The sequence below is a fragment of the Argopecten irradians genome, chromosome 14, assembly GCF_041381155.1.
Source record: "Argopecten irradians isolate NY chromosome 14, Ai_NY, whole genome shotgun sequence".
NCBI lineage: Eukaryota > Metazoa > Mollusca > Bivalvia > Pectinida > Pectinidae > Argopecten > Argopecten irradians.
In genome coordinates, this window is record NC_091147.1 from 13,911,997 (window position 1) to 14,200,354 (window position 288,358).

Sequence of the window (288,358 nt, forward strand, 5' to 3'; positions counted from 1 at the left end):
GGTTTTGGTTATATTAGTTTTACGTTCTATTAATAGCCAGGGTCATGTAATAACTAAAATACGTCCTAAATAGAAAAAAAAAACATAGAAAAAATATTCCTTGTTTTTATAAGACCACTTTTTGAATATGCCTGCGAAGTATGGAATAATTGTAATATAACACTCTCGAATAAATTAGAAAACATGCAGTACTAAGCTGGTCGAATCATAACCGGTTTACCAATATTTTCGAAAAAAGAATTTATTTACAGAGAGCTTGGATGGAAAACATTATCAGATAGGCGTAAGGACAGAAAATTATCAATGTTTTACAATATTTATTATAATAACGCTCCTTCATATCTTAAATCTCTTCTCCCACCACTTGTGTCAAACTTCTCCAACTATAATCTTAGAAACTTCCAAAACCCACACTACAGACTGCAAATCACAAAATCATTCTTCATACCAAACACTTCAAACTCCTGGAACAACCTACCAACAGAAACAAAGTCATCTGACTCTATCAAACAATTCAAAACTCTTCTTCGACCTCAGAACACCATACTTCCTCACATTAAATGCTTTCTCGAATATGGCCCTAGAAAAACTAACATTTTACATTGTCAACTACGAAATCGCTGCAGCCCTCTACATTACGACCTCTATAAAGCTAATCTTCGAGACGACTCCTATTGCGACTGCGGACATTACCCAGAAGATGCTTCCCACTTCTTACTATACTATAAAAATCACGATCAGTCCTGCATCTTAATGCTCCTGTCTCTTAACTGGTACAAGGAAATCACTGTGGAACACCTTCTTTTGTGAGATACAAATCTAGACGCTAATCTAAATATTCAAATATGTAGATCTGTCCAATTTTTTTATTTCTAACTCTAAACGGTTTAACATGTAACTCCCACCAACCATACCGAACGGCCAGGATACTCTCAGCTTTATCTGCCCAAATCTAGGCCCTACTCTCCCTCCCCTCTCCTCTTTAGCACCAACGTCTCCCACTTTTACTTCAAGCTCGTAGATTACTTATTAAATGTAAATATAACAAATTTATTTATTTTCATAAATTTATCCAACAATAAAGAGCGTGTGCCTGGTTGATCTTATCTAGTCGGCTAAGTACGAAAGACAGGAATTCGTAAGGACCCGGAGTATCATGGTGAAAGGCAAACGCGGCACGGGATGTGACTGAACATTAGAAAAGCAGAAGGCTTGTGTGTGTAGACAAGGATTATACTTACGCCGCCTAGTTAAGAATAACCACTCACACGTTCTAAGTAAAACCCTCTATAACAAACATAAATATGCGTTGGTGTCTCTAATCCCTCCTTTATCTCTTTAGCTATATCCTAATTTGTAACCTTTTGTTTTGATTTGATATATAAAATAAACATATATAGACATATTTAAGCTATCACGTGACAAACTATCATTGTAATTATATATTTATTTGTTCGGAAAGGACGTCAGTAAGTTGTAATAACTTTTGTCCAATCCATTTGTCTTTTGTTACAATAAAATTGATTTAAACTAAACTAAGGACGTGTCAGGTTTGTTGGTGGAGGAGAACCGGAGTATCGGAGAAAAACCATCAACCAGCAGTCAGTACCTAGCAAATGTCCATATGGGATTTGTACTTTGCCACCCTGAGATGGAGGCCTTGTGGTGATATGTTAGGACAACGTCTGGAGTACATGACTCATATGCCTCCATTTCTATTTTCTGTTTCGGTGACATTACTCAGCTCTATCCTTCTCTGTCCTGAAGTTATTCAGTTGAAAACTTAATTAAAATAATAATAAAAAGCTATAAAGATGTACACTATGCCATAATATGAAAAGGCTAGATTGTGAGGCACAAACGATTAACGTTGTGTCGCGTACAGGGATGAAAAGCGAACGTTTCTAAAACAAACTTGATAAGTCGGTTAGCTTTTATATGATATTATTTTGTTTTAGAAAAACGATCTTGAATTATATGCTACTTCCACGACCGTGATTAATTGTCAAGTTTATTGATTGGAAGCGTAGACCTGATTTAAATACCCATGATAGGTTTTTTATTGACTTTTTTAATGCTTTTTTTATTTTTTTATTTTTAGAATCAAATTATGCGACTATGTTTTAACGGTTTAACATCCTATTAACAACTAGGCTCATTTAGGACGTGACATGTTTAGTGAAGAAGGAAAGTAGCCAGAATAACAGCAGAAAAAAACTATCAACCTGCGGTTAGTACCTGCAAACTTCCCCACATGGTTTTCGAACTCGTGACCCAGATGTGAAGGTCTTAATTGTGATAATATTTTGAGACATATCTTAACCAGCTCGGTTATCGTTTTCCCCGATTCTGTGATTGAAAGGGGCAAGTGCAATGAGGCTAATTCTGTTGAAAAATTACAGCACAGTTAAAATACAGGATAGACTTGTCAGAAAAGTCCCACCACCTCGATATTTGTAATATCATGGTAAAACTAGTACTACTTTTGACCAGAACAAAGGAACATTTGATTAACATAGAGTCACTGCAATAGCGGTATGTTAGCGAATTGTACAAAGTAAGTTAAATAAGAGTATGTGTAGTTAAAGGCCAAAAGGGAATATTTACGTATATGTATCTAAGAATGAATTAATTACTGATTGGCTAATATTGATGTCACTAAGAAACGACTACGACGTGCATGGTGACATATCGAATGACAACGGTGACAACATCATTTTTACGTTATCACAATCATAAAATTACAATATCAATTTTAAACTGACAAGCAAAATAGAATTTATTTTGAAATGAAATTTTGTCAAGGAGGAATTCTTAGTGTTTTTCTCAGTCAGAACGCACAAACTCCAATCGTTGTAATGATTAACAAAACTAAGAGTTATCTCCCTTCGTTCAACACCCGGCATCGAGTAATTTACCAAGCGCCAAGATATTCAGGATTATTTTTGAAGATGAAAGAATCTGCCAGAGGTGAGAAATCATATGAATATTGTTCACATTTCTTATCACTTGTTGGAATGGTCCGTCAAGTGTTCGAATATGTTCGCCCTGTCGTATATAATATGACAAAACATGACAATAAGGTTACATATCCTATTGATATTGATAGTGCAAATATAAATTCAAAATCAGATAAGAAGAAATGAGTATACAGAGCAATACTATGTCGTTTGTAGGTCAATGGCGAAAAAATACAGTATAATTACATTGTAGCCTTGAGTAACAATTATATACTTATATATATGTCGTTTGTAGGTCAATGGCGAAAAAATACAGTATAATTACATTGTAGCCTTGAGTAACAATTATATACTTTGTAGCCGAAACGTATCTTTTAATACACGCGAGAATATTGTTTTTAAACCTTCATTTTTCAAAGCACATATTTTAAATCACAAAGTTGAGATTTATCTATGATTACACCATATTGAGATATCGACAGGCAGAAAAGCGAGTTCCAATTAAGATAAGAAAATAACATGAATTGTGACTTTTGATTTTGTACTGAAGTTTAAAATAACACTTTGAGCTCACCGTTGTTTGCTGACGTCATGTCACTGGTATGAGCCTAGTATAGTCCGCTATACCTGCCTAATATTATTTGGATTCATTTTCATTTATTTATTTTTTTGCCTAATATTTATTAAAATATAAAAAGCCTAATAAAACAGGCAGGTTTAGCGGACTATATTGCACCATAATATTTTTTTTTAAATATAAAGTAGTAGGTGTCACCACGTGACGACTCTCCGCTAATGATTTGGGCACATTTCTGTCCGAGGTGCGATAATTGTCTGTGTTGTGTATTTGTTAATTAGGTTACCGATTACAGGGAGTGTCTCCTGTTTACCCGTGTGTCTATTTATAGTTCGCCCATGTGTGTCCAGGGCTGTTTTCGAATATACGGTTTGACTGGTTGGACCAAGTAGTTCGTTTATGAATTAAAGACGGACCTGACGATTTTATATTGTTTTTAGACGAGTCTTGACAAAGCCCTCCCATACCTGTATCAAAAATTGCAGGTCCATGCGGATTTATGCATGAAATAATGACTTTAATAAAGGTCGAATCGGTTGTTCCGAATAAAAGAAAACGGCCCAGGTAGCCTGAAAGTCATAACTTGTAACCTGTTTGTCCGGTTTGTGTACGGGTATGTTTGTGCGTGCATGCAGTTGTAGGGGTGTGTCTTTGAGTGGGTACGGATCGAGAGCCGTGTGCAAGGGGAGCGCGGGACTATAGAGATACTGCTATATACTCCAGGTCTGATATTGACTCATTCCATGGCATCTCTGACGTGTTGTTAGCAGCAAAATTAAAGTCACAGGTAATTATATACAGCTTATATATAAGCCATATATTTGTGGAATGAGAATCGAGATTACATGTATCAGAAACTTATGTATTTTCATTTTGTTACAGGGGTTTCGTTCCCTCTCCAAATGTATATAGACGGTGTGCTCCCGTGCATAATAAACACAACACTGCATTGGGGTTTTCTTATCACATACGATATTACGATATATTTACATTACCACTGTACAGTACCTAAATGTTGCTACTAAGCCCAATGTATGTTACTTTCCAGTATTACATCGACATTTAGACTCTGGCGTACTAATACCACATTCAGATTTCAAAAGGTCAAGAAATGACTGGGTTTTACGTCGGTATGATCATTCATTGAAGATGATCAATATGGAAATATGTATTCTTGTGAAAATGTTTGAAATGGATTGAAATGTTGTACTTATCAAGTTATCGTTGTATATCCCGTTTTTTAATCCGCTGTTATAATTTAGTCGGTTGCCGTGGCAACGACACAAGAAGTTGCAAGAACTTAACTCTTTCCCGCCAAATCATTGAGTGTTCCATCAAATTATATTTTATATTTTTCCTCGGACAGACGGAGAAAAATGTGTGTAACACTTAAACTGTTTTCACAATGACAAAAAGTACGAAAGTGATAGACCATACAACTTTAAGCATTGAAGTCACTATTTTTTTAATTTCATCGGGGTATGAACTATATTTACACTTGCTATGCTTGGTCACTATACGCTAATACTAGCCGATTTTGTTTACCATAACTGCATGGTAACATTGAACTTTGAACTTGCGTAAGAAAATGTTCTATGCAACGTAAAAGGACTACTTTTTTAAACAAACACATGGCTTTGTTTACATTTTGATGCAACATTACGTGTATATTGTTGTTTTTCATAGAATTTTGGAAAAATGTAAACAATAAATACATGTTTTATATTTATATATGATACAAACAATTTTTAAATTAACAATTGTATAAAGAAACGGAAAAATATCCCGACCGGGGCGACGTGCTTTCATTTTTGTTAAAAATGATGGGTGTCAAATGTAAACATTACCTCTGTGTCTGTGTTCGTCCTACGATCGAGTCTTTGGGGTGGACGGGCGTGAGACCTTCTGATAGAGGTCAGTTATAAACATATCCTCTTGTCTTTGTTCTTTGAGAATTTAATCATGTGTATTATAAAACATGCACCGCTAGTAATCCACGTGTTGACAGTTACGCGTCACCACAAATACATTGTATCCATCGAACACAATTGAAGTTGTTCCATCTATAGCCTAGATGGCGATGGATATAAGCGTAGATTATATAATCACATGGCTCCGAAGGATGTAATATCGTCAAGTCAGACGACAATCTCAAACAAATTTAGCTACTTGAACACTGGTGTTTTGACAACTTCGGAAAACTCCACTGTGTAAGCGTGCGTTAGCCTCGCCTCGCTGCACAATAACGGTCACCGAGTTCACACATGTGGCCGAGAACAAATACTTTATGTTATTACGCTATATATGAACTTTTTGCAAAATTTAATACCTACTTAAAGTTCTGATTTGATTAAATAAAATTATCTCTGAAATTTACTTTGTTTGTCATGTTTATTTTACACTAAAATATTGAACTTTTTTGTCGTCGCGGATGAATAATTCTACCTTATGTGCAGCGTCATCATTCGCTGTTCAATTGAGTAAGCTCCTCCCACTTTTGACCGACTTTTATTGAATAATTACGTCACTTTCAAATGACGATTTTATTGCATAAAATATAAATAAAAAATCGTGTGAGTGTAAATATAGGGATTGGATTTCGTTTTTATGTTAACCATATGCATGCTTGTATGGAGCAATTCCTCTAAGAATATATTCAATATGGGGCGCTAACGCGCCCCATAGAATATATTCTTAGAGGAATTGCTCCATACAAGCATGCATATGGTTAACATAAAAAAGAAATCCAATCCCTATATGAAAGAAATTTTGTTTGCAAGCAAAATTTATTTCATAACCCGATGAAGTTTAAAAGTAGTGACCTCTATGCTTATAATTAATTTTTCAGGCTACTTTATGAAATGAAATACGTTTACACGTACGATTCCATTTTTTTTCAAAGGGGTTATTTTTTCCAAATAAATACGCAACGTCAATGTTTCTATCGTCACCATAACGTCGGGTTGCCGCCACATTCTCGGATTTTTTTCATCATCGTGGAATGAAAATAATTAATGGGCCAATCAGAAAGAAAGAAACAAAGAAAAATTATTTATAAACTTATAACTTTTATTTCCATACTTTACTTTTCTCAATTTTTCCGTTGTCATATTTTTGACATACATTAGTGTGTAACAAACATTGGGTATGCATGCATTGGGTACGCGCACCATTGGCTATGCTAGAACACCCAATGTATGTTACAGAGGCAAATACTCGACTCAAGGCTAAATTAGTAGGAAGAAGTTTAAAGCAAAGTTTTATATTGAACGCCTAAGGGTCACTTTTTGCCTATATATATCGTTACTTTACTAAGTATTAACGACTTGGCACAATATATTAACATCACATCTGGTAAACTTCGTCATGCCGAAATAACGCTACATCTCGTTTTATGAAAAAGCGAAATGAATACTTGTATCATAGAAATTCGACTTCAACAAGATGACTTATCAATTCCAAAACCTTTGTCGACTTACACATCTGTCGACAGAAGTTTCGACAATATATGTCGATTTTGCTTCAAAACGATTTCTCTAAAAGAACAAATAATTCTTCTAGGTAAAAAAAAATATGTAAAGATACGGTTTAAAGTAACATTCCACCATCCGTAAAACATCTTGTCTAGATATATTAAACTATGGCGACATACTTAGGTTGTGATCACAGGGATCTGAGAATTAGTTACAGATTATATAATCATGGACCCACCAGAGTGTTCTCAGACCATTCTTAGAAGTTTTAGAGCTCTAGATAAAAAACGATAAAAATCAGAGTCTACATGGTATTTTATACCATGATACCATGTAGAGTGTGATTTTTATTGTTTTTTTTATCTAGAGATCTGAGAGAGATTTATCTGAGAACACTCTGGTGAGTCCATGATTATATAATCTGTAACTAATTCTGAGATTCCTGGGGTTGTGATGACGTATTCTAATTTGTCATTCCGTTAATAAGACGGTGTAATTTTACGGATGATGGAAGGTCACGTGAGAATACGTCATGACAACCTATGTATGTCGTTATACATAGCTATATCTAGACAAGACGATTTAAGATATAGATAGCAGTATAAAACCATCACAGTCTATTAAACGTGTCACAGCCTCCGAAACAGACATAAGTTGCATGTCCCTTCAATAACGGCTTACGCCAGTAACAGTAGTTAATATACTACCCCAAACTGCACACTGTCTTTTGCGCTTTTCTTAAACGCCACAATTACTTGTTTCAGCAGAAATTAAGAAAGATAGATTAAGGAAACATACGTATGCAGCGCTTTCGCTCAACGCTTTCGAGAGAATTCGTCTTTTATTAATTGCATTAGGTTTCTAACCACGTCTTGTCATTAATCATTATTTAGTTTGAATTGTTGCACCATGTTCAAGGGCGATTCTGTAAATATTTAACAGATCTACAACGCATACTGCAATTATAGCCAATTACCAGTTAAATCTACTAATGGAAATGAAGCGATTGCGGAAATCACGTTCTTCCAGCGTACGGTTAAAATGTTCATTTCTTCGTAAAAAGGGAGCTTCAAGGCTATCTGTGCTGGCAAGGACTATATTGGGATTCATTCATCAGTCTTAGTTTGGCTGTGATGATATTTTATTGATATTAACAACAAGTGGTTTCTAGGTTTGAGCTAGATACCAGTTGTCAAGCAGAGACAGATATTTAGATAAATTGGTATCTCAATATGTCGAGATACAGGCTACCACAAAACTACTATTGTTTCAAACAAAAGACTTTGGTCTTAAATCATATTATTTATTAGAACATGTTCCGCGTCTAAGCTACGGTCATAGCCAATCGTAATTCAAGCTTTTGATACGATATACTGCAAATCAAAGTTCTGTCGCGGCAACCAATTTCGCGATTTCTATTTCAAAGCATTTGTATGATGTCAAATTTAAAATTGAATACAAAGACATTTAAATGTTATTGAGCATAAAAAAATGTGAAAGATAGTGATTGTGTGGAGATAAACGTTGGGGAATTTACTGTACCCCGATCGCAATATCCGCGGATATAAATCGCACGCGAAAGTGAAGTTGGTATACAATTTCCAGATATTCAATGTAGCATGAAAAATCATTTATGTAAAGAATGACATTATCATCCAATCTCTCAGGTCCCAATATTAATATAGGAGAACAATATACTACTTCGTCTGCTCCTGTTTTAATATATACTAATTATCATTCGTCGGCGGGCGGTGTAGCACCTTCAATAATTGGCCAGCCATGAAGACAAGACATGTACATGACCACTCTTACGTGATAAATCAGAACGTGACTTAAGCACAGACAGACACCAGTGTGGGTGTAAGATTGGACTAGGAATGTCATATCTCACCTCCTCTACGTCTCATTTATTGCCCTAAAAGGACACTGACTTTCCTGACGGTACCACAGTGTAATATAAGCTCGTCTCCATAGATAAATATCACACACATCGATTTCGTTGCATATGTGCATAAGTACGCGTATTTGTAATTGCATGTTTTTAGAGTTATATCTGCCTTTGTCGATAGGTATGTATTTGACGTTATGCTTGACTTTCGGAGAAAACGACGTGAATTTCGCTAACAAAATGATAACATTATAACAGATACATACCCGGAATGAAACAGCTATGTAATATGCAAATATACGTCCTAAAATGACACAATCCAACCATAAGCTACACAAACGTACATACAACAGCTCAACACACTCTAAATACAGACAGAATAACGGCAATCTTATGATCCCATCACCATGGAAATGTGGAATGAATTTTAAAAAGTATATCCTTTCCTGTTTTATCACGTCATTTACTGAGTTGAAAATTTAAGTATCTAATTTGGTTACGAGGACCTCTGTTGACACTCCGGTACGCATCCGCACCTGCGCTTGAAATAAAACGATTTTATAAGCAATAAAAGCCTACATGTGTACTGTATAGTGCATGAAACTGTCGTTGACTTCCATGTTGAATAAATGACACACGGGCAGATAAAGCTAAAATTTGCATATTACAAACGCAAAAAGCAGAGGTAATTACGGTAAATCATCGCAGCGACGTAATTCAGCGTTAATATGTCCCAACAGCATTATCACGGCGATTGCAGGTTCACAGTTTTTAAAGGCTTAAATTGACTTAGTCTTCTGCACCATTTTGTGGCACTCAATTTTCGCGAATAATACTAGCCTGTGTCATAGTTTAATCACACGTAAAATATATTTATTTACAGTATATAAATCTGAATGTGGTTATTACGTCTTTGCATATTACAGAGTTTGCTCCCTTGCGGATAGGTATCGATTGTTACGTCATTATTTTGTGAGAGTACTTCACGTCGTTTCCCCCGAAAAGTATGTTATTACGCTCGCAAACACATGACGTCACAATCATACAAGGGTTGGTAACTCTTTAATATGCAAATACAGAATTCAAAATCCCAAATCAAAAGTAAAAGAAATAAATATACATTTACATTGTAAGTGACTTGTGTTTGTTTATTCACCTGAACATAGGGATTCCCGTCGTCCAGTTTAAATATTTTAGGTATTTGGTCACTGAAGAATAACCTTCCATTCATTCGTTTTATTGTACGATTGGCTTTTTAATGAGATGTTTCGACAAAAATGCAAAGCCAGGATGAAAGTCAGATTACATGTGTATGTGATAGCTTTATTACATTTGCATTGTATTTAATAATTCACATAGTCTGTACCAAAACAGATGGAAATAATTGTTATGTTAAATTATATGGCAGGTATAAAGAAATTGTTTTTCTTTTCATCGGTGGAAATGGAAAAATAAAAAAAATTATAAGTTCAGTCTTTGAATTTCTTGTTTGTCGCATGCTTCAAAGTCGCTAAACTGTACATATTCTGAGACGTCGTTAGTCCTTTGAAGAAATGTTTTCCTCCCGTCCATCATCTTGCATTTTTGTTCTTGAAGGGTAATCCAGAAAGGCAACAAGTTAACAGACGAATGTCACCTGAGCGTTTGTAATTTAACGAGATTGATTCCGAAAAGGGAGGTAAGTCCACAGTCACATGATCCGTAGTTATGTCTACAATAACAATATATTTGCTATTTCCCTATAAGAAAATATTATATCTTATATCTTATATCTATTCATATACAGGCGACAGCTTACTGTTGCTCCAGTCCTTCTCAATCAACAATAAACATTAATTTCCCGGACCTTTTGTATTAACCAAATGAAAAGTTTTGCGAGGCCGGAGTTATAATATTTACTAACATAGACAGTCGGCTACCAATTGTGTCCTATATTTGGGGCCTATGATCGCGTGTTGTACGACCGTAAATGCCACCTCATTTAATGGTTGTGCTTCCACGTCATTTTTATTTAGCTGCTTTTTACCTTCTACCTTATGTCTCCCCGGACACGTCTTCCCACCTGGCCCTTAATACGATGTTAATTACAGTGAATAAGGTTTTGTCTAATGTGTTCAAGTATAATGGATTTGGAAATTTGATCCCGCGTGAGATTATTGCTAGATATTTTTTTTTAGATTTTTAAAGATATGATTGTGATTGACCATTATCGATATCATAAAAGTATTATTTTAACATTCCAACGTTATCTCACTGAAACAGATCGTCAAGATGGACTTTGATATCCTGCCCTGTTTCTTTTGCAGCTACTAAATTGCAACATTCCATTTCCGCATTTAAATTAACGAGAAATTCCTACCAATAAAAATAAGGTTGAGAGTAATTCGTGGAGATTTTTACCTGTATCGCGAAATTCGCGAAATTAAATCGTTTTATACAACCGAAACATCATGTACACTCACTCCTACTATATGTTTTACACTATATATATAGACACACATTATTTATCCAAAACAAAAACATCAGAGCATCGATAGCGATAACTTAATGTTACATCATCAAACAAATATAAGATTATCTACGTTTTTTGTATAACAATGTCATTGTTTACATATAAAGAACATACATAGATAATCTTAACGTTTGGCACAGTGACAGTGAAATGTTATGCTGTAATCGGTGGACATCTGTAAATGTGAAACGACCCGCGTTCTGGAAATTAATTGAGTTTACTTTGATTGTGTCGAAAGTGATGATAAGCATGGCATTATAGGTAAGGTTATAAGTTTTCCAACTCAATTATCAAGCTTGTTTTGAATTTACATTTTAAAAATCAAAAGCCGTTTCGGTTAAGTTATACACATTTCATAACGCTATTGATATTGATACATGTATGACTCCAAACCATATATAATAAGATTTTAGTGAATTTAAAGCGTATTGAAACAAAATACAATTCTATAAACACAATTTCATATTGAAAGTATAACTTCCATTTCCCTTTGAGACTTGACCGGGCTTTGGTTTGACATTAAAAACAAGTTCAATCAGTTTATCAAATTATGATATATACTCTAGAATCGGATGACATGAAAAATTCGATTCCTATTGCAATAATTTAAACTTATTATGCTTATCTTACCCTCATAAATGTATAAAAAATACTGCGAACCTAGAAAGGTATCTAGGATGAAAATTAAAAAAGAACATTAATGCTATATCTGTCGCCAGTAAAATGTCATCGTAGAGATAAGATGAACGTTTATTCCCGATTGTACCTTAGCCTACTCTTCACAATTGACATTTGTATCAGTAGCTATGACTCGCTGAGGTATCTAGCGAAACTCATCACCATCTCTCAAACCAAGCGGCATTTCGTCATAAAACGTAAAAAGGTCAGAACTTGAATTCTCGATTGACTTGCAAAAACGTACAACAATTGATATAGGTGTCTTCATTCTACTAATTGTTCTATCTATTCGACTGAAGTAAACGTCTTCCAGTGATGCATTAGATCTGTTTACAGTAGTAGTGTGACTTTCTTTAAACGTAATTTTTATATTGTGTTTCGAGGAACATAACCATGCGTCACTCACACATACCAGCTTGTGTTCAAACGTGTAGGTCATAGGGCGTAAGACCTATTATAACGTGTAGGTAGGGGGGGGCTATTCAAACGTGAAGATTTGGCGCATTAAAAGAACAATAAAACGTGTAGGTAGCACGTAAAATCTATTGAAACATATGGGTAGGGCGTAAGAACTATGAAAAATTCGTATACGCAGGGCGTAAGAACAATTAAAACGTGTAGGTAGGACGTAGGAACTATTCAAACGTGTAGGTAGGGCGTAAATACTATGTAAACGTGTAGGTAGGGCGTAAAGACTATGTAAACGTGTAGGTAGGGCGTAAAGACTATGTAAACGTGTGGGTAGGGCGTAAATACTATTTAAACGTGTAGGTACTGCGAAAAGATTATGTAAACGTGTAGGTAGGGCGTAAAGACTATGTAAACGTGTAGGTAGTGCGTAAAGACTATGTAAACGTGTAGGTAGGGCGTAAAGACTATGTAAACGTGTAGGTAGGGCGTAAAGACTATGTAAACGTGTAGGTAAGGCGTAAAGACTATGTAAACGTGTAGGTAGGGCGTAAAGACTATGTAAACGTGTAGGTAGGGCGTAAAGACTATGTAAACGTGTAGGTAGGGCGTAAAGACTATGTAAACGTGTAGGTAGGGCGTAAAGACTATGTAAACGTGTAGGTAGGGCGTAAAGACTATGTAAACGTGTAGGTAGGGCGTAAAGACTATGTAAACGTGTAGGTAGGGCGTAAAGACTATGTAAACGTGTAGGTAGGGCGTAAAGACTATGTAAACGTGTAGGTAGGGCGTAAAGACTATGTAAACGTGTAGATAGGGCGTAAAGACTATGTAAACGTGTAGATAGGGCGTAAAGACTATGTAAACGTGTAGATAGGGCGTCAAGACTATGTAAACGTGTAGATAGGGCATAAAGACTATGTAAACGGTTACATGTAGGTAGGGCGTAAAGACTATGTAAACGTGTAGGTAGGGCGTAAAGACTATGTAAACGTGTAGGTAGGGCGTAAAGACTATGTAAACGTGTAGGTAGGGCGTAAAGACTATGTAAACGTGTAGGTAGGGCGTAAAGACTATGTAAACGTGTGTGTAGATAGGGCGTAAAGACTATGTAAACGTGTAGATAGGGCGTAAAGACTATGTAAACGTGTAGATAGGGCGTAAAGACTATGTAAACGTGTAGATAGGGCGTAAAGATAAGTAAGACTATGTAAACGTGTAGATAGGGCGTAAAGACTATGTAAACGTAAAGGTAAGGCGTAAAGACTATGTAAACGTAAAAGTAAGGCGTAAAGACTATGTAAAAGTGTAGGTAGGGAGAACGAACTATTGAAACATGTGGGTAGGGCGTAAGAACTATGAAAAACCGTATAGGTAGAGCGTAAGAATTATTCAAACGTGTGGGTAGTGCGTAAGAATTATTCAAACGTGTAGGTAGGGCGTTAAGACTATGCAAACGTGTAGGTGTGGCGTAAGAACTATTCAATCGTGTACGTAGAGCGTAAGAAACTATTCAAACGTATAGATAGGGCGTTCAGACTATGCAAACGTATTGGTAGGGCGTAAGAACTATTCAAACGTGTATGTAGGGAGTAAGGACTATTCAAACGTGTAGGTAGGGCGTAATAACTTTTCAAACGTCTAGATATTGCGTTATAAGAATAAAAAACGTGTAGGTAGGGCGTAAGAACAATAAAAACGTGAAGATAGGGCGTAAGAACTATTCAACCGTGTAGGTAGGACGTAAGAATTATTCAAACGTGTAGGTAGGGCATAAGACCTTTTCAATCATGTAGGAAGAGGGTAAGAAGTATTCAAACGTTTAGGTAGGCTAAGGCGTAAGAACTATTCAAACGTGTAGGTAGGACGTACGAATCATTCAAACGTGTAGGTAGGGCGTTAAGACTATGCAAACGTGTAGGTATGGCCTAAAGACTATGTAAAAGTGTAGGTATGGTGTAAAGACTATGTAAACGTGTAGGTAGTGCGTAAAGACTATGTAAAAGTGTAGGTAGGGCGTAAAGACTATGTAAAAGTGTAGGTAGGGCGTAAAGACTACGTAAACGTGTAGATAGGGCGTAAAGACTATGTAAACGTAAAGGTAAGGCGTAAAGACTATGTAAACGTGTAGATAAAGCGTAAAGACTATGTAAAAGTGTAGGTAGGGCGTAAAGACTATGTAAAAGTGTAGGTAGGGCGTAAAGACTATGTAAACGTGTAGATAGGGCGTAAAGACTATGTAAAAGTGTAGGTAGAGTAACGAACTATTGAAACATGTGGGTAGGGCGTAAGAACTAACTATAAAAAACCGTATAGGTAAAGCGTAAGAATTATTCAAACGTGTGGGTAGTGCGTAAGAATTATTCAAACGTGTAGGTAGGGCGTTAAGACTATGCAAACGTGTAGGTGTGGCGTAATAACTATTCAATCGTGTACGTAGAGCGTAAGAACTATTCAATCGTGTACGTAGAGCGTAAGAAAGGGAGTTCAGACTATGCAAACGTATTGGTAGGGCGTTAGAACTATTCAAACGTGTAGATAGGGAGTAAGGACTATTCAAACGTGTAGGTAGGGCGTAATAACTTTTCAAACGTCTAGATATTGCGTTATAAGAATAAAAACGTGAAGATAGGGCGTAAGAAATATTCAACCGTGTAGGTAGGACGTACGAATTATTCAAACGTGTAGGTAGGGTATAAGACCTTTTCAACCATGTAGGAAGAGGGTAAGAAGTATTCAAACGTTTAGGTAGGAAGTAAGAACTATTCAAACGTGTAGGTAGGACGTACGAATCATTCAAACGTGTAGGTAGGGCGTAAGAACTATTCAAACGTGTAGGTAGGGCGTAAGAACTTTTCAATCGTGTACGTAGAGCGTAAGAATTATTAAAACATGTAGATAGGGCTTTCAGACTATGCAAACGTATTGGTAGGGCGTAAGAAGTATTCAAACGTGTAGGTAGGGAGTAAGGACTATTCAAACGTGTAGGTAGGGTATAAGACCTTTTCAACCATGTAGGAAGAGGGTAAGAAGTATTCAAACGTTTAGGTAGGGCGTAAGAACGATTCAATCGCGTACGTAGAGCGTAAGAATTATTCAAACGTGTAGATAGGGCTTTCAGACTATGCAAACGTATTGGTAGGGCGTAAGAACTATTCAAACGTGTAGGTAGGGAGTAAGGACTTTTCAAATGTGTAGGTAGGGCGTAATAACTTTTCAAACTTCTAGATATTGCGTTATAAGAATAAAAACGTGTAGGTAGGGCGTAAGAACAATAAAAACGTGAAGATAGGGCGTAAGAACTATTCAACCGTGTAGGTAGGACGTAAGAATTATTCAAACGTGTAGGTAGGGCGTAAGAATCATTCAAACGTGTAGGTAGGGCGTACGAATCATTCAAACGTGTAGGTAGGGCGTACAAATCATTCAAACGTGTAGGTAGGGCGTAAGAATTATTCAAACGTATAGGTAGGGCGTACGAATCATTCAAACGTGTAGGTAGGGCGTTAAGACTATTCAAACATGTGGGTAGGGCGTAAGAATTATTCAAACGTGTAGGTAGGGCGTTAAGACTATGCAAACGCGTAGGTAGGGCGTAAGAACCATTCAAATGTGTAGGAAGGGAGTAAGGACTATCCAAACGTATAGGTAGGGCGTAAGAACTTTTCAAACGTATAGGTAGGGCGTAAGAACTATTCAAACGTGTAGGTAGAACGTTACGAATATGCAAACGCGTAGGTAGGGCGTAAGAACCATTCAAATGTGTAGGTAGGGAGTAAGGACTATCCAAACGTATAGGTAGGGCGTAAGAACTTTTCAAACGTATAGGTAGTGCGTAAGAACTATTCAACCGTGTAGGTAGTGAGTAAGGCCTATTCAAACGCATTTTTATGACGTAAAAACGATTCAAACGTGTAGGTAGGGCGTAAGAACTATTCAAAAGTGTAGGTAAGGCGTAAGAATTATTCAAACATGTAGGTAGGACGTTTTATCTATAATTAGTATGTGTTAATGTATATTACAAGAACTTTATATAATGACACGTGTAGTAAATAGTAATATATGTATTGCCTCCGGGTAATATCTTAATCTTTCAATCATTTTCCACAGAATCATTTGTGTGACCAAAGGAAACTTTTGCTTCACAGAATTAATTATTAACAATAATCAAATTAAACGTTTCCACAGAATCATGTATATAAACAAATCAGACTTTTTCTTCAAGGTTAGTTATCATTGATCAACTTTGTTCACATAATCGACCATTCGTCTGATTAAATCCTTCTTTTACATTTAATTTTCACAGAGGATGATTATATCAAACTTTTTTCACATAAATTTTCAATTGTTGACGAATTAGTTGTCATTTCAAATAGCACATTTTAATACAAATGAAGAAGGTTTGGTTGTTTCAAATTCGAAATCTATCATGCGGAATCTGAATAATCATGAATGAAACATGTCCTTATCGGAGTATCTTATGATACTCTTCTGGATTCCTGGTCCTTTTCTCAGTCTAATATATAAAAACGACGAATCTATTTATTAATCAAGGCATCGCACTTTACCCCATATATCTTCTTAGTTGTTTAATGTGTAGACAAAAATGATTTTTTGAAAATTAAAAAAGTGCTGTCGTTCATGTAATTATCCATTGAATGAAATAACTACAGGGAGTGTGATGCATTGTTGTAATAACGTCAGAGCTGCAGGACTAATCACAGGCGTTTGGCTCGATAGACATTTTTACTCTCTATGTATATTGTTTATATGTAATACTGTTTTACACATATATAGAGAGAGAAAAAATGTCTTTAGAGCCAAACGCCTGTGGACTAACCAACTGTATTCCGCCATCACCTACTTCCGATTTTGTTCAAATTTTGATACCATGTTATATTGCCTGTCCGACAATTTAATTCAGTCGCAAATTTAACACAAGTTCCAGTAATTCATATTAAAATTATAAACTGACAAGTCGCACAATGGCGTATGGAATGTAAATAAAGATAAAGAAATACGGATTTTTACAATTTCCTTTAAATCATAATATCATTATTCATTTTTACAAATTTTGAAATTGTAGAATACGTTTACATCCGTCCAAATGATTCTGTACGTATATTGTTAGATTCTGACACGCATTTCTAAATTTCTTCCACTATAAAGCAACTTAAACTTTTGTTATCATAATTGTAACTAGAGATTAGTTAAATGTGACGCCACCAATTAAATATATTCACTAACTGTATAACAGAATCTCATTAAATATCAACCATATTTTCCAGCCTGATGAACACGTTCAGAAATACTGTTTTAAAGTTGACAGTCTGGGTTTTAATGAAACGTCATCCACATGATCCAGTCCTGTCAATCTTAAGAAACTCGTTTACCAAACAAAACAATGATCGATTTTGAATTTGACAGTATTTTCTATGATGGGAAGTTAAGATCACTGGAACACCATTATGGGTGCTATCTGAATCAAATCTATCCACTTTAAAAGTTTTCAAACAAAATCTTACATAAAAAGATGACTGAATCTTGCACGACTAAATACCCCCAATTGCGATGTGTTGTTCCTGAAGGTATTAGAGTTGAAGCCCCGTTGCTCTATCAAGTACTGAACTGTCGATACCCATGGCGCCATATGAAACATGGAAATCTACTTTATTTTGTTTTTCATGATCATATCAGAAGCGCCTTATAACTACTGACTTAATAGAGAGTTTTAATGTTTTTTGGTTTTTGTAACTTCTACGTGAAATATATAATACACGCTGTTTGAAGAGATGATGCTAAAGTTAAAGGACTGTTGGAAACTTAGTATATAGGGTCTTTTGTGAGTTTTTATTTTATGTAAACGTGTGGTTTGGCGATGTTTGCGATCCAATCCATGTGGTAGATATTTTATCACATAAGTAAACAGATAAGATTTTGACATAAATGAAAGTAAAAACATTAAAAATAAGTTTTGTTATACCAATACACCAATCGCCTTTAATGATCTAACGCAATAGTCTTTATTTTGACGCCACAAAGGATGTTTGACTAGCTCTGCCAATAAAATATGTAAAATACTTGATAGGAAATTCAATGACCAACAAACTGACGTCGCGATAGACAGAAGGCAATATACTACCAGTGGCTCAGAATTATAGGTTCCATTATAAAGTTACATTTTAGAACCATATCACAATTTTCCACCGAAAGGCCGCTCTATAGACAGAACGACAAATAATAATAATAATAACAACAAAAAGACAAAAACAAAAAAACAAAAAAACAAAAAAACAAACATAGATTGTAAGATTTCAAATTGTATCACGAAACATATCATCTAGGATTTTCTCCCTTTGTCCTTTAAGTCTAGGCTACAATGACTGGCTAAACCTAGTAACATTATATCAATGACTAGGTGAACGTAAAAGCATTTTATCAATGATTAATGTTTCGACATTTTCTGAAATCATGCATTCACTTAATTTTAAGAAAATCTGTTATACATGCTATTGAATGGTGTTGTTCTCCTTATACTGTTTAGATGTTTGATTTATGTTTCATTTTTAATTTCGCTGAGAGAAAATTTCGCGATTTTTCTCTTTGAGATACTAATTCAGGAGGAGAATGCAATGTTCGGGTATTTTGGAAACTAGCACAAATAATCTATACAGGCCATCTTCTTTATTCTGTTTAGTTTGTTCGCGTTTATTTTATTTCGCGGATATTAACTTGATCGACGTTAAAAATAAAAATAATTCCTCGCGAATAAATACAAATACAAATGAAAACGGTTTTGATCGTGTAATTGCAACATGATCATTATTTAACCATAACCACAATACTGTAATTTTGTGAGGTGTTATATGTGACATAGACAGTACTTACTTAAGACACACTAGATAATTCACTTCTAATGTATAAGGTCCTGTTAAGCCAGTAATATTTTGCATGCCAATACATCACCTCCTAAGGACGAATTCTTCTGAGGTTTCAGTCCCGTTGAAGTCTCGCGTCGACATAGATCAAAGAAGTTACGAGATTTTCAAATAAAATCTATCAATATCTGTAGCAAGTTGTCAGTTGCAAATTTTGTCAAAAAATACATTTCTATTCCCACTACATATTTTTATACAGGACTTTTAAGACATTACCCATTTGTCGGCCATTCTGAAAAAGGTGTCTTTTTCGCTTTGAGTAGAACCAAAGTTTTACCACTTTTTGCTTAAATTGTTTTTACTTAAATCATCTTTAATCATCACTGCACCACCATTTTAAGCTGTATCGTACAGACCCCCATATTTCTGCCTGATTTAGAAATAGCAGCAGTTTCCCTATTTGTATGCAACATATTGACAAAACGTTATCTATAGAGGATTAAATCTGACAGGGGTCCGCGGTGGCCGAGTGGTTAAGATGTCCCGACATATAACCACAAGCCATCCACTTCTGGATGCGGGCTCGAACTCCAAGTGGGGCAGTTGCCAGGTACTGACCGCTGGTCGGTGGTTTGTTTCCGGGTCCTCCAGCTTTCCTCCACCAGCAAAACTGGCATGTCCTTATATGACCCTGGCTGTTAATAGGACGTTAAACTAATAAACCCAACCCAACCCCTAAATCTGACAAAAATGGCTGAAAATGGTCATTTTGTAGCTCAAAATTAAAGAGTAGGGGTAGCATATGTCGTTATTCTGAGAAATAAATATAAGTTAAGTTTATCATAACTGCTATATGTTAAAAGCAGACACCTGAAAAATAAATTCTGCAAACATCCATGCATATGAAACACCTCATTAAGAAATTATGGCTTTAGTCTCTGATGTTTATGGTCAAAACGGCAAAATTAACATAAAATCCAATATTTTGTCAATTAGATATCTTTGAGTGACAATAGCTCAAAAACGAGTACACAGATATTTATATTGTTCTACCATTTTCTTCTATGGTACAGTTTATGAACTCATATTTCTAAAATTCTACGACAAAAAAATGAAATACAAGAAAAGTTTGACTTCTCAGAGGTGTTCATCCTTTAGTGTGTTTATGGTATGGTTTGATTGTTTTAACATGACATATTAACAGGTCGTGTCAGGTTTATGTGATTGAGTTAAGGTGTAGTACCCGGATAAAAGTCACCGATCTGCTGTCGGTGCCTGTCAACTGCCCCACATGGAATTAGAACTTTCTACCCAGAGGTGGAATGCTTGCGTTGATTTTTCTGTACACTTTAACAACTTGGCCATCGCAGCCCCTAAACAGCCGTGTTGGTTAAAGGTATGTATGTATTATAGCCAATACCGGTTTACTAGTTTGTAAATTTCGACAAACCACAAATAACGAGTCATCATTATGTATCTAACTCTAGTCATAATACATAAATACCTTTTATCAACTTAGTTCGACTGCACTTACTTTTAAAAACAGCGTGCGAAATATGATGCAAATTGTAAAAAGTTTAAAGTGAAAATCCGGGCAAAGAAAACCAGTGTAAATGCAGTCATTGGACTTTCAAAGGTCCTTACATATCAAAACGACGGTCCAGATTTACTTACATGTTCGTTGTCCGGTTTTGACAATTTAAATTATGGAAAAGCCCTGTGTAAATTTATCTAATTTCTGGAGATGTAGATGTTAAGGTTCCTATACATATAAATTCTTTGCATGCACAGCGATTTTGACAGGAAATTACATTTTTCCTATTTCATCAGAAATTATACTGGATATATTAATACCTTTTTACCGGTTTTAGCCTTCCTTTGTCTGACACTTTAAACAAGGTATATTAGTTTGTACATCCCTCGATTCTTTAGAAGAATCAAGAATGGTCGTGGAGACTTTTTTGCTTTGTAGGAAATACATGTATGTGGAAATGTTTTTATTGAAATTATCGGTATATGAATACGTCCTTCGTGATTTCATGAAATAAAATCTAACATTTTACGTTTGAATATATTCTCCGCTATTGTATTTATTCACTAAATCTAAATAAAGCCTTTCCCACTTGGCAGTTACTTGGCTTAGACGTATTTATAATCTGGAATGTAATTACGTACCGCCGATGTCATTATTTCGTTTCGCGTGGTAATGTTCCTAGCGGAGGGATCTCCTGGGACATCTTTTGTGCCAGTAACGCATTTACGAGGTTTGGGAACACAACCCTAGGGTAGCGGTCGACGCAATGTCGCATGTAAACGCTGTCGGGGCACCATGTAAAATTTCACAGATACAAAATACTTATATACCATTAATATAGTACATGTAGCATTGTCAAAGGCATTTCGAATTCTCTTTCCAGATATATACTGCGAACAAGCTGATTCTCAGCCGGACATTGATCTTGCCAATCTAGTAGTTTGTTTGTTTAATGTCGTGTTCATCCGAAAATAATAATAAAACGTCTAGACATGATTTAGTCTTGCAATTGTTTTAAGCCCAAAGGGTTATTAGATGACCGATTATGTGAGGTGAATCTAAGAGAATGAATTATGCATTGTATTTTACCAATTAGCTTGCTTTATCTGTTAGCGTCGTATATCAATATATTATTTTTTTTTAATTTATATTATTAAATTTTTGCATAAAATATATATATTCAATTTATTTTCGTTTTATTTTTGTTAACATCAAAACTGCACGGCGAATGAGTTTCATAAGATATAAAATGTAACTTGCAGAAATAATATATTTTTTGAACAATGATGCAAATGTATTCAAACAGAAACGAAATAAATGGAGGAGCGACTATTTTGTACCTCTATCGTTCGTTAACTATCTTGCCGAAATCTACACCAATAAACATATTAATGTACAATAGGATATGTAGAATCTGCTTTATCGCTTTTCACGAAGGCGACTAAATGTGGGGTTATATTATCTTAAAATCATCCTAAATGTCGCATTGGCATCGTCTCCATGAGCAAGTGGTCTTGTTCTGTAAAGATATAGCTTCAGGTTATAACTGCTGTAGTTTCTGAGATATCACAATTCGTAAAACGACAAAGCTGATATGCCCGTTGTGAGTACAGGAAAGTGAATTATTTGCTTAACTCTTTCTTCCGGTTTGAAAATATGGTTCTTGCAATGCAGCACAACCAATGAATATTTATATTTTCGATGACTGGTACGATGTGCACCCTGTCACATTCATCAGAAGAATGACCAGACTGCCTAAGTACACAAAGGTAGAAACACTGTACGAGTTGTTTACGAAAGTCCAAGTTTGATATTCTATGTCGACTGCGGTACTATTGAAGTTACATCACAATTCTATAACATTAAAATTAACCGAAATGACAATATCTCGCTATTTATCATTAGCCATATATGTCCGAGAGCCTATATGAGCGCCCTCATCTCGATTGACTAAATACTTCCCCATTGCGGAGATTTCTCCTTAACCGACCTCAGCTGCTGTTGATATGAAAGAGTTAAAGATTGAGACAAAACACTTGATGACGTTCAGGAGCCGCACAATAGTGTTGAAGATTGCTAGTGCCATCATCAGAACTCTCTATCTTTTCGCTATTTTTTCTTCTCTTATTTTTCATAAAAACCCTGTTTTATATTGAAAATTCAATAACAGCGGTTATTATAAATGAGCATCACTGTTTTCGATTTGTTCTTTTGATATGATGAAATGTTCGGGAGCCACACGCACAATTAGAGGTGAATTTTGGAAATTCTTTTTTTTGGGGAAAATAGATACCTCTACACAAGCTTAAAACCTTTAAGGTCTTGGTGGTGTGTAGGTGGATAGGTAAATTGAATCCCATCGATAGTTTGAATACCAAAATCTGGCACGTTCATAAAACTGTAACCATAGCATCTTGAACTATTAATAAGCCATAAAAGGAGATCAGCTTTCGAAACTCGCCAAGCACATCACTTACCAAAAACAACAAGACAGAGGATTGTAACATGTACCCATTTTATTACCAAACAACATTTGTTCAAAGTAGTCTATATCGCGCTCATCATCCTATATACAAGCTACACAATGAAAGACTACCCCTACGCAAAATTTGTGCCGAGTCAGCTGTTCTTCTAAAACGACAAACACCCCACGTCATTTCATTAGGTATTCATCGTTAATTAATGAAATAATTATCGATAAAACATACATTTCTTCTTATGATATTGTATGATAAATAAAGATACATCGATATATATTTCTCGATATCGGGTATTTCAGGTAGTGCTAATTATAAATCATAACAAAGCGTGTCTTTGTAATAATATTTCCAGGAAAGTGAGGGATAAAATTATGTATATTTTAACACGATACAGTTGAAGTATAACCGTGAAATCAATTCTAAATTATCATCAAGATGTGTGTTTAAATGATTTTCATTTCAATAACATTCAATTTATGGAACAAAGATTTTTTATTAAAAACTTTTAACAAGATACTGGAAACTAAAATCTTGTTCGATTATCGAGTTGAGTTTACTCTATTGATTCTAAAATGAAATTTATTTACAAAAGAACTTGGTATACTATCGCTATTTATTATTTTCAGTAAGAACATGCTACACTCTTTCAGATTAGAATTAATTATGAAATACGAGTAATTAGGAAGGAGAAATGATATTTCCAACTGAGATAATTTATGAAATAACTCGCAATAAAGAATGATACATTCTTTTTTTAGACTGATTTAATTTTTTTCTGCGATCAATTGTAGCTGACATGGTTTTTATATTTACAAATGGATTTTCCTATATACATAAATGGTATAGCAATGGTGACAACCGAACGTAAATGATGGAGCCTGCTCCCGATACACTAACTGGAATGGAACATAACGAACAGTGGAAATTAGTGAAAACAAACCCATGCAATGTGTTTCTACTGTTCTAAACACACACAAAATTATATTCTTAGCAATCAAAAATAAAACACATGTGATTAACCCATCCACCCCTGAAGATACATGTGGACTATTCTAATTCCAAGGCTGGGACAGTTCATTATGGATTTCAGGGGTGAATAGGTTAAATCTTTGGTGATAAATACAATGCGTATGTCGATCTCATTGAAATAAGGTAAGTTATGACTGTTGTGTTAACTTATTCCGTTACATATTCGCTTATTGTCGGCTACAGAGTTATCTGCCCTTGTGGGTAGGTATTGATTGTGACGTCATGTGTTTTGGAAGCGTAACGTCATACGTTTACAGACTTTCGCGCATAAAATTGTGACGTCACAATCGGTACTTTCCTGTAAGGGAGATAACTCCTCTGTAATATGCAAAGACGGAATAGTATAACGTAGATACATCACAGGCAGTAGCAATAATTAGTCAAACTAATTTAGACCGTATATCTTCAATATTTAATTAATTAAAATGATCATCTTGTTGCAACTACTGTATGGTTTATAGGAACAAAACGGAAACCAATTTCAAATGGACATTTTGATCATCATTGCGCTGATAGATGAAATCAGCACAATGCTTTGACGAGAGATTCTGTTTCACCATTGATGATGTCCTATACTCTTTGATTTGTATGGTGAAAATATCGTAAAACAGAGGGAAACAAAGATAGAGTAGAAATATTTTCTACTCATGAGCGTTATTTCTATGAAGGATGATTAAAGTTACAATGCGAATGACAGTTTTTGAGATATGTATAATCGGTTATTTTCACCGCTGCTTGGGGCTCAAGTCATCACATCACCCAAATGTATTTGCATTGATGTCACCATGGTGACATATTTGATTTAGAAAAAACGACAGAAGAATAATAACGATTACAACAACAACAACAACGCCCACGTGGTCACTTATTTACATATTCATCTATATATAGGTAAAAAAATCAGGGAAAAGGGAAGTCTCTCAGATTCCATTTATGTGCATAAGATCTCTATATCAAATGGGCCTTAATCATTACAACATGATCATTCATTCATTTTAGTATAAATATATGTGTATGTTTCATTATGCAATCACACATTTTCATAGGTATCGCACACATGCACGCATTCGGGAGAGACAAAATATTATACGTAATATACTGTAACAATACAATCACGCGGCAAAACTCGGCAATGTCCGACAGTCTTCGGAAACCTCTTCATTTATTCAATAGTTTACGATTCGCCACCCGTTGGAGGTTTTCCGGATATAATAAAAAGTGAATTGCCAAGTCCTTATTGATTCAATACATAAATACAATTATACAAAGTGTTTTTACAAGTTGGAGTTCAGATCATTCTTACTGATATTATAACAAACAGTCGCTACAAATGTGTGTCAGCACGCATGCGTAAGATTTATTTACAAATGTACATGAAAATGCGCAAAGCAATGAACGTCATATTGGTTTCGGACAAGGCACATTGTATCACTAGTCTAAACACACGTGTTTGAACAATCACTGCAAAGGTTAGATTTCAAACTTTTCAATTTTTGTTTGTTTTTTAAGAATGAAAAAGGAAATACTTTACATTTCAAAATTACTGAAAACTTTAATTATATATATTTTTTACACTTGAAATCATAGCCCTACGTTTTACACATTAAATAACGTCAAGTTGACACTTTTTGAAGTGGTTTCTTAATCAAATAGTATTGTTGTATGAATTTATTTTTACTTATTGAAAATTTCTTACATGATAGCACTTGAATGCGATGAATTTAAGGATGTTTATGCTTTCAAATCATATATAGACACACTAAAGATGTCAACCCAGAAATAAATATGTAAGAATGGACTTTTTTGGAGAATTACCATAAATACTTTTTTGAGTTGCGGAAGGTTACCAACACGTGTATTTAAACACTCTTATATGTATGAATAGCGGATGATTTCACAAGTATGCTATACAATGATGGGAAGCAAGCACCCCACACAGCATCGGCGACCGCGCTCAAATAAACCAAAGGTCAAGAGACCGCGCTCAAATACACCAAAGGTCAAGAGATCGCGCTCAAATACACCAAAGTTCAAGAGACCGCGCTCAAATACACCAAAGGTCAAGAGATCGCGCTCAAATACACTAAAGGTCAAAGCTGTTTAATAAAATGTTACCCCTCAATGATTTAACGCCTTCTAATACTGGCGAAGATAGATAAATAATTAGGTCTATTACAATTGTCAGTCTCATTCATCGTTGGATACCCATGGTTGATTGCATTACATTACGTCACGCTCAAGTGGAGCGTAGTTTAATCAACCATGGTTCTCCAACGATGCGTCTCGTTAAATGTACACTTTCCTCTATTCAGTATTAGGGTCAAAATTATATGTTGTTTCTGTGGAGGCTTAGTCACAAAATATGAGCATGGGAAAGTCTATGATATCCAACATTCAAGACTTATTTTTTTCATATTTGTTCTACAAATTAGGCGAAAAAAATTAAATATCAACCATGTTTATAATAATATCAAAGGAAGGATAGTATGTCAAGCAATTTTGTCATCGGTATGCTCAGACTAAGAACAGTTTTGATTTTTATCAGATTCGGACGGATAGAAAAGAAGGGGAAAGGCTTGAAACAATTATAAATGAAATATTGTTTTTTCTTTTTCTTGTAGAGCATAGTATATAGTGGCTGTCTGGTAAAACAATCGTTTAGTCTGAAATTCAGGTTATTTATGCATTTTGAAGATCTTTTCGTTACTCAAAACTTAAATAAACATGCATGTACTAGTAATTGAAGAAGTGGTTATCGCTATCTAGGCACAGACATCTCTGATTAATATCATGTGTTTTGAATAACGCATGAGTTATATGTCTGTTGCTTCTAAACTTAAGTTTCTGCATTCATTATGGCTATCAATGCCGGCGATAAATCCCTGTGGGGCCAGATATCTAGACCACCGCATTGACTTTTATCATTTACATCCACAATTCACTAAATTTCTTTGTCTAGTTAGGTAATTCATGGAAATTGATATTGAATGTTTCTCATTATACACATATCATTGTTGTTAAGGAATTATTTTAAACGGCTTTTAGGGTTGTAACAATACTATAATAAACAACATCTGATTTAGCCTTTACAATAGTAGGTATATAAACAAAACCTTTCGTACATATGTTTAGGGGTATTGATGACAGAAGCCACATAAGCCCGTGAATAGAGATTTCGGTTACGTTTCGTGTGATACATAAAGCTTGATAACAGGACACGGAATACTGTAAATTACCTAAAGTTCGCGAGTAAATTATTTCTGTTGTCGTGCAAGATTATTTCAGAATCTGTGAATGGAAATTGTAGATGGTATCTATGCTCATTCCTTAGTCATTGGGATAATAATGAGTTTAAAATGTTTCACTTGCAAATATATATCAAAATGGAAAACCCGCGAAATCGAAATGATTTACAGTATATATGATAACGAGAGAGCAAGTTATTATTTCATAAAGCCATATAAATCCCAGAGATGTTTTATCACAAAATAAAGATAACAAAAATGCACGTGAGTTTGACGGCAATTTGAGAACATGAACAGTTGGATATAGTACGGTTATAAACAAATGTCTATACCAGAGGAGAAATACATGTTTCTATATCATCAAGATTGACATTTTGTAAAATGATGTTTAATGTTATTGATAAGAGCGATTTGTTAATTACTATATTTTATGAAAAAAACCACATTTGGTGATTTAAACCAACATTTTCCTCGATGAATCAACCGTCAATTGACCATCGATAAATACAATGCAATTGACCTGTGATGCAGAACAGTAGAAATGTAGTCATGCAACAAAAACGTCTAGGAACGACATCTATTACCGGTAAAAAAATTCCATTACTTTACATCAAATATTATGCTGAATTGTCTCCCCCTGACTATTTTATCATTTAATGTTTCGCTATACTATTGTTATAGCGTTATTAGAATTAGGTTGTTCCTTGGCTGTGATCTGGTTGTATTTGTCATGTTGATAAGCGTTTTTCATACTGTCCACTCGCGGCGATACATCCGGAGGTCGGCCGCTTGTAGCATTGCTGATTGAATTTCCGGTTTTATTGGATGATGGGATGGAATTGGTATGAGAGTGATGGGACTTTGTTGTACGATGCATAGGAGATGCAGTGTTAGTAGGTACCGCTGTATAGGAATATCCTCCTGGGGCCGGATTAGCGTCCGAGGATTTAGTTATTGCGGTGTATATTGGGTTATTTTTCACTTCCTGATGAGTATTTACATTTTTAACAGGTGATAACTGGTTATGTTGTGCTGACGTCATTAATGACGTCGTTTCTGGTCCTTTTTGATCTCGGCCATCCTTGTCCATTTTACGTCCGACGCGCATTTCCTCACTGTTAGAGCTATCACTACGTCTTAGTTTCTTGATTCTCTCCCTTTGGTAGTAAACGCCCGCTAGGATGAGTATATTGAGAAACAGTAGTGAACAACCAATAGCGACCGTGATGCTTAGAGGGACGGAAGTGTGCACTAATGAGATATCTTGCCTTGGCCCGACGACAGGTGGCGCCTGTGTCGATGCCTCATCCTTCCCATCCTCCGTGACGTCATTTTCACGGTTGGGTTGCTGCGTTGATTGCTGTCCATTGTTCTTAGAGTCTCCGTCTGTCCCTGTATCAAACGTATGGTCTCCCTGGACATTGCCATTAAACGGAGGCGGGATAGGAGGAGAGGGTGGGAACAGCTTGTGGAACTGAGTTATGAGACGGTTATAATCATCGAACGTCGATTTATTATTAGCATTTAAAAGATTATGGATAGGAGAATTGGCCTTTTCGCCCGGATCTTTCGTGTCTATCTTTGGGATAAGGTCCAGCCAGACTGCAAGCTCTTTTCCACGGTAGTGGTGCTTCCTCTGGGGTCTCTTTCCTGGAAATAAATAAAAAATCATGGATTGATTAAAAGACACGCAAGCTATGAACATCTTTATAAATAACCCTATCATACAGAAGTTGTATAGGAATGTGTACAAAGCGAGAGTTAGAGGTTTAAATGAAATTTAAAAGTCAGCAAAAATCCTAAAATTTAGTTTTAATACTTTCCGGCGGCTTTATATGCTCACATTGAATAAAAACCATATGTATACTTTCGCAGACCGGAATTCTTGTTATTTGGACCTGAACTTAAAAACAATAATTTCATCCAATCAAAAGTTCGCGATTTAGCCTGAAATGTAATTTAACCCTTTCTTAAAAGTTAATATACCAAAATTTTGCGCCCGAGGCCATGACCTGTGATATCGCGAAAACACCATCACCGTTAGTTATAAGTTATAAAGCACCAACGGTGTCGAACACCTGTTATCTCGAGGATTCCAAAATGACAGTTAAGGATAGAAAATATAGATGATATATAATGTAAAGATAATGTATATACTTTATGTCTGAATATCACCTTTCTCCCTGCTGAATTATTTGACAAATAATATAATAAATTCGATGTACCAACAAACCTCATATGTGCATTGTAATTACATAGTAAGGATGTGCACGCGTTGAGAACATCCTATACTGTTACGTGATCTCTGTAATTAACCAGCGAAAGTGTGCGAAGAATAATCGAGTGTCTAGGGTAAAGTTGTAAATTATTTATCTTCACGCACGCAATGATATTGTGTTATGAGGTATATTCTAAACTCTGGCACTTTTTAAATTAGTTCTGTAAATTGCATTATCTCTCACGATGTAGTTTCATGCCTACTCTATAAATTTTTCATTTTGTCTTTGTACAAATCGACTTACGGGGTGCATTTCGACTATGACCTTCTGTGTCATGGAATCGTTGGTATATTTATTCAGTAAGATTTATGCTACAAGGACATGATTTTGCTTTACAATGTACTTAAATAACTGCTTTCTGTGGAAAGATGGGACAATTATTTTACGAATGACAAAAAGAATATTTTGCATCTTAACAAAGACATTTTACAAGAAAAAATATTTGTCTCTTTATGACTCTTTAATCAGTGATGATAGGAAGTGAAAGACTAATTTATAAAACAATATCAAATTCCAATTCTTTATGAATATGTCTCAAACAAAATACCAAAGCTTCAACAAGTCTCAATGGCGATATGACTTATGACTTTTAAAATATTGCAAGTCTTAATGAATGCACCATGATTTGAAACAATTTCATGATTCTTAATTTGTGTATACGCAGAAAGTGTATACGCATGTGTTGAATTATGAGACGTAGATAATTTATTATATATGATATATAACGAAGACTATTCATTGCATGTTTTCTTTAATAAAACCGAACCACGAAAAAATAAATGAAATTTGAGTTATAGAAATTAAAAATTAATATGAACGGTATTTATAATTGAAAAGAAAGACAATAATACTAACCTATTAATAAGTAATCCTGCGTATTGACGTCATACTTTGGCCACGCGATATCAGAGAATTTATCTGCGGCACTTCGTGGTTGATTCGGGTTTCTGAAAATAACATGAACAACTATGTTACTTACAATGTAAAACACAAACAATGGTTGACATAAAAACACAGAACCACTATTTTCTGTCTTTACATATTACAAAGTAGTATCCATTATGACGCCATTATTTTGTGAGCGAAACTCCGAAAAGTGTGATGCTGCCCTCTGAAACACATGCCCTCACAATCAATACCTATCCACAAGGGTAGATAACTCTGTAGTATGCAAATGTGGAATAGTAAGTTTTCTATAGTGGTCTTCTTCATCAAGAAGTAATGTTCTCTCACTGGTAAGTCCTGCAGGAGCGCTAATCTAGAACAGTCTGTTGCTATCAGGCTGGCATCTTCTTGCAATGCTATAAGGCTTTTCACCTTTCGAGCATTTGGTAGCGTAATCTATGAAAACTTTGAATAAATCTCAGTACGATTCCATGTCTGGATAGTATATGTGTTTATTTATTTCGTAGTCAATATCAATACTGTATATGGATTAAGAATATGTTAACCAGGTGACTATTTTACAAGGAACTCCACTATTTCTCGTTTATGGTATAACTGCATATTGATAAAATGTCAATCAAACCGTTTTGATTAATTGAACATGATTGTTCATTACCAAAAAAGCAGTGTCCTTTTTTCATAGCCAGCTTTGCAAATCCAAGACCTTTGTGAAAATTGCACTTTTAAAAAGTATCCATGAATTCAGCTAAATCATATTGCCCCTATTTATTGAGCCATGCCTCCTACATGACAATCAATATAATATGTACTAAGCATCGCCTTGGTTGCCTGGCTGTTGAAGTAATAAAGATGTAAGGAGATAAGTGTAAGGGGTGTGAATACAATTAGTGGAATAGCATGCTAGCTTTTTGTGGTAATAAAAGTGCTTATCAATTTTTCAGACGCATTAAATTGGACGAATGTATGTATGCTTTTACTGATTACCAGTTTCTGACATCTCTGTTTATATAAACAAGGTTAAATGGTGAAACACATACTCTATTCAATAACAAACTTGTGTGGCCACGGGATAAGTATTCAGCAGAATACGACGACATGTGAGCCAGCTGATTTTAACGTAGGTTGAGTTTTCGAACTATAAGAAATCGCAAAAAATAAATTTAGAAAAACAAGTAAAACCGAAGAGATCTTAATCGATAACATATTAGTTAAGGACTGATATTCAATAAAAATGGTAATACAGCCGCTGTAGTCAAAAGGCTAAATAGACTGCGTATGTACGCTAATGTTTACGAATTCATACTTTACAAATTCGAAGTAGAGAAAAATTGTAGTGTTCATTTTGGAGAGGACCTAATTTAGATATTTACTATAAATACCATTGACTTTGTACCTCATTGTAAAAGGCAGTATAACGTCTTCTTAACGTGATAAGAAATGAATTGTAAACGTACGCATTTAAGTGCATTTTGTGCTAAAACTTTGTGATTAAACATAATTACGCTAATTATGTTTTCTTTTAGTATCTAATATAGCAATTAAAGTAAATACGCAAATTCTTTCAACTTATTCAAAAACCAATTTTGTGCTAAAATTTAATTACGCAAAAATAAGCAAGTTTTCAGTATTTTGTTCCAATTGCCAAGATCAAAATCAACAATGGACCAATTTGATTAATTATGGAAACAGTATCCAAAATTCCAAACCTACAAAAATAAGGATTTTTTAAAGATTCATCATTTATTGTTACTATCGACCATGACACTATTCTGTCCTTTTAGAAAGAGTACTGCGATGGTGTTATGTTAAATGTATTCGAATTAAAACAAATCCAAAACGATAGGATATCACCTCAATAAAAAGAAGGAACAAATACTTTATCCTTCTGAACGCTAAAACAAACCTATTTGAATGCGAGAAGGGTGAAATGTTTTTCTATTTACAAAAATGAAGGCGTAGTGTAAAGTCTTTGACATGGCAAGATTGAAAACCCAACAATATATGTTGATAATAGAAAACGGCCAAAAACGGAGCAAAATAACCGAATAATAACTTATTATTAATTGATCACTACGTTATAATCTAATCCTTTCTGACCCAAACTTATTTTTCATGGGTTACATTTGGAAATTCTCGTGATTAAAAAATAACCAAATTACTCCAGGGTCATGTTGAATTGGCAATACCAAGAGACATCATCAGACCTTTGCAAGTCAATTGTATCATCTTAACTCCGACGGGACATGCATTTTAACTTGACGTTGCTGCCCTCCAAGCCATGGAGAAGCCAGTCCATGAAAACCAATTAGGAATGAATGTAATTTTCCCGTCCATTTTTTATAAGCACACGGCATGCCAACAGACTTTTGGATTTGGCCTGTTGTCCCTGTAGTCGATAGTATCTATGTGATGTAAGTTATACCAAACAGTTCAGAAATGTCTACAGGCAAATGTCTTAATTACAGTAATTTAATGTCTGTATCTTAATTTTTAACCAGTTTTCCACGTCTCGACTCCACAAGCCAGCTACATAATGGATCACATGTGTGTTTGAATGGGCTTCTCGATTCCACCAAAGATGGTTGCTCCGAAACAAAGTTGTTATACTACTTAATATCGCGTGCAAATACATTTCTCGTATCTTCCGGGTAATAAGAGTTTGCCAAAATAACTCGCCGCGAAATCATTTCAACTACAAGAAACATGAAATTACATCGCTAATAAAAGTATGGTATGAACACGTGAGCCGAATATCGACGCGAAAACTACATGCGCAATAGTCGTTAGGTATGAACAAGTTAAATAGTATCACCACGCAAATAAGTTGGTGAATAGTTCATTTTTTTACAGAATTAAATGTAAGTAGTTACTAGTACATTATTTGCAAAATGTGGTTTTAACGGCGGTTTATTTTTGCGATTTCGATGTGTCACAATATTGATGCAGCATGGAATTATCTTCGCACTCGATGAATATTAACCGATATATCGCATTGCTTCTCACTTAAGATAAGTTTTTTTTGTCAGTATACAAGGATTTGGGGTTGCTAAAGGGAGTGGGACGCCTGGTTTGGCCTTTGTCAGTGTAATGTGACCTGATGGAATATGCTGTCTCCAGCCGTATGCTTTAGTGAGCTATCTATCTATAGAACTGAACTGGAAAAAAAAACAATTAATAAATGGGCAGGAGCTTTCACTATATCCAAGGAGACGCAACAAGAATATATAGAATATACAGACAGCCATACACGCAATGTACGGCATACACTGGATGCATTCATAACTGACCCTGACTGTTAAAAGGAAGCAGCGTCCAGTCAGCAACCCATCCTTGTCAGTATACATCGGTACAATGCAGCTTGGATACAAGTGCAGTTGCGAAGAACAATGAATCTACACCCTGCATTTTACAAAATATTATACAATTCTTCTTCTATTATTTTATTTTTCACTGGATATATGAGTATTCGATTGGTGTGAATTTCAAGCTATCGTACTAAAAACCCCTTCACGACTTTAAAGTTTGGGTATTTTTAGCCTATAATTTGTCTCTCGGTTAATGTTCCACCTATGCAGTATTTAGTATTTAAGAATAATTGTTTCACTTTGAGTGCACAAGACTTTGTACTTGATTCGATTAGATAAATAATAAGATGTTACCTCATTACTGTACGTATTTGAGGGAAATTGGAAGCAGAATTTTCTGAAAATGTCAATCTAATTTAGATAGTGTTCAGAAGCCAATGCCGATGCATAGTTTTAACTTGAAAATGACAAAATTCAACGAAGAAACGAAGAAGTCCACAACAAATTATGCATATTCAATCATTCCTTCTACATACCGATCGTTGTATATCTTTTTTACTGAAAACAATCTGCAACTGCGGTGTAGATTTGAACTAGGATGGAATTTGAAATAGGAACAAACCTGTTCAGGGAATATATTTGCACGAGTAAAATAGGTTGAGCGTACGAGGTCTATTTATTCTGCATTGCTTTTACATCTATTGTACGTACATATCACTTAAAGCTCCTCTCTCGACTGACTGGGAAATATGGCATGGGTAAACCCGAAAGTTAAAAAAATCAATGTTTGGTTTTAAACTTACACTTACGATAAAAACACCGCAAATTTGTTAAAGGCAAACTCGGGAAATTAATTCAAGCATTACCATTTTAGACAAATAATGAGTCTGGAAGAAAATTGATGTTTGCTTGTTCCCATTACGTTGTCTACTGTTAGTTGTGTTCAGTAGAAGATTGTAAAATAAATACACTACCGAGTTGTGAAATTCGGACACTCTTCAATGGCAATTTGGCTGGCTATGATGTCAAGCATGTGATTCGTGAGTTAAAGTAACGGTAATGAATATGAATGTGTTTGAAGATGCGAACACTTCATTGAGGTTGTAGTCGTATGGTATCCCGGCCAACCGGCCACATATACTCTTACAAAAGTAATCTACAAAAAGTCCAAACATTACTACTTTTTGCACTCTGAAAGAACATTGTCCAGATTACCTTTTGAATCTTTGTCTGCATTAAAGGCCTTTCTTTTCTTTTTAGAAGACTTAAATAGAAACTTGATACGGGCAAAATATCTCTTCAAGATAAATATCATACGTTAATGTTACCATATAAATCTTAATTTATAAACGCTTCAAAATTGTCTTCATTTGTTTCTCTTTGGAATAAATTGAAAAAACCCCAACATTTTATATAAATAAAAAAAGATTGCATCTGATGTTCAATGTATGTTAAACTGAAACCAATCGAAGTCTTCACTTTAATATTTTTAATAACAGGGTTAACATATGGAAAGAACTATCAAATCACTGCTTGGTTTCTCGGTTTTCCCATGAGCACCCGCTTTCCGACACAATAAACGTCATATCACAATTTTGGTAATACAATTCTCATTCATTCATACAGTTCTAAAGTTTCTCAAATTAAAACCGGTTCTCGTTGGCAAATTTTACTAACATTTCAAAAGTGATTCTGATTCAACAGTATTGAAATTAACAGCAGATTTAACTTTAACAATCCATTACAGCTGTGACGAATAGAAAAAATATCATGTTCTTTTATTGAAAAAGGATTGACACTTTTGTGGGAGGTTGCGAGTCCGGCCTGTTACCGGAAGCGTTTCCGTGGCAGACGCTTGACCGAAACGGAAGTCGTCTCTGGAGCCGTATGATCGGTCTATTTGAAACATGATAGCAGGTTGTGGGATCATTTTCGAAGCACGAACTATATGTGTACTTTCCGGTTAGAAGATATTACATTTTTATTCTATAAAAGGTATAATAAGTGCAATCATCGATAGCCGTTCAATATTGATTTTTCTTTTTATGAATATTCCTTTATAAGTGTTATCATCGAATTTCAACTCAATCAACAACTTCTTCGCGTACTCTTTTTACCTACTCCTTCCTAACAAAAAAATAAGCATACAAAAAAAATGAAATAAAATAAGAGAAGTCAGTAAGAAAACTACATATAAATTTATTTAAAGAAGAAATTTAACGTTTTATTGACAATAGGCACGGGATTATATACTCTTTCCCATCCCATAGCATTTTTCCGGAGAAAAGTATTCGCTATAAAACTGTTCTGTTCAATTCTATTTTTACCGATCCATTGTCAGGTGGAACACGAAACAGTTCTTGGTATAAAGATCAAAAGGCCACTCTGTACAAGCTACGACTTCTTGTTTTCAAGAGTTATTGCCCTGCTAACCTTGGGCTGCCTAAATAAATAAACCAACATCACGTCGTAATGATGCTTTAAAAACTTAAGAATATCACTAAAGTTGAAAGGTCAATCTATTCGACACAAGGTCAAAAACGTAAAAACCGCTCAGTGAAAATTGTTCCATATTTAACGAAACTGTTAGCAAACAGTCATGTTTTAGCTAAAACGTCAATATTACTCAGGGAATTCATACATCTAAACGTTTTATGACGGGAAAATCCAATTGAAAAATATAAAAAAATCATTCTTAGCCATGTATGGGATTTGATTGGTCTAGGGTGTACTGCAAGCCTAAAAGATGTCATGGCAATGGATTCGTATGAAGACAGCTGACACATATCCAAATAGATTTAGCGGGACGTTTTAGGGCCGAACTAAGAAAATATGACACACGTTGTCTGGCTTCAAAAAGCGTGAAAAACTAATACTGAACGAAAAACATTGATAAAAACGATATGTCTGGTTTTCGGTCTGTTTTGTGGAATCTGATACTTGGGGAAACTCTGACTGGATGAATTCGGCATCATAAGTAATTGAATGGACATTGATGAAATACTTCCAGAAGTACAGACGACTTGGTCAACGTTGTGTTTCATTATTTACAAAGACTAGAATGGTAACCTAAAAACTGACTTGTTTATAACCCAAACTAACACAAATCTATGTAGGTATGGTTTAACATTGATCCACGTATCATTCAGATGTCAGATCCATCGAGGCTGTAAATATTAAATTCTCTTATATTCACAAACTAATTGCACATAGAAAGTTGGTGCTTCTTCATATTAATCTAACGTATCGTCCTAAACGTTAGATCAATTGGATCAAATAACCACACGCAGATCCACATGTTGGTTATAGAAGTTCTAAGTGTTCAGAATTCTGTATTTTATTCTAGTAAACACGCAGATCCACATGTTGCTTATAGAATCTCTAAGGAAGCATTATGTGTTTTATTCTAGCCAATCTAACTATTTAGATGATTAAGTTAAAAATGAAATTCTTTACACAACTTAAGACTGAAAAAATATGGATAATTTGTTATTTTGGTTATTTTGTCCTATCTCAGTAAAGTTATAAATAAGAACGGCTCATTACTTTGTGGTATACTTCCTGCGGTTATGTATATTTTTTGTGTTTAAGTTGTATAACTGTGTTTATCTGAAAGAAGAATTCCTATATAGGCCATACCAGTTGTCTAACCCATTTGTAGACAACATTGTTTTGCCAATTATTTTATTCAAAATCGTATACTTGCAGTCAAAGCGATTTCAGGACAAAACCAGGGCCCCAAGGAGAGCCCCATTTTCATGTTTTAACAGTTCAACCAATGATAAGATATTGGCATATTCCATTAGTAAAACGTTAGCTATTTATCTACAATTTATATTGTTTGGAGTCTTCTGAGGAAGAGAACTTTTTGTTAAGCTAACGTATTTTGGACGAAAACAGCAACAGTTGAATCTTTCGGGACATACAAAGCCAATCCGACACACAATCAAACTGCCATACAATACGTTATAATCCTAATCAGTTGGACTTCGAATTCAAAGAATGGAAATCCAAAACTGATTTTTTCTACATTTAACACTCCTCGAGGGGGGAAAAGACAGACAGAAAAATCATGTATATACCAGCAGATAATTTCTAAGGTTCCACAGAGACTGTAAAGACTATCTCCAAGACAGGAGAGTTCCACACAAGCATGCAAAGACTCCAATTCACTAGATATGATGATAACCGTACACGTAAATGTTTCTAGACAAATGGAAGTCAAACATCTACTCACTAGAATTAAACAAGTGACACTGATGAAATGGTCTTCAATGAATGTATGAATGTAAACCCTGTCGATAATGAATTGAAACCCTTGGGGTGGACCATCTCTTCCACTTTAGGCAGGGATCAATAGCGATAACACTGATGGAACATAGCCTTATATATGCCACCACACAAATCATTCACATGCACTATCACGTGGGTAACACGCTTGTACCTAGACAAACACGTACTGTAATGGAAGAATATTGGTAAAGAAAATGGGGCCGGGTCCCAAAGGTGTTAGCTCACGGTATCATGATATATAGAGAACTGCAGGTGGCGTTTTTGCCAACGACCAATACTGATAGACTGTGTCTATACAGTTAACTAGTGTGGTTAGGTTTCTATATCTTTCAAAGCAATGTAAAGTGCCTGAACGAAACCGTTCTTGATCTTCTTGAAGTCTGAATATGCATATTGATATACTAATGACACAGGCAAGCGATTTCGTGATAAATAATGTGGTTTTCGCAAACACGTTTACATATCTTGTTCATTACAAGGAGTGTTTGCCGTATGAACAATTTCAGCATTGTCTTATTTTAACATTTTTATTAGAAGAAAATTATATAGTTTCTCCCTTCTCGGAACCTCCGTTTGCAAACAGCGGTGTTACAAACAGAACTGATATGCTGAATAGTTACTGTTAATATGCTATAGTTATAAAATTTATATGTCGGTTTTTCTCATTTAATTTGTTATCTTATTTGTTTTTGCATACTTTATGCGTTTGTAAATACAAACACGCGTATATCAATACATTTGAAGTAGTTCTAGTCTTTGAAGATATAGGGAACAAAGTTATTCTAGGATTTTTACCACTGGAGATAAGGATGTAGTCCCTATTAAGTTACCCCAATTTATACAAATTATTACTATTTAGAATATCAAGCAAATAATTTTTTATTACAATTTGAAATATTCTTGATATGCAAACATATATTGTCAAGTTCCGGTTAAGTTAGGAGTAAATAAATAAGTCTGATGTGACGTTTAAATCGCAATATTTCTCTGTTACCTTCAGCATTTAAGACGATATCACGAACACTAAAATAGTCCCTTGAATACTTACCCAGTTTTGGCAAAATTTGTCCAAAACGTCATAACCGCTTCACTTAGTCGCTTTTCGGCTCGGCTGTATTCTGATGGGAACGGAGAGATCCCGTTTACGAGAGGAGCTCCGAACACATAGGGCAGTTCGTCACCATGCACGCCACTTGACCATTCTGGGAACTTCTCCGACTTGGTAGAATAGGCAAAGACGTAGAAATACGTATCAGCCCGTTTCGCGTGCTCTTGGGCCATTCTGACCAGAGGCGCAACATACTGACCATCACTTAGCATCTGCATTATATTATCTAGTCTGGTGCTATCGTTTTGGCTGCGGTCCCATTCCGAGTACTGGTGATCGAGGATTTCATAGATCTTCTGTCGGTGGAACTTAAAGAGATTTTGGACATATGTTCTGATGATTTGCTTTTTCCGCTCTTTGCTGATCCCGTGGTCGAGCTCGTGTTGCTTCATGAAGGAATATGCTTCGTTTTTTGTTACACCAAACATGACTTGTGCTTGTGAGAATGTTGACCGTCTTTTCAGAAGGTCTTCGACTTTACTTGGGAAAATGAACTCGCCTGGAGCAGGTGTTGGCGCGAAACAGGAGTAGTATTTTGGTGGTAGTGGAACATTGTTTACCAAGTCTTCTGCAGATTTGTTTGCCCTCAAACACGTCACTAAACTCTTTGTGTCGTTTGAAAAATTTGAGCAATTGAGGTTGGTGGCGAAATACTTGGCACAAGACAGAGGATCGACAGAAGTTGCCCAGGAGCTGAAGGCTGATCCACTCTGGAGGATGGCTCTTTGGAAAAACTGACCTGGAATGACAAAATATTTTACATTAATACATTTCATGTGATCATTTTTTATTAAAGTCAATGCATACATAATAAGCTGAATCCACCAATCGCAAGAGCATAAAAGAGTAAAACGATCATTCACTCTAATGCCTTTTACATTGTGAGCGGAAGTTCAGATTATAACAAGAATATATTTTTCCCGTCCGAAGTTGTTTTACCAACCTACTCACATTTATGTAAGTAATTAGAACTAGCATTTTCCAACATGTTAAAAAAATACAAACTAATCTTCCATACGTCCATATATTTAATTCGGTTATTCATAAAGTACATCCCCAATAGTTTTTTTTATTTTGATTCCGTATATCAGGTTATATTTGCGGGAATGATGTTTACACGATTTCGCTGAACGTTACTATAATTGCGTGAAATTAATCCATAAAATAATGAAAAATAATTTAATCATATAAACATTGACGGCCTGATCGCGAAAATGTAAAAGCGCTAAAATGTAGTTTTCTCAATTTTTATATAGATCCACGAAAATTTTAAACGGCGTAAATAATCGACTATGCGGTAAATGATTTGTAACTTCAGTAGCTGGCCTTACTGATTGATATTTGGATTGTGTTGTATAATTATGAAAATAATTACAATGAAAATGCTTTGACACAAACTGTCTTTTAATATGCCCTGTACATCTCAGAAGTAATATATTTGTAATAAAAGTTTCCATTCAATGCCAAATTGTTTAATTTTTCTTTCTATCTATGCAATATAATCTTTAATGACTTTAAGGAAAGCAGTATTGTATAAATTAGAAAATCAGATTGTTTGACATTATTTCCGAAATTTGAATTTGCTTTTCAGGATATTTTTACATTTAGCTACTTAGTTTTTTATCGTTTTAATGCAATTTGGTATTTGAGAAGTGGCAGCACGATAATTCAAGACACGTGAAGATTTCCCGACGCAGCAGAACTCCTTACATCTGTCACATTGAAGTCAGAGGATTTATCACAGTAGAATGTGTCAAATATTAATGCTGCTGTGAGCCCATAATGATTTTTTCATTCCTTTTTTTTCGAAATTTAATTAATGTATTCAACAGCTTGTCATTTAAATGAAATCTTACAACATGAAGAAGCATTAGGACCCTAAATTCGATCATCCTTTCCATTTCTGCTTTTCCTCATTTTACCCAATTCTTTTGTTACTTGTATTTCCATCCGCTCTTTTCTATTCGCTTTATACCCTGATAATGCCGTATTGAATGAGTAATGAACACGCGGTGCGTCTAACAGAGAGAAGAAACCGGTAATGCGATTCATTGGTAAATCAATCTATCACGTTGTGGTTACGTCATGAGATGGCCACAATAAAAGTATGGTTAGGTGTACACTTAAGCAAAGATATTAAACATCATGGTATCATTCTATAGACATTTTGATAATAAAAAATTATAAAACGTCAGCGCATGGAAATCAGTAGGAAAGCTATGAAACATTACCTTATCATTCTATAGACAATATGATAATATGGAGAATAGTCGATAAGTCATTAAACGTGGTAATATTGAATCATTACAAAAGTTATCTCCAAACATCATTATTCCGAATTTGCATATTACAGAGTTATCCACAATTGCGGGTAGGTATTAATTGTGACGTCATGTGTTTGCGAGCGTAACGTCATGCGTTTCGGAGAAAACGACGTGAATTGCGCTCACAAAATAATGACGTACAATAAATACCTATCCGCAAGGGAGCTAACTCTGTAATATGCAAAGACGGAATACTATAAAACAAACTATTTTCGCATCAACGGAATTCCGCGTTTTACATATGGAATTTTGCATGATGATTTAATTTCGCGATCGATACTACTTTAGTTATACTTCACTCGTTTTTGAAGTATTTTCGTTGAGATTTTTTTCCAATTACTTATATCTCGAAATATGCGAGATTTAAACGCAAACAAAAATGCGTTGGTTTGTACTATCGCGCCATATTTACATCACCATATCATAGTACAGTGGTATAAATTTTACCGCGTCATGTTCGAGTTTCCTTTTCATTTAACAGCAGAATAAACTGGGAAAAGGAGATGATTCTCGACAATGCCTTAAATGTCTCTTCCCTATTAATGGAAAGCAAAAGCAGCAAGAACGGTGGCTATTGAGCTTTTAACCAATTATTAAAGAAACATAAGCGATATAATTTAAGGAGTACTAAAGTATTTAGGCAGGACAGAACAAACCCAATAGCAACATATCAGCCTTTTGTCAGAAATCACATTTAATGGTATTGCTGTCTTTAATCAGTTATGGCGCATAATAGGTATTGTTCGTCAATAAAATCTGCACAAGCATCGAATTTTATGGGGATTAAGACCTAAAATCTGGGAGTAGATCTTTTGAATAGATGCACATGTAAAACGCCACGATTTTCGTCATTGGCAATACATCATGTGACAATGTGGCAATCGTCAAATGGGATAGTGCTTCTTGTCGCGAACATTTGCAATAAAAGTTCTCGCCTATGTCATTGTTTCCTCGTACGTCTTTAAACAGGAAGTTGAAACATTTCTTTTGTTTTATTTGTTTGTTTACTTAGACGTACGTCTGCTGTGCGGCTATCAAATTACACGAAATCAGACTTTACAAATTACTCAGGGATTCTAGTAACAGTTTAGTATTTTGCCCTGTCTACTGTAATTCACGTCAGTATTCTTCCTAAAGACATTGCGACATTGTGTAGGAGACAATTCCAAGGTCACAATACAGAAAATAACCATCCTCTTCGTGACTAAAACAATATAGTCCTGACGAGTAGCCATAAACTCAAAGTATTTTGTTTTGTTCTGTCATTTTGAAATGGAATTCAATTTCTAAAAGGTGCGTGCTTGTAACATTGATAGCTACAATCGTCTGAGTTTCATAATCCATTTATTTTAACCAAAATTCCAATTTTGAAGAATATTATTTTCTATTTCCATTTTAAATACGGAGTCGATAGCATTGTCCAAATGTATCGGATCTTGATATCCCCTGATTGGTGGGCAAAGAAATGGAAACAAAATGAGATATTAAGCACAGCGACGATCGCAATGGAGAAGGAAGCCAACGCACGAAAGATATGACAATGGTTGTTACCATCCATATTGGAGTCTAGCTACCGGTTGCTTTCAGGGAGTCTATTCCACTCCGTTCAATTACAGAATACATCAAAATCGATGTTTCCTTTGAAAATAGTAATGAGTTGGTAATGCAGATATTTTCCTTCTCTGAGCAACATCGTCTAGGGAAATTATTCCACATTACATGCAGTTGCAACGAAGGAAATAACTTTACCAACAAAGTAGGATTTTAAACAATTATCAAGACTTGGTCGTCGCGAGCACAATAGCTTTGTCTGGGCCTGAGGATTTATAACTGCTACCCGTCTAGAACACGTGTTTCGATGTCACTCTCGACGTATATATAAACTTGTTAACACAGACATCTCATCAGCAAATCCCGATTTCAAAAAGCAATGAAATTGGAGGTTATGTTCTGAACACGACAGCTAAAACTCTGTTTCACATTATATGGCTTCGGTAACGATGTCATTCGCATATACCCCAGCTGAACATGCCCGAAATCCCTCCCAGGAGGGGTGTTCTAACAGCATTCGATCACAAGAGATATGCAGATAAAATTCCCTATACCTTAGGCCGATGTTTTGTCAGAAGCGTATACTTCCCAATAGCAACATAAACATATCACGTGGTGTAGAAGAATAAATAGATACGCCGATGGGTTTCTAGGATTGATCTTGGCTGCATTCTGTTGTGGCGACACTTTTGTATATGGTTCTGCAGAATAACATTATAACTGATCTGAGGTAATTCAAAATAATGATACTTTGATATTTTTTAACCGTCATTCGGAAATATAAACATTGAATTTGGCGGGCTCATTTACATTTGATCTGACCAATAATCCGAGGTTCGCATCATGTAACGTAATTCGTTGACATCAAAATGCCACATGTAATAGTATGTTGAAATGTATTGTTTGCGCAAAATAATAAAAAAAAATAATAAAAAATGAAGGAACACTGTAATATGTTCAACATGTAATGATGAATAAATTTTGTTTTGAAAAAAAAAACCCAAAAAAACAACAACAAAAAACCCACATAAATTGATTGATTTTCTCATAATACCTTTATCAAAACCTGGAACAATCTTACATACACGCACTACCAGAACCACAGAACCATGGTTGCACTTAACATACGTCATCAATGGACAACGTAATCAAATAGACGTAAACTTGTGTGATACGTCACACTGTGTGACGTATCACACACATCTCAATTCTTTACTGTACTACAACAGCGAAAAATCGCAGAAACTTGACATATACCTTCTAATATGAACCAGTCAACATGTTATCCATTATCTACTTCACTAGTGTGAGCGGGAACAGGATTTTGACTTTAAAATCATTATTTTTCAAACTAATTATAAGATGAATAATATCGTAATCAAGTTCATATCTATGTCTGATTGTGCGGAATTCGTCTCAGAGTTTAAATTTGCGCTTTTTAAAGTTCACAGCAATAAATTCATTTATGACTCGTTTTATAAAATGTCAATATATCATAATAATCACTCCCTTTTCACATCATTTTTATTATGTATTCTGTAAGCACATGTATGTAAGTTTTTATATCGACACACACATATTCTGTGTTCCTGTAAAGATAATTTGCCTTGACCCTTCCTGTTTGAAGGTCGTAAAACTTGAATGTGAAAACAAATCGCTCAAGGTTCTATGGACTGGTTGACACTAATGTTATTTTCAATGTGACTTCAAAAGGACGAAAATTAAATCAAAAGTTTATTTTCAGATCGAATGCTGTTTCAAGATTAAATGTGAACCGCGCTAAATGCTTTCCGATGAAGTAAATGAAAAGCGCTCAAGGGAATCACCTATAAACAGCCGTTATATCGTTGAGTTTTATTTACGGCGATGAAGAAAATAATATGCATTTTCTTTAAGTAATCGAAAACAACAAAATAGCAATGATGATACTTTTGCAGCCGATGTATGTAAATTTCTATTTATATGATATTTTCGAGAAGGGAGTCCTGTCAGCTTGTTATATCTACATAAGAGAACAAACTGATATTTTTTTCGGTAGGGAATCAAATGTTAGCTGTTATAAAAACATATACGCAAGTGTATATTAATATATTGTCACAAATTTCTACTATATATATATATATTTATACGTGTGTATCATGGTAGAATGTATTAAATGCTTCTTATAGACAGGGCTTATAGACAATACCGGCAATTTTACTTATGATCGATTGCAAAATATATCATGCAATACACTATAAAGAGACCCAAAGAAAAATTTAAAACCTCATTTTTGTGTATGTATTGAACATGCATGGAACTTGAAATGAATAAATCAAAGTTTACACGAGAACATAAAGTAGACCTTGCAAAATATTATGATTACACACAAAAATAGGTCAATGGTATTTATATTTAAAAAAACGTCAATCATGTGAATACGGTAATGATCTACAGGATATGCCATGAAATACCCTATAAGTCTCTTATAGACACTCTTTCTGTGCTATTTTTCCTTTTCATTAGAATATACTGCGAAAAATCGCGCCACACTATTGATAAAAAGCAAAAGCGAGAAAGAAAGACCAAACCATACACCAAAGATTGAACAGCAACATCAAGGAAGACAGTTGTTGTCCTTCTAAAGCTGCCCCTGCGGCACTTAGTTATGCGTCACCGAAGACAATCGTTATGTTGCATGCCGTACTCCTAAGCAACTCTCTCGCCGTCGACAAATACACTTGTTCCCTATGCATGTTTCAGTCTCTAATAATCTAATTTAAACTTGAGAAGGACAATTTCTACATTAATTCTGTGAGGCAATTTACGAAAATGAAGTCAGAAACGGATATTAATTTTCAAATTTATCCTCTTTGACAACTTTCTAATTTAACTTTCCTTGCAAGGAGGGATAAATTGCACCAAGTCGTCTAAGTGCTATTTCAAACGTTTTAAACTAATTTTCCTTATAAATGCGTTATATAGAATAAATCGTCCATGAGGTGTTTTTTTCTGGAAAATTTTGGAATTTGATTTTGGGTCAAGAAAATTACTCAATATAATGTTGTAATGAACGAGTTCTAAAGCGCCATGACAGTCGAAGGCCAGTATTGTATGATTGCAGTCGCATTTATCGTATGACTATATTCAATGACAGAAAATTAAAAAAAAAATGACGCACAAAGGAAAAGGTTATGTAACATTTTTTTCAGTCAACTAAATATATTTTGATTTTAGTCATATGAAAATGAGGTGTTTTACTCTCAAATATGATCGTTTATTTACACAATCATATGTTGCTGACGTGGAGGCCAAGTTTCTCAATGTTGGTGTTATCATAAAATTATTTTTACCACATAATGTATTGGTATTTTGGTTAAGACTATAATGTACTATAACTTTATCTTACATTAGTCATTTTTGTGCTAAACCCAACATGCAATATCAAAGTGTGTTTAATAATAAAGTTACTTGCTATAACTCATTGTTGGGTGGTATCAGTGGTAAGGCTATATGTTGCTACGCAGTACTTTGGTCTATCTATATTATAGTTGTTCGTTGCCATCCTCAAAATGTTATTATTTGTCAGTGTTGTTATGTTTATGTTATATGCGGTCTATAGGCTGTTTTGCATTATTATTACACGCATTGTTAGGAAGTGAATTTTATTTTGATATAGTTAAAATTGATCTCTTAAAAATATACCTTATATTTTTGTCATCAAGGTTGTAAGCTTCAATATAGACGTGGTTTGTGTCCAGGTTGTGCATATTACACATATACATGTAGTTAAGAGGAAGTAATAGAACTCACTAAGAAGGGTAAGGTAACTATTCAGGTGTCGACTTTGGGAATTAGCCCTGAATCACACATTGACTACCGTTTCATAAAATCAACAAAGCAACCCAACCACCTTTATTATGTCTTCACGAAATAACTTTGGAGACAAAAATATGATTTTTCAAGCTGGTTTTTTTTCAGAAATCTTGGTAAGTTTCCATTTTTTAATTTCTTAGAGAATATGAATATATGTATATGTTTACTATTCAATAAAACCTATTTTGATACAACAAAGTAATGTTTTTTGTATGATAAAATCCCACTCTTTGTCCTCATCGTTCAGGAAAAGATATGGTACAGGTGTTTTGGCTTAATTTGTTGATAAATGAATCTGGAAGTCACTGCAAATACGTGCCATGGGGTTCACTGCTCATGAAATCGTCACCTGACCGAATAGCTTACAGTAACCGTGATTTTGGTTAATACTGTATGGCCACCCTATGGTATTCCTATGTATTTACGTTCATTCTATATGCTGTCTTGTAAATTATAATCTACTGGCCTATTGCGGTTCAGTTAAGGCTGCATCAGAATAATATACTCTAATTTTTGGTTTTCGTTGCCACCACAGCTTGACATGACACTAAACCATGTTAGCAATAAAAGCAGTATCATCATATAGATGTCTAGTCTATGATTATAATTGTGTTCCGCTGCGCCGTGATCATATCTACATCTATGGGAGATAAGAATCCTATCATAAAGTCCATTGATTGCTATCAGTATCCTTACACTGTAATATAAAATACATTTTGATAAAAAAAATCCAAGATAGCATCAGTTATGTCATAAGATAACGTATATAAAAGCTCAAAACCGGAAGTTGGGTTTAGTGGCATGCGCCATGCCTAATTAGGTTTCGTAAATTGGGTACCAGTTTACCCATAAAATAGGAAATGGTACCTGTGCTATGACGTGAAACGCAGCACGTGTAATTAATTAAATAAGAGCGGTCAATTAGCGTGGGATGATGGTTATAACTGTAGACTTTGACGGCACATTGAGGGATCACGGTGTCACGACATGGCGGACTGTGTAAGTGATTAGATCACTTCGACAGCGATTTTTATCGTAATTAGTCATAAACGCTGAGCTATGATTTAAATTCAAAAGTCAAAAGTCACACATTCTAATTACATCAATTGGAATACATTGAAAGGATAATGCGATCTATCTAATTTGCGTCTACATTTATTTTCGGTTTATTTATTTTCAGTAATTTCTTTCACCACCCTCAATAATATTAATTGTTAAAGCTGTATGCTTATTCTCAACTTTCTTTCGTGTGCAGTTTAACTTAGGAATTTATTCGGTATTGTGTTTGATTACATTGATTAAAGTTGGTAAGTTTTGATGAACAGCCTTATAATTTGTCTATTGATGTATTAATATTTATTATCTGATCTATTTTTGTAAGGCACAGTAACCCTAACTGGTTCACGCATATTTCATACAAAATATAAAATACTTCGAAATATATATGTGCAATATGGGGCACATTGCTGATTTATGGTACTTGCAGCCGGCAAAGAACACACCACGAAGCATATCTGTAGTTTAACATTAGTGGCTTCTGCGTATACTTGTTCCATTAAGGAATGATCTAGATCTAGATGAACGAACATTCATTAACTCCAGTAATTTCATTGGTTGCCAAACCGATAAACTATGTAAAACATAACGATATAATATTTTCGTTTAAAGTAAATGGATTTATCCAATCGATAATTACTTTACGTAGGTTATCTGTGGACGTCAAAACAACATTCATTCGTCTACACTAGTGCAATACGTTATATGACATTTTGATCTATCAGAGTTACATCCCTTTGTTTAATGAAGGGGGATAACTCTGTTAGTTATCGTTCAATAAAGGGAAGTAACTCTGACAGTTCAGAATGGTTTATCATTGATACTTACGATTTGTGTTGGCTACAACGATAATGGGTGTGGAGGTTTATTCTATACAAATCCATTAGGTATGTAGTAACTAAAGTTCTACAACCGACAAATTGGGAACTTCAAAGTGATTCGGGATTGTTTATACAGAAACAAAGCAATCACCAATCGCATATAAATGAGCGCAGGGACGACAGAGTTTGGATTTGTTTTACCGACAAAGCCCCCGAGATCTTTGATTATCGAGTATTCCTCGCAATGGTATCATAAAGACTGAAAGACTTGACTACATTTCTGTTAATCTCCCATCTCCCACGACCATCTACTATGATTGTGTAGTCGATTTTGGTGACATTAAACCGCCATTAAACTGCACCGAGCAACATTAGGAGTAATGGTACATCTCAAAGGATGTATGCGTTCGCTATATCAAGCCCATTTAATTGATTTAGAGAGAAAAAAAACCCAGAAAAAATGCAAAACACAAGCACAGATGGATATAATATTTCTACCTTAAGATCTGGTTAACAATTTTCCTCCATATAAGCTTAAAACACACCAATTGAAGTATATCTGACAAATCCTAGATTGAAATTCCAGTAGAATTTTGTATTGGTTCTTTTGTTTCTGAACTTAAAAAGTAAAGAGTAAAGAAACGCTTTCTGCTTGCTTTGGATCCCATGCTAGTATTGTTCAGCAATTAAATTGCACTCATGCATTGTACATGGACATGTAAGTATTCAGAATATTAATATCATCTCTTAATGAATTCAAAAAAAAAAAAAGAAGACTATAAATGATAGGCAAATTTTGCAATTTGGGGTGTAGTTTTACAGATAGGCGCAATTATTTCTTTTATAATGTTTGAGATGCACAGATGATCAGATAATTGATCATTCAGTGAGATAGATGACGTACATTCGTGCGTTTTCTCTACACGTGATATACATGACACGGAACAGAAGATGCTTGCAAAAATCAGCATACGAAAAAGGTCGTAGATCGGCTATTTGTCTCTTTGGTATCCGGCTTTGTTCTCCGAACTGAATAATGTACTGCCTTCCTCATTGACCATAGCTTTTAAAGGACGTAAAGCACAATCAAATAAACAAATAATAGTTTCTTAATGAAACTGAATGGAGACAAACATGTCTGACGATAAATATGTTCTCATCTAGCCGAGGTACATGTATTATGCAAACTATATAGGGAATTTACACACGTGCATAGTTAGGCAATCTTCATGACGTCATAGTCATCCACACACGTACGTTTTACATGTAAATATATATGTACACACGGATTCAGTGAGAGTGACTGAACAATCAAACTCGAGTTCACACGTGCTTTGCATGTTAGATGCGCCGTGAATGATGGCCCGGATGTTAATAAAGCACATTGTGACTGGCACATTCAATTTGACACGCTTGAATTAGGTATTTTTTTTTACTTTACCTGTAGGGGACATTGTTTTAGCAACTGAAATTCAATATTTACATAATGATGAATCAAATTATGTCCAAATCCGAAGGCCAAGCAATACTTTACACTGGTATTTAATAATGCCAATACTTGCTCAGATTTACCATTTACATATAAGTAACGATATCAGAAATAATTCGGTGTGTTATAGCTTTATGTGTTTATTAGAGAAATTATTTATCATTTTGTCTGGTCTAGTAATCTAAACTATGTGTTTAAATCGGATAAAACTAATAACCATAGCAAAAAATTGATTTAAAACACGTTTAATAGAAGACAGAGAATCTAAAGTTTGAGGTAATACAACCGTTTATATAAAAAAGTATTTCTTTTCCTTTGTTGAACAAACTCATGATTTCAAGCTATACTTACTGTCATCAGCCATTGGTGACAGCAGTAGAAGGTTCACCAACGCCGCACCATAGCCATGCCCAAATAAGGTAATGCGTTTGACGTCACCGCCAAATTCACCGATGTTGGAATTGAGCCAAGTAAGTACGGCCAAAAGGTCAAGTAAAGCGTAGTTACCATTAGCGTTGTTGTCTTCAGTGCTCAGAAATCCTGGAAACAAAAATACAAAAAGGTTAAGAAAAAGGTTTAGATCAGCCTACCTTTTATTGCGCCTAAAAATCTAACGTCTATTGATTTGTGACACACATGAGTAGCACATGCGTGAGTGTTGATTACATATGTGTGTTGGTATGATTCAGTTGTGCCGTTTTAGGATAGCACTGCCGTTATTCTGCTTCCTCATTGACTACCAAGGATATTCAACAAAACTCCCAGCTCGAAATAATCATTTGATGTATGGCAAGCAAGTCAAAGTCTGTCGAATCCCTTAATCCGCTTAATATATCCATTGTGTTGACAGTATCACGGGGCAAGTTTCCAATATGTACGATGGGTTGATTTTTAGTTTATTTTGTTTAACGTACTATTGATAACTAGAATTCAACTTTGCCACCCCCTATTGTCCGATGTGGTACGAGTGTAAATTTCACGTATGGTTTAGGAGACTGTAGCATATAGTTTTGTGTCTCCTTGCGATAATAGTTTTCTCTCCTGTGATAGCTCATTGAAACATGGTGTTTAAACATCGGAATGGCGAGCGTAAAGCAGGAACATCGTTAGAAACAACGGCACTCTGCACTTAACTCATCTTTCCTTAAAGATGCGAGCGCTCAACTCAAAAACCAAAATTGAAACAATGTCAAGGGAGACATGATTAGGAATTCTCCAATTTTGAAGAAGCCAACGTATAAATCGTAAGTTAAATGTCTCCTACGATCATGCAATTCGGGGAAGAAGTATAGTTTTTTCTCCTTACCTGAAGGGCAAAGATTGAAAAAAATGACGAATTGGTTAATCAGAGGAGACCAAATGTCACGTTGTCAAGTGATTACATAAGAGATTCGTATTTAAATAGACCAACGTTACCATAGAATGGCCACTGTTAGCGGTCTTTCATAGTTGCTGTGTTGTCATGTTTTAGAACGGACCTAAGTCGGGGAGTGTGGAATCGGACAAGAAGAAATGAAATTCCTATGGAAAATATAACGTTATCTTTTTTACTGAAACAAAGACTAGACCAGTCATTCAGTCGCGCTAAAACACTCACACAAATAAAAGAAAAAAAAACAGTTCTGTCTTCAAAAATATCTTTATAAAACAAAAGCCATTTAATTTCAGAATCTGTATTGTATAAAACAAAAATCGATAAGTATCTTGAGGCGCAGCCACATGTTTATAGATGTTAGATAAAAACAGCATTTACAATATAGCATGTTATACAAGTGTGTTGTATCGCCAAAGGTTGTATTAACCCCTACTTAAGGTACAATGAGCTAACACTATCAGCCCCCTGCCTGATTATATATAGGGAATCCGGTTAGTTTATTGTGTCAGAGTTGTAGATTGTAAACTGCATGAATAGGTATGGCGATGATGTAACATTTATCTAAAGCCTCTCAGGGAAGCGTTCACGTGGTGCGACCCTCTTATACTCTCGCAATCCTTCATCCGCTTCTGATATATGGACACTAATACAATTCGCTATATACGCTGCCAAACTCAAGTCTTTCCAAATTGAGCACAGATACAACTAAATAGAACTAAAGACACTTGGCTAGAAAACAACATTTCCTGTGGCAAGGTAACATGAGAAATCACTTCCGGCTTCTGCAATGTTTTTGATATATGCGTATGCATATTCTTTTGCTATATAGCAACTTGACACACAGTCAGCAAATTGACACGCTAAATATAATATACAGGAAGGAAGCTCATCAGAAATGAACAATCTATAACAGCAATACGTGTATAATATTTTAATACTAAACATAATCTCCCGCAACTCATGCAAACTGTTTTTGCGTATCATAACCGCCCTCAAAATCAACAACAACAATGATTGAAAACAATACCAGAAATTTATTATCTAAGACGTTTCTTGGTTTCGTCTTGCCATAGTAAACCCTGCACAATGCTTTGCTAAGATTTAAACATATGGGATACCTCCCACTAAAAAACCCGATTAATCATCATTCGTCTTCATCGATACAATGACATCGTCTGAGGGACGATTACATAACTATATTATCCTCCAACATGACAGAGTGGCTTCCCCGCCACGCGATGTGACAAATGTCTGTTCACGACGGGAGGCACGTTTCGTATACGTCACGTGACACAGTGGCATTCTAACGACACGTGATCGTCACGTGATACCGTGTCGACATACACAGGAGAAATCATTTGGCGAGAGAACAAAAATTGGAAATATTATCTGAGGTGATCATTTTGTATTATCTACGAATGACTTCTGTGGGGTGTCCTTGGTGTTTCGTGATATTCCGACAAAGTTGCGACAAAATAAAATATCAGGTGACAAGTCGTGCAACGTAAGTGAACAACAACCTTGTGGCAGGTGTTATAAAACAAATACAATAAATGAGTTCCGACCTTGAGCGTTATGCAGTTTATTTTTTTTTTCTCAGTTTAGCAGGAAAGTCAGCATAATACACGTCTTTTAAAATTTCCGTCATAAAAGCTGACAAATACAATTTAAAAACATTCAATTGAGATTGACAAATACTTTATATTGTTGTTTTCTCATTATCAAACATTCCAACGCGTCAACTGACCGAATTCCCAACAAACTTATTTCACATTTTAAGTTTGCATGTTATGCTATTTTATGTAGTAAAGTAAGCAATAACAACCATTAACTAAATAGGTAAATATTTTTCAAACAACTCAGAACATTATGGTAAGACACAATTTCAGTAGACTTATTTTGCTTAACACAACCTTTTTAGTCTTGGAAAGCAAGCAATGAAAACTATGAACTAAATAGATAAATATTTGAAAAAGCTGAACACCATTTTTATCAATATAGAGAGAGAGTAGACATATTTTACTTGACACGACTTTTCTGCTCAATGTTGTATAAAATCCATCATATCTTTGAACAGTAATTGTAAAACAAACACACACTTCGTACTGTCATCTAATGTTGCCAATAGCATATTATACGTATAATGTATGATGGAAAAGATGGAAAGATAATATTATGCAATCTCATTGCTTCCATTAAATGTTCGTGTCTTATCATAGGGAAGTCACTGATTTCATAAACAAAGTTTCTTATTTTCTGTTTTTATTTATTTGAAGTTTTACTTTACATTTACTTTACGTGTTCTGGGGACCTCAAATCATTACGTTCTAAACAAAGCGATTTTAACCCAAGTGCAAATGCAAGCGACATTTATAAAACAAACCTCGCTGTTTTGATTTGACAGAACAACGTTCAGTCTAAATTTGTTTTTCAAATCAATGAACCAAAATCACACTTACACAATTGAAATGAATAGTCAATTATGAACTCCCTTTGATACAAATCATTATCACAGTATTTTTAGGTGAAGTTTGCCAGGTTGAAAAATATAATGCTAATATTGTTTATTTTTTCTCGTATCATTGACATCTGAAATTTATTTAAGTTGGTTGTAGTCTTTGAGATAGCAATGCAGTTTTTTCCGGTAAATCTATAAATTTGATGAAAATACTCTTCATAGTGAGTCTAGTGTGAATATTTTGTTTTTCTAGATACAATTGTATCTGCGAGCGATTGCAATTTAAAAAATACATGTACCTCTTAATCCAGAGAATGTGTTTCATAGTCAGGTTTGCACAGTGGATTTTGTCTATTGACTATCATACGAGCATTTGGGAAGATTCATTAAATTATATATTGAAGTGAAAGTTAAATAAAGTGAAAAGCGAAACAATCTTAACATTTGTTCCTCATATCAAATAGGAAAACTTTGATCACTAAAAAATAGCATTTTTATAGCTATTTTCACTTTACATCCCCAAAATAATACAAATTGATTGTCTCACGTACAATTGTAAATAAAATCAAATGAAGACACTATCAAAATGCCATAATTGTTTGTTTTATTGTAGATCAAAATGATAAATTATCTTACAATACGCTTCAGACAATCGAAATCTGTTCCTATTATTAAAAAGATAATTGATGAGTCGCATTGAAGTCAAGTTAAATTTCCTACCTACAGCAAAAAATGCCGTCATATATATTTACATCAAACCCAATCAATTCTTGACTTCATAGGTTGATGTATATTAACAAACTTTGACAGGAGAGTCGGTTTAGTCACCGATATCGCCGTAACCTTGACCCCTCGGCCATTGATTTTTATTTCGAGATGAAAAATATTCTAGCTTCTTTAAGCCATGTTACAAACATTCCTGTGACAGAGATCGTTATTCACTTTACAAGCGTGGGGCTGAAATAGATGTTGACACCCCATTTATCAAACTTCCTATATTTGACTGTACGAACAGAAAATTGATTGATGTACATGTTATTTATTTATGTGGTATAAATTTAATCAGCACTCACAATAACACATCTTAATCAATTATTGCTGAACGTTTTGCATGCTCAATCTTTAGGATTTTTATTTTCTTAAAGATAATTTTATTGCAATTTTAAAGATTTTTTAAGACAATTTCGAAACATCAAATAATAAGAATATATATATATATATATATATATAACATCTTAAGACATGAAATGTGCACTGCTTCACATACATATTCCAAGCGGTAACTTCCACTTCGATGAAAAATGAATTGGTAGCTTCTGTTTAATTTACAGATGAGAGAACGTTGAGTAACTAGTTTGTTCGTTGTTATCATACAGTGACTAATTAAATATAAGTGCAGTCTACTGTTGTAACTTCAACAGTATGGGTACGATAGATGGCGCTTTAAAATGGACAAGAGCCCCGTTCTCCATTTTTTCACAAATATACACAGCACAGCTCTAGTGAATTAGATAAAAATGAATTTAGCGGGGATAAGGTTGTAGTATACACTCATTAAAACAGAAACAACAATAAAAATATCTACCATCTTTACATAGCAACTGCACTAATTTGGTCTTGAACTGTCATGACATAGCAGGTTAATGCTGACACATCAGTACATAACATTATTGTTTCGTTCAATAAACTTAGCTTGAGTAAAATATACGCTACCGGTGATTTGCATTAATATGGATAAAGGTTAAGTATTCGAAAGCAACTCTTATTGAAGAGATATATGAATTAAGTAATTGAAAAAAATACTGGCATACCAGGCACATCAACCACTAGCCCAGTAGGATCTGTAATTTCCCATAATACTTTTCTATAAAGGAATGATTCTGCTGACCTTGATGGCTTAGTGATATACAGTAGATAGTATTTCAAGGAAAGAGATATTTGTATTAACTTGTGTAAAGTTCTTAACTTACAACTGCTTATACGATATAAATCTACCATGCCAAATTAAGCACATTGCATTTATCAGCTGACGAATTCTCGCCCTCTCAAACCAATTATCTGCAATAGTTCGGTAGAACATGCTACTTTCATGTTATTGGTGCTCTCTATGTAAAGACATACGTATATGTTGTAAAACATCTCAGATTGCTATTTTGAGAAATACAAAACATGTTAAACATAAGGCAGCTATACCACGAGACAACGAAGTCTTAAAAGGAATCCAACACGTTATATGATCACGTGATATCGGCCATTGTGCTTCCATTACCATCAAGGCATATCTTAGGCGTACGTTTCGGCAGAATATATAAATTGCCTGTCACCTAGTTTTCTCTTTTTACTTCTATATAGATCAGAACATATGTATGCTCGCTGAAGCATGCTGGGTAATTTCAACGGTAGTCAGGTCACAAATAGAAAGAAACGTTACATTAATGCTCAAACTGCACGGCGTCTTCCGATTTAGAGATCCGGAAAATCTATTTGCAAAACTCCAGAACGGTGAAAGGTTTTCCAAGTAATTCTAAAGTTACGAATACGTTTTACTCGTTAGAGAAATCGCATATTTCTTCCGGTTGCCTCTGATCTCCAGTAAATGAAGCAGTCGGTCTAACGAATAGCCATCCCTACACTCGGTTTTTGCCCATTAAGACATATGATCCTTATTCTCCTTCTATGTGCCACGTGACCTTTATAGATAACGAAGTTAACGTAGGGTTTCCCCCGCGGAGGAAGGTCACCCAAGTGGTTCGTTTATCCCACAGGTGGTAACATGACCTGGCAACAGTACTTTTGTCATCAACAGAGTGCGGTTGTAATTAGCACGAGAAAACGAATGGTTTACCGACGCGGAAACAGCAAGACTAATTGGTAATACTATCGCATTATGGAGGATGTGTTTTTTTCAGCGTGAAAAAGTACTTTATAATTGACAGAATCGTCGGAAAAGATTTGAGTAACGGATTTGAGATGAGTTTCTGTATGTCACTAGTCTAATTGTACAGAAGTTTATGGCGAATTAATGAAGGGTTTCTGAATTATGGCATAAAATTTGAGTATATTAATACATTAATATATCATATAATTACATCACTAAAACACCCATATTAATTTGATTTGTATTTGCTCTTTACACAGTAATAATGTCTTCAGGTAAATTCAGGTCAATTTCAGGTGATTTTTTTAGGCCAAATTGATCTGAAAAAAGCAAAACCTTGACCTGAATTCATATGAAAATGACCAGAAATTGACCTGAAAAAATCTTCATGTAAATTTGACCTCAATTTCAGGTGAATTTCACGACAATTCCAGGTCAATTTCAGGTCAAATTGACTTGAAGACATATTGCCTTTGTACGTTTGTTTCATTTTGCTTTCTAACACTAAATAATATGAATTACACTGTAGATTGTTATTAATCATTTTTCAACGTTGATTTAAATACTATATAATCGCGTCGGCCTTTTAATCTAATTATACTTTGTTCAAATTAAATCAACTGCATTTTTAGACTTATTGCCTTATACATTATGTAGATATCTACGAGTCTGTATAAGGCACAAGGAAGTAACTTCCACTGTATATACAAAATACTGGCAGCATTTCGAGTCTATCAGTCCATTTATCATGTCACAAAAAAAACCGAAATTAGATCAAGTCTTATCTGGAATATAACCGTTGATATGACGTCCATATAAGTATGTGTATTATTTCGATGAAATCTTAAAAAAAAAACAAAAAAAAAACAGCTGGTGCACAATTATCTGCAGCAATTTTTCATATTCCTCTCCTACCTGACTTCTATATGATACCCTACCATTACTATGTTATTAATCTAAAAGTACGTAAAACCTCATTTCGATTTAATTTTACGACATGATTTAAGTATCTCTTTATACCCATTTACAGTGTGAGGTATCTGTGGACACTCTCTGCTAGAACTAGTTTCCATATATAAATATAATGTCAGTTGTGTAAATGTCAATTCTAAAATATTAAGGCGTTATTGTTATCAATTTAATGGATGTGTACCTTCAAAAATATATCGCTTTAAATTTCCACCAGATAAAATAGATATCAGATAGAGTAAGGGTACCTGAATTGGTGTGCAAAATGTGTCAGAATTCGATATCTTTCGAATTCAAATCGATTTAAGCCTTGAGCAAAATAATTAAACTGATTTTATTTAGAATGCCGTTAATAATCAAGAATAACGAATTATTGTTGTGAAGACATCGCGCTCTAGTGAACTGATATAATTGTAAAAAAAAGGTTTTAGTGTTATATTAGGATGGATTGAGACATTTTTGTAACAATTTGGTGTTTATGGAATATCAAATAACATTTGTTTCATAACCGGAAGACGTTAAAAATAGTGACATTAATTCTTACAAACACGTTCTGAACCAGCTTAACAGAAGAAATGCTTAATAATATTTTCTTATGATTAACCAATGTGTTGTTTTTTCCCAAATCAATCAACAACACCAGTACCTCTATGTCGACGTCACAGCCGATGATGCATTCAACATACAAATAGAAACCAAATGTGTACCTTAAAATTAATCAAGTGATACATACTGAATAAAAAAGAATAATGTTGATTACAAACTTACCCAGGACTCCAAGTCTGTAGTTGACTGTGACCACGATTACCTCCCCGTAACTGGCGAGGACACTTCCGTCGTAGGCGTTTCCGGTTCCGATGTCGTATGACTCGCCATGAACAAAGACCATGACCGGAAGTGGAGTGGTGTCGTTCCATTCTGTAAAACACAAAACAACAGTTCATTTTACACTATAGCCATCATAACAATCGAAATAATCAATGACTATGTAAGTAAATGTACTAATTTGATCCTCCCATCTTTGCCAAGCACACATAAAATTTCACATTTTTTCACATCCAAACTTTTCGTTGAACACACACATAAAACGGTACACAACATGCGTTTGTATTTCAATGTACGGATATTGTGTATATGATATAGATAAAGACTTGATATGTATACAAAAACATAAGTGAAAACGACCGAGTCATAGAGTAATGTTATCTTCCGAAACACTACGGATATAATCTTGCCAAAAAAACTATATTGTTGTTCTGTCGCGAGAAAATTGTTATTGGCATGGCAACGGTAATATTCAGTGGGGCTAGCAATGAGCAAAAAAAGAAAGGATTCAGATCCATTCTCCGTAAAACTGAAATGATCGCATGCTAATCGAAAAGCATTAATCTTGCCGGGGACACATTTTAAGGGGCATATCAATCTATGACCGGAGAGCTGTCAATTTTTAATTTGTAACAGACTCTTGAAACAAGATTCTCCTCCCAGCAAGCGCATACTCCGGAAAGGATATTACTGTTAAATGTAATTTAATCAAGGATAAACAGATGTCCATTTTCCCCGAATGTATTTGGGAGGCTACCTCTGGCTTGACCGCACGATCGAAACAATCTATAGCTAGTGACGACGTACATGCGTTCTACAGACGTTGCGGTCAATGCTTCGGACAATTGTATCAATAACTGACCTCAATGGGCACCGAGTGGTCAGAATTAGCAATTGTGTGACATCTGGTCACTAGTGTAGCCATTCAGATTCAATAATTGAATAAACGCAAGGCCTGTGGATTCTGATGTGGTTTACTGTAAAATTCACAGGCTTGGAGAAAAATGTCCACACTATTAGTGTTCACGGTTAATCTTCCTCTAAATTGAAGTATCGAACTTCCTTATTTTTTTCCGCACTGTACCCCCTAAATATTATGTCTAAACAAAATCCGTGTCTAACATATGAATGTTTGTAAATGTATTTCAATGTTAGTGTATATAATAAACCATTAACGATCTTCTAACGTATAAAACAATCCTGTATTGAAAGATTTTTTTTTATAAAATATTGTTCTCAAAAAGAATTGATATGTGTTTATGTATATGAATAGGAAAGGTTAATGCCATAAGAATATATAAAACTATTTATTTCCCATAGGTATATTGTATTTTTTATTTACTTAATCATGATGCGATATTCCCACATACAGCTATGAGAATACGCGTGTACATGGTGTATTTTCGTCTTGCGTCAGTCAGACATTTAAACCTATGCCCTTTTATATGTTATCATTTTTACCTCAAGGCTTCCCCATCTTATATCATCACATACAAATATCTCACGAAGTTTAAGTGCATTTTTGTAAATAACCAAAATAACGCCTCAGGTATGTCTGTACATTTCTCGACATAACAGACATTGTAACAAAAACATGGCATATTCGTTTTTTGGGCCGTCATCTTTTTACTTCTACCGCACACAATGTAGACAATGATGGAGTTTTCCGAAGTAAATGTTTAGAAGGGAATAAAAACAAATTATTTATGCGATAACTTGCTGTCATATATGGGTAATTTAAGGGTCTGGATGAGATATAACCTATGTTTATAAAACCATTTTAAAGATAGTTACATTTCGCTTGCTAACATCATATAGCTTATGATAGTCGGTGATGCATAAAGTGTTTCATGGATCTCCGTAAAAAATCAATATTTTATTTTTATTTCTCTAGGATTTATTGAAGTTATGAAGAAAAAAACATTATGATGTCTATGTTCACTATTCTGTACACCTTGCACCATCTATACTCATGAGATCGAATAAGACAAATATAATTCTTAAAAAAACCCAACAATGCAAATATTTCAAATGATTTAAAAATGAACCCTTTATACCTGTAAATTTATTCCTATTATCAATTTCGCTTCAGTTTATCTTCCTCATCCGCATTATTGCAACAAATACCATTGGTGCGCCCTATAATCACTGAACAGCTGTGTCCAACAGCCTAATATTTCAGGTGCTAACACTTGGTGCGTCTTATTGTTCACTCAATAGAAACACGTTCTCTTTTCATATGGCAGTTCATACCCATATGTTGCCTGTTGTACTTTACCGAGTGTAGATAGACGTGGATGTGAGGTTCTCAAAGGTGGCAGATGCTGTTTGGTCTTACATCATCTACTGATCCATATGTAATTGTATGCGTATTTGTAATTCAGGAAATAAATAGATATAGCTAAGTAAATATTTACAAAGATAATGAGATTGTTATGTAGGACTGTTTGTTTTTGAGCCGCCAGGTCGAAAGAAGTGGCTTTGTTTTATAAATGAGGTCGTGGCAAAGACAAACTTGCATTAGCATTCATCAGGAAGCGTTACGAAAGCAGAACTCTGTTTGAAATATTTCCCTGAATAAAAATCCTTTGCTCATGAATTGCTCTTATTGAAAAGGGCATTTAGGTATTAGGAATCTCGGAACTGCATATATAAGGTCAGTTGACCGGGAATGTCACTTAAACCAACTGGACAGCCACTTAATTCCTTTCTGAAATTAAGTTATTCATTTCCTAAGGCAGACATAATGTTTACAGAATCTCCCCGATTCTCTGAGCTTATTTACTAGCTATGCGATTGTCCGATGAGAAAACTTATGTGTCGTTGAGAGACAGAACCGTCTGGAATATTAACAATACTGTTTGTACAAAACATGCATACAAAATAGTATTTATTCAATTAACGTTGTCCTTAACGAAGGCATTACGATAACATACGACATCAAAGTTCAATAGAAACATCATTTAGACTAAAAGATGTTTTAATGAAGATTATCAAATTTTCAAACCTTTATATGGAAATTTTCTGATTGCAAAACACATATCGATATTTGTATCTTAATTATTTGCAAATTATTTTCGATTACATCTGCGCGTCGTGAAGCAAGTCATAGATTGTGTGATTTTAATGTAGTCCCCTGAGAAAATTTGTGGGCGATTAAAATCACTCAATTACATTTAAGACTACATATATGACTGTAGCTCTGATAGAAATAGATTCTCAATAAGTTATTTATGAGAGAGATGTCATAGATTTAGATGCCTGATACAAATTACAAATTACTAAATTCATTTCTTGATGCCACTAACGTAATTCATTTGGTTTTGATTCGTCTTAATTATTTGATTTGTGAGAAAAGGTTAATGTTTTTCCTTGACCTGTACAGATTACAGTTCCCCTTTAAAGGTGTATTTAGTGCATTTCAGTACGACTTAAAATCAAACTATATTAATGACTTAAATAGAGGAATATTACTAGTTTTTTTTGTAATTGTATAAGTGATTATTGTAAGATTGTTAAAAAAATCAATAAAATACTAAAAAACTAGAAAATTATCTTGTCATCAAAACGCAATTAAATGGAAATCATATCGCATTTTTTGTGATTTTCTAACTCTAACCCGGGCAAGATTTCCAGATAGAAATGGCGTTTATAATTTCTTTTAATTTTTGTGTTAGTAGCGGAGAATAAACAGTTCAGTGTTTCAGATAGGTGATAAGGTATTCGAACAAATGTTTTGTCTAGTTGTGTGTTAAATTGTAATAGTAAAAATTGAATTTAAAAGTAAACCTATTGCATATGTTTAAATGGCTTGAATATCATTTACCATCCTGGCGATCCACCGCTAATCGAACACAAAGATCAAATAAATTTTCATGTAGTTTTCTGTCAAGCAAGAAGTGTTTCATCGGCCCCAGCAACAAGATAAAACACGTAGGACAAATTTAAATGTTTTTATCTTAAAAGTAGTCCGGGGGAAAGTACAGAGCACTTGAGACGTCCTCCGATAATGAACGATAGGTGCAGAAAGGGCCATTTCATAGTTAAAGGATCAATGATATCAAGGGTGCTGGATACTTCATCGGGAACGCATGAGCATGCAGCGAAATGTCTCACGGGCATGCAAAATGTATGTTTAGAATGAAATCTGACATAGCTAATGACGTGATATTGAATGTTTTCGTTAACACGATTTATGAATTATGCTAGATATGAAGCGAGAAATGAATTGATGACATCCATGCAATATTATATTTGCGTTAAATGATAGCGTTGCTTTCACTTCCAGGCCACTATCTCTATGAAAATCAGTTTTATACTTTGCTTTCTTATCATTTTGCATGATTACACATTTTATGATGCATTTCAAATATCATAAAGGGACAAATAGATATATAAATTAAAAATGCAAGCATTAAAGATGCTCCACCGCCGACAGAGCATAAATGAGCATAAAGGATATTCATCACTTGAACAATAATTGGTGTTTAATCGTGTTTATGTATGTCTTATTAACACAAAAAAATTGCATCAAATAATTTATTTTGGCTTTAGTGCATGCGCAATCAGTACTTCATTCCATATAGGATATAGTGCCACGGACTTTTTTCGGGATGCAATTAATTATTTTTCGTAATTTTAACTTGAAGTAAAATTAGAAGCTCAAACTTTCCAATGGTGGTAATGGTGTTGATTAAGTAACTTTTTGTAACTAATAAAAATACTAAATCGTCTGCTCCTGTTTTTGATGGTGAAAAATACCATTTGTCAGCATGGAGCATCTTTAAGTAAAGTACAGTGCACAAACAATGCGTTTTTACCAATTATAGATAGAAAGTTGGAATTTTATATTACAGTTATGTCTGATATCAGTGGTGGGTATACAGTTAGCATGATATGTGGTTTGTTGACTCGTGGTTTACCTTAATTAGGGTCATGAAAGTAATGAGAACGAACGTTTTCTAATTAGGAACACCTGGTTAATGTGTAAGCTTCAGTAATTTATCCAGACGTTAAACTTTATATTTTTATTTTACCTCTGTTTGCGTGAATGTTATCTCATTTAGATTTTGGTATACTTTCGGTAAGTGAGATTAAAATGTAAGCATGACGATGGTGTTGTGAAAGGACACATACACACATTAGAAACAGGCCTGGGCGAGGAAATAAGACTGCATGTATATTAAACCTAACATGCTAGCATCAACGGTTTAATGATGTGTTCCTATTTCCAGTTACATCGAACACAAAATCAACATCCGTGTGTTTTGTATGTGTAACATGGTTGGGCTACAATAATACAATTTCGAAAATCATGTTAAATCCAAAAACAAATTTCCTTGTAAATACAGATTGGTCGCACGAAACGTAGTTTTAGCAAATGATAATAGGAAATTTCTCGAATGAAGAACGATTTTCAGATTGTTTAATTGGAAATCGCTTTAACGAGGTGATCCATCCATTTGAACAATTAGGACTACCGCCAACGTAAACTAAGATGATGGTAGATGTTTGACTGTCTCGTACGGCGTCAGCAAACCCCTACTTTTACTGAACAAGATTTGCTGTGTGTATTTAACACAGAATTCAATCACTAGGCGATAAGTCAGACTTAATGTTATTTTGTTGAAACACGCGGGAAGTCTTCTTGTTTTATCACCTTAATTATTAGTTCAATGTTTATAAAACATTGTATTTCCAAATGTGTAACATTTAACCGTAGAATGCACTTCTTCATTACGTAATGGTTTCTATTTGAATTACAATGCAAGCTTCGCACCAAATGTATCTCCATAATTAATTTGATGTTATATGTTGGAACCTCATTAAAAATGGCAATAATTAACTACACGGTATTTTAAGATGAATTCACTTTTCGATTAAAGTTTTAAATTGACATGTAGTCGTTTTCTAATGTGCCAATCACAAACACAACATGAAACATAATGGCGCCAGCTTTGACATGCGCAGTATATTTTACAGATTACGTATTTTCTGTTGATAACTTAATGTTTAAACATTAGGCATAAAATAAGAACACACAACAACTTCCTGATTTGAAATTGATTCTAGAGTTCATTTTGTTAAACTAACTATTATACTTATCGCTGAAAAGATGAATTCACGCGACGGGTCACAGAGTAGAAGGGAACCGAAGAGCTACAGGAAATGCACATGATCTTTTGGATGACCCCTGACCTAATTTACCTCCGTGCATGACGTGATAAATTAAAAGTGAAAAACAATTGGATAAACGCTGAGATATAGCGGGCTTTCTGTAAAGAATGAATGTTATTTCATAAAACTGATTAACTAATTCTTATTTTTTGTTTTTATTTTTTGATCCTCCATTGATGTATTGTTTGTGTGATTGGTTTAATAATGAAGAGTATGGACGGAACAGCAGGCTGTTTCCATTAAATCAACGTTGTCTATGTACTTTCACTTAACAATTTTTCGACACGACTATTAGTAAAGGCCTTTCAGTAATAAGTACAGAACATAAATACCCAGCTGGTCACAGATTCACATAAACCAAGGTCAAATGTGCCTAACGCCAGACGCTTACTTAGCGAAACGTCATAGCATGCTCCCGATGTAGGTTGTTTATCTAATGGAATTGCAACCCTCTTTGTCATAATTTACGCAAATAGGTGGAAATAATAAAATTGGACTGGTACGTTATTTGTGGTGCCTAAACTCTGGAAATATCTTTTAACGGTTCATAGCGTCACAGACACATACTTGTTAAGAGGACACATTTGCTGCCAAGAAAAATATGTCAAATAGATTAAATTGCCATTGATGGTAAGGGATGAATTAGCATTAATTTGTCATGAAGGCATTGTAGTTGGTATCAATATCAGTTTAAACCTAGCCCCAAAATCATGAAACATCCCTAAGTCAAAAGCAGTTTTAAGTTTAGTCTTAGCCAATCACAGATGACGTTACAAAATGTTACTTCATTTTTGATTGGCTAATTAAGCAAACATTTAAGTCTAAAACTATTTCATGATCCTGGAGCCTGATAGACATATTGCAATAATGGTAACTTTCATAGGTTTTAACGAGTATTCCCATCAGTGTCGAAACAATGAATTAATGTTGAATCAACTAAATATTTAATGCATATGTCATCTGTCTATTATAATGTTAAGGAAAATAGGCAAGTTTCATAAATCGCTTTCTCATGTCACTCTCACCTTATGATAATTGTGACTATCGCGCATGCCGACGTTGCAATTTATAACCTGAATATTTGTGCCCCATAACATGATTCGGTTCACATTCAACTCGCCCAGGGTTATATATGTTTTGCAGTTGTATGAATGTTTAAGAGATGGCGTTGTAATATAGCTACATGTATACACTATATATGTTACACGGCGTATCATATGAAAGTTATTTAATAAAAATTGGCTTTGGCAGTATATGTATTTCAAAGTAAAATTATCACCTTTACGTTTTCAAACGTGTCAGGTGTTTTTTCATACATGTACAATGTAATTGTAGACATGTTCGCTGTCATGCAAGGACGATGTTTTCTTCGTGCCTACAGACGCTGTGTGCTGGAATGCCAGATCCACTTAACTATTGATAACAGACAAACTGAACTTATTGTGCGGTTCCCGGTATTGATTCCACTTAATCATCGGAATTTTAACTTCAGTAGAAAGTGGTTGTCCCGCTGTGACCTATCGTGTGCCGACACGGAAGTTCTAGGACCAGACATGGTTTGGACTTTGCTATTTCACACATGTCATGGTATAGATTCAACATAGATTCATGTCTACACTCAAAACTAAATACTGTGTAGCCGGTTATTTTCGGGGGAACAAAGTAGCGAATTTGCTTTGAATTGAGACAAAGTAGCGAATTTGCTTTGAATTGAGATAAAAAATATAATTTAACGAATTTAAATTTCAAATGCGCGATCTAGTACATGTGATTTATAATATTACTGAAGTTTTATCGAACTAAAATTTTCGCGACATTTCATTGTCCCGCGAAATCACGTTACATATACTATATATAGATATCATCGCTTCGAAATTTTGTGACTATATGATAATTCAGAAACATATATTCGAAAGAAAAAAATTGTACATGTTATGTGATTCATATTGGAAAAGAAAGATAACTATGCGTCTATTTCATGTTTGCATACCAGAGAGCTTTGTTAATTACTTTCCAAATTACCTTTTTGAATGGTATCGTATTAATACAAAATACTTGTGTGTTGTCATACATTGCACCTGCGAGAGAAATATACTTCTTTCTAAATATAAGTCACATATCAGTACATTGATGCTGATTATCTTCCCGTATTGCCAATCTGGGTGATTTTTTAAAATAGAAATTATCGATGAAAATGCATACAATTAAAGCATTGCATATTTTGTATTCGTTGGGGAAAATATGATTACAATTTAGTAATAGCTTTTTCATTAAATGCGTTATACAGAAGCGCTTACTTCTAGCAAGATTAAAAAATCAGCATGAAATCTTCCCATTAATGATTCAATCCTAGTTCTTAATACTGAAGAATTGCTTGTCTCTGAACGAGCGCTTAGCCTTGTATCAACACAAAATACCCATTCCGATTTAAAGTGTGAAACTTAAATTAAGAAAAGAGGGATTTATTTTATCGTGAAAGTGCAGAAACATGACATAATGTTTTAGGGATAATTACTGAAGCAGATTTCACGGAATTGCCTCCTCAATTAAAACCATGGAAACTATCAGCTGTCTTCTCCTCCCTCTTTCGTATTATGCTTGTTTACACAACCGGATGTGAAGGAAAACTAATGTACAGAATTACTGCGACGAGAGGATACACCTTTTTCAAATTAACTACATTTTTAAAGATTTGTCAAAATACTGGTATGCTGACAACAGGCTCTTGAAATTTCGGGACACTGATAAGTGATCACGTAAAACATTATACATTTATTGAACAATATATCAAAGGTATTTGTACAGGATTGGAGAAAACGTTTTGAATAGGTCGACATTAATCAGTTTGATATTGTTAGATATTAACGATGCAGCTGTTTAACTCTTTTAACATTAAGTCCTTGACAGTTCCGGGCGCGAGGAAGGCAAATTAAACGAAATACATAAAACATGGAATCTACCATAAAGCAAGCTCGAAACATTTGATACAGGACACCAGAAACGACCTGTAGCACTTCACATTATGATTGTTTAATGGTAAAATATATTGTAGTAAGAAAATACCTTCTATTACTTGGAATACTTGGAATTGTTGTACCAGTATATATGGTTAAGCGATCAGTAACTGTAGCTCTTAATTCGTGGTTTGTTTTTGTTTTGGGGCACGAGTCATAAAGCTGTCTTCTTTCATTCATTGCGGTGCTATTCTTCATATCGCATACATGAACATAGCTGAGATGGCCAAAGCCGCTCTGAAATATCTATGTATGTTTTGAACGTAAGAAAATATACGGTGAGTGTAGTATATTGTGATAAATAGAGGCCATAATTTCGGTTAAGGGAAATATGTGTAATCCTCCAGGACGTTTTAGAACTATACTTTCATCATGTAGGTGAGAATACTTGAGTGTATGTTATGCGTTTGTTATTATTTACGATCGTTTAAAGCACGTTATACATAAAAGTATGGCGTAAAGTGTCAAAATACCCATAAGAAAAGTATGCTACTTCACATAGTATTACCTTCAGTCTAAAAAATGTCTGGTTTTTCTTTGAAACACAAAAACACCTTTGTCTTACTGAAGACAGCGGGGATGTTTCTGCCAATAACACCAAGGTTATCACACTACGTTTATTTTTGTAATGTTTTTATCAGGACTGGGAGACGCATTTCGTCCTGGCCGAAGTTTGTACCGGCAACAGGTGGGCAAGGCATTCTTTACGATGTAAAGAAACATACCGCGAACATCATTTGAACACGTTTTCTTCTCTTGTCACGCCCTAACTGTATTGCTACACTCTTAATCTATGCTTTCCAACACTCGTACCCATGGTAACGTTTCATACTCACTCGGGCATATCTATTCGCGATACATGCGTTGAAAATGAGAAACTGCAAAACGCATATAGACCAGACAAATCTTCAACCCAATCACGGGAGAGCATTCCTAGTGTGATAAACGGCAGAGATAAGCTTTTCACCATACGTTTCTGCAAGTCAAACACTGAGATAGTGGATTTCATTCTTTGTCGCCGAAATCTATATTAAAAAAAGCTTCAACATGACGGGTATTTATAAACATCCATACCTCCCACACACACACAGATATCTCAATACATCAAGTAGGCTTTATCAAATGTCAAAACAAACTGAAAGTCAGAGCTATATGTGATAATCTCGGCGTTTGAAAACATCGGTATGTGCAATTAGAGTTGAAAGCTTTCGTAGAAGTCTATGGTAGACAAAAAGCGAAGAACAGTGTTGTCAGAAATGTTCTTGTTGTTCAAGGTTGAAATCTGAAGAGGACGTTACAAGTACCTGACAGTCTCTATTGTAAATATTTATATTTAGTATATCATGCTTGGACTAAGGGATACCGTTTTAATTTCAAAACAGCACCAACCTCTATTTATCCATGGTCTCTCGAAACAAAAACTCCGACTTAAAAAAACATGTAAAGTCAATTCAAATGTAAATATGTGTGATTTAAGTATGAACTTCTTTTCGTTACGCGAAATCAGGGCCAGATAAAGCAAAAGTTAATAATTTAAAGAATTCTAAATTGTATTTTACATAGACAGAAATATCATATTTTGAAACAGGGTAGGGCGCTAGGTAGATTCATGTAAGTACTAAATATTTACACAAACAACCCGATCACCCGACAGTACAAGAGTATCAATTATCAATACGACTTATGACAACTTATAAATTTAGATCAAAGAAGACTTGATCCTTATTCCCTGGTGAAAATTCATTGACATTGATGCAAACTCCAAGCTGACCGTTGACGGGGAATTGTTGCTAAGAGTCGCGGGGTGGACGTTGTCAATTATGAAAATAATATCCATCCGTGACGCATCGGAATAACTAGATAACGGTTTCTGACATGTTGATTTGAATGGACACGTCAGTAACAGACCTTTCAGTTTGTGATATTAATCCCTGTACTTTATATTGTTTGTAGGACATTCACCGCACAGGAAACGATAGTGTCTTCGTGACAACAGAAGTCAATTCTTCCGTCGTGATGGTGTCTTGTAAAATCATCTTTCCTGTTCGCAACAACATCTAATTTCCTTCAAAAGATTTTCCAGGAAACCATGTCCTTCTTAGGAAATCCTGAAAGTATTACATATCCTCAACTGCCATTGTTAGAATACATTACATGGGTGGTTCTCAGTCAGGACTAAATCACATCGGAAATAGGTTATTTTTTTCAAATGTTATTCAAATCTTTCCAGTGTAGAGAGAATTACATCATGGTAGATCAATATGGAAGATAAAGTCCTTTTCATTCAGCTATCATTCCGTGTCCAGATTCCATCAAATTTGTTTGTAGCTTTATGATATAGTCTCGTCTCATACCATCTGTTATGATTACGGTGTATCTGCCGTCAGTAGTAAAATGTAGTTGAATTGTCTGCAGCAAGATATTAAAAGTCCAATGGATCCCCGTGTCTAATTAAACAGACTTGGTGATGTGCACTTCGTCTGAAGAGCCAGTTCTTTGATTTCCGCCCAATATCTCTTGTCGTCCCACTTTAACGACTACATGCTCGCAATAAGGTCTGATTCCGAGCCCATTACGCTTCAATTCATTTGATATTATTCTGTTTTAGTGGATGGATTTACAACATTGTTCCGTGGCATTGCCGTGTGTCTCTGCCCATTCGCTTGCAGACTTGTGTATACATCAAAACATTGTTGATATCAAGGCAATTATTTTTGTATTAATAAAAAACAGATATAAGGTGTAAATATATTAGTTTTGTGTTGGTAAGGCGTGTTAATTTACAGTTAACGGCCAACAAGTTTATGTTCATAAATGACACTTCTTTGATGTATATCTACCTAATGTCAGTTATCTCTTTGGTTACTGAGAATTGCATCACCTGCAATGATTGGCAAAAAAGTCGAAATCTATTTCCCCTATATTTAAAGTTAGTTTTCAAACTAACGATATATCCATAGTACTGAGTTACACCAGTGAACATACCCTACTATTTACCTAATTGGTGATATTGTATAATTCTGAAAGAATTGATACTTTTAATATACTTTCTGTTAGTTATGCAAAACATTAATATGGTCGTGGAATTATGACTGAGAACTAACGAATATGTTGATTTCAAATTATCTTATAAACCTATCGCAAAATTGTTTTTCGTTGTAATTTTTTTTTTAATTTTCAAATCGCTATTTTATCCCCAAACAATAACGGGACATAAACATAAAGTATATCATTGAAACTGCATAACATGATACACTGAAAAAGTCCGTTCGACAAAATCCATGTATTCCTTTATGTATAAAGAGGCCTATACAGTCACCTTGTTGTATTAAGATGGGTACAAATATAGGACTTCGTAGACTGAAAATCAGATTTGTCTGGACAAACCCTATTCCTGAACGCCTGTAACAGTTTAGCTAAGGAAATAATGAAATTTACCGTAAGACATGAGATTGAGTTAAAAAATGCCAAATGGCAGTTTTACTACGCACTAAAGGCCTTTGGGGGGTTAAGTATCAAGGGATGGACGGAAGCCGGTTATTTTGTATGGTAGATTTGGTAGTGTACTTTCACCTTTCAACAGAGAAGAAAAGTAAAGTCAACTCGTGTAGGTGTATGGGAAATGGTGGGCTGAATTGTTTGTTCAGTTCTTCCTTGACCACAAAATCAAGCCAGCATTGAATAGAGCTAATAAAATGTTAATAATTCCAGTGTAGGCATGTTCTATATGTAGAGTTAAGAGTGCGTAAAATACAATACAAATATTTCCCAAAAGAATGAAAATGATTTCTCAGCCATTTCACAAGCTGATACATCCGACAAAACATTGAAGAATAGTTCATTAACCTAGATATACCTAATATTGGTGATTGTGATTAAACATATAACTATTAACTACATTTATAAACAAGCATTATATCAAAATAGTGAACATACAGTTGTTAACTTTGAATAAATCCTTTCTATTACTTGTATTAGAACGACACAATTGCGATCCCTGGCCCCCGCGCAGACCCTCACCGATATTACGTTAACTCTTTGTCCACTGACTGCTCAAGGAGGTTGTTTAATTTGGTGTTTTGTCAATTTCTATACGTGATTGAAGGGGAGTAAACTCGAGTAGTAATTCAATTTCCACCAAGGTCGGCATTACTTATAGTCTAGCGGTTCGCGTCCTCGTTAGATGAACCAGTGGCTGTGTCCTAATGATAGATAGACTAGCGACATCCCGCGAGCTCTTCAGACAAGTCCATAGCGCTGTGATAATATGGCGGCTAAACGTGCGACTGGAAAAGTCTCTCCTAGACAATCACTAAGATCAATCAAGCCACGGTCCACTAGCGGTCTTCTGTCAAATGGACAGGACTCCGGCCATGAGGGAGACAAGGCAGCTCTTAGCTTGACACATGTTATTGTTGTATAAGCGTATATTAACTCTGTGTAGAAATCACCATAATTGTACTAATTGTGATAAGTATTATTCAATTCCAGATACATGTTAATGTGTAGAGCACAATATGCCTCTCGTGTAGTACAGTATTCTATATGTATATATATAGAGATCTAGGATTGTCGTGTGTTTATCACACAGACAATGTTCACGACATCTTAGTTCCCGAAGACAACCGGTCGGATGTTTTCCTCAAGTGAGTCGTAAAGACAGACCATTTATAGGCAGTGTGTCATGCTGGTTGTTTATAAAAATGACCAATTGCTACTCCAAAAGCTCTGATAAGTTAAAAGTATTTTTTTATATATATTTTTCATGCATTCTGTTTGAATTATGTTGATATGCTCTAAGTCTTCTCTCTCATTTTTGATAATTTAGTTTGATCCCTCGTATCTACCTTTATTCCAAACTAAAATTCAGGAGTATCAAGGAAAAAGTTTACTTCCTTCTTCATATATTTGCTATTTTTAATCGATTTATGAGAACTTAGTCGTTACCAAATGTTTGCAGACGTCCTTTGTGATAGAATTATTTCAACACAGGAGCAGTTTCGCTCAGGCAATCAGACAAAAGCCAATAAGATTATTGAAATATAATTAACTTCAGCTATATTGAACCCAAACTTTAAATATTGTAAAAAGTTTATATGGAGCAAGAGGGAAATATAATGCCTATACTTATTTCTGAAAATTTAATTCTCTTATTGCTAGCGTCATTATGCGAAGTCGGAATTATTCACTCACATGCGCAAGGTGCACGCGAGAGCACGTGACACGATGGTTATTTTGCCTCGGGGACATAGACAATATAAATGTGTGGGTCGATACACAAGACAATAATACTGTTTATATCAACGTCTGTACTCTGAAAAAGGTCGTTGACTCAGTGATATCTGATGTGACATTGAACAATAAAATAGGATTGAGAATATATGGAATGCTTTTAACGTAAAATTGAAATGGAATCTATTTTTTTCGCTTTAAGATGTACTTGAGAAGCAACCAGGAACTTCAATTTAGATCTGATAGCAAACCAGGTACATTTTGTAGTTGCAATATTGTTTCAATTTTCCTTATTAATATGCAGTTACTCGTAATATAATATGGCCATAACGACGTGAAAATATAATAAAGGACTCAATTAACAGGTTTATCAAAACACGAATATCAAGTGTGTAATTATCAAAATTAATTCGGTCTGCATTATCATTGACTTCTAACGTCAAATCGGAATTTAAATCAAAATGAGCATGGAAGATAGGGGCCAAAAAGATGTCAGAACAAAAATTAATAGTTGTTGCAAAAGCAAAAGGAAAACTGAGTAATTTCAAAATAGATACTGACATATCGACCACAAAACTTCCCCAGTGTCTTCGTCAATATGCATATGTCAAAGGCTTTTCTTATTGCATGCGTCGTCAGACGTTACGATGGTGTATACAATTAAATATCATTTTGAACGAAAGGTATATGAATAGAATATTAACCACAAACAAATTATACAGGTATGATTTTATACAGGAATGTTACACGTATGCCTACTTCATTATTTAACACCGCGGCGCGGTAAGGCTGCATTACAACATCTCGGTGCATTTTATAGACAAAAAGGGTCTTCTGCACACAATACAAAGGCCCGCAATCCATCTATTTTTAAAGTAAATGCTTTTCGAGTCAAAATCAATTTTGAAAGAGGAACCCTTCCATGCAGTATGTATATATTTGGTACAACATTGGTATCTGGGGAGACATACTTTACACACCCATGTTTGATGTTTATATCTGTCTTACCAGGAACGAAGGAAGGTAAAACACATTAGACTAAAGATTCAGTAAAAAGCCCCAAAAGATAAAGACCTTTGTTTTATTCCATGAGGCTGAGGCTTCTTTTAATGAATCTCTTTTTTTATTCAACCAAAAGGAATCAGTGCGTTATATAAACCATATTAAAAAAAATAATGCAGATAGAAGTTTCACATTCCCTCGATTATCTGATACTGAGACCATTTTGCAACGAAATACCCATTTCGTCTTTTGCTTTAATGTTTTGACTTTTTTCATCTAATAACACATTTTCAGAAATCTGGAGCGGAAAAACAAGCATTGAACCAATCGTGAAGGTTGTCATTTTGAAATACTTATAAATCAGTATCAGTGAAAATGACAAAAATCATTTCTCGACTGTAAAGAAAAAAATAATCAAAATTGCAAAAAGGGTCATTTTACAATTAACAACAAACAGTTGTACAAAAAACATTAAATATATAAACAATTCTCTGAGCATTTGGGTATCCTATTCAATTGGCATTGAAATATAGCCTTATTATAATTCACTTAGTGGTGATATACCATTATCCATTAATAACCGTTAATCATAAGATTTGACGTTTTGACTTAGAATCAATATCTAAATTGTGTTTGTGCGGGCACAATTTTGTGAATTGAAAAAGAAAAACTACATATAACATTCACAATCAAGTATACTCTGAAACGACTCAACTAGTCGTTTGATTTCATCATCAAAAAATGAAAGGCGCTTTTGGTTGTTACGTATATATTATGTCATAAAAATCAAAGTGAATATCATTTTGTTTTTCAAAACTCAAGCTGAAACTTATGCTGCATGTTTAATATCAAAGTCGTACACGCTAAGATGGCGCTTGCTTAGTTCATCATCATAAAACTAAAACTGTTACAACGAGTATCTGTTGTAAGGATCAACCACTGGGACGGGTATAAAAACAGCTGTGAAGAAAAGCCGAGATTTCATCAAAGATTTTCACAGTAACATAACAAAGTTATAAAATCCGGAAACTATCTTCCCTGTAAAACCAGATTAGAAGTAACAGAATGACTTCTTTTTATTCGATAGCTGTCTTGGGCGTGCTACGAACAGATGTAACACTATTGAGGAAGAGAACATTCTTTGTTTCTGCATTTGTAACAACATTTAAAAAAATGAAATCTCTTAATGTTTTCTGCTCGTGTGTTTATCATTCTATTAACATCTAGATCTAATAACAAATGACATTCACTCGTAAGGGTTAATATATTTGTAATACGTGTGTGTGATCTTGACGACTGATTTTTGTCTCCATTACAGTGGTGTAATACTGAAATGTCCTGTAAGCCAACTTTCTTTCAGGTGCGATTAACTTTCACGAGTTTCGCTATTCAAGTAAATGGAAACATTTCACGTACCACGTGACACCCGATAACGTTTGTGCGGGACTAGTATATCCAGTGGTAATGGAATGTAACTCCTTGTAATCTTCCCGCTGAAATAACGTTAGCGCGGGGTATACTTTTTGACGTCATTTCATGAACAATAGAAGCAATATTCCCGCAAAAACGTTATCATTTATCACACGGTATGTGAATTATTCACATTTACAAATGTTAACCATTTTCGGTACTAAATTTGTGCCTTACTCGATAGAAATTTACATATATTCTGAATAGACATAAATTAATTTCCTTTTTTTGTAAGAAAGGTTGTTTACAGTATAACTCGAGAATTCCGACAACCTGTAATTTGTTGACCTGGCATTTCAGTGTACAACATTAATCTTTAAACATAGTTTGCGGTTATCTACGAATACAACAGTTGTGTAAAGTTTGTTAATGTAGCGTCCTTTACCTCTATCTGATACAAGCGTAAGGAGAAAAGACAAAGTATTCTTTGTTCACAGATTTTCTAAAACCAAACATACAATCATCACATTCATAAATCTGACATACTTCCTTCTAAATAACATTTATAGTTGACCGTGCATCGATCAAAATAAAACTCAACATCTACATTTGAGTCGATTTATCAAGAATTAAAAAAAAAATTGTTTAAATGATTTGCTTTGCGAGTATATCTTGGCTTGATATAGAAAATCAGTTAGAGGTCAAAGGGACAAAGACATTTAGCAGGTAAGGGAAATTCTCAGTGGTATTTCGCTTCTCAACTGCAAAAAGAAACTGCATATCGGTGCATTAGCTTTTAGCGTTAGGTATATTTAGGTCAGGTATTAATTACTCGGAAACTCATGTTTTTTATAAAAAAAATTAAAGTCAAGGTTGCTGATGTTTATTTTTGTTTCCTTAGCAAGGCCATGAGTGACATAAAACAATTACCAAGTTTTCTCAAGTCATTACCATTTCTAAATGTTTAATCGATAAACAACGCTAAAATTTATATGATTATATACGCAGTAACCGTCGAAAGAATAACATTTTTAAATATATTGATGAGTGTCTAGAGGCGTTCTGTTAGTTTTGTACCAGGCTCTGTTAATGGAAACGTTCGTATTGCCTGAGTACGTCAGCTTTATTCCACGTTTGAACTCGTAAACGCTTTAAAAGGGTATCTCATCTCCAATATTTGGCTGATATAATGCGAATTAGTTTGAAGAGTCATATATCACTTCTATCATACGTATCAGTGTGTATTCGACGTTCTTTACAGGATTCACAATATACCGTAATGAAGACATATATTTCGATCCTAAACAAACCCTTTTGTTCCAGGAACTAGAAACCCCCTCCCCCCGCTCCCGCAAAAAAAAAAAAAAAAAACATCTAAAAAAATCTAAAAACATTATATACCACATTGAGTATATGTAAAGGTAACCATTACCGTCAATATCATCGCCATGCTTGATACATGTACATATCATTGCACACAAACTAAACATTTATAGGAACTACCAACTACGAACATAAACACATCCGTTTTATCCTATATAAACTACACAATCTACGATGCCTTGGAGTATTTTTATGTATGTATGCTGCTAGATTCAAATATGATTTAAAGTATTTATGTAAAAAGTACATTTTCTTAAAAATGGCACCACGAACATATTTATAGATATAATCAAAACTGCCTGAGTGCAACACAGTACAGCTAGATTTAACGATAGTTACATTTTGGCATTAGCTGACAGGGTGATCGCATCGCGCGTACTGTATCCCCTACTTGTTAAAGCGGCGGGGGTTCCCAGAGTCATGCAGGATGGCTCATCATAGTTTGTTTTTAATGTTATTAATTACGTAAAACTTTAACATATGTTGTCTATGTTTCTTTGTGTATCAACATGTTTAATTAAGATCGGTTTCACCACACTTTAGAAGGGTTTGTAGTCATGGTACAGGATCATGCTCAGACTATACTTGAGTTCAGCAGCTGTTAGATTCCTCTGTAACCATGTATAATTACATGTCGTCCGTGCGTATGCACGTACATAACCCGAGCGATGAATTCCATCCCTTGCATCTAACTACATCTCCCCATTTCATTATGGCATTATCAAACCAGATATCCATAACATTCCTATTTAAACACGTAGAGCACATCATCAACCAACTTATTTTGTGGTGATTTTCACAAATTTTCACAATTTCTAATCGTCCTGAATAAAAATGACAAAAAATACGTTGGTGTAAAATTATTCTGTTATGTCGTGATAGAGTATAAAATAGCAAGGTTCATAGGTATGACGTCATCCTTTTTCATCTGACTCTATCTCTTCATTTTATGGGGATATCGTTATATCAGACACCGAAGGCAGTCCTGTTTCAATATATGGATCATAGTTGTATCACGATCTGTTAATACAAAAATAACATCTTCCGATTCCTCGTATAGTACATCGATTCAAATTGCTGTTGGTTTATCAATATTTTGCTCTAAAAAAACTTACTGCGCTCCTATCATATATATTTCAATTTAAATTCCCTTTATGACGGATCACTTTACATTGCCAGTTGGAGTGCCTTGTATATCCTGTTCCAGCTGAAAGTCTCTGGGTGACTCTAAACGTGTTTAGGAATCTATCAATAGCTAACAATTCGTGCTTTAACCTTAAATCATAGAGAACAAGAGCTATTTATTTGTGTACAATATAAGCACAGACAATGCTGATTCCATATGACGGTCGTCCCTGCTGACTACAGACTTGGCGATTTTTCAAACAAACGTTTATTTACATGAGAAATTTGTCTGGGCAGAAATCGTGATCTTGAATATATCTCACACTTTCCATGAAAGCATATTTCCATAATGCATTAAGAGACTATTTTTTATAACTTAATACATTATATGGTGTGTTCAGAAGGACATGTTGTAAATCTAGAACGAAGAACCCAGAGGAAAAAGATTATTTATTTTGTAATCTTTTATCTTGTCGGGTTCGTGCCGTCGTCCATTCGGTCGAAATAGACAAAAATACATATCATTTATCATAACTGTCTTTGTTTGAAACATACAGACAGCATGCGTATGGCATTTATAACAAATATTGACAGTTCAACGTTTAAGATATACATATTACAAATCTAAATAATAGCTATCCCAAAAAACAATATTAAAAATTGCATGTTTAATAGTTGAAAAGTAAGTATTCGAGGCGAGATTTATATTTATTTACGAATCATACCGCGGATGTATCAATATATAAACACTCACCAGACGCACTGACACGCTGTTACAGAAATGGACATTTTAGACTGCAGCATCACAAAGGCAGTGTACAGGATCTATCACTAAATGTCAGAGTCATATACAGTAGCATGACAGGCGGTTTTGTCAATAATAATGCAAATGAACAATAAGTCGCTCCGCTGAGATAGAACAGGGCAAAACAACCAAGCATTCTACATGACCTTGAACAAATATCATAATACAATTGTAGTCATTAAGCTAGCATGACGATTTCTGCATTATAACCGGGACATGTTTTTTACTCAACTGAATATAGTTTCATTCCATAATAGGAAATAACATATGGATTTTTTTCTTTGCTCGGAGAGAGAAATAGGAGAGGTAGTGCGGTCACCGCGGACCGATACATCAAATCTTCGGGGAAAGGAAATGATGTTTGGCGTAGATTAAGGCTACTCGGGACGCTGCGGTGGGATGATTTGTTGTGTTACAGATTAACTTTTTAGCCGAATACGCTCCATGTATGTAACCCGGGATGCGTATTGTTATTTAAATTTACATTCCTAGTCGCGGATTCCTAAATATCCGTCTGGAATATTGAGTTACATTACCATCACATTTACTATATTCATATAGATTTGTTTTCCCAAAGAGACCCGAGTTGAGAAAATAGAGTAATGCTGTAATGACATCTAAATAGTTCAATGCAATATCACAGATGCCGGTTTCAGCAATATTTCAACAAACGCTAATTAAATTTTGTCTTCGAATTCATATTCTTTCAAATTGTATAAATATCTTTGTTTTTATCAAAGTTCTTTTCTATGCAAAAGTCTTGGTTATTGAGGTGTACTGTTTTTTGATGACACATTTTCCCTGTATTTGGGACGATATTCCAACTTTTGTACAGAGGAACAGAGAAAATAGACTTTCTTATCACGTGCCTCGACTAGGAATCGAACCTGGGTCTTCGGCGTGAAAATCAACGGATCTACCAACTGAGAAACACACATGTGTTCCTTTTACATTTGAATTGCAATGCTATCAAGGCATACAACCTATATAACAACAATTACATTACTACAACCAAATAGCGCTAAGAGTAGGTAAACAACATCATGATTGTTTTAACAGCATACTGTTATACTAAATTGAAAAACCGACTTCGTTTTATTCTACAAACATCAGTTTTACGGCTTACATCTCGGGAACAAAGCATGGTTCAAACCAAGATGCATTTCTAAACTACATCCTCAATGGTAATGCAATTTTACGCTGCGTGACGAAAGAATCGAAACCGTAGTGCATTTTAATCCCGCAAGATCTAATGAGAGTAGATAATTAATCTATGCCAAAGACATTTAATCCAGTGACTTAATGTGAGCATATTACAACCAGCGGAAATATCGACCGGAGGCTATGAAAAAGCAAGTGAGGAAGCTCGAATTCTGCGATCCTGTCTTGTGCATTAGATCAAAACAGCTAAACGCTGACGGTCCTTTTTAACGAAGCAAGTATGCTAAGCATTGTCTCACACGGTATCTGAAAGCGCAATACTAAACCATTCTGTAGAAAATTATAATTCTGTTCTTGTGCGACTCTTTTATTAGCTGAACCGAAGCAAAGCAAAGAAGAAATAAGCATGACGTGATTTAGCATAACAAAACTTGAAAGAAATTGATTACATCAACATCGACATTTCAATACAAAAATGACAAATTATAGAGCGCAGCAGTCTCTCAAGAAACGAAATTAGAACGAGTATTGGAGCTGTGCTTGATATGATGTGATATAATTGAAACATTGTGGGAATATTTGTTTGGAGGCATTGTGAAGAATGAGACACCAGAACTGAAATAACATGGAAGTTATACCTGGGCTGTTAATCCATTCAACTAGGCAAATTTTTAAAAGAAAATTTAATGGTAAGCCTTTTAAAAGTACAAGGCGTGCAGGATCGTGTACCAGAAGAAAGAGAGAAGAGAGTCCATGCCCTATGCTTTAAAGATGGTACCTATCTTGTTAACATGGTTTAAAAAGGATAAGCCATATTCATATGATATATATAAATGCACAATTGAGACATTATGAAAATATGGTTATTCCGCATAAATACAATACTATTTTGTCAACTTGGGGTCGCAATAGACCTTTTCAACTCTTTACTTCTAACGAAATTTGTTATTTTCTCAATGGAGAAGCGAACTTAAGTGGAAACTTAAACAGCTTTGTATTACCTAAACATGTGCTTTATACAAAATGTATCTTATTACTAGCACTTCTCCTCTTAATTAAGAGGTTCTACATGTTTCTTGTACAACGACTAAAGCGATTGATGACGTATCTTTATAATACGTAAGATCTAAGTGCATACAGGGGCGGGAAACAGTCCTCCTCGACTTCCCATGCATTGGTAGTGCCGCTTTATATGCAGTTCCCAACTTCCGTTGCTTTATTACGGGAGAATATCTGTCCCATTAGAACTGAAACTTTAAGTTGAGATTCCTTAGTGCCATTAACACTGAAACTCTAAAGTTTGCTTCTTTAACACAATCTTCCCATTTTAGTACATAGAATGTACCTCGGTGTAAATGTTTGCGTTCGTGTTTCGTCATCCCGTTTCCGTTTCTCTGAGTTTGTGTTGTCTGACGATGTTATTTTAATTCAAAGTGTTTAAAGGATTAACGGAATGATTCAAACACACGACACAAGACGCAAGACAGCTAGTAGAGACTAACTAATGTTAAGCTGCAAATCGGTGGGATTAAGTGGGTGTATTGTACACAACAAGCTAGATAGCAAGTGCTGGGTGATGGCACCATATGGCTGGGGAAATATCAGTTATCACTTAAACTGACAATCTTATATGGGAAAGAGATAGAGGCGCAGTGATGTGATTTGTCCATCAATACATTTGGTGTTACTTATCGTTTCTAAGCTCAACACAGCGTTTAATTAGGAATGACTTCATTAATGTTTTTAATGGAAGCGAACTTGTCTTATTGGATTGCTGAGTGTGACTATTTTTGGGGTACAATGAATATGACTTATATTTTTTTTCGCGTAAAGAATATTTCGCGTCTTCGTTACATTGATTTTTCACTTAGTTATTTTCGGTAAAAATATCATAAATCCCCAATCACGGATTCTTAATGACAATAGCGTTATTCATATCTAGGTTTAAACAAATATTGTGTAACAGTTTGATTCGCGCAATTAATGTATATCTCGTGAAAATAAATATGTTTACATTGCTACATTTTTCGCAGTAAAACATAAGGTTTTGCGGGAAAATTAAAGCGATATACTTCGCACTAGTGAATAATACTATTGTATCAAAGTTTCCACTTCACCCGACGAAATATAACTGGTATTCGTTATGAATATTTATTCTCAATGTATTGATATTAACCGTGGAAAATAACGCAACAATTGTAAATCAAGTTGTTTATGTTGTCATAATCATTTACTTGATATATTGATATGCAAATTCTATTGACTGTGTAATTAAGGCGTGAACAGTATACAGCTTCACAGGGGAAACAAAATAGCGAGTTTTCAACGAAATTGGTTACGATTTCGCGTGGGTTTGGAAACACTTTCTAAAAGTTATGGTTCCCATGGAACCACATTCCATCTGTGACGGGGCAGCAGGTCCTCATGTGCAGTAAAATAAGGTAGGCTCGAGTTTTATTGGAGTAGAAAAACGGAACATAGGTTTATATGAGCAGTTCTGCGCATGTCAGCTTCCGGAGACTATAATTGCGAATGTACTTGTCACATTGGGCGCTAATTTGGTTAGGTCTACATATCCACAGGAGAACAGACAGATGTGACACCTGGTGTCAGTCTTTAGGTACATTTTCTGACTTCCAAACTTATACATTTCAGACATGTAAAGTATGAGAATTTGTACCTAATCGCACAGTGTAAAAATATCCACTATATGAAATTTTTATTTAATCGTTAGTTATACCACTTATCGTTTTCTGAATTGTTATTTCTGTGAATTTATATCCCGTCTTTGTACATTAGTTTTAGCTGTGACGTCATTAATTGTGGATTTCTCTAAAAAAATACGTCTCACTCGAAAGCACAAAGGCAAATATCACTGTAATGCAATATGTACAATATTTATCAATGTCAAAGAAATATGGGCCTAAAACATGCCACGACAACAAGAAATCAAGAATAATCCCATTCAAAATATTAATGTATAAACACCATGGTCTATCTTCCTTCGTATAATATAATACCTATCCTAGCATATTAATGAATACAAGATCACATGGCTTAGCAACACTTATGTATCCATTCCAATCTTACAGAACACGACACACAAGTCAAGAATACAATGTAACCATGATATCTCTTCAACAAGTTCCCTCCCGATCGATTTTTAGATACGAGGACGAATGGAGCCCGAGAATCCAACTGATTCACGTCGGTTTGATGTCGTAACTGCAGGAGTACTATCATTCCGCGCACTTGTATGTAATCTAAAAGGCTTTTCAACGTCAATTATGCAGTTTGAATGCAATACCCTTATCATCAAATTTACAAACCTCCCTACCAGCAGGCTATGTAAAATTAAAACATTCTTTTGTAGCGAGCCGCAAATAACAACAGCGCCGTCGCATGGAGATGCGCCGAATTATGTATAACAACAATATATCACACAATGAGTCCAGGTGGGCTGGGCGTTCTCCGCAAACCTTTGATTTTAATTAGCGGTGCTCATAAACAGGCACCGCTCTAATTTGTTGTATGGTTATATCAAACAAATGATTAGCAGACAGACAATATATAATATGTATATCAAGTACTAGTGGTATAGATATGGTGAGGTTTATGACTTTTTTTGTTTTAAGTAGATTTAATCTCTTCATGGCAGACGCTAGTCTACAACAGTATCTGAGAATGGTATGCATATCACTATTGATATCTCCAACATTAAATAAGTTATAAAACTTAACATAACCTAGATCTAAATTGCCGTAGCAAAAAGGAATAACGTCTTCAAGACTGGAAGCCCAATTACCACAAACAAAAAGAAATTCTAATTTCAACGAAAATCTAAATTACCAATAACAAAAAGGGTACATCTATCAAAATATTTCATGAGATAGACGGAATATTGTTATACATACTTAAATTGTACTGATAAAGTGTATCAGTTATGAAGTTCATTCTTTTTGCAAAGTAATTACTTATTCAAGTGTTCCCTACTTGAAATTTATTGTTTGTAAACAGTTTAATATCAGAACCTATTGAAGGAAAAATCCCGATTATGCTGTAGTAGAAAACTAATCCGCCGGTAAATAATTTCAATCCCGCAGTAAATGAGACATGGCTCGCAGCAAATGAAGCAGTCCTAATCCCATGATTCCATCGTGATGGCTACTTGCTGATTGAGGCAATTTTATCAGTTATCTCGTAACTCACAGAGGTTATCACCCGGGCAAAACCAAATGTAAATAACCACCAAACTTATCACATCATTAGGAAATGGTGGAAACCTCGTCTTCCAAAAGGTTATAGAGGAATTGAATACAGCGTGAAGATTAAATCGGTAAAAATGAACGTGGATATTGGGGCATTTCCATGATGTTCATTCGTACCGTTCAATATTTGGTTTACGTTATTAGGAAAAAAAGGCAAATGAAACGGTTTACAGGCAGCGTCTTCAAGTAGAATGTGTGGGGCATTGATCATTTCTTTAATATGAAACAAACAATTATTGGTTTCAGATACGAACGAGAAGGACGACGAGGATTGGAGGGTGGGGTTGGTCAAAGGTTTAGTACAAGATTCATATTATTACATTTTCATCTTTCTCAGGTGACATGGTTCATTCCACCATTTTTCGTAATTGAAAAGAACAAACTGTATTGCATGTAATAAAACGCGTTATTTATTTTGCCTATTCCATGTGGATGTAATATCAATGGAAAAAAACATTGGTGATTTGTCAGTGTTATCCGTTAATGCATAAGTGCATGTGAACCGTTGTTTTTCGCTACCTTATCGGGGAGGGAGGGCCTGATTTATAGAAATGTTAAAAGCTTTGATATAAACAATGTTAAGTAGCGGCAATAAAAGCGCAATGCTAGCTATTAGTATACAGGCAATATCCGCATTGGCGAATAAAAGAAGAACACTGTGTATAATTATTACATTAGTGGGCACGCCAAATAGATCTCCTCAGTGGCTATATGTAAAACACAATCTAATGAATTAGCATTGCTTCCAAGAATATATGGATAGAGACTTTTATATAAAAACTCTTATTGTACTTTTATATATAAAAGATGGACAGATAACCAATCAAAATGTAGCTTTCTTCTGACCTCATATTTAGTGTATTAGTATCAATTCATTCATTTTGATATAATAGTATATAGACTGTAAGAGAAGGGTGAATTTACAATATATAAATACAATTCAATCATTTAATTTGTATTGTTATCAGTATAGTTCACTGACTTAATTTTAACAATTTTTATCAATATTTCTCCCCATTAATACTATATAAATAAGCCTTGATAATAAGGGACAGTATTTTGTTCTTGCGATTTTTGCAATGAACATATTTGCAAAAAACACTAAAATAGAATGAGGTCTATACAAATTATACTTTGTTAGAATTCTTTGATCGGATATATATATGCTATTGTCCCATTATCTCAGCTCGACGGAAACAATGAGCATACACTTTGTATGATCTATCGATTCCTTTGTGTCCACATTGTTCTAGGTAATAGCTGTGCTATAAACAAGCCTCTATTGTTTCCCATAACTCCCAAATGTACATCAGCGTCAGAGAAAAGCTTTGTTCTAGCATATTGGTACAAAAAAGGTACAGACTAATAGCTAAGTCTGCAGAGTAGAGTCCGGAATCAGCTCTTATCTTTCCCTTTTTTTTACCTAGAGTTGGAAATGTCATGCATTTTAGGAGGGTCGATTTGTACCAACACATTTGTGCCGGGAAACAAACCCGCAATGTACTCTTCTTTATCAGCCTCGCTGTCAACTCAAATTAATAAAGATCTCCATCACAAGAATGATTGCAGCTCACTAAGAGTGAGGAACGCTAGAATTGATCTGTCAAGCTCCAGAGAGATGCAGGCAACCCGACTAGAAACAAACATAAGCTCATCAAAACATCGTGATGTGCAAGCTGTGTCTTTTAAGCTGTACAAGAAAATCGTTCGCGGTTTAGTTTATGGTGTCAGGAAATCGCTTATAGAAATGCACACCTCGTAATACCAAACAATATATTTACGCGCTCTGGCTGTCAGATACAACGCTGAGCGGAATTCATTCCTAAAATCATCACCTTTTAAAAACCGAAATCTGTACTTCTAAGATTTAGTTTGCTTGAAATCTTATCTGTACACAATTTATTTATAATACGAAAAAATATAGATGCGATTTTTTGTTATTTTACAGAAAGATTAAATTGTTCGTTGTCAGTGAGTGCCCTCGATGTAATCAGTAAAATAAACAGGGATAATGCAACCCTAGCATTTGAATTTAGCTTGTGTTATTCTTTTACAATGTCTTTAGGTAGTGATAATGCGATATCCGACTAGAACCTACTGTAATGAAACTAGATGTAAACCATGGTGCTTCTATCTGAGGTACATATGAGTTCGATATCTACTGCATTTGATATGGAATTACACTGGAAATGTTTAATTGAATAAGCAATCAAATTAACGCTTAAAATAACATTTTATCACACAGTTTTGAAAATTATTAATTTTAAATCTATAAATGTAAACTAAAGTGCAGTTAGATTTCACTACTTATTGTATAATCGTTTTAATAGATACTCATATAATATGTACGTATACGTATGTTTTCTTTATAAACGGAAACAAAAATGTGATGCATTTGCAAGAAGAAGAAGTAAGTTGTGTAGGTAACATTTTATATAGGAAAAATTATTATCTAAGTATATGCAGCCTATAATTGCACCATAGCAAATGTAAGGTGCCACATTTTATCTACAGGAAGTGCCAGAGGCACTGTTTCGTATTAGCGCCTGTATCTGCATGATGTTATACAGTCATATTTTCGTATCTTTGTGAACGGAAGTAATCCATCCAATCGAATGTCTGCGATCGGTATGATGTGACGATTGAGAATACTACAAAGGCACGTGTATAATGGTTAATTTGTAAAAAGTAGGAAAATACAAGTTTACGTAAAGAATTTTTGAACAAAACGTGTTCCTTTGGTTTTGTATCAAAAACATTTATCTAAATTGAAACAAGAAAACTAGGAGAACAAAACCTTTTAAAATGTAAGTGGAAGCACAAAATACATAGTTTACGTATGAAAAGAACAAGTTATCGTCTTTGTTAATTTGTACTTTAGGTTTTACTGCACTGGTCATGTAATGTTATATATTATGGTTTTGTATTCGTGTTGTTGAAATTGCTACATGATTTCATTGTCATGCGATACAAAGCTAGGGAAATGTGTCTCCATAGGTATGATGTCTTAAGTTGATGTCTGTGGCGCACACAACTGTAGAAGTATTTAAAATCAACTGATTTTCGCGGACGATTACATCTAATGTATTCCATGGGCTATGCGATCGCGAACAATGATTCCCGCGAAAATGTTTCAAATTAAGGCAAAGTAGAACATTGGAAGTTTAAATAGGAAAAATCAATCAAATCGACGTGAAAAAATTCTTAGGTTTGATATGGTGAAAATAATAATGGTTTGCAAGTTTGACGTAGTTTGATTAAACGTGTGATGTGGTACGCGGGTTATGATGCAGCGCGCAGATACCAGTCGTGTATCGCAATCTACCATGGCGCCCGTGAATTTCTGCCGGATTTAAAAAAATGGTGTCGTGTTCAACATATACAAAACAAACTCCATTTGATGACATGCATGAGTGTTCAAGAGTGTATATCCACACGACCTGGCTTACTCATTGTAAATAAGGCATCATAAAGTTTGGGAAGCGTCCAGTTGGTAGACTATTTAGTCCTTTGTCATCCATTCTGCCTTCTCAATAAGAAAGAGCTTCCTATTGTCATATTTGAAGTCGTTCTGCATGAATTTCTTTTTAAAATGTGATAAATAGGTATGAAATGTTTATTATCATTACTAGCTAATACAGAAGAAACAGTATCTAATGCGAATTTCATTGCATGCTATTAGATGGGTTTTTGGAGTTACATGTCCTATGTTAAGTTCCCAACATGATAAAACGGATGAAAATATATTTTTTTAATAGATCAAGAATGAATTATGCTATTAGAAAGGTAAGTATGTTTCTAGCTAATTTAGCATGTTTTGAGATCTGGTGATGCATCAAGATAGTATGTTTCGTTTTCAGCGTACACCAAGGATTTCCGCAAATAAAATTGACGACAAGATAATGCCGTTTTCTACAGACATTAATTCAGATCTTGTAATGTAAGGAAATAAAAAGTTTTGTTTTCAGGGCACACGAAGGATTTCACATCTCTGTTAATAACCTTGACGACAAGATGTTTTCACACCACAAAAGCAGCAATTTTATCCCAGACTTAGGTTTGAGAAAATGTTTTGTACATTACTGAGTTATCTGTCCTTACAGTTATATGTTAATTGTGACGTCATGTGTTTGCGAGCGTAACGGCAAACATTTCAGAGAAAACGGCGAAACGGCGTGAGTTGCGCTCAAAAAGCAATGACATCACACCATTACCTATCCAAAAGGGCAGTAACTCTGTAGTACAATATAACAAGTATAGACAGAATATGAAGATGTTTTCCCATCTCGTACATATCTACAGTGTATATGTCATCTTTTCACAGAGTTTCGGCTTGTACGAATTGGAGCGTTGGAAACTATTAACCGATTGATAATATTTGAATTCATCAAAAACGGTCCCGCACTAACAAATATCTCGGGAAGAAAAAATATTAATACGTTACGGATGTGACTATACATATTGTTTCCAATGAAATATGTTTTTTTTTCTCGACTACGGACCGTTTCTTTAGCCTTTCAGCATAAATCACTGTCTTTAAACACCTAGTCGAGAACACGCGCATATATAAGTTTTATTTATTTATCGTTTTTTTAAACTGACTGTATTAACAATTAAGATATACGAGACCGTTGGATACAAATTTAAATACCGTAAAACTCCCCATTCCCCTATTCATCCCCGAGGAATTCTACATCCGGGGCTCAAAATTAGGGTCTATATGTCCATAGATAACAATGACACTGGTACAAAAATATAACGCTCGATGGCGTCTGTTAGTCTAGCGGTTCTTGCCGACGCCAGATTGTCCGACTTAAGCGACCGCGAAGCACTGGTGCTGACCAGGTATTGTGACTACATGTAAGATGTGTAGGATATGTTGTGAGGGATCTTTGGATAGATTGATGGGAGATAGGGCGATAACACAGGACGTAGACAGGTACCCAACAGCATGGCTATCTACGTCATGTGTTCGTCAAAATACCGTATAGTATGACTTTACATGAAGTGTTAGCTGATAGATTTCTGAACAAATTTGTTTTTGAGCCAGGTAGAATGAACTCTCATCTACTAGAAAGATATAAAACCATAATTACATATCTGACAATGTTTGCATAAATTTTTTGCGGTATTGTACAAATATATCTAAATGTTGTTTTTTAAATTCCCGTCGGCACATATTTCTTTTCATAACTTAATTGCTTATTTACTGTCAAATACAGTTGAAGAAAACTGAAAAGATTCAACTTATTTTGAGTTGTTTTGATAGCTTGGCTGAGGTCATCAAATTTTTAATAAAAAAGAGAGAAATATATATTTAAAAAACGCAATAAGGAAATCACAATCTCCTGTCATCATGTACAAAACTCAAGCAAAAGTATCTAAAATTTGCTCCGCTGCAGCCGCTTGTTTATCTGGCACGGCTGGTGCGGCAGGGAATAGTTGATAAAGCGATACAATTTCAATCTAGTGTAAAGAATGGCAACTTTCACTAAATAATTAGAAATCAGAACGTGTGACGTCCCTATTGACATCATAACTCGTGGATGGTGAGTATACTTTTACCAATGGACGGAATGCAATAAGGAACATTGTCGCAGATTTTCCGTTGACGAACCCGACAGTTTATTGCCTTGAACATTCCGCACCGTCCCCATCTCCTCCGGGTTTCGTACAATGTAGAGAAACTGAGATATCTGACAGCTGACGATTCGACATGGCATGTTTTTCATTTGTTCTTCTTCTAAACAATGATTTATTTAATCGATATGGCCGTAAAACAAGACGATTCTCTAGCACGTGGTAGAGCGTTGTCTCAATCCGTATGAACCCAGCATTAGATCAAACACTCAATTGTAAAATGGCATTGACATTAAGTTGCCAGATTTGAGACTGTGACATCCAAGGATCAGACGTCTAATTAAAACTTGAAAAATGTAGTGTTCAAACCCCTTATTGAAACTTAACAACGTCATTGTCATGTATCTTATTCTTTTATCTATCACCGATATCGCCCTTCTATTACAACCTGTGAACTTAACTTCTATATCGAAATTGCCCAATTTGGTGTTGTAAAATCTAGAATGTCACATTCAGTCCCAGAACAGCCTCTAGGAATGATTTAATACGGCTGTTGGTAGCCTACTAGTGACTTTATAACCAGCAATAGAGAGTAAATACGCGATTAAGTCGGGCTTCCTAAGAAAGAAATTAAAATAATGGAAAATATAAAACCTTGCCAATAATGCTACATTTAATATACCAGTACTATGGGAAATATTATTCACTCTAGCGCTTCATATCTAAATTTAAAATGCAATGGGTTTTTTCGTAGGTGATAGCATTCTTTTCTTTAAAGGATAATTTCGTTTTTATATTTATTTGAATGATGATTATTGGTGTCAACGATGGACTGGTATCTGAAGTATGTCAAGCAATTTAAATACATAGTCTATCATTGAGAGAAATAGGAATCTGCACCTCAGAGATAACATCAAAGCTCAACAGCCTTCTTCGTCAGCAACTCACTGCTTTACTCTAGTTTAACTAACCATTTTATGAGTCGTAATGTACAGTTTTTATACACTTTGGAATTCCCAAGGTGCAAAGCACTTATTACTCGTATTCTAGTTTATATCATGCCAAAACAACGCGATAAGTTTCTAAAATACCGATATGTACGTCCTTTGATTGAAATGGTAACCGCTGCCATTTCCAGCAAAAAGAGAAAAATATTTACGGAAAACAACGAAGGTTTCCGATTGATACCGACTTATATAGCCATTAGTTGTTTTCATTATTTGGTTGGGATTCTTTAAAAAATTAAAACGTAAGCTGATATTAATTTATTGACACTTTATCTTGCAAGAAGAGTTCATTTGTCAGGGGAGTATTATGTAGTGTTTATCAAGAATGTCTGTCTACTGTTACAGAAATTGACATCAAACAGCATATACAAAGTACACTTTACACGTTTGTTGTAAAATGAAATTATAATTTATCCTGCTTTAATAATATCATTTTTTATTATTCATGATCAGTATAAAACAAATGTCTTTCAGAATGTCAATCGGACTCATATGGTGCTTCACAAACTTACGTAGAAATCTTAATTAGGACAGGACAACATTTAGTACCAGTAAAATTACATTATATGAACTTATTTAATATTATGTCTAGAGGGAACTGACACTTTCAGGTGTGATATAATTTCAATAATAGTGTTATTAACTCAAAAGTTGACGTGTACGTTAGGGGATATGCTGAGCGCTTCAGACACGCGAACCTAAAAACGCAAAGGTACACCAAACCTACACGTGTGGAATAGTAGAGTTGAATTATAGGGTCGGAATCCAGTAGGGGCGTAACATTTGACAGGGTAGGTTCAACGTACAATCAGACGCGCGTCCCCAAGCGCCGTGTTATAACAAAAAGAACGCAATTTAATGGGATCCGATAGGAGATAAAATGTAGATGACAGTGTACGAGATTACAGGTACTTCACGTCATCGTGTAATCCTGATCGCGTGACAACGTTCTGATGCGCGACGGTTAATTGTGTTCCAGACAGTTTGATCACGTGATAGATTGGTGTAGAGGAATTGTGGGAGGTACAGTTGTGACTTTGTATTTATATTTCAAACATCCTATAAGAATGGCTAGAATAAAATTGCTTTCGAGTATTCTGTATGGAATAAGATAACGCATGAAATATGCAAAGAGTCGTGTCGCTGTTAATCTCAAGTGTTAGTAATATTATCGAACATGGACAAATTCCATATTCCAAATCTTTTGCATATTTAACACTCACAGTCTTCCAAACTACTTTTATCATTGATGGTGATGATGTTTACAAGTGATAAATGCAGAAAGACGTTGTTCAATAAATCATTGATTTGGTTTGTTGATCCTCTTGCTTTTTAACGTGGAAGTGAAAGTGGCTTTGAATAATGAATCCAATATAGTGCTACAAACATACGTTAAGTGGTTAGCAACTCAATATAGGTATTATATAACAAGTCCTCAATCAAATCCTATATGTGAAGCAGACAAAAGAGATTATGCTGCCATCCTTACATTTATTTGAACGGATACGATATGAATCTATCAACCTCCCCTGACTACGCAAGCTAGTAGAGGCCATCCGTCTGCCTGGCCAACCGTATGCTGTTCTGATATTGAGTTAAAATTCACAATAACCAAGTGACGCCAGACTACACTTTCCCTGGCAGTTCAATAGTAGCCAATGTACATAAATATTGGCATACAGTCTGCAGCCGAACACTGCCATAACAAATTAATGGCTCAACTGTGTAAAAATAGACACCAGCCAAAGTGCATCACCAATGTATACGTTTTCAAGTTGAAGTCGCGGAAGTCTGACTCTTGGAAATGTCCAGAGCACATTTGGCACAAGTTTAACTCCTTTGACAGAACCATGAGAATATTGAGTTTTCTTTTCCATAAAAGTAAATAATACAGTTCTTAAATCATTAATAAAATTTATTGTGGGAGACAAAAAAGATGTGTGTATTTTGTGTAAAGAAATATCATATCATACACTGCCCTCCAAAAGTTTTGTTATACGTGCAGTTTTACAAATTTACACAAAATACAAATGTATGAAAACCTTTCTAACAGGCATCAGTATATATTATTTATCAACTTAGTTATCTTCTCAAATTCATTAAATGGTTTTAATTGTGGGTATTCTCAGAGATAAATTGCCATCAAATTTTAATATATGTTACAGAACTTCTGGAGGAAGTGTATATCTTGTAAACTATTTCTACATAGCTTTATATACTACATGTATATCACATAACAAGTTCGTGTGTGCTTTTTTTGTAGTTTTCAGCTTTGATATAATTCAGTTGGTATAAATATTTGTGGTAAGCCAAGGAAACAATAGTGACTATGCAATATAAGACAAATTTGGTTGTTTGTATATTTGTGGTAGAGAAGCGACCACGAAAACAACACAAGTTTCTACAGAGTGAATATTTCATGCTATACAGTACATTATGAAGGGGAAAAATCAGATGCCATTAAAACATGAAACCTTGTTAGACTTGCTTGCAGGCAAATCGTCTTTGATCCTGTCAAACAACAGTCTGAGTTTGGGAGGCAAATACAACCATGTATACAAGGCTAGTACACTTTATAGAGGACTATTAAAGTCACATTAAAGTGGCTTTAAAACAGTTGTTTCGGTATTGCGTGTCTCTCTCGGGTTTATGTTTGATAACACGGAACATTCTTCCTCAAGAGCTGTCTCAAGGTCATATATATCATATCCCATCTGGGAACAGTCCAAAAATCAGAGAAACAGTTACTGATAATTGTGTATCTATTCAAAGACAGTTATTTATGGAAATACAAACAAAGGGGAAAATCATTCCAAACAACATGTCTGCTTTAACGATCATGTACGCCGATTATGGGTTACAAAACTTGATTAAAACGAGCCTCAATTCAGCAATAAAGTGACATTTCACCATTAAGCTTCTTCTTAATTCTGAAACGTTCAGTGGGAGTCCCCAGTAGCTCGTAAACCGACATTACACAGCAAGAGGACGATTAAATATTAGACCCACGTCCCGGATCGCTATTTACAACACTCGCTTGTAGAAATAACAAGATGTTTATGTAGATCTGTTTAAAATTGTATGTCTTACATATGGGATGTCACTGTGGCCTGATGGAGCTTGACATGCTACACACTGAATTGTCAATGTGTTCTAAGGCCGTTTAATGTACAACCGCGATGTCGTCTGGTGAGTATGATATATAACAGTGATGCATCAGTCTGAGAATTTATGCTGCCAACCTAGTCGTAAGTACGGTGACGGATCTGAAACATTCAGCTGACCATTCCAATGATGAGAAATCGATTTTATATCATATGCTGCTGTACAATCGCCATGCTATTGACTTGCGATGTTGAAATTGTGAATTTGTGGTTCGGGAAAGCATAACGCTAGGTAGGTATTGCGGTTCTCAGCTAGGGCTGTATTGGACTGTTGGCCAATATTGGAATGATATATAGGAGCCTTGAAAGCTTTTCCTGAAACATTTGCTTTTCAATGTCAAACATGTCATTGGTATAAACATATGAGAAACTTGTTTGAATTAAAACAATCGATGATGTTAAGTATAGTACTTAAAGCTAAAATCAAACAATGGAGCAATGATAATAGGGCAGTGTTCAATAAATATTAGTTATAACGTATTTAAGATGCTCCATCGCTGACAAATAGTATTTTGTCACTATCAAAAATAGGAGCAGACTATTTAGTATTTTTCTTCATTTACAACAGCTACTTACTTTACATCATTATCACCATTGAAAAGTTTGAGCTTCTGATTTTACTTCAAGTTAAAAATATGAAAAATAATTAATTGCATCCCGAAAAAATTTCGTGTCACTATATTCTATGTGGAAGGATGTATTGATTGCGCATACACCAAAGGCGAAATAAATTAATTATTTATATTATTTTTTTGTGTCAATTAGACATATATATTCATGATCAAACACCAATTATTGTTCAACTGATGAATATCATTTATGCTTTGTCGGCGGTGGAGCATCTTTAAGGAATTCATTAATGTATAATTATCCATAACAAGAAAATACAGAAATTTAAGGGTTTTAATGATATGCTATGGAGAATTTTAGCTATGGAGACTTTTAAGTTCATGATTTCCGAAAATTAAGGAATGGTAATGAAACTGGGGCCTGTTGATTTTAATCTGTTGTTTAATTATGATAACCTGGTCGGACCTGGACTTAGCATGACGCTAATGACACTGCCGCCAGGATACCATGGATCAACCAATAATGCCTTCTTGGTAACGTGGACAGAGGCATGTAAAACATTATTGATGTCAGATCGAGTATAAAGTACTTTTAAATTTAAACATGAACATTTGAATCTGATGGATAAGTGAGGAGAATTTCTGAAGAAAAAAGAAATGTGGCTTCTCGAGAAAAATCAATTTCACTTTACATTACAGATATCAATCATCAAATTCCTCATGAAAGCCTACAGTACAGTTTCCAGATAGGTGAATGAGAACTGGAAGTCTTAAATGATACCTAGGGCATTTAAATATTAGGATATTGGTGAATATAAAGGGAAATGGTTTGGTGGTGATATCATGTTTTATTTCCCTACATTGATAAGTGTGCAATTTTCAGTTGTTGTATCAACCTGCTCTATTCATTTATGTCGAAATTTAAGTGCCATCTTAAATCGAAAACGAAGTTGAATGCGCAAAGGAGACAAAAACTTAAAATGCTTTCTTTACGAACGTTTCTGTTTAGAAATTTGTTATTGGTAATTTTGCAGCATTTTTTTGTATTGGGTGTTATTTAAATCGTTAGAAAATAAACACACACAAAATCTGTGTACATTTTATAGACGTTTTCTTCTACCTTTATTAAACCATATGTCTAAGACAACATTCGGAAGTACGCGTGTTTTTACGTTACTGATACGACTAGAATTGTTAAACCATTACTCGGTTTATCAGAAAGCCTGCCAAAAGAGCCGTCTGAAGAATTTTGTCCTGTCCAAGTTTACAACAATAGATACGGCTAGGAAGCCAACGATTTGGCTGCCGCGTTTCCAATATCCGTTGTGTCCAGATTTAGATTATATACTCATAAACGACATATAGCCTCCAACCGAATCGGTTTTATTTTTAACGTTGTGCTAACAACCGGGAAGTAAAGAACTCAGGGCTCCATAACATAGAAAACTGGGAACTTTCCAAAGATTAACGCAAGTTCTTCCTGTAGATGAAACGATAAATCTATATGTATCATACAAGAAAGCTATATCTTTGCTGTGATGCTGAAGTTTGGTTGTTGGCGCTAGACAAACACTAATACGATAATATCGAATTCCCAAAGGAATTTTAGCTTTTCGTACTCGCTTCGACATTGTTTCTAGCAGGACGCAATCAACTGGGGATTCCAGAACGTGATAGAGTCGCGACATATCCGAGAGGGTCATGCCGTCAATCTGTACACGTGGTGTAGCGCGTGCCTGCGGGCTGTGCACCTGTTCACGCGATCACCTCTGCCAGTACATGTGCTTGTTGAGGCCTATTAAGATGTATCAGATCTCGCATTTCTAGGTATCTATTCTCGCCTTCCCTCCGAACGCCTATTTTAGCATTATAATTTAGAAAACTTGTACGGAATGTGAAAATAATTGATGTATACGGAAGTTCCCCTGACGTAATTATTACCAATGTTTCTTTGATCTGGCAATAAAACTCTGCAATTAAAGAAACGTGTATTAGTATTTGTCAGGAAATGCCTAGATAATTGAGCGATATCAAAGATAGACATTCAGCCCAGTGCTACAGTTCCCGCTGTTTATCACAATAAGAAAGAGTATACTTTGGCCAACGTGGTTGTCCTAACTATACATCAAAAGAGCTTTAAGACGTATTATGGGTATCAAATCTCCTAGCCATCATATGTAATCACTTCATAATGCTAATTGTCTTTAAAGTGTTTAAACAATGCCCCGCAACGACAGACAGCTATCGGAAATGCGTATGTCTTCGTAGTTTAGTTGATCCTACATATAGCCACAAGCCCTCCACCTTTGAATCACAAGTTCGAATGGAGTAGCCGTCAAGTACATTTTTTTCGGGTACTCCGGGTTTCCTCTATCCCTTAAACCTAGCACTTCCTAAACAACACTGACTATTGATAGTACTTTAATCAACCAACCAATCGATCCTCATGATTAGAAGAGACGAAAACGTTGTATATGAAAGTTGTAACTAGGCCAAACGCTCAGATAATACTTCAGACAAATAGTTAGACATGCATAGATACATTTTTATTTATATGGTTGAAATGACTTAGGAGTAAATATTTTCCCGTTTACTTACAACTCTATTAGTTCATTTCCTGTGCATTCCGATAAAAATACCAATGCATATTAATGAGCCAATCAATAGCCACAAGAGTCGAGTCAAACTCATCTGTGACCTTGAATAAAGATCGTTAGATGTCTGTGTCTCACAGAAGGTCATTCCCATGGAGACAAGATGACCGGTTGACAACAATCCATCGAGATGAAGCGCTTCCATTATACATAATTCATCATTCATAACATCACAAAATGTCGGCTATTTCTTTAAAAAAAATGTACATGGTGTAACAGATCGCAATTCTTGATATCTATTTTTTATGATTTACTAATATTGTAGACGTGGTCTAGCTATACGCGGTTGGAATTGGCACAGTGGATAGGAAACATGCGATGCTGGAATTGCCTCATATGCTTGAATACATGGCTTCCGTAGGAGAAGTAATTGTACTCAAATAAATCTATTTTACTCTCTCACTTCTGTGAGCATTTCAACAGGATACCACACGACAGCGGATCACATAACATGGTTTTAATATTAAAGATGAAGTCTTATATTCGCAGTAACGTATTCTCTCACTGAGCAGTCGGAGAAATTGGTTAGGGTCTTGATTCAAAACGATATTTACGCTAATAGAGAGACAGCGATGTATGAATTTCGGATCGAATACAATTACAAAATAATTTGTCAAAAGTGCAGACCTATAGTTTGAGACGAGTCCACAAAATTAAATATGGCGGTATTAATTATGTTGGCCAATTTCACTAGCTATTTTATTGTGTAAGAGAATATGGTTAGGCAACACTTAATGAAAGAAGACAAATAGTTGCTTTTCCTTATATTGGAAAATCAAATAATGCAAAACATTCGAGTGTCCTTTCGGCGAAATTGTGTTCATATTATTAAAGCACCCCAGGACCCAGGGCATGGAGACTAACTGCTCACGTGCAGCTTTTTAAGCAGAAAGCAGACAATGTCATGTTGTAGAGATAAATATCGTAACAAATCGAAACATACAAAATAGTATAAAAGTCATGCATTGCTTAGTTTCGATGGCCTTATTTTTTTACTTAATGTCACCAAAATATGTTTCTTTGGAATTATATGAAAACCAGTGTTTTGTTTAAACAAATATGGTTAAGTACTTTTCACTCTATACAGTAGCAAACCTATCCCAAAAGGCGTTATATGAATTTCTTCAAAGTATTCGTTGTGGTCATTTTTACCTTATGCCTTGTGGCCAAAATTATTGCTTAGAGAATCAAGAGATCGCCATAAGACAATAACTACAAAATATATGAAAGTAATTCAGTGACACGAAATGAAACATATGTATGAACAATGTTGTTTCATCGACCATTAAGCAATGAAGCCATCATTCTCTCGTCAATCGCCCAGTTTGTGTTGTTCGGACCACTGGTTGTGTTTTTATATCGAATGACCACGTCAAATTAGAGAACGCCCAGGGATAACTTTGTACAAATTAACGTGTAAAGGAAACAGCATTGCCGCCACACGATAAGCGAGTTTGACACTATATTTATAAAAGCAATGATATTTACGTCAGTGGACAAGGCTATCGATAGCAATAAAGCGGTGATGTACATTCTGGGAAGTCTCAGGTCATTGTCTACCAGTTTCGTTTGCATCCCCTCATAACCCATTAGGGCGTGGGCAGACAGTGCGGTCATTGTAAATACACATACGATCTCCACATTTATCATTATCACGCTAATAACAAACGTTGTCTTCTTTTTGACGATTTCAGTTAAAATTGTCTTAAAATACCACCGAGGGACAACAGCAACATTATTTGCAGGTGTTTTTGCATAGATCAAAGTGTGTTAAAATTTGGTCATTTTGGATCCGTAGACAACGGTCGTTGTACAGATTTGTAATCATGCATCACATGTTTAGCAATAGGAATATTGTACATTCTAAGATTGTTTGGTAATTTTATACTCAGATTTATTAGATTCATTAGCGTAACAACTTAGCTAGGTTCGCGACGGCACAAACCGGCCATTTGAAAAAGCGCGGACCATTTCATATCATATCTAAAAACTATCCTCAAGCAGTCATTCTTAAAGCTCTTAATGTTCATGTCAAATGTATCAATCGGTTTGAGAAATTTGATGATATAGATTCGATAGCAATGTACAAAGCTTGAAATTATCATAGAGTCAATCCAAGCTAATAATATGTAGAAATCTGCACCAATCATGAAAGATATAGAGTTTAAGAAGATTGAGTAGGATTGAAATGAGACTTGGCAAATATTTTTTTATACTTTCAGCAGCAGACGACAAAGACATGTAACCCTATATAAAGTACAAACTTCTTGGCGCTTTAATGTTTCTCACGGTGTTAGAGAGAAAACTGAACAAATGCTCATTCAAAGAAATTAATTCCTGAAAATTTATCCCCCATCAGAATTCCGATAAAAACTAAATTCAATGAATCATATTGATAGTCAGATGACATTTTATGTTGTGATATGAGTATGGGAGGGTTAAGAATGTGAGTATAAGGTTATAAGACCTATTGATAAACAGCAAAGTTCCAGCGCGTTTATAATCTAGACTTTCGAGGAGACGTTTCGATATAACATAATCTCGTTGAGCATGTTTACAAAAACTTACATCATAATTTTACTATGGAGGTTATAGACATTTCCTTTTCATTGGTTAAGAACAAGTATTTTGTATTGAGGTTTCCGAAAGGTTGCATATTCTTTTTCAAGACGCTAGAACAGATAATTTAATTGATGATCATGAACTTGGAAGCTTGCTTGAAGTTGACCCCATCCTACTAGCTTTCATCCACGTTCGAGTGACGTTTGGCACGTTTTGCTCTCTCTCTCTCGGGAGGAAACTGAAGAGAGTGTAACTTTGGGGCGTTTGGCAAAAGGATAAATTAATCGGTTTATAATGGTTTAGAAATGTTGAGGAAATGCTGACTGGCATCGGTTGTTTTAAGATAGAATGTTTTATTTGACAATAAGGTCAAAACTGTGTAATGTGTTAAAGCTGCTGTTGATATATTTCGATCTTTGTCCTGGTGTTCGTCTTAATTTAAAAACTTTTTCTTCGAAGTAAGAGGAGAATATGTTGATTGACGCCATTGGAATTTCTTGATCTGAAAGTTCTTCCGGTAGAATATAGTTTTCAATCTTGCCAAATAAAGACATTTTCTTAGAGATTGATGAAGTTAGTAACAGAGGATATCACAAACTACGTAACTTGTGGCAATACATGTATGCTAAAGTCGCTGAAACAGAACTTATGGTTGAATATTTAACATAGCCTCTGGGCTTTCAAATTCCTCTGCGCCATGAATCTCGCTAGTAATTTGATTTTGTACCATATTTGGAATACCTACAGTACCTACGTACTACAGTTTTACTGTGTTCAATCAAAATATTTCTTGAATAAGTAGATATAGTTACAGTTTCCTTCATTATCCCCTATAAGAAAAAGCACTTTGTCAGAAGAAATAGAAAAAAGGTTGATTATTTATAGGTAACTTATAGAAGTTCCCACACTGTTTGATCACGTGGTATGTATTGTGCTAGTAGCGACACGTTGCTAGGAAATTAGAAGGAAGAGTCTTACCGGTGATATTCATGAGGGCGGTGTAATGTTATCAACGGAGACGGAATGTGCGGATTCCGGATACCATCAAACACAATAAGGTTAACACGTAGGATTGACTCACTCGTATACTGGCTATGGTCCTAAACTAAGTGGTAAAAGAAAGTCCAAATTCACACAATAAAACGAACTTGCGAGTGCTTCTCGACTGGGTTCGATATAAACAGAAACAGTAAATAACAGCGAAAAATGAGTAGTAGTTTGAGGTATCCCTTTGCTAGCTTAATTCATAATTAACGTTACTATATTTTATGACGTCAGTCTGATCGATGAATGCTTTGCAAATCTATGTGCAATAAAGTGTATGCAATTCATGTCATGATTAATTTTCTGTTCCTTTTTGGTCTTCATGAAAGATTAAAAATTGATGTAAAAAGCAAAAAAAAAAAAAAAAAAAAAAAAAAAAAGGAAAAACAAAAGAAAGAAAATAAATAATAACGTCATACATCGAAAACAGCAAGAGGAGAGAATGAACATGACGTGAACACTATTGTACATGAAGTTTTCAGTTCATATTTAAACTAGACGAAAACAAAATTATGTAGGTGTAGTCAATACAGTAATGTCTATTTTATTTTTCCAAATAGAAATGATCAAAGAACCTCATTCTGTACAATGACAGACACATACCTTGTCTACAAGAACACTCCAGCCATGTACATGGTTGTTAAGACCACTCAATGCAAGAACAAAGAGACAAGCAAGCTGGTTTAGCCAGAGAAGATGTCGAAATCACCAGCCAAGGCGACTTCCGATCTCAGGTGCAGTACTCATCATGATAATGAAAACCGCTAAAGGAGGGCAGAAAATAAAGGAACAGTGAAGTCGCCAACATGTCAACGTTTCCGATAGCTAGCCATTAGCTGGTAGAAGCGATCAGCATGACGCCCATTCACTGCCTGCTACTAATCCGGATGCATAGTGTCTATTTATATCAACGCAAATGGCACAAGACTTGTTAAGTCTGAAGATAATAATATTTGATACAAAAAAATAGATATAAATAAACAAAAATAAGATAAAAGTAATAAAACCAATAACGCACGAAAGAGAATCTTATTGTTAAGACAGAATGGATAACAATTTGATAAAAAAAAACTCGACATTTAGTTGGTATGGAGATAATTTAACTTAGGGAAAGTTTAATGCTCAAGAAAAAGGAATATTTTAACAATGGGAACAGGTTGAACTATCTAAATGTTATAAATGCACTGCTTCCACACGTGAATATGTTAGGCTTTAAATATAGATTAAAATAAAACTGATAAGTTTTCCTTATTCTCAAGGGCATCCAATACTTATCTTGCGGTTGATACTGAGTATATCTGAAATATAGTTTGGCATCAATCGGTCCCCCGAGTATAGGAGTATACTATTTGTTATCTACGTATTAACAATACAAATTTGAAACATCGAGAAACTTAGAAATACATCCCGACTAATGAAACTTGCAGAGTTGCAATATATCTCTACGTTAGAATTCTATCTATAATACCTGTTTGTCTTGGTTATTCAGTATTTTACTGTTTTACATTTTATTATTTTAGACGTTGGTTTATAAACATCTCACGGTGCGATTAAATACACCAGACAGCGTATTAACAATATTACGTATTTATGGTTTTATGGCAGTTTGATTTATTAACCAAAGTGATGTTGACTTTGAATGAGTATAATACCTTTTAAACATATTTCTCCCTCTGAATTATAAAGATGAGAACAAAAATATGTGTTCCTAATTACTTAATAAAGAATGAATAATAATTATTCATTGATAAGTATTTCCGCAAATTACATGTTAGTGCAACGAGGCAGCCATAATAAACATCATCGAATAAATATGTAAATTCCTACGAAATCTTTTGATATTGAAAAAGCGCATATAATATCTTCAAATTATTGTATTATTATTTTCTATGATGCTCCATCAAATTTTCTGTATGGAAATGCAGATGAGTTAATCAGTAGAAGTACAAATGACCCCATAAAGCAAACCGCACAATCACAGCATGCAATATAATCACAGAGCGTTCTAAAACGGGATTAACTTATTCACACAAAAATTGCTTCCCCTAACTTTTTGAGAAAATCATCCCTGATCGAGTTTGGTTTGATTTTGTCCTCTAGATGTACAACCACATGGTAATGATGTGTGCCAAGGGATTATGGGACCAACTTTGTGGTGATTGCTTACTTACGTATATATACTGTGTATAATGTGATATGCAATCATTTAGAGGTATTGGACTGGCCTTACGGGGGGAACAGAGTAGAATTTGACGGCTGTTTTGTGTACATCATACGACAGCCTTGGACTCATCACGTTTGATGGATCAACCAGTCAGAAGAGATTATTCGACCGGAAAATTGAAAATATTTTCAGCCAATCAAAACCCATTATCGTTCCCTCGTTCCCATTTAACTAAATGATACGGTCTCGTTAAATCGCGTCTCCTTGTCATGTGATTGACACGTTCCAAGCGTTTCAAACTTACTTGAGACTTAGATCGGGATGCTCCATTAAGAAGTCATTACCGTCTAAATGACTATCCAACAATGTAGGTTTACTGAGCATGATATCATTATTGTCGGGGCGGAATGCGATAAAAACGATTTCGTCCTGCCCAGCTTGCCAAAGATCTTCCTATCTAATTGTGCAATTTTCTTTCATTCATGTTAGTGTTAAAATCTTGCTTCCCTTAATCCTTCATGAAAGTCGAATGTCAATTCGGTGCACGCAAAGAGTCTATATTCGCTTGTTTTTAACACATTTCAGTTGTTTCTCATTCTCAACTTTACATTAGAGGCGTAGTTAGTTTAATGCAGACTTTACTTACACCTAGAGGTGGTCAGACGTCGCAACCGCGATGATAGTTGATGACTGAGGACAGTCATGCCAAACAGACAAAAGATACAGCTCCACGTGGGAGTTCTTGCCGTCATTAACGTAATGGCTTTAGTCGCAATCCCAGAAGAATAAGACAGACATGTAAATATACTCAATATACTCATTTCTTAATGTTATTCATTTTTAAGTGCTCAAAGGTTATCGAATAACTTTACAACACTTAAAGTGCAATGCTCAATAAATGCAACAAACACGTTTTCGAGTTGGGGAAAATAACTATTTTTGCAATTTTTTTTTTATTTTATATGTAAATTATAATGTTTATTTTATTTTCTTAAATTTTTTTCACGACTCTTGACATATAGATACATTGATCAGTGATCCAAAAGCGACATATAAAATATGTCTAGTGCATCTCCATAAGGATTTGCAAACATATATTCCATTATGAGGAGATAACCATTACATTAAAAGCAATCTACTTGAGACCGTGATATGATTTTTGCCTTTTATACAGATTGCTTGCGATGGAACAATGACTCTTCGTATTCAACTCATTGTTTTCCTGACTACAAAGAAAAACTATTTGTGTTCTCATGAATTTTGTGTTCAACAGTTGGACATGCAGATTATGCGCTATAAACTGTAGATCATGGTACTGCAGTCTTTTATTAGAACTGTTACATCAAAACAATAAGTGATAAATATACAAAAATCATTGCGAATCGCAAACAAATTATATATGAAAAACGTATACTTTTTTGTTTGATTCAATCTATGTAATAATATTTGTATAAAAAAGACGGCAATGTTTTTTCGCATAGATTTGTCATTAATACAGCAACAATTTATATCGCTGTTTCAAAGATATATGGGATGAACTTCGGATCGAATAACACGTAGATAAGATCTATACTGATAATAAGTCCTGAAATAACAATACCTCGATTTTCATTTCGACCAAATTAATGCGACAAAATTAATTTTACGTCTAGACATCATAATATACGTGACATTATGTCGTATTATTTCAATGATATGATGAGAGATATTAATTGCAATGTCCTTGACCAATTGAAGACACGCGCTCTGTTCGGGAAACAACGCCGACCGAACAAGTATTCATTTGGCGCCGTGACCCGTCTAATGAGCGAAAAGACAATATTGCATGGACGACAGTTATATTTTCCATCGCTAAGAGACATTTTATAGCAAAGCGGAAATTTCAGTAATCGGAAGTTCAGACATTGCCCGTCATTATAAGTTCCGGTTAACGGTGACCGGATACTGTATAAAATAATTTGTAAGAAGACAAGAAGGTCATTCCTAATTATAAGCAAAGAGGTGAAGGCCAATCCCAAATAATGTTCTCATCAAATATAAAGATCGTCCATAACCAATTTTACAATCTTCTTTCTGGTGTGCAGTCAGTGATATCTCTTGCGTAAAATTAAAAGAAAAATCGAAACGAAAGCACACAATTGGGTCAGAGCTTTGCGGGGTTTACTGCGGAATGGCTAAGGGCTATCTGGCATTCACCAGAAATCGACATCTAGCAACGTAACCCTTATGTTATTTTGAATATTAAGAAACTTGTGGATGGACGTGTCGGATGCTTTCTGTCTAGACACGTGAATTCCCTAAGGACTTGGGTATTGTAAGTATCGACACTGATCATGAGCCAGGACGAGTGCGTGCCTTGGCCCCAGCGTTTAATCTCTTGATTTTGTATAACTAAGTTCGACGCGATCATACAGATTTGATATAGTGCCTCTACACAAGCATTTGGTCAGTAAACTCTCCAAATAAATAAAGACGCTCGCCAAAATCCTAATTCACTCATCCAAGGGTTCGAGAACATTTTCCCTTTAGTGTTAAATAATTTACCTCCTTGAGTCAAATGTGCCCAGTTTTTTTCTGCCTTTGATTGCAATTAATGTCGTTCATTGATTTTATTTTCAAATCTCTATTCTAAACAACTAATTATTTGTTTTTAATGCTGGGCTTAATAAGAAGTGTTTTTTTTCCATTATAACTGTACAAATCTGTGATATTTTCATATTGAATACCAGTATATGGTCCGGTTTTTTTAATTTCTTTCTTCCATGTGATGATAAAAATAAACACACGACTGAATATCTTAAAACTTAAAATATTTACGACAGAATCGATTATAGCAAATACCACCATTGTCAAGGCATGGAAAAGTTATAAGTTCAAAAGTGTAGTTCCGTTATCGGATGCAGTATAAACATGTCTACAAATCCACATATCTCAATTACAGACCTCAATTAATGACTTTATATAAAATCTTCACATACCAGAAAGCTTTGAATACAGCACAGTGCTAGTGTCCTATTGTATGGATGCGGTTCTAAGAACAGATTAATACGAAACAGCGTTTGTTAAAATGTTAATTTATGGTTAAGAGTTAATTACAACGTAATGTGCTTTGATCACCCCCACAGTCAGTTTCAATGTAAAAATAAAACAGCTCGCGAGATCCCTAGGTCATATTTAAATACGTTCAGCTCGTCATGGTATGAATATTCATGGCTTCTCGTCTCATTTATATGGTAACGGTTTCACATATAGTGTGCCTCAAAAGATTTATTGCATTCATTTCAAAGGCGAATAAAAAGAAGAGAAAGCTATACAAAGAACGGATCAAATTAATGAAAACAGCATTTGAAAAACAGTTGCTTTCGGATTACCAACTACAGCATATTGGGCGTTTGTTATCATGGCCATTAACACTATGACCATGGCTAAGTTTAGGTCACAAAATCCCCCACCTATTTTATACCATTAAAAGTATTTGTTGATAACTTATTTGATCCATTTGATGCCCCAGTAGTACGTCTGTACATAATGATCGAAGACATGAACAGTTTTTTAATCAGATTTAATATTTGATAATAGTATACATGTATAGATTGTTTTTCATACAGGTACAATGTTCCTACAAAACTAATTGCGATAAAAATGTCTATAGAAAAAATATTCCTGTTCAAGAAATCTCGTCTGCTAACGTTTTAATTAAGAAACACAAAGAAATGCTCGTAGCATATGTATTATTTTTATTCAAGGCCAAACAGTTTCAACCTATATTGTATACCCGATTCTTATTCAATATACTACGGCATCGATGTATCCATGGGGACAAGGGCTCTGAACTAAGGAGCTACTTCGGGTTTCGTCATTGGTAACGGTGCTACGGTCTTTACCTTATGTGACAGTAAAATGACGTTATAGAAAGATGGTGGAGCTGGGCGGTAAAATAATGTCTCTTTTACCACTGGAAACACTGTTTATTAGCCAACTTAAAGGTAAGGGATTGAGACCTTTCCTTCGGATAATAGCATTGCAGAATTCACTGTTAATCTTTGACACCCTTTTGGGTGCCACAAATCCATCTTCCTGCTGACTGTGAGATCCTAATATAGATTTTACTGTAAGCTATTAAAAGTGAACGATTGCAAATGTTTTCTGATGGCGATAGGAACCCTTATACGACAGAAGAAAGAGAAAAAGAAGATGGTGATGATAAAGTGGCAATACTGATCGTTTCTGTACATACTCATAGCGAAATTATAGAACATTCATTTTCACACCTCATATAACATAAAACAAATTAGTTTTTGTTTCCATAGAGATAATATGAACTGTCCATGGATATAAAAAAATAGTGACCTACGTTTATGCCACAATAAGCTGTTTTAACTGATATGTATACAGCTATACTTAGGAGTCGGCTGCAGCTTGCGAAACACTATATCAAACTATAAAATGAAAGCCTAAGGTATAAAGTCATAAAGTCAATTAGATCGAGGTAATCAGAAATTGTTTATTTTAGTTCGACACCTATCGTGATATTGTTAATATGTTTGTGTCAATTCTCAACAATACAACACAATATATTTCTTAAAAACTTCACAAAAGAATGCCTCGTTGTCTTGCAGCTGACAAACAGGCATCATTTGGTAGGGTAACATTTGTTCGTAACAAAACAAAAATATCTAAACTCATAGACCTACCACAACACACATGTGTCTACAAGACAAAGAACTTTATAAACAACAACTGCAATAAGATTACAAAATTAACATTCATTTCTGTAAAGGTTGAACCACTTTCACATTAATCGAAAATATGCTTGTTTCTTTCACTGTCCGGAAATGTATAGTGTTTGGCAGATATGATCCAGTAAACTGTTAATCATCAACTTCACAGGGAAAGCATGAAGTGTAGCCTCAAAAAACTTCATAAGTATAAGTCAAGCTAATAGAAAGGGTTAACCATGTATTTTTGGGAGGATTATAGTGGCGAGTAATTGTCCTAACGTATTTCCACGAGCGCAATGAGTGTACCAAATCATTTACAGTGAAGTAGTCACAACTTTGATGCTTGCTTTTCAAACAGCATTGCTCCTCAGCTGAAGATCCGTAATTCTGTTCTCCATGTGTGAGGAATTACCCCAATAATACTCACGAATGTTACAGATACCATTCCTCATTCCACCAGCCATTTGATTGATTCTAGCCGATCTATCATATCTTAATGTTTGTATGATACATGTAGAACGTTTGAGCAAGGCGTATACATCTTACGATCATATCGGGATATTGGAGGGAACGCTAAAATGATATCATAAATTAAATAAAAACTTCTACAGACAGCATTGTTCGAGGCTCTCTATTGATGAGAATTAAAGAAAATCTCGTCTTCTAAGCTTAATGTTTTGACAATAATCTAAGTCTGACTAATTGCTTTATTAACGCGTTCTGCGAGGCCGAAACAGTTAGTATACATGCCATTGTACAAATTATGAAGCTACCACATTTGGAATTATGAAATATTTATATATTGTTTAGACTAGACACAAGAACATTGTTGTCTAGATATTGGTAAAATAACCGAAACTGCGACATTCAACAGCTGTAAAAAAAGTACGACAGTGAGAAAATGGTCTTACACCTCCATGGAAATAAATTAATTTCCATTCCGGAGACTATAGATAGAAAGGTAATTTTTGTTTTGATTTTCGAGAATGTAAAATACATAGCATCTACTCCTAATACCAGCTGGCGATAAATAGGTGTGCTTAATCGAAGAGGATAGTATAGATGGCAGATCTCGATTGGTTTTGACATCTCGATGACAAACTGAAGTGACACGTGTATCGTATTAGATAGCGGCAGTGTTTAAGCAGGTGCCTCCTGAGAGAGAGGTGATGATCCCCATGTCTATGTGATAGGTGCTACAGGTCCGCGGCGAATTGAAATAAGATCCGGCATTTATCAGGATATCTCTATCCTCATGATGAGGATTTGGAAACCGAAAGTAGCTGGGATGTAGATTGCAATACAACGAATCAATACTTAGTTAGATTGTAAATTAACTGCTGATTCCGCGATTCAGGACTCTCTCGCCGTACCGTTATGTATTGATGTATGATGCAACGTGTCGAGATACATTGCTCACTATACATGCCATAGACCTGTTATATCTAACAATCCAAATGTTGTTATTTTTACATGAGTGCATTTGTTAATGTGGAATGATATGTATACGTGCACTATTGTTGAGTATCGCCTTAAGTCGCGGTTTTACTATGATCCGTTATACATGTAAATACCTAAAGCAGTAATTAAAATTATTAGAAATGGCTGAATGAATATACAAACAAAATTTTATTAAATATTATATAGTGAGCTTATGATTTACACAAATAAATCTATCTTTTCCAACACCAAATTATGCTTTATTCCTTTTTCCCGTTTTTTCCTGATTAAATTACCGATTTATATAAGTGTTTTACCATAAATGTACCAATACGTTTGAACACTGATTTATCCGATAATCTTGATTTCAATTTTTCTGATAAAATTTACAGATTTCTTCTGCAAAATGTCGACCGGAAAATCCAATTTTCTAAGGCGACTTTACTAGATGCTAAAACACAATGATGTATTGTAAGATGTAGATAGCCCATCGTTTGTGTAGCCAGGCAGTCTCAGATCGCGTGTCGGGGAGGTGTTGATTTCCCCGAAGAGCACTTCTAGTGTTGTTTGCATCTTTTCGGATAGTCATTGGTCGACTTTACTAAATTCGCCAGACAATGCGCCTCACAAGCTGTTTTCTGTCCCTATCGACAATGTGTAACGGTTTCAAAGAAAACCTCATATGCCAGTATTTCCTGTTCACTTTTGAATCGTTAATCCTTCATCATCACATCTAAAAATAATGCCAATTTTGAAACCTGAAAGTTTCTGTCCATATCTTTTAACGATTTCAACAACAAACAGTTTTGTGATATGTACACTTAATTACTTGCTAATCAATAGAATTTGGTTTCAGTTCAGTGCGGTGAATAAATTAAAAAAAAAATATGTTGCCAATGGTAATGTGTTCGCCTAAAAATACCAAAGATAGCAAAGATAAAAATTCTTCATAAACGGATGTGCTGTGTTCGTTACATTTACAAATTATCTTCAAAAATCGATATCTACTCATATTCCATTTATCATGCCGTTAGAAAAAAAAGTATTTTAATCAGAACTATCTTGATATGGCGAAAATGGACGTAAAAATCCTATTTACAAATAGCTAGGAATGCCTTTGTGTTTGTCCAATGAGTACACTGCATGCGTTGATCCCAGTAGCTTCTGTTAAAAACTTTAAAAATGTAAAAATACTGGAGTTTGTTGTTGTTTTTTTTATAACTTAAGTATGACCTACAGAATCAATTGATAATGAAGAAGTGATTGTAAAGTGAATTGTTACGGCGTGTGTAGCGATATATAACATCGGGCATGATTGGCTTCTAGAATGAATTGATCTGTTAGTACATAGGCTTGTGGGTAGTCTTATCACTTCCTGACAATTTTACATCCATCACATGAAGACTATATTGTTCTTATATCTGCTGATAGAGTAACCATCATACCATATATAATAACAAAAGTGCTTTTCGTAAATTGCCATCAAATATTTATTGGGCTGGCAATTAGAAAGTATTTTTAAACTACTTAGTTTGATCAGTACTCAAAGTAAGCTACATGCACTTTTAATAAAGCTGTTTTTCGAGCCATGTAGGTTTCCTAAACCTAATAGTATCATGAGATATGTTGTAACGCACAAATCACCAAATTGTATATTTAAACACTTGTATACAATACATGTGTATTTTTTCATTTCTTAAAAGGGCAAAACAGAAAACAAAACAAACAAATGTACGGCTAGTTATAAGTTTAACTGTTGAGTGAAGAGCGTAACTGCTGATATGTTTTCAATATGTCAGTGATGACAAAATGGTGTGATGAGAGTTCTTCAGGCCAAATTTCCTTTTCTTCGCCAGTGCGAATTCTTTCAGTCAGACTTTTACACATCCATTACTTACTGATTAAAATCTTCGCTTTGCCTTTAAAAGTACATTAGAACTCTGTAAATCTGTCTACACTGCTCCTGTTATAAATATTTGAGGGATATTCTAGACAATGTATGTTTAATGTCGTGTATGCCACTTTTCGGCCAACAGTCTGTGCGTACTAGACCGTAAAAAGACAGTTCCCAAAACAACTGTCATTTTCAGCTAATATTAAGATCATGGTTGATATCAAAATATATGATATCAATTTAAAGATACTCCACCGCTGACGAATGGTATTTTTTCACTATCAAAAACAGGATAAGATGATTTGGCATTTTTCTGCAGTTACAAAAGTTACTTACTTTACACCATTACCACCATTGTAAAGTTTGAGCTAATTTTACTTCAAGATAAAAATATTAGAAATAATTAATTGCATCCCGAAAAAAATCCGTGGCACTATGTTCTACATAGAATGAAGTTCTGACTGCGCATGCAACAAAAGCAAAAATTATCTTATATATTTTTTTGTGTTAATTAGACATATGTATACACGATGAAACACCAATTGTTGTTCAAATGAGGAATATCATTTAGGGTCTGTCGGTAAGCATTTTCATCAACACGAAACTTATTTGAAATAATAAACTTTAAAGTTGGTGTTTTCATTAGAATGATATAAAGTAGTTATACAGAACACAAATAATGTTTTAATAACCGAAATATATAAATAACACGTTATCAGGATAACAAAAATGGTTTTCCACGGTTTTATTTCTGTTGAGTTACTATTTTACCTTATTTTCGGAATGTATATGTTTGCACCAAGTATGACAATGCGTGTCATGTTGTATCTAGGAAAACAAGATGTGAAACAACGATAATAATGTTTGTGTATACCAAAACGTGAGTATCTTATCTCTCACAAAGGGCCTTTCAAATAAAAAAGTCCAAATCCACATAAAGATTTTATAGACCAGGGCTATATCAGTTTCCAGCTTTGCCATGCACCGCTTTGTAAGATAACTTAGACACTTAGTCGACAGCTGACCGAATTGTCTATCGTGTCAGCTAAATTGATAAATCGCTTTCTGATGGCAAAGTAACAACGTTCATCCAAACCGGGAAAAATGATGGAGCATTTTGTGAAATGGTCATAAAAGAATCTGCTATTTTTCCATTTAGACCCAGAGGGAACCCCATAATTTTGGGCTAGCCAAAAGGCTCTCACTGGTCAATTTTTATCCACGAAGCAAATTTTATATTACCAATAAAATCGCTACAGAATGGAGTGTGTCTACTAAGTAGCAAACTTAAAAATAGCGTCACATCATATCAGCTGGAATTTTGGTGGCTGACCCTATCGGGCGCTATTTAATTTATCCCATGTGAAGGAAGTTTTGGTTTTGTATGAATACACATGAGCATGTTACCGGACCATAGTCGCCTGGTGTGTTCAACGTAACGAGGAACGTGACATATTGTCTACGAGAGGTATGCTATTGAAATTATTTGTTGCACGAACTAGATCTTGGTCCCGACTCAAGAAAATTGATCATTCTTCATTCGATATGTCTATAACACTGGCGACTGACTAGTCGGAGATAAAAAATCTAAATCGTTAATGTTAAATAAGTACGGAAAGCGAAACTCCATTTATTAAACCAAGAAAAAATCGAACAAGTGTGTCCCGGCGACTGTAAATTTTACTCAAGCCGTAACTTTGGATGCAAATCTATACAGGTCACAGAGACATAGAGGGATGTAAACGGTCCCGAATCAGCATCAACATCGGGATTCTGTCCCTGGGGTCCCCCTTTTAAACAAATAGACGCTGTAATTCTCGTTTCTGGCCTTACACCAGCGAATATCTTTGAATTTTAACGTTCCCTTATGTGTGTTTAGCGAAATAAGTTAGGTTTGGCGCAATTTGTGACGCAATAGCCCACAATGCAATGCGACAATTCCTATAATATCTCGAAATGAAAAACGTCTAGCAGTTGACCGTTGGATCCAGAGTTAAGCCTGGTAATATATTGAATTATTGCCTCGTATTTGGTTTGGACTATTTATTGTCTGAACCGCCACAGAGAAAAATCCAATATCTTTCTTTAAATGCTGATATATTTGTTGCGTGCATTGAAACAATTTAAATCTAATTTTCTATAGACAATACGTTACATCGAACCAACTGGATGGTATCCAAATGTATCAGGTTAAGGGGAAGGAGCTAGCGAGAAGGGGAGACAACTGAAAAAAGAAATCTGAGTAAACAGAGAAAGAATGTTCAAAATATACATATGTAACAAAACGCAGAAACAATAATAATATGGTAACTTAATTGGGATTTGGAGATATTCAGAAAGATTGCGATAGTGAGGCAAATGGTGTTCAAGTTTAAGAAGTAATAGTTTAACGTACATTTCTTTACCTATCCGATAATCATGGTTTCTGTGTACGAGAAGATAAATGGTGGCTAACAAATGTATAGGAGATGATCTTCTTTAAAGGCCAAAATGAATTGTGTTATATATAAATATATATTTCTTCACGTGTTCCAACAACGTGCTTTTCACCACGGATCTATTATCAGATTATTTAATCGCGTTATAGGGTCCTCCCCTCGTAGCTACTCGTTAGTGAGTACCAGAATCTGTCGAGCCTGACTTTACCATCCAGTAACACACCTCGTGGCCCGTGTAGTTACATACACTAATGTAACGGGTCATTTACTTTCATTACGGCTAATTAGAGCAGTTAATTGATCTCTTTGATACCGTGGATCAATATATCTAAGGAATGTTTCAATCTAATTAGACAACCAAGTTCCCACCTTCATTTATATCGGTTCATTAATGATGGTAAACCATTTGAAAGTCTACCTTAATGCACTTAATCAAATTGGCCGTATTTTTAATGGCAGGTTAAATAGCGTTATCTAGATCAGAAATTTATGAAACTGCTTTGATCTGGATTTTTGTTTATATATGTCAATGAACCAAAGTGTTATCGAAATGGCCATTAACTTCGTAAATAAGGACAAATACATCTCGCAGTATTCATGTTAATCATATAAAACAACTTCGCTATGGAACGCTGCTTGTACTGTCAGACGGATTTAACATCATTCAAATTTGTATCTGATGCCGCTACCCATGTAAAAACTATAGAATACCAAATGTAGTTTTGTATTTGTCAATCACTACGGCCTAGCAATCCCTGCGTTTGTTTGAACCTGCAGCGGATTGAACTTGACGACCATAAAGTTTGCGGTACATATTTTGAAGGCCGCTACTTCAGACAAACATCAAAAATATCCTATAGACTTTTATCCCCAACTTGCTCATAAATCTCCTGTATATGCTTACAACAAATAAAACACAACACAGCATACGAGCTTAAGCCAGTGACGGCTACCACTCCATGGGACAAATGCTATTGTGGATAAGTTGTATATACATGTATATATATATATATGATACGTAGAGGTTTTCTTATTGTATCAAGGAAATCTTTAAAAAAGGTTAAATGTGCTCAGTTTTTAAAGTATAACTTATTGAATTTCGAATTTCCTTGTTCAAACAATGATGTAACATAGGGAATCGCTGAAGGATATATATTTGATAATGGTAGCACGTACTCAGAATTAAAAAAAGATATCACATCGGATTTCCTTCTACAATCAATATTTACATAATTATGCAAATGGATCGATATTGAATTACTGAAAGATATATTTATTAATTGTTAAATGTACTTCGAATTTAAATCGTATGACAATGAATATCCTTGTATGAACAATCAATATTTACATATACGACGTCTACACGTAACGATTTTAAAAGGCATTTGGAGTATTATAAATGATAAAGAGATAAGCATTGTTGGGACATATCTAAATGAAGTAACAAAGAAAATGGTAAATACAACGCAATGCCCCCAGAAACATTTCATGGATCCGCTTAGTACGTCTTACATATACCAGTTTCCAGCTAGATGAAAAAATGCTACATATTGTATGAATGATTTGCAGCAGTATATGGAACAAGAAACGTATATTGCTATATGTGATACTATCATATTTCATATTCATCAAATATAGGGAGGCGATACGGGACATAATGGCACGCACACACATGCTATTTTATGACGAGCTACATAGATAAATTTACAGCAGAATTCGTGAAGGAAAACCACAGATTCAATCTCATTGCTGAGAACGCCATTACCAAACCAAGAATGTAAAAGCAAAAAGCTTTAAGAATCAAAATGACAAATATGTTTGCCGGATGGTATGGGCAGAAGCAAGAGTTCGTTAATGAGGAAGATGTTGGCTGGACGGTAGATAGAGATGGTCGGTCACACTACCGGCCTTTAGTGACCTAGACGTCTAGGTTATATCTCTGAGACCAGAGGCCATTACAGCCAAGTTGATACTGGAATCAAAACATAAACAGCGCTGCTTTTTGGATTGAAGACATCAAAACACCATTTACATCGAACATTACCGATGGATTACCAATTCGTTTACAAAACAAAAAACATAAAATGGCGTAGTAGTCTACAGAGATGGCGTTGGTAGAAAAAATCTCAGCGCAAGAAATAAACGTTTAAAATAATCAAATAGTATTGACTAAAAATATCTTCTCAATTTAATGTTCAAAACCTAAATTATATAATTGTACTACGTAATCATATACTCTACTGAAATGGCTAAGTACAAAACGAAAGACTACCACATAATATAATAGAGCTGGAACCATCGATCTTTACAATGAAACTTTTTTCAAAATATTGACCGATTTCATTTGAAGCTAATTAAGTCCTTGTGGATCTCTCCAATTATTTAGACAATCTGAGATTTGTTTGTTCAACAAGTGACTAATTAAGTTGTTCTCTTTGAAGTTCCTTCTAATTAGGTCTGCAAAGACAGCTGTACTCGAGTCAAATTAATACAAAAATAAGTCAAGTTTGAGGCGAGGCATTCCGAACACCCAGTGATTGTAAAAAGCCGATGCGTTCCAAGTGGTTTATTAATGGCCATTAGCATCAGGGCGAGGGTGTTAATGTTTATGAACAGGTGAGCAGGCTTGTATGTAAGTAAAGGCGCTGTTAATTGTAGTCAACCTATTTTGTAGTGTTATTAATCATCGGCAAATGTGTACTCTCAAATACAATACAGGACACATAGGGGCCGAGTTCAAAGGATAGATAATTGCTACGTAAACGATCAAACATATTATTGTAAGTCAATTGGAGATTGCAAAGCGTAGACATTCTCTGGAATAAAACATCTCAACTATGCGACATATGGATTGCGAATAACTCAACACGTAAGAGACTTCATGTTTAAATATAATTTTTCAAGGTTAAGAGAACTGTGAGTTAATGTGAGTGACATAGGATTGAAGAGTTGACGAAATTAAAATCTGTCTAAGCAAATTCATGACAATGTGCTCTAAATGCTTTGAAAAATTTATATTTTCCGAGTTTACTAATTTATCCCTCAATGCATCCTGCTCAATTATCATCATCTCTATACTGTGGTTATAGTGAGAAAATCGGGAACTGAACTCGCAAAAATGCTATCAATATGAAGATACATGCGTTAAACGGACAAAGAAGTTACCTAAACCGCTTGACAGACAATTTTTTCACAAAGTTACCTGAACAATATAGAAACAGTTTAATTTATTAAACATTTGGTTCATGCAATAGATCGCGTGTAACGCAAACAAATTATTTTAAAGTAAACAAAATAGTGTTCAATGTGCTGTTTTTCTATTATTTTTATCACAGAGTTTCTGCAGTTCAGCGAAATACTATATCCCAATTTATAATTTCATTTTACTTGAACTATATCGAAAAGTCGTACATATTCGTTAAAATTTGATTTATTACTTAGGAATGAGCTTTCGTACACGACATCTTCCACGCTGTGTAAATTTTCCAATTTCAAAAATAATAACACTGTTAGCAATAAACATGAAAGCACTGTAACAAATATGCAGATTTTCTGCCTGGTAATCACCAGCGTTAACAAATCAACGTAATTATGTGAATTTCCTATTTTCTTTATAGAACAAATAATGGTAAGGATTATCCAATTATCCTCGTAAGCGAACGTCGACAGCCATATGTAGGGAAATCACGCCAAATCGATCGCTCGGCAGTCCTCGTGATCCTGGTGATCAGAGCGATAATTACTGCGGGGTTCGTAGGAAACCAACCCACATTTGAGGAATATTTATCGGTTTTAGACAAATAAGTTACGTTATTTTTTACCCGGAGAACAGGCAATCAAATAAGCCTAAAGTAATTGAGCAATTTGACATTGCACTTACATCTCAATCCGACCGTATTAGCGGGACACACATTTCATGTCAAGCATCAATGCATCTTAAATCAAAATACCCCTGTTTACTAATGAGTTTATGGAGTGATAGATGATTGGAACTTAAACGAAAATAATAATTAAGAAGGTAAATAATTTCGTGTCTGCAAAGTAAATTATAACCAAAGAGTGATGTCCACAAACAACATACCGTCATTTGTGCTACACTTGTATATTTAATCGGTGTATAATGTTACTGATATACTTAGTGACAAAGAGTACTTTCAATATATAAAGAATATGCAAGAAAATACGGAATATGACTTCAATTTGTAAGTTTTTGGATATAACATTATTTTCATGTTTCTATCTCTTTTACAAACTATAATCATCTAGTATCAATTTTGTTCAATATTCCATGTTCTCACTATTTCATATTTTGTAGAGTTTGTTTTGACATTATATCAAATAAAGCTAGGAACAAATGTAAAGTCCTGGTTTAACGATAGAGCAAAACGCCAAGTACTCATTTATATGAAACAGGCTGCTCAATTATATGATTTCATTACAGCATGAAAAATGTTTAGTGTAATTATAAGATTGTTTACAGATTTTATTGTAAAACTAATTACTGAAGCAATTGCCAATTGGTTTACTACATGGCTATAGTCACGCAGTAAGTATTGTGGAAAAAAAAATAAAAAAAAATTACCAAAAATAACAAACCAACAAACCAAAATAAAAAAGCAAAACGAAAAAGAAAAAAGATTAAAACATTAAAAGAAAGTTGTTTAAAATGTGATTTGGACAATTCTTCGTCAATGTTTATTTGGAAATGAAAAAAAAACAAAAAAAAAACAACCACAAAAAAAAACAAAAAAAAAACAACCACATGCTGAATTTAGTCTTAAGGGAAATAAAACAGAAATAGAACATTTACCTCCCATCCAATATCAAATGTTGTCCTACTCCCATAGGGACATCATTGAGCAAACATTTTCTTAACTAATCTAATTTCACGTTTCTGAAATCGCAATTCTTGGATAAAATTGATGTTCCAGTCTAGAAATTGTATTGGAATGCTACATACGCTATCATGCTTTCTTTAACATCCGCTATTGTACCTGTTTTAGTTACCCAAGGGATAATGAAAGACGATTGAGCACGCTACGGAGTTCCGTTTCTGCTAGTGTTGAGATATTGTCGAGGAAAATGTGTTCAAGTCTGTTATTAGCGAGCTTGGAAGAAGATTAGACGAAGTCCTTAAATACGAGAGAGAGGAGAAAGGGAGAACAAAACATATCTCCGAAACTTGGCCAGGATATACCAAATGTTTTTTGATAGACCCGCACTGAAAACACCCCCGTTGCCCAAGCCGTTCATGAATAATCTGACTTTGTTTCAAAATGAGTTTAGTTTGCATTGACGCGGAACCCCGTAGAATGCTAAGTAGATGAATTGGATTATTGCTACTCGTTTGAATGGTTCTTAGGCTATTGTGAAGTTGGTTTTGAAACCTTGATATTGTACATCTGTTCGTAAATTTTAATGTTTCGCGGGGTAGTATAGAATTTTACAAGACTTCAGCATCATTTTTCTATATATAGCTACATGGGTGCGTCCAATGGTTATCATCTGATAGAAAGACGGATAAAACACAGTATCTTTATCTTAGTTTTAATGCTTACAACCAGCAACAGGTGCTGTGTATAAACTTCATACACGTATTATATAAAATATCAATTATGTATTACCGACACTGAGAACATTTCAATGGTTTGTCTCTTATTACTAAACGTAATTTTCTACCATTAGTCTTGACTTTTGTTATCAATAAAGTGTAAAAGATTAAACAATCACTTGACTGATTTCTAATAGTAATCGAGGTCCTAGCTATTATAAATTTTAATGGGCGTTTAAAAAAAAATATTGAACGTCATTTATCTCAAAATGAAACCAGTGTCATGTCTTAAAACGAAACAAAATCTTAGAATGAACATAAAACGTATGCGGATGTGATTTAACGATTGATTTTCCGTTGAAGAACAACGTCTGTCTTCGTTATAATAGAATTGAGATATATATGAATATTTATACATTTTATATGTAATAAAACAATACTTACGTTGCGATTTGTGTTTCGTTGGGACATATATATTAAGATGTAAACATTCCTCTGACGTATTATTGATGAACTGTGACACTCGATGAATATGCTCTATTGTACCGTTTGGTAGAAACTTCCTCAACTCCTTGCGACTAAACTTTTTCTGAGGACAAGGCTCAGAATAATTGTCCGCATATCTCACATTTCTCCACGTATCCACAGGGCCCTTAGGGGCCATAAATCGCAAGATATCGGACCTTAAAAACCCGAACTGCAGACCGAGGTAGGCCTCAACATTTTGTAAACTAGCGCCCGGTGGTTTGACGGGTAGTTCCACCAGAACCCCTCTTACATGACCGTACCGAGTCGGAATAGTACTCTGTCCTCGTTGTTTGATAATCACGTGCGGATCGCTTCTATGGATAAAACTAAGCAGCAAGTAGTAGATTATCACACGCATTCCCATATTTGGTGCAGTAAACCTCCGAAAACAATAGAAATAGAACGATTCAAGAAGAACCTGGGAAAAGGAAAGGGTCCTCTTTCATAGCTACCTAGCATTGTTTCAGTAACTTCAATACGTTTTAACTGTGTAGCAGGCACATAGCAGACTTGTCAAACATTGGTCGGCAGCTACAGCGCGTGCAGAGCTCGCGATCTATCAATACTTGCTGTGGCTGTTCCTACGCTACGTATATTCCTCGATCAAAGCCTCTCATGAAATGTATGGAAGTTAATTCTAGTCTTATGATAAGCGTGGTTTCTCGACCTAAAACGGAGTAATTCATATCTACAACTTATGCGCGTGTCTAATTCTGTACTCATTACATCCAAACAGTGTCAAAAGAAACTCTCGTCTAATTCTCCGCTGGCGCGGGATATACAAGGCTGCGCATGCGCACTCGTGATGTGTAGATTAGAATGGTAACTTAGTAAAAGTCAAATATATGACTGGTCGGAAAGAAAGGCTGATGACTAAATCAATACAAGCCACTGTCTCATACACAATCATATTGGATATGAATATTTTACATACAGTCTTGTATATGTATAGAAAAACTCAGTGTCATCTATTGTGGATAACCCTGTACAAGAAACATATGTGCTTTTTATTACGAAAGTCTCATCGACAGTGCCTTCGTCATTTTGTCAGTGTAATCTATAATGATTAATAAATGTATTTTACGTGAATTAAAAATCAAGAAAACAACATAATAGAACGTTTTATCAGTAGCGTATCTGTTGTTGTTGACATGAAACGATTTTTCGCGGGATTGTAAAACTTTTTCACGCCTCCCCTGCCAGATTATTCTGATCAATACTTTACAAACAATACAACATAATTCTAATTGTAGATGGTATCAAGCGACAAGCTGTGACGGGATTGATTAAGTTAGGTGTCAGTGTGGAACCAAGGGAAATAACCATAGACTGTCAAATAGAGAGAAGGCGAAATCATAGACAAGCGATATGATTCTTTTAAATACATGCATCACAACTAGTTATTGTTCAACACGAAACCATAAAATACATATAAAACATAGACTGTATCTTACAAACCTAAAGGTTTATCGGCCTCACACACACGCTTTTCAGAATTTTATCATAGAGAGTCTCTGAGATACCAATGCACGCGAGCACGCGGAGCACGTGGCCGCGCGTGTATATACAATGATCGTGTAAACAGCGGCACGAGCGGTTGAGGATTACTAGAGTCGGGGGAATGGCAAAAACGTCTGCTCTGATAAAAAAGGGCTCATTTGTAGAAATGAGGCGGACATTATTGACATATCAATGGATTCATGGATATGAAACATTTGTAAACATCACGATTTATTTTCTGCGAGACTGATCCGTATTTATTTTATGCGGGATTGATGTTAAGTGATAAGGATAATAATATGTATCTGTACACAACCCTACCGCGGTAGTTGGACCGTGTGATGATGCTACCCAGTTAGTCCGATTGTGACAAGACTGACGGATGACTAGCGTCTCTAGTTATTTGTATAAATCAATATTTAGTCGACTCCCATTTTAAGACGCTGTAAATACAGAACTGATTTTCTCTCACGACATTTTCAGAAATGACTCCCATTAAAAAATAGGTTTGAGCTGCAAAGCCTGTTGATGCTATTCTCGATTTGATGGATGATTTTGAAGTTCCGCGTACAAGAGTTTAATGACCGTCATGTGCGATAAGATTGTAGCTAATGATCATTGATATGCATTACAGTATATCTGCTGTATTTCAGTATTACGCAATTTAATTAATTAATGTTTTAGGATAATTAGCTCACGTTGTTTATAGTCGCAATGGGGGAAATGTTGACGTTGTACGTGGAGGAGTCAGTCGCATTTACTAGCTAGGGGAAAAAGGGATGGTAGAGTGGGTTTGATTTATAGATCAAGTACTAAAGGAGACAAGGACAAAATGGAGGAGTTTGAGGAACAAAAACGATTTATCATTTTATAGTGCATCCTTATTCATGTACTAGCAAGGTTAAAAAGTAGGATACGTGTATGATTTACTGGGAAGCGAATGGATATAGAACTTGTGCCAATAGTGTAACCTCACTGAACCGTATAGTCACAGCAAAGAAATCAAACAAGGAATATCACGTAACCAGATCACAAGTACATGTAAGTAACTCTAAGGGCACGAGCGGGAAATTAATACAGAATGCAGTGTGTTTCTAAAACGTTCTTCGGAAATATAAATAATTGTATTAAGGGAATGGTGCGAAAAGCAATCAGTGCCGTGAAATGTTAATAACAGTACATTTTCCTTCCCGAAGTGGACCTGAAATTGGCCATGAACGGTAAATTTGACCACATGATTTACAAACACTGTTACAATTATAATACCCGTTTCAGTTTGTTGAGAAATTCGAATGCGATTTTATACTGCTGATTGTATCTGAATTTCTGAAGCCTAAATGAGATTAAATAAATGATTAAGTTGGACAGGGTGATATTTGAAGACAAGAATAACAAAAGATGGAATGGAAGAGGAGATGGCTGCAGATGTAACATGTATTACGTTGACATTCATAAAACCTTAAGAATGATAAAAAAATGCTGGACGAGAGAGGATAAATATACTGAAAAGCATTTACTTGTAATTATTTGTAAACGAGTAATACGCGATGACTTAGAATGTAACTGATTTTGGGGACAGGGAGTTCAACGAATAATTTTAACCACAATCAAATCAGGACCACTCAATGCATCGTTATCATGTTTGTGCCGTAGTTCGAAGCGAGCTATTTCCTTATCTCTGTTTGTCTATATGTGTAAATGTAATCGGTAATATCAGTGACGCCACTTCCCAGATATATATCATGCAGTTTTAATTATTTTGCACCATCAACTAACTAGACATAGTGAGTGTTCACCAGAATCGATTGAAGCGTTTCTTCCATAAAATTATTTGTTGATTGAAGTCAAATTTGTTAATTCATTCCGATTTTTTCTCTGTGAAGAAATATAATCTGTTAATGATTATTACTATGGGCTTTAACTTTTTATTCATTAATGTAGTTTTTAAGCATACGGTACACATAACCTTTATCTTAAATTAAATTCGGAAAATGATATATTGATCAAACGAAAATAGTCATGTACTCTTTCATTTTACTATCTGAGAGTTAATATGTCTGTTCGGTTAATACATTATTGTAGATTTGTGTTCACGATGATCAGTTTAAAACTGCTCGTGCGATCTTCCATTGATTTGTGCAAGATATTGATAAAATTTGATAGAACGCTGGAAGCGTTCAGTTTCAAATATCTGCGGTCTATTTCCTCTGTATAACAAATAGACATTTTGCCTCGGTTTATATCTGTGCTAGACTTCCTCTCCGGTATCGGCATCATCGTCCTTCCTTTATGTTACGGAAGGTCGTGCCCAAGGAATATCGAATATTCATAACTCTGTTGGCCTTCGCTTAAGGCCTCTTAATAAGAATTTCTACGGACATAAAAAGAAGATTTATGTACCACTAGTGTCGAGCGCGTTAATGAATATGTCGTTTGAGTTTAGAAATTATTCGCTGACGAAATTCGATATTTCTTTGCGCGGAATTAGACATATACTCGTTTTTAACAGGTCTGCGTGTTGTACTTTAACAGAATTGGGCATGTCGTTTCAGTGTAGAGTGAGGCGCGTGCGGCCGCCATTGATGAGTACTTTCGATCTGTTATATATATATATATATATATAAAAGTTCGTGTACATATCGCGGATACCAATGAATCCATATAGGTTCTTCTAACACGCCATGTTTTATTTAACTGTCTGCTCCAGTCTGATATACATGTAAATAGTAATCTGAACACATCAACAGAAAAGGGTATATCTATGTCGTTATATAGTACAACTGAGAGTCACGCATATCACAATGGCGGCATGGTTCTTTTTCGTATCTGTCGTTATTTTTATTAAGAATATTTGTAACGATTGCGAAACATGTAACATCACCGTATATAGCCGCGTTGGCGGCCTGTATGGAGAGACTCATGTCTTTTTGCAGGAGGAACATAGATAGCATTACAGAATTTGGCACACGTTTCCCTATTAACGACACAAAACATAAACATACCACAGTCTCCCAAAAATACACATCATATGCAACGCATTGCATGCAGTAGAGGTCTCGTCTTTAAATGACTTAAGGTGTTCATATGCCGTTAATGCAATCCACTCAGTACGGGTAGCAGGGCAGTATAGTGGCGAAATAGGGAATGTAATCCCGCCAATTGCCTTTATGAAGATTATTCGTCTTCTTATCTTGCGTTGGCAGTATTAAACGTGATTTCAATAGGTAAAACTATATATAAATGGTGTTCAGATTATAGAAGTTGGACACTATACATTTATAGTTTGTGTACAGTGTTAAACGGGAATTTGGACGTAATCGTTGTGTAAAAGTGTCATTCGGATTAAAGAAGCTGTACTCTACCGTATTGCAGACGTATAAAATTCTATCGTTTTACTCCACTCTTCGCCACGTTATGGCATGACGTGTGTTTTACCAAACTAAACACCGTACGCCTTTTAAACCCCGGATCGATGGCGTCTATTAACGGATAGATTGCTGGTTGACGATGGCCAATAAAAGCAATAGTAAATGGCGGTTTTACTCCAATCCGTTAAACTCCCAGAATTTTCATGAATTTAATGTTTAAAGCAGTTTTAAGGCTCTCTTTGAAAAGTCAGGTTTTTACCTCCTGATCAATTGCTTTAACGAGGAAATTTCACAAACGTAACATAAAGACTCTCGATCACGAAGTATTGATGTACAAGAGTGCTATCGTATCAGGCATTCGGAAATGCTGAGAGGTTGAAATGTTATATCGGCGATTTGTTACATCACTTTAGAACATTTGTTCTGAAACACAATATCATTTTTATTCCATCATTTGATACTTGTTAGCATTAAGATATCTTTATTTAAGTTGATGCTATATCTGCGACCTTTTGGTCCTTGTAAACGCGATATTAGTATGTTGTAAAGAGAATAAAAGCAAATGTATTTTGTAATGATATGAAATAAAATCAAAAGTACATGTCCATGTCTAGCATTTTAGCAGGACATTCTCGAAAGGAACAACTTAGGCACTGCCTAGTGACTAATATACAAAAGTAATGTCTTTCGACAATTGTCATATTTTAACCACAGACAGAGCGTTATGACCAATTCATAAAGCAGGGGCGTCGTACATGATATGGACATAGACCAAAAGGTTTCCACAACTAATTTTACATGACCAGCAGAAAAACACAAAAAACATCTAGCCAGGCTGTACTTTTAGAGCATGTCAAACCTCAAGCGAACATCAATCCGAACATATTTCGAGACAAAAATACCAGAAAAAGGTTCATGCATATTTGTCAACCAACCCAAAATGGAAGAAAGAAAAAAAAATACTTCAGTTACCTTTTACTCTTACTACGTGGCCAACTAATCACTAGCGAGCGCTTACCAAAGTTTTAAACACATATTTCAGCATTAACTTTCTTTAAGCGTATTTGGGCTCCGCCCAAGCACTTGTAATGAAAATACACTTACGCTAGACCTAAAACCCATTTTCCCGCTTTATTGAGCGATTCTATTGAGTTAACAGGTTCTCTGTAACACAAACTGATGGTCGTCTGCTCCTCACCAAATGTCGGATTGTTTCCCGCGCTAACGAACCGTACATCTACAGCCTCATTGACAGGTAATGACGCGACAATGTGATGAACGCAGTTTCTTGGAAGTGAACGTCTTGTTGCATGCACTTATCACAGTAGGAGAAATGTGCGGATCGATGGGAGAGCTAATGGTCAGGGCCGGCATGACGATCACACGGTGCCACATTAACTGTAGTTAACCATCACAAATTGTCTAAGAGTAATCTTCAGGTATCTGCCCAGCGCTTAGTGGTATCTTAACGCCTTCTTAGACCGATAGGAATAATAAGTAAATATTGATGAAGATTGAGTTTACAGACTTCTAGCATACGGGCAATGACTCTTAAACACAGGGATTCGATTGGTGACATTTGTAATGGTTCTAGAAGTGGCGATATTTTTCATAGTTTGGTATTTTACCCAACAAAATACTAGATTTTCATTAGGAGTTTTGTAATGGTCATAGAAGTGACAATATTCTTCATAGGCGTTTTATGTTTGGTATTCAACCCAACCAAATATAAACAATTGATTAGTAACATTACTAACAATTTTGATGCAGTTTTCTAGAGAGATTGTGTCTTTAATGTTGTTTTTAACCAATAAATAAATAATATATAATGCTTATTACAAAAACCTGATTTTAAAGATGCACCACCGTTGACAACTAATATTCTTTCTCAATTGAAAACCAGAGCAGACGAATTAGTATTTTTCGTCACTTTTCACCATTACCAACATTGAAAAGTTTGAGCTTTTAATTTTACTTCAGGATAAAAATATTAAAAACAATTAATTGCATCCCGAAAAAAAATCCATGCCACTATGTCCTATACGACGTACTTATTCCGAATGAACAAAAGGCAAAATAAATCATTATAATCATTATCAGTGTATAATAATAACACAAAATGTGCGGCGAATCTGTTGTTACTTGAATAGTCAAACTGTAAATACCCTCATAACCTCAACAAAATAAAAAAAAATATATTCCTTAATTAAACATCAATTACTGTTCAAATGATTTGTGTCATTTATGCGGTGGAGCATCTTTAGGATAGAGTATGACCTTAAATTGCGTCCCCAAAGATTGGATATAATATTCATGAAATATTCAAAATGTGTTGAATATGAATTTTGTTTTTTTGCTGAGGGAAGGAAGCATCATAAAAACTATCATATACGGGATTATATAGAGAAGCCAATGTGGTATTTAGCATGATTAGTGGAAGATAAACCAAGACACCAACACACATGTTGTTTTTCAAAAAGACCTGAAAATGACATCTGCGTTTGTAATATGTATTGTCTGCTAAATATATGTTAATATACAAAATCGGTTTAGACTGAGACATACGATACGTTCAAATAATCATTGCTAGAACAGAAATTGCTAAAAACCATTACTTGAAGATTACGTAAACATCTGAATGAAAACGATTATTTCCGTATACATAACGGGTTTTTTTATTTCAGATGAATAATATCGATGAACACACAACAGGTCCTTGGGATCTACAAAACACATTTGTATGTACATAACGCTTCGGTATTCGTAGATTACATTTATACAGGATCGTTACTTGTGTCCAAATAGATGAGTCTAGCACGCTAAGTAGGTCGTTAACGTACGCAGGAATCGTTAATACGAAACGACAGCGTGCGAACAAAGTGGCAAAAAAGATGTGAATATATACAAACAAAAATGCTACTTATTTGAGTAGCTGATTATTCATGACCTCGGACCACAGGCATCAATAACACAAACTCGTGAATGAATGGAGGAAAAAACTAAACTACAGCAGGTCATATGTAAGCATTCAAAAGACACAGAATAGAGAGTTCAATACAAAGATAAAACATGTTAATGAATTGACACCAAGATACAAACTAATCTAACAAAATAAAGAATAGCTTCAAGGAAATTCCCCGGCCAATCATAACGTTGTACGACACTGTATTAATCTTTCGGTGTCGACACCTGTGCAAGTCCTATCGCCAAGTGTCCTTTCCAATCAAGAATAACACGAACTTATAACAAAATGCGAGCTCTCCTGTTAAGCACACTATATAATTTAGTTAAAAGGAATTAGTTGCTAGGCAACGCATCGATAGAATCAATAGCCCGACTAGAAACGAAAAAGAAAACAGAAATTGATCTCGTCACATTTGACAGGTACTTATACGTTAGCTGTCAGTTTGGCTTGTCACTAGCTCCTTAGGCTAATCTTTCAGTAGTTTCCGGCCAGACCCTGGGCGGCGCCATCATTGGTCTTTCATGTGCTGACCACCCAAGTGACCAGTCCTTTCTTTCTATCAACATTGAGTAGATATGTAATATTTTCACTAGTAAACGAAATTGATTAATCGCGGTAAGTGCAACTCTTACTAGACTACTATACATGTATATTGTTGGAAGCGAAAATTAGATAATACGAAAGTAGAAACGACCATGTAGTTGGGAACAGGAAAGGGTTAGGTGGGTTGACAGAATTTTAAGAATTCACAAAAATGTCGTCTTTTTAAATATGCATGTCTGCATTTTGTGTATTCAGGACGACCCACTTTCAGATCTTGTATAAAGGCTTAAGTACTTGAATACAGCGCTGCTTTAACTAAAAACAACGGCGAATGTCGTATATGTCGTTCTAGCACAGTTCCCTTCCTATTATTAACACGATGGTAAGTTTAACATCAGATTAAACTATACAAGAATGTCTCATGCTTTAGACGATGTGTTTAGGTTATCTATATCTGAAAGCTTCAGACACATTTCATACGCTTTGTTCAAGAACCTCAACAATGTTTTTATGTCGGGATATTTTCGTCAAGTGTCTCAACACCTTCGACTAGAACGATACGATACGGGTAATTACGACATCCGTCTGTATGAGGGACCTTACAAAACTGTATATAGTACAAATATAATTACTTTACCATAACTGGAGAAAGCCGTGCAACGAGCACAAAATATAAACTGAAAATTAGATTTGGGGATTGATTGATAAATAAGTGCAAATAAAACATGGTAGTGTGTTCTGAACTAGCAGCTGCAATGATGATTCATATTTCATGAATGTGGGTCAATGCAGGAGAGAAAAGTCACATTCTTAATGACAATATCAGAGTATTACAGAAATCACAGAACGATTCTTCTATCATGTCGTATTGAAATACAGAATATATTCATAACAGGTCTGAATGTCATCAACATTATTTGATTTTAGAAAAATCCAAACAATTTTTCCATAAGACAGCATTGCAAAACATTCGGAACAAAATATGGAAGCTTCTGAAATGCTTTCCCGTGGATAGGTTTAAAGAATTTCCTTGAGTTAGGGAATATTCGTGAAACTTCGTGATTACAGCGTCGACATTCAATTTCTTAAAATACTATCTGAAATTTCTCATCATTTTATATCCATACAGGTTATTGATAGTTTTTTATTATTTATATTTTATTGATTTCCATTATGACATGACATTACACACATGAAAGACAATACACAATTTATCATTTCATAGTTGAATATGAGTTACCACTTAAAGTGCATACTACCATACTAAAGATATGACAAAGATGACAAGACAAAATTGACTAGGAATATTCTACATTTATATTCTATATTTTATATTTCATTAAGAAGTAGTACATGTTATATATGATAAATGACAACTTACCACGCACTCATAATTCAAAATAATATACATGTACCTCTTATAAGCATATACTATTTGAAGCAACCTATGTTTTAAGCTTCCATAGGTTATTGATATTCTTAGAGAGAAGGTACATGTACATGTAGTATAAGAAGACCGGACACAACTCATCCATATGATTTTAGATTTAGAAATGGAACATGTAACATTCAATTCATTGAAAATGAAAAAATATGCTCTTCTGTCGATTTTTTTTAGTATATGCTTGGTTTTATCTGACAATTTGTGTTTACATATCTAGCGTGACTCCAGGTAAGTTAGCGTGTCTTCGGAACCGAAATTAACATGAATTATTTCACAGTCTGCTCTTTTTCACGTCCATGTGTTCGCATGTGTATAAAATAACATCTTTCCCGAGGGATGTACATGTGTTTGATTAAAACAAAATCGCGCGTATAGGTAATTTGTAAAATCATATCGAAAGCCGTTCACCGCGGAAGGTCACAGGAGAAACATCCCAGACATCTAATTTGGAGATTTATATTCCAAGAAATTCTAAAATGGTCCATGAAATAGATATTATTGAACATAAATGCTCCGGAAAGAACGCTTTCATTTTTTTTTGTTAATATAAAGATATCGCGAGATAGATAGGAAGTCCCGGATTGGGTCATACAAACTCTATAAACGCTTGCATCACGCTACAGGCTCCAAAGATAGCGAAATATACATTCATATTAAAAAAAACCATTTTGGAGCATTTTAAGATACATAGAATACATGCAGAATGGGCATTTGTATCTGAGTGTACAATCCATTGTTACGGTTTTAGATAGTACTCTGTTAGGATCATATTATTTACGGGTAAAATATCCCGAAGAACATTTTCAAACTGCATAGAGCACATTGAAATTGCTACGGCTGTTAGCAAGTTGGGAGAACACGCACGGACATGTTACAAGATAGATTTTGACCATTCACTATTTGCAATAATCGTTTACTTATTTCTTTCTCGTCTGTAATTCTAGTAATAAATGGAAAGCATGGTGAGAAAGTGGAAAACCCAAGCCGACTGGAGTTAGAATTCTTCTATTTTCTGCAAACTCTATGATTATGTTTTAAACTCGACCAAAAATTTTATAATTTCTTATGTTTCAAAATAAAATACATTAAATTGTTTTGAAAATTGTAGTTAAACTGTAATTAGCCTAATTGTGTCTTGAATAACAAGGCCCAGATATGATTTCCCCGAACAATCTAGTTTCCTCTCAATTGCAATAACTCGCACGCTTTCGTCCACCCATTTCAACGACTTATTCATTATCTATTCATTTTTTCCCAAAAATATCCTTTTGTGGATGTCGCAATCATTATCAATATTTAACCGATAGATGCTGTTGCATGGAGTAGAAATTAGCGTCAATAGCTATATGATCAAGATACAATTTACATTATGGACGTTTCTAGTATTAACAAATCTATAACAAAACATCTTGGATAGAATATATCAAAACTCAATATAAAATCAGATGTTTAGTGTTCCTAAACAACCTTAGGGGGATTATTAACTCTCTCTGAATCTTTATTATCTTTAAAAACGTCAGACTAAGTATCAATTTAGTTGATAAATGCTAAAAGGAAAATGTTGAAACCGAACACCCTGAATAAAGAACGTTTTGATTAAAAACATGACTGGTGATGAAAGCGTTCGACCTTGAGAAAAACGCACTTATAATGGTTATGATACAGATGTGTGTGAGAGGAGGAAAACCGATCCAGCCATACATAACTGTTAATAACCATGTTCTTTTCAGCTCAGTGTTTAAATCTTTAATGAATGCTCCTTTTCCTTTTCCTTTTGTAATTCCTCTACCTAGAATTTACAAATGCCAAAATGTCACATTCGTCGGTTGTTTTGATGAAAATGTGTTTGAGAATTGCATGCTGTCTACCATTACGGAGACTGGTACGGACAACACCTAAGCTAAATAATATCGCTTTTGACATATTGGTCAATATTTCATATGCGTCAATTGTTTTAACAAATGCGTCACGTTGCTATCTATTGTATTCTTATACCATTACACGTCCAAGGTAGTTATAGACGAGACTATACATGCAATGTACAGTTGTTCATATTTATTAGATTGTGTGTAAGCGTTTTATAATCCTTAATAATGATGTAGGCAATAACTAACTACATGTTCATCTTTCTTATGGAAATATTTTTATAATGTTCTTAATGTTTATATGCGGCTACTAAATGCTGCACCACGAATAAATTCAAATTCAAATTAAGATATACATGTACTATTTACTATGTAGCTGGTTATTGCATTATGTATCGAGTAGATGATATACAATGTAACTTTTGACCTTAGAATTACTAAAGCGCCGAATAAAAATAGGCAACACGCATATACTGCATTACAATATTTCCAGCAAAGCAAACACAGGCTTGTGTCAATTTCTTTTTGAGATATCTAGAATAAATCTTTGTTATGTCAAAAACATTGGATCTTAATTAAACATGAAACATATGGACCCCCAAACTATGAGAAATTTAAACCTAGCCAAAATTAACGATCGTACATTCATTCTTTGGGTTGACATTAGGACCTGAGCGGTTTGATCAAGTTAAAAATCGGCAAAGAGAATTAAGTTTGATGACAAATGGAGATTGTGTACCACTGAACAGCGGATATCAAAGACAAGGAGATTACACGGTAATGTGACAAATGATTTTGATTTCGTTCTGCAAACTCATCGCAGCGCCTCTACTTCAAACTGTTAGGACTTTCATTACAGTAATTGCTCACACATTATGGCCATCATAGGGAACCTTATTGCGTTTGCAATTTCTTGTTCTTGTGTTTTGTATCAATGTCCTTGACTTGAGCAATCCAATGAAATTTCGTTTCTATTATCAGTGGCCATGATCGATTTCATAAACTTGACATACAAATGAACAAATAAGACAAAACGCCTGGCACCAAAATGTAATATCGCTATAATAATTGGTTGCATTATCAAATACTTAATAACAAAACGAAACAAAACAAAAAGTCTCGACCAGTTTATACGCCTGGGAATTCGGCTGGCTTCATATTTATCAGGGTCGGAGACAAGCTTGCTATGACAGGCTATCTCACACACACGCCTTCAATCTTACAAACATAGCTTCTACTGGGATCGCAATTTACAATCATGTGACAAGAAACTATAAATAAGCCAGCCAATCAGCAGATGACTTAATTGAAACCGACAGGTGGTTCCTCTTCTGATCGATTTCCAAGGGAAATATTTGAATACATTGCGTACTAAATTGTCTCGCTTGGTTACATAACTCCGGAACCGGGAGTCATATCAATCAAATGATTTGATGGGGAGGCAGTGAAATGTTTGAGTGGCGTTTTGGCAGCATTTGTTTGCTTAGTTCGTTAATATTTATTCTTCGGAAATAAATTATGTATTCATTGCTCAGAAACGTCTTTTCTTTGAAGCAAAGTATCATATTATCATGTAGACAAATACTTGAAAATCATTAGAATATATCGAATAAAATATCTCGGACATGTGGAAACTAGCCTTTTGTCTTTCATGTCGTTTGATGCTAATGAGCATGATCAAATAAATAAATGTTTTATTTGAAGGCAACATGCAATAAATAAAAAGGGACAAACGATATATAATGAAAAATCTAATTCTAAGCGAAGTTATTGCTTTCAAATTGAATTTCAAAAGAACGTTATCTTATATGTGTATATTCTGAAAGGTGTCGCGCCTAGACTATGTCAGGCTCGTACGTAACGAGATCATTACAGCGTCTTCTAATGGAGGAACCGTACAGACTTCCGGACTATACAACAATTTGAAAACGCCTTTTTCTTATAAGCTATATTAACTTGTTTTAGCAGAATCTGTCGAAGTGGAGACACTATTCTATTCCGATTCCATACCACGATATCAACTCTCTTTATCAACCTCTAACCACATTCTGACATGCAAAATTGTAAAATTACAAAATGATAGATTGTTACTGTAAGCAATTTTACTTATATAAGAATCATTATGCTACAGTCAAGTTGTTTTCCTTCTAGCAAAGTTAAAATGTCAATTACTTAGCGACCTACAGGGAGAAATAGACAACAGTATATACTGTTAAAGGCTTCAATATATTACAACAGTATATAAAACAATTGAAAACTTATGAGATCGTCTTCTAAATAAATGAATACGCACTTTTCTTTTATCCCCAAGTGAGTATATCAAACTTCAAATGTAGCCCTTCAAATATTGAAAGGTTTTTTTTTTTCACCAGACATTTCTTGTTATGCATTGGATGAATGTTATATTTGTGTTTAAAATGAAACAATCCACTCCCTTTTCGATCCTGTATGCTTACTTCCAAATCAAAATGTGTTATGAGAGATCTCAATACATATTCAACTCGTATTGTCATTGATCATTTTCACCATCTTAACTTTAAGACATAATGATAATGCAAAATGCACTTTGTGATCAGATTACATCATATATTCCCCAAAGAAAAGCTTAGACACAGAATCATTCCGCATCCTTTTTTTGTTATTTCACCGGCATAGTATTTTAAGAAAACTTTTACTTTTCCTAAAACAAACTGATAGCTTGGAAAACCTTGAAGATTCCAAAAAACGTAAAACACACAAGTAATTAAAACTACCGAAATAATCAAAACTCTGTCTATTTCAATCTGTGCAGGTTTAAGCCAGCTTCTTTTACGCTGGCGATTTCATTAAAGGATTTATCTGGCGAACAGCATGTCGTACTCAACTTCTAGGGAAATACAGCGATTCTGATCACCCCCGTTTTTATCCTTTACACACTACATATCTAACGCAAGCATTAAGTGTTTTGTAAGATATTTTAACCGGTCCTAGATATATATATCGGGATGATAAAACAGCACTATAAAGATCTATATCTTGAGAAACATAATCCCCCAACCCATCTCCAAATCACATGATTTTAATCTCAGCCGTGTTAAAAAGTGAACTAAATTCCTCTAATGTTGTAAGCGTTTTCGCTTTCGAGGAAATTTAAATCGCGATCTCATATAGTAAATAAAGGTAGTCGTAGAAGTTTCCACTGCGGCCTTGACGGGGCGAGGGAGTCGGCTATCAAACTGTGATAAATCGCGTATGATGCTGTTACGTTTAGATACGGGTTCATCCCATTTGTGTTGCTTCAATATTTGGCAATACATTAAAAATCTAAATAGCAGGCTACAACTTCATAATAATTGACTGTGGACATGTTACATCATGTGTTGAATGAATTGATAAAATTTTATCACTTTTAATCCAGATTCGACTGCTAAAATTTTTACATCATTTTGTGAATAAGTTGATAAGTTTTACTCCCCCAAATCGAAAAAAAAAATCTTACCACATTGGTGCACTGCACATGGTGATGTGAGATTCCATGTTGATAAGTTTAAATCTTACTGAAGTGACATTGATTTTAGGGATAATTCGGTTTATTTCCAGTTAAAATACGTTTATTATAAGGAATCTGGTCGAGTGAGTGTACGAACATTTGAATTGCTAAATCTTTGACTTTCAGTACGGCTACCATTACTAACGATTTTCTTTAGTTTTCAGTGACAAAATCTTTGTGTGCACCTTAAACAAACGGTGGAATAATAACATGAAAAAATATTTGGTTTAAAGTGTAAAGAACATTTTATCTTAAAGCGGGTCTTTCCTCCCTTACACTATTTTAAGGTAATTGTGTTTATAAATATCATAGTGCAATAACCAATGATGTTGTAACTGATGACATTGTGTTTTGGTGCATCATGATACGGTCGTATGACCTCTGAATGTTAAAACCGAAATTATACGGTCGTCATAACAATAGATATTGGCAACGTATTACGTGCACGCGAAATACAATCATGGTATTTTTGGTCGACTAAACAGTTTTTAGGCAACCAATTATTCCCTCCGTACACGTCAACTTGGTAACAATACGAACATTATCCCAAGCGGTAGTACTCTACCATACCCGCGACGCGTTTCACCAAACTCCAAAGGGATAGGAACATTGTGAATTTTTAGTGATGAAGAAAAGAAAAAAAAAAACATCTTCTTCTGCTGACGTCAGCAAAGTTTTGAAAAATTTATTTCCAATTTAAAAACATATTTCTCTTTCTAGAAAAAGAAGCAATGTTTCGATCCCAAATGATCGGATATAAACAAAGTAGCAGCGTTTTTTTTTGTTTTCTTTGTGTTTTTATAGCATCTTGTTTAAGCTTTAGGCGGACTATCTTGGGTTAGGCAAAACATTAAAATTTGCATATTTGACACAAGTACTGCTTCTAAATTTTGAAAAACCTGGACAATGCCCGATCCCATCGGGAACTGTATCTTGAAAACAAGATCGCAGATGTATGGTATTATAAACCATACGCATTCTTGTAGACAGTGATCAACGTAGTAGTCAACAAAAACCATAATTTTACATGAAATCTAGCTGGGAATATGTACGTTGAACAGTTAAAATATAACGATAGTACAAGAATTTATTATCCGTAATAACTTATTTTAATTCACTTATTTACACTGCACTATATGTCTCGTGCGAAGTATCCTGCCGTTCTACGATATCTTACATAAGCATTTAACCGCTGCCTATATTCGTTAAAGTTATTTATAAAAATTACCATAAAATGACAGAAAAAATCTGACAATATCACATCAAACACATTAAAGATTGCGTTTAACGGTGATTTTAGAAGAAATAAAAATCATTTTCAAGACATCTCTAAAATCATCACCTATTTGCAATAAATATATATAAGACCTTATCTAACTTGAGAAATTTAACTCAACAGAAAACAGATTAACATTAGATGCATTACACTACAAATCAAACCAAACAACACTATGTATAAGGTCCCTGCAAAAATAGCCAAAACGTCACGAATGTACGACGAAAAAACTCAATAATTTGAAATTTAAATGCCAAGGTTCCCTATCGCTAATGTTTCCATGAGGTGAAATGCATTTTCTAAGTGTATGAAGGCATAAATCCATCTATAGCGAAGTGTGGTGAAGTACCGCTCGCACCTCCTGAATTAGGGTACCTTGGAGAACGGCGATAAGTTAGGATTACGGTGTCTGAACGCCTACCACGTTGTTACATATCTACACTGAATGAGGGTTTGGAGTCGAATGCAACATCTGTTTCACTATACAATGCAATATCAATAATATTTCATGGTTAGTTCCTACTCTTGAATATGTAGCTTAATGTCATTTTATATCAGACGAATGTAGGTCTTTGTTTTGTTGTAGGATTATCTATGACATCTTAATCATAGCATTGGGGAATGATAAAGGGATTTAATGGTTTAAGGTTAGATTTACATGTTTGTTTGCATAGGATATTCTAATAAATTGTGAATTAAATTGCAACAATAAAAATGTGTATAAACTGAAAAACTTTCAACGCATGCCAAGCGTTATTGTTGCAGCCAAGGCCATATAAGGACGTGCCAGATTTATTTGTGGAGTAAAGCTGCAGTATCAGAGGAAAAAAACCCACAGAGCAACGATCAGTAGCTGCAAACGGAATTGAACTCACGACCCAGATGTTGTGGCATAAAGTCATAAGATGTAACATAAACAGTTGCTCAAGTATTGGGTCGTATCTAACACCACAGAAGTTTACCCGAAGATGGTATAGGTATTTACAAAGTAAAACATAAAGTGGTCGTGCAATGTATGTTGTTACAGACACATCAGCCTGATGTGGGACTATCAATTCATATATCTGTACTCGAATTCATTTAATATGGAAGAGCACTGACACCAATAAAAAGTGCGAAAAATCAAACAAAGTAAGATACATAAATAATGCAGGTCATGATATATTGCGCAGCCCCTGTATGTATTTTTGAATGGTCAATTTAAATAGGAGTTACATCGTATTCTCTATTGGTTATGTATATTGTATTCACATGTAGCATGTACGGAGATATATGGCGGTCTGAGGCCAATCTCCGATCGGCAATTATTCATGTGAGGTAATCGCATCATGCATTCTATAAAGACATACATTAAATGATGAGTATACACTATTTATCATTCAAAGCACTCTTGCATAACTATATTGCATGTGTGTTTTTTCTTTAATTGAAACGTTTTATGTACATATACGTTGTATCTGATACCCAACACCACTGCTCTCGCGAGAACACAGTAACAGGAAACTCAGAGGCAAATACCACCTAATGAAGTAGCAATCAAAGCACAGAATTGTCCGGATAATCTTCAATTTCCGAGCAAATGTCTCCAAATTACGATAAGCATCTACCAATCTCGCGAAATGAGGATGGGTCGATTGCAGGATAACATGGCGGTAGTCCACCATCATCACCCATTTGTGCTTCCGAAATGGCGGGAAATTTGGCGTCAACGTTATTGATATACTGTGCAAATGAGGCACGCCACCTGTGATCCAATGTACCACGATTAGGACCCACTGTTACGGATCACTGAACACAGGACTTAAGCAGCTAACGTGGTTTTCTCTTTACAAGACTGCGACCATTGATGACAACAACAAAATCGCGAAGGCTTGAATCATACTAACGACCAATTCACAGCTTAATTCCGAACGTCATATCCTGGGATAACGGCAAACGAACCGCGGGGCCATAGACCTCACAAACAGAATCAGTGAAGCATGTTTTTTTTATCTACATCTATGTTCATAATTAGGTCTTCAAACAAAATCTCAGCGTTGAGAAATTGCTGCTGTTGGTTTTCGTGAACTTTAATGTAGTGTATTAAAGCAAATCGAAATTACCTGACAGTTGCACGAGGTCAAATGATAAATGTCTTAAAAGGCTACCTAAAGTGATTTGGAAATATTCAAATCGTCATATGTGCGAGCCTGATTTAACACACGCTAATAATTACAAGTCTGATACTGAACATATTGCGAATGACTATTCGTCTTTTACATGCCGCTCTTATCGCTAAAGTCAATTGCCAGGGTTTTTGCTGTTGTAACATGGTTAATTATTGAAGAAGGTGCACGTATTGCTAATGAAGAGATGAGCAAGAAGGATCAAGTCGAATGTTTGTTGACGGGTAAGGTCACCATCACAACGACGTCACACTGTCAGGAAATGAAGACAAATGACATGGTAGTTTATCATGTTCCCATGGAAACAGAATCTGGCCAGTTATCTTAAGGAAACACAACGCTGTAAATCACTGACTTTTGTTTTCGTGGGGATGATGCTTTGGTAATTTCACGGGACACTGCCATGAAATTGTGATCCGCAAAATATTGAAAAGGTTTGATTCATATTAATTGTTTTAAAGCCAATGCGCTAACACGAAAAAACTTTTTAAACATTTTTGTATCCTCGTTTGTAGTTTAAATCGTGAAAATTTTGACACGTGAAATTAACCATCTGTAAAGAGATGCAGTGATAAAATACGAAATCCAGTCTGTAAAATGTATGGTTAGAAATATACAGGACTGTATAATTTGATTCAATTCAATACAATATAAATGACTATTTATATATCTCGATTTCGTTTATGAAGCTCTCCGGGGAAATTATGAAAACCTAAAACAAATAACCGGTTAGCAATTTTCAGTTTCTATGATATATATTGCCCTTAACCATTTCAACAGCGCATACCTCAGTTTAGTCATTGTGGTAGTTACTATCATTTTGGGGTTTTTTTAAGTACAAAGCTTTCGTATATAGACGTTTTATTATCACAATTTTGTAGAACAAAAATACTAATTCAGGATGAGGTGTAATCAAAACCTAAACATTTCGGGACTACTTTTTTGTATCTCCAACGATTATCGCTCCGCCGTGCATGTTTATAGAGCATTAAAGTTTAGAGGGTTTGACTGCTTAGGGAGAAATTTCATTTTGATTGTTTCATCAATATTGTGTTGGTTAAGAAAGTTGCAACCCAGTATTTAGTACGTTCGAAAAGAATAAAAAAAAATCTAAACTAAAGCCAAAAATGATTGGTTTAGATGCACTTTAGAACATAACTCAGTAATTAAACCAACTGCAGTATAGCATTAAGAAAGTACTCGATGAGGTCATTCAAAAAACGCATATCGCACGTGCAATAATTTGTTTGTTTGTTTGTTTTTCAAAGGACAGATTCACTCGTCAAAAATTGGTGTCATATAAGGAAGCAGATCAAGTGATTCTCGTTTTAAGTATTAGTGAAACCTTGTGATTTAGTATAATCCTCTTATTTGCCAAACTTCTTGAGGTATTACATTTTCCTCAGAAATCATTACGCCATTACATGAGCCAATCAAAAGCGACTTTACATGTGGCAATGTCATGTTTCACGTTATAAAATGATTACATACATTTCTTCAAGCAAATTGAATGTCGCTTATGAGAAAGATTGAATTATAAAAAAGAAGTCCTACATAATCCATGTTTCGGAAGTAACAATATGGTTTCCTTCGATACTTTTCATTTTTGTGTGTCTTTGATCTCAAACTGATGCCACAAAAGTTTACATTTCCAAAAGAGTTATCAGTGTTAAAACCACAAATACACAAGTGTCATGCGTAAGATCGATTTCCATTACAAACTCTTGATTCCCCACCATGTTGCCACATGTCGGCGGCCAAATGCTAATTTGTTCTAACCGATGACTCTGTATACAAATTGCGCCCTCTGGTGGTATTTAGTACAGCTATTACGTATCCTCAATTAACTGTGGCAAGGGCGTGATGGCCACTTACAACGATCAGTATCATAAATTACAAATAATACAAATACAAAATGATCTCATGTGTCATATTAACAGTGTAATAGCGTGAAGTTAATCGTTATATATAATTATAAAACAACATTAAACGCTAACTACATGCATTTTTGATAAGAATATCAGTTTTTGGTATGAATATTGAATGAAAGCAGACCTCTGCCTTTGGAATATAATGGTTTACTATCAATCTATTTACCAGAGCACTCCACGACCCCAGTGATGCGATGCGTCAAATGTACGGCGTCGAGGCCTCAGAAGTAAAAATTAGGTAAAATTATTCAACGCTGTAATAGTTTTTTTTATTTGTATTCAATAAAAATGATTTAATTCCAAGGCCTTTGCAGACCAAGTTTTGATATCATTTTTGAAAATCGTTAATAAGTTTTGAAAAGATTTTCAAAATTGTCAACCATCGTTTGAGAGTTTCACCACATGATCAAAGCATAAAGTCATCCAGCGTAAGGATATCACAGAGGCATGCGGCGTGATAAATGTTTCCTAAAAACTCATATCCTAAAAACTCAGATATTAGCAATCAATGATAGGTATTTTGTTTCCAAACAAATTGTTCCCCACTAGAATAGTCTATTAGAGGAGAAACTAAGTACGCTGTATGAATTGTCGCGTGTTTCTATTTTAAGAGAGGATAAAGTTTTAGCCTAACAATACGAACGAAAGTATGAACTTTTTTGCGTATTTTGGATTATAAATTTTTGGTGGTTTCTCAAATCAAATTAGATTTAAGTTACCTAAGACATCTTATCGATCTTCAGGTCATGTATTGAGTTGAGAATGGTGATGCTTCTTATAGCTGATGTAGAGACCCCAACGGAGATCTTTGACTTGAAGTAAAGACTGTCTACGTTATATGTACCCTCATCGGACGCATAACTGTCTAAATTAGTTTTATCAAAAGAAATCCCAAAACTACGATTTACATTCCGATGCTTTCCGTCGCAAAATAATTATTTCTGAGATCTAATAATATCTGTCGCTATATTCTCATTCACCAGAAGTTAATCATAGTTATCACCCCTTTATTGTGTCATATCCGTATATTACAGAAACAGGTAATGCACGGAGTGTCATACATATACAAACTGTATGCTATTTTTAAAGTAAAAAAATGCATTACAGTGTATATTGTTGATATCCGATTTGTCCTCTAATTGATCCGAAACTGAATGTTATGATAGTCATGCACGTATCAAGCAGAAAGCGATTTAGTTTGTCTCTGCAGTTAACTCCATTTTTAAGAAATGGTAAGGCGGAGAGTATGCTACTTGTAATGGCTTTATTCCTAAACAAAACGAAACTAGATTACGTTCTTCTTTGTTGATACAAATATGCACCAGTCATTGTTGCTCTTGTACAAATAAATTATGAAAGTTGATAACTAATTAAATGTGTTAACATGATGTGCCTATAATCGAACCAACTTTTGTTAGATGTATTTAGCCATATGTGTTTTCTGTATCTAAGTTTATTTAAAGATTTGTAAAGCCTGAATTCCAATAAAAAAGTTACACAACATATGTCGGTAAATTACTAGTTCTTTCACTCTTAGCCGAAAAGGCTTTACCAGCGTTTCATAAAACATTTTAAAAGATAAAATATCAAATGGCATTGTATTATTTTCAAATCAGATTAAATCATGTTTGAGAAAACCGTTGGTCTACATACATAACACATAATTACCTCAAAACCTTAAATTTTCAATTGGAGGATCTAATTTATCAAAGAAAGAAAAAAAAAGAGAAAAGGTAAAGTTAAAAAAGTTACAAAGTAATAATACAGCTCGAGAAATAATGGTTTATTAGTCATGTAAAACATTGAACGGTATAACAATTTATTCAACTGACAATGTCGGGAATAGCAAGCAGTGTTGTAATATACTGTAGGGTTTCTGTCATTATCTTGTCAAAACGGCGGAATATCAAACGAGCCTAAGGTAAAATAACGCCATCATAGTTCAATCAAGTTCTCATAAACTTAAATTTAATAATTTTACAAGTACAATCGGGCATTCTTTACTTGGGTTTAGAAGTCCTTGGTGTACTCTTATGTATGGTATATTACCAAGCCGCCATGAAGAGATAACCTTTGGTATATTACAAGCTCCGTTACAGTAACTTGCCAATATCGCGATGAGAATATAATATCACCTAAAACTCATATACACAAAGACAAAATGACAGGTATTGAATCATTGTCCATTCAATATTCCCTTCTTAATCACGACAAAACACATTTAATTATATCGTTTACAGTTTTGGGGACGACAATTTCGCAGATCGTTGGGTTGATCATAAAAAAAATGATATAATTTCTAGCCTAAATGAGAAAATGATTTGCTATTTTATGCTAACAGTTTTTTTTCTACTAGAAAAAAACAGATCTCAAAATCAATTAATTAATCTCATTTTCATTTATGGAATTAGACATAATTTCTAGTCAAAATGGGGGAAATGTTTTTTTATTTTTATTTTATCCTAACGACTAGTTTTGTCTACTGGTTAAAACAAATCCATGATACATGTAATGTATGTTACTTTCATTTTCAGATTAAAAAAAATGTCTTATAGAAATTAAAAGTAGTAATTAAAAATGTGATCGATCAATTTATGTTTCTTAGACTGAGCACAAAGCCGATATCGGAGCATAGGTGCATGTCCATGAATAAGAATTATTGAACATAGAATCTAGAATAGTAGACCGTGATATGAACATGTAATTAATGGAGAAGTTTGCGGATCTGAGTCTGTATTTACATAAAGAGGAAGGGTAAACTTTGTTCTGGTCAAGTTATCACATCAATCGACCGGACAGCGGCCATTAGTCCACCAGTAAAGTAAATACCATGGAAAGTTAATATCCGTACTACAGTGTAGTAATCACTCGATCTGGCTATGCAGAAGCTTTATCGACCACTAGTACTAATACTGGTAGCGAGGCAGTCAAGTACCAAGCGAGGTAACCGTGATTTCCTATGTACATCGTATGGAATAGAGGTTCCGTTCGATTTACTGATCCTGTACCGGTTGTCTCTCTTACATCGCGATTTACACTTATCAAACCGTTCTCGAGTAGAAACCATTGCTCACTTGTAATGAACTGTAGTTTGGAAATTTATTTTGCTTACACAAATAGTAAGTAGTGTTTCAAATTAATCTTAAAACATTCCTTTTCTCTAGAAACGAGTATCAGCCGATTTTATCTTTTGTTTTAAAATTCAAACATTGCATTGTTCTTGGTAGATATTATTTGTTTAAAATATAGATCTCTTATAACCATCATAGTGCAAATGTGTCTGATACTTTTTATATCATTTCAATGCTTTGTTCTACATTGCATATGCCTATTTATGGTAATTAGGGAAGGTGAGACTTTGGTCATGTAGGAAACAAGAAGTTCAAGGAGAAACAAACACCTTTTCGATCCAGTGCTTTATAATGTATCAACATGGAATACGAGTTTGTGACAGGTAGCAGAAAGTGACCGACACGCATTTTGCCACTTTTGTAAGCTCCATGTTTTAACACTTTTATAATATCCTGTTGGGAAAGAATTTGTGATAGAAATGTTCAACTTGTCTGTTTTCAACGTCGTCAAAATGCAAGCTGTATAAAAAAGGACATAATTGTATTTTTGAGTGATATTACTTCAGGTTCATTAAATGACACCTTTTCTTAACAATCTCGTTCATTCCAATGCAAATTAGAATCTCGTCGTGTTGTAGGGCACTAGGCGATAGTTGTACAGAACGCGTTAGCTAATCTGCGTCAGCTAGAACAAGAAAACACTAAACTCTTTACATCAAATGCCAGGGCCGTTTTCACTACCAAAAATGGCGCCGAATGTATAACGGCCTTCATGAATATCTAATCACCAGCATGTTTTAAAAGCCAAAAGTTATGACCCGTGGACATTAATAGATTCGAAAGCGCGTTTCACGCTTTGTTATGACTTGCTCTATTGCAGCAATACTGTTTATTTGATTTAAGTTCTGTCTAAAATAGCGTCCATTTTTACATTTATACAATGGAAGTGAATCACCACAACAAAGGTTCAGACCGCTCAATATCGGTATTTTCGCGCTTCACAAAACAGGATTGTCTATGAGAGAAAAAAATACTTTTTTTTTTCAAAAAAAAAAAAAAAAAAACAGACCCCCTCCCTTCAAAAATACCAAAAAGCACAACATAGTTATATGTTAAATGACATTTTAAAAACATTTTTTGTTTATTAACTCCCCTGCCATAAACTACCATGATATTGGTCAAGTACATTTCAGTAGTCCAGACAAAACATTTCCTGACGGTGTCAATATGACAATGGCGTTGCCTGACGTATTACGTAGCGCCACCTATCGGGCGTCGATAACCATCATGTAATAACGATATCGTTTACACGCCAGAACTTACACGTTAATACATATTGGTTATCCTACCTCAAATTCGCGTTTGAAACGAGAAACTGCCAAAGGAAATGAGTGTCTGTACTTTGATCGATATGACATGCGATGAAACAAATATATCTGAAATCGACATGTCTCGAGACGGTACGTCATTGCATTTAGCCAATCACACGTGAGAACATTTATGTCCACTCTATATTTAGATCATTCTTAAATCGTTCATTTTTTAATATTACAATACATCTGATCAATATATTATTTTGATGATCGCAACCTTAAAGGAATCTCGTTAGCAGTGGATGTGTGTATTTTGATCCGCGCTTTTGATCTACTTGAATTTCACTGTCTGTACCAAATGGAGTGAATCACTCGGAACGCCTCGAATGTAACTGTCGTATATTAGATGCGTTAGTACCAATTTTCTCCGCTAGGCTTCGCTAGTAAATTCTAAAATTTTCTGAGCGAAGCCTAGCGGAGAGTAGAAAAACTATGGCAGGCAACCAGTCTAGTTTTACATCCGAGGAATTCCGATACTGGAGTGAACTACATGTAACTAAGGGAAATAAGTCTGTAAGATTAAAATAAATGTATTTATGACGTATTCCCTGCAAGGGTAGTATTGATAAGAGAATCGTTATCGCATATTTTACGGAGACACATCACAGAAGCTCCAGCAGAGATAATTATATCAAATACTGTGCTAGAATGTAATAAATTTTCATAAAAAAAAAATCAATTGTGTCACCATAAATTGTGTCGTCGCTTTTCAGTCACGGAGAGAAAGGTCGAAAGAGGATTACACCAATAGCATGATGTGCCAATTACTGGTTACCATAAAGCCAAATATAGATACACTACCCAACACGTCAACGAGCGTCACATTTAATGGGGATTTCAGTTTGCCTGGAGTACAATGAAAAATGTATTTCTGTTTGACCAATACCTCAACACAGAATAATCAGTTTAATTAATTTCATGAATATTTGGATTTCCTTTATTTTTTTCAGTTTTTATCCTTGTTACCACGACATATTAATCCTGTGACCCTTTATTGAACTTTATTACTGCACAGCATATATAATCATGAAAGTTACAATTGCACAAAATAAACAAAAATATTGCATGGTTTATATTCAACATAGATAGCCGGTGACTATTCAGCATGCTTAGACACCAAAATACAATAAAGAAATAATGTAACAGGAAACTGCGTATTTGGATGCTATATTTAACGCAATAATTTGATGATAAAGGCATATCCATAAAATAGAGAACGAATGGAAGTTAAAGGAAAGATTTTTTTATAATAAATAATCCCCAGTCTCTCTGTATATAAAAATACATTATCCCCTCGACAGACAAAAAAGTTCTAATTTTAACAACAGGCAGCAGAAAGTCATTTAATGGCATGAATTTGAGTGTTATTTGCAAGGTAAAGTGGAAATAAGAGAAAAGAACCTTATTGGCGTAAAGTAGTCTTCCGAGAAATTGTATTTGCTACTGCGAAGACGTTATAGATCTCTCGTTTTTTTCCTCGTTCACCTTTATGGATATCTCTGAAGAGGATTTCTGCCGTGCTATAAGTTACCAGCACAATAAACGTAGCAACCAACTCAATCCAACAGGGTGCATTTTGTCGATATTTATTCTATTAAAAGAAATGCTGTGACATCAGTATGTTCACGTGACGTCCCAAGTGTATCGTCGAAGATGTTGTATGGAAATGTCCCGAGATAAACTACGACTTATACCTAGAATACACACCTAATCGGATTAACGTCATTAGATAATCCTAAGATACAGTTAAGCATATCAGTGGTTGGTAAATAGAACAATGCATCTACATCTGCATGGCGTGTAATTTACCTGCAAAAATTAGTGTTGCAGTGATGAATATAAACAAATGACATATTTTCAATTCATACGATTCTTTTCCACATGATTTCGCAAAATATTGCTTCGATCCTGAAACTTATTTGCGAGCTATTGAGAAATGGGCAAATTATACATCAACGTTTGTAGCCTAATCATATGATTAATAAAAATGTTCATTTCTGGTTTGCTTCAAAACCTGTGATTCTATCTCCTCTAAAGTTGGCAAGTAGATAAAGAATTAGAATGGGGTACTTCAGAAATGAGTAATATTTTCTCAAGTTAGCTTCAAAAGGAATTGATTTTATCTTGATTTAAAAATTGTTGTAAAACTGCAATAAGCCGAATCAGCTTTTGAAAAAACTGGAAGTGCCTTACTTACAGTGTGGCTTAAAAGTACGGTTTAGATGTTGTAGGCTTTATTGATGACATTACGGCTATAATCATACCCATACGACTGCCGACTACAATAACAACAGGCCCCAGACTTGCTAACAGTTGGTTAAAAGGTCAATAGTACAATGTCAAATCCATATTTATTCTTAATATATATAGATACATTAACCACTAAGCCATCGTGTCCACTGTAATTTATGAATCATAGAAGCTCTTCAGACCAAAAGCAATTGTCTTAAAACACAAATTTTGTTCAAAAATAATCGTTTTTTCCCATTAAGCACTTTCATGCAGTCGTAAATTTGGGCCTCACTTGTGGAAATGTGACAAATGCTGGACACAGATTGCTTGCGATAAGATCGTGTGTTTGTTTTCCCGATGACACTTGCCGACAGACACCACCAGGGCATTTGGTCCATTTGTCATCGTCTTATCGCGTCAGCATCAGTTGGTCCAGCATTCTGTTATATAGAAACTATCACTAGCATCACTCGGCTCGATCACATCCCTCACACGACACAACAAGTCCTCCCATTACCCTTCGCTTAATTTTTCAATTTGTCATTTTCTCTCTTACACGCGTATTAACCTATCCGGGTTATCCGAGTCACGCTGCCGTGGGCAGGTTATCACCGACAACTCGACTTGAGTTAGTTTTTATGTAAGTTAGATACGAATGCCTGCACTGCCTCCTATCTACATAGAAAATAGCTATTTCAACAGGACTGAGCGATGATTTCCAATGTATTTGTGTTGGTTCGGGCGACATAATCTCGGCGATCGCGCGATAGGCAGTGGAATGTATCAACAACAAAAGGGATTGGACACGACAGGGGAGATGCACGCGCAAAGCCAGTCATTCCGTTGTTATATTTGCCTTTCTAGAGCGGGTCGTAAAACATATATTAACCACAATACTAGTCATTAATCATGTGTAATTGTCTTCGTACTGTACCGTAATGTGTTGAGCACTCGCATTTAGACACCTAGTCAAAGTTGAGTGAGATTGCAGCATTCGTCTGTTTCACTGTGTTATATAAACGAACCTCGTATCCGTATAGGAGGAAAATGAATCTATATCTTGTCAGACTGTGGTAGTGTCCCATTAGAATCTACGGACATCTTTAATGGCGAATTTGTCGGCATAATGCATATTTGTGTTTTGGGCTTTTGACTCTTTGAATATTTTCTCCGGACGAAAACTTAAAATTCATGGTGGTCTATTGCGTAACTTTTCGAATTTCAAAAGTAAAATTTTCATTTCTATATGCACCGGATAATTACTTCCTGCAGGGACTCATTTTAGGTTGCGTGGTGAAATCTCGTGAGCTGTATCATTTCGAGGGATGTTGGGGAGATTTTATTGTAAAGTGAGATTACTGCGTGGCGATAAACCTTCCATACTACTATGTCTGTCGGTTGGAAGGTAACATTTTCTGTTGGCACAAAACAATGGCTTTACGTCACATAATTAATTCGGGTGGACGCTTTTTAGTAAATAGTAGCCTTGAATGTACCGTGCAACATACCATGGTAATTGCGAGCTTCTATCTTTGACTTCAACGCGTTGTCTTCTAGTTAAAAACCTATCGTCCCTTTCTATGTATGTATTTTTAGTATTACACCAGTTCGAAATTGTTTACTCACCTATTTCACCTTATAGCTCTGGCAGTAATTACTTGAAGGTAGAGATGAACAAAACAACCATAGTTTCGTCACAAAGTGGATTAAAACTTATAGCATAAAAAGTTATATACCAAATGGTGTTAAATTGCTGTAAAGGTTTGAGCGGAATTAAAAGGGATCCTTGCATTTAAAATACAAAAACAAAATGATTTAGTTTAACACAGGGCAACCATTGAAACGTTTAAGTGGCGCCTGCAACTTATTTTGACACTGACGTAACCAATACTCATCATTTTCATGGCTTTTTAACCGTTTTCCATATACGGTTGTTCAAAGCCATTTGCCGTTTTTCTAATTACCTAGCACCAAATAGCGAAATCTACAGTGCTCTTGGGACTATATAGAGAATTTTTGACTTGGTGTTAATTTGTATTCATAGGAAAAGTTAATTTTGTATGACAGATTGCCGGGGAAATTGTCAGACAATTTCGACTACCAACAACCATAAAACTCATATTTGATAACTTATTTCTGAATTGAAACTTCAAAAGTCAATAAATATTATTCACCGCTAGAACACATCTTTGGCAATCCCTAACGGAGCGAGCCTGCTCTCCGCATGCCATATATGTTAAATTGCGTCAGTGATTTGAAGTTTATCATGTATGTATATCAGATCCATTATGCATATTTCTCCCATAACTAAAAGCAAGATGTCTAACATACTGCAATTTGCATAACATTTACTAAAAGTGCATTTCAACTTTGGGCTGCAATCAGAAGGTGCACGGAGAGCAGGCATCACATATGAACTTGCTATGCAAGACAAAAAGCACATAAACACATCATCCGGGGGCATCTCTTTGTGATACTGTTTCTCTGGAGAGGAGGTCTATGAGGAATTGTGACAACAACCTGTTTAATTTGCTATGGTCACCACACGGCTCCTATCAATTAATGATCACATTTCTACAATACGTGTATAGGGGTAACCGTGCCCCGACAGCCTATCACTAGTGTCTAATTCTGATTTTGGAATTTGAAACGCAGATGGGAATGGTAGTTGTCAAAGGTCGTTGATTTTCTCCCAGTTATCGGACGACTTTATCCAGAACTGATACCCTTAATATAACCATGGTTAGTAATAGAACGCAAAATAAAATCTAGTTTTGCTATAAAGAAGGAATAAATCAAACATGATAATAAGAGTGAACGAAAACAAACTGCAAGAAGGCGATATACTGGTATAAGAACAACTACGTGAACATTTGTTTGTTGTCGAGATGACGAGGGGAATTAAGACTTGTTCTAAAAATGTTATTCATCTTTCAAAATAATATTCAAATTAACTTTGCCAAAAAAATCCATCTCATCTCATATCAGTCATGCAAATAATTGAACAAAACAATACTGAAGCTTGTCAAATACCAGAGACATTGGTACAATGCAATGACTACAAACACGACATGTCCCACAGCGATGTAACAATTTACTTAAACCATAAGTTCAGTCTAGCACTACACTGTCCAGCTTTATAAATTTATTACAGTCGATCTTCATTCGGTTTTGTCTAACATTACACCAGCGAGATCATGTAAAGCTGCAGTTTTAGGGGAGGTATAACTACAGTTTACTATATCGCGGACTCGGCGGTGCCTAGAGTGGTCTGATAAATCTGGAATTAGGTTTGAAGGTCTGCTACCAGTACAACAACTACATGCCAAAAATGATATTATTTGGACATCAAATCCTGATTAAATATCTTAAAAGGAAGATTATCGGAAGTGTCTCCCATAAAAGTACAGCCAAAGACTCCATAAGCTGCCCTGTTAAATGGTTTAGATCGACGTATTGGGTGGTTTGGAGAGGCTGAGAATGCCACTACTTGATATCTACCGGTAAAGGCGATCGCGCCGAGTTGTCAACAATGTCTGAGCGTCACAAGTACCTCGTGAAGTACCAGTATAGTGCAGCACTTTCTTATCGCGACGCGGTAGCGTGACGTCGTGCGACCATATTGCGTCCGACAAAGCCGTTTTATTTAGCAGTAAAAGCATTGACATCCACATATATAGTGATAGCGGCTTCGTGCCACTTCCCCCTTCAGAGATGCTCTGTATATCACAAATGGCGATCCTTAACTTCCCAATTACCTCGCCTTAACGATCTCTGTCAAGGATTTATAATAAAGGAGTGTGAAAATGTCAGCGTTCGTGAGAGACATGATCGTAGATGTCAGATTGAGGAAGTGTCAACGCAAATGATGTAAGTTAGACGATCAAGTCAAACTTCATCACCAATAACAAAAGCAATATCAAAATGACAAAGGCTGTACCATATCAAAAATCTCATAACGATGCGTAGAATTTCTCTTTCCATTGTCTTTTGATATTTTTTTTTATATTTTACTGCGTTCATGATCTTTTCAATGCTATATGTACAATGTTTGCTAATGTTTTTTTCATTGCTTATCTGAGTTGCACTCCAGGAACTTCGCGTCAGTTTTTGATACTGTTACGACTCTACTAATAACATATTTTAGGAATGAAAATGTTTTCAATATTATCTCCAGATCTATAACATTACATCAATGTGTTACACATCTTCAATGGCACATCAAATAACACACACAATATGGGGCATCACTGCTAAACCATCCGAACAGACATTGATGTTTACACAATACTGATAGCCAAGTCCAACCGAATTTAACTGCATTTGAAGACCAAAGTCGGAGACTGCAGGTGCATTATTTCTAGTTCCATAGTTTTGTTTTCCAGCTATACCCAGACCTATGGAAACTCGCTGATAGAGCACAAAGAAAGAATAATTATATATATCATTATATCTAGTTCTCAGACAGCCGAGCCCATTGTGGTATGATATATAGATATTATCCAATGAAAGGTTTGGGATGTATAAATAAACGAATTTATTATATACGCCATAATAACAATTGGGAGTCCTCTGTTAGTTTTATTTAATTATGCTGCGCTTTGTTTGATTTTAAGTTCATTACCTAAACGCCGTACATCTTCCCCTTATTTTTCTGATGGATGAATTATGCTCTTATATCTTTTGTTTTGTGAAATATTCCGTTCATGTGATCACACGGCAGATTTACTTATCAGTATGCCGTGATGAAATACTGTTTACGATGGAATGAATTACATATTCAGAACATTGCCTTCACAAAAGCACAGTTTACATTTGTTTTGTTTGATGCCATTGTTTCGAAAACAGTTTAATAAAAAGAGTTATTTTATTTTGATTTGACCAAATAGGAAAATGCTATAGACACATTCCATCAAATAAAGATAGTAACTTAATCGCACGTAAGTCTATGATATTCAATATATTGATAAACTATAATGTATTATAAATAATCGTAAATTAAAAGAATAATAAATTCATTTCCAGTTATTACAGGTTACTGTAAACCAACTTTCTTTCGCGGTTACTTAATTTCGAGATTTCCGTTTCAAAATATTATGACGGAGAATGAATTTCGCGAATAAAAATTAGAAATAATTACTTTTCAATGTAAATGAGTTCACTATTAATTCACGGAGATAAACATTCGCAAATTTACTTTAATGACGAAATTAACGAAAAGAAATCGCACGCGAAAGAAAGTTGGTTTAGGGTATAGACAGGCATCGCAAGTATTTCAAACACGTCAGATCAAAGAGCTGAATATATAGGGCAGTGCATTGTAAACGGTTTACATTGTATTTGTATCATTATATTTTAGTTGAATGCTCGTGTTAAGCTCGGAATGCCCGCAATAAAATATAACATAGAATATTTTTACGGCTGACTTGTACTTTGTTGCGACTTACCTCTTTGATGTGTACAAGGGGATTAACACACGGGGGATGCTGTATTCGGAGAATCTCAATTTGTTATTTTTTACGTTGCTCCTAATCCTTATTATTACCCACATTTTGAGCTTTGGAATGTTTGTAATCACTTATGACCCATTTAACACTCGTGGATCTGACTATTTAATAAAGAGTTATCAATATACATCCCTTGTATCATCATTAATACTTGGTATTCATATATTCGTTTTCATTGTAAAGGCGTAATGGTGTGACTAATATGTTACATACTGTACCATAATGGAAATAAATAAAAATCTCATAATGATCTTTAACTTCCTACCCGCTACTGGAAGATATTAAATATTTGGCCAGGTTCACCCCGCCCTGCCGTTTAGGTATGCGATTTGCTTTTTTCCTTAATACTCAGGGGTATCTTTGACTTTTGCGATTTCTGACAAATTGAATACGTTTCAAAATGGTTTCATAACTTTACTCCTGACGCTATATATGGAATAGTCAATACACTTCTGCCATACATGTATCGGTCATATAAATCACGACGGCATAACTATATTCAAAAGAAGAGCGATTGGGTGAATGGATGTAAGTACATGTCACCTGCTAATAATAAACGCAGGTGAAAGAGACGCACCTTAATGCTCTGAACCTCACTTGTGTAATATCCGCTTAATTATCCTGTAATGTCTTTCATGGATTCCCCTACAAATATCCCATAATACTCTCTTTGATCAGAGGTATCAGTGTCGCATGCGGATGCGAAAGTAATATTAGGATTTAATGTCGAGACGTTTGAAGTTATAATCATCTTTTCATTATTTTATTCATCTCTGTTTTGGGTTCACTTGCTGTGTGTAAGCTTTATGTGGTCGAAAGGCATCCATGTAATGCTCATTGTGATGTATACCTTTACTGAGCAAATCGTTTAACGATTTTGGATCTCTGATGGGAACTCTTTTATCGTCAGGTTTGTTCGAAAAGTCTGGGTGGGTAATTGATTTCCAGATGAGAATCTTTTATTCTAGAACAATCTACTAGAAATGAATTTATACTTGTGATAATCTATTTCCGTTTATATATTTTTTCTTTCCACATTACCCATGATTGAAACAAAATCGGAAACACTTATCGCTCTTTAATCGATTTAAATCTATATATAGGTTTTCAGTATATTGTATTGAAGCTTTATTTGTGTGTATATGGCAGATGCATGTTTGCTTCGCATCGAAGTAGGGATATTGTTCAGTTTGTATTATGTTCGAGATGTTATGCAATGTATCGATATCGTATGGTAGAGACCTAAGTGATGGAATGATACCTGCATATTGGTCATCTTCTTCAATTACAAATACTTATTGAGTTTTTTTTAACTTTAATTGAAATTCAATAGCTGAATTCTGCAATGTATGAACGGTATTCACAATCACAGTCTTTGCTTTAATGCTCAAATACTTATTTTAGTATCTTTGGTTACAAATGGTAACTCGACTTTTATTAAGATAATAATAAAATATATTTCCGAATAATGTCCTAACAATTGTATATGATATGTTATAATTGATACGTTAATTATAATATATGACCAGAACTGTAATTGCTATCTACAATTAAAGTGGCTAGGTGTTTCGTAGATTTGTTAAACGCCAAATTCGCTTCCTGATGCGTTTAATAAAACCAAATTAAAATGGAAATGTTTTAAGTAGAAGTTGCGTAATTATATCGATTACAATGATTTCTCATTTGAAACTGTCCCTTTCTTTTTCGTTATCTTGGTTATGCAATCTAAAGAGTGTCAGCTTTTCGGTAACCTGGCGGAGATGTACGTTTCGATATATACATATTGTTTGCACCATACCTAGTATTTTTAAGGCCATGCCCATTTTATTGGCAACCGGTGGTTTAATTCAACTGTTAAAGTACAACACGTATTGTTTTGGAAGTTATTTGATCAAGTAGTGGGAAATGTTTAACATCAAGACGGCTAAGTCTACATGGCGAATAACGAAATACATGTATGTACTCTTATTGGTTTACTGGAATGCACGACTATTATTGACTGCGTACTCATTTTTGGTTACAACTGGAAAACTCATTATTTGACTTTATCAGTCCGATATCGTCTCAAACGAAAGTCCTCATATTATAACAAGGCTCGTCATATCCACGAATATTTGAAATGACCGTTCTATTATTCATGTTGTAGTAGTAATGTTGCAATAGTTGGCAAATCTATTCAAAATTACTAGTGAACAAACATAAAAAACGATCACTTCCGACTTAGCACTGAACGTCATATATACTTATCTTTCAGTATATTCTAGCATGATCTAAGAAGAGTCCACTAACAGCAGCGCATGTGTCTATGAAAGTTAGTTATTCTGAAACAACGCGTAACGTCATATAAAATAATTAACTTTCAGTATTTTCTAAAGACGAGTCCCTAATCATGTGTTCATGAGAGTAAGTCATTACCCATCAAATTAATTGAGACAGTAATTGCCATCACCAAGGACTTTACACGTCTATTAATGGTCTGGACACTAAGATTAACAATCTTTTACCATGTATCCACCCCTGTCTGCTCGCATCATTATCGTAAAGATTCTATACAGTCACGCAGAGTTCATGAAACTCTTAATCAGAAAATCGCCGCTTGGAAATGCTTCTTCGTGCAGACAGGACGGATAACCCCGAGAGACCTTTGTGCGATGGTATGATTGGCTGTCAATAGTCGTGACCCTTAGACTGACCCCAACATTCCAATGCAATTGGTCGCCGATAAGAAGCTATCGTCTGCTAGAAGATATTCATAATCTTCATCGTAGTTTTCTTATTAATCGTTGTGACATTGACTTTAAGCCCTCTCCCTTGCAAGTTGATGTGGTCCGAGATTACAGGACTATGGTTATTGGATGGTAAAACTATATCACAAATGTAGTAAAAGAACCATCACAACCTTTGGAACTACACGTTGTAGATCTTATAAGCATTTTGTTGAAAAACAGGATAACATTTTTCACTTTTGGAGAGTAGTTGCCCTGACATGTAACAGTTATCATTTTAAGCATACTTATTTCTTCAGACATCACGGATTAATGATTTTTTTTAATAATTATGCATACTTTTGTAAACATCCTTAATCTTTATCTGGAATGTAATACCATGCAGAATAGCAGGAAAGGTGTTCACCTTTTGAGAATAGTTGGCCTGACATATAATGGTTATCATTTATAAGCATGGATAATTTTTCAGACATCACGAATAGTTGACAGATTAATGTATTTTAATAGCAATGCGATCTTTTGTAGACATCCTTATCTTATCCTCATTACTTGAAATGCTATACCATGTAAATCTAGAAAAGCATTTTGTTTCAGATGGTGTTTTGTCATATATAATGGACAAAGATGAAAGGCCAAAAAAGTTGGAACTTCCAATAGCACTTAAACAATAAACTTGATAGTTAGGGCTGATCTAGGTTTATGAGTTGAAGTGGTTGGTTCTTTTTCATAATTATAAATATTTTCAATACAAAGCTTTCCTAATTGTCATATTCCTTATAACAACCAGATGACTAGCTAATCCTTTTGTTATTTTCAATTGAACAAAAAATCAGGAAGTTTGTTTTTGAAATCTGCGTCACTAGATGTCAACAAAACTAATATCTTACTGGATGAGGATGAATCGACTGATCGATGAAAATAACCCGTCCATTTTCTAGATAATGAGTCCTACAATGTCTACATGTTTCCGCTCTGATTGGTTGCTTTGGTGACCAAAGTTACACGGGGACAGTTTATCATTACAAACCATCGTTATTGATAATCTGCACTCCCCGTGATCTTGTTACTGGGGCAGAAGTTAAGGCCCCGTACTAGTGGTCATAGGAGGAAAACATTATCTTCTACGTATACTTTAATGATGCATGGGCGTTATTTTTCTTGGATATTATCCTCAAGTTTTGACGATATATTGTTCGATCACGGAACACCATTCTCTGAAATAATAAGTATCAGATATTTTTTGTCTATGTGACACAACCCGATTCGTAATCAAAATCGGTAATTACTGTCAAAAGTTTTTTGATATAGCTCACAAAATCGAGAGATATAGTTTTTACTATTTTCATATCTGTGATAAGTTCTCTACGTTTGGAGGAGTATAGAAGGTTCAGCATGATGCTAGATTGAAGGATCTATATTCATTGCTAAAATTATAAACAAAATACAGCAAAAAAATTGTTGCGCGAATTCGTAAAAAATTATATACATGTATATACATTGTATATCAAAAAGAAACATTGTTACCACAAACAAATAAAGACAGATTACCACTGAAAGATTACGATTTCATTTGCCGCAAAGAAATAGGATTATTGGCGTACTGCTGGTCGACATGTTGATGGTATTTCCTGGGTACATTTGTCCCGGAGAGATAATGTGATATACCTACGAATCATTTACACAATGACCTACAAATGTTTAAAAATCAACGTTTGGCCTTGGACAGTCAAGAAAATGTCGAATCTGTACAGAATGAATAACGGCTTTTATAAAGCACATTAGTTGTATTTCTACATTTAGCCGAGAGCCAGACGGACCAATTCAACAAATACGAAAACATAGCTATAAATCTGTTGCTGACTAAATAGAAAAAAATCACAGCATCGACCTCTTCATCACAATAATTGTAAATGAAAGAGAAATGAGATGCTGTTATACAAGTTATAAGGGGATGGCCGTGGAAATGGGCTTATATATAGTTTGCATATCCTACGGCTATATCAATATCCGAAAATAATTATTACATACACTTTGGATACAATAAAACTGGTACATTGCATGCAAAAAATGTATAAAAGGAGTTAAAGGAGAGTGAACCCAACACTTTTATTTGTTGGTTGCCTATGCATTTACTTGAAAAATATATCACTTCCAAATATAGTGTGACCTTGACATACAGCAGAATAGGGCACGAGGTCACGAGACTATTAATATCATGTCAGACCCCATACAAGATATGTTGATACAGACGTTGTCCGACATTACACATGTTTGGTTACCCTTCCTTGAAGAAACACAGACTGATTTTGTCTGGTATTGGTATTTATCTTTATCGGAATAATAACAATATGCCCACAACACTGTCGGCATTCCCGACTAAAGACTTCCCTTCATCTTCAACGTTATAAAACAGTATAGTAAATGGTACAATTCGGTGTATAATATATATACATTCAACTGATAAACTTAGATATTACTTTTTTAATATGATAGTGTTTTGTTAGTTAGCTATATCAAATAACAATGTTTTTTTGTTTCTCGGTGAAATAAAACGTAATGCATCTGCTGTTTGCTAAATAAAGATATATTAATCTTGTTTGTTTATTTGATTATATTTAAATATGTTCCTCTTTAACCTCTTTAACTGATTCATGCGTAGATGTGAATCAATAAGTTTCTAATTTTGAACACATTTACTACTTTTGTTCCAAGAATCTGACATCAGAACGTTCTGACAAATCCTTGGTATCTTTCTCTTTAGCTTTTAGACACGTTTTTGGTATACATTCAAAAGTTAAATATATATCTTGCCAGCTTGCTTTCAGTCGTTTAGGCAAAAATCTTGATTATACCATATTAAAAAAAAAAACAACAATAAACTAAAGATAGATGTCACCACTGATATTCACTACGGAGTTTCGATACAATTTAAGGATTTCCTAACTGCATTATTCCCCAATGGTGAGATGTTTCGACCAATCCTGTATCTACACCTGTTACGCTGACATAGTATCAGTTCTCAATCACCTACACTTACACAAATCCTCTTTACACCTTAGGGAAATTGCTGGAAATAATCCACATCTCCATTAATAAAACCTGTACAAATCACCAAATGAATTTCCACTCTAGCGTTGCTTGTCGGTTGATGTTAATCTTACGCTGTCGTACATTTAACCAAACAAGACACAGTGCTAGGTACCTTCCTGTCGCTCTGTGTCGATTCCATTCCCAGAGGCATCTGATATACGAGTTTCATCTCGAACAAAGACTTCAGGGTTGGTCTAGATTTATGGAATTTGTTTGCCGCCTTTGGGTTTGTTTGAATGCATGAATTATCGTTTAATCATTTTAGTCCCTGATTAAAAAGCCTGAAGTACAAGGTTGTTTGTAAAAAAAGTTTTTTTTTATCTGCTGTTTATGGTGTATCGTGAATACCATACCATGCCACATTACAACATACAGCTGAGAATAAAACCGGACACCGATTTATAAATCTACAATCCAATCAGATATTGTGCATCGTTATACATACATTAAATGCTAACCATGGAATGTCCTTTAGAACATTTTTAACTTCTATAAGAATCATTAAGAAAATGTTTACACTGAAGATTTTCTTTTTGAAGTTATCGCAAAATAATTTAATTGAGGCGAAATGAACAATTGCGACAATATGTAGAGTCATTAAAGACTTCTGGCTGAATTTTCCTTAAAGAAAACGTTGACATAATTCGAACAACTTCATTCGTGGATTATGCGGTAAAATCGAGTATATACATGAAATCTATCCCATCACCTCTTTCAGCTAAGTGTTTTATAGGAATTTTAACAATATTTATATGCATGTTCAAAGCGTTCCTATACTAAACATTTTTAGGACAGTCCAACGTGCTGTTGATGCAAGTCACGAGTATTAAGTATCCTTCCTCCTATCCATACTAGCGATCGAGCCTGGCTTACTAATTGGCAAATAGACTGTGATCCATGACCAACGGAGACCGGCATACAGAGTGTGAGACCGCATGACACACGCCACAATCTGAGATTATATTATAAAGCAAATTATTTTTAAAATCTCGCTCAAAATCGACTAAGCTGGTTAATTTGTAACCTTGGAAAGCAATTTTATTCAAGGTTGGATACAATGAAAATATTAAAAAGAACAACATACTTTGTTATTGTTTTTATTTTTCAGATTGCATTGGCCATGTATGACAGTTTATGAAGATTAAATGTCACAGGCGGATCTTTTGTAATTGATTTGACAGTGCTAGGGATGGGTATGAACGCCAAACGTAACTGCAAGACATAGAATTATTTGATATGTTCATTGTAAGAAAAAATTAAGGTACACTGATACATCATACGATACATTATCATAATATTGATGGTTCAAAACGGAAGTAGTGAAGTAGCATACCAATCATTCACCGTGTTTTTATCCACTCAACAACCTCCAATGTTGACTAGTTATTTTGTGCGGGATAGTTTTTAGGCCAGATAAAATTAAGAAGCGATAATTGGTGTTGTCAGGTGTATAGGGTATGAAGATGTTTTTACGTCTGCTCTGGTACACTGTCTGTCAACACAGAATATCCCTCGCATCTCTATCACCTGCATCTGAGCCTAGCAAAGGCAGACGAGGCCATCAAAGAAAGCAGCGATAGCTAGGCGCTGTAATGTTAGCAAACATAGAGAAGAAAAACAGTATACGCCTACGTAGATGAGAAAATCCTAGTTTCATATATGATTTAAACTGATGGTACGTTATGTTCGGTAACTTTTTTTTTCATTTGGGTCCGTTATAGTTTTGATGTTTCGACATACTACCGAAAAACATCTGGGTAACAAATACCATGTGAGGAAGTTGCCAGGTACTAACCAACCGCTGATCGGTGATTTTCTCTGTTTACTCCGGCTTTCCTCCACCTTTTTAATCACGTCCTTACATTAAATGACACTTGCCGGTCTATAGGGCGTCAAACTGATCAAATCAAGCATTGTTCAGCGTTTAAAATCCATTGATGTTATTATATTGAAATATGTGCGACCGTATTTTACATTGTATTCCTGATACATTTCACAACTACTAACTACAATGTATCTGATGGTGGGGGAATTTAACAATGACCAAGACATGAGACAATTAGTGGACCTGTTTCATTATAGAAGTTAAACAGAAAATTTATATTAATACCAAATAAACATCATGTTACCGTACTGATAACACTAAATTCTTAGAAAAGTTCATGAATTATTAAAAGGATGCAGTATCTATACCTTTCCTGCTAATTGTATCTGAAAAACAAAAAAATAGCGACCCTCTATGCTGTTCTAAATCACCTCTTTAAGCATGACAAAGCAATACCATTAACTTGAAGTAACTCAAATATTGGTGTCCCTCCTTCAATATGGTTTTATATCACTGAGAATCCTGCATTGCGATTCGTGTCAATTAGTAAGGATTATGAAAATCAATGAAGGAACCCTCTCAGCGAAGCCTCACGAGCACATCAATCATGGCGCCGGCTTTTCTAAATGGGCTGCACTATTGCCGTATTGGGTTAATACACTCGTCTAGTACACAGGATGAAAATCGTATATGATGGCAATATCGTGATGTACTACAATTAAGGAAACGGTAAACATTTGCAACAATATTTAATTTATTCTCATCCGCTTTTAATTTCCTTTGTTGAGCATTTACATGGATTGTAATGTTTCATAAACTCTGCTGTACTACTAGAAACAGGATGAAGTTTTGCTGACGCATCAATATTTGACTGGTTAAGTAATTAATGAAAGTTTTGATAGAATGACAGTCGCTGTATCACATTTTAATGAAAACTCCCCTATCGGTATACGGCATTAACATTTTAAGAATATTAATATGACAACGAAACTAGAACATATACTGTTTTCTATAATACAATACATTCATGTATCTTGGTATAATATATTGATTTTATACGCAATGACCTCCCTTTATATAGATGTAGCTGCCCGTCCATACCTACTGTTCCAGGGAAGCAAGCGTTTTTTCACTAACTATATAATAACGGGATCTCCTGATTAAGTCAGGTCAAATGTATCCAAGTACATCAACCGCTACAAAAGATCGATGCTTGTAACAAAAAGATACACTGTTTTCAAAAGTGTTCCTAAATCAACTGTTTAACCCAACAAGAGCAAGACTGCTGCAAAACCCACACGTAGTCCTGTGCGTCTGGAAGTATCGTGGACATCATTTGACTGTCTCATCCGGTAAGAGTTCCTGTGGTTTATTGTATTGATCGTTAACACGTCTTCCCTACTTATCCCTAAATTCAAATTTATTTCTCTGTGCACAATCGACGAAGACCACGCATGGTTAACCAGTCGCCATTGTTTCTTCTCATACATCCGACCAAATTTACTAAACTCATTCTTCAGTACTTCCGCTGGAATGGGTTTCATCTGGTACACAAAACATCACTTCCTTTTCACACAGGAAGTCGCATATGTAACATAATACGTAATCAATAATTGTGTTCTTCCGAAACAACGCAAGATAGAAACGAAATCTTGTGTTTAAATCTTGTGAATCTATAAGCTCCTAGACGCCAAAGGATATTTGTATACATTTGGGTCTAATTAAAACCAAGAATCGATACACACCAGGAAACTTTCGATTTTTCGATCAAGGCTTTATATAAGACTTAGAAACACACTGGAGGGGAGGTAAAGTCACTATTGAAAAGCCAAAGATATTAAAATATCTAAGCCATACGAAAGATTTTTTTACACAACATGAATGTCAAAAAATCGAAAAGTAAATACCTACAACGTATATCACTATTGCATTTGTTGGTTAATCATTTCAATCTCTTGACACAAAATGTAAAAAGCATAAGATTAATTTCTTGTTCATATTTAGATAAGAAAATTATTTTGTTTACTTATTTTTTGTGATACAGATTGACCTTTATCTGTTCTGATTTTTTTTATGTATTAAACAATATTAGAATTTTTTTTATTTACATATTTTTCTATCTGATGGAATCAAACTGCATGAAATTTCAAACCACGTTAAATTAATATATCAAATATACATTGAAATCACTTCATGATTGTTGTTTGTCAATTAAGTATCAGCTAAAAGCATTGGTTTAATCTTGCAGCTTAGGATCAACATGCATTTTAAGGCTACGCTTCCAAGACTGAAATTCAATATTTTAGAGCGTTTACTTCAGACCTATTGCTTGGCTGTCACGCCATCGGGTTCAAAGGAAATAAGCCTTTAGTGTAAATGTCTAGCCGCTGATGAGGAATGATATCTTTTTACTCTCGCACTGGTGACATTTCCAGCCCAGACCGGCGTTTATGATTATTATAAGCATCAGAAATGATATTGGATGGTGGCTCACACCGCCGATCACACAGTGGCTTCCAATACGAGCTGTCTGCTAAAAGCGGATTTATAACAGTTTATACATATGTATATATATCTATATAATCGTTGGAATATATTTCACGTTGTTCCAGTTTTTATGTGACCATTTTACCTTAGGTTTTATACAGCTTTAAATGATACAAAATATCCTTGGTGTGTCAGAAGGTTTACGTCTACATTATAATGAGTGATCGAGTGGTATGGTGGTTAAACCACTTGCCTTTTATCTAAAGTTAAAGTGAATAGGCCACAGGTATGAGTACGTGGGTTTTCTCCGGGCACCCCGGTGTCTACTCACTCTTATACTCCATGTGCGCATCAAGAATTATGATTAATATATAGCTTTTAACAATATAATTTCTTTTTCAGTCAAAGGTAAACACAATATAGTGCACAGTCCATAAAACACGTACATTTGTACTCTGGTACTCTGCGTATCGCCGCGATATCATAGATAACCATGTCGACTTGATAATCAATGAAAGGAAGTTAATTCTTTCTGGAAAAACACGCAAGTCTTCTAGGGACAAATTAATGTTGTGTTTATTTAGGGAGTCTATAGAAGCCTTACAATGTGCTGAGGGAACTGCATGTAAATCACGCGCATCGTCTGATCGATAACATCGCCTCGCATGTACGTGGTAAGAAATGTCGGCGATACGTTCCGGCGTACCAAGCATATTCAGGCCAAATTGGTAGAGACATTTACATTGATTCGGCACGTGGGAAAGGATTGGGTTTGTGATGGCCAAGTGTTGTTTTATTTTTGCGGTTTGCGTCCTCTGTGTACTGTATTTTACTGAAATACCACCTGTTACATCCGTATCTACCTATGATCTTTAAGGGATTATCTACCAATCGGATTAAGTCGCTCATCTATCGATCAAAAGTAGTATCTACCAGCTAATCAAATATCCATCGAACATTCACGTTACGCAATAAACGTTCATAACCAATCAAATAGCATGTCCGTCTTGTTACATAACACACAACACTAAATACTTTAAAAATTAGAACTATCTTACTGAGTGGCTTTACACAAACCCATTAAAATAAATCATTAAGATTGATTCAAAAGCCACTCGAAAGAAGATATCATGTATCTAATTCAGTGGTTTTAAATCTAAAATATGCGGATCTGACACGTTAAAATAACGAATACAGCACAATGTGATGCATTGCTCCATTACATAGAAAATATTTTAAGTATTACACATATGGTTTTGTCTGTTGAAATAACTTTGCGTAGATCAATCGGAAATTAATAATAGTTTTACTAGTATTTGAAAGTATTTGTAGAATGCTACTTTTTAATGAAAACTTAAATGCATATGCATAATATATCAAATATGAATAAAAAAACTATTTTTTTATAACGACACATTTTATGTCAAGTTAATAAATCTACTTTTAAAATGTTTTTTTTTTTTTTTTTTTTTTTTTCATTTTCAAAATAAAGTTAATACATTCATTAACTTTAACAAAATATCTTCAATCTTTATTTCATTTCAGAAATAGGCTAAAACGCCTTTGTGCAAACCAAGTGATCATATAGAGCAAAAATGATAACGATATTTAAAGAAAATGCTATAATATTTTGAACAAGACTTACATGTATCTGGAAAATGGAAGTACAAAGCTATTGTCATAAGTACAAGTACATCAACACTGTTCAATAGCGCATAAAGAAATTGTCAATATAATCTTAAAAGTATTTTGTTTCTCGTTTCACATTTCTCGTTGACCGGCAATGTACTATTAGCGTAAACAGATATTCAATAAAAAATATTATCAAATATATGTAAGCCATGGCGTCATCGACCGCTGTATGTTTATGAGGCCTTGGATTTGAATGCTTGGGAATAAATACTGTTTTGGATTTCGGTCATAAAGAATTATCAGATGGTCACATATGGACGGCTATTGCAAATCAGGTCCCTGGTGTACGATCGTCTCCGCGTCTAGGAAAGATAGAACTCCATTCGGCGCTATCGTTAATGATAAACACTATATCTTTTATAAACGCTGGCAAAATCACAATAGAATAGAAATCCGAATTGTTAAATTCTAGTATGATCCACGGTCATAAATCAGCGTCGTTTCTAGCCGAAGACTAAAATGGAATCAATGAAAATTAAATAAAACAAGACCCTTTCATTCTCCCCCAGGCGCGACATTTCTAAGTCAATAACCGTCAAAAGCTGATAGCATCGTTCTCCTTACGATCCAGACAAAAAGAGGTTGTGGAATTCATGTGAACCAGACGCAATTTCTTTATTTCACAAATATGAATAAGGATATCTAAATAAGGTTGTAAATTCACCTTTACCTAGTTAGACCTTAGTATTGCTCACGGTTAACCACATATGGTCATACAGTGATACTCTTGATTATTGCTTAATTCACATTTTCGTATTTTCCTTTATTCAAAATATAATAAACCCTACGTTATTTACCTGTCTATGTTATTTGTGTTTTTTCGCGGATATTCTGCGCTGTAAAAGTTGAACGCACATAGTAAGTAAGTGTTTTTATTATTAGAAAATATCCACCTCAGTTTTATTAACCTTTACTTATCGATGTTTCAGATTTCAGGTGTGCGTATTCACTGGTCAGCTGAACCATTTTTTCAGGACAGGTTGATACAGCAATAGACGCGGTTACTTTCATGGAGAAAAACACATAAGTTGATCAAAGTAGCAACATGAACCAATGGACAGAAGCCTGTCAAAATATCCTTCTCAACACAAATTACCATATAACCGTAGGAAATGTTACAGACTAAAGTAGGAAAGGGACTTTGACAGAGAGTGATGAGAGGTGGTCGCAGACAGGCAGACAGTTGCCTCGTGTAACTGCAACTGCCAAGGACATGCCAGTCTGCTAGTGAAAGAGGCATTAAGTTTCAGACAGGGGCAATTTGGCAAGAAATGTTCCACAAGGTTTTTGCTCGTGTTTCGTCATTTATAATTGTAAAACATAAAACATTGAAACGTTTTTAATTACCTTGAGTCATCTGTAATGGCTCAGTCTTTTCAATAGATTTCTGCCTCATTTTTCATAATTATTAATGTATTTGAAAAACATCGAAAGCTAATCAATCAATTCTGCAGTTGATGAAACAGAGTTGTTAAATTTCCAAGGACAATTGAAGAAAGAATACTTTAATTCATAACAATGCAGTATCTTCAAAAATCAATCATGTTGCATGTACATGTTTGAAATACGAAGACTACTCTTGTTGGCCTATTTATATGTGGTTTGGTTAAATTGTAGGTAACGACCTTTCAAGACGTTTGAATTCTTGATTGGAATTTAAGTGCTAGTCATAGTTTATAGTTGATGATTCTTTCATTGATACAGATGTAGTTAGTCTATTTAGCTATGGAAGTGATTTTTAAAGACCCATTACCATATCTTGCTATTGACCATAACGTGTGCCAAATATATTTTTATATGTGTTTATTTGTATAAATGCACAGCTGCAGACCTATGTATTCGGTGTTTGCATATTTATAATACATACACAAAAGGTATATCTATTGTAGAGAATCATTTAATATTTTAATAGTGAACATCCCGGTCAAATTTGATAGATGTACAATTTAGATGTATGTCACATAAAATGCACCATGTTTTTTGCGCAAGTTTAATCACATAAAACCTACTTCATATCGAACGTGTCCAGTGTTAACCTCACGCTGTTAACAAATATGACATTATCGTTTGAACTTTAGACGTAGAAGATATTTATCAATACTCGGCTCTCCGTGACAAACCCCATACAGAGCTACTTTAACAAATCCCCCTGGACCAATCCATGTTATGTCTACCATAAAGTTATATTAACTGGTCATTAAGGATACGTAGTGAAGAATGCAATGTCTTGGCTGGAGCGTAATCAATTGTAAAAAGTGTCTAGAAAAGGACACAGAGTAACCATGCCTGTATAAGAGTCCTTGTAATTCACGTAACAAGGGCCTATAACGGTACCTGAGTGTAGACAATGAACTTATTATAGTGCAGTCTGGGCCAATAGAAATGTCGGTGTAGACATATGACATATTGGTGTTTGACTCTATGCGTTCTCTGCTGATGGGAGTACTGTCTCGTACAAAAGTGCGCTTGTATTAGCTTTCAAGTATTGCAGAAGTTTTAAATAAATCCCATTAGGCTAAATGTACACGTATCGGATATGATGTCATATTAGAATGTGCACAAATTACAAATACGTCATGTAATTATGCTTAATATATAGACTATGTATTACATAGACAAGAACAACCATATGTTTGCGATGCCATCGGACTAATCAATGTACAATGTAGCGACGATACGCTTAGCTTTGGTTTGTGAGGTTTATCATTGGTTAAAGTTAAAGTACACTCGACATACAGAAAATAAAGAATCATAAAACCCGATTCAAGGTAATATAAATTATGATATGCAAGTAAATTCAGTCTTACGGAATCATATTTAAGGATTCAAGCTAAAATACATAATCTAAGATAACATATAAATATTGGCATTAAGGTTGTGGTTCGATACCGTTATTTTATGTTTTAAATATTTGACATTTTTTATTTTGGAAAAAAAAATAACATTATATTTTTATTTTTCCTGATTATTAGATAATATCGATTATTTTACTATTTAATGTGAACGCATAATATAATCGGGTTCGGGTTTTCTTAATCTATTAATATCGCTAAATCCATTTAGTATTAATATTTAATAACGTACAATTTGGTCTGCGTAGACATGTACATTTCGCGAGGATAGGAGCACGTTTACTTGCCATCTTATCCCAACCTTTAACAGACACGTGAATACATCACAGGGACATCTAGATCATCCCACCGGTCATTTAAAACATCACGTGCATGCCATACACTCTTTAATGTCAGTTGATCTTCGTCCATCCCAATACACAAAACAATAATTACTGTTCTAGTGATTTCCCAATAATTACAAACATTTTATGACAAGCACGCTCTGTTTTCTATTTCGTGAAGATTTCATTATCAATTATGAAGCATATGGTTTAAGCTGCTGATTCTTAATTCTGGTTTTATCCTCTCTTGACCATAGTGCGGATGGGCTGGTTAATGGTAAACTCATAGTGTAGGATACAGGAAAATACATTGTATGCTCAAAGTATGCGTTCGATACTGTGTATATTGAAGGCTGTGGTTGGATGGAATAGTTGTAACACAAAGAGGAGCATGGGCTGAAATTCTGATAGGAGATGATTATGTTGAGACCACTTTTAAGACCATATTTTTTCCCGGAGACTGTGAATTCCTTTAAGGCTCTTCACTCACACACGTACTTATGTAAAATTAAGTCATATGAATTTAAGTTTTCGCAACTATAAATACAAGTATCTTTTTGAATGGCGAGTTCATGCAACAGGATGTCATATAATCTGTTATGTTGCCTTTAGCCTTCCATGGTCCGTATGGTTATTATCATAAAGATATTACACAAATAAGGATGTTTTTTAATATTGTTTTATCTATTATCTACCAATTAGATCCATTAACAGCCAGTCATCAATTGGCATGGCGATTACTTCCTCATCGTTTATTGTGAAATATAAACATTTCAATTTGCGCAACATCAAACATCATGACAAATCATTATTTTTAATATTGCATTCATTATAATTATAAGGGTATGACTATTGTGACTTTTGTTGTGCTGTTATATCATGTAAAGATACATATATGCTCAGGATATTGTCACAGAGGACTAGTTATGGTCTATATACGTGCATGTGATCTATATGACTTGCGGACGGAAATGATATAATATATATGGGCTTTGGCATGACATATGATTAATTGCGCGTTCCATTGATGCATCACAATTGAACAAGTCATCAATTTCATTTTACGTTTTATGAAACGTGATTGGAAGTGCAGTGCTTTCCCCCCAAAAAATATTTTACCTTTTTAGAGTAATATTCAAGCACAATGATTACGATACCCTTGTCTATATTACATTCCATGTATACATATGTGACGTTATACAATACTCCTTTTTACTGTTGTTTTATATCCGACTGTAGATATATAATCAGACAAAATATGGCTGACAGGTACGATATTTTATCTATCTCTATATACGCCCACGTTTTGACATTTAGCCAAGGATATTGATTTATAAATAATATAAATAGCTAAGAAAGATTCTCCGTCAAATAGATACCCGATTCCTCGCACTCCGCTTAAACTGTCTCGACTAAAAGCAAGGGAAACACTCTCATTCTTACTAGAGATAATTTCATTGGGACGGGTGTACCATCTTACTGCTCTGTTCTTGGAAACTCCTGAAGAGTAAGCCGCAGGGCACTGTGGGTAATATTTGTTTAGACAGGCTTGGCTGTTTAGGGTTTTAATCCACATCCATCCTGATCGATATATATATACATGTAGTGATCCGTCATTGCCAGCCTTACTTCCTTTTAATATTTAACGAACGCGTCGCCTAAAGAACTTACCATTCCTGACAGACCGGACGCTAATCGAAAATGAGAATATTAGAAGTAATAAATCATCCCTGATATTTTCACCTCTCATCCAAATTTTAGAAAATATATGCTGCTGCTTTTATGGTTTCTCATATCTCTAAAATATAATCCTGATACGACGGCAACCACACACAAGGAACATGCACCGGGAACCATTTCGTCAATATCTCATTTTTAACTCGAAAAAACGAACATCCACCATGAAGTATTTGTGAACTATGCATTATTTTACACAGTTGATTTTGCTATATGTTGAAAGCTTCCTGTTTATTCTTTAATTTCAAATACATGTTAATCTAAACTTTTTTTTCATTTTTGTTTCGTTGGAAAAAATTACCATTTGTCATCGGTGGAGCATCTTTAAGATCGTAATTTAACTAAAGAGGCAATTTTGAATTGACTTATTTGTGTTAATGAATTAAGGTATATACAGAATTAAACGCAATTTAATTTTTTTTTTAATTTTTGTTTTAAACATGTATTTACATTTAAAATAAAAATTGCATCTGTGATGAAAACCAAACACTTGATCTACTGTTTCAAACTATACTAATTTTGATGCAATGACGTGCAAGGTTTTTTCCCTGTATTTTCTAGTTTTACACACTTAATCGAATAAGATGTTGCTTATATTCCCATGTGAAAGATAAATATGATTCGCATTTATTTGTTACACAAGTAGCCCGATAATTGAATTCCAGCGACATGACTTAATTCACCAGTGTTCTGATATTTTCCGCCCTGGTTGTCCAGTCGCACGGTAAGGAAAGCTGATAGGACACGGCATCCGAAATCTACTTTATTCCAGCGGCCTCCTCGTAATAGCCATACAGTATTACATTTTATGGCCAATTTATGGACTCAAACAGGCACAGAATACTCTCTACTAAACAAGAGAAAATCAGATAGCGTATAACTGAATTAGACAATGAATCTGCTACACACTGAGAACCAGAATACATTGAATTAACATTAGATTATTATACGGGACTTATATGGCGGATCGCTTTATACAGAAATTCTCTCTGGTTTACAAGACTCACAAAGAATAATTTAACTGTCATAATTGATTATAATATTTTATTAAATTGATTGAAATCAGACGTGTTCATGTTGGTAAAATAAACTTTGTTTTTGCGCGAGCTGCGTTTGACAAGATTATTTTGTCAATTTTTGTTTTTTATCGGCCATTTACGAAAGGCACAGCATCAAAACACCGTTTTTAATAAATTATTATGATAAAATTACAATAAATCTGAAGGCCATTGTTAAATGTCAGACAACAGGAAAATGAGCATAAGATTATTTAAAACACAATCGCGTTCATTACTTTATACATTCAACGAGGATATCTTGGAAGCTATTTGAGAGCAATCATACGTGTTGTAAATATTAAAGTAGTTAGAACAGATAACACCTAAATATATATGTGTTTGTCTGAATACGAGCTTGCTTCGAGTGAAAAAATAATAATAATTGTGATGACGTTAAAATTTTCGTCGGTAAAATAGATTTACACTCTAAAAATATGGTAGTAATGGGCTTTCAATTATGTTTTGAAGAGTAATACATTAACTGAACTACTTCGAACTTAAAACTTATTTTGTTAAAACCTTAAATTAGACTGAACTTACAATTTCAGCATCATGTTTGGAATTAGCGCAACCCTTATATTGCCAAATGTAGTAAATTAAATTTCTTTTCCCATTTCCAATAACTCACCCAAAGACCTTGATTATATATCCAACCTAACTGTATGGGTAGGTTGTCTAGGGTCCCATGACTAACAATGATGTTTTAGCAGCAGAAAAACGTTGATATATTACTATTAGTAAGTTATAAATCCTCGGAGACATTTAACCCAACAAGCCGCGACAGTCACAGTCTGCTATTTGGTAATAACATGTGCCATTGAAGCTCCAGCATAAACCAGCCACAAAATAGCCAGACAATACAGAAGGCTATCCAGTACTCTATCCCATAGCAGACTGTTTTTATATGAACGGAATTTATGATTAATATAGGAAAAAGAAAGTTTCGACCGTGTGTAAAAGTCACGTCGCAATGATAATGAAGATACCAACCGTATAGTCGGTTATTTAAAGATGACAACATTTTCGCGATTTCAAAAGAGAAATGGAACATTAAAGTCTGTTTATATCACGATATACAAAAATAATTATATTGAGGAGAAAAAACATAGTGGCCCAAGAGTTGTTTACAATCCTCGTAAAACAAATAAAGAATCAGAGCAATAATTATATTTTTTCAATCATTTTTCAATTTTTCGTGAACATACAATGTATCACTTTGCCGTGAAATCTGAAAAAAAAATCAAATAAGAAATGCTATCTCCATGAAAATGTGAAACTGGTAACGAGGTTATTGAGCTAGAAGTGTAGATGATGATATAATCGCTATACAGTTGATCATACTGGTCTATCCTAAGTAACCTGATGCTCAACGTACTATGAACAAATACGCAGTGGGACATTCAAAATCGATACTTGTATACTTTGTAATGAGGTTAAAGCTGTTTAATATACCTTTATCAGCAAACGCTGTTTTTACAAATTCGTTCGCCGAATATTCGAAGACCCCCAAATCAATACCTATAAAGAGAAATTTCATTAAAATAGGTATTCTGCTCGTAGGGCTGTGATTAAAATGTTGATATAACAGTTGATAGGGGGAGATACGGTTTTTATCTAGTAATTATTGAAGAGGGTGCGACTAATTATACGACGAACCTCCATGTCTGAAAATCTCATCTATTTTTTAAACATCTATCTTTGCTATAGGATAATGCATCGGGGGAATCTGATGTTCACATTACTTTGTAATATGTGTATGATGTTCATGGAGATACATGTATGAAATTCCATATATATCCATATGCATATTCACTAGAATTAGAGTGAGTTAAAAGAGTAAAATCTGAAGCTTCCACTCGTTACATGCATATCAATGAAACTCTACGACTTGCGAGGTACTTGTATATTTACATAATGAATGTGTTATGGTATTTTTAGATATGACATATAGACAATGGATTGCAGTTATCGAGTTTATTCTCATATCGCGAACTGTCGACAACATATACAAAAGCTATGTAAATTCGTACATGAACCGTAAACGTATTAGGCAAGGATGGTAAAGAGATTCATATCTTATCTTGTGTTGTAAAAAACACACATTTCACGCGGAATTAACGAAGGATGTTACAAAACGCTCAAAATGCCTGTTCGTATTCGGAAAAGGCCAGAAAATGCTAGCTTATTCTATGTTTAACAACAAGCAATTGCTTCGAGCCAATGAAAAGACAGATAAATCATGGTTTTGGTTGTTACATAGTGTCAGCGAAAATATATCTAACAGCCTCAACTGTCAATCATCGGGCGGTAAAACACCGTATTCCTTCAGCAACTCATCACCACCAGACTCTCCGCTATTCACCTCGTTCTTTGTCATGTGAAACATGAAACATAAATTCTTCCAACCCAAGCAATATCATATTATGTGTTACCTCCTAAATGCACGATATACTTTAATTACAAAATAATTTTGCAACGCAAGACGAAAACGAAAAATTGAAAACGAAAACTTCCATCGACACCGGGGAATGTCAGCTTATTTCGAATCAAACAAAAACAAAATGAGCTAGTTTAAAATTTGGCATATTTTCAAAAATCTGTCAAACCTGTCATGTATGAATGGTTGATGTTGTTAAAGCAAACTGTGCCAGTAAGTTAGAATATTTCTGCATCGATTCGGTGTATTTGTGTCGGCTTCGTCTACCTACATGGTGTTTGGACCTTTGCTTGAGAGACATTGGTTTAGGTATTTGGAATCTTTCGCTCACAAACGCCGTTCTAATGGGATTTGCAGACACCTTATTATCAGACACACTGTAAACAATATCAGAGCCCCTGTTCTCGAGTGGCTAATTGGTTTTTGGTAATAGATACCCGGTTTGTGTTTCCTCATCCGTTGTGGAGGAAAAGTGACTACATGCAGTTAACATCAGTGTCATCGTCTGGGTTACTACCATCTCGATCGATTGAAGATATTATTTAGTGATCCCATAGTAAATATTGTTAACATTTAAATGAAAAATAGATATTGATATAAACAAATAATTAAATGTGATGTACATATAACTTATTCAGATGATACCAATCACATGTATGATTTAACAAAATAAATCCTTATATGATTGAACATACGAAATGAATGTCTTTAGTATGTTTTTAATAAATATATAAGACCTGCATACCCCTGGTCATACTTGATATGTTAAAACGTATTTATTTAATTTGCACGATTATAATCATCTCTCGTCAAATAAAGCGTTTCATTTGAACTGAAACATATTGGTAGAACCACAATCTTGAGATGTGTAACGGGGCGAGGTAGCGGAGCAATATCGCTGAACACGATATTCAAAGGAGAACTTGGAGAAAAAGAGGAAAAAAACACATCACTTTATCATGACAAGCGTGCTGTGAGTTTGATCCAATTAGCTTAGGTAGGTTGGTATTCAAAGCTAATGTGACGTACTGGTGTCATTCGTGATTTGGAATTCGCCAGGAAAGACATATCTAACTAATATACCGGAGTAGATCATTCTCTTACCAACTTCCTTTCCTTGGGTTTAAATTAAATAGCAACGACTGCATCAGAGGTAATACCCCATAAGCCCTATCACCGATGGAGTGCTTGCTTATTGGAGGACGAAGCACTTTATTTGGATCACCGTGTACTCTCCTCAGGACACTCAACACTGTATACGCTTAACACATCATTTCTTCAGAATTTCATGAGCTACTTATTCACAAAAAATGACACTAATAAATCCCTGAGCTACTTTGTAGATCGATCGCTGTGGTTGTTTAAACATTAATGACACTGTTTTTATTGTGATTCTATATTGATTAGTGCAGGTTAGCACTCTAACGAACCGGTCTCATTCAGTGTTTTGATTATGTTGTCAATCGTACTTAGTGTAGTGAGGTATTCTATTGGTAGGATAAAGCAAATCACTAGTGCACCCGGCACAGACATATTGAATTGCATTCGAACAGTCTCCTTCAAACCACAGTTTTTTGAAATAGTCATAATTTAAAATAATGCCTCGCTAGACGATAACAAGTAACCCCATCTTGCAGATATGTAACGTGTGTAGTTCATAGTCAAATTTGAACAACTACTTTCAACAACACAATACGTTCTTTTACAGTTTAAGTGATGGTGAAAATAAATATCCCAATTAGCGCTGCATAATATCAATGCAATAACGCTGTAGTGGACTCGACGTAACACAAGGAAGCTCGCCCTGACTGATGATTACAAACCAACGTACGCCACATCTAATCAAGCCAGCAATAGAGACCAGAAGTGGTAGCACGCTATCTCAATTTCCACTTTTATGACGTTGTCCTTGAAAACTTGTTTATTTTTATAAACTGTTAATTAGTCACGTGACACATCATACCTCATTACGGTCCTCTCACGAAAACTTTAGCGAAGCCAAACAAAGATCTTTTGGATAAGATGCAAAATTTAAGAACCAAGAAACGGTTAAGTTAATGTGGATCATTTAGATGACAATGGGAGAGAAAACTATCAAAGGAGAAATGAAAAGAAGTGTTATCGTAATATCATTTTCTAAGAATAAGGTTTTTTTGTGGAAAATAGGAAAGCGCTTTATTTCTTCCTACTAAGTTCATTACAATACCGTAATTGAAAAGCGAGCGATGTGATAAACAAAAAACACCTATTGCGTAGCATGAAATAAAATTCCATCGACTTGTGAAAATGCAGTTATTCGACAACTTAAAACTAGAAAAATATTAATGAAAAAAGTACGTCTAATTCGCTGCATAAACGTTTTCATCTATTCCAATTTCACAAAATACATTTTATATTAATAATTAATTACACATGGAGCATGTACACTGCAGATGCACACCTCGATACTTATCACACCTACACATTGGGCAGTTTGAAAACTGATTGAATGGACAATTACACACACGAAAATACCTTATAGAATTGGGAGTATCTGGTTAAAGGTTGAACGTCCAGAGAATGGTGGGGTCAAATGAGGATAAATATTGTGAGAATACATGGAAAAGTGTCAGTTACCAAGCTCTGATGGTGTATAATTATACACAACAGGTTCCAAACTTGGAAACACTACGTCCTCGGCACTAACACTCCTCATCACAACATTGATCTGTTCGGAAATGAAGTTGGATATAATCAAAGAGCACGACGGTAATCAACGCCCCTGTTAGACAATACATATTAAACACTCTCCATTGACACCTCAAACTAGCCGCCGAGGTCATCCGCCATGGGGCTGTAGTCTACGCAAGCATTAATATAGAATCGATTTTTAGGAAAAGGTTGGCTGCCTCCAGTCCTCTCCGGTACTCGAGAAGTGAACAAAGGTACGAGCGCATTAAACATTAGACTATGAAGCCTATCTTAACTTTATTTTATCAATTGATAGCGGTTAAATATATGTCCAATGCAAACATGCACGTTCGAACCGAGGAAGTATTACTAAGTCAAGTTTATAAATTGAAATCAGTTATATTAAATATCAATAATACGAGCTCAAATTAATTTTGTATTTACTTTGATGACGATATCAAAACGAGTCCTGTCCCTTGATATGACTAGCTGATGAGTTATCGCCAAAAGAGCCATATTGCAAATGAGGTTATAGAGAAAACAATTGTTGTTAGTTTCAGCGTATTTAAAAAGAAAGAATTATCATTATGTCCCATATTATGACGGAAGTGAAACACCCCTAGCTAAAACCAAGGAAACATCAAAGCAGAATTCTCGGCCTGGGAAGTTTGGAAACAGATACATATCTGAGTTCCCCGCCCTGTGAGGGAGGAGTATAGTGATATTGATCTGGAAACCTCGACCTGGGACGGAGGGGAGAATGATACCCATCTAATGAAATAGCCGATACTAGAACAGACGAACTGCTACTGATTAGTCACGGTGACGAGGGACCCAAACCAGATCACCCAAAACATTAACATCAATACCGATATGAACATATTCTGTAACAAAAGACCAGATGGTATTGAGAACTGTCCCGCTTTATTGGAAGCTGTTGGTGTGTTATCTTCACATTGTAGTCACGTTTGGTTCGTCGGTGGCTTGGACATCACACTATCATAGAACGGCCAACGAAACGACCGGAACATATATGGCCTGAGAGGAAAGTGTGGCGTAGCAATACGAAACAGCCAAAGAAAACTGTATAACCCCTTGGGACAATACATGAATGATTCAAATGCTTAGTGTAACCGTCTATATGTAAGCATTTACAAATAGTCCCTTATTGTGGACAATGTGATCAAATACGACGACTCAAGTTTCCTTAATTAACTTGGACTGTCAAAAGACATTTTGTTTTACTTTTTATATGTTTCATAGAAATCACAAAGCGGGTTAATGGTATTAGTTGAACATTAGATCGTCCCCTTATTTACAATTTTAACTCATCTTTTATATTCTTACATCGTCGTTCAAAATGGCAACATACTCTAAAAGTTTAAAAATATTTGCCTGTCGTTTTAATGAAAAAGGCGAAAGTGTCATATTGAGACACTTAGAACGTTATTTCAGTAAGCGTCATATAATCACATTTCCATAACAAAAGAATGATCATGTAATCCATTATATTGATGTTTCTGCCAATTGCAAGATCGATCCTAGTGTTGGCAGATGGATGTAAACAAATAATAACGCTAAATGCATATTTTGAAATTAAGAATATCCACCAAGATATATTTCATGAATCTTTACTGAATTCTAGAAAATGTTCAGATCACACTCATATACTATATCATCAAAATGTTAGGTTTCTCTGCTGCTATACACGACAGAATTCCAAGGTTACCCTAATCGACCTGGTGACTATGTAATACTAGCGTGCAAAGCTAGAGGTATATCAACCGTCGTTTTTGACGTAGACGTGGGCTACATTTTAACCCAGCTAACCTTGAGTGTCAGGAAACACTTTCTGAGAAATTATGGGTTTTTTTCTATGATATCCTCGGACAAACTAGCTTCACTTCAAACGATAAATGCACAATGTACTATACGAGGCAGACACCTAATATACCGATGTTCTACAGGGGTACACATTATGTTGTCTACAGGCTGCTCAATAAACAAGTCTAGGTGCTTACTAGGTGTACAGCGTCCCTGGCAACAAATCACACTTTATATGTGCATTTCTAGAGTTTTCCCGTGACATTTTCGGCAGTAAAGAGGCAGTTACCAAAGAAGGCAAATGCATTTTTCGTATCGCGTTTCGGCCATTAGCGACAAACGTTGTGCCGAGGCAGCACATAATGAACACTTAGTTCTACTTCTTGTCTTTTGGCGTCCATAGAAACCGATTGCGCCTGTTGTGACGTCAACTGTTTGGGCAATAGACGTCAGAGTTTAACAGTTTACTAAGACAAGCGATCACTAATCCAGTATTAAGTTTAGTAGTAAGGCATCTAAATGAATCATGGAGAACTCATCACACTGAAGTTAGATAGTTAGATAAATTCTCCGGAATTACAGTTACGTAACTTTTTTCTCATTTTGTTGATAGCTTCATGAATATAACGAAATGGACAAGATTGGTAGATATGTCAATTTAGATAGACTCTATCCTATATGATATTGGCGTGGTACACTACTTGTTGTAGATATTAATAGAACTTAACCGATATTTTAAAACTTTTTAACTCGATTTTCAGACTTTGAAGCACCACCGCATTTAAATATTACGCTATATATAAACATCGGTGTCTACATAACACAAAAAAATTCAGTGGTTATTGATTGATTGTCTACAAATTATCTTAAATCATGCAAAAATAGCTTCATTTTCTTCAAAATTTAATTCTAAGTTCCAATTTAGTTTTGGATTCCGGATTTTACGATGCTCATATTCCTTATTTATGTACGTATCGTTATTCTTCTGCCTGATTCGCTGGCATTATTTCGTTTCGAATTTTTGTCTCTTTGACATTTCCTAGTTTTAAGTTTTTGCTGCTTTCCTACCTAATCCGATCCCATAGGCTGCTCTATCTTTGGCAGGCATCGTTCAACTACCACGGCTGTTCTTAATCACACACTTGATCTGGAACTGTCAGTATCTGTAATTGTTTACGCTTGCAATTCAGGCACTATAATTGTAAGTGTCGCTATTTATATGTGAAGGGTGCCAATCTCTAATTTGTTTGAAATATAAGGCCAACCGAAGAACTATATTTCTCATTTAAATTCTCATTCGAATGTCGGATGTAGAAGGTCCTGAGAAATCGAATTAATCTATTCACATGGTTTTGCGATAGGTAATAGATAGACGCATTACTGGTAATTCGGAGTCACTTTATCTACATTGCTATCGACATTTTATTTCTTTTTCGCTCACCTTAATTTTAAAAGTCTTTGATCTTAGTGTGTAAGATTAGTCCTATTATGAAGTCAAAGGGGAAATGTATAGGTGTTATCGTGTTGGATGAGTCCTACTGTAACTGAAGTCACAGCAGAAACGTATATGCAACTGTTTTAAAGTAATGGTTATCTAATGCGACTTTCGTAAAATAACTCACTATATTTTTAAAATATACGGATATGACCTAGGAATCTTTTTAAATTGGCAAATCAATTTTGACTTTTGATTGAATGTTAACGGGAAGTCAGGATTTGAATAAGACGTCACACATTGCCAGTCTCCTATGCCATTTTCATCTTTAGCCGCTATAAAGCTTTACTTTGTGATCAAAATATTCTGTGTTCATTTCCTGTATATCTTTGATAAACATTATTTTTAATTAGAGCTTTTATATTCATCAACAATGCTTGTTATCGCGATCGACGCATTTTACTGATGATTGTTCAAATAATACATGGAAATGTTTGTTAAGCAATGCATTTATTTATTCATACTCTGATTAAAACGTGCAGATGCATTACAATTTTAGCCAACAAACATAATTTATGTCTTCAGACTTTTGACAAACTACCAAGAATGCATAAAACAATATTTGAATCAAGATTTATATTAAGAAATATCGTTAGACGAAACAATGTCAGGAATTATCTATATAGTAAGTAGAAAGTAGTATAAATAAGCTACATTGTATGAACCATTCATTCTTTGAGTAAATTCTGTTTCTGATAATGGCGTAGATCAGACATAGATAACGACTTTACGGCGATAGCAGTGGTGCTAGTTTTGTTCAGATACGCGTTCGTGCCATAGAAACCCGCCTAAGATAAAGCCGGCAAATTACCCTAATGAAAATCAAGGGAGGTAATTAGGTTGAGGATGCACGCTATTATTTGTACAAATCAGAGACAAGAATTTAATTTCCCTCAAAGGATATGAAATTAATGAATTAACAGGAGACAGGAAAACATAACTGCTTTCCCCGATGAATTATATCAAAGACAACAGAAATAAATCATTTCTGATAAATTAAACGAGTTAGTCAGTGAAACCATTAGTAAACATTGTTTATTTTAGGATATTAGTTGGATTTTTGTTTCAAAGTAATTGACCATGTCTTGTAATAATAAACTAGCATCCTCAACTGTATCCTGGATAGATAAATATTCAGAACAAAATCCTATTACGGCATGTCAAAAAGCAATATTTTGTTTCTAGGGCAAAGTTCATAACAATTTTTTCAATCACAGCGTGTGTAATATTCAGTGTAGTTTGAATATGTTAATAGAAACATGAAACAAAAGAATATTATTTATTTGTATATTAATCAGAATTTTTGTCGTAATCTGTAATTTAGAAGGTTTTTCTCTCAGCATTTTTTTTCTGTTGCTGTTATGTCACAAGTTAATTCTACTCTCGAACCGTCTCAACTGCATTCAGACTAAGATGTGTCATTATTGCGAGTTAAACTTAACAAGCCATATATTGGTTGGTTTGTGATACTGAATATTTTGATGAATAACAAAGAATAGAGATAGAAAAATAAGTTAGTATGTAATGCAATATTTTATGTTTATGGGAATTATCTAGCCTAAACTTAACTAAAGGTCGCAACAATGGAAGATAGTAGACGTCGGCTGATGATTTTTCCTCACCTTTTAATCTTTATACATCCTTAAATGACACTGGCTGTTCATCAAACACGAACAAACAAACAAATGTAATCAAAATGTAAACATAATTATCCTTTTAATAACGGATTAGAAAGATCATCGATATCACAATAGCAATTGAACACCTTGATACTTCTTTTACCTGTACTGTAGCTTCTTGTAGTCCATTAAAAAGTATAGAGAGAAAGTCAACCAGTTGCATGCGGCAGTTGCATAAATCAATCGACTAGCAGAATTCACTTGTTTGCCGTGATAGTAGCGTGGGTACAAACGAATGGCATGCCCTGAAGTAATTAGACCTTTTAGTCAACATCAAAGAACAATGATGTAGGAGAAACAGATATGTCTTTCTATTTCTTAGCGATAACGTTTCTCCATTGTGTGGAATTCTTTGTCAGGTCGATAGCACATCCGGCAAAACTCATCTTGATTTGACCTGGGTCATACTGAAATCAAGTGATTTATTGATCAAATCGTTAGACAGAAACGTAGTGGCTTCTCCCACACTTAAGTAATATTAGCAACAAGTCGATAAACGAATTCAGAAGGAACGGAACAGTGTTTTGAATTAAAGGCGGGGTACTTAAAGCTTAATAACTGTTTCCCCACCGAGTGTATTCATACGCAGTTCCTGTGCAAATCTGTAAAGTGTTGCGTTTCCTGCGAAATCTATAATAATTGCTTAAACGATGGGAAAAGTTAGTGCTATGACATTGCGAAATAGGTCTATAAATCCCAACCTGATTGATCGACGGGGGCCGGTGTTTAGCCTGCCTTTGTCTGTTTGAAGCATTGCATAAATGAAAAGATACGACATTATGAACTTGATATTCACACATATCATATATCTTCTGCCTTAAAAACCTGATTGAAATTTGGTCTGACTCCCGGTGCGTGAAATGGTAAAAGTGATTTTGTTAAATACGATATTGATATATATTGGCCTTAACGGTCAGACTGGTTCTTTGAAACACGGCACGTTGACGTATGTCTTCCGAGTAATAAATAGTGCTGTTGTTGCTGTTACGATCCATTTCACCTATCTAAACAGTTATGAATGAATCGTTAACTATTTAGTCTCCGAAAACCATGAGGTTCGGATGTGGTTAAAGTTGTATGGTCTCTCACTTTCGCTCTTTTTTGTCATAGTGAAAACTGTTTAAGTGTTATACATATTTTTTCTCCGTTTGTCTGAGTTTTAAACTTTCTAATTTTACCACTTTTTATAAAGTTGCAGTACTGGAAGTATTTTAAATTATAAAAGTAAAAAATCTTTTTAACGTGTACACGTGAAAAATAGGCTCGAAAGAGGCCGAATCATTCCGAACTCTTCCGAACATCGTCGCGACAATCTCGAAGTAACACGAGGGTTGTGAAACCAAGAGAAATGTCAACAATTTTTCGTAAACAAAACATGTGGTCGACCTCTGTAGCAGACTGGATCTACAAAGAAAATAATGCTCGCACATAACAATATTTGATAAACACAATATTGAATTACGGCAATGTGTGAATTAGATGTTTCAAATGCTCGCTCTGTGGACATATACCAGCACGATTTGCCCATATTACCCAGAAGGAAAACGTAAACAAACACATGTGCGCTTACGCTAGTTACTTGGATCACCACGTGCAGGACGTGTGGACGTCAGTCACGTGATACGATTCGGAATTCCGACAAAACCCGAAGGTACTGAACATGGTGGTGATTGCAGGCGTTTTATTCAAAACCAGGAATATATGATCCCTAGATTTCGGCTCTCGTACAGGCTGACATATGGTTTTGGGGAGCTAACTCATCAAGATACATGTCCATGTTCCAATATCAAATGTTCAGACGACATATCGTTTCAGTGAAAATTACAAGAAATACAACTTTAACTATCCTAGGATACTTTAAGTTATATATTTTTAATTCATCTTAGTTGTGATGCTATAAATATCATATATATACCATGGCAGTGTCTGTGAAATCAATATGAGTCGCACACCTTAAATGTATCATGTACTGCATAGCTGTTAACTTTTGCTGCGAAAAAAAATCGCAGTTCCATCTTTTATACTTATTCAAGGGGAGAAATGCTCCCGCATTGTTCAATTGCCAGTAGTAATAAAGATATACAGCCTATCTGGCTTATCTTTTATTCCTTCTTATTCGTGGGAACATTGTATTGGGTTCGCGGAAATAACCTGATCGAGAATATAGTGCAATTAAATCACCCGCAAATAACAACAACTACACAGTAACTAAAGTTCGATCTTGCGACTATTGACACTCACAGTGTTCCATTATAACAACTGAGCTGTTCCCTATAGACATAGCCTACCACACAGCATCAACACAATCACTCTGCCACACGGCATATTATACGGCCATAAGTGGATTTCTTCAATTCAAGTTCCCCTCTGAAAGGAATTTCAGGCAGATGTTAAAAGTAGACAGTGAGAGTAGCGGTAATGTTCCATTTCTCGTCTATCTGGTGCCTATACCTACAAATAGCTTACACATATATTCTCTGCTACGTCTCTGTTTAATCCTTTCCAATGTAACACCTTACACTAGGAAAAAAACTAATGGTATACATCAACATGAAATGGGATTATTCTGTAATTGAATCTTACCCCATTGTTCGTGGTGAAACAGGCTTAGATTCGAGATTATGTTGAATCTGCAATTCACATTGCTGTATGTTTCGTGCAATCAGAATACATTGCGAGGCAAGAATTACGTTAGAGGTGGAGTGTATAAGCTTAATTCTGTACCGACTTTGAAAACAAAAAGAATCCAGTGAAGATAGCTGATAGCAAATTAAATCTGCAACCTGTTGGCAATTGATGTCTTTTCAGTTTTCATGTGACTGCGGCTAGAAAAAAAGTTGTGTTCAGCATGTATTGTCACTTGCTGTTGCCAATGCTAAGACATGGTATAAAACGAATTCCTCTTTGCCTATTACAGATTCATCTCCCTCTTGGGTACGTTTAATTGTGACGTTATTGTTATATGAGCGAAATAGCTTTCTCTCTGAAACGTATGACGTTACACTCACAAACACATGACTTCGCACTGAATACCTATCCACAGGGGCAGCTAACTCTGTAATATGAAAACAAATTACAAAAAAGACAAACATAACTTCATTTTTCAAAAACACAAAATATTCTTCCTTCTGTTTGGTTAGAGTTTGGAGTTTAGATGACCGAGGCACTAGCAACCATTCATTCATGCAACACTGTCCATTGGGAATTTCGATCAGACGAATTATTGGACGGTGCATTACACATATATATGCGGGTTCTGTCTGATTGGGATTAAGGAACGAAAGTGAAAGAGTTAGTCTTTATCAGCCATCGCCAATGTTCACTAATGTGTCGTAATTGTAACGTATGGCCCTGTGGTGTGAGGCATGGTTCCCGCTTCAACATTACCGTAATAAGGCCAAGTGTTGCCATCACATACGGGGACTGTTGACGTCGGACTATACGCGGAGTCATATCCTCTGGGGCTTCCGTTATTTTGTGACACTCAAGAATTTCCTGGTCGTAAAACTACACGAAAGTCCTCAAGGGGTAAAATGCGTTTAGGGTCCGCACTGCTGTATACATCCCTGGTATAATGACTCTGTATGTTTCTTTGAAGGTCAATAGGTTAATCATTGAAAATCATGTAACAGCCTCACTTTCGTCTACATTTTATGTCCTTCATTCGTTGACATATACCTATATTTGCGTAACTTTAAAGTTATTTTAGTCAACGATGAAGTCGACAATTACATTTAAATGAAATTTCATTAATTTGATTTATTTCTCTAGGGAGGCTTATAAGATAATTTTCTTTCAATAAAGAATGATTCGGGGTAAAATTCGTTATGTTCTACGAAAGCACTGCTACGAATGCTATGTTAAAACAACATTTCTGGTAAATGATTCCCTAAGGTTTAGAAACGCAAGCGTCATACTTGAGTTTAAAAATTAGAATACGTATTTTAAGTTGAACGTCCTTTTAAAATCCCAGAATAAAATAAGAACTAATTATTTTAGGAGAAAGAAAAAAGGGTCATCCCACTGTCGATTTGAATTTTGAAAACGCAACCTACATATATTTGTGGTAGAAACAGCTGTGGTAGGTTGGAACACTTAAACTGTTCTATCTCTGCGGTCCTTCTTTTCATGCTTTGGTTAATACCAATGGTGCTATTTATAGAAATAATTTACCAAAAAGCAATGGCCACCAACTCGTTTGAGATAATCCACAACAACAATTACAATTGTAATTGGGTATTACCTGTAGTAAACGTTGAATATTCTAGCATGAATGTTGTTTCGGTAATTCGGTGACTTGTTAAATTCTGACTCTAAAAATGACCTTCACATTTGTATTGTTCCTGTGTATTGATTACTTTGGCAGAGGACCAAAAGAGTACACAGGTGTTTTCTTAATAATTAGTTGAAAACAAAATATAAACATGTTTGCCTGTTTGTTGCCGATTGACTGAGCAAATGAAAGCATTACAAGACACAGCCCCGAACAAGTGTAACACAACATTAGAAAACCATTAAGCCCGACTGAAGCTTAGAACACCGTCACACGTAACGAAGCTGAACAAAAATCAGCCCTAGTATCAGAAAACATTTTCTCCATACGGAATATTACTTTGGTATATTAAAGAAATAACTTATCATCTTTACAAACTACATAGAGCAGATAGACAGCTTTAAAACACATTCAGGAATTCGTTAACATCATTCATATGTTAGCCTGTCCCACTGGACTGGTCCTTCGTGTTATGTCAAATTCGTTAATACAAAGTTGTTGTAATGCTATATTAAGATAAAATCATTTGATTTGATGTAATTGGCTTAACGCCATATGAACAGCCAGTGTCAACTAAAGACGTTCTAGTATTAGGAGTTGGAGGAAGGTCGTAGTACTGTGAGGAAAATTCACGGAGCTACTGTCACTAGAGGTAAAGGACTTACATTTGTGTAATGATGTACATGTATTATGCCGATATAAATTTAAATTATTACTATCAACATATATCTATGCATAATAAAAATAAAAGTGGGATGAAGAAATATATTTTCTGCCATTGTTCATGGTATTATAAAAGAAGGGAGATACCGAAATATGTTTACTTAAACTGACAGATGTATTTGCATGATAGCAAATAAAAGTAGGTTAGAATCTTGCACACTCGGTCATTGACTGTGCTAGGGCGCCACATTTGGAATACGCTATACCGCATCCACACTTTAAATTCAACAGTATTCCACGTCACATATCTATCAGTTCATCAGTACCACTATTAGGTTCCAACACGAAGGTCGTACAATCGTTCCTGACTGAAACATTTGTTATTTAAGTTGTTTATTGCTTTTTTAATAATAGGATGGCCAGATCGTCTATATCATATGCTCCTCGTACCACAACTGTGTTTATTCCAGAGAATTAGCTAGTGAATTATAAATGTCAGACGATACTCAAATAAAAATATAAAAACAAAACATCACGTGAGAGTGCGAGGTGCGAAAGATATCACAAAGACATATCTAACGATTATCTCTAATAGTGCTTTGTTACAGTTTCAACATCCTTAGCAACCGTTAAAAATATCCTTTTGAACTCCATCGATTTTTATCGGTAATTAGAGATATCAATAGCGGATCGACGTTTCAGTTTAAACAATATTCCTGTAGTGGCTGTGTTATGTTGCTGTTTAATGTTTTCGTGTTTTCGGGAAGTGATCGCCTCGTAATGTCAAACATGGTCATGTATCAAATTCGCGTCAGTTTTAGCTCGGTTTTTAAAGATCAGTTTATCACAGCGTTACGTAACATGCAGGCCAAGATGATTGATTTGTTTCTACGTCTGTATGTGACAAGACGAACATGATATTACACAGAGACATCATATTTAGAACTTTAGAGTCAATAATACATCATTTGTCTCCAATAACGCCATGTCCCACCCAAGTTCAGCCTTTCACTTTCAGATTTACCTGGATATTCTTATCCACATGACATTGTTATCGCTTGTCATGAGATCTATGTATCTTTGGCGAACTACATAACAATATGGTGCATTTATTTCATTTCTCTTTGATACTTAACGGCTGACTGTGATGTTATATAAATCCCTCAGGTCTTCCATTCATTTATCAAACACAGCCCGTTCGTAGGTAGGTAAACACCGGTTTTATGTATAATGATTTGCTATCAATGAGCTCCATATTTCTTGTAAATATTACTGTAAAGAAGTATCCCGCCACTCAGTACATTTAGAATGCATTTATCACGGCCGTAGACTGTTCCCCGAAGGGATTATGCAACACGTTGCTAAAGAAATATGATCGCAAATAGTAAAAAGATGAATAAAATGTCGATGAATTTCCGATAGAAATTCTCATGAAATGAAAACAACATTTTCGGTTGTGAATCGCTAATAACGGTTTCTGTAAATCTACAGGGACATAGTAGATAAATATTTTGAGTTGTTGTTCAGTAAAAAGGGTCCCAAATTGATTTGTATATTATATAGCACAACCAGTAGCGACGCCAAACATTCAGTATGTTATATACATCTATATTGTTCTTAAGTGACTCGACAGCTCTACATAAGGCATGTTTATTGAAGATGTGGATAGATATATCATAAAATTGAAATGGATGCACATTATAAAACATTGAAAAGACAAAATGCATTATTCAACAAGGAAACTCAACCTAGAAACTATTTCCGGCTTTGGAAACAAATAATTCAAACCAATCGCAATCAAATGACAAAATCCGGACATAGTTGTTTGCATGCAATGTCAGACCAAAAGTGCCAGTTTAACAAAATGGAAAATACATTGTAAACTCTGATTTTACCCAGCCTTTGGAGATGTACTTGAATAATTTGACGATGCAATATTACAATACTCTTTTTTATTTATCAGCGAGACTGTAAAGTTGTATGCGTTCAAAGTAAACCAAAGCTTTGTTTACTAGAACATGTATATACGCTAATAACAATAGACTTGTATTGTGCGTAATGTTTCAGATCAAGGACACCACACGGTGCTTCAATACTGAAGAGCAGAGCAGTGGAAACCTTATCAACAATCTACTTATAGGGCTTAGTGAGGAGGAAGCTCGCTTTATCAGCGATTGAACAATTCCCTATTTCGCGATATTTCTATATTGCCGATAATCAACATGATTTTCGAACACATTTTGATGTTATATGTGGGAAAAGTGATCCGGTATCAACCTGTTAAGATTTATTTGCATTTTCTGTATGGGAGCTGATGTGTATTTTGCTAAGTATTATGCTATATTTGGTACTTTTCCTTATGGGTGCCCTCCTTGCAACTCGAACGTCATACAGTATGTACGATTCATATTGATGTTCTTGAATAATTGAAATATACATGAGATGGATGGATAGTGACAGGGATGCAATGTTTCTTCAGGTTCAGATAAATAAAAACATTTAAAAATGGAATGCTCGTGTATTTAAACATAAAATTGTTTCTTTATTATCTGATTCATAACATAAAGTCCGGTAACTGGAATGCAAATTGACGATGTAAAGAATAGTGTGGTGAAAAAGAGGAATCAAGAATCATTTTGATACAATTGCATTGTTTGTACGTAAATTCACCATTATTTATAGTGGCAAACTGAAGATTTTTTTTAATCCATCTAATACAATCGTTATCGTACGTGTGCTGCTTAGACGTTAAACATACTTGATCACCATCCTCGGAAAATGGTTTGAAATGAACTAGTATGGCCTCATTTAATTTGTAAAATGCATTGCCTCATGAAGCCATAGAGTAATCTTGTCTGCCCACTCACCTGAATCGGGCAAGACATGTATACTATCCCCAGCAGTAGATTAAACTTACAATGTTACACAACATGAACAATGTTGGTTAAACCTGTATTAGGCATTAATCCGTTTAGGACTACATGAAAGATTTGTTGGGTCGATTCAGAAAGAATGATACTAGTTGATTTTTCATCCCAAAATTAACGCAAACAAAAATGAAATTAACTAATATTCCTTACTAAGATGTGATTCTCATACATAAATATGTGTTTATGGGAAAAAGAGTTAGATAATCAATACTTAATTGAAATATGATACATGCTGCATTACACTAATTCCGAATTATAATTATTTTTTTGTTTTTTTATTTCAAATCAATTGATACAAAATAAAACGCTTATAATGAACTAACAATGCTGGCCTAGGATCTATGTCTGCCTAAACAATGAAAAGCGAACACAATTGATCTGATACATCAATCTTGACTTCCTGTGTGGACATAGGCTGATGTCACGAAAACACCGGCTGTTAATAGTCACTGGTCAATGGCGCTCGCAGCCAATTCATTACCCCTTAGCATTATTCGGAGGAAATAATAATACGAAAATCCACACTTTATTGCCGATATCCAAACAAAAGTGTTCCACCAATATGTCTGCGTTTCTTGTCGGCTAGACAAGACACCATGATATAGAGAACAGGGGATATTTACCACACGACTTGTCTCAAGGTAATATAGTAAGGCTACCGCAAAAGACCTTCCGAGGTATACAATATAGATCGAATGAGTTCAATGCAACATAATGTACGAATTAAAAAAAAATGATACATTATATACCAAGTATACACTTCTGCACTGTTATACCAGCGTATATATCTTATTTTTGTTTTAACTCATTCACCCCTGAAGACACATATAGACTCTTCTAAATCATGGAGTAGATCAGTCTATTATAAATCTTAAGGAGTGAATGTGTACATGTGTATGCTTTAAGTCGCAGTAATTTTTTGCGTTTTTGTTTATCACTTTTACAAAATATAAGAAATATGCTTGTGCAGTGTATCAAAACCATATTGAAATGGTCTAGATACAATATAAGCATCGCTAACATGAGAACTAATTACGTTAGTGTGAGAAATGGCCATTTAAAATAATCGAAAACGATGAATACATATCACGGTCAAACTTTACACCATAGTTATTTCTATCTTTTGTTGCAGTGCGACTTCCATCTCATAAACAAGTAAGAACGATTACAATACCATTTACTTATTGTCCTCTCGGCGGCCACAAGGAAGGGACACTATAAAACCATGGTAGTGTTGGTATTGATTTTAGGAAAGTCCTGTCTTTTGATGTTTGAAATAAATTGCGCCATGTCAGACCTTATGCGCTCGTGTGATTGATAGAGATGTATATTCACCGTATATATGTAGGTTGACATCACAGATTCAGCATCTAACCCAGGCCTGTTTTTACTTCAGGATCTCGAACGGAATTTTCTGATATCAGTGTGCTTTGAACTTTTACAATGTAGATTGCATACATAGAAAAGACAACGCGCTGCTAATGGTCTTTTGCAATAAGTAGGGTTGAGTGTAAAGTTCTCTTAGCATGTCTCGGCTGTGCTTTAAAAGCCGAGATATAGCATTTCGTGGGCTGATGGTTATATCCAGATAAGCATTTTTAACCAGAGTGAAATGATACAAATCAAATTCAGAGCTGCCCCGCAGAGCAATGTTAAAATATGTATTTCATCAATAATGTATATTTGAAAAAGTGAGCAGGATGTTATAGAAATTTTATCCACCAGGGATCGAACGCGGGGCCTCTGGCTTACTAGTCTTATGCTTAACCGATCGAGTTAAAGAGAATTGATGTATCTGGCCGAGTGGTATGTTGCGGCTAGTATTGGCTAGGGTGACATACCTTACTACATGTAGGTCTGTTCTATTCTGCACGTTGAGAAGATGCAATATAAAACAAAAACATAATACTGCCAATATCTATCCAATAGAATGATTTTCAATCTGACTTTTCTTAGTTCAGCCAAATGTAATACAAACTAATAATACAACCTAGCTGACTTAAATGGGAATAATTCACGTACCACGTGATACCCGATAACGTTTGTGCGGGACTAGTATATTTTTGTATCCCCAGTGGTATTGGCATGTAACTCTTTGTAATCTTCCCGCTGAAATGACGTTATCCCGCGATAACGTCATTTGACGTCATTCCATCACCAATAGAAACAATAGGCCCGCACAAACGTTATCGGGTATCACGTGGTATGTGGATTAGTCCCATAAGGCTACATGTATTCTCAATGTCTTCTTTGACAAAACAGTAACTGACTTTGTAATTACACTTCAGATGTCACTTTGCAATATCAATCTTATCTTACGTTTTCTCTATATCCCCAAAAGCCAAAGCGAGTGAACATATACATAACCTACATAGTACTATTTTGTCATTTACCGCTCGTGCCGTTAGTCTCGATGGTCAGAGTTTAGTATCATAAAGTACATTAGAACTGATAGCCAATCCACGTCCGATTAAGTTATTATATGATATATGTTTAGGTTATCTGCGTCAAATGTCGTTATTGTTATATACATAGCTAGTCTATTCGCGTCACATCGCCGCAGGATGCCCGTGCATTCCTCGGAAATAGCCCGTCTGGAGTAAGCTGAATGATGTTCAGTCTGCGACAAGTCACAGGATGACCTATATAAGAGATACCCATCCGTTCTGGTCATAGCGTCGAGCTGATAAACCGATATTTTACTATATAATTGCCCGACCACGTCCCAACATGTCACGTAATTTGCAAAATAATATAATGTTTTATTTTTATTGAAACATTATCTCCCATATGACCTTTAATAATTCACATAATGTGTAGTTGTACTCATGGAGAAAGAATGGGCACATTGGTTTTTTTTCTGTGGGCTTCTGTATTGTAACGTCGGGATGACTTTCGACTTTTGTAATTGATACTGTTCAGATGAATATTTGATAACACCTGTGCAATTAAATGATGAATCGGAGCTTCTCAAGTGAGCAATTCATTGTCACATGCACATTTTTATTGGTTTTGATTGGTCAAATTAAGTTCAAAGACCTTTGATTAACAACGCCTGCCCAAATGTTACGACTCATGGCTGTGATCTCTGTGGGGTATAACGGTGTGAAACGATGAGATGGGCAATGAAAACCCGAGTTCATATCAAATTAGTTATAACCTGTCGTGAGAGAAACATTAATCCCAGACAAATACAGGAGTAGTTTGTCTTCACTCGTCCATAGATTTCTATTGGTTCTTCACGTAGCCACAGAGAAAAACAATCACTAGATTACCTGTCTGCCGATGTTCCGATTTAGGCATCTAAGGTCATTGAGTCCTAAAGGCTATTTAGATATACTACGTTTTCTTCTGTATCCGTCTGCTGATGTAATTTTCATTATGTATCTGAAGGACTTCATGGGCCTAAGGGTGTATAGTATACGGCTATTTATGATTAGCATTGAAGCTTTATTAAGTTCTAATGCTTTGAAATAATGTTACAGTTCTAATGCATTAGTAACAAAGATTGCGTGGCACAAGACGATTTCCTATATGGTGATCAAGTACATACGATTGAAGGAAATCTTGTAGGGGGTTCAATACAGATAAGATAAAGCGACATGCACTGGTGGCCAAGGACACACGACACTACTATAACACTAGCATACTCTCGTTCCCCAAGGACACCCAACACCACTATAATACTAACATACTCTCGTTCTCCAAGGACACGAGATTTCACAAATGCGATCGCATTTAGCTTTACGGGTACTTGGTAAGGTAAGTAGATTAAGGTTTTAGGTTCAAGGTTATCACAGATGTATGACATACTGACATCAGTGGTATTTATAAAATTTCTTTAGAAGCGAAGGCTGTCAATTTCAAAAAATATGCTTGCGTAGCAGAATATGGTAATACAGCTTGTCACAGAACTTTGTATAAAATGAAAGCAATATGCCCATGTACTACTATTCGGTATTCCATTGATTTAAATGTTTACAAACGACAGATCGCATGCAAAGTAGGAAATAGCGTGTTTCTTTTCGTTTCATTTTGAGCCAAATGAAATATAGTAGGATTTATATCAACATCAGCAAACAAAGCCAAATGATCCGTTGTTTCAACAATTCCAAATTTCAGCGTGTCTTTTGTGAAGTAAGTGTCAACAGTTACATATAAACATAGTTTTATCTATTTCCTACTATCAATAAACACGCAACAGGTATAGTGAAAATCCCATTCAGAAAAGGCATGTACAGTTTACGTGCTGTCGGCTTCATGCACTTTACCACCTCTTTACAACTACCCATAGCCGTCATGTATTGGTCGACCTTACACTCTAGTTGATTATCTTTTTGCTTTAATGACGTCGAATAGAGGCGATGTGGACCTACATTTCAATTAATCGCCGCACTTACCTTGTCAGGTGCTTGGTAAAACATGAATTAAAGACGACTAAAGTGTTACATGTCTCTACTTTAAGAAAAAGAAAGGATGGCAAAATAGCGAACAAAAGCCAACCTCAATGACAAATGCTTACGCATTGGAATTATGCTTGTATATCATTTAACTACATACATTGTATAACATTCAGGCTGAAATATGTCCGGAGGTCAATGACCCATTGGCAGTTTTTACATTTCAAAGGCATAATTCTGCAAAAAATTGTTCAGTATCGGACAATGATAAATATAAGTCGTATGATGTTTGAGGAATTATCGATCAAAAATGTCGGAAGAACATAAAGAATCTTGCCTTATCAATTATTTATCTCTGAAATTACATTGTGATTAACTCGTCAAGGATGTCTGGGGCAGTAATATATTAATACTGACATAATGAACAAACCCAACTAAATAATGAAGATACCTGAAATTGGAAGATAGACGACTCAAATGTGGAACTAGAAAAAATAGTTTCAGTTGGTAAGAGACATTAATATTATGTAAATATAGCATAATATAAAATAAACATAGTAATGCTAAATTCAGAAAGAACATTGATTTCTTTGCCTAACAAATCAGAAATCATAAGATAGATAAGTAAAATGCTTTAAGTTGATAACGATATCATTAATGTTGTCAAATTTGCTATAAAATCACATACAATGTGATCATTAGGTCGCAACGGAATGAAAGATATTTTTTTTACGTATTTAAGAATTAATGTATGAAGACTGTAGTGGAAGTTGGTATAACGATATTATGGTTATAACATGCACGTTAGCGTAATGGTGCAATTCCTGGCAAATTTGACATATGTCGGAAAAAATATATTACTGGGTATTATTATGGTGTTGCTTTAGTAAGTCATAAACCATCAACAGCGTTGATCTGTAAAAGTATTCCACACAGAAATCAACATAAAGAGCATTGTGGTTACGTGATTTAAGTATAGTAGTTTATAGAATTGCACTGTAGGACACTTGCACATTCTCTTTTAGACGAGTGTGGAGGACTGAAATAACAATGACATATTGTGACCGTCTTATTGTGGTTCCACATGCAACCATCTGATGTCTGTAACGAACCACAATCCCGGAAAACGTTAAAAATAAGAAAACATTGCTTACAGCACCGAATCTTCCAGGAAGCCGCTTTGAAAATGTTGGTAATACAACGGCTGTCTGACAGCTGATTGTCAAACTACATGCAAAATAGCAATTGAAACCCAGGCCAGGAACAAACTAATTCTTAATATGTGCAAATATTTTAACAAATGAGGTCGTATTATTGATAAAATTTGACATAACTCTGCTGTTCTTGCCAATTCCTTGTTTTACTGTTCAGGCGAAATTGACTTTATGACAAACCCATTTGCGCAGTATACATACAGATTGTTGTTCATTCGTTTATGTGGTAAACAAAATGCTGCTGATTGCATTACTACAGGATTATATCTGAATACAAATCTTAACATGCTTAGTTAGCAGTTTAAAATGCTGAGATGCCTATTAAACATATTGGTATACATTGTTTTCCTAACTTATGAATCATTTAGACATGGTTCCATTTGAGTTGCGTTTTAATTCAAAGACTAAATATATTTACTTGTGTAATGGTAATAACCTTTCACTCCTTCTTAGATACACTAGCTCTGAACTATCATTATAATATGTCACATATAGTGATATACCAGAAGTGGTAAACGGAATGCTCAATAAAAAAGATATTGGAAAAAGTTCTGGTTTCACTACTGGTACTACGTAATTCTCAAATGCGCTAATTTACATCTTAACAACTTAATTAGCGCGTTCACACGCATAATACATTTACTTTTTACACCAATGGAAAACATCGACCTTACCATCAGATCATTAGTTGTTGATTATTTCTTTTTGATTATCTGCTCCTGATAATTAGAGACAAAAATAAATGGGCGAAATTGCAATGACAATTTTGGAGTTCAGAGACTGGTGGCAAGTCTAAGCTAGTGGTTGAATGCCAAAAACCCTAATCACTGTACCATCACAGCTACCATCTGGCAAGAAGAAATCTAAAAAGAAGAAAACCGCCACCTAGAATATTGCGACCAACAAGACATTTTGAACATTATTAAGCATGAGTTTCCTGACATGCAGCACTTTGTATCACTGTCCGGTAATTGACCTCCAGTCTGTTCTCTCGAGTATACTACATAACACAGTTTATTCACACGCCCAGGCTTCAAGAAAGCCCAGTGTCCATTACCACGACTTAAACATAACACCAGCCTTCTTAAATGTATATATCGCAGACCGAAGGACACTTTCAAAATGGTTTCAAATATGTTTTTTGCTGTGAATACTGGTAGTTTTGACATTGTCTGCGCGTTAATGTATTGTCGTCATGCAACGATACAAAATACCATCATCCCTCCACAAAACAACAAAGAACAATCCAGTAGCATAAGATTATGACAATTTTAGATTTTTCCTTTCAAGACGCGGCCATCATTTGGAAGTAGAGCATCAGTTTTACTCCGATATTGATGTGTTTAGTAATACGTAAGCTTTACATTAAGAAAAATAAGTATTTTGAATGCCGATTTGCCTATCTAACACTTACGCCAAATATAAGTGGAGTTCCTCTTACGAAAAAGAGTTCAATGGGAAATGCGTACACATATCACATTCTTCAAAGGGAAACCTATTTTGACACACATTTGGTATCATGTTATATTTGAATGTCGTATTATGTGTAGTATAACGATGTATCAGACTTAGCGCACGGGCATTCAGTGAGTGTTTCACCAACTTAGACATAAACTCACAATTAAAACAAAGTATATTTGGCGTTGAACATTCTTTAAGCACTTGCTATACATTACCATTACAGTCGTATTGATTTCACCGTAGTTGGAAATTATTGCGACAGAATTGGGAGCAAGGTCACCTACAATTACCAAAAATCTATACTGTTATAATCGATACATCCAACTGATTTACTGAAATGATTTTCATTATTTTTTTGTCGAGAAATAGAACAGAACATTGATAAATGAAATTTTCGTTCGCACTTGTTTCATCCTTGTCACATTATTTTCTTATCTTGTCCAGGGGGCATTTTGAGATTTAGTAACTATGAATATTACAGTAACGAATGTCAGAGATAATTTGGTATTGTTTGATTCTCAAACTTAAAATTTAATATCTTTTATCGCCTTTTCCTTTTTTTATTTCAAAGCAACAATATCTTTACGCTGTATTTACTTGATTTACGTTTCCTTTTGTCAATATAAGCAACGAATACCTCTTGACCTCCTCAACTTAGACTTGAGTCACTTGAATTTCCCTTAATATCCCATACATTCTGTAGAGTTATTTTATAATAGTGTTTGATGACGATTTATAATCGATCTTTATCAAATTAACACCTTTCGAAACCATTAGAAAGTTATATCCATAATTAAACAGAAAAGGTTTACGATGTTTGTTATCTTGTTATGATTAAAAGATTACCATTAAAAACCATTGATGCATGTTAACGACAGTCACAGACTCTTGCTTCCACTAAAAGATGGTGAATCTCATGATAAACCATGCCTTTGTAGAACAAAGCAACTCTCACGTGTTTAATGTTACTAACACGGTTACCTTTTAATCGATTTATCCTCTTTCTAAATGTGTTTATTCTTTGATCTGTATTTGCTGTAACAATTATAGAACATTAACTTTGCCGTTTGTGTTTTGTGTCCGTAACATAAGTTAGATCAGCGGATACCGAAGCCGATCCCCGCCAGCGTTTTGAGCCAGTTTTACGAGAATCGATCCAAGTGTATAACTATGTTGTTTATGCCGAGTTTACAGGTGCGTGCCGATACTTTCTGCATTGCTACCTCGCTAATAATTTTACCCATGCATAGAGTGTACCTGCAGCGAGGATTTTCAATTAATTTGTGACAAAGTTTTATACTTCATATCTACCGTCCGCTGTTGTATTTGGCATCTGCCTGATCCTCAGAGAAATATACAAGACAGCCTGACCACGACTTATGGGATCTCTGCACGATCATCATCATCCAATTTCATACCATAGCGAGTCTATTACACTGCCCGAAGCAATGGGTTCCCGGTGTAGGAGCAGTGGTCAATACATGGGGTAGTTAATAAGCCATAAAATAACGATGTTGTTTAAACAACCGAGCTAGTGTTTTTGTATGTTTATTACTGAGACAATAATTGTCCACGTAATAAAATACCTCTCATATTACGCATTACTATCGACCTTTTAATTTGACCACACACTGATGTCTTGTATAGTAGAAGAAACAGAATACGACCAAATACTCAAAATAAATTAGCGTTCATTCCTCTCCTTTTATAGATTCACACACAATACAACAATAAACAATACAATTTTATCGGAATTGGACAAGACGCTTCTTCAGAAACTGCGTTCTTTTACTCACGATTAATTAATCGATGTGCATGCACCTGTAGATTGAATCAGATTGGCATATAGAACCTATCGTAGAAATAAAGAACGTGTGAAATCACATCATAGTGATGTAGAGTATAACTTGTCCAAACAGACCCTTGTCTAATTCAGATACCTGTCTAGTCTAGCAGAATTAAACGGCAATTTCCTTTTCATAAGTTATGATTATTAGAACCCGAAAGTTGACTGTGGCAGTACAATATACTGGTCCCTGTGTCATCTAGTTAAGACAAGGTGCACTGTATATTTTGATACGATGTGATCATAATAACACTATACTCTGCATTGGCTGCATCCGGAAACATTACATTTGCTTGGCCTCACATTAGAGCTATACAAACTTGATATAAAGTTACAAATGTAGACAGATAGCTATAATTTAACATGTAATTGGGAACGTAAATATTAATAACTGTAATCAAAAGGCATAATTGTCTGGATTTGTTTAGGTAATATTTGATAGGCAGTTATTTGTCACATCAATACGGAACTCTTTCTAGCTTAATTTGAATAAATACAACAAATCAAAGTTGCCATGGTAACACCTAAATTTGATATGAATGTTTTGTATAAACAAATACTAAGAACAGCACATAAGGGTTGTTGTGTTTTGATATTAATGTGTTGATCTACATAGAATAAACTGGATGGTATCTCACAAACCAAAATCACTACCTGTTAAATTACACCAAAATAGAAATTAGAATGTACAAAATTAATGCAAACATCAAATAAAGGTTTTCTTTTAATGTCCGTGTAATGTAAAATTACAATTAATGTTCATGCTGGATATTCCCAGGGCCCGCCATATAATGACAATCAAATACAGATGTTTTAGGAGGAAATGAATGATTTTATCTTTTTTGGCGTCTAAAGATTCATACCATAACACTAACGAATCTAAACAATGAAAGAAGAACACAAAGTCAGATTATCTTTCTCGTAGATTCAACTTGAAAATTTATCACACACATCTATTGATTGAAATTTCTATATTTACATTCTATCAGAACAACTTTCTTTGACAAATTACAAAATATATTTGAAATAATTATGTTCACTAACTAGACAGAGCATATATGCACAGTTATTAATTGTATCTGTATCGATTATACCACATGGACTGACATATTGAGGGAACAAAACAATAATGATATATTCATAAAAATGTGTAGTTAATTTTTTTCTTTTGAAGATGATAGGGGATTAAAAAGGATCACAAATAAATTGATAAATCAAAGGAAAAATTGCGTTTGGCATGATGGATATTTCAAAATGATGATATTCTCATATTTCACAAAAGTCTTAATTCAACGAATATATTATTGACTGTAGGTCTAATGGTATTCTTCTTGAAGACAACTAGACTGTCATATTCATGATTTATTTACAGTTCTATACATGTATATCTATTATCTACAAAAGACACCCTGAATTGAATTCATAATATACAGATATAATTGCTTTGTATTTATTCCTTAGCCCGTGCTGAGGTTATGGTATATAGCAAATCGTGTAAATCAGTTTCACAAGTGTCAGCAACAAATAAATAAGATATAAATCCGTAGACAAATAGTCGGCTGGTGGCAGGAGCTTAGTATTGAATTCAAAAGAATATTGACAGCTCGAAATTGATTTGCAAAACACCAGAACCATTGTACGATATATTCTTTTCTCGTGCAAAGGTATGATTAGTTGACTGGTCCCTATATTTTCGTCACTTAAAACCAAATAAAGTTGAGTAACTATTACAAGAATGCTAGAAATGACGTATCTGCAGACATCGCTTTAAAAACTGAGTAGACATTGATTTCCCGGTACTTAAATAGGCACAATTGCTGTATTTTTCAGATCATGGTAAGCAGATATTGCAATCAATAAAGCATGAACACGCATGAGAATAACTGTAATGTTTTTGTCGTACGGAGCCCTCTGTTGTGATCGTATACTCAGTGGTATGAGTAAACAGACATTTCGTCTCCACGAAGTTCAAATCGCTGGTCAGACTGAACGCTGTTGAATTTATACAGCAATTGACAATTTTTTTTTCATGTATATTTACAAAAGTATGGCGCCATTTTGTTCAACGACCATTAGGCATTGCTGAAAATTCAACGAGCCATGATGAGTTATTGTTCTGTTTAGTTTTTGGATATTAACGTCATTTTAGAGTTGCGTCAGATTAAACGCTATGAATCAACATGTAAATAAAATCAGAACCACACAAAACACGGGTTGTTAACGTACATGTTTAGTTATATATGCCACTCCCAAAAATAAAATAAGATAAGGAGTACAGTCTATCGGATAAGAGTATGGTTGCTTAACGGTAGTAAGGGTTCCTGTCTAACGGTCGTTAAGCTCTAGACATGCTCTCACTAATCCTGACCTAAATCTACATAATACGATATAATGAACAACATAAGTCGAATCTAGATGACAAGGAAGCATGTGAAATTCCAAATTTTTAACGTCACACACATATTTGTATTTTTCATATTGACTCTCATACGGAACTTTTGATGCCTACGTATATATGGATTTAACGTTTATGAAGCAGAGCACTGCCATCATCTTATGAAGCTCACATTTGCAATAATACCAAAATTAGTGTTTGGAGTGTCTTTTTTGACTTAGATAAGATCAATAGTATGAATCGATTATTGCTTGGGAACAGCCAATTATGATAATTAAAAGATCGATGTAAGCATATAGAGTACTACCGATGTCATGAAGCATAACTGTTTGTGACAATGTATTCGTAATATGTACAATGTATATGGTTACATACCAATTGAATGTACATAGTTATTGTATATGGTTGTATTAAATTGTGTAAATAATAGGATGGTCTTTTCATATGATATCCACCGCCTTTACGCAGTCACCGCCCTAAATGACTTGTAAAGTGTACCGTTCGGTAGAAAATTAAAAAAAAAAAAAAAACACAGAAAACATACAAACAAGCAAACAAAAACTAAAATATAATTCGCTTACTTCCAGAGAACAACTGCGACCTGCCCAAAGAGTAAAAATCTCTCGGAAGACTCCGGCAGGTTGATAAATACTGGTCTATAGGCTTGTGTAATAATGTAAGTCTGTTCATTCTCTCCCACTTGTATCAGTACATTTAACGCATTTATATATCCATTCTATGTCCAATTCCGTTCAGATTGTGACGGTTACAAAAAAAAAACATGTGTGATTCTATATATTCTAACGCCTCCCCGAAGACATTGTGGTTTTTTTTCCAGTTGATATATTTAGTTTTCGGTTGTTTTGTACTTTCGGGTTGAACAATCCCGCGACCCTTTTGTACCGAATCAGGGACGTAGATATGTTTGGATAAGCTTGGACTAGCAAAACGTCTCTTGGGCGACGTTCATCTTGTAGATTCGACTGTAGTACCGCAATATCGAGGTTTCATAGTCTCTGGAGGGAGATATTTCTTATGAAATTTGATTTGAAAGTAATCATATTGAATACAGAAACCATTTTACACAAGACCGGTATTGAAGACGTACAGTTCTTTATAATTTAGTTATGGTTTTGCAAGCTGAGCATAATTCTAGTTTTGAAAAGTGATCTTGATTATATGGAACCTCCAATATTATCGGTTATCGATATTTCTTAAGATTGCACAACAATGTTTCATGTCTGTATTCTAAGTAGGTATCTCAACTAGCGTTATCCAAAACATAACTTTTAATAGTCGACAGCGTATTATAAATCGTATAGTATTTTGTTCTATTCACGTACATGTATTATACAAACCGGCCTTCACGTAATGCTAATTTGAAATAACTTGTCTCTTTCGTGTAGGCAAATGTCGCCAATCAAGGTTATTTCCTACTTTTGATAAGGCACTGGTTGATATATTGGCTAAAGTTTAAAAAAGAGAATATATTTTTTTAAATCAAGAGCGAATTATTTATTTTCTAACTATCAAGATGATGTATAGCACATATCGATCTTAACTCGATCATTTGTATGCAATAAGTAGAAAACAATACCAGTATATATCACAGAAATTGAATTGTTGGTTTTTGAACGGGACATACAATATAGATAAGGATACCGCATTGTATAATAGATATGTTTTTCTTTTACATAGGAGGTAAGGAAGGACATTTTACGTCGACCACGTGATTTAATGCACTTGAGGGCAGGTCCTTATTTCGAAATAATTGCAGGAAATATTTACCAAATAGTAGACAAAATCATGTTGCTTACAAAATAACTTTATCGTAGTCGGTGCTCTGGGAATTCGGTCTGCAACATTTGTCGGAATCATAAACCTTGACGCTGCCAGAGATAGGCGGAACACATAGCTCGACTATGGCTAACTTATAATGGCCGTCTACCCTTCGTCTGACTATTAAATAAATAACTTTTGTAATAAAAATACATGGCTGTTCAAACATTTTATGACAGAATTTTGTTCCTTTTGGTTTTGTTTCGCTTTGCAAGGACTCGGCAGACCTTGTGAAACTGACGCCAGGATTTAGCGACACTTATCTTGCCGATATTTTGTTGCAGACCTTGTTCGCAAAGCAACTACAGTACATAATCGCATTTTCTTCAATACCGTTAAATCAAATACCGACTAATTAATTTCGCTGTCTGCTTGAAATTAATATAAAAATAAACGCCATCCCATATTTCTTCATAAATAACACCAGTGGTTGATTAGAAGGAAATACATAAAACACTATGCTAGTATTACAAGATATAAAGGTTTTATCAGTTTTAAAGAAAATCTTTTGCTGTGACATAACATAGAAAGCAAAACAAGTTAAGTGTTTATTACTAACTAAATGGTTTACCTGTAACTGTAGTTGGCAGGAATACGACAAGCTGAATATTACCCTGTATTTATGAGCGACTACATTATGGTATTGCAACGGGTCAACCCTAAGGGTTTATATCACGTAGAAAAGCCAAGAATAAACCGAATAAAAAAATGTTGCTGTTTAGTTTAGTTAAAATCTAATTACATTTATTTATAGACCCACAAGAAGCTATTGGACGCGTTAGGGAATGCTGCATTAACTGTTGTGTGCGGTTAGATAGTACGTAGAGTGTTAAGCCGATTCTATAGTGGAAGGTTTCACACTTCTCAGGCAAACATTAATCTCAATGACACATCGCCTCAGGGCATGAAACCGATCAGGGTTCCAAGTGGTAAAGTAGAGGTGACCCTGCGATAGCGTTAGACCTACAGTACAATGACGCAGCTATCGCATAATCTTGTTTTTTCACTAATTTTCCTAAATCACTTACTATATAAAAGATTCTTTGTTCTTTAACAAATCATTAGATTATCCCGGACATATTAGCATTTAATCAGTTTATGAGGAGATTCATTAGTGCTCTATCTATGGTATCATTCCCGTCCTACACGCCGGCCGCCATTGATGAGTAGGAACCAGATCGAATTTGGCGCGAGGAAACCCTTCAAATGTACAGTTATTTAGCGAGGAACATCGCATCGTGTTGATGCCAGTACGACAATTGGACGAATGCTAACAAAATTGTCATTAAGATAGCAGCAATACAGTGTTATTGACAGCTAGGAATTGGCTATGATTAAATTGTAAAAGTCATCTAAATGGCGAAGGTTCGGGGCGGAAGGGCAAATTTTCTATATTTCCTCGTCTTTAGCGTATTTCATCCCGTTACGTTGATCTGTATTCAGAATGGATATCTCGTACTGATTTTGGGGACAATTTACCGGTTTAGTGGTCTGATGATGGAAAATCTCATTTATACGCCATATTCTTTCGCATTACAATGTGCTCTGTGTATATCTTCTTCCTCAATTGAATGAGGAATAGCGCTAGTCAATCTTACGTCAGGGTAAGACATGAGGTCACATTTAAATCTATCAAAGCTTAATATACAGTATATCTCTGGAGCTTGATTGGATATCGATCTAGATTACTAGACATATGATAACATTACATCCAGGAACGTTGATCGTACTAAGAATGCTTACTAGAAAGCTTTGCCATTAATTGAGCAGATTTTTTCTAGATCTTTAAAAAAAAGTTTTCTTTGTGGCACTTTAAATGATAAAAACTCCCTATTTACTTCAAATACATATACCAGTAATTTCTATTTTTATCTGGATTAAGCTTAATGACGTAATCAGCTCTTTAGAAGCCTACAGTAATTGAATAATTAAACATACATCACCACCTTAAGTATAGGTATACACAAAGTACTTGAAACAAAATATTGCCCTATAAAAAGACCTTCATTATCGGATAATGCCTTTCTGATGTTCTGTCATTAATTCTATGGTATGTTATCTACTTATACTATTGGTATAATGAAGTGTTAAATAACGAATTGAAAGTGTCGCTAAATATATTGTATATAATCTCCAACACTAAAAGCAAAAAGAACAGCGCCGCTCTGTAATCGCTATGAAACACAATTTTAAGATTTAATGAGGGTAATATTAGGTATATTATTTATCCGGAGCTGCTTAAAAAATCATATAAATATAAAACCTACTAATAAATACTAATAGCTACTTTGTTCATGGTAAAAAAAAACTTGAAATCGGAAAACCAAAAGTTATTGTTGGGGTGAATATTATAACGATGACCTTGCGATTTTGAAATTAGAAATTGAAAATAGGTACCATTATTGCTCTTATACTCTATATTTAAATTAGGGTCAGACCTAAAAGAAAGTTCATGTGCTGTGTGTGCCTAGTAGCATTTATCATAGTGAAGATTGACTTAAAATTTAAAACCAAACAGCTATTTGTGGGTAAATCTATGTTATCAACGACGACAACAAACCTTGGCAAAGATGGACTTTAGTGAGTCTGCTTTGCATGAAGTTTTCATTGTTATGACCAAGCGAGGTCTGTAAAATGAGCTCAATCCGGCGACCTGCCGTTGTGATAATGTATTGGGCACTACCGATCGGTAATGGTGATCGTTTGATAATGTCTGTCTTATCCGAGGGAATCATAATTACACTTTTTTGTAATTGAAACTCGTCTGTGTCACTTTTTCAGAGTTGTCTAGCCGGTCCCCCGACCTTGGTTTATATGAGAAGGGATTTGGTTCTATGGTCATTTCGTGAATTCTCGGCCCATGATCTGACAAGACAACGCAACAACGAAATGTGTCAAAAATGAACAAAGGAAGTATCTATCATTAGATAAGAACACTACGGAAAGTAGTCAATTCTTTTTTGTGTGTGGATGTTACATTACTTCGTTTGTCTTTTGTTTGTCTTATGTTTGTCTTTTGCAATAAACCGTTATTTTTGTTTACATGTTAAAGGGTATTTGGTATCCTCTGTTATTGCAGGGAAATCTTGAAATTTTGGTTTACATAGTTTGCATTGGGTTTTGAATGTCGTGTGTAAAAGCTGTTAATGGATCGAATGACTCAAAGATGATGTCCTGATGTCAGTTTGTGCAACATACATACATATTATATCTCAAAGATGAGGGAAATCACAAATTATGCAATGTCTGAAGTTTTCAAATTGGGAAATCTCAGTCTTCAAGACGCGCTAATAGGATAACGTGTCGTTTGAATGTATCTTGGACCGAGTTGCCGACGAACAGTCGAAGTTTTTCCACACAATATTTTCACTAACTAGGTTCTAAATGTCCACATCTCAGTACACGTGTGCGTGTCCAGTGAATAAATGACAACGCCACGTCACTGCCAGACAGTCGAAATCAAACAATCTTTGGAAGAAAACGATCATGTCAACCTCCGTTACAGTGACGAGACCTGTCTGTCATCAGAGCTAATATTGCGGGGCAATGCGTGGCAATGTCTCTTCACCGTGGCTTTGCTGGCAAGTCAAGTTTTTGTGGCCGAAATGTCCAGTAAGCGTAGACAATGGGATACATTCGAAGACTAAATTAACTTATACGCCCAACAAAAATCCACCATATGACAAACACCGCGGATAACATACGTCTTTTTATATCGTTTGGTAGTGTTTATCTCATAACGTGAAAAGTCGTCATAGTTTTATGGCCATTTTCACCGTGATATATCATGATATAAAAACATGTAATATAATAGAACGTTTGTAATTGTACTTTGGAAATAAACCTATTTATCTTTGGGTGAAGGCAAATGCCTTATCCCCCGCCAGTAAAAGGGAATTTGATATTTTAAAAGCAAAGGAGGTCAATCTGGAATAGAATGAAATGGCAACGTGTGAAGTGCGTGCGTCCATCAAAAATTATGTAAAGATTAGAATTGTCTCTACACTAAAAATATATTCGTGACGGTTATTAAAGACCCGATGGATCAGACATGAACATCTAGTGCAAATGTATTTATATGACTAGCGAGCTTTATAACGTTTGATCAATTGCAAATTGAAACGAACCGACAAAGACCATTGTTAGTTAACTGTTATTGATAAACCATCACAAGCAGGTTTTGAGTTATCACAATGCATGCTAATCGAACACGCTAAAGTAATCTATCGACGTAAATCAAGATTTGATTGATAAAACTGAAAATACAAGATATATAACTTTCATATAAAATATAATCAGCATCAGACATACACGAAACGGATGCGTTATAAAGGAAATTATCGCCGAGACAATTGATTGATGTATATGGATGTCAAATATCCTGTTTGAAACCCAAACCCCTCTATTTCCTTGAAGTCGAAATTCAGAGATGAAAACATGGCGTATGTGAAATATATGGTATCTGAATCTTTGTAAATGTAAATAGCAGACAGCTAAAGAAATCCATGTAATTTTCTTCGTTTTGGAATAATACATAATAATTCAATTTTGCTTGTTACGAGCATTTCCATTGGCTTAAAAATTTACTTTATCAACCCATAAAGGAAAAAAATAGCGTCGCCGTTTGTAACGTTGCTTCTGATTGGCTGAGATGGCGGCGTAATGATTTCATAGACAAAGGAGTCCCAAAATGGATTTTGAATATAAAAGAGATTAGTAAATTGAATTATAAGGATTAATTTTTAATTTGAATATATTTTTTATGTTATGGAGATATAACACAAAAGTCTGAGTGTATGATGAGAGTACACTCAGATTTTTGTGTTATATCTCCATAACATAACAAAATATATTCAAGTTAATCCTTAAGTATTAAATCCACTGGACGAAAAACGTCGCCATACTTTATTCTATTTCATAGGGGTATGTATAATATACATTTCTATTCATAGTGTATTACGCTTCAGTATCTGTGTATGTTGTATAACAACATTCGGTGACGTCACTTTCTATCATTCATAAAGATCACTCGAAGCCTTTGTTTGGTTCATTCAATAACTAAAAATCCGTATGTATTGAAATCGACCAAAACGTGATGCACACAAAGCCTATTGTTGTGCCATTACGTTAAGTTCTGGGAAGATCCCCACGTGGCTAAGGACTTCATACCAGACAATGTGTACTTGAGTAGCCATGGTATTTGTATGAAAGCCAAAAAGAACGAAAGTTCACACCAATGATATCTTTATATCTGGTTTTCGATTTCAATATCTTTATTGACAAAACATTAAGTTAATATGAGTAGGCATCAGGCATAGCCTCTTAGCATCCTTCTATTACACTTTTTGTAAACAATGATATGCTTTAAATATAGGGTTTGTGTTGCAAAATGAGAGGAAAGGGGCTGCAACAAACCAATGACTTTATCAATATTACAATTATCTAATATATACCAACTTTAAAATTGTCATAAAATGGTTAAATTGGTATGAGGAAGATACTTGTTCAGGATAATTGAGCAAAATAATGAATTCTCAGTACACTGTTCAGTTCATCAATTGGGTAAAATCGAGTTGGAGTCCTGTACAATATACAGGCGATACATATTGTTATAGTAAACACTAATTTGACAGTTAAACTACCCTTTTCTAAGTCATGTCAAACTATTCAAACATGTCAATTAATTTCAGTTATTTTGAAGGACACTTAAGTACCTGACTCTTGTAAATGACAACGAGTATTGAATGGTATTCTCTCTAGCAACTGTTTCGCTCAATTATAGTGCTATTCGTCTTGGCGAAGCGAAATTATTCGGCTAAATGAACATTGATCAAGACACTGGCATATTTCTAGTCGTCTGTAATGCAATAGTAATTGATAACTCATAATCAATTCCAATTAATTTTGTCTTCGGAGAAATTTATTCGAAATGATAAATTAAAGTGATAGAGGCAGATAATTAAAGAGATAGTTCATTAATAATCAACAGTCTTCTCTTTAATTAAAACTGATGGTGCCTTCAAAAGTTTAGGATAATCTAAGGCAAATCGAATTACCAACGAATTAATCAGCTGCTATGAAATTATTTCGATGCTTCTAATGATAATTGTTGTTTACGTAGAGTACATTGCTTTATATAGAACAAATATTTGTTTATCTGTTCTTCAAGTGAAATAGGATTCACTCTATGCTATCTTTGTTCGTAATAGTCTATATTGATGATTGCTTCATGGTTCATTAAATTTGAAAAAACATACATGGTTAAGTGTGTCTGAGTATGTAGAGTTATACTTGTTTGATAAATGATTTTTGAAAATATACACACTTGTGTCATAGAAAACGATAAACAAAGCGACAAACAAAATATATCGTTGACCTCATTATTTAGCAATATATTGGAAGTTTGTCATCATCAATATTGTTGTTGTATACGAACAATGTTAGGCATCGAAGTGGTGATATCTGAATATAAACCAAGTGTCAATGCTTATATCATTATCAATATTGTTGTTGTATACGAACAATGTTAGGCATCGAAGTGGTGATATCTTAATATAAACCAAGTGTCAATGCTTATGTAAGGATCAAGGTTGGAGACACAATCGAACATGAGAAACACGATAAGTAAATATCATTTTTTGTATATAGAAGATTAATCATTCAATAATAAGCATCTTCTATCATAAAGCATCTTCTATCGTATAGAGGTAGACACAAGAGTCTGACTGACAGTAGATGGTAACAATCACAGTATCACTGCCATTTAAACGTCGATAGTGATATATACAGTGTCGTTTAATGTCAGACAATACTGCCCCTGATTGTTCCACCATCTACAGGAAAGTCACTTTTATGTACAACGGTACATAAGGGATGCCACGATTTCTTAGAAAATAATTGACACTAAAGAACAAAGGGACAATAGTAAAAATCAATATTAACAATGACGGGCAAGCAAACTGTAAAAGAAAACCAAGGGGGTGACATAAGGTCTATATAGCGACATTCAGAATACCTTTTACTTATAGCATAGAATTGAATGGGTTACCTGGGAGCTGGTACGTATGACAGATCTATTTTACAATATAAAAGCAGAGATTGGTGCGTGCAACTAGTAATGATGAGAGAGGCTGGTAGCCTCCACCGGAAGTAGAACAGGAGAGTTCGGGGAAAAAAACTTACCTATCTGCGGAACATAAACGCTGAGGGATAGGCAATCTTCTTTGCGGGTGTGGTTTTGTGCCATGACTCTCTGTACTCGACGGAAACTGCCGTCGTTCATCTGCTTCATAAACGTCTTTTTGTCAAATTTCTTCTGGGGGCAAACCACACTGCCATTGGTGGGACTCAGCTCAATTAACTTGTTTCTGTTCCTTATGAAACTAGCGGGAGGGATGAACCTCAGTTTGCGACCTCTTAATGTAGCATAAGGAATTCCATTAAATGCTTCTACCGGACGTAACTGGGTCATAGGGAACTCTACAAGCACACCCCTATACTGACCAGCCTGCGTCTTCACTTTTTTTGACCCGATACTTTTAATGGTGACGGGTGCTACACTGCCATTAGGGAATATTACAAACAAAAGGCAGAGTCTGAGCACTATGACTGAAACCATGATATCTATCTGGAACTAAAACAATACTCCTTAATATCTTAATTGCAGGTAGTGCTTAATCCACAACGACCTATGTATTCAGCAAATCCCACTGTACCTCCAAGGGTATCTCCAAAACGAATATGTATAATCCGATATTGAATGCAAAACACCATTAAATATATTAATCATCACAATTATCACAAATAATTCACCAAAATCAAATCAAACTCTTAATTCAATCTAATGAAAGGTAATTCCAAAATATTGGTAATAACACAATAATTCCAGGCTGAGGTAAAACTAGATAATACAAGCTTCACTCAGCTTAATCCAGGCACTGATATTTCACAAATGACACGCGTTAAGCCGGTGACATCCTGTATTATCCCTAGCAGCCTAGACACTGGGACAGGTGATGTATTTTCGTAACCGATATTCCACTTCAGTGATATCACATACCATTCCTTATAAACATACGCATTCCTTAGGCTATTGCATTTATTATATCCTTATGGCTCCACAGAGTACAAAGCGTACATAGACACAGATGCAAGCTTCTGAGAATAATATACTTTAACAAGATTAAAGATGGTCTTGAAAGATCAAATATTCCTAGTAGATTTGGGTTACGTTTCTCCCGACCTATACCGTGATGTAGATCAAGCTACCTGAGCTTGACAGTACTAGTTGATAAAATTACAACTTCTCCTATATTCCCTGGGGTCGTAAGCGTTAACGGATACAGCCCTCCTCCTAAAGCCAGCACTGGCGGGATAAGTGGATACGTCTGCAATAACTGACCCGATTGCGTTTGCAAAATCAATCTATCAATTATTGCCGCAAAATTAATTCCCAGTTTTCATTGAGTTGTTCCGTTGATCTCAGACACCCCGTATTCCTGAATGGATTTCCTGATCTCTCCGCATCAGGAAAGATACTATCAAAACAAATTACCTCACGATGATAGACACAAATTATAAACTTATAAACATATTCACTCTCGGAACTGATACGGTGCCATCGTGTTTCCAAGCTGGTGAACAGTATGTTTTTCACAGCTTTATGGAGAGAAGTGGAGAAGCCTAACTCTGACTAGCTCAGTGTGTGTAATAGACGCTATCTACTACTCCGCTCTCACATCTCCGCAATTATTCTGTGGCAAAACACAGCGATAAGCTTGGTTCAGCAACACTAGGTATAGGGACGGCGAACTGAGACTGAGACAAAGCTTTAGAGCAGATGGAATAAGGACTACGACGGACGCATCCGAACACACACAAGGTTAGTACATCTCCAACTTCATTCATGTATCGTTACTATCAGCAGTCTAGATTTATTTCGTATGACAGTAACTGTAGCTAAATGACATTAACTTGTGGTATGATAAACACGTTGTTATAATGTTAATTTTATAAAAAAAAAAAATGGCGATGATAACCACACTGTACTGATTTATCTAACATTACCTGCCTGTTCGGGCCATATTGATTCCGGACTCGACTAAATGTTCCGATCTAACACAGATGCTGAAGCGCGTAGCCATATGTATATTAGCCGATGTCTCCACCCGTGTGTTCACACAGACCACTAGAACTGTGGCTATGTTAGAAGGCAAATTGTAACTCCGGCAATGGTAACACATTCACAGGCTATCGTCTGAACTCTTAACACTTATGTTAAATTAAATGCACGATACTGAGTCCGAATAAAATAGTATATATTACAAAACATTGCAGTATATGCGTTACATGAAACATATACAGTATCGATGATAATGTTTCCTGGTTAAACAGTAATTAACGATATCGTGCTTGATAAATGTAATGCTCTGTAAAGCCGAATGTAAATAAATAAATAGCATCAGAGTGATATACGGTGACAGTTAATTGGCGTAGTGAGGTTTTAAATAACGGAAGACAACAACCTCGCAACATTTAGATTACCATATTGGAAGCTACCAAAAATGTAGGTAGATGTTTGTAAATGTTTTCTGTGTAATTGATTTCTCCAAGACATGATCATATGTTATTGTTGTCATATGGCATTCTGTCAAACGAAACCTAAATTCTAATTGAAAGCAATAACTGAAAGTCGGAGAATGTTATTAGTAGTTTTGTCATATCAAAATTATTTCTACTGTTAAATTTCCATCAGGTATTTAAATTTGGGGAGTAAATGCAGTAAATACAGAACAGGTGTTTGCACTTTTAAAATCTAATTCATCTTATTACTGTTACAGGTAGGTACTAATATGATCTAAAGTAATTTATACGCTTACCGGGATAGGTTTGAATTAAAATAACAAGATATATATCTTAACGTTACCTTAATAAGATTGTAGTATATTATTTAAGTGTTGTTAATGGTTTTGTTGATATGTCTTATAAATATGGACGAAGTTGAGAGACACGTGCTGTTTCGGCTTTTCTGACTTGCTATGATAAATCGGAAGCACAATCGAAAGTTGCAATGTAGACATTTTGTTTTGTTATACGCGATAATAGACAATAAAGCAAATATACGGTAAATTATGGTAATTCCCATTTATGAATGTCGCGCTTTATAGTTTACATTGAAAACACATTTCATGTTTTGGAAAACTTATACTCGCTTCATAAATCAAGCAATTGATCTCTCTTTTGAAAGTAACACACCATACACATATATTGCTTCAAATGCCCGGCAATCATATACAGTAAAGGTTGTGTTACATAGGATAAGAATAATTATTTAAATCGCTTACTTCCGTAGTATCAGAGATCCTGTACATTGGTGTGTTTGTTAGTAGTGTCTTCATGCGCTGATCTAGATCGGAAGGGCGCTTGTCAAACTAATATGCAAATCGTAAATGGAAATTACATCTCTGTCAAAGTGTATTAGAGCGATAGTCCAGATATCGGTAGATTCTCTGTGAGAAGACGGTTAGAAAGTTCGGAAACACGGAAAAGATAGAATTCTTCGAAAGGTGCAAACACGGCTTTGAATCTGTCGAACATCACGAGATCCTGGCTATAAAACGGGCTTATTTGCGACAAACTCTGAATTATTTAGCAATACTTTAGCATTTTGAACAGTGGTTAGCAATTACCACAGATGCACACTAAAGATCATAAGAACTGACATATTCGTTGTACTTTGATGTTTCATTGACTCACAAATGATTACGTTCAGGGTACGCGTGAGTTATCGACCAGGTGCTTTGGACATACACATAAAATATACAATACTATAGATTAGGGGTGTCTGCCTTTTACATCCGGCCGTTTAATCGATGCACGAAGACAGATTCTAACAGAGTTAAACTTCAGTCCATGTATCTAAAACTCTGTCAGCTTAAAGAATTACTTGTTAATATATGATAAGACAGGTATACTCCTCAGTCTTAATTATGAACTAATCCCGACTTGGTACATTGTTGTGATTCAAACTATATGTCCCTGGCAATCATATAGAGATTAATTAGAAATTTATTGAAGAAATTGTTTGTCAATTTTAATTTTAATCCGATACATTAATAAACAAACCGTTACCTTTTTTACAAATATTTCTTACCAGCTAAAATGATCTGAACGTAAAAACAACATTTCATGATATATGATATTTTAGACGGCGTATGAATCTTGAAATGTTACGAAAATAATAAAACATAATCTGCCATTTCATATATATGGTATAGTATACAACGTATGGATGATCCAGAAGATACATATATCTACGGAGCATTTCTATGCAAAACAAATACCAATTTTAATACTATGGATAGTAATGGTATTGTTGAAGAAACATAAATGTGTCATTTGCGACTCCCCTGTTTAATGTTGGTTTTCTCTTGATGTGTTTAAGTCACGAGAACGTTAGTTTTGCTATGGATCCGGAAAGGTGTATTATATCCGGATTTTCTATCAATGTACTTTTTTCTCTGACCGTCTTCTACTTACTTACTTACTTACCAAAATAATATCAATATAATATACTAAGTAATTACAAAAGGCCTGGTCAATTGTACAGATAGCCAGATCGATGTGGCTAGAGTTGATATGACCAACACGGAAATTTGGCTCTCTGTGCAATTGATCAGGCTCCGCGCGCCTTCGCCTGCTTTCGTTATATGCTTACATTACTTATCAGCATCCATGATGGATGAATTGTATTTATTTCTTTACTTATCAATATTTGAAAAATATGTAAATAAAATAATAATCGTTCAACCACTATGATGAAACGAGAATATTAAGTGAGCAAATTAAACTAATCAATTATATTATTTGATGAATGAGTGATGATTATTTTCAAATGTTACAAAAGGTATTTAGATGTAGATAATAAATGTGTACAATATGTATGTATGTATGTATGTATGTATGTATGTATGTGTGTGTGTGTGTGTGTGTGTGTGTGTGTGTGTGTGTGTGTGATGTGTGTGTGTGTGTAGGTATGTAAGTATGTATGTGAGTGTGTGTGTGTGTATTTGTGTATGTATGTATGTATGTATGTATGTATGTATGTATGTATGTATGTATGTATGTATGTATGTATGTATGTATGTATGTATGTATGTATGTATGTATGCATGTATGTACATGTATGTATGTATGTATGTATGTATGTATGTATGTATGTATGTATGTATGTATGTATGTATGTATATATGTATGTATGTATGTATGTATGTATGTATGTATGTATGTATGTATGTATGTATGTATGTATGTGTGTATATTGCATGAATCGGTATTTTTATGAAAATGAAAAGAATAAAAGAAAATGCTCAAAAAATTAATATTCTCAACTCTGAGTGGGAAAAAAAAAAAAAAAAAAAAAAAAAAAAGTCACGAGAACGAGCCCTCTGTTGTGCGACTCTGGTGTACAACAACCGTAATTAGCTGGAAGGCGACGGTATCTTAATTTGTAACGGGTCGTCGGTACATTTATTAGATTAGAGCGTTTATTTTGATAATAATTAAAATCCATTGATCAAAATGGCTGCCAAAGGACAATTTATCAAACGAAATATTGTCTTTATATGATGCATTATCTCCACATAAAAGGGAATGCAGTCTTACAACGTTTACTTCAAACAAAAACTTCTGCTAAGAAATGTAACGCGCTCTGAGCACACGATTGAGTTATGATGTTATCATATCCCTAATGAATAGCATGATTTCGGTTATACTTTTCAGGTCAGCGAACTCCTTCTGCAAGAACATGCTACGATTCAGAAGAAATCCGAATTCCTTAGCCATTAAAATAAACGAGTCAAACACATTAATGTCAAATAAATATTTGGTAAGTATTTACGCATCTTGCCATGGACTTGCCAACTCGATGCTACGATTTAAAGGCAATGTATTGGTATATTGACCATGAGGTGCGGTGATTTTCCCCGAATTACTCCGACTTTCCGTCAGCAAAAAACGTCTTGCACGACCCCAAATGACCAATCATTTTACAAATTAACCTAAACTGAAAAGTAAGTATATACTCCCATTTATGAAATAATGTGTAAGCTACATATTACTTCCGTTCTTTCTTTAGTTAAGATGACTTTAATTATTTAAAATATTATATACAAATTAGTTTTTTCAAGAGTAAGACAGAGTCTATACATATAGTCATCATTGCGGTTGATAATATTTATCTATCATGGTATATATTGAAGCACATTGGGTTTTTTTCGGGTAAGCAACTTAAGAAACGATAACCATCTTTATAATGAATCCACATATTAACTAACAATTAGGTATTTAGAACGAAAACAGATTGATGCAACTAAGCTTACACTGTGCATGTATGAACAACCCTGTTAGATTTGATATCTTTACTTAATCCAGAGTACAAAAGTAGTCATTTAATACGCCATATAAATCCATTCTAAGATATCAGGAAAATATTTAATGATTCAGGTAATGTAATCTGAATGGTTAAGTCGATATAAGTTTCATTTTAATTATGGTTGTTGCCTTTCTGTTATTTTGTTACCTTTAAATGAGTTGACATAGCCGACTCTCCAAAAAGATACGAAAAAGAGCAAGAGGACAACATATGTTTAAAGGCTTAGTGGGATGGAGGCCTATTCCATTATCTGTTTGACATGTTGTTACATTATGTAAATATACGCCAGGGTTTAGGCGAATATTCAAGTATACCCTGTCAGGAGGAATTTCGGCCTCTCCTCAACCTTCCCTGGCAGACATGGCGCTGGAAGACAAACGAGTGTCTGGTTCAGAGTACGCAGACATGTCATCGATTTGATCGGGGAGAAAATTCCGGATAGCAGTCATACAGGGAAGCAATCAAAAACCAAATCATCAAAACAGGTAAAAATCATAATTAACAAAAGTGTTTCTTGGCAACCTGGTCCTAGATTTCCGAAATTCAATTTTACCTATATTTGTTGTCCCTACTACAATTTTTATTCAGATTTCTAATTTCCATATTACACTAATAAAGGAAATCCTTGAATCTATAACCCTTGTTATGGTGGGAATCGATACAACTTTCCTTCATTACGGCAGATATTGACTAATAACTTGCACAAATAAAACAAAAATGACATAAAATGTTTCAATATTGAGATGAAAAACCATATAACCCAAACGCAGACAACCAAAGTCTTCATGTTGTAGCGGTACTTTTATCTCCCAAAGGAAATTAAGAAGGTTATTTTTTAAATTTTACATCTATCAAACGGTGATGTTACCCTGATAAACTTATTTTCCTGGCTGTGTGTTTTATAATCAAACCGTTATCATTCGTTCATTTGCAGAATAAAAGGAAATCAATGTTTGAAACGACGAACAGCCAAAGCCCTGTGCCTGAGTATGATTAACAAAATATTAACATATATTCTAACACATTTTTATTAAGCCTGCTATATGGATAAACATAAGTCTTCAGTTGTTTGTGTTTTTAGAAGGGAACAGAATCGAAATACTATGCTTATGCTAATATCGTAACGTCAAAAACCTTAATCCGATTAGAAATCAAATTTGACATTGATCGGTAAAAGGAAATTGCACTTGGTGTAGATGTGGGGAGCTTGCACTATTAATTGTTCTCATTGTCGGCATTTGCCATTTAGTGATTAAAATTTCCCAGAGAAAAGAGCCCGAATTAAAAACAGATTTATCGCTTATGTTGTCAATGTTGGTAGTAATTTTAGACTAAATCCTGTTATAAAGGCACTGATGAAACAGTTAAGTCGCTAATAATGACATACGAGGACCTCGTACGACTACAATGGTTTCCCTAATTTTCAAAGGAATTGAACAATGACACCTTTTGGATCTGTGATTGTTGACAACATACTTACACAATGGTGTAAATGCTTCAACCTTCAGATGTAAATTACTTAACATAATCAGCAACACGCATGCCCTGTATCTATGTATTTCGTGTTTTATTGTACCAAAGCTTATCATAAGATCGCATTTATTTAAACGTTTATTATGTACAATGAAACCTGCCTAAGTGACCACTTTTGTATAAATACCGCCAGCTTATAAAATACCATTCTTTAGAAATGGCCATTTATAGTACAGTTTGAACTGGACTGTGTATAAAGATCACTCGAATCAAAGAGGTCATATTTCCCTTGTTATTTGGGTAATCTTTATAGAAAGTTTTTTTTAATTTGTCTATTTTTATCTACATTCAAGAACACACAATGGACAGAAAAAAACAAAATGTTTCTTTATAGCGAGGTGGTCGCTATACACAAGTCAAATTGCATTATTAATGTCTACTCGAACCCTCAAAAAGTAGTCTTATTAAGCAGGTGGCTTTATATAGAGGTGATCGCTGAAAAGACAGCAGTTCCTTTTGTTATTTTAGCAAACCAACTTCCTTTTGCGGTGCTGTCGTGGTATATTTATAACGTCATAATGTTTGATTATCCATACAATAAACAAACCAGAGAATATCGACCTTACATACATTACACTACATGTATAGTTTACTTAATACACAATCGTCTACTACTATCATCATTAAACTTTATGTTAGCAATTAAAAACAAATTTGTTACGTTCGGAAAATAGATGTCTCTACAGAGAATTACTTTTATATAAAATTGTACCTGGAATATATTCCAGCGATTTTTTTTACTTCAAATTTCGAAAACAATGGGGTAATGATATTTACAACTCATGCTTTCTGGCATTCTATATTTAGGTATTGTTTTATATGACCCGTTCTATTGTTATGTTAAATTGGTAACGTTCAGAAACTTAATGTCTTTACAGATAATGAGTTTAATGTTACTTGCAATATATTCCAGTACTTTTTTTGCAAATTCCGAAATTATAACGCTGTATTGTTTACAATGTAAGCTTTTGAACATTCTATCGATAGGTTATGTTTTTTTTTAACTTGATCCACCATGTTATTAAGTAGCATGTAGAAGCTTGATTTTTCTTTATGGAAGTTTCATTAACTCGGGACATATTAAGTCACCAAAGTCACAATAATCAGGGAGAGCAGGATATAATAACATAATAAGATTTCGAACAACGCACCCCAGCGGAGTGGAACGTTAATAGACATATGTTTGAAATGAAATAACTCTTCGTGTACTAAGTGAACGCAACATTGCATGCGAAACTTTTACCAAGTACATTTCTTAATGCTGAATTGTATGATGAGTTAATCAATGCAATATACAAGACATAGAACTAATCATAACTATCTATAACCATGAATGGTTTGATCAAATATGAAAAAGAAAATGTTGGCATGGTTATCTTACCCGTGTGTTCTACATACAGACGTGTTCACACGCAGACTGCATCTTTTTGTTAGGCCATTGACGCAGTCGCAGTGTTACTTTACACATCATATCAAATGATAATATTGTTATATAATTCAATGCTATATATAGACATAAAAAGCCCGGACCAGACTATCGGGGGACATTTACATATCGATAGCGGGGAAACTTTTACCGAACACCATTGCGTTTGTAGACAAGATCCACTTACAGCACCAACTGGTATATTTCTCATCGCAGGTCAAAATTCATGTTTACAAACTATATTACTTTTATCGTGTAGGAAACGTGTTTATCATAACCACAGATCACTATGAATGTACAGTGTGCAAGACCTCTCACAAAGTCTGTGACTGAATCAACGTCGGTAGTGATTCGATAGACAGTACATCCATAATAACTCACTTAGATAAAACAAAAATCTGTAAAATTACATACAGATGTTTTGGGTATTGTTCGAAAATTCAGTAACAGGATTATCTTAAATTAAAGCGGACAATGCAAGTTATAAAATAATACCCCATTGAGATAAGAAATATAAAGTATTTCAAGAATCGTTTATGAAACATTGCCCTGTCGGGGACAGCAAATAACAAAGTGGTGTCTCAGAAATGATTTTTGAGAAAACAAAATACTTCATTTTATTTCATTTTTAATTCTTAAATGTATATTTTGCATTGTCAGTTATAAAGCGAACGTGTGGATATTTGCAATCAAACTAAACTTCAAATGAATTGATTTGGTATACAAGGTATACCGATACAATTAAATAATGAAGCGGAATGAAATAATTATGTACTGTCAGAGAACTGTTTTGAGGCGACTTAATTTAGCATTTTCAAACTTTTTTCACGGTGATTGAATTTCACGCTTAACTGATTACAAGCTATTTTATTTTTGTATTTGAAAGTTCCTCGATGCCTTTTTTTATCGAAATAAAATCGCCAGTGAAATGCGAGACATTAAATCCTGTGTAAAAAAGATTGATTTACAGAATTGCGTCTTTTTAATCTTCAAAAGAAAATAACGAAATAACATCCAGGTTCCCAAGAAAACAAATCATAAATCCTCAAATGAACACAACACTCATATACAATTCTGTTGCGAAATTCTCATTGTTTTCATTTCATCTGGGATATACAGGTATTGCATTACGTCATCAACTGAGCAAAGCCATAAAAGATTGGATTGACCACGTGGTAAACTATCTCAAGCGTAATCAATACAACTCGGCAGTACATCAGATGAATCCAACACTGATCGCCAAGATATACGTGTGATTGTCTCTACGGGATAAGATAACACAAGATATATGCAGAACTGGTCATATTTATAATTATGTTGAAATTTTAATGGATGTTTTATCGTGTGGCAATGAAGACATGCAAATACAAAGAATACACCAGAGAACTTTGTCATTAATAACTTAAAAATACTAATGACATTTTAACGAACCTTTGTAACCGTTAATGGGTGCTCGGTAATTAGTATACATGGGGTAACGACTGATACGTTAGCGGAGCTACCACACGATTCCACATATCTGTTCTCACTATGTAACAGACAGGCCCAAGTTTATTCTTTCCAGTAAAACATCTATCAAGCTAACGCATAAATAAAGTCGCTACTACTAGCTGAAAGTTCGGTTAGTGATGTTTAGAGTTGTAAAGTCTGTTGAATGTTTGGCTGCTAGGGATAAATATACTGTAAATAAAGTTTTACATTTGAAGGAAGTTTAGCTTTGAACCGAAAATGTCATCATATGGATGTTTTGATACAATAACAATAGAAATGAATATATTTCAAAACGATTTCAGAAAAAATGGAAAGGCTACAACTGGGACCTTTCCAAATATAATATGTTTGGATTGGATTAATTCATGTTTTGTCATTTGTTATGGGTCTGTTTATATAAAGAATGTATATAATCAAGAACAGGATAGTAATTGCATTAACATCAATAGTAAATGTAAATCACATAACGTTTCAATGAAATATTTTGTATTTGCATTTTATAGAGTTATCTCCCGTGTCGTTAGGTACTCATTGTGACATCATTATTACGTGCGAAAATACATGATGTCACATAAAGTATTTATACGCAAGAGTCGATAACTCTTTAATATGCATATACAGAATAAAAATGGAGCTTAATCACAGAATATACACGTGCGTCTTGGTAGAAAAAACCTATCCTATTAACATTCCCATTTTAACTTTATAATCTACATCAACGACTCTCAGCTGTTCAACATAATGTGCGATGTTACCCAGATATTGGATCAACATCGAAAGAACAAAACAAAAACACCACTAATTCTGGCTAGAGAAAGAGTGGGTGGATACTGCAACATTAAAAAACCGAAATGTATTATCATGGTGATGTTTAACGATAATTGAACATTAGTCTGATATCATACCAAAGGATATATAACATTTCCCTCTATGCATAAAATGTCGCCAATAAGAAACTAAATATTGAATGTACCATATCATCTAATGGATACTTCCTTTCGGATATAAAGCTACAACATCTATATGTAAGGATATAACTTTCTGCTCGGTTCACACACTAATTTCTCTAAAAAATACCTAGAAATTAATGCATATTTAAAAAAATCATTTCATTTGTTGTTTTGACTGTTAAAAATGGCCAAATCATGGTTGTTTGTCATTAATATGTACATATAAAACTGAATTATATATAGAAACCGATCCAAACCAGACACATTAAAACAAATGTTCACATATACATATATATGTAAGTATGGGAAGGGACATATATTACATGTATCAGATTTAAGCTAAAAACTCATTTATTTGGTCACTTAGCATACATAACGCCCCCACTTCTGGGAAATTATTCATTTTTTTATTATGGACTTGCATGTATGTATTATCATTAAATATGGGTTTACACGATTTCGTAAAAGTACCATGATGTTGATACCTTTTTCATTTGTTCATTAAAAGTGTTATTTTGAAAGTGTTTCAAGATTTATCATCTAGAAAAAAAGCACAAAAAAAACACAATCAATGCTTTTTCAAAATGTGGCACATGGCCACAGCCGTTTGTTTGTTATCGCTTCAGTGTTAACATTCAGAGCTGTTATGAGGTGTCGCAGGATTTTGGTCAATAGCTTTGTTGAAAATCAAGATTATGAAAAGAGCTGCTCTTGACAGCATTGTCTATGGATTCAAGGAATATTACATTTTAAAGATATCACCCCGGAAGAGGATTTACAAGTGCATTCTAAACAAGATTACATCATTTTCTTTAAAAACCTTGACTTGAAGATCTTGCACTTGAGAAACTTCCAGGTCACTAATTGCAAGAAATGTGGGGCAAGTGTCTTTATAGGGCTTTATGAGTAGGGAGAGGAGTGGCTTTTGTTGTGTCGTGCGAACTGATACAAGATAAGCTGTGTCTTTAATTACACGTAGGAGAACCTTGTCCTTACGGATGCTGAACTATTTATTGAATTACAGAGACACGGCATATCAACAACAGGATTAGGTGCCCAGTATACATGTACTTAGACATACTCAGTATCATCCTATTGAAGTTATAAAGGCTTTGCCTGCCATTCGATCCTTTTGACTATAACGTCTTGACAATAAGATATGTTGAAGCACAAAAATGAAATGTACTTAGATATATATAGGTGATCAGATTATCTGAATGACATTAAAGATTCACAATTAATTAAAGCTTACATGAAAGAAATCATTAAATCCTCGGAAAGAACCCTTACTGAAGTGTACTCAGCTACAATGTATTTGTTTCGTGACGACCAAAGAGCACAATGTTAAATCAATATTTGTGATTTTGGTTCATTTGTTAACGTATTTTCATAAAGTATGCAAACTATATGGATTTGTATTGCATACATATACCTCATATACCTTATATATCTTCATTTCATTTGCTATATGTGATGTTTAAAGTACGGTCAAAAAAGTGTATTGTTTACGTTTTCTACGCTTAAGGAGACAAAATTGACATTTAGCCCATACAATGTATATACGTACTAGATTTTAATCAATCGTCCCTCGGCTATGTTAATACAGAATGATGCTTGATGTATTATGTTGGTATACGTTATTGTTTTTCAAATAAAACTACTTCCGCGATACAAATGTAGGAGGTTTGCGTTGCGATGAGTCCGATCCATTACGTAAATGAGAGGATTTGTGAATAAAACATTGACAAGTAGGGAATCATTGCCAAATTGTCTGGTGGAAAGCTATCTCTGACACGGTTAATCCTAGCAACAAAATCGTTTTACATTCAGTGGTATACATTGTACGCTTTACGTAAATGGACAAATATATAAAACAACAATAGAATTACTCACAATAACAATGAAGCGCAAAGTATTGTTATATGACTTATACACAAAAGTAACCAATGAGGCTTTTTATCAACAATACTCACTTGAAAGTGATATTGCTAGATTGTTTTTTAAATGTTTGTAATTCAGAGCACCATATAACACACTCGAATGTTTCGACTGTACTTCTCAACTTCGTCGGTCGATAATGTTGTTGAAAAAGACTTATGATGACCAGTGCGTGATATAGTGCGTTGAGGTATGGAAAATTCTAGCAATAGTTTAAAGCAGAGAATTATAAGAATACGTACAAGTTGAAGTATTTGTTTGCATTGTTTAAATGTTGTGTGCCAGTCCTGAGTATGTAAAGTAGTTTTTTTTGTTATTTCTGTGTCTTGATTAAGGGGTGGATAACTCCGACAATTTGACAAATTGTGCCCATACAGTTAACTAACTCAGACATAATATATATCTAACAAACACTCGATGGATCTAGTACTTAATTGGTACCTATACAGTCGCTATTACTTAAAGTTGTATTTCTTGTAATTTTCGCTGTAACGATATGTCGTTTTAACATTTGATATTTGAATATGGACATGTAACTTGATGATTTAGCTCCCCAAAACCATATGTCAGTCTATAAAAGAGCCGAAATCTAGGGATCATATTTTCCTGGTTGTGAATAAAACGCCTTCAATCTCCGCCATATTCAGTACCTTCGGGTTTTGTCGGAAATCGTATCACGTGACTGATGTCCACACGTCCTGCACGTGGTGATCCAGGTAACTAGCGTAAACGCACATGTGTTTGTTTACGTTTTCCTTCTGGCTAATATGAGCAAATCGTGCTTATTTATGTCCACAGTGCGAGTATTTGAAACATCTAATTCACGCATTGACGTAATTCAATATTGTGTGTATAAAAAATTGTAATGTGCGAGCATTAGTTTCTTTGTAAATCCAGTCTGCTATGGTCGACCACGTGTTTTGTTTACGAAAAATTGTTGACACTTCTCTTGGTTTCACAACTCTCGTGTTACTTCGAGATTGTCGCGACGATGTTCGGAAGAGTTCGGCATCTTTCGAGCCTATGTTTTACGTGTACACGTTAAAAAGATTTTTCATTTTTATAATTAAAATACTTTCAGTGCTGCAACTTAATAAAAAGTGGTAAAATTAGAAAGTTTAAACCTCGGACAGACGGAGAAAAATGTGTATAGCACCTATACAGTTTTTACTATGACAAAAAGAGCGAAAGTGATAGACCATACAACTTTAAATATCATAAATACTAAGTGCACCACTCACAGATATTAGAAATCCTTAGATAAACCTACCACTTGAAGTGTCATTTAATTACTGGTCGTTAACATCAGTGACGATTTAATGGTATATGAAGGGGAGAAACTCTAGTGTAGGTATAAACTCACGCCCACAGTGTTAGCACTGGGCTGGTGCCATTTTATATATAGTTAGCGACGTTGTTTAGGATTCTTTGGAGGTATAACCTAGACAAACCATCATGCACAATCACGCCACATAATCTACTTTAATAGCATTCGTGGTACACAAGATCAGAAACACAAATACACCTTCCCGTGCGAAAATATATGTAGAATGCAGTGTCCGACTGCGGATAGCAGCTTCCAACAGTACTATTTCGCTTAAATCATAATGTTTATTTCCGGATCAAGAAACCAAACACGAATGGCTCCGGTAGGCTATCACAGGCGGGCCAAGGACTAAGATGAACTGGGGAATGATCACTCTCTTAGGAATTGGTTCTGTAGAGTTCTAAATGCCAACTTTGCATTGCATCTATGAGTTTAAAGTAACACAAAAACAGATGTTCAATCTCACCCGCCAAAACACGTGCGTCTTGTTTTAACCTGACATGTATAAATCGTTCTTGTTGTTTTAATGTAAATCTAAGTGAGGTAATCTTTTTGTAAAAATATTATCTTCAGAGACGGTTATCAAAGAAAGAGAAGAAAACATGTTTCAGACTATGCAAATCTTGTTTGAGTACAAGATACATAAACATTTTTGAAGGCAAAGCATTTGACCTCAGACGTAAAATTCGTGTACTGGTGCGATAAAAATGGTTTTGAAAATATATCAAATTACATGATTAACGTTGTACGCTGGGGAATGCTTGCTGCATCGGTAAGATTGAACCGATTTACCTCGAATGTGGTCTCTCAGATACATATTTCACGCTTTAAAGGAGTACACACATTAAATGTGATTTAAACACGAAGTGTATAGATTGGCCATTCATTAACGATAATGCCCGCATGAAATGAAATTGCAGTATGATGTCTTTTCTAAATGCTGTTCAAATTCCTTTGAAATACAATCCAAAATATTTTAATGATGTTTATGTTTCACCTTATATACTTTATGGCATTCATGCTAGGAAACACTTAAATTAACATTTCCAAAGTTTTGGTAAATTAATCTTTAGTAACATTATTATTATCATTTCATTGATTGAAATATGGAAATATAATCAATCACAGCTGGCATCCTGTATCACTAAAGGTTTTAGAAACGAAATGAAAGACAAGTGATGCATACCATTTGATGTCAAACAGACCTTTGTTTATTACAGAATTGATATTGAATTCATAAATCGCATCAACACCTTCAACGATGTTTTGATCATTGTGATATTAATTACCATGATGCGGGGGAAATCGTTTATACAACAGTGGAAGATACGTTATTAAAATCAAATCGAAGATAAATAAAATACGACTAGTCTCAAATAATGGAATTCAAAACGATTTAGGTTGGTTAGGTTAGTTATCTCAAGTAGAAGCTATATTGCTCATAATGATGGGGATCAGGAAGCAAATATTCCTTCGTTTTCATCCACGCACAACTATTAATGTTGGATCGTGAATTAATTCCACATAAACTACATACAGTTTGATGAATTTCATTCCTAAACAAATAGAAGCGGTGTTACTGCAGTGTTTTGTAGATGGAACATTTGTTTCTTATATCTGGTACGCATTCCAGGAAACAACATTTTATAAATAAACATCAATGGATGTGTGTGTACTATATTTGTTTCAAAAATTCATTTATTCTAAGCCTACGCGAGGGCCTGGATACATCAAAAGCGCTTTCTACTGATCCTTGGTTTTGGCATAGTCGACCATGGCAGATGTGGTTTAGTATTAGTTAGAGTGTGCGAGCTTTACATCATGACGGCTCTCCGCGACAGTAACGGCAAGGTGATGGTGAATAAAAGGTTTCTTACCAACTCACCAGAGCCCGATACAGCTTTTGTGAAATGTGGACCATTAAATTGGATCACATAAGGCAGACAACGGATAGCGTCTGAGCAGGTTCGACTAATTTATTAAACTTTGCCTTTTGCAAGCCTCTGCACATAAGCGATGTACATGTATATTTGATCTATAAGAAGAACTTTTTTATCTTTAAGAACATTTCTGGATTTCTCGAATATGTACAAAAAGAGCATAATTCTTTTAGAATTCGGTGATATTTTAGACCTAAATACAGCAAACAATCTTTTTTACGTATCCAATACTTCGGGTCTTCGGTATGTTCCACCTATTCGCAAATACATTAATTCGCGACAATGCGCTCTTACTAACAACCGTGATTTTTTTTATGCATATGTTTATAGAAATATCCGCGGATCATTTGACTTATCGTTCCTGTTCGCTTGCCAAATTATGGGAAACAATTATCTCTCCATAATAAAGTGGTTTGTAGATGTTCGTTTCCTTGAAATATATTGAACGATTTATTAGTAATATACCATTTACAAAGTTGATATCATACTACCCAAATTTGATTTTGCTGTCGAATTTTGGAAAAATCAATGGGTATTATCATTATCATTATAGAAGTCGACATTAATGATATTTAACTCACACGATCAATACAAACTTAAAGGATTTCATTAAATTAAAAATTGTTTGGTTTTAAAAGAAATTTGTGATTGATGATGTAATGCTAAAACGTATCAGATACGCTATCGATAAAACATTTTTCCTTGATAACGTCGATTTTATTCCAATATTGTACGATTTCATTAATTTCCTAAAATGTTATTGAAAATCACGAACGCTTCTTCCGGTTAAAAGCTGGGTTGTTTGCGGATACAGTAGTCTATGACCTCGGGATGTCATTCAGAGCCGATCGTGAATGATTTATGGGAATCGGACCATCAGATAAGTATGTGCTAGGAATAAATTCTGCACTTTTAAACGTAAATACCTGATCTTAATCAAACCACGAAACCACCTAATTGGTTTCCAAGGACAAATATAAATTTGGTTACAAATCTCGTTATGGGACCACACACAGGGAGAAATCGCGATCTTACTGTCGCCAAAAAGGAGGAGATAATGAAACTAGAAATATTTCCAATCATTGTTTAATCCTTAGATGATAATAACTGGGAAAATACTGTTAAAAAAATTAGCATAATTATATTGAAAGAACCATCTCAAGTATACATAAACGACTTCATTTCTTTAAAAAGATTGTTCAAAAGTGAATTGCAATGCAATCGCCTTAACAGATTTACCTACCATAATCAATACATTTTTTCTGTAGGAAAAATTCGATTTCTTCAAGACATCCGCATACATCTTCGATATTTCTGAAATTACTGTAATATTGTCGTTAAACAACTGGACTATGTTAAAGCAAAACTGAAGGCTCTCTGTGCGACAACAGATGAGTGCTTTGTTGACACCAAAAGAAAAACATTACTATACACTGTATGACTTTGCAGTTGGGATGGTTGGAATTAACGTCGATTTCTGTAAGCTTCTCCGTCAGTTTCACTAGCCCAGGGTAGATGTAAAGACAGTGATAGTAACCCCTACACTATAGAGAATGTTTACGTTAAAATAATTAAATAGCTATTTGTGACACTGCGTGTTTGCATGGTGATAAGAAACAATTATCTAAACAATAAAACTGCATATAACATGTCTTCACATCAGGAGGTAAGTGCTCTCAATTAGTCAGAGGAATAAAACAGGTATCTAGTCGACAGTCCCGCAACAATTTTTCTCGATGTGTAGCTCAAGGTATCACTAGCCTATATCAAGCAATTAAAGTGGTCAGATAGTGTTCACAAGGAAACCACCCCAAGAGTATTACCGAAACACATTAGCTGGCTTCATTTTTGAAGACCATTCTACTCGATAAGAGTTGTAAAAAAAGCCAATGCGAAAAAGAAATAAAGACTACAAGTTCTGCTTGAGTGTGGAACATATCTGTTTCCCAGAAGTCTGGGCGTCATAAAATATTACCATACCAGTAAACCATCTATGTAAATTGTTTTAAAAACAAATCGGGAGTGCTAGATATGGAGTTTTTTCTGTGCAATTGAATAACCCCGAGTACGATAACCAACATTATCTCCTATAAACGGGTTAATATCCTGTGGCATTGGGTTGCCCCATTCATCACATTTCTTATAGCGTTATATAGCATCTGTGCCAATCAACCAAGATAATGGGAATTTCACAGTTTGTTTTCTTCTAGTTTGATTTAAAACGCATCAAACTTTAGTAGGGCGGCTGGTGACGATGGTTCTATTTAAACTTAAAGTAGCATTGACCCGTCCATCATTACGATTTCAGGAGTTCCTCACCCACACACAAAAAAACATTCCTATTTCTTTATGTTAATTGGGACTAAAATAACTTGCTAAAAGAAATGTTCTTGTTAGAGCGGTTTAATCTATGGCTATACAATAGATGCCGATCACTTGGGGGAGTTAATTTATCTTTAAATTATCTAAAACAAAAAATACGAAAACAATCTCCAATACGTAAACTAGTTTCCAACCAAGAAAATGCCCCATCCCACACACTAAAAACCGTGTAAGCTTATAACAACAATCCTCAATGTCAGAGGGGTGTTAACCTCGTTGTCCCGAAGAAAGTGCCTTACAAAGTATATGTAGTATAAGGAATGCTGCTGTTGGAGCAGTATATAATACCATATCTTTTCGAGCTGAAATTATTTGTTTGTAGTTTTCGTGGACACTAATCCTAGTCTCCAGTGTTTAATCCCTTTAACATAAAACAATTCCGTCTTTATCAGAGTATCTGTAACTCCTGCAGTTAGAAAGGTCAAGTACAGTAGATACAAATTATAGAAAGAGCTAGCTGTGAAAAAAACACAGACAATTTCAAATACGACGTAATGTAATGATTACTTCATATTGACAGATAATCATGATATGCAATTGTAAATGAAATGCCATGTGAGTAGGTGTATTTTAACATTGCGACTGTGAAGTTGCGCCATGGAGATCGGATTATACATATTATGTTGTCCTGACGTCATAAACACACCTGCTGTTTTTTTTCATGTCGTTCTCACAGATGCGAGTACATCGTCACTTGAAAATTAAAATCTTCACTTATCGCAAACCAATTTCATTAACATTCCATTGCATTATTTTTATTACAAAACTTATCTTGTTGTGAATATAAACCATAGGAAATCCCTTTATGTTGTCGTAGATTATGTTCTTTGAATATAATTTTTGATCAAAGTTCCATTAAGATAAAACCAATTCTTTGATAAATCGTGAACCAGAAATCACCCCAAGAACTAATTGTTATCAACAAAGAGAATATGTTCAGATTAATTTTGTCTAAATCTGCTTTGAAGTCTTGACCATCTGTACCGACTGATAAAGATAAAACGATTGCTGAAATGCATGAGAACATGCTACACAAATGTTTAAATTCACGTACCATGTGATACCTGATACGTTTTTGCGGGACTGCTCTTCCTATCGGTGACGCTAAAAGATAATATCCTCCACTAACCTAATTTCAGCTAGAAGATTACAACTCACGATGCTAGAACCGCACAAACGTTATGGGATTTCACATGGTACATGAATGATAATTAATCGCCATTGTAGCATTAAATAAACTTACTTTTTCTTTTGTCACATGCTAAATGATGCACATACCAAAAGCCTTGTTCTGGGTACTACATAGACATAACCAATCGTCAAATAACACTGCTACGTTATAAAACAAAAAAAACGACAGTTCCCTTGCCACATGTGATACGACAAGGCCCGCTCTGTAGACTTCTACTAAAATCTGAAAAAGTCGTAATACCAACACATTTCAAGGACATTCACATCAACTGGTTTATATTGGCACAATCAATGTCAGTTTTAGTATGTAACGTCATGGACAGAGTTAATGCGGATATAATTTCCTCAACGAAAGTCGAATATATGACAGCAAATATCAATAAAAAGTATTTTAAAAAATGAAAAGACATTAACTAGAATCAAAATCATATCAGGTATGTAAGGATTATATTAAAGCATTTTATAATGTCTTTCATAATAAGAACTAAGAAGTTCTGGGTATACTCTTAATGTATTATTCTTTTACAAACATAACCACACCGATGTGTGTAGGTTTTGAAAGTAGGTTTTATGTAAAAAGAAAATAGCAAGGATGTATAGAAGTTAATTAAAATGAAAGTAACAAAAACTCAATTATGGAGAACAAAGATAGAACCAGAGAGAAGGTTACGAAGGAAATCAGTATATAGAAATAACTACCAATTCTTCAGATGCAAAAAAAAATCTAAAACAAGATAGAGATTCTTACAAACACACTTTCAAACGTATGATAGAATTAAAACTTATTCTTTACCGAAAAAAAATATTTGAAATGCACTTTGAAATTTAAAACCATATACTTATGAAGAGTACTAGATAAAACTAATGATCAAAGGCCTAAAACTCGAGCGATGTGCATCATTTGCATTCTTTATTATTTACTTTCCACATTCAAAGGATTTTATTTTCTGTGAATGTGTTGTACACGTTTAATCACAAATGGATGGAGTTCACAAAATATCTTCTTTTATTAAGTAAATTATGCTTCAGGAAAAACAGATTTGTTGCCATAGAGACGCCGTCTTGCATACTGACTTGTATGTTTTTTTCGCAAACTTCTTCCAATATACCATCTTGATTTTATTTTCATTACCCCCGTAAACTGCTAAATCCAATAGATCGATATATTTATGAGAACAATAGAAAATTCTGTCTTTGCCATTGAAATCTAGACTTGGATAATAAATACTTCAATAAACCAATCATGATAGATATCGTAAAAATAGGACTTATACCTAAATCGTGTTAGAAAGATGTGCATAAATATCGGAAGATGGCTTCTATGTTGCCTCAAGCCCTGTAAACCTCCTTACGTCCTTGGCTTGTTTTCTCTGAGCTGTCCCCGTTTGTCTGTTTTATCGCTGCGTCAATAGAGTAAAATCTTACTAGATCACCTAGGAGGTTATACAAGCATCAATGTCTTAACTTATCAATACAAAGAGTAAGATTTAGCTGGCATTTATCCCAATAAAACAAAAGCCGAAGCTCTACCCTTGTCTTATCTGATTGCGTTCCCAAACACTTGTATGACAGCTCGCTTGGTTGTTAGGTGTTTAATGGATATATTTGTGGTAATACTGAATGCAGTGAAATACAAATAACATTTTGATGTTATAATCCCTTTGACGCGGTTATTTAAACACAAAACTAAACGAAAGGTTGTGCAGAGGTACATAAGGGTGGTTTTATGATGACCGATTGTCCAACCTTCTCTGTTCTCTCTTCAGTTTTCGGTTTGTACTTTATCCATAACGAAATATGCTAAAGAAATAAGTAAGTACGTTCGTTATAAACCGTGTTTTACTGTATAATATGAATATAGTATCCAATGTACAACACTATGTTAAAAAGAGGGTTCTCAATGTACAAGAGACACGTGTTATACAATGAACGTGATTTTTTTCGCGGTAAAAGAGACACATGTTATTAATGTTTTCTTATATATTCCTATTTCAATTTTACCCAACCTTTTAGTGTCTTCTCTTTCTGTACTTATTGTAACCTTTTTTAAAACTACTACGTCAACAACCACTGACTTATCATTTTATTCAACTATTTCTGTTTTCAAATTTGGTCTTAAGGCTGTTTTTATCAGATGATATTTTCATATGAAAACAATGCAAATACATATGTGATACGAAGCGTACGTGTACGAGTAATTATGTAGCGTGCGGAAAAAATGGGTCACTGTCATGCTATGATAGAACATAAGAACCAAAATGTTTACAAAGCATGCAATATATTGACTATTTATTATATAGAACGGGTCTGGTGATACTCTGGCTGTCCCAGCAATCAAACATATAAAACTAATTTATGTCACAGTAACGACCTCTCAGTACTTACAGTAAATAACAAATATGTTTTATGTATAGTATCACATATCCATGTACATATCTCGCTATACTACATTACAGTATGAAATAATTTAACTGGCGACCCACTGACAATATGTTTTTAGCTTTGTAGTCTTCCTTTTATCGCTGTGTAGTAACCGAATCTTAAAAGCAATAAGAAGACTTTTTGTCTATCTTTTGATATCATTGTATAAACTTCTGGGCACAATTTGTGTCGATAAAGCGGGACTGTAAATATATACTGGGGGCAGGGGAACTATTAAAACAGAAAACAGTCATTCATTGAATTCTCGCGCAGTAAAGAGTTTCACGCGTGCGTCACAAAACTAAGATAAAACTATCAGGCCGGACAGTGTTAAATATGGTAATGGTCCCTTGTAGTTCTAACCTTAAAACAGTGACGAACAGACCAGTATGGCTTTGTACATCGAAGATACCATACTTATACTTAAACGAAACATGCCTTAGCCGTGTTATATGATATAATTATGATTACAAAAGTTATCAAATGTATATCACATAAAAGTTTAATACTGTACCCATTTGGCTGAAAAAGTCAGTGTACCATATAAAACATGAACGGTGTAATACTTTTGATTATACAAGTAGTAAACTTGTAAAAGTGCGTTGCAGTGCTTGTGTTAAAACATATAAAAGTGGACTACAGAAGAAAGTTCGGGTCGGAGTGTTTTCTTAACCTGTACATATACACAGCGGCAAAAGTTAAGTACCACTTATTTTTTAGATGCAGTCAAATTCCAAAAGTTACGAATAAGCAAACGACATGTTATGTATACATTGTCCGTTTATTTTTACGATATAATAACACATAAAGTTTTTCAATCAATTGATTACAGCATAAATAATGTTAAATTAAGTCATCTAGCAATGCAGAAAACCAACTTGACAAAACTGCAAATTAAGATGGCTTGACAAGTATGGTCATTACAATAAAATGGAAACGTAATTCCATTCCAACAAATAATAAAAGTAACAGATATCATCTCTAATTGACACAAAGAGCTGTTTGTCAATATATGTCCCTTAACAGTAAGTGTTTTTGGCGTACGTCATCACATGCTTCATATCAGACGACATATCCGAATCATCGGAATTATTTTCCATTCCTCATGGAGTGCCACCATCAAATCTAGAAGATTTTTTAAAAACCTTTTTACCTGGAAGATATCTAGCTCCTACTTAGGGCTCTAAATACTTTTATGAGGTTGAGTTCAAGATTCTTCGCAGGCCAATTGGAAGAATGTCTATGGCATTGTTTTTGAGGAAGTCGATCACACCACGAGATCGATGGCGCCCAGCATTGTCGTTCATGAATATGGGATAAGATGTTAGTGAATGGTTGTCAAAATATGAAAATATACTCTTTCTAGGATGATATTCTGGTGTTGTAGACCATTTTATAGAGATTCAACTTACAGTCATAGGAAAAAAAACAAAACCTTTACGAAGCCACCACCGAATGCAAGTGTTGGTATGGGTGTTTCTCTGGTGGTATGCAGTTCTTCGTTGCCTCAACACACTCGTGCGACCATCGGTAACATGGAGGCAGAACTGACTTTCACCCGACCAATGACTAGACGCATCGGAATGAAAGACGTTCATGACAGCTTTAATAGCCTACAGAGACGTTTTTATCGTATTAAATCCGATACTTTGCCGTCTCTTGTCTTTTAATAACCTCCAACTTGCTATGTTTACCAATACATTATGAAATGTGACTCTGTTATCATTAAAAAGGCTTTCCAGGTCATGGACTCAACACACAACCAAACATGTGTTAGGTGCAGGTGATCCTATTGTGTTGAACGCCCATGCAAGTAATGCTTTCGGTGCGAACACAGATAATACACCTTAAAGTTGAATGGTCATACGACAGCCTTTAAAAGTAATTTGCCCAATTATTACTAATATGAGATACTGGTGCTTAACTTTTGACGCGGTGTATACTATGCAAAATATCTATCAATTAAATTATGCATTAGAATAATTTAGGTAATATAACACTTTAACCTTGATTATACTGTACAATACACTTCATTTTATCTGCTTTGTTGGTTTTGGTTGTATTTACTTTATTCCGTGATGGTGAATGAGACTTCCTCCACATGTGAGTAGCCCTTTTACATCCATTTTGTTTCTTATGTATATCTAAAAATGGTTGTTTAGTCTAATCGCACTCGAAATTATACACCAGAATGCTCCTAAATTTCGATTCATCACTCGGAATGAATGACTGGCTGTATTTCGGAAATCATGAACACTTCTCCGTCGATAGTGTCAGATGAGTTATTGCACCAGTATAATTGGAAATATTATATGCTCAAGCCGATTGTAACATTTTCAACAAGATACCATTACGACCCACAATTTGGCACGAAATTAATGCGCTCCATCCATCTCAAGCACTGGGATCACGTGCAGCGGAATAATTCAGAAAAAACAGAGTTGTTATTGGCAACGCAAAAGAGGAAACTGTAATTCGATAATGATGAAATATATTCATAGAAATCGTTCTTAAATGTTTCCTAATTGTTACCAGGCGAACGGGATAGTCGCGAAGGTAGAGAGCTTACAAAGAATCCTGGAGACAGTTAAAGGATTGTCCGAGCTTTAGATCGAGACAAATGATTTTTAACAATTTTAAGAGGCGTTTTCATTCATACCTTATATCAAACCTTAATGGTTTATACATGGCTTTATAATTTGTTTCTATCACATCCACACTAAGAATAAAAAAACTCGTGGGGTGATAACATGCCATTTTTTATTCAAAATATGACTTGATCACAAATCAAATAAACTTGCATTAGTTTAGGTTATTTATTTCTTGCAAAGTGCATACCATTTAGTATCTTAGAAAACTAATGCATTTTATACCGCATCGAGCAGCCATTCGATCATCGTCAGATGGCTAGGGATGAAATGTTTCAAATAAAAGAAGAGATGAATGTAAAGAGAACACAAAAAAAAATGAAAATGAAATCAATTCACTTGACAAGTGTTTTTGAGACAGAATCAATACAACTCTGCCGCAAGCAATATTTTTTTCAAAGTAAACACATATGATATATACATATATATATTTATGATATATGGTAGCATTAATATATCTTCATTTTCACTTAATGAATAATGCATGTGAGAAAGAAATATGGTATGTATCGCTTATAAACAGCGAAAAATATCAAGTTTGTTATACAGTGATGGATCTACCATTTACAAAATATTGATTTAATTTTATAATAGGTAAGGAAAAGGAAATCGTTTACCACTTAGCTGCTGCACCGTTATACAGATCTAAATAAAATCTTAAACGAAAATGAACAAACCATTTCTATCGCCTTCCTCGTATTTCATTCCATTATGCAATCTTTATTCCCTTTTTATGCTAATAGAATTCCATCTTCATACCAGGGGGTGTTTAGTTGAAATCTATGAAGGAAATGCACTTTAGAATCATTCTAAATTTCACTGTTTTTATCCCTATGATACAAGCAATAAATCATAATTATCGAACGGTTTGTAAAGGATGCGGAACTCTGTAGTTTAAAGCATGGGTGTTTCGAGATATTGAAACCGTTCATATTCCTTCGCGTGTAGGAGATATATAAATAATCGAAAACCAAATTAAATACATATACAAATTGTTCCTCTAAAGTCTATCCTGAATAAGGAAATGACACCGCCTAAAGTTTTAAATTGATATTTGAGAAACGCTTCTTCGCTATAAACAAGTCCACGTAGACTTAAGCAAACGTACCAAGCTGTATATTTCGATTGAAGGAAGAAAAATGCTATATTTAAATCTCCCTTTTGGATTCAGTGAAATTAGATGAATTGAAGAAATAAATATCAGATATACGTTGCTGTTTGAACGGAATTTTACAATTCGGATTTTCTATGATATAGATATAGATTGATTTAACCCTAAAAGTACATAGTACATATATGTACCAAATATTCTATGTTTTAAAACACAGCCATAGAAAGGGCACTCACGTAAAGGCACCATACACGAAAAGATAAAGGAATGTTTAACGGTATAAGAACACCACAGCCAAAGAAAAAAAGCACTTGACTTGGTGTTAACCAAATCATTAATGAAGATACACGCTCTAGACATTGAGGTACTCAATGCTACACCATCCTTTCAATTGTATGTAATAAAGGGTATGCTTATTCCGACAGAAAATCATAAAGTTATAGACTTAATGTATATACATTGTGTATATTATTCATTCAGATTCAGTTAAAAGCAAACCCAGAAGATTTGTTCAGAAATCACAAACAGACAACTAATGTGTTGGGTATTGCGCATTCATTCCAATATTTGATACATAATAATGTATCAACTGCAGTTGCTCAAAGGAAAATTTCAAATTAAGGGACACAATTTGATATCATACCAAACAACAATAAAACAGAAGTTTTTTTTTTTATTGGGCTCTCTCCATATTACATTCAATGACGTGTGTGTGTCGATATGTCGCCAGCACACAACAATAAAGTAAGTTATGTTACATTAGATAGTATGTACTACTATATAACTGATGTAACAGATCGGGCCCAACAGTTCTGATCCTGTCACATCCCATTCTGACTCTCGCTCATTTTACTTTTTACCTCCACTTCGCTCTCGTTTGTCTTAATTCCGCGTCCCGCATGATAACTTTAAAACGATATGTAGGACTCTTGTGCTTAGATTTCTACCGTTAAAGTAGTTATGTCTAAAACACTAGCGACAACATGTCGACAAATATACATTGCTTTATGGATTTCAAGAAATTCAGATGGTGCTCGGTTTATCATTTTCCAGTAAAGGCCTATGTCTTTAGACCACCAGTATCAGCCTTTAAGTGTCTACATGTCTTCATTTGAGACATCTTGCTGTCCAATTGGGGATTCTATTTGATAGTTGTATGAAATATAGCTTTGAAAAAAACATCATAACAGTTGTAAAAAGACAAAGGTAATTAGATACTTTCTTAAAGGTAAAGACATGTTATAAGGTTTGTCATAAGGCTACGTTGAACAATGTCCACAAAATAAACATTGATGAAGAGATGATGATAGTTTTTGTCATTCTGGCTAAGATACTTGGAATACAGTATAAACAAGATCTGTATTATGTTTTAATCAAGTATAAGTTAAATAAAACACTCTTCCTAACGGTGCTGGTCATAGGATAGGTCAAATATGAAATATCACTATGACACATATAGTGTGACGGACATCAATGTAGAGTTATCGTTTGTCTAGAAATCTTTATTCATTTCAAAAGGGAAAGATTTCAATGATATTTTGTATGTTGATTAATTGCTGTTCAGTTTACAAGGGAACTGTAGGGAATAATCACACCTGTTATTCTTTATTCGTGCTAGTGTTTCTACCAGGTACCGTGACAAAAATTTAGAACGAAGCAAGAGAAAGTCTTCAACGTGGGATATTTTGTACTCTTCAAGATGAGTATTTTATGGTTTGTCTCGGCCAGGCTAGATGTTTAAAAACAGGCTTTCCTTCTGCGTATTTACAGCTTTTGTCAGAGCCCAACACCGACTCCGCCTTTCGCGGTACATCAGCGGTAGTTAGAAGAGAGAAATATACAGCGCGAGTGGGTTCCATCAACAACCACTCATAAAGCAGAGAAATTGGTGAAGAAATTCAGTTATGAGGGTCGCACTCCAAACTGATAATCACAGGTTCAATTCTAATTCTCGAGCAAATGAATTGAACGTGTCAAAATGAATAATTCCATGCATGCCATTATGCAAATTAGTAATTGTTCTCAAAGAACCGGCACAATTACCATAGCAATAATCAAACTTTTCTCTGAATCAGACTCTGTCGATCTTAAGCAGATTAATAAGTGTCAAATTCCATGAGAGTTACAGACACGGAGTTGTCATTACATTCCTGTGCCGTGTCGTGTTGCTGACCAACGCAAACGGTCATCGGCTAATGGCGTTTCCAGCTAAGCCAATTACCATGTGACGACTTTCTCCAGAAATGAAAACCTTCGTTACAGGATGGCGTGACGACCCTATCTTTCTATCCATCCTCGAGGAAACAAGTCGCCTGTCTATCGTTAAGTCGTCAACCTAGCACCAGGTATTACTTTTTTGGCACATAATAAAAATCAATCTACAGCATGTAGCCGGTCCAGACAGTTTAACGTTAGTAATAATCACCAGGACCTGTCCACGCAGGTGTCGAATGATACATTTATCTGTATCTACATGCTCTGACGGATCTAGCTCAATGTCAGAGTGGCGGCCATGACCGACCAGACGATCTCCAGAATAGTTTTCTCAACACCTGATACATAATCTGATACTGTAATGTAGTATACACTCCTTTTACCAGTGATTTTATGGGTAGGAATATTAGTTACACGGGTATTATTGTTACATACCGACTAACCAGTCGTCCCCCGCCATCATTTGCTACACATTTATAAGTTCCACTGTTTGGATTGGTTAATTTACGTTGCATCGGTATAATATCATTGTACTTTGGTTTCTTTCGTTATGGGTTTATCAACAATTACATCCTGTGTGGAATTTCTATGTAATGGAGATACGTACATGTACATACCAAACACCCCAATGTATTTTAGACAATATTGAGGTTTATAATGAGAATATGTAATAAAATAAAAATATATTCAAGATAATTTGTATAATTCAATAAGATCCTGTGAAATTCAAAATTGATTAAGGTATTATTTTCTCTAATCGTTACGGCATCGTAACAACCAATCCGGGGCGACGTTACAATCGGTGGCTGCATTTATTGTAAATCGTACGCACACAGTTGATGACATATATCTAAGTCAACGGAAATGCAGATTTTAAACGACACTGAATTGTTTGTTGTTAGATCAGAAAAATACGTCGATTTCGATATACCAAAACAACGTGAGTAAATTACGATTTTAAGTCAATAGTCCCATTTTCTAGTGATTGTGACGTCATATTTGTGTGACGTCACAATCACCAGAAGGTGAGACTAATCGATAGTATATTGTACTTTACCCACATCATTTTTATACATGTATCTCGAAATATCCGTATAATTGATTTTGTTACATTTGGCTGTTTTCTTGAATAGTTTCGTTACCAATAGTGATTATATACAACTTAGCAAACATAGCACTAACCACATGCATTCATATTTGTTCAAATCTTGTTTCGGTTATATGTAATCAGGGGCGATATATAATAGGTCGACGCCAAGACCCTTTCATCCGGAAGTACTACAGTGTATTGTAATTGTCGGTCACGCTAGCTGTACTAAAAGTTCCGAACTTCTTGCTATAAACCCATACTCAGGGTTGATAATACTACAGCAAGGCATACAATCGATTCGAATGGAAAGATTGTCAGAAACGCAGAAACCATAAACAGATTTAGATAGAAACAAATGAATTCTATACAGTTAACCAGCATCTTACCAAACAAATTCTCATATCAATCACAGATATTTGCACGGGAGAAATACTCTTTGTTCTCTACATAAATGTACTTTAGTAAGATTGACAAGATTGAATTTGTAACACACAGAAGATTTTCATTCCCAGGAAGTATTTGCTGTGGCTTCAATCTGGTTGCACAAACACACAGCAACACTCTTTACATTTTACCAGTCATATTGCATACCGTTGCTGTGTTGCTTTATTTGACAACAAAAGTAGTTCAATAAAGTCGCACCTTTTCAAGCAATGTCGTGTTATTTATCATAAAAGTATATAAGTTTAGAGTGTACATCCCACTAAAACCAGACAACAGAATTTAGACGAAATGTCTTGAAGCCAAAAGCAAGTTAGCCCTGGGTGGATACATTCCGCCCTTTAGTACAATAAACACTAAGAATAGTTAGTTAATTGTTGTTGATGCATGATATGTACACTGTACTTGAATTTCCTTGAACGCTGCGGATACTACAATGTAAAAGTACAATGATCGGTACAACTGCACCTGGATAGAAAACAAGACGTGAACATTAAATTGTTACAAGAATGATAGTAAAACCTATTTTTTTTCAAATGAAAATGCACATCTACTAAATAATTCTGTAACGAAAAGAAAAACAGATACACTTTGTCCCATTTGGAATTATGGGATATTTAATTACACAAAGAACATCTTCGCACCTTTGTCTCATCATTTAAGATACACATAAAAACATACAAGTAACAATATTAATTTTGCTGTGAAATGTTCTCTTATCCTTAACAGTTTTGGCATGTAACTATGTATTAGATATGCACTGGGTATGGCCAAAAATAATGACTTTCCATATTAAATGTATATTCCTGGTAATACCAATGTACATTTAGGGTTTTTTGGTAATTACTATCTTCCGTGTGATGTACCCTTATGAATTTCATCAACAGGTTTTGATAGTTGTTTGCATTTTGGTAACCACCAGTTTTGCTTCGAAAATTGCCAATGCTATATTGTGTTTGTAACCCGCCATTCAGGGGAGATAATCGTGGATGCAGATAAATAATTAAAATGTTTTTGTCCCAAATTGTTTTCTGATTTGCCAAATTGTCACTAAAGATTCATTAATTACCACAACCGTGTGTAAATGTCTTTCGGAATTAACCCCAAATCAAGTAAATTCAAATACTGAAGCCGGCGCGACATCTGGAAATCTTTCCCCATGACGTATATTGAATTCGATATGACAGAGGACGAAATTCCTAGAAAGAAATAGATAAATAAAATGTTAGCAGATTTACAGGCCGTCAGCCGTAGGGGCCGGGGGAGTGAATCAAAACACGATTCTCATGTCGCTTGTGTCATTCATCACAAGACAACCTAATTAAGATAACGTCTCTACGCTCTAATGTTCCGTTCCGATCTCGGCGGGAAATGGCCCATCGATTGCCAGTATGCTCATGCTGATTTGCTACCACGTTACACAGATACACTGGCTGATGGCCGTATAGACAGATGTCGGTCGGGACTTCCTCGCAGGAAGGTTGGAAAGCAAATCTTTATATCACAGGCCTATATCACTATTATCTCCACTGAACGCTTATTAAACTATAAAATGAAGATAGTGTTCATTAATTTATGTTCATGCAGCTGTTATAAATTTGTACTCTTGTTCTAAATGTTTATGTTTGACAATTTCTAGCGACAAACATTTTCATTGGCTAAGAAATATGTCAACATATTACGGAAATAGTGACGACGAGGCTACATAATTTGATAGGCTAAAATAACGGCGTTCTAATTATGTGCATTTAAAATATCTAACTTCCATTGAATTGAAATGTGAATGACAACGATGGATACATTTGTTTTATTTAATAAAGCAAACTCAAAAAATATCCCAATCGTTAGTGTGTGAAGTATGCACATCGGCAGCCTTAGATTGAATTACGACCATCAACAATGCATACAGAGATTTATTAAAGAACATTGCTGTACATAAGGGAATTTTTGTCGCGTGAATATCTATTAAAAACTGCTTTCTATTGTCATATACGTACTACATTCCAGTTATAATCATTGAAGCGCGTCCGTTTGTAATTGTTTTCGAAAGAAGAAATCGACAAATACTACGTCCAATATTCTATTTTATGATGTACGAACTGCTCGTCAGTTGTCGAATTACAGTGAGGCATGCGATTTGACTGTAAAAATGACAGATCTTGCCGTCTCTGGCGTCATCACTTAGAAAAATAATACATAGTTCGGTGTAAGAGAATATGGCAGCGTTACTGAATGGTAATCCGTGATCTATGCTCGGAATGTTGGGAACGATTGATTTCAGACAGAATTGTCTGCCGTAGTTTTTGACTATTCTGGGCCAGGCGTCTCTCTAAAAACGCAATTTAGTTTTTTATGAGTGCACCTGGTGGAGAGAGCTGGAATTAAAATGGGTAATCCCGTCTTTGTTGGCTGGTGATAGGGGACAAATAAAAGAAGTAGAGAACCTAGGCAGAAATATCATGGACAAAGGGACAAACGGGGTGTAAAGTGAAAGACAATATACAGGAAGTTTTGGGACGGGTTGATGGACGCAGGTTTAAATAGTGAATGAAGCATGTACAATGGCAGAGGAAAGCAAAGGGAACGAGACGGGATACGTGATTTTATACAAACAGATAAGAAATAAATGAAAATAAAAAAATATTGAGAGAGATATATATGATAGATGATAATTACAGAAGAAAGATGTAGTGTTGATGGCTTTATGTACCATAAAATAGGCAAAATGATTGAATGTTGAAATAAATGTGATACTAATGCGAAAAGGAAAAAAAAAACATGAATACAGGAGAACGACATCGAGGCGAAGTACATTATAAGATGTTGGCGTATGTTTGTGTTTTATTTTACATATTGTAGCTAGGAAGCTACAACTTGGATCATAACTGTCCTTAACAATAACATTCCCCTCCATGATTGTCGGTACGTGGTGAAAAGCTGTTTACACTAAGCAGATGATTACACACAATGCAGACCAAGCCATGCACATATAGTATTTTGTGTGTGGCTTACTCAAACAATTTGTAATTACTTCTACATTTTGAAGGGTCTTTTAATTCACATAGCATTTTTTTAAAATTAATGCATGCTTTGCACAACTTAAATAAACAAAACCTGTCTTGTTTTATCAAAACAGGGTTGCACCAGGTCTTGTAGCATTGTAATGTATGTAAAAAAAGAAAACGTCAGGATACTTGTCTTAGATGCAGCATGTCGCATTGTGAGATGTACATTTCTAAATCATTTCTTTAGTTTGGAAAGTATAGTTATTGTAATGCTTCTGGTATACAACCCTTAACCATTTTATATATGACGTTACGATGATAATTATGATGTGTACACTCACCTTCATCAGATAAATGACCAGTCGGAATTAGTACATAAAGATGTAAAAGTGTACGAGTTGTCTTCGTAATGAAGGTCGATTATCAATGCATGATGTCGATTTCGTCACTGCATAGAATACAACAATATGTGATAGGATTACAATGGGCCGAAGTGACTCTATTGCGCTTCATTTTTGCCTAATACGTAGCATAATGTGTGTATCGTATGAAAAAAATAGTTTTAATCAAGGGATTTCGTGATACATGATTTATTTACATAAACATGCATTAACAGTATCAGATTTACAGAAATGATGCAATGTATCTTATAAGGCCAAAGAAATATGTCTGTTTAGGGTTACCCGACCGACCCTAAATTTTTACTCCAAAACCCTAATTTTTTCCCACTTTTCTACGAAAAATGTTTTGTTTTTGCCAATGCAACCCTAAACAGATATTTTTTGGCCTAACGTATACCACGACCAAAGTATGGGCAATTATGCTTTACACAGGGTGCAGATTATGTTGTGATGTTTGGTGTTCCATGTGCTGATTAGACAGAGTTGTTGCCCCTGTTTTACCTGTCATCCTGGTGACTTGATACACTCTGATGAAATGTTACCGCCACTCAGACATTTCTCCGAAACTTTTATCGCTCCCTCAACTACCTACTGGGTAATGTTGATATAATTGGCAATCGGTATTTATAGCACATGGCTTATAGACGTTGAGAGTCGATCTATCTCAGTTTTTCGCCAAGGACACATACGTTAAGTAAATAAAATGTGTGAAATGTGACCCGTGCCCTGACAGTCGATATAGGCTAGGTGGCAAGTGTGTCGTTATTTTCAAAATGAATGTGTATCGTTGACGATAACTTAACCAACAGACCGTCCTAAGAGCCGACACATAAAAGTAGTTGATTCAGCAGTAGGAATTCTACAGAAGCTAGGATACAAGCACACTTCCGGATTAAGTAGCGTAATTATGATCAATTTATTATTGATTTTGTTTTAATAAACGGTTTATTGATTTGTCGATATGCTTTACAAATACATATATAAACTGTTTGTTCATAACATCCATTACACTGGTTTATCATTACTTGAATAGCATTGCTTCCTATGAGGTATCATTAGCACAAACATCGATTTTTAAACTCCTTCTTTTGTTCTAAATATGAAAGGGTTTATAAATACACGTCAGAACACCAGAAGCAATATTCATTTTGTTTACCTGAACAGGCCAAAATTTGAAGCTGTACTAAGTCAACGACACCAAACTGTAACGTTAGGATAAGAATTTAATTTAATTCACCAAGATATTTTTTCCAAAGTAATATCGATCTTGTTATAGGCCTGTAAGAGTTTTTCCTTTCTTTTTACAAATTATAAAACATCCCAAAATTGCAGATTTTTATCAAACTTTGTGTAAAATATATGCAAATTATTATTAATATAATGTTCAGGTTATAATCGAAATACTTAAACTAATATCACTGAACGTGTTGTGCTTGACGGAGACTCCAAAAGCTGTCTGCTGCTGGCACATTTAACAACGCCTGGTGTATCGGAGAAAGCAATATGTCCATATACGGTTCGACAATAAAGTTCGGAAGAGTTGCCTCCCTTACGCCATAGTTTAGACTTCAATTTTCTAGGAAAACAGTACATGTGACTAAAACAGACGTCACGCGTTCATCATCTCTATTCTAATTAATGTTGCTATTGTGTTGGGTGTGCTGCATGTCAGCTTCAAAATAAATGCTTCATTTCCAGCTTAATGTGTAGGAAGGCTCTTTTTGAAATTGTCTTCCCATACTTTGGTTTCCATTGTGTTTCAATTTAGCTAACGTCGCCACTTGAGTTAATTTTGAAAAATAAATGAACCCCTGGGTTTTATGAAAGTATTCTACGCTGAAATACAATCAGAAAAACTAAATACTTTCTGGATATTAAGAGTAATACCTCTGGCAGAAGCCCCGCTGTTTGACTAACGATATTGTACCGGGCTAGTCTTAACGTCGGGCGAGGATTCCATATCCCTATAACTGGAATCTACACTCTTTGTTTTGGCGCCAAATGACCTGCCTAGCGACAGTATGTAAGTTCTGCTTGAAGCTAAATACGGATCATCCGAGTGTTTGAAGATGTAATTGAATTGATTCGTCTATAAACGTTTAAGTGACTATGATATTAAAAGTCTTTAGAAATGGGCATATAAAACGGTCGAACCGTTTTAAGTTTTAGACAACACAGAAAATTCTCTATACTCCTTTAATGGTGCTATGAAATATAGATGGACTTTGAAGTCTTAGTTTAAACAAAATGAAAGTTTTCCGGAATAGAGTGGTGTACGTGAAATGATGATCAATGCTAGCAAAGGCTTCAGAAATAATCCTTATTCTTCTTCAAAATAAGATGTAACAGAAACCGAGACCGATATTGATACACGTGTACGTCCTAATGTTTTGTATATGGAAATCGATAGTGCTAGTCTTCAGTTCACAAAAGCGACAGACAGACGAAGGTCAGAAAACCACTTAGGTATCAATAATAGTGTTTCGGCCCCGTAAATTTTCTCAAAAGGAAATCAAAGTTATTTAACCTGATTGATTCTAGTGAAGCAGGGGCGGGGTCTTTTTAAAAGTTTTTTTTTCAAGGCTTCTATTAAATTGAAATACAGATAAATGCTGTCTAGGGGACCCACGCATTGAATTACTTAGATGTGTTTTGACGTTACTAAATACATTATGTAAAGTTGAAATAAAATCTACTTGTTCTTGTAAAGTTGACCTTCATATAACAGGTGACATGCATCACCGTTGAAACACTTTATATCTAAATTGATAACTAAATAAACATGATATATCTATTAAAGTTGAAGCAAATAAATGGAGTTAAAAGTTCAAAATCTAAAAACAAATCCACATTTTTACGTATGGTGTTTAATTGTGTTTTGTTAAGCCATTGCGTGGCAAGCAGTCTCCAAAGAAACACTTTATAACTAATATTAATCGTCATTTATGCATTTTATGATTGAATTTGAATCGTTCGGGTCCATAATATAAAGTTAAAAATAAAAATGAATATCTCTAAATTATAATTTTGATATCTTTACTTGTTTAGATACAGTGGTTTGCATGACTGACAATGCAATCATGGAACATTTAATATCTAATATCAATCATACATGTAGATATCGTGTAATATAACAAACTAGTTACTATCCGGCACGAAGCCTGACGAGTACACACGATACTGTCTCGGTGGACACCGCAGACATGAGTTATCGTTACTGTTTCAGTACGTTATACGTATATGTCAAGAACAACACAAATTTCGTCAACATAATCTATGTGATACGTCAGAAACAATGACATTGTTTTTGATGTTTTGTTTTGAGATAATAAACTCTACACTTTCAAATATTAGAGGGTCCAACAAAAAATCTCGAAAAAAGGCGCCTAGTATATATAGTACTATAAAATCACCTTCAAGGTAAACATGGTCTTCCATCAGTCCAAACGGGTGTGTTGGAGACATATCCGTGGCTATTAATTTCCGCGAGTTGTTATTACCAGCGAAAGGCGAAAAATTCGATCGCCCAAGAAAATCATTTGGTTAACAGTATCTGCTTGTGTATGGGTATGATCAGGATGATAAATCCTTGTCTTTGGATACAAAAATATACAGAAGATAAAAACTGCGGAGTGGCAGTGTCAATGTAATCCTACATGTACGTATATTTTACATTCCAAATCCTTGATTATTGTGACCTACGTTTTTCATCGGAAATTATTTTTTTCTTACAATATCATAAATGATAAATTTTATCGATACGGGCTTCAGTTTGATCATTATACATTTCACCGCAACAGACATGAGTTAAGAAAAAAATCATTAAATCCTGACTTACTCTTCTCCGGCGAATACCATTAACACCGTCAGATCATAAAACACGTTTTACTACATGAATTTGAAACCCAACATCTCTTTTTTATGGATCTATGATGGGATTACACAGTTTGGCATTTTCATTTCCCAAAAGTGGCATTATATGTATACGGTATGTACTCCTTCATTTGTTTTTCATGTAAATCAGAACCGGATACAAAAATGCCTTGACACTTTTTTGATACGTTATGGTTCCGCACATAACTTGTTTTTACAATAAAAACGTTCAGCGGGAAGAAGAGAATATCAGATGAAATGGAAAAAAAGATGAGATTTAAACAATCGCTAAAATCTACGTAAAGCAACAATGATAAGTTTTCTTTCCAGATACAAATCCTCTAATTAGCTAGTTGATTTATGTTGTAGTACTACATGTGAATGTTTTTACCCATCCTGCCTGCTTTTTTTCTGGTTGATATTTTCATAACAGAGCACTGTGTTATCTATTGTCTTATATCTAACTAAGTAGTGCTGTTCCATTCATGGTGACGTCAAACAAAAATAATGTATGTAACTGGACAATAATTTAGTTGTAAACATTGAACCAGAATAATGGGGCCGTGTTCAATAACAGTGACAAATGAAGATAAAAAAAAACAGCGGTAGAAACAAGTAGCGTGAATCGTTTACGTTTGAATTGTGATGGTAACGAGGATGGACACAGGGAGTCGTGCGTTGCACCTGGGATTTCTGTGTTGATAAGGCCGTGTGCAGACACTGCTTGTCTGCCTCGACAAAATACACTGCAAGGGAGACAAGGCAAGCTTCAATAGCGTCTCACATACGTTTGATGCTAGATGAGTCAATATTGTGTCTAGCATAACACGGTGTTTTGGAGATGGGACGCCTGAAAGGACTCCATCATGGTTGATGTGCATTGCTATGGTCAACGTGTAAAGTATAGACACACGTCTCGCATAATGACAACAATTTGTGGATATTTTGTAGCGATGCCAATAATTTCAAAGTTTACTTTAAGAACCAATATATGTTTCATTTGGATTGCTTTTTAGGCTCCAAGTCATCGAAAAGCGGCTTCCTCTAGATCTGTATGCTTGGTACTTTGTGAATATATGTATGTTTTGGGAGGATGTGGTATATTGATGTAGTTAAAGTGGGACTATTGCCCTTTTTACAGTGCTACAATTCTTGCATTTAAGCGTGCATTCATACGTGTAATACCAATGTATTGCACATTAAAACTTTATCAGCTACTGAGATTCTGATTTTATTATAACTAATATCTTCTGAAGCTGCAGCTCAAATGTACAATGTGCCAAAAATTGCTTATACAGGTTAAACAATACTGTTGAATATACACAGATTTAAAACATTTGCAATGGAGTAAAATATTTTCTGCTCTACGTTGTTATACACCGTTCTTTGTGAGAAGAAAGCAATTAGTATGTGTGATGTTATCTCATAAAACAAAATTATGACGCTACAATTCCTATATTCTCCTGACACTTTAGAGATTTGTAACTCTGCTTTCGGTATAAATCAATAGTAATCACTTGATTTGTTTTATCTATTTCCCAATTAAAATCTTCTGCAACATTATGTAGTTCAGTACAAAAAGATGTAAAAGACAACCGCAAGATGCAGTGTTTACATATTTTACTCAATTGTGTTTACTTTCCATATTGTAAAGGGGTGTTGCCATTTGTGAGAATGTTTTTGGTGAAATTCCATGATTTCAAGTTATTACCGTTTTCCTGAATACGTCTTAATATATGTATATGTACGTTGAATATACAGTGTATCTACATTCAAGTTAAATCTTACTGTGATAAATTATGCACATAAATAATTTTCTTACATCGATATGTATAGGTCAGAAATGCAACAGAAACAATGGCCTAGACAAAGCGACAATGGACAATAATGTTACCGACAGACAATAGTGCGGTGTATTGTATTTTTCTGTATGAGCCGGACTCATGTAGACTCTAATTCCCTCGCTACTACACCCAGCCAGCCGCACCCCCTCACTAACGCTATAGCTTCACATCTATGATCAGACAGAACCCATATCCCATCTGACAAGGGTACCTATTAGCGAGCTAAAGCTTTACTTAGAACATATGAAAGTTGTCATATATGTAGGGAAATGTACGCTTTTCCATGATCTGTCGACTGCGATCACCTCTTGACATCGCCGCCATTACGAACAGCGATCTGTCTCTATCGCGAAGACGCTTGACCTAGACAAGACGTGGTGTCCAGGTTAGTACGCAGCAATTTGTGTCACAAACGTTTGATATGCCCGGACGAGTTCCGTGCTCTACCCGTAAAATTGATCATGTTATGTCAGTCGAACCCATAAACACATGCTATTTACTGTCAAATCCTATGCTTCCACTACAAAACCCGGCTTCCCCGAAACTTGAGGGTCTAGTCTCTTACGTTGGCGTCAGTGAGGTGACGTAGCGGCCCGTATAAACACAAGTTTTCTTATTACGCCTAACAAGGGCGCATTGTAAGTCCAACCTTCTGTTTAAGTAAACGTCATAGGTAACGCACTGCCAGCTGGGACTAATTTCCCGGTACGTTGGAATCTGCCAATGTCACGGACTGTTTTGGTATGGAATGAGGCTTATGTGTAATATCAAACTTCACATCTAGATTGATGGGTATTAATTCAGAAGACATTACTGAGCTCTAAAGAAATGCTATAATTGCTATCCCTCAGTTTGGCGTATATCGTGTAAGATATATCTGCCCTTTTTTACCCGAGATTGATAAGATATATGTGAAATTGATCAACCCAGCGATTACAATGGAGGGAAAATTATTATCGTTATATTACGATGAGATAATGATCTTTAATCGACGCAGCTGTACGGGAACGGGCGTCTACAAGACATCCCCAGTAGTGATGAGTAACACGTGAAATGGAGGTAAAGATACACTTGTCTAAAATGATAATCATTTGTGGTAGTATATTCTTATTCAAGCCAAAGTTCGTGAATGAATACGTTTGTTGCGTAATAAAAATTTAAGGTAAAATTAACTTGCTCTGTATTTGTAAGACACATTATTGTTCTAGTTGTTGTATTGATAAGAATGCATATCATACATTTTATATTTAGACTTAAATCTAGATATAATGGAGAAAGTGGAATTAGATGATTTGTAATTGATGTTCTTTGGTAAATTAAATACATGTAATTGCACGTTGACATTTGATAAGAAACATGTGATGTAATCCTAAGACATTGTATAAAATGGCTTAAAAGCTTTAAAGTGGCTTTTACGAGCAACTCCTTAATGATCTATTGCCAAAATAGTTATATGAGAAACTTTAAAGATGTTATAAAGAAGAATATTTCATTTAATATTTGTTTTATAAAAATAGAGTTATTATCTAATATACCTACATGATGTATATATGTATCAGTTATCAGTATCATATCTGTTATATATTGTTGATATATCATTTGTTTTAGGTTATTTGTTTTCTTTTGTCAATAGAAAAGATATTTCACACTTTTTGACTTTTTATGTATCATTTTAATAAGAATCCACATGAAAACACTTATTTTTTAATCTATATCATTGTTGGTTTATAGTTTGTGAACTCACTTATTTTAATTAAAATTAATCTAGATAATTATCAATAACAATTGATTACATAATCATTAAATGCACGAACTTCTGATATGAAACAAACAATGATAAAAAAGAACAATTGCTGATTTTCATAGTTGTCGTTCACAAAATGATTTCAAAATGTTGTTAAGATATTTTGTTGATATTTTACTCATATTTATTCTAGTGAAATATATGGCAAAATATATACTCTCTAAAAACCATAATCAATTAATCTACACTAGTTTTGTCTTTATTAAACATAGCAATATAATAGAAAATTCATCCACTAATAGTTATGCGTATTCAATTGATCATTTTAATGCAACGCTACCATATGTATATTCTTTAGAATTTATCTTTACATTCATTTTGTTATTTATATCGTTTTAGCGCCATAGTTTTATATACAAATGCGCCATACATCACTTTTGATGTTTGTAGAAGCACCTCTAGGTGTCAATAAATAAAATTACATTCTATAGTTGTGCGATTAATTTATCCTATTAAGATACAAAATGTAGGAATTAGCATTTAACCTTGTTTACCTTAACCATGAAATATTTCAAATACATTGCGCATAGTCCAAAATATTTTAGTATGCTATCTATTTTCAAATAACATTTAGAAAAAAAATTATCGTGTATAAAACAACTTTCACTTTTGAAATATTGCTAGTCTATTGATTCATTAACGTATATAATTTCTTGTTGTTACTGAATTTAAACATTTTCAGTCAGCTTATTTTATCGCGCTGATAAAATTTTCAAATAACCTGTATGCTGTAATTGCTTTATAGAGTATCTAATGCTACTTATTTTGATTAACTGTATCAGTAAGTACATTAACGGCAGCATCACAGGTCAATTTGTTGGCTTTGAAAAATATAGGTTAAATATTGTGTAATAAATAAATACAGTCTTACATTAAATGCAGAAACTAACAATGATGCCGATGATATTGTTCATATTATCCAAAAATATTAAAGATGCTCCATCGCTGACATGTGGTATGTTTTCATTATCAAAAACAGTAGCAGACGAATAAGTATTTTTCTTCAGTTACAAAAGTTACTTACTTTACACCATTACCACCATTGAAAAAGTATGAGCTTCTTATTTTACTTCAAGTTAAAATTACAAAAAAAATATTAATTGCATCCCGAAAAAATTCAGTGGCACTATATCCTATATGGAATGAAGTACTTATAATTATTGGACATGCACCAAAAGCAAACTGAATTATCTTATATTGTTTTTTGCGCCGACACAACTGAACACGACAAAACACTCCTATAATACATAAATGCCGGTGTGTATATTGTGTCAGTCTTTTGTGGAAACTCCAGTATCCTTATCTCTATATCTCTCAGATTGATACTTAATGGAGTTATTATGTTTATAGAATTTCGCCCTTTTAAATATAATGTATGTGCAGTGTATTTTTTTCGCATTAATTGTTTTGGTTTTTAATATTCTCTCATATGCCATTGATCTGAACCAAATGATCTCATTTTATTACAGATATTTTAATGCTTATGGCATCTATGAATTTTAACTCATAATCAGATTAATTCAGTATGTGAAGCGTTGATACATGTACATGGTTTCAAAAACACTATCTATATTTGTTATTAATTTCAATCGATATCGCATTTTTATTAACAATTTTATCATTTAATCTTGAAAAAGTATTTGGTTATGTCACATTCTGTGAATCTAGAGTATTTTTGAAATTTCAATGTTAACCCTTTTTTGCCCCGCCCCTCTGGCCTCTAAGGGGTCATGCAGGACCATTATTCAGATAATATGTTTTAAGTAACAATATGTGTTCCCTTCGTAGAAGGACTCACACCTCATTTCCATATTTCATATTTTTTTTTAATCAAGCTTACATCACTCTTTTGCGTATTAACACAAGACCTGATGATTTACGGAAGAAGTTATATTTCTTACGTAAGAGAGAATTAAGCGGTAGCTTTCAGTCATTAGGCTTGTGTAGGAATCTTAATTTAGATTTATTTTTAATATAATAAAAATCTAATATAGAATCGGCGTAATTAAAATGACATTTGAAGCATGGATATTTAGCTCAGAAAGATGACATTTTAATGACATCCTTTTTGGTGGTATTCTATTCCGGGAAAAAATCATGTTTTTACATTTAAAGCATTTGTGTACTTTTTAAGAAGCAATATGAATATTTAATGGTGTTTTACTTTAATGATATTAATTAAAACAATAAAATACGCGTCTATCTGACCTCTGAGCCGCACTTTCTCTTTATTTGATCTTGGCTCCGAAAAGTGCAAGAAACCCAAGCCTTAATCCGACCCGATCGCAATTGTCAAATAATATAATCTTAAATTTCTTCCACAGGCAGGAACTCTATTGATCCTAGAACGTTCGAAATTTTGATTCCTATTGACTCGTGGCGTTAAGCATATTGATAAACCAAGTAGACTATTACCATCTGAGGATATAACATGTTATCGGAGACATTAGTAAACAATTCATTATGGTGCATACTGTCTTTACCATGTGGGGAAGATAGGTCAAAATGATTCACGGACGGAAATTCCATAGCACTGGCACGCACTCGAGGGAATTGGAAATGTATCCCCTCCCAATGTGGCCACTTACTGGTATGATGAGCTGTCATATTGCATAGCATCCTCGTGACCGACGACACTCCACAGTCCTACTACATCATTCGGAGCCGTTAATTGAAGATGCCAGACTGGGTCTGGATATGGAAATAGAACATAGGACTCCCCCTGTTTAATTTGGTATCCAGCCGCCGTGGAAATTTCCAATGTGATAATTATTGCAAAGATTGAATATATTGCTTTTCGAGAAATTCCGAAAATTTTAGAAGCACCGTTTTTCGTTTTTAATATATACCCTTTATATTTTTATTATATATATTGTTTTGTTATCCTGTTTTTTTATCATTAACTTAAGCAAAGTTTCCGGTAGGAAATAATACATAACTTTTATGACAATTCGTTTATCCTGAGTTGGTTTAAGTTTTTATTGACCCTAGATGTGAAGCTGTCAATGCTGGTAGTAACAACTACGGACACCTAATAGACACTGCGAGTCTGTCAGTGGTACGGCTATTGACTCAAATCTACGACTATGAGCTGACCCAAGGTTCCACGGTATTACAGCGCGGGTTATGTAGTTCACATATTATCCTTTTCGCTGTCAGCTTCGTTGTCATTCTAAATCAACAATACCCCGTTCCTGCAATGATCAAACCAATTACGGAGAAAGAAATAACTATATTCAAGACGGTATTTGAAAGAGGGGCCATATATTATGACTTTCTAGACTTTCAATCTTACTCTCTCCTTAGTACGTAGGTAATCTATCAGAGGCGAACTAGCTATAGGTTAAATTCGTGCCCTCGCTTTCGTTTAGTCAAACAATATACAGACTGTGATATTTCAATTCTAATCAATATAAAATTTCAGCACGTAATACTATTGTGGAGAAGTACTTTTTCTTTGGAAGGAGGGCATTAAACAGTAGCTATAACTGTTAGTTACTAACCATAAGATGCATTACCTCCAACACACTGTTAATAAGTTCTTTTTCGTTTTTTTTTATATAAAAACTGTATTAATTTCAGATAAGTGTTTTTTGTAATTGCTTTTTTGTTTATTTTTATATACAAAAAAAAAACTATTTTAGTCTCAGTTATATGTTCTTTATAATTTTCTTTTTGATTATTTTTTTTAGAAAAAAAAAAAAACAGTTTAATTTCAGATATGCTTGGATGTGCCGTCAAACGCACTTGACAAAAAAAAATAAAAATAAAAAATAAATAAAAAAATACCGTGGGGGTATTGTAAAGACTTAGTGATTCCATTCATAGGTTTTAGACTGAATCTTGATGAGTGTTAACACTCATTGAAAGGCTTTGTATCTGTTTCAGGGGACCAGAACACATTTGGAAGCGAGAGTCAAACAATGTATAAAACATTATCGTACTGGACCATGCAACAGGAGCCGCGGGTGAAATTAACACGACGCCTTGGGTCCAGTATATCTGAGCTTGGTCTTAAACCCTTTGTCTAAATTTGGCGTGAGTGCGATCTATTTGAAAGCAATGTCTACGTAGAATGATGATATGCACTGAGGGATTCCCGACATGGTACAGACTGTTTAAATATATCATTCATGTTATTTACCTTAACAGAATATATTTTGAATACCTATAAATTTAGTAGTGACAGACATCTTGTCACGCCATGGTCGAATTCAGAGGTTGTGTTATTGTTTCAAGATATAATGTTACTGTAAATATTATAAGGTCATTGTGAATTTTCAGTCCTATCCAACACGACACATAAAAAAGAAAAAAAATATAGATGTAATATAGCGTAATAAAGAATTCGTTCAGTAACTATAGTGGCTACATTACGTATACAATATACAGCAAATACAATTAGCCCGATTCTGTTTAAGCGCATGCGCAGTATTCATGTCTCGGAAATTCCCAAAATAAGATTATCACAAAAATTTGTATGTTTACATTAGTGAAAGTATTGCGATGTCACTGATTTAGAAGTAGATAAAGGGGATATTGTCACATGCTGACATTCATTTACATGAAGATTTTTGAATTTTTGATATTTTTGTATCCTAATTCCCACACTTAGAAATTTGAATGTTATTTTATGCAAACCTGAAAAAAAGAGAAAGTTAATACTTGTCATATTTACTTCATATTGATATGATATAATAAACAATTTTAATAGTTACACAATGCCATGTGATTTGTATTAATTACATTTTCAGTTAATCATAAATATCTCTGAAAGTGTCAGATTGTTTTGGACCTAACCTCTAAAGCTTTGTCGCATAGTTCTCGCGATCTGTTAATTAATATACCGTCAAATGCGTGGAGTATCGTTTTATCGTATAGTCTGACCGATAGAGTTGCTAAACCTGGCCAGGTACATCGATTCAGTATAATATCAAAATGTCAATAGCAGACAAATAAATATCAGAAGGCTATCCAATATCGTGTATAATCACGACATTTCAGGAATGAAGAGCTCTCCAATGGTCATCCTATGAAAAAATGAGATGTTTTATATTAAAAAAACCGCGAAAAATAATGCTATTTAGTATCGATAGCGATAGGGTTGATAGACGTCTACTATCGACATTGAGAATGCCATGATACAATATATGGAATTATTTTAGTCCGTAATGTCCAAATACAGAATCATATCCCCCTCATGATATACAGACAGACAACTTTTTCATCCTCTGATACATAACAGTCGAATAATATGTTGAGATATATGATTTGTCAATGCTAAATAAAGCCTCGAAGGAGAATAATTATCGGGACGAATACAAACGACGGAACAGTCTGCAACATATACCGTGGTCGACAAAAATAGAGATAATGCAATGTCAAGATTGAATTTGGTGAACAAGAACGTATTGCCGTTTACAAGGTTAAATTTGACAGTTTAAGTCAGTGTAGCTTTATAGTGTTATCATATATTACGCAGGAAATCTAGCATATGTTTGATCTTGTTATCTTAAGTCATCGATATGTATTTTCTTATGTTATTACATTTTTGTAATGTTTTTTAGACACCTTTAAAGTTTACGCCGGAAATATAGTGGTTCTTTAAAGATGTATATACTGTTTACCATTCCGACATATATGATTCTCTCATTTAATTATTGTTGAAAATTCCATATGGTGTAGATTTATTTTACCCTCATTAAATCTAGCATGTGTTAATTTAACATTATCATTCATTTTAGGAAATTAGTAATTACAACTTATTGATTGATTACAATATTTATATAGGAGTAAATCCCGTGGATTATCATTTGTAGTATTTTACAAATAACGCCATGTTTACGTTATCACTTTAAAATTGATCAATTTTGGCTAACTTAATTGATTGACAGAAAATCAATGCATATCATTGTTTATTTTCACCACTTTTCTTCGCAGACGGGGCACAATAAACTGTCTTTAAGAAAACAGACTCTGAGTGTATATTCAAGTGTATATCCACACCAATGTCTTAAGGAGAAATGAATCGCCCACACAAAATCGGCGCGACGATATATGCGTGTGAAAAACAATAATGCTTTTTAAATTGTTCTGTGGATGTCCAAAACCATTCTCCAAAATAAAATACGATACAAATGAAATAGCACAGAAGACCTGGACATCATCGTCTAGTTGCCACACAAAACTACAGTGCAGCGGAATCAGTACTAAAAATAACCTGTCCTTATCAAAATAGGATTTATCTGGACATCTTTATTGATCTTTAAATGAATTTTAATATACATTATAAGGCTTTATACAGTGTATGTGCGTTTCTATTTTATTTTTTTTTCTACATTTGTCTTATTTTGTTTTCGTTTCCCCCCATCATAACCTGTGTGTCCATTCAAGATTCACCGTATATATTAAGAGGTGGTCTTCAAGCATAAGGAATATGAATCATTATTTAAGGTACCAAAATGATACACCTGAGTATCATTAAATAGGCTAAATAAATGCATTGTTGAACCTATTTCTCCAACAATGGAAGCTTTTACAAAAATAATACAAAGAATACCAAATTATGTATCTTAAAACGCATGCTATTGATTTAGACATTATTTTACAAGGTAGTGAATCGCAAAATAAGTGTAAAACAAGGTCATTAGCAGATAAACGTTTACACAGTATGGTGCCACCCCAACATCTTTAAGTGTTATATCGTGTAGCACTGTGAATGCTGGAATCACCCAGTCTCCACTTAAGGTGCTAGTTTGGCGCCTCAGATACACCAGATACAGTCTTAATGGTGTCCAAAAGGGCGAGGTGTAGACTCACATGAATCAGCTAGATTAATCTATTGGATATGTAAATATGGAAGTAATGGCTGTACTGGTCGTCTTTGTATACGTAATTTAATCATATAGGCCAATGGCTATATCTACCCAGCTACCAATCCGAGCGATAAATCACAGTTTTCCTTCCATATCACATTTCGTATAGACACATATCTTTATACTAATAGTAATGTCAATATCTAGTTAAGATCGTAATTTGTAACACAAGGGATGAAAAGTGTATCTACATGTTAAGCTATTAACTAAACAGTTGCTTGCAACGCTTTCTTAATGGATGTATTTAATGTTATATTCAAAATGCAAATAGATGCCTTCAAAACTCTAATATATCAAGGATATCTAGAAACACTTCCTTCTTGCTGTCAATGTATAAGAACGCGATACACGAATATTGATATTCTTAAGACTGTCTGTTAGTAATCCAATTCATTCTGTAGTGTGAAATTCTATAAAGCGAAATTCCAATATCGGTAATCCTGTATTAGATAACATGGTCCGCCATGTTCTTAGATAAATGGCGCATTTATATTGTATTGTATGGTGTTTTGACTGAAATTTAATCAATTGTGATATATTAAAAGGGAGAGAAACACGATAGCATGACTTAGCGATCGATACGAATTATACAGTCTATCGCCCTTTCGATTTTGATATATCTGTAACGCACAGCTCAGAGCCGCGAGCATGATACTGTAAATATTAGTCTATAAGCTGGAACAAACTGATCACAATGTGTACGATTTACTTGTCTATGGCGATTTCCTCTGAAACTGATATTTTCCTTTCTCTTAAGAAAATAATAACTGTACGGACTGAGTAAATAGGACTAGCAGATAGCTAAGGAATCGGCCAAGGCAAACGCCGAAGACGTATGTATCACAATCCGCGTATCATTGTAAACTCATTACCCGTTATCGGGAATAGCTCGGCCGATAGTTTTTTTTCAGCTACGGGTATAGTCTACAAATATCAATGCCTACTACAGAAATCGGCTGATTCCGTGTGTATCCTTCGACCAAAGAATTGAAATTCAAAAGCAATTTATTTTAAAAAGAGTTTTGGTAAAATTCAAAACTAAAGCCTTGACGCCATTTCAGCCAGACACACGTCTTGTTCAATGTTTATTATGCATATAGAATTACCAGTGTTTTACCCCAGGTTTATACACCAGCTCTAACTAATACATTGGATACACACATTTGTCAATTTCAACACAAACATGCTACCAATAAAATGTATTTGCGTATTTGATTTATTAAAAAAAAAAATAGTTCGAAAATGTTTCCTATGAAATGTCAGAGTTGCACCATGGTTTAAATTATGTGGCATTGCAAATGTAATTTATTATGATTCACTAGTCCAATCAAGAAAAAAATGTGGATACAGATGTATCATTACATGAAAAGACTTAGTTTTTGAGAACAGTGAACTCGACTGTCAATGAACAGTACTGCAAATGTTAGGAAATGCTCATGGTATAATTAGCATGCAACACATAATAATATGTGTACAGATATTTTGTATGCATTTTATTATGTGTTTGGAGATGTGTTCTAATATGTCAAAGAATATGTTGTTACGGAAAGTCTGCTATGATGATATCCGAAAAGACTACTTTAATCAATTGTTAGCCTATGTTAACTTTGAACTTTTTTTATCAAAGAGCTACTGGGCAACATACAATGACATTAGATAGTATAATTGTGTTTGCGGAAATCGGAACAACTCCACCCACGCTGAATGATTCGTGATCAACTGAGATATAAACTTCTTTTACATTTAGCTGTCTTTTGACACAGATATCCGGGACCGACCATGACGGAAACAACCAAAGTGTATATATCAATAAATACAGATAGATACGTACGATCCTTAACTCCCATTCCCAAAGGTACAACAATACAAAAACTCGGAAACGGACGCGGCACGCTATACATCAGGGATAGAAACTGGATTTCTCTACTTGTTATGGACATGAATGGGGCGTAATTTTAGCCAGAAAAGATGCCCTGTATCTGTACAAACCCGTGTATATACTCGCGGAGATGGTTTGTTGGTTAGCATACAAATGTCTTGTGTGGAATAGTATCACTTAGACTAACACGAGGAACCATGCGATTTGCTAAATCTTCTACTTTTTATTCATATGGAATACTTGCAGATAAGTATGAATCATTGTGCATTGCACAGCATTACAAATAATATTGCGCAATACACAAGTTTGGAAAAACCCCCCCCCCCCCAAAAAAAAAAAAAAAAAAAAAAGAAAAAAAAAAAGAAAATGTAAAAAAAAAAAAAAACTAACCAATAGAGAAAAAATGAAAATATAAAAATGAACAATTAAGGAACAAAATCTAAATGCAAAAAAAGCAACTGAAATGTCCATGATATGTGTTGCTATTAGCATTAGTGGTTGGGAGCGTCTAAAATGAAACTAAACAAACTACATTGCGTTTACACTATTTATCTATAAAACGACACACAGAACGACACACAATGTACTTGTGAGGTAACATCCCATGTGGACGTGACATTCGTGACGTTTTATTTAGGTTACATGTATACCATAGTAACGTGATGCTTGATCGTCTGCTGATATTGTCGCTTGTGAACCCGAAATATATACTATAGACCTATTACTCGTCTGATATTCCAAAGCCAATGCATAGTTCGTAATCAATATCAAAAATGTTATATGGATACATGTCCTTATGTAAATCAACATAGTTTTTTATTTCGTATATATAACAAAATATGTTCCACAGGTAAAATTAAGATATGTCGAATGCTATAATTTGTCATATTATTGTCTGTTGTATTGCATGCTTTTGTGTCGACCCTATGGGAGATGAACCATTGGCTCAATGGGTCATCGACGTTTAAATAAAGTTATTATTATTATTATAATGAAAATATCTTAAGATTCGAATATTTTATTTTCTATTTATATATATTTAAATTTTAAATAATTGTTAAATTTCCTGCCAACATTTTGTTCAGATGTAAATACCAAGGTTTGCCTTATATCAGAATGCCATGTTAAGTTGATAATCACACAGAAATATACCGCATTTTATCACATATAAGGATATTTTATGATATGTAATGTATCGTTACAATATTTTTTTTAAATCATCCGAGAAATAAGATTATTGCGTTTTTAGAACAACTTAGTTATTGATGAAATTCTGGGAACAGAATTCGCCTACATTGTTCAGATATTTACTACAGCGAACAAGCTAACATATTGCTTTAGAAAGAAACCCTTATTTGGCAAAAAAATCATTGATAAAACATATAATGCAGCAGCGTAAAACTAAGGTTGCAGTGTAATCTAATTAAAATAACCATAATCTTTACCGCATGCTGTATGTAGATTAAGTCATAGTACAGCAAGTGTAATGTCCCTCTTTATGGACATGCGTATCAAAACCAAAACCAAATGTCCAATATTTTAGGGAAACCGAACATTTAAAAAATCCCGGAAAACATCTTCATATAAAGGAAGCAGCCTTAGAGATTACCGAAAATACATCAATAACGAAAAAACGTTCGAAGTGAAGCGGTAAGGAGCCATATACACGGAACGGAGCACTTGCGGATCAGTCATAGATCTTTAGGTTGGGCCTCTGTAAGACGGGTTTATGTCAATACCAACAGCCAATACGGTGTCATAAACTCGGTCCTTTCGTCCCTAGTGGCCTCCAATAGGCTGATGCAGATTTCCTAAACTCCATTTATTTTGATTGAAGGAGGCGATGCTGAATATCTTTCCTCTTCCAAATGTGTTTTTCCAAGGCTGGTTGTTGTAGTGCACTGGCGACAAGTGTTAAACAGAACTATGTCTGTACACTTTATGAGTGAGCAGTAAATTAATTGATATAGCAGGCACCTTTTGTGTGTGAACATTTTAACGTTCGGTTTTGATGTATTGTAGGTATTGAAACGGTTTGAAGTGGCGTTTTGACTTTCTATGACATAAACAGTGTTTTAAGTATGTTGTGTATAGCTATGAAAATAGATCCTAGAATAAATATAGAATTAAGCCTTATAAAAGCACAATTCTTTTCATTTTTCGTAGATTTTTAGAATTGCACATTTTCATTTTGTATATCGGATGATAGTTTCATAGCTTACTGCTACAAGTTTAACTAGTTATGAAACCAATCAAGCATTAAGTGAGTATCAATGAATCATAAATCAATTACACCATTCCTCTTGCATATGTTTCCTAGACCCAACCATCGATACATACATTAGTAATACAACGCCACTTCTTATTCTACTTGTTATCCATCTTTCCCCGACCTTACCCACAAAAGCAGTCGCGAATTAGATGTGCGGGCGTTTTTTGACGAATTTTCCCATTCTTCCTCCATTGATTCCATAAGAGTATATAATTTTGACATAACATGCCGGCAAGACAAAGACAACAGTTCTAACGAAGGTTTTAACCTCAGATAGACGTCTAACCTTTGGTCACATGTAAGTTTGGTGAAATATCATGGTCCTATAATGTCTTTGCCCGGTTCATCTGTACTTTTACACATCAGACAGCTGTATGCATCGGTATAGTGGGATTAATGGATGTTTTTTTTTATTATTATGCACTGGAATAATATATATTTTCCATGTAATAAAAATACCTTCCGAGCAATATTAACATTATCTTGTTTCCCAAACAAGGAAAGCAAGTGACGAAAACACTAATTATATATTGCCTTCTATTTTTGTCACTGACATTTCTGATTTCTAGAAAACTAGATTGGCGCCTTGCTATTTATACATCATCTCAACTCGGAGATGACATAATGTTATGTTGGACCCATATCAAACATGAGGAGATACATTGTTATTATGAGTAAATCTTGGTTTCATCATATTCGATTTAGCTTATCTCTATCCATATGGTCTGTTTCAAACACGCCTCAAATGCAACAACATTGGTTAATATCGCTTAAACCTGGATAATTTTATTTCAATAAAGTTGCATTTAAATCGCCCTTTACAAATGTTATTAGCTTTAATGCAGGTTTAATATTTGTGGACAATATACTCCAGTCGTAACATCTTGTAGCAATTTTATACAGAAAGAAATAAAAAAAATTGATATAACATGATTTAAGTATATATACAGTTAGTTGTTACTTTGTAAACATTTAAATACGGAATTGAATTATGCGCTTTAGGAAGTACCGACTAGTAATTGAAGGACAATCACTACTTTAGGCCTTTACGCACCGCTATCGATCGTTAATAATATAATTTCTTTTGAAAACAAAAACGGAGCTAGAATTTTCCAGAAAGGTCTCGTTTTAGTTATGGTTCGGATAAAACATATGCCTTTTTCATCATTCTTATTTGTAAGAAATCGATCACTTTCAGTCTGTCTATAAAGAATATACGCCAGCAAACTTTAAACAGTTTTCCTATTCAAAACGTTTTCTAAAACACGAATGTCTTTGTTATCAATATGGGATTAATAACAATTAAGACCAAACTGAAAAATTGTAATGTTTTGTTCATAGCCAATGCGTTCGTTTACATTTTATATTACCTTCAGTAAATATATCAAGCTATGAAACAGGGACATCAAATCTAAATCTTTGAATGTGTCATCTCGAAGGACAATTATAATGCTGATTCTGCACGCGCGGCTCTTCCGTATTTGCATATTACATAGTTATCTGCCCTTGCGGGTAAAATTTATTGTGACGTCATGTGTTTGCCAGTGCAGCGTCATTCGTTTCAGAGGAAACGACGTGAATTGCGCTAACAAAACAATGACGTAACAATCGATACCTAACTGCAAGGGAGCAAAATATGAAAAATGCAAAGACGGAATTACTTCGCATCTAACTTATCGGCTACCGAAGATATAAGATCGTGTTGGTGTATTCCTTACGTGTTTCTATTACGTGGTAATAATCACCATTTAAAGCAATATTTCACATTCATAACGCATTCATGTAAATACAAAAATGGGTAATAATTACGTTATGGTATATCACATTGCTTCAATAAAATAGCAATGGATAATAACGTTGGTATCGCATCGTTAAAACGCAAGACCGTATCTTGTGCTATAGCATGGTTAATCTTATAGTGTCTGACACATCGACAAAGAAGGGAAGGGTTTACAGCCTGTTGTTGTTATCCGTCTGATTCAGCTGAAATGCCAAGATTGATTGCATTCGGTGCTTTAATCTCTTTATTGACATAAAGGGATACAATTATAATACACAGGGTAAGAGAACAAGAAGCTTCTCGAAATTGCAATCGCGCGCCTACTTACCTGTATATTCCAACATATAGAATCTTGTAAGGTCGTGTCGTAGTGTCGAGGTAAGGGGAAGCGTCATCAAATCTTTGCAAGTGTCATAATTACTACACCATCTCATCTCCGTAGACCCTAAGGACCGGGCATCGATAACTAAGGCTGACAGTTGGAAGACCATTAGCGGATCTGATATATCGCCATGTAAGTTGAATCTAAGATGCTGGTGAATCTGTCTGGCAGCTGAACGAGCCCAGGTGTCACAGGGGCTGTACTTCATTCAATTAACCCAACTCACAGGTTAGACGACAGATTTTTATGAAGACAAAACAAGCGCCATTGAACCAACGATACATCTGGGCCCGTATAAATAAAACCATTCTCATTCTTCAGTGTTAAATCTGTGCTTATCTTGAATTTCTCCAAATTCAATTAATAAACGGAATTATCACTTTAAGAAAATACTTGATTTTTCCATTCCATATCCCTTCAAGCTTTTACAATGTATGAATTGAAAACAGATTCATTATCACTTGTTTGAATACACATCAAGAATAGACAAGGTTGTATGAATATGGATTCAGATGTCACAAGACCAGCACCATCAGTGACACATTGGATGCACACAATCAGTTACCAAATATGACAAATAATTCGCTTTGCGACCAGAATGCTGCTTTTTGAGAAGCTTGCTTGTTCCACTTTTAAATATTTGGCAAATTGCACGATCGTTGCCACGTTTACTGACACTATTGCTTAGTGAAACCTTTAGATGCAAGGTTATTTTCAAACTTTAAAAGAATTTTAGGAAATATTCGCTTATATGTCCAATAACGTAATTTGTTTTGGGTAATGGCATGCAAAAATGTAATGCTTAAAACTATATTCCCATAATTAAAGTAGTAAAAATGTAATGGGGAACAACGATCATGCATATCTTTCGTCTGGGTTACTGACCGATGCTCCGTGAATGAAAGAGACTCCCTTGACATTGACATGCACAATGGGTGTTTTGTTGACTCGAAGACGCTCACTGTGATGTCATTAACAATAACTGATATGGATGATTCCCTCGCTTCAGAGATAAAATTGATTGATGTATTTTGAACAATGATTGACATTTGGATTTTTGTAGACAAAAAAAATTTTGATATGGAATCCGTTCTTGAATATAATTTTTGACGAACTAATGGGATTTTGTCATCCCTTACACTCAAGGTGGGAAATATAAGGGGAAGGATGGTAATTAAGCATTGGAATTGCAATTATAAATAGGTTAACAAGTACACAGTATACCTTGTTAAATCATAATCATTCACAATTAGGGAGAAGCGTAACTATTTTGTGAATTTCAGAACAGAAACAGCAATTACTTCACTAGGTTTGAAACATAATGATAAACGTTATCCAACATTGCAAATGTCAAACTGGTGTGTTTAAATTCATTCAAATTTATCTCTCCATTTGTTAGCCAATAACAGGAGTGTTGCGTATAGGTTTTCTTTCATTATAGCTGTAGCATTTTACGTGTTATTTTCGGATGTTGCGTACCGTGTATGTAGCATGTTCATGCAACTCACATCACACCCATTCTTTCCATTAGCTTTCTCATTAATCACACCGCAGTTTCGCACAAATTAGTCTTCCCTAACCAGCTCAGAAATGATTTTCAAAATTGTTGATTACTGTGATACCAATGAACATAATCATGAACAGTGGATACAACGTTATTTAAAAGCTTAACCATGTAGTGATTCTGCGAAAACATATGGCGATTCCGTATATTGTGGTGGTCATTTGCCACCATGAAAACAAACTAGACAGAAATTAAAGTGTAATTACTTTAAAAATCAAATGTTCATCTTTAAAAAATGAGATGCTGCAATTTAATTTCTTTTGCTGATATGTCTTTGGCAAATTCAGTACATTGCTAAACTCATTGACTGGTTATACTTAGTGTAATTTGAAAGTAACCAATCGTTTCCCTTCATTTTCTTGCGTACATTCTCTCTAAAGATACCGAAGACATCCCTACCTTGACGTCGTCTTCCATACCCACTATAAACATCTCCATCTTCCCTCAACTTACCTACAAAATACAAAGAAAGAGGTCACATCAATTTCAAGATTAAAGGAATTAAACAGCATCGTGTTGTATCAAAACATACAACTGAGGTGTTAAAAACGAGCACAAAGTTTTACATAGGTGACAGTGGACATACACAACAAACAACGTGACATTGAGAACTGTACACGATACATGACGAATTGATTAAACAAATCAAAAACCTTTCCATTCTAACATAGCGATATGAAATGTTCAAAGCATGCAGATTGTACATGAAATAGTTAAGTTAATTTTGTTATTTTTGTTAGAGGGATACATAAATATATCATTTTGTTGTTGTTGAGAAAATAATGTAGAAAATTGTTTGGTTATGATAACTGTGATTATGAACCAGGTTGGTGCTGTCATATTGCTATCTCATGTTATATGAAGTGTTGATCATGTAAAAGTGTATTTTAGCACTTGGTTGAGATACATTTGAAACGAAAAGAAAAAGGTATAAAGGTAGTCACTATGACAGGTTCGATGTATATAATTATCCCACAATAAATTAAAAGATTTTTTTTCCAAAAGTAATAATAGATATACATGTGCCTTATTACATCTAACTATTCAAAGTTACCGTAAACGCTACAGTTCAATGAAAATCATATCAGATATTTGATTCCGAGATTAATAAAAAAACGTCCCCTAACAAAGAAAGCAAATGCACAGTCATGTGCCAAAAGTCTTCGTAATCTTTATTTTTCCTTATATATTCTATGTATTTTTACATTTTTTCTTTGATTTTTCCTGATCTCATCTAGGCGAGGATTTTAATCAAATTTGGCCTACTTGTAGAAAAGTATCTATACTTTAAGCTAATAATATTTACATCATTTTCCTAAAGCACTTTTTGAGAAAACCGTATTTCATTACATGTACCACGCAAAACTTTTTCTTTGCCATTTTGGTAAGAAAAAAAGGGAATAACGTCATAAGTTTATGTGGTTCACAAAATTATATCAATAATACGAGCTGAAAATGTAGAGAATTTTCTACAGGTATGCCAAAATTGATTAAAATCCGTCAAGAGATAAGATCAGGAAAAATCTAAGAAAAAAATGTAAAAACACATAGTATATATAGGAGGAAATAACAATTACGAAGACTTTTGGCACGTTACTGTAAGTTTTCGTTTTTATGTCGGAGAGGGCGTATTTAAGATAGCGCGAATAAGTTACATTTGATGAGTTAGTGAACTTTAGATTGACACAAAATTTTTCCTTGAACGTTATTTCATTTCCACTCTTTTGACTTGTTTATAACGCAATTTGTTAACACGGTAAATGACAAGTGCGTCGGTGATGGTCGCTATCTTATCACGGTATTCGTCTTATCTAATACAAACGTATGATCAATAACGTCAGATAACATTCATTGAATCACCCTTCAGGTTTGCCTAAGTTCGTCAGGAGCGACGAGAGTAAATCATATTCCCGTGTCATAAACAATCTGATAGCAGTCAAAAACACGATTTTGTCATCCCTGTTTATACAATATCAGCTTATAACAGACACGAATTTGTGTCGTACAAGACAATTATTGCCAGAGCGTTGTGATAATCACACAATACTGCAATCTCTCTGCCTTGAACAAACCGAGTTACTGAGTTTCATCATATCTGTATATTCCGGCTGTCAAATACAGACAATGCACAGACTTCAGTCGTGTCCAACTTGTCACTTATGATGGAGTTTTTACATTCAATCTATAATTGCAATTCAAATTATATGCAGCTCCCGCAAACCGTCGGATAAAAATTCATATTGGTTATTAAACATCAAACGCATGCTTGTTGATTGGTTGTCTATTTGATTAGCATGTGTCTAGTGACGGTAAATTTTAAATATTTAGAAGTTACATATTTCTGGCTTCGGAAATGATGTTCTACATAATGTATCTTGAACATTTGTTTTCAATTTAATGTATGACTTTTACCAGAACCGGACGTGTTTTAAACTTGCGATGTTTCCACTGCACCGTTTGAACCGAGTATAAAATGTTTCTTTGTGATTATTTTCTTTACAGTTCATTATGACAAAATCAATATTACGGATAAATCGATATATTATTTTTTCATATGCGGTTACATGCATGAAGGATAGGAATATTCTACATAATCGTCACAAAATGAAAATGAATTAAACACAAAGTTTGTCGAGAGTTTTAGAATATTGTAATAATCAGAGGGTATCACATCATGTGTTTAAAGAACGTTGTCATAAAAAGAACAATAATTGTGTTTAAAATACGTGTCTCCGATCATTCTTTACGAAGGAAATATATCAAAAAATTTTGTGAATTTCTAGAACATATTTTGCCAACGGAGGAAGAATGAAATATTATTTGCGTCGTAAATATTTCAAAATTGTCCAGGATTATACTACCTCACACGCAGATACGTATATGGTTATTTGTATTTCAATATTTTCATCTTGACCTTTTACTCGTTATGAAATAACAATACAATTTATCACCCTATGTGTGTGTCAAAAATGAAATCTCAAGAGATCACCATCTGTCATCCTAAAGCACACATATTCCTACACTGGTCTGAGGGGATATACAATCTTACAATATTACATGTAAAGAAAACAGAACACTCTATTAGCTATGTAAAGTCAATATTTAACGCCTATGTGGCGTTCAGACATTGCTGTTATTGTTTAAATAAGCCTCAGCGAACACCTGTAGGGCCTGTTGTGATCACCAGGCCGATTATTCTGCCATCTGGTGGTTAATTATGTAGACGGAATATACCACCACATCTGAAGTCCCTCTCAGCCAAAGTAACCAAAACGCTTCTTTAATGTTTTCGTAGTTCACAAACGTTTTGGTGATTGCTAATACCGTTTTGATATCGTTGGATACCAAATGGAAAAGCGATTTATCTTCATCGCTATCATGATTGTCCCGTATGAAGAGATACGGTTTATATAACGGCACTCGATCCACCTCACACGAGAGAGACTTTACGGATCTTTGCTTCGGTTCATTACCTTCGATAAGTATATAATGGATTATACATGCATATCCGCATGACGTGTTGCAAATATAATCCAATAAACATCACTAACGTTCACACAGACTTACAACAAAACTTCAGTCGGATAAATCACTACCCCCAACAGCATGTAATGTTTTCACTTTGTAATATAAGCACAGAAGCTAAAGATTTCTTCTTTGATTCAAACATTTATTATTATCTAGATGGTCCCCGGGTTATTGTAGGGGTTGTTGCTGCAATACCGATGTATCTTATCTCTCATGCAGAATAACAATATGGTTAAGAATACACATGTAATGCGATAATAGTGTATGTCGACAAAATACAAAATGGCATTGACGTGAGCGAAAATAACAAGGCATAAGGATATAGATAATTGTACAGTAGGCGTCTAACTCAACATAATAACGTTTATTGACACCGTTTGTAAGGACAAAATCAGAGACATTCTATTCAACTAACGTATTCATTACAAATTTCCGTCTACAAGTAAGAAAAGGCTGGGCAATAGCATATGGCGACGGAGATTTAAAATAAGGCAATTAAATAATATTATCATAATGTTGAGTGATATATAAGCTTCTATATATAAGAGACAAATGACTCCTTTTTGTACATATATTTCCTTTCTTTCACTCACAAACATATTTGAAATATGTTCTTACTTCTTTATCCATTTGTACACGTGGAATGTCAACTTCTTTTGATTTTGTTTTGTTTTAATTGTGATATACAAACAAGTAACTGTTATCGTTGTTAGTGCACTAATTGCTGCACTTTATTCAATTTAAGGATAACAACTTGCACACCGACCACTCCTTGTTTATTGTTGAAAGTTGAAATATATAGAATTACATGTATATGGTGCAGACTAGACTAGCCACGAGACCCTAAGATATTGATAAGATATTCTCAGTAAAATTATATACTAGATGAACTCTCTAGTTTAAAATTTAGGAATTATAATTAGACATGTCGTAGAGACACAGTTGTTAGGACATAATTTAATCATGTTTTAATATCCTAGGAGCCGGTGGCCAGACTTACGAGCCTAGAAATATAGAACGTGTGTTAAGGAATGTCGAACTGTTTGGACAATTACAAAAGTTAAAATATGACCATCGACTTCATGATTTGATAACCTGATGCTATGACACTCCGACACCAGACGGGTCTACCCAGATGAAATAAGGTGGTACACCAGCTGACTCCAGCTGAACTTAATTACCCCGACCGCCGTGGCATTTAAATCGTCCAACGGGACTATATAAAGACAAGGCTTCTATTTTAACTTGAGATTCTCAACCGCAAGTCTTCAATGCACTTGATGGACGTCGAGAAAGAAATCCGACACCCAGCTTTAATTTAAAGATAGGTGAGACATCTTAGAGCGACATCCGCTGCCCACACTATTTACTGAACATGGAAGCCATGCATTTCAAAAATAGGTTTCTCAATATTAAGTTTAAAACATGCTTTGGTTCATCTAAATCCTACAGTTACTGTAATACCATTGCTGATGATTGTGAACATATGTATTAAATGCATTGTTTTTAATTTCATAATTTCGATTTATGTACTTAGTATACCGTAAGGTATATTTAGAAAATAATTGTGAATGAATATAATTTGATTTGCCCTGGCAACATGGACATGCAAAAAGCATAGGCATCCTCATGAAACTACCGAATAGCCGGAAATGTTCGGGAGGATCAAATAACAACTTCGCGATTTTGCGTGATTTGGCTATGTTTGAATTATCTAAACACGCATACAATTAAATCATATAAACTCCGATAGCGAGAACGAAACAAAATTATTGCCTTAGTTAGAAACACGAAAATGTTGTCCCGCGTAAATATTTGAATACACAGTATTACACAAAGATATTGACTCAATGTACCTTAAGTACGCCCTAGCAACAAATCGTGCATGGATTTTGAAGTGTGCCCAACTCTATTTTGTGCAATGGTTAAGACATGTACACAAGCCTAGCATTGAATACCCCTATAATATGTGAGTTTCCTCAAAGGAAAGTGTAAAAAATGTTCGCTTTATGATTGTCACCTACAGTTGCTCGCTGTGCTATAGTACGCGTGGTGCTTGCGTGTTAGCCGGCAAAGAGACGAGAGAAACCCATATGAACCCCAATGATATATATCAAGCCAGCTAACTAAATCGTCAACAGGGTTGTGATATATTGCTCATATTCTATCCTATGTACATTACGGTCCTACCGTAAATATGTCTAGCCCTGTAACCGAAGCCTTGCGTTGTTTTCCCCCCTTAATCTAAAGCTCGCAGACGGCGTTATGAGGTATAATGGGAAGATAAGACATTGGAAGTTTTCACATCTAGTGTTTATAGAAATAAGTATATCTAATTTGGAATCAAAAACTGCTCTCAGAATATGGTGTAAGTAGTAGGTATTCCATAGTTGTAGCACACTGTATGTATGTAATATTGTCTACGACTTTACATGTATATTTATCCTACGATTAAAATTTGATATAATTTAATTTTTAATTACAGGTTATTCCTACTGTCATTTTTTATAGTTAGTTTTCAATAGATTTTTGTATCATATCAAGTCAAAACATTGAGCATGTATTATATACCTGATACCCACGGCGGTAATACGGTGTTGAAATAACACGTTTTTAATACATTAAAACATGACCATGTGTTATTAGAACAAGATTTTAATGTCTTCAATGACATTTAATAAAAAGGTTGAAATACGTTCAGATAATCAGAAAGATACTCCTATGGTTATTATATTCTAACAGCCCATGGAATTCGAACGCTCGCGAAAATAAATTTGTTTGCAGTAATACTATTTAACTATGGTCTCAGGGGTAAAATACGTTTTGCAATAGTTATGTTATGGTTGATGTCCATGGAATAATGCAATTTGTAAATCACTTAATGAAAAAATCTACGGAAAACAATTCAAACAATGGTTATCCCCATGTGGAGCTGTATTCTAACATTGATCTACGTTTTGACGTTATTTGAATGTGATAAGTCTGAAAATCAAAATTTGTATTTGTAGTATCCATTAGTAGCTGTTCCGTTAATAAGCTTAACTGGAACAGTTTCTCAAACATTTCTTAACTTTATATAGGAACGCTTTACCTCAAAGAAAATGTTCTGAAATTATCTTTATGAGGGATTTTCATTTAAGGAATTTCCTGATTGAAGGTATGACCGGTCGAGAAGCTGTGCTCTGACATTGGATGTGAATGAATCTTTAGGATCCTACACGCTTTGGGAAGACATATTCGAATATAATCTAATTATCCAAATACACGCATCTCTTTCACAAAATAGTATTGTCAGCTACACTACCTATCAATCTCCGAATCATGAGTTTAAGCCAACACATGGCAGCAATATTGCGCGTTATCCTTGAACTGCAGTTTTATCTCCTTACTAAAACCAGACATATCTCGTTTTTGGTAAAGTTCCCTTACAATGTACACCGAAACACATATAATCACTTTTTTAAATATTCTGTATTATTGAAACATTGGTATTATATGGAACTATGTATATCAACAGAGAGATGAGTATACAGGTGAACATAAAATTGAACTGTAAGTAGAACACATATCATTCTATTTGAATATATATAAATGTGCAAAATTGGAAATATCAGAAAATACATATCACCTCCTTCCATCCTACCATATATCGTCATTTTTGAATCGAGTCAAGATCTTTACAATGGTTTCAATTCCAAGACCGAACAACCTTTGTAAAGACACGAAAAACTTCACTATTAAAGATGATGGATTTGAAAGAAATCAGATTCCGTAACCTTGAAAGTAAGACGAGAAAGCAGAAATAATTTGTAATTTTCCATCGATATGGTTTCACTGAGCTGATTCATTTTTAAGCTGATTTTAGAAAGATTTGATGCTTTTAATCTTCCTGTGCATTCTGATGGGAAACTCTAACATAATAACGACAGTATAGCCAACCCTGTTACATAGACATGATAGTATTAGGATGACAATTCTACCGCTTGTGTGTGCCCTACCCTATTACATAGACATGTTAGTACTAGGAAGACAATTCTACTGCTTGTGTGTGCCCAACCAGCAATGTAATCAAACATATTGGAATATCTTACGGGAATGTGTAACCAATTCTACAAGAATAGTCCTTCTCAAGTAACATATATACGACCCTACCAATATCAAAGATAAATCCCGTGATATTTCAATGGGGATTATATTCCAAAATATTGCTAGGTATATTGTTTCACAGTGTTGCATATATATTGAAATGATATATTTCTTGTTAAAAAAATATATCTTTTTGCTATATGTATATTTAGGAAACTTCAAACATGAACTATTCTATGAACATCCCTATTCTACCACATAGTTAACTGACAAACATTGTTGGACGCTCCACACTCATTATCTATTTTCATCTAAATTCAACAAACAATAACAATTTCTACATCAAATATCTGTTTTAAAGTTTCTACAATTTACGTTTGTCAAAATGCTTCTATACTATTTGTTTAGGTAGGAAAGCTACTTAATGTCACACATGGTCTACGGCACAACCAAATAAGTCGGTCGCGATCGGTCTTCTCAGACTTTATGGAAGGCAGAAGTAGCATGCTAGTAGCGTCACTACATTTACCATTTAACCGTCTTCCTTACACATGATAGACATAAATCCAACATCTAGCTGTAAAGTGGTCATTGAGATATTGCTCTCTGGCTGGTCAGTAAAATCTTGAACGTGTGGCAATTTACTGGGAGATGTCGGAAAACATAAAAACACTAATGGTATGTAATGCTCTCCAGTGGTCTCTTAACACAGATATTCTCCAGAGCTTCATGGTAGGTATCGAGTATTAAAAGATTTGAAAATGTTAAAAAAAGATAACCATTAAACAGTGCACATTTCTTCCAAGAAAATATTCAGTTTTGAAAATGAAGACGTGTGTGATTTAGTATATCTTTTCATTTTCAGAACTAAATATTTTCTTGAAGAATCGTGCACAGTGTAATGATTATATTTTTTTACAAATACAAACTTTGCTACGCCATTGAAAACAACATGTTGAATATATCAAGGACCTTTGTTACAACAATGGTATACAGGTATTGAAAGGTGGATATTTAGCATATAAGAAACATATTAATGTACTATTTCAGGACATTCCCGATTGATACCGTTATAAGGGAGTATGTCATTGTTAACTGAACGCAATTTTCACGTCGCATTTGCAAAGATATTCCTTTTTTCTGTATTTTCTTCGTTCTTATCTATAACCTGGATTATATAATGTATCATCATATATATGCTTTTATCATGATTATTTTGATTCTATATTGATTTACAATAATTAGTTATTATCAAATTATAATGTAAATACTATCACCAGTTGTTTTGCTGTCCCGTTTATAAAACAAACAAGACATCCAATATCATATCACCAGTGTTTGGGATCAGTTTACTTTAACCTTTTATATTTTCCAACTTAACAGTTGCATTTTAATCACCAGTAATCTAATTTTTAATCGCCATTATTAAATTGTCCCGATGTTTTATAGTATTGTTACTTTGCGAGACGCTGACACGTATACGAAACCGTGAGTCTTGGGAATCTTCCTAGTTAGTTTAACGGTGATTTTACCATTCTTATGTAACAGCTGATATCGACTTGCCCTCCACTGTAGCTTCTCCTAGAGATCAGTTACATTCATGATGTCTTTACCTGACAATTACTTCTCCGCTATGTGCACTTAAAATGGAATCAGAACCCAGGAGTAACTCACTTCCTGACTGTCGACTCGATCTGTGACTGCTGCAGAGGAGTAAACATCACTGGATAAAATCACTAACTCAAAAATTCAAAAACTCCTACAGTTTTGCAGAATCCTCCGATTTTGGTATGCTACAATTAAAACAATACTTACAAACCACGGGATAGTGTTCAGATCGCATTGACGTCTTACGTAATGGTATGATTTCATTTTCATTTTATGAAATACGGTTTGCCATCTGTCTATTTGTCATAGGGTACAATGGCAGAATATGTGTTTAAAGAACTTTTTGGGTTAAGGTAAATGTTAACAATTATATCCAAGTGTCATGATATGTTTTTTATCCGATATTTGAAGCAAGGGCATTCAAGCGCTGGAACCAATGAACGGGCATATCACATCCATGTTTGTGCAATGACCATGTTTAAAGGGTCTTCTGATGACAATATATGGCATACATGGTTAATTATCAAGTTTTTGGTTATATTTCAGCATATGATCGTTCAATATATTTATTTAGAGCGATGCCATATATAAAGTTTTACAATGGAATTTTAAGCATTAAATCACCTTATATATTCATAGATGTTATTTTTATGTCACTGTTCCCCTACTAACATTAGCAATACTGATTATAAACCTTGTTGGTGACAGTTATTGAATAGCCCACCTAACTGGACATTTTCAAAATGACATAAGCCGCAAAAATCTGAGTTGACCATAAAGGTGACCATTAAGATGTTTGACCATCCCTCCTAACTGAGCTGACCAGCTAATGGCAAAGCCTGGTTGATCCAACATATACGCAAAATATCACTTTTATGACAGCCCATCAGTGTCTATGTCAGCTTTACATATACACTAAATATTTTCTTCTCTGTTCCTTTATTGGCATGGGACACACGACTGATGTCACAGTATACTAAACAAGCTAACCATACAGTAAGGGAATGCTTCCCAACGAGGGTATACTGAAGTCTTCCTCAAAGAAATTTTAGTCGTAAAAAAGGACTTATGTCACATTTTCTGAGCTAGCGATACCCATAGTTTACGGAAATGTCTATTTACTAGGAATTCCTAAGACGTATTTGTCTGCTAGAAACCAGACGATTTAGACCACGCACTCACGTTTAGATGCTTTAGTGGACAAGCAGAAGATGTACATACTTACCGGGCGGGGCGGAAGAGTTGGTTAGCAAATGTATATCAGGCTTACAACGTTTAGTCTCAGTCAAATATACAAAATGTAACATTTATTTTCAGGACAAAAACAACCAACGAATGTACAAAATATCAAATGTTTTCAAAGCCACTGGAATAACAACTAAGCGCATATTTCGAGATGGGGTTAGGCAATACGTAAACTGTATTTGGGCGTATTTGATCTTCCAAATAAATTTGCAATACCTCTTTTGAAACTCAAAGAGGACTTCCGCTGGAATGCTTAAAGCTAATTTTGCATGCGACGCAGTTTTCTACAGACATAATCCACCCATCCAAGAAACAACTTTATCTTCAATTTGTCCACTAAAAGGTTCTTCCAACAAAATATCAAGATTATGTTGGTTTTTTTTTTGTTTTTTTTGAATGAACGTTAGGTTAATGATTATCAAGTTTGCTTCCGAAGGGAGTGGAACACTTCTGATAACACCATATAATTTGAGTTTGGCCATAAAGGTCAATAACGACATGTATTGATTAGGAGAATTGCAATATTTCAAAAAAGTAAATTGAAATTTAGCTGAAAAATAAATGTATAAACCATGATCAAGCAAGGAAGGCACGTAGAACCGTGCACTAGCGTGCCATTTTATAACGAAATTAATATCAAAAGTTTTAGTTAAAAAACAAGTCTTCAGTGTTTTCCAGAATAAAATAGCATCTTCCTCCGTCTGCAAAATTTCATGACAGATATAAAACCTTATCTAGATAAGGGCAATTGTCGTTTACGATGGATTTGGATATAGTAAATCATATTTAGTACTTGAAGATCCGACACAAGAGCGATAAAATGTTAGAATGGCAAAGAAATTTGAATCTCTAACTCTTGGGAACTGGCTCCAATGCAGGAGATCAATGGAGAATGGTCTAACAGTTATTGCCTGGTGGTGCAGCTCCAAACATGAGCCCTTACTGACAAATCAAATAAGGCTCTTTGTCAAAATGATACAGATCGATCGTAATATTTCACTATATAACTGAGGTACATAAATGTATATTGGGTTTCAATTTATCCTGAAAATAATTTTTGGTCTTCGAATAATTGTACAATCAACATGGATAGTATAACATTGGTTTCTTTTATACCTGGACTTAAGTAATATACAACATATACCAGGTTTCAATTTTTAATGATTTCCGTTTCCTAACTCTATCAAGAAACTGAGCAATCGACATAAATACTACAATGCCATTTCTTTTGATACAAAGTTTCAATTTTCCTGGAAAGGATTTTCAGCCTCGAAGTTGAGCCATTAACATGAGTTTAGTTCTACTATCGCTTTCGTTCTTACTTGGAAACTATTTATTTACACTACAGTATGTTTTCAGTGTTAAAGTTGCTCCACCGCTGCCAAATGGTATTTTTTCACTATCAAAAACAGGAGCAGACGAATCTGTAATTTTCTTCAGTTTCAAAAGTTACTTAGTTTACGCCATTACCACCATTGAAAAAATTGAGCTTCTAGTATTACTTCATGTTAAAAATATGAAAAATAATTAATTGCATCCCGAACAAATTCCCTGGCACTATATCCTATATGGAATGAAGTAATGATTGTTATGCATGTAAGGCGAAATAAATTATTTCATGTTATTTTTGTGTGTTAATTAGGCATATATATATATACGATTAAATACCAATTATTGTTCAAATGATGAATATCATTTATGCTCTGTCGGCGATGGAGCATCTTTAAGTAATCGTTTGTTATTTGCAAATAGTATCCTACTTTATATGTATCTTATTTGTTATAGCGTCTTTATCATTCCATTCCATTGGTCCTGTCTTCACGAGTTTAGGTAACTGAAGTATAGATTATGGCCAAAATCCCGGAATCTTTCGGCTGTTATCATCCAAAATGGATACAGTTGATACTATCACCTTATTAGTGTCCGAGAGTGAAACGACAAAAGACGATTCTAAATAAATTAGGGGAAACCACACGTATACTGCTGGTGCCAGTCATCTTAATGATACAGCCCACTGAGTAGGATTGACAAACTCAATAGGACTTTTATTGTGAAAGTGACAGTATCTAAAAGATCCCCTATACAATGCTATAGGTCTACTTTGTTCCTCGATGGAAAAAAATGGTAACATAATATAATCATCTGCATACTTTTTATATGTTTGACTTTCTTTCTAGGCAAATTGGTATACGATTGGGTAAAACCCGTATTGTTTTCTGTCTAGACAACACAACTAGTTTTATGGTCAAATGATCACCTTTGTATTATAAACGATTCATTTGTTTTCGCAATAATACAATGTATTCATACTAATGTACTTTATATCATGCATAAAAACATCATTGACGACAGTATAGTGATAGTATTAGATTAGGATCGATCCACTGCGTCCGCGGAAGAAAAAAGTTTGTTAACCAATAGTTTTGAAGAGGATTTTACTTCCTCGTCAAATTTCATAGAAATAGACTATGAAGGACACATGCAAAAGTACTACCTCATGACGTATTTACAAGCAAACAGTACCTCACGACGTATTTAGAGGTAAACACTACATCACGACGTATTGAGAGGTAAACACTACCTCACGACGTATTTAGAGGTAAACACTACCTCACGACGTATTTAGAGGTAAACACTACCTCACGACGTATTTAGAGGTAAACACTACCTCACGACGTATTTAGAGGTAAACACTACCTCACGACGTATTTAGAGGTAAACACTACCTCACGACGTATTTAGAGGTAAACACTACCTCACGACGTATTTAGAGGTAAACACTACCTCACGACGTATTTAGAGGTAAACACTACCTCACGACGTATTTTCAAGCAAACAGTACCTCACGACGTATTTAGAGGTAAACACTACCTTATGACGTATTTAGAGGTAAACACTACCTCACGACGTATTTAGAGGTAAACACTACCTCACGACGTATTCAGAGGTACACACTACCTCACGACGTATTTAGAGGTAAACACTACCTCACGACGTATTTAGAGGTAAACACTACCTCACGACGTATTTAGAGGTAAACACTACCTCACGATGTATTTAGAGGTAAACACTACCTCACGATGTATTTACAAGCAAACACTACTTTACGACGATTTTAGAGGTAAACACTACCTCACGACGTATTTACAAGCAAACACTACTCACGACGAATTTAGAGGTAAACACTACCTCACGACGTATTTAGAGGTAAACACTACCTCACGACGTACATGTATTTAGAGGAAACACTACCTCACGACGTATTTAGAGGTAAACAATACCTCACGACGAATTTGAGGTAAACACTACCTCACGACGTATTTAGAGGTAAACACTACCTCACGACGTATTTAGAGGTAAACACTACCTCACGACGTATTTAGAGGTAAACACTACCTCACGACGTATTTAGAGGTAAACACTACCTCACGACGTATTTAGAGGTAAACACTACCTCACGACGTATTTAGAGGTAAACACTACCTCACGACGTATTTAGAGGTAAACACTACCTCACGACGTATTTAGAGGTAAACACTACCTCACGACGTATTTAGAGGTAAACACTACCTCACGACGTATTTAGAGGTAAACATTACCTCACGACGTACATGTATTTAGAGGTAAACACTACCTCACGACGTATTTAGAGGTAAACACTACCTCACGACGTATTTAGAGGTAAACACTACCTCACGACGTATTTAGAGGTAAACACTACCTCACGACGTATTTAGAGGTAAACACTACCTCACGACGTATTTAGAGGTAAACACTACCTCACGACGTATTTACAAGCAAACACTACCTCACGACGAATTTAGATGTAAACACTACCTCACGACGTATTTAGAGGTAAACACTACCTCACGACGTATGTACAAGCAAACACTACCTCACGACGAATTTAGAGGTAAACACTACCTCATGACGTATTTAGAGGTAAACAATACCTCACGACGAAGTTAGAGGTAAACACTACCTTAAGACGTATTTAGAGGTAAACACTACCTCACGACGTATTTAGAGGTAAACACTACCTCACGACGTATTTAGAGGTAAACACTACCTCACGACGTATTTAGAGGTAAACACTACCTTACGACGACGTATTTAGAGGTAAACACTACCTCACGACGTACATGTATTTAGAGGTAAACACTACCTTAAGACGTATTTAGAGGTAAACACTACCTCACGAGTACATGTATTTAGAGGTAAACACTACCTTAAGACGTATTTAGAGGTAAACACTACCTCACGAGGTATTTAGAGGTAAACACTACCTCACGTCATATTTAGAGGTAAACAATACCTCACGACGTATTTAGAGGTAAACACTACCTCACAAAGTATTTAGAGGTAAACACTACCTCACGACGTATTCAAAGGTAAACAATACCTCACGACGTATTTAGAGGTCATGAACATCTCGAAATTCAATCACCAGTAAACTGGCTGTAGAACGCAAAAGAAATTCAATCGGTAGTAAACTGGCTGCAAAATACAAAAGAAATTCAATTGCCAGTAAACTGACTGTAAAATACAAAAGAAATTCATTCGCCAGTAGAATGGCTGTCAAATACAAAACAAATTCAATCGCTAGTAAACTGGCTGTAAAACGCAAAAGAAATCCACTGAATATTACGTAACAAATATTGAAGATTGAAAAGAAAAGTGATTCAATCCAGAAGCTTCTTATGTTTTTTCTTCTCTTTTTCATATTGTTATCCAACTTACCTTGTTAGGGATTAATAAAAAGTCTAATTAATGGAATGTCAAATTACCAAAACAGATTAATTCTTCTTAATTTTATGAGTTTGTAATAGATGATGTCTTACCAATACGCATAACATATGGACAATGACGTTATTGTTTATCATTACCATACAGGTACAATGCACATGTAATATCATTTTCGTTACAAAAAAACCAACAAAACAATTTGATAGTTAACCTAATTCAGTATTGTCGATTTTAAGTACCTAATGGCTTTCATCTATGTTTAAAAATCCTAAAGCTGGAAGTAGATCAAGCTACGTGTGTAGTACAAGCTGTAATTATATATCTTGAAAGTAAATTCAAACGATAGCTCAACACGGCATTAAATTACCGCTAAAAAGGATGAGAAGGTATATGGATAATATATATTAGATAAGTATTCCTACGCGACGCATCGATTGTAATTTTTATGATTGACAATCAGTTTCATGTGTTAAGGAGTTATTTGACATGAATATTTGGTTATTTTAGACTTTCCTGTAACAAGACGCTATACAGGTGTACTTAAACGTACTGATGTTGTATTTAAAGATTCCATAAAAGCACATGCAATTAATTTAGGCCTTACCCAAGTGCTTTAGCTGACATAATATGCTTATTTCAAGCATTACATAATTTAATCAAGATTTGATCTATTTAGAAACCCTACCTACATAGCCCTTCGAACGAGATATATTATAGACTTTAAAGAGTTTTACACTCATGCTGTATAGCTGTATATTTTGTTTCGGGATTGTTAAGTGATTTAGCATGTTTATGTCGGGTTCGCCTGATTCATGACTTTTACAAGTTCATTTGCGCATTTATTTTATGTAAAAGGATCTTGAACGGATACAGGTTCTAAAGTGGATGTTTACCGTTAAGTAGCAATTCCCTGTGTAAAGTGCATTGGTACTGCAACCGGGATCACGATAAATAAAACTACACCGACAATAAAAAATCGCTATGTCGACTGCTACTTACGTGTACACTGTGTAGGTATACAGTGAAAACAATCCTCTGTTCGTGGAACATGTATCGTTAGTATTATTATCAATATCCTTTGTGGGTGTCTAAACGAAGCAGTAAGCATTTGATCAAAATGTGCAAAACATCTATGATTTTTTTTTTATTTACATTTATTTATAAAATATAATATATTCGTTTTTAAAACAACGGTCATTACAAATGTAGCGTCAAGTATCAACGAGGAAGATGTAGGATTTGGAAAAATATGTATAATTATTACAGTTTCATGCAATAACATATCCTCCTTATTAATAGTCATTTTAGTGATATTTAACTGATATTGCATATTTCTTTTTATTAAACAGAACAGAATAAATATTTTCCTTCAAAAAGAAAAGGCGTTGCCATACACAATGTATATGTTGATACCGTTAGTGGACGAAATTTGATACAAATATTATTATTGTAAATTGCTGCTAAAATCATACGTATCAAATAAACACCTTTAAATACCGTGTTCTTAACTTCAAGGTAAAGCTTTCCATACTCTTCATTATAATTCAAGAATAACCGTTGCAGCAAAAGGTTCCATCCATCCAATAAACCGATTTAATTTTTCGACTTCATCATTATAATTGCTAAACAGCATGTACTGCTTATTAGATGTAAGTAAAAGAACAGATGTGAGAGCTATTCTACGACCAATAACTCGGTTTGATATGCAAAAAACTACCAGTGTTATTTCACGTTACAGACAGCTAAATCAACTTCTTCAAAGAACAGAATATGGCATTAGAATACTTAATCTAATTATCTCTTGCACTCCCATTTTTTTCTTTGATGTTTACTGCTCCAGCTTTTGCGTTATCTAGGAAATGCAATTTTCTTATTTTGGGAGGCACCTATAAATATTCAGCATTTATGGTATCTGGAATTGAGGTATAGATATGGCTCTTTCCAGGATAAGCAGCGGTAAAATGGAACAGCCAAGTCAGGTTCTGCAATGTTAATTGACTATTGTCTGGTCTGTCGATTGTAGTCTAGTACTGAAAGAAGCGACAGAAGGTTGAACATTGTATACTGTATACTTAACAAACTAAAGACACCAAAACAACAGTAACATGATGGTATAGGCTGATAATTATTATATTACAATTACAATTGTGTTTTCTGCAAAAAAATCGTCCGAAATGAAATCGTGATATTCAGTCTCATTGAAAAGAAATTGGTTTATAATTTCATGAAAGAGACATTTTTATGCACTAAGTATGGCATACTGACCTCTGCATCTTTACATAGCTCCACAATATTGAGAAACACAAAAAATCACTATTTAAACAAATTTTATAACCTAGCATGTACCAAGCAAACCTTAAACAAATAAATTGTATATTGCAGGAAAATCAAATGGGGTTTTCATAGCGTTGCTTCTTCTAAATCAAGATAATTGCTTTTACGACGCCTTTTTCCTGCTGATTAAACTTCGACCTCCTGCAGCAATTTGATACTTTATCTTCTGTATCCGCATATTACAGAGTTATCTGCCGACGCGAATTGGCATTTATTGTAGCGTCATGTGTTTGTGACTGTAACGTCATAAAGAGAAAAGGACGTGATTTTTGCTCACAAAATAATGATAACACAATAGATACCTACCCACAAGGGAAATAACTCTGCAGCATACGATGACGAAATACATGACAGCACATACCTTACGGATCTGAATAGCTCTGACCTGATGAACCCACTTATTGTAATGTAGAAACATTGACATGTCCGCTGTCCGGAGCGACCATTCGTATTTATTTAGGTGTGTATCTATTTACTAACCAATGCTAAGATGTGATGATATCCATTAATTCATTACAAAACTATCATTTCATTAATTTATCATCGCTCTATGTTGTTATACTGCAGCTGTTTCACTGATAGTCGCGGATATATATAACGTTGTGTTGGAAAATATGGTTATTCATCATACGCTTAGTTTAAAAATTATACATGTAATTTGACCACTGCTTGAACTTCAAACTTAATGTATAGTCAAATATGCCTTTGTGATCCTCTAATAATATACCCTCTCAAATTGAGAACATACTTGCAAGTTATCATCTAATTAAACATGCCTATACTAAGAAATTTTAAATACATATATAGGAAAAGTGATTAGCAAAAAATATTCATCATTAAAACCACATTTGTTTTATTTTTTTTTCTGAAGTTTATTTAAGGACATGCTGATATATAGAAGGACCGAGGGAACCGCTTCGCATTCTGACTGTATTTTTCATACACTTAAGAATAGCCCAGACACTGAGTATCCGTGGATATAATTTGATAAGTCCCCCAAAAGACTGTGTAATTCTTGTTTCAGCGACGAAACCGTCGTTCTGATCTGGCCCAAAAGCGCTCAATGGTACAATGCACTGAACATTATGACAACGAAAAAAGAATGTATCATGGTGGTCGTGTCGACTCACACAGAACAAGCTGTTTACACAGCTCTTATACCTGATTAGATCAGAATGTGATAATTTGTCAGACTTAGCAATGTCTGATGTTACGTGTTTATTTATCATAGAAACAACAGAGCAATATTGACGAGAAAGCGCACTCAGAAGTCTATGTCTAAATTCGTGTCTCACCAGTAGAATGTAAAATTAGGTGTAAAAAGTACAAATATTATTTTTTATTATTATTATTATTTTGTTTTTTATTTTTTGAGGAACGAGTATGGGGAATTATTTTTACCTTGACACCAGCTTTGTAAAAACCTATAAATCTAGTCAAGTATTCCCTGAATAGTATTTTTGGCAACACGCACAAGATAATCAGGTTTGCTGGCAGAAAAGGCAGGTTGTCGAAATATGTGTTAGACTCTATGGCAAATAGCATAACAAACTTTAAAGTAATACGCAAACCTGAAAATCGGAAGAAAATAACAGTGATTTTGTCAACAGCATGCGTGAAAAGCATTTATCATAGTTTTTCAAGCGAATATGAATTACGCCCAAATGTAAAGTTATGTCAATAATGACTTAAAATTTATTCATCAAATCAGTTGTGTAAATGCTTTCTTTATAAGTCTTTATAAAAATATGGTTAATAAACATGATATATACATATATGTTTGCATGATCCGATTATTTCCAATAGTGATTATGGAACACGGAAGTAATACTTATCGTTTAGGCACATTAGTATGCCGAATTTTCAATGGAATCCATATAAGAAAATGATCCAAATAATCCAAGTAAAAAAATGGTTAACATTTATCATGAGAACTAGCTCTTGCCAGCATTGCAAAAATGTATCATTTTATAATGAAGCCTTGCACATTTCGTTGCTTCGCGTTTGCAGCCCATTCCTTTGCTTCGCTTTTGCAGTATATTTTATAATGATATTTGCTTGTCAAATTATGTTTTGTTTGTATACAAATGTATTACCTGTCTAACAACTACGAAACGCTCAATTGTGTATGGTTATATTTGAGATTATTCATCAAAATACCAGCAATTACTGGTACTGACTAACGTGAAAGTGCAGAATAATGGGTATTACAACTAACGCTTGCCAACACTACCAGTCAAAATTAAGTCTTACTGTAAAAAAAACAAATAAAAAAAATAAAAAAAATAAAACATTGTGAACACTCCGGCTGTTTCGTCATTCTGAGAGTTTCCGTTACTAATTATGTATTAAATGCTAAGCCAAATAAAGTAAAAATGTGAAACCAATGGCAAAGTCTTGATGAGTTCTTGACATTTAAAGTTAGTGTATAGAAATTGTATTTTGTACCGAACATTTCTTTGATAAGCATTTTCAGATTGCATTATTTATTTCACGTAAAAGCACTTTAAAGCAGGTTTATATAGCAAACATATTAAGAGGAAGACATTGATATTTCAGGATATATATTTCTTCAATTTGGTAAAACATTTGTGTCGATACCCACAAACGACATATAACTTCTTTCATTTAAGAAAAATGGTAACAGATGTGACGGTTCCAAAGATTAAGCTCAACAGTGTAGTATAAAATGTTTTTATCTCTATATTTATTATACGCTTGTATTATCGGATTTAGTCAGCATGTGCAGTTTATTTTACGCCTCGAAAGACTTCAAATTCTCTATGTTCCAATTTCTTTCAATGCTGAAGTAAACGGAGCAGTTATTTGTTTCCTTTGGTAGCGACTTGAGACTATATTTCATTGTGGTTTTAACGCTTTTAAAAGAATGAGAAAAAAGAGTGAAAGACTCCATTTTTCCTCGTTCAGCTTAAGTCTGCTTTCTCTGAGTTATCGATCCAGACATTTGACTCGCCCTACACATTAGCGCTGACTGCATGAACATATATATCAGATTGCAGAGGACACCGTGTGAGAATGCCATCCTGGCGACTAGTGAAATTGACAAATACCAGAGCTTCAGTATTTCATTTGTAACCGGGCTGTGTGTAATGAAGGACCAACGTCTGACGGACCAAGCGGTATTTCAAGCATTAGCTGGAGAAGTTAACGGAAATAGATGCATAACAAGTGGAGAGAAAATCTTGGGGTCGACAAAAACAAAACGTCAAACAGATTAACAAACCTTGAAACTGACTCTCACGCTCCATCAGAAGAAGGTGAAAGGTAGTAGGATTATAGAGGACTGGGGAACACATTTCCCTAAGATAGACTGCTGCTTATCAGCGTTGTAACGTTGGGTCGATTATATAGAGATGTAAGCTATCGTAATTAAACATCGACGATTCTATAAGCCCTTAGTAAAGATCTCCACTTTATACATGTATGTTAGAACTAGAAAGTAATCGCTGACCAACTATTACGTTCATGTACTTTCTTCTAGAGTAAGCATTTGCAACATACATCCATTCTAGATACTCTAGGGGTTACTATCACTCACGTTATATCAACCGGTCTATCTCATAGTAAAACTTGAGGCAATAAAAAGCACAGGTACAGTAATTTGATCTTTTGTAATGTTATCTTTCGATAACATTACACTGTGGTTGACTCTGTATGACATTGAAGTTGTACGTCGCTTTCTCTGTAATCTGTAAAGAAAGTCTCTGCAGACATGTTGTTGGTCATTTTTCTCCTGAACTACAAGTTGTACTATGAGATAGTCCAGGGGTGGCTATAATGTCAGTGATAGTAAACCCTGGATTGTCGAGGATGCATACAGTTGATTCAAAAACGGAAATCGATTTTTTGTCCTTTTCTTAACTATCAAAGCCGTCAAGACACTATATGAAATTAGGTCTTTACCTTTGAATATTCCTTTCCAAGACAACTGTGAAAAAGAATAACGTAACTCCAATTTATTTCATTCAAAGGCTACAAATTGAGAAAAATGGATGTCGGTAAATAGGGCATAACGTATATTTTTGTTGTTTTATTTATTTGCATTGTTTGCCCCTGTTATTGTCGGAAATCGATAACAATCTGGCGTTACTTCCAAGCGACCTACTTCAAGATGGCCTGCGTATGACCATAAAAGTACATTAGGTCGGGCGATAATTTGTAATATAGAATATACAGATAAATCTACAAATTTGCAGATAACTGTTATCAATAAATGTGAATTTATGGAAAATGTCTGCTATTGCTACACGTAAATAATCACATTGGTTTCGACAAATAGAAAGATATACTTTTAGCATTCAACGGCAGGATATTGTTTAGACAAATAAAGGCAACTGCTCGAAGTTATGATTTACTAAATAGGTTTGGATTATTTGATATTATTATTTTTTCAATTTAGTTGACAGAGCGACATACCAACCTAGGTATGAAAATTATCATCCATCAAGGACCATTTGATAATTATTATCATATTAAAATCCTTGAAAATCGTTATCGTTTACGACTTTATCACTAGACATGCACATGGATGGTTTATATACATTCATTGTCATGGAACGTTGAGGGAGATTCCTTAGCTTAATAATGTTTTTGTAAGAAAAATCACATGCTAAGTGATATCATTAAATCAAAGAACGCCGATGACTCGTTGCCAGTTCATCAAAATCATACACTGTAAATTGGGATAGTTTGGATGGGGTCATATTTTGGCTTATTTAGCGTTGGAGATAAAAGCGAAAGTTTAACACACCAACGTTTGGGTACGTATTTATTTGTTTGTATTTATGTTTATATAATGGTCATACATCTTCATGCTATTTATTAAGTATATTAACACGTACTCTCGAGTAAATTACTCAATCGCGTTACATAAACCTAAATATAAGTTAGGATCTGTCAACCGGTAATATGGTACCTGTGCAAGTTTTTTTCGCAACATGCATGACTATTAATCTCTTTTATTGAGGACCAATATTTCAAAGGGTTGTCTTCGTATGGACATGGCTTCAAAAGTAATCACGTCAGTTTTAATTATTGCAGGATATATGTGTATACAAAAGTAAATCTTCAGAATTGCTATCTCTCAATCAAATCAAATTATGCGTCAAAATGAACAAGACATGCGGAAATGCCAAATTAAAACACACCAAAATTTAACCACCCTTTTATGATACAAAAACGTCAAAAATTCCCGAGGCCAAAATATGCCAATATACGGTACTAAACCATCTACGCAGTATCTATACGTAAGGCGGAGAGAATGCCATCACAAATATACATGTACAAAGTTTGACAAAGTTTGTATATGGGAATACTTATGGTATTCCGTTAGGGCCAAATTTCAATTATCGCTCCTTCGCGTATAGGTCGAAGGAGCGAGGGAGCGAAAACACGAAACACGACGCTCCATCGCCGTCGTGATTTCGCTCCTTCGCCGTCGAGTTTCCGCTCCTTCGCTCTTTCGCGTATAGGTCGAAGGAGCGAAGGAGCGATAATTGAAATTTGTCCCTAACGGGACGCCATAATGGTTACAAATGTGTGTGCTATTGTTTTCCATAGAGGTCTCTGATGGAACTTCTTTGGAACTTGATGTTTATAGCAACCAATAAATAACTGTTAGGTTAAGAAAACATGCTCACACTGATCAGATACTGAATTCCACATTGATCACTCAAGCCTATTGAACATAGATATCATCGAATCATTATTCTTATGGCTCTTTCCGTTAGTAACATTTTTTGTTTAGTTTCATTTTGATATATGTCATCGCTGTCATCAACTGTTTTAGAATATAACATTTTAAAGCATTCCATAGACAGAAACATATTTGCATGATGGAGTGTG

General features: G+C 34.7%; 1 protein-coding gene and 1 long non-coding RNA gene across 4 annotated transcripts; one reads left to right on the forward strand and one right to left on the reverse strand.

Annotated features, from left to right (window-relative positions):
• Positions 1 to 23,406: 23,406 nt before the first annotated feature.
• LOC138307227 (neuroligin-4, X-linked-like) lies at positions 23,407 to 210,353 on the reverse strand. 3 transcript variants are annotated; one of them, XM_069247865.1, is made up of 7 exons: positions 208,915 to 210,353; positions 59,098 to 59,247; positions 51,001 to 51,189; positions 50,602 to 50,625; positions 39,494 to 40,292; positions 30,797 to 30,888; positions 23,407 to 29,312 (listed from the first exon to the last, which is right to left on the reverse strand). In XM_069247865.1, the coding sequence occupies exons 1-7, from the start codon at positions 209,348 to 209,350 to the stop codon at positions 28,327 to 28,329; spliced, it is 2,676 nt and encodes an 891-aa protein (XP_069103966.1). In that variant the 5' UTR covers positions 209,351 to 210,353; the 3' UTR covers positions 23,407 to 28,326. The 3 variants fall into 3 exon arrangements, with proteins under 3 accessions (XP_069103966.1, XP_069103965.1, XP_069103967.1); XM_069247864.1 differs by lacking the exon at positions 208,915 to 210,353 and adding an exon at positions 119,964 to 120,800; XM_069247866.1 differs by lacking the exons at positions 50,602 to 50,625; positions 208,915 to 210,353 and adding an exon at positions 119,964 to 120,800.
• Positions 210,354 to 210,443: 90 nt separating this feature from the next.
• LOC138307228 (uncharacterized) lies at positions 210,444 to 216,437 on the forward strand. Its single transcript, XR_011205950.1, has 4 exons — positions 210,444 to 210,613; positions 214,513 to 214,618; positions 215,454 to 215,649; positions 216,099 to 216,437. It is a non-coding gene; the product is annotated as an uncharacterized lncRNA (long non-coding RNA).
• The last annotated feature ends 71,921 nt before the right edge of the window (positions 216,438 to 288,358 follow it).

Excerpts from the sequence above, each read along its gene's own strand:
- LOC138307227 (XM_069247864.1), bottom strand. The coding sequence starts at position 120,411 with ATGGGAATGCGTGTGATAATCTACTACTTGCTGCTTAGTTTTATCCAT. Across the intron at positions 50,626-51,000 it reads GTCACCAATGGCTGATGACA|TTGCTAAAACAATGTCCCCT; the intron begins GTAAGTATAGCT and ends ATTGAATTTCAG. Across the intron at positions 29,313-30,796 it reads GCAGGATTACTTATTAATAG|GAAAGAGACCCCAGAGGAAG; the intron begins GTTAGTATTATT and ends ATTTATTTCCAG.